General features: G+C 38.9%; 1 protein-coding gene across 13 annotated transcripts; it reads right to left on the reverse strand.

The window, feature by feature from the left end:
* Window positions 1-89,810: 89,810 nt before the first annotated feature.
* QKI (QKI, KH domain containing RNA binding) lies at window positions 89,811-237,791 on the reverse strand. 13 transcript variants are annotated; one of them, XM_066315850.1, is made up of 10 exons: window positions 236,995-237,134; window positions 234,555-235,095; window positions 200,749-200,891; window positions 174,403-174,519; window positions 152,007-152,057; window positions 135,462-135,605; window positions 103,146-103,233; window positions 100,514-100,810; window positions 97,783-97,857; window positions 89,811-92,989 (listed from the first exon to the last, which is right to left on the reverse strand). In XM_066315850.1, the coding sequence occupies exons 2-10, from the start codon at window positions 234,580-234,582 to the stop codon at window positions 92,973-92,975; spliced, it is 960 nt and encodes a 319-aa protein (XP_066171947.1). In that variant the 5' UTR covers window positions 234,583-235,095; window positions 236,995-237,134; the 3' UTR covers window positions 89,811-92,972. The 13 variants fall into 13 exon arrangements, 11 of the variants coding, with proteins under 11 accessions (XP_066171947.1, XP_066171938.1, XP_066171940.1 ...); XR_010743248.1 differs by lacking the exon at window positions 234,555-235,095 and having other exon boundaries at window positions 97,219-97,857; window positions 236,995-237,791; XR_010743249.1 differs by lacking the exon at window positions 234,555-235,095 and having other exon boundaries at window positions 97,783-98,629; window positions 236,995-237,791.
* Window positions 237,792-262,466: the final 24,675 nt, after the last annotated feature.

Consider the following 262,466-nt stretch of genomic DNA (forward strand, 5'->3'; position numbering starts at 1 on the left):
AACTCAACTTGAGAGAAAAAACACCTTCCCAGAAGGTTCCAGCTGAGAAACACACATCCACTCTCCAAGCCATAACAGCTGAGGCTTGCAGTGTACAGGGGATTTTCTGCCTTCCCCCGCTTCCTCCTCTGCCCCATGAGAGGTGGGTCTCCTCAGTTTCAGAGGGTCCTTGCCGGAGGGAAACAGAACTAAAATAAATAGAGAAATTTTCTTACAAAATATCAGATTGTATCCTTTGCACAAGACATTTCCATGGCTGGCTACAGCCTCCTCATTCTCCACAGCATGGCCTTGAGTACAATCCGTAAATATACAACACAGAAAAAATGTCTGGCTCAGCAGTAGCTTGTCCCTGCTCTGTCAGCCTTTTCTGATCCTTTTTGTATGGCTGTGTGTTCCTCAATATTTATCCACTTCCTCTTTTCATCCTTAATAAAATTGTTTTATTTGCACTTATCATCTAGAAGCAGTTTAAGAACCATTCAGTGTTCTCAGCACCCAGAATAACAAAAAAGCCAATATCCTTGACATATAAGAACAGATATATAGTATCTGAAAGAAATAAAGCACAGACCCACATACTGGCCCAGGAAATAAATTTCCTATCAGGAAGAATTTATTCCCACTCTTAGTTGGACTACACTAAATTATACCAGCTCAGTGATAAAGTGATTAGTCCATCCTCTGCTACACCTCCCCATTTAGTCCATGTGGAACATAATCAATGTTTACCCTTTGCTTGCAAAAATTAATAAACACTGGTTAAAAAATATCTACATTATACTGTCCAGCACCGCATCACTTGGGCACCTCCAGGATTCAATATTTTGCTGCAAATCATCACCATTTATTTAGACTCTTTCCATGCATGAGACAATGCTTATACCCAAGTTGCTATGAAATAATTGTTTGGGTTGCAGGTATTTTGGCAAATCCTTTAATAATATTGAGAAATATTTGTATTTCAGTCATGCCATCATTACCATTGGCTACAAATTCAGTAGTGTTAAAAAATACTTAACAATTCAGTACGCCAGAGATTATTTTATATATGCATAAAGGTGTTATTGTTCATCCACTCTCATCCGTTAACATTTGCTTCACTACTTTATTAATAAAAATGGACTTAGCACATGCAGTTCCCATTACAGCTCCCCATGCTCTCCCATTCATACTTTTCATAATTTTCAAAAATTACAAAAATATCACATCTTTTCAGTTTTCGTTTTAGATTCCTACAGTCACAGCAGTCATTTTTATCTATTTGAAAGAAGATTACAAATTCATGGACTAATTTCGGGAACATTGTAGAAAATCTATTAGAGCAACTTACCATATACTGCAGTTTCAAACACTAATGATTCAGCATTGAACTCTTACAGTAAAAGCTTTAATAATCAAATCTTGGAAGTCTTATATAGAATGTATCATCTATTTAGTGTCAATGCGATATCTAATTTGCATTAAAAGCACTATTGGTTACAAAAAATTAATAATGATGAAAATAAATGTGTCTTAAAGTAAAGTGTTAAAACGATAAGCTTAAACTGGTCTTTCAAGTTCAGTCTTCCATTTAATTTTGATTTTTCAGACCTAGAATTGTATTAAAATTTAAAAGTCAAGTACACAGGCAGCTGGTTTGGGTTTGTTAGGAATTAATTTCTTTTGAGAAATATGGTGTTGTACCTACTACCCCCTTGTTGTAAGGGGCAATCAATAGCCTGCACAAGTCTCAGCTGCTGAGGCTTCAGTGCTCACCACTGAAAAATCTAGCTCATTAGCTCCTGGCTATATTTGCAGCTTAGCTATGTAGCCTCTGCAGGGGTAATGAGTAAAAAGCAGTCAAGACTTATTTTAGCCATAAAGTGAAAGATCTGACTGAATGCATGCAAATAGATGTCATACTGAGGAAGAAGAGACCACCATTACCCAGCCACTTTTCTGAGTAGAGCCCCACTATAAAATACATCTATCAGTCTTCAATTTTAAGAGTTTAGTTAAAAGTCTGAGCTTGTTTTTCTTTGCCTTTTGTCAAGGAAACAAAGAGTTCATGTTTAAAGTTTAATGTTTGTAAATAAAAGAGAAGATAATCACAAAAGACACCCTAAAAACTCAAAGACCCTAAAAGACACCAATTCCAGTTTTCCCAAACACAGAACAACAAAATTTCTCACGTAACTCAGCCTAAAAATCAAGCAGCCTGAAGCAAATCAGTTAGAACAAATGTTTTTTACCATGTTAGAAACTGCACTTGCACATACTTGTAGCCATACTCGTAGCACGTACTTGAGGTGGCCATGTAGGGGAACCAGAATAAAAGGCAGCAATGACCCCTTTTTAATTGCAGCGGCACTTGATTTGTCACAGTCATGAAGATTATTTCATGACCCATTGCTAACAGCGAGAAGAGGTCATTGTTTCCCTTGAGGAAGCTAACAGGCACAGAGCAGCTCCCACTCACTGCTCTGCTGTAGTGTCTCTTCCAGTCTTCCCTTCCACAGAGAGAGCACCAAGAAGACAGCAGGACACAGATTTCAATATGAACTGGTTGAAAGCTGCAACAGTTTAGCACAGTAAATATTTTTTCTCCCACTTCCCTTAGTGGCAGAAATCAATACAGTTGACTAATAGAAAGTCTCTCCTTCTCCAAATGTTCTAACATAGGAATTTCAGAGAATTAACCTTCAAAATATTTCTTCTTTGTGCTTTCTTTAACTTTACAAGAAATGAACACAGTTCATGTCACTGTTCTTGTTTCTGTAAGTGATTGACAAGTGCTCCTTTCCTGCCTGCAGGCCAGAATAAAATGCAATCTGAAGCTATTTTAAGACCATTAGTAAATGTTTGCAATTTAGAAGAGCAACTCCCAAAATAAATGCAGATATGCACATTCAAAAATAAGAAGCTTGAAAGGCCAAAAGCTCCCACAAAGCTGATCAAAGTTTCTTAAAGTAGGCAATGCTCAAAACATACATTTTGACTTCTAAATGCTACTCTTCATAAAAGTTGCAGACCAAATACAAAGCCCTGGTTTTTTCTTAGAAAAAGGGTGCATTTTTCCAAACAGGCAGAGGGCTCCACTTTAGTCTCTTACTTTCTGAAATTTCTCTTACTGTAAAAAATTAGGATGCACTATATATATTTATATTTTTTTTTTTCGCTAAAATTAAAAGAAAAACTTCCCTGATTGGTAGCTACAGTTAATGAGAATTGATAAATTACTTTATATCCCAATGGACATGAAATCTCCAAAGTTTTGGACTCAAATTGAACAAGAAATTATTTCTGCAACCCAGTCAGCAGTATCAAATATAACTGTGGGGTTTTTTAATCTTATCAGAATCTGACAAAAATCAGACAATTCATTGCTTTGTGATTGCAAGTTGTGAACAAAGAAGCCGCAAATTTTCTGTTTAGGGAATCACAGTTTATGAATGCTGCTTTTGCTTTTTGCTTTCACAATGCTAACTTAGAATTTAGGAATGCTCGGGATGCTGGCAAACAGCTCCTCAGTGCAGACAGCAGAAACATCTGGAGGGCACAGAAGAACAGATAATGTCAAAAGACCTCCTTCAGCTAGACAAGTCCTATTTTCACACTTCCCCAGGCACACCTTGCTCTCAAAGGTACTCTGAGCTCTCAGGCACAGTTAGTTAATATACCATGCTAAGCACAAACCCACTGGCTAAAGCTAAGACTTTTCTCCTTTTTATGTCTATTGGGCAACTTCATCAACAAACACTTCCAAACAGACATTTAGAGGAACTTGTAGCTGACGTGTTTGCTTTGCCCCAGGAGGTGGGGTGGAGGACCACTGAGCTGGTGTTTGCTCCAGCACTGCTGTGCTCTGGCCCAAGCCCCACTTTTGGCAAACTGATAGAAATGAGCTGTCACTAGGAAACAGCACAGCTTCTGAGTAGCACCTGAAAGAGCTCACAGAGAAACTGCTCTCTGCCCTGGAGGCATTTGCCCTTCAAGCACCTAGGGTTAGCGAGGGGGGCTGTGAGTGCTATCACACTTCATCTCCCCCAGCTATAAATAGCAGCCACAGCCAGATGTGCCCTCAGCCAGCCCAGAGATCGCGCCCGTCCCTCCTGGCTGGGGCCAGCGCTGCCGCGCTCCAGGATTTTTTACACCTCCCAGATGCACAGCACACCACAGGTAGGTGGTGTAGGCGAGGTGACACACAGCAATGCTGACAAAAAAGGTTGAAGTGCACACCTTCGAGCAGTACTCTGCCTCTCACCCTTCCCCACTGCAAGGTCTTGGTGCTTCTCACACATCCCATGTAGCCCCACAAATGGAACTCTACCTGTGGGAGCCTCCCCCAGCACAGCCCACAGCAAGGCCTGGCTGGGTTTCTCCTGGAGTGAGGGAATGATCTAATTTAGGAATGTGCCACAGAGTTCAGATACTCATCCAGAGTTTAAGAAGAAAATGAACTTGCTATTCTGCCAAACTTTGTTAGAACTTGCCGTACTTACACAGGAAACTCACCTCCAACATTTGGCTTTAAGGGGAGTTTTGGCTTAGGAGGCAACAAAAACCAAACACCTTAACCCTAAGATGCAAAAGTTAATTTTTCTTCAAAATTCTCATGAGGTTTCTGGTTGGTGTGGTCCAAAGTACAAAAACAATTTTAATGTGCATTTACCCTTCTGCTTCCTAGAGCCTCAAATGTTGAGCTAAGTGTCACTGAAAAATGCCTGAGGAAAAAGTGAAGAGAGGGAGAAGAAGAAGAAGAAAAAAAAAAAAAAAAAAAAAAAAAAAAGAGAGAGAGAGAGAGAGAGAGAAAGATCTCAAGCACTGGGCAAACATGACAAAACCTTATTTTATTCCTGGATTTTTAAAGAACAAAAAAGCATCCTCTCTCATCCTTCTGTAAGAAATGTGCACTTTAAATGTGTATGTTGTGTTATGTAAACAAGAAAAGCATGTGCAATGCCACATGCACAAAAAGTTCTCTCTTTTGACTATGCTATGAGTCTGTTTAGTTCAAAATACCTACAGCCAGCAAGTGCTGCCAGTGATGTGCATCTACCTATGCACAACAGAGAGGGTGTCGCTACAATATTCTTTGTTACATGTGGAGGCTCTGTAGGAGAAAACCATCCACTTTCTCTCCAGCAGTAACAAGCTCAACAGCCGTCTAATTGTGTATGGTAGGAATGTAAATGCCTACTTTCTACTACAGCCAAGAGATACCATTTTATTTCTGGCTCATCTAGCTCTTCAGATTGTTGTGTCCCTGAGGATAATTAGTCCTGAACTCAGGGAAACTATTTATCTTACACCGGGGATAGTCTATCAAATAGTTCTTCACACAAAAACTCATTTAAAAGGATAAAAAACACTCCCTGAGGAACTGAATATATTTTCAGCCTTCTAGTCATTTCCAGCAGGTGACATATCTGAAATCACAGAGCCTCCCCTTGCTAACTAGGTGAGAGGAAATTAGCATCATTTTGAACTGGGGAATCTGCACCACAGCAGCCTCCAAGGAGTAAGTTCCGTTTGTTGTAAACAAATCTGATTTGCTCAGTTTTGCCTCCCCAAAAATATTACACTGTAATAATAAACAGGGAAAGGTGTTTTACAGGGCAAGCCCTTATCATCGCTGGAAACAGGCACAGTTTTTATCACCCCAGGAGAGGAAAAATAAACATGACAGTTTGCAGCTACCACAGGTAGTGGCTGCAAAGTAAACTCTCTCACCAGAAGTTCCCCCCAAGGCTTCCTTAAATATTCCATAACTAGCTACATCCAAATGCATCTCCCAAAGGATCAAAGTACAATTTTCTTTCACTTCATAGAAGGCACTGAGTGGTTGCTAGCAGTTTGCAGTTATAGTCCTTTTGCTTCCACTACTTGCAGAAAGAAATACTCTCTGAGGTTTTTCCTGATGCAGTGATTGTCAGTGCTCCCAAAGCTTTATTTTGGCCAGAGATGCCCAGTGTTTTTCTGGGAGAACAAACATCTTGTTCAGACCCCATTCAAAGAGGGACCTCAGCTCTTACAGCAGTTTGGCAAGTCTCTGACCATGCAACTAGAGGTGTGTGGGTCCAGCAAAAAGGACTAGGGCTATAAAGAGGATCAATGCATCTAGAGGTAAGTTCTGGGTGTAAACTGCAGACATATCCTGATTTCCATACTTGGAGAAACAAAGTACCTCTAACACATTTTAAAATTAAAGGAATTAAAGGACTGGCACTGCTACATCTGCCTGGGTCTTCTCCTGTGTGCAGCCACAGCCTCTGTGCACTAAATTCTTCTAAATGAGAAATTAGAGCAAAGCCCTTCACAGATATTGGTGGAAGACCGTGTCCTCTGGAGTGTGCAGAAGAAGCACTTGGTCTTTACAAATAATACCAGGTAAATCTGAAAGCCTTTCATGGTTTTCAGCACTTACTAAGGAAAAACTCCTAATTAAGGACTGAATAATGGTACAGAGCTAAGACCTGTTCCTACCAATCCATCAGGTTAACTGGCCATGATGTGCTGTCTGGATAATAAATGTCACTTAGGGCTCATTAACATGTCCTTTATTAAAACCTATGCAGAGAGGGCAAAAATAAAATTATGCAAAACAGTGCATAAAGCTGACACCACCCTGGATCCCATGGTGCAGGTAGGTGACATGTTGGCTCCATGGGAGCTTGCCCTTGCTTTCCTGTGGACACAGGGACATCCACTCTTAAACAGCAAATCAAGTGCAAGACTCCATTTCAGCCTGCTAAGTTGTGACCAACAGGAGAACACAGTGCTTTTAGTATTCACGTTGACCTACTGTAGGCAGATATGCACACACAATACCTCTAGCTTTTCTATCCTAAACGGCCATTAATATCCATGGAAATTATTCCAAAGTATGAATTCTTCATTGGCAAAACTCTTGCCCTGCCTCTGATCTCAGGAACTAATCCCTACTCCTCCCTGTTGGCTATTTGTGAATTCATGGATGAAGGAGGTGATTTAAAAATGCAGATTGGGGGGGGGAAAAAAAGCAAGCACAAAATCCAAACCCAAACTAACCAAACAAACAAAAAGACCAAACCCAAACACAAAACACCCACAGAGAAATTAGAAACGGGCTGACTGCATACTTCACATGACATTTCTTCACCTTAGGCAGGGTGAGAAATTTATCCCTCTGTTATGCATAGCAATGAGCAGATGCTTCTTTTGAAAGGGACTGCCACCCCACCACCATGAGCAAAACCTGAGTCCTAGTTTAGTTTTGTTTCCATCTCCATAATGAAAAACTCTCATTGGCATCCATCCTCATCAAGGGCTGGATAAGGAGATGCGATCAGATCCTTTGCAAAATGTTGCTGATGATCAGCCTTTTAGAAGTCTCCACAAACACAGAATCACTTTGGCTGAGTGGAAAGACAAATTTCAGGTGGAATTGTGAGGAGGAACAGAAAAATCTTCTAAATGGCTTTGCCACTAGAGAGACCCTAACACAAAACCCAGATCCAAGGTACCTGGACACCTCAGAAGATGTAAGTTTATAGCATCTCTGTCCCTCAATTTCACTATTTTACCTGCATTGTAAAAGGCCTTTCCCTCTCAAACCGATAATGACAGGGCTTCATTAACTGAGGTCTGGTGAAGGGATTTAATGAAGACAAATGTTTTAAGTTGGCAATTATTATACTTACAAACATGTTAAGCTACTAACAACAAAGAGAGGAGCTACAAATATCTGGCATAAGCATGTTGAACTTATCATGCTTTCCAGACCAAAGTGAAGTAGACACACTCAACAAGGCATGTCTCCATAGCAGCAAGAAGAGGCTTGCATTAAATGTCATATTTATCTATTCACCAGGAACTTAATCACAGTGAGGGAGAAACAGACCCACAAGAAAACATCAAAGGATTGAACAATTACAATACATTAGACTCCTTAACAAACTGAAATCCCTGATGCTGAAGTTTTTCTACATTTTATTTTCATTCTCTTTAACCTCCTGGGAATCTGAGATCAGGAAAACAAAAGGATGAAGCATCTGCCTTCTGCAGCCTTCTGCAGCAAGCACATGAACACAAGGACAAATATTGTCAGATGCACTTGACAGCTGTAAAAGCAACAGATTCTTTCCAGTCAACTCCTAGATAAGGAAAAGAAGACAGCTGCCGCTGGGTCATAGGCAAGGAAGAAGTGATGCTTTCAGAAATTCCCCTTGGCTGAATTTCTGCAAATATCTTCATGTATGAGGTGAGTTTTTCCATTTTCCAACAGAAACTGAGAGCAAAGCAAATGGATAGGACCTCTTAAAACAAAATGTATAGGCACAGGCATTATCATCCTGCTTTTGAAACTGGACAGACAAGGAAGAGGGCTAGATAAAGTCTGGGATTGGGTTTTGCAGAAATAAGGTGTGTGTTTGGAGGCTGTCAAAGATATGAAACATGGTCTCGGGGGTTAGGAGGGAGTAAAGAGTGGTCAATTTGGCATTTATTGGTTTAAAATACTCTAGAGTGCTTGTCTGAGGCCCTGCATAATCTAAGACCCTCGTACTCCTGGAGACAGGTAGTATATAGTTACATTAAAAAATTACATAGCACACCAAGTACCTGAGAACTTCCTTTTAAACATATACATAATAGTCGTCCCTCTGCTAAAATCTTTATACCAACCTACCCTGACCCATGTACACGCATTTTATGAAACATCTGTCACCTGCTTTAGATCACAGCAATTCTTAAATTGCTTACCACAATTCCTCCATGCTCATGTCATTACCAGCAATAAAGACTTTACAAACATGAACAAAGTGAAAGCTTTGCTGATTGCACACGGAGATAAAGAATTTGCAATATATTTAAAAATTGTTTTAAAAAGCAAACAAATGCATTACGGTATCTTTAAATGCATGTGCCTAAAGAAAAATACATTCCAGGAAAAGCTGTTGAACAAAAAAAGTATGCTTTTCCTATTTTTTTTCTAACTTAATTAAGGCTTACATTTTTGCTTCCATTTTAACAAGAATATATATTTTAATTACTGTATGTGACCTTTTTAAATTTTAGCCTGAGTATAAAATACCTGGATCAATGGAAAGTAATTTAAAGCAACTTGAAGAAATGCATGCTCATCTGAAGGAGAAAGAACATGGATTTTGCAGTCAAACTTCAGCAGTTCTTGAAACTACCATCTAACATGGATGGTCCACAGCACTCAGGAGGCCAGAGAAGAGGGACCTGCACTTGCATGAAGAGCAGAACACTGTCTTCTAATTGGCAGCATGGAGAGTCACACACATACATTTTCCTGAAGTATTTTTTCCTCTTCTGTAGTACCCCTTCCGATAAATTAAGTTAGAGCTTTTTGTAGTTCTGAGGAGCCAAAGTCAGAGCATGTAGAAATGCAAAAATTTGTACACCACAAAACCTTCTCTACTACAGGAATTTCCACTACAGCTTTTCCTCTGAATTTTCCTCCTCTCTGCCTAATCTGTACTCACTGAAAAAATAAATAAATAAGCAAACAAGCAAGACTCAGTCACTTAGTAAGGTTTTGTGTGGATTCTGAGAGCAGGTGCTGAGAGAATATTGCATTTAACAAAAGCAAGGGAACAAAAATTTGAAAGTCTCCAAGTATCTTAGTTCCAGCAAACGCACAATTACCAAATAGATTATCAGAAGTGTACCTCTGTCTGCAGTCACAGCACACCCTTTCTCCTCCTTTCATTCTGCATTGAAGGGTAACCACCTGGTCAGAATGACTGGACTTCAGGTACTGAAAGTTTAAGGTGAAAGCAAAAAGCATGTCTTAGATGATTATTGTAAAAATATATTTTTCTACTGAAGAACAGCACATTTTAATTATAAATAATATTAAAACAGAGCTGGGTGAACCTTATCCACCACGAGCAGAAAACACAAAACTGATGAATGATAACTGCATAAACAATGTATAAGGATCCAGAGTAAATTGCAGTCAAAAAATCTTGTGCTTTAAAGAATAAGTCCTTAAAAAAATCATTTAGCACCTCTTGTTGCATCAGCCCTTTCATTAGAGGCTAGAAATGAGCTAAGCCACATATTGCTTGTTTATCCCAGCATGAAAAGGGTTCTGGCTTATTCCTCTCTAGAGCTCAGCCATCTTGACTCCAACTATTCACTGGCTCTGGCTGCAGCAAGCTCCTACCAGAGGGTTCCCTTGCAGCCCCTGGCTGCTGCTTATTTCCTCCTAAACTCTGACTGCAGGCTTTTACCCAGCCAGACTGTGACTGCAGGTTCCAACAACAGGCTCTAACTGCAGACCCAGACTGACCTCACAGCAGTGTTGCTCTCTCCTCAGGATCCTTCTTCCGCATAAGCCTCTCATTCCCTCTTCCTTAAGGTTCCTCCTCCTTCATGATCCTCTATAATAATACCCCCTTTACCAGCTAATCCCCTCCCTTTTATCACACTTATCTTTATTGGCTATAGTTGTGACTCCTCAGGTGAGAGGCTGTATTGGGTCATTAACACAGCTGTTACTTATAGGGACAAGGTGACCTGTATTGCCTTCTCCTAGAATCTCAAACAAGAATAATGCAGAGTTCATGGCATAATGGAGCAGAGAATGCAAAAGAACATGACCACACTGAACCAGGCAATCTTTATTTTTTAGGCATTGCAGAATTTCTCAGAATTGACTCATTAGACAAATTAACTCTTTGTAATTTATATTGCACTGTGAATTTATGTCTCTTTGCATATTTAAAATTTAGTTAGAATATCATTTGATAAAAGAAAATTGTGTTCTGCCTGCCACGCTCAACTTGTTAGTCTTATCTAGGTCTTTAATTGTAACTTTGTAATCTATAAATTATAAAGGCTGAGCCATGTAATCCATATGGAAGCATAAACATTACTTTAAACACAAAGAAAAAAGAAAAAAGCTATTTCCCAGATCTTGCTAGAGAAATCTCATTAAATAGAAGTTAAAAAATATGTAATCCTAAGTAAGAAACTAATTAGAGACAAACATGTCTACAGTTTTCTGTTGTATTGTGAAGGACTGTTGAAGACATACAGTTTCTTTAAATGTCATCTGTATACACACAAATAACTGTATATACACATATAACATGTGTGTTTATATCAGACAGCATTAAGGAATCCTTTTATAAGTATTTAATTTAAATAATACTGATCCATGCCATGTTAGCTTACACAGCAGAAGTACCACAGAGACCTCTCAGGCTTCACTGCCTGCTCATGACCAGTTCCACCCAAGGTAGCCAGTGCCTGCATCACTTGAATATTGAAACAAAATAAGATGTAACTGCTCTAGTGTATGTCCACAAAGCAACAGAATGGGGAATAACCATTGTTATGACTGTGGAAATCCCTTCCCCTGTGATTGTCTCCCTCTCCCACTTCCTCCTGGTCCTCACTCTCCTAAGGCCCCTGACTCACTGTTGCTTGCCCAGCTGAATTTGTGAGGCCATGTGCCAATGCAACACATATCATCATCACTGTGCTAGGTTAACAACACAACACAAGTAAATTGATTGTAGCCTTAGTAATCCCAAGGATGCACTGGCTGGCACCTACACAAAGGTGTGGAGAAATATATTTAACACAATACTTCCATGAAGATCGATGCATATAAAACAGTGCTGTTACACATACAAGAATGGGTCTTCAAATGCTGTAGTAATGCACAGCTGTACATAGATGTGAGCATATTTTGTGTCAAGGCAACTAGACCTGTGAGGCCACAGTGCTCATTGATAGCTTTTCACCATAATTAATTTTAAAAAGTTCAAAATAAAATCCCTCGCTTGCTATCAGAAATCATCGAACTACTCACAGCACGCAAATACTTTGACTATCTACAGCAAGATCTGCTGGGCTGCCAAGGGTTTAACATATAAAACTCACCTCCCAGAAAAGCTGAACCCCATGGCAAAGAATGTTCCCTAAAATATCCTTAAGCTGCTTGTGGGGAAAGACTTCTACTACATTCTGCACCAAGGACAGAAAGGATCATGACTGACTGAATAATCTTCTTCTTGACTCTGAAGAAAAAGTCCATGTCTGGTAATATACCTCTTCTCTTTGCCATACTTACAAATAAGCTTCAATTCTGCTGAATTAAAAAGTTTTTGACAATTAACACATGGTTTGTACAGGCAAAAATGTGGTAATCGTGGTATACTGGCAGAGGGAGGTATAAATAGAGTGGAATGTCTGAAATGATATGTCAATATTCCCAATTAGACTGGATCTGAAAATCCAATATGATGGGTTTAGAGAAGCTAAGTTTTTTTTTTTACTTTTAGTGAATAAATCTTGTTATTGGGATTCAGGTGAATGATCCTAATCCTATCTCTGACACTGCTTCAAAATGGGAGTTTGGGCAAGTCACTTAACTAATTTTATTTTGCATCAGAAATGACAAGCACTTCTTCTTTCAGCAGAATGCTTAATGATGTCCCCAAGGAAACATACCAATGTTTTTACTTACTTGATTTAATTCTGTGATGTAGATTGTGATACTATGGAAGACCAAAGGGATTTGCCAGAGTTGCCTTTATGGATCAGAGGTAGCTCTATGGGAAGAGGACAAGCAGCTTCAGAAAAGGTCTGTTCTAGGTGGCCTCACAAGGATATTAGTCACACTGATGACTCAGAAAAGGTAACTCTGATTAAAGCTATTGGCAGCCAAACAAAATATGAGTAAGGCCAGTTTCTGAGCACTTTGCCATATAGCATTGCTAATGGTTTCTATTTTATATTAAAAGTTGCTACTCAGCAGGAAGTGATACACTGGAGGCGATGTCAGAGAATTTTTTAGTGGCTGGCAACTCAACAGCAATGTTATGTTACATACAAATCATTTGATGTAGTTTTAACCATCTTTTCTAATGGCTGAGATAGCTCTCTAGCCATCAAGCTAATAAAAATGACATGGTGTAATTTGACAAGCCTGAGCAATTGACAGGCTTGCAGAATACAACTGTTGATGAGATGATTTTAATTCAAGGTAATCCCCCTGCTATCTCAGCCAGTTCAGTCTCAATCTCTCCACAAAATCATGAAATTGATAACCTGTATGCTCCAGGCAGCCCTATCTAAACCCAAATACCTCCTCCATTTTCCCTCCCTGTTACCCATGCCTCAGATCAATGATCCACTTGGCAATAATCAAAATAAACAAACCAAACAAATAATTAATCATAAAGAGAAGCACATAGATGGATCTCATCAATGCTTCTTCCATGATTTACAAGTTTTTCTGCTTAACTGAATAGAGTTTATCAGGTGCCTTTCATAGAGACATTTCAATCTCTTGGCCATATCTTCCTCATCTCTGCCCTGCCCTCTTTGAAGAAGGAGTGGGAGGATGAGGAGAGAGGGCTGTAGGGAGTAACAAGAAGAAAATGCCAAGACAGCACTAGCACATGAATTTTCCAATATTTCCTTTAATCCTTGGCATTAAGTTGCAGGCTCTGTGCTTGTGTAGGAAATAAGATCATGTCAGTTTGATGTCCTGGCAATGGGCAGTAATAACAGGTCCCCACTTAATTCCTTCAGATTTGTCAGAAACTCCAAATATTATTCTACTAGGAGGCTCTGCTGACATCTGGGAGCTGCAGGAGCAGGGAGAAGTACTACCAAAGTGACTCATCAACTGCCCAGGGAGATCTGCATCCTACAGTAGTAGCAAGGAGTGCCAAGTACAGCGTGTGCTCCACAGTGTGAGGCAAGCACGGAGCACTTACTGCTGAAAGCTGGTCAGACAGAGGTGAAAACCACTGACTGCCAAAACCAGCTTACCTCATTTAAAGGAGATGTGAGTAAATCTTTATAGTGCCTTGCTTTCATAAGCTGCAAAGTGTGTCAGACATCAGTGGGCTGGGCAGATTTGACCAGTGCAGGAAAGAAAGAACGATAGATTTATGATATTGCCAGCACCATCAGTAAGATAATAAAAATGCTGTTTTAACAGATTTTTAAGGTCACTGTGCATGAAGCAAAAAAAAAATTACAAACATATTGAATTATTGTGAAGAATGCAATATGCTGGTACTCATCAGTGAAATCCAGCTCCAATGGCATACTGGAAACTTGTCCAGGACATGTAAGAACTGTGATTATAGTGCACTCCAGACAGGCTGGACCACAAAAAACATGCCAGGGTACATCAGAGGATTATACCTAAAAGGTGGTAGCACCAGTTCAAAGACATCAAGTGCAGTGCTCTTAACTACCAGCTGAGTCCCTGTGCAGATGTGGAACAAACTTGGCCAAAATGTGAGCTATAACTTCACGACTGAAGACATGGCCAAAGAGACACCAGTCCCAGGTACAGGTAGTTGTAAGAAAAACAAGTTACTGGACATTATTTGAAATCATGTCTCATGGGAGAGAAGCAATACATTTTATCCTGCAGCGCTGAGCAGGTGCAAGCAATATAAGGTACAGGGAGATGTCAAGGCCTCCAGTATTTTTCAAGTGCTTTTAGTAATAAAGTGATTGTGTCCAGACAGATCCCTGCAACACCTGTCTCCTGCATTGCCTCATGCCCAGGGGTCACCTTGAAGTCCAAAGGTCTCCCAGTCGAGGTGTGTGCCCAGGTGTGGATCTACACAAAGGCATCAGTGGTGGGTGGGGGGTCATTGCAAAACGCTGCCCTTAGGGGGGACAGTGTGGGAGGGACTGCCTGGGAGGGCAGCAGTACTGTACAAAGGGATGGGCAAACAGGAGAAAGGGCCCTGGGGCACGGCTCAGGCACTGGGGCTCTGCAGAGGCCGTGTTAGTAGGATGTGAGAAATGGTCCAGCTCCTCCCTGCAGCACCACCCCACGCTTGATGGCCTCCCCAAAGAAACAAAAAGCTGGGTCCACTTTCATGCCTCAATAAAGACACGGGTCAAAACAAGGGAATTGAAGTGTGGTAAGGTGAACAGTCAGAAGTCCAGAAACAACGGCCTGTGAGAAGAAAGAGGAGGATGGGGGTTGTTTTGCATAGGGAACAGATCACCTAGGAAGGACATGATAATGCTTTCCTAGAGGCTGCTGCTGAGAACCAGCAAGTAAAATGTTTTTTCTCTCTGCGGAGGGTGGGATAAGAAATAATAAGCTTAGGCTGCTGAAAGAGACTTAGTTTAGACATTAGGAAAACTTTCTGGCGATGAGGATAGTTAAGCACTAGGACAGGTGCAAAGCTGCAATCTCTGTGTCCCAGAAGAAAATTTGCGTCTAGCTTGGACAATGGCACAGAAATTCTATCTCAGAAAGGGGAATAAGCCAAATGATATTAACAGTCCCTTTCCAGACCTACTTTTCCCTGATTCTCTTCCCTAAACATGGAATCCAGCTGTGACTCTCTGGAACAGCCTAATTTAAATACAGCATGGTTTAGATGTTTCCTGGATGAGTTTTCTGAAAAGAAAACAACTACAACACTATGAACATCCTAATGCTGCAAGCTCTTGTGGCTTTGTTTTCAGTTTTACTGTACTTGACCGATTTCTTAAAACTTAAAACTTTTAAGATTCATGAAAGGTAGGTTTAAATAAGCAAAAAGCTGTTTAAATTTATGTTGCAGAAAAAAAAAAAAAAAAACGAAAAAAGCCCAAACAAATAAAAAGCATGACAGAGAAGTACTTCCAGCAGCTATAAATCCACAAGAGAAGTGAAATACATTATTTAGCTTAAAAATCAAAAGCCAGTTAATTGAAAAAAAAAATCTTATGATTGGGATTGACTCTATCATTAGTGCTCATTAACACTTAATGTTTTTAATGGCTGTCCTCTAAGTCAAATCTAGGCATGAAGTTAGCACAAAAGGAATTTCTTCTTCTTAAGTCAAGATTTGGAAACCAAATGGCCTTCCCAGAGAGTGACCTAGATCTAGGGATAGGGGAACCCCCTTTTCAGTCCAAAACTGGAAAGTACCCAAAGAAACCTGCTGGTGACCAATAAAAAAAAAAATAAAATTAAAAAAAAAAATCCAACACCACAACAGATATGCACCTAAGAAAGTGGAACGTCTTGCTACAGGATACTGTGTATTCTTCATGCATGTGTGCGTGGTAATGCTGTGAGCATGTTTATCATGTGAGACTCCAGCACAGGAAATCTCTCTGAGCCACAAATTCTTGGTAACTCTGAAAATTTTGGGGAGAAAATGTTACCGTGCCTTTCCCTTTCTTTCATGGTAGTCCCCAGGCAGCTCTTATGAGTTACTGTAGAAGACAAGATACCCAGTTATACTTTTAATCTGACCACAGAAAGATGGTCTCATGTTCTTTTACTTTTTTGTTGTCATCCTGATGAGCTGCAGCACACAGGCAGAGCTGCATAAGGAAATTTTATATGTATTCTCTGAATAGCACACTGCCTTTTCCAAGGCTGTCAATCACACCCTGGCAATAAATTCTCAAAATAAAAACTTTTAATAGAAATAAAATGCACAAATAAAACTGGTAGTGGAGCATTAGTTGAGCTCAGGAATGTAATGATACTTATCATAAAAATTGGTGCAGTGTGAGTTTTCATCTGACCTGCAATCTTTTTCATTATCATAAATCAAAAAGCATTGTTTGGTTTAAATCTCTTGCTGCTTAAAGATGAATCACCTTCAATTTCCTGAGCTTTGCTTATGGCAAAAAGGGGAAAAAAAAAAGCTTTCAAAACTGTACAACAGTAAAAATTTCTGGTCTCACTTTGCATGCACACACACACACACAAAAAACAAACAACAAACAAACAAACAAACAAAAACACCTGATAGAGCTCTTAAACTTAATCTAGCAAGCAACATAAAATGAAACAGAACTGTAGTTTAGGAAAAAAAATTATTTCTCCATCTACAGAGCTAATAATCTACAGTTTGGTCCAGAGAGTTCAAATACAGCAGTCCGTGAAGAGGGACCCCAGGCTCTAATGGCTTGAAGAAGATAGGCCCTCAAACATTTAATCTAGCTACAGGTGCATATCCAAGCTTCTCTGTAACATCTGTCCCTGTGGATAAGAAACCACTGAGCATCCTACACTGGATTGTGCAGACACCAGCCGCGAGCTCAAAGTGTATCCTGAGTACTGATGGCTGACTTGCAAATCACCCAAGCCGCCTCAGTGGGTTTGGCCAGTGACTTCTTCTCCTTCTGAGAAGCAGAGTCCTCCTCTTCCTTCATCCCACTACCTTGGCATTACATCCCATGCCCAGAAGTGCAATTAGATTCCTGCCACTTTTTCCAAAGTCAGGAAAAATAGGGTCATTAAAGAAGTCAGTTGACTAAACTGATGAGCCCAATGGGCTGGAACAGCAAAACTGATCACAGCTTGGTGTAAGTCATCCCCAGGGGGACAACACAGAAGAAATATGCTGCACACAGTCATATCTAGGTTTGTTCTGTGAAGAAAACTCTCACAAGAAAAGAAACAAGCAAAAATAAAACAGGCCTCATTTTTTATGTCTCCCATTAGCTAGAACCCTCATGGCAATTCCCATCAATTTTGGATGTCTGGATACTAGCCAGGGAGCACTCAGCTTCCATATGCTTGGCAAAAACAGCAACAGCAACGATGCAATGCTGTTGCCAGGCAAGGCAGGTAAATCACTGCATAATTCTTCACAAAACCAATCTTCTGAAAATCTCACCCTACTTTAGGAAACTGAAATTTGGCCAAGTTTGGTAATAAGCCCCATAAGTCCCACAAGAAATCCTAAATCTCAAAACCTGCCTGATGGAGCTGGCTGTGTTTGTCCACTCAGCCATAATTCTTGACCCTTCTTTATGCCCATGAAGTGGAAATGGTTTCCTGCACAGAGAGTAGTTATTTGCTGTCCTTGGGATGCGGTATGAGCTTAAAAGGCAGAAGGGTAGAGGCGGAGGAAGAAGGGTAGGGGTTGGACTCAGATACATCTGCGTTTGAACCTCAGTTGTGTTGCTGTCTCTCTCTTGGGGAAGTGAGTTCACCTCAGCCTCACGTTCCTCTCTCTGTGTAAAACAGAGACCTTACACACAACTGTGGGGAAAGTGTGCAATTTGTTATACATATGAAGTAGTAAAAGAGCAATTCATCTTGCTTATTTTATCTGTCCATAAGTCACTATCCGGTCTAAATGGGTTCCCTCCACAGCTCAGGGACAGAGAGAGCATGGATAAATCACCTCTGTTTTCTCCACTGATGGTGGAAGGAGGCCAGACACCTGGCCACATTTAGGCAAAATTAATCCCATTTTCATGTCCAGAGTCATAGTAAAGGCCAGAAAACTTCTGCTGCTGGCACCATCCCAGCCTCCTCTATTAAAAAGCTGAAGGATGTGTTCACAGTGAGCAGGCTTCTGAACTTTTCTTTCCAGAAAATAAATTCACAATTTCAGAAGCTCTCATTTTCTTTACTTAGCACTTGATAATTTATCTGAGACATTAGAATAACATCACTCACTGGCTTTGATCTCTCACTGCTACTACCAAGTTGCCAGTTTCCTGCCTTCTGGCAGCACATCAGACCCCATGTAGTACACAGGTAGGACTTTTGATACGTGAGCATCAATTGCCTCAAATTAATATAAGATTATTGTGGTAACATGCCCTGATGTTTTAATAACACTGATTAGACACGTTGTTGCTGACACTGAATAGACAACCAGCACAGATCTCATTCTTCTCAATCTTTAACCAAAAATTAGATGTGTCTTTTGGAAGAGGAATGAAGGGTAGGGAAAGTGCAACGGAGTGGACAAGCCCAGAATCTCTCCTTGAGGTAACAGACCTCTAAATTCCTATTCATCTACAGAAATACTGCAGAATATCCTCAAATTTAATATAAACTGAACAGACATCAAAGAAGAATGGCTTGTGGTCATTACTGCCTGACATTGAATTCACATGTGAGTCACAAGGAACTTAGACTGAGTTTTGAAGTCTGACCCATGCAGTCACAGGATTCTACTCTTTGCTTCACTTTTGCGTAGTATTTTTTTCTCAAAGCTGAAAGTTTTCTTCATCATACCGCATGATAGCTGGTACTTCAAAAACCTACTGGTGAATCTGTGGAGCCTTTTGCCCTCAAAGTCCCTTGACTGAGCTAAAATTTTCTAATGTATTATATTGCTTCCATTAACAGTAATAAAAAAGTATTTCCATAATCAAACTTTTTCACTCAAGATTTCCTCTGAACTATCAGATGACTTTGTAGAGAGGAAACAAAGGCAAAATGCTCAAAATCACAAAGTGAGTCGGACTCCAAGGCAAAAAAAAAAAAAAAAAAAAAAAAAAAAAAAGGTGTGGAGAGGAAAGAGGGGAAAACAAACCCTTTAGTAGTTGTTTAGTTCTCCTATCTGTGCATCTGCTCCAAGGCAATCCCTGTCTTTCACAGCTAGGGACCAATTCAGATACCATTTACACACAGATAATTCGACTGACACTTTCAGAGTTAGCCTTGATTTATGGTACCATCTGTGAGATCAGCATGCGACACAAGACACTCTTATGACTGGAAAATACTTTACTGACAAGGAGAAAATATATGTGTATTCCTCCCTGCTCTCTGTTGCTAATCTTTGATGACTACCTTTCTTCGAATGCTTTCAGTCAAACCTTGACTGAGCCATGATTTTTTTCACATTTAAATAGCCTTATTAATTGGGTTAGGTATGATACATCTTCCTGGTCATGCAGCTTCTCTGGCATGCACTATGACCTTGTCAAGACTTCTCCTATTGCTTCTCTTTTCCATTTGATTGTTTTCTGCTGCTTGGTAATATAGGCATCATCTCTGTTTTGTCATTTGCATTACATGTCCCATCTTCTCAGCAATAATAACAACCTGCCTGTGAAAAAAAAAAATAAAATAAAATAAAATACCCAACTGAAAATAAAACCTCATATGCTCTACCTACTGATTTGATTACAGGAAAGTCACCAATTATACCTGGAGAATTTTAACAAAGCACTGACATCTCACCAAATCATCAAGCACTGCTTTTCTCTGAAAGGTATGTATGAACATCACTGCCTGGCATTTGTGCTCATGCAGATATAATGCATCAATACTGAAATAAACTGTTTACGAACCTACGAATAAAAAGAAGTGGTTTATACATAGAGTATTTTAAGCACTTCTCCACCTCTATCCTGCCTTTCTTAAGGTATACTTGCAAAATCACTGAAAGAAAGACTAACTTGTTAATAAGTGTGAAATGAAACGTTAAATCACTCCAGAGACCCTGTGAAAGATTTGGTTACACAGGGCAGCCTACTCGCTAAATCACAGTTTAAATGAATTCCCCATATTACCAGTTGCCACAACATCTGAGCTATTGCCATTTCCTCCCCACTTTGGTGCAGGTGCCTGACCAAGGTGTCCTCATCTCTGTCCTTTCCCATGTTGCACATTCTCATGTGAAAAGGGCAAAAAAACCCCACTTGCTTTGTTCTAAGCAACAACAAACTATGTCTTTCTTCCCTCTGCTCTTCAGAGAACAAAGGAAGTAAAATATTAACATCCTCACTCATGCTTTCCCCTCAGCTTCTGAGGTAACTTTGCAATGAAGATAAACCTCTGCATCATGCTCAGGCTGCTACCCAGGGCCCTGCCACAAGAGAACCAGGCTTGTTTGCTCCTCTGAGGACTGTGCAGCGACAGCAGTTGTGCTGGGGCTGCTTGTGCTGCCAACAGAGTCAGCACCGGTGCTGTCACAGCAACCAAAACATCTGGGTCTGAGACCCAAAGCATCTGTGTTGTCTCTCCGGTTACTGACATCAGTATCTGAGTTAAATTAAAAATACATGGCCATGGGTATTTGTAGGTACAACACGTGTAATCTGTCCTCATGAGCATGTAGCATACGAAGCATTTGAAAAAGACTAATTCTCATTTCAGATCTTACAGGGAAAGGACAATGCTCAAAAATAATTAATTTGGATATAATTTGAGGGCAGTTGCTTACATTTCTGTGCTGTTGAATTGGTAGTGAAAACTAAAAAGCATAAGACACCATACTATGCTAAAGCAGTCATTTTTAGAAGAATATTCAGTTGTGTTTTATATTGCACCTCCTCCTATCTTAAATGAGGCTTCTGTGGATTGGAAAACAATATTTTTCTCTCTGTCTGTTCAGGCAATTTATTAGTTCTTGCTAGTACCAGGATTTTTCACTAACTATGGAATTATCATCAGCAATAAAGCTGGTGTATAAGAAAAGATTAAACAGCATAGGACTCCTTAGGTTGAAAAAGGAGATATGTGATTGAGGAAAATCATGCAGAATGTCAAGAATGATTATCAAAAGTGCTTCTAAAAATTCAGCAGGGAATATTACTCACTAATCTTTGCAATGCAAAAGGTGGGAATTGTCAAAGAAATCATCAGGCTGCAAGATAAAAAAGAGCAAAAGTAGTACATTTTCACACAGAACCGAGTTAAACTGTGGAATTCATTGCCAATGGATAGTGCAAAGACCAAAAGCACAAGAAAAGTTCAGGTGCTAATTACAAAAATTCATAGGAAAGAGACAGAAATACAAAGATGTGGACCTAACCTAAAGTTCAGGAAATTCATAAGCTTATCCTTATCCAGGGATATCCTAGAGGAAAGACAGATACAGCCACTGAGCAGACATCCACCTACACCTGCTACCAATGTATGCATCCTTCTCACTGGACACAGATGGTGTGAACTAGCTGGGGTCAGAGAAAGATAGCAAAAGAAAAGCTCTGGATAGGTCCTGATTTCAGCTCTGGTTGTATTATTGCTTTTTCAGGTAAGGTACTGGTAATCTGGGCAGATGATTAATTGGTATAAACACCCAAATATAAACCTATATTCTGCTTTAGCTGTCCTAGCTAATCTCCCTACTAAGAAAACAGGAATTATAAAAACTTTCTTCTCAGACCACACCAAGATCCTGAAGTGTTTCTAATTCTAGCAGCTGGTATCAGCAAGACACTTAACATGTCTGTGCCACCTTCGGCCTATGCCTTTAGAACAACAGCTATTAATAATGACTTCATAGGTGTTACTCTTGGCCATGGGCCCAAAACACACTTCCTCTTTTATCAGGTCATAGATATAAGAGGTGGCAATTTCCATCACTGATGTTCCATTTATCTATGAATGGAGAAAGCTAAATTATGTCATGGAATTGGAGCACAGAGGGAGGTGGGGCACACAGGGCAGAAAGGCAAAAAAGAAAACATGAAGAAAATTTCAACAAATTCTCACCACATATATGACAGGCTGCTGTGGGTAAAAAATATATACAAGCTCCCCAGGTTAATTATAAAGGAAATGGGGAACTCCGGGCAAAGTATTATCTCCAATTACTGCCACTAGTTGAATCAAGCTGTGTCTTCATGGGGGAGAATACAAGTCCCAGTGCTCCTCTTCCATGTCTGTTTCCTCTCTCTGCTGCCCACCACCCTGCCGTGGCCACACACATTGCAGAAAGGAGCTGAAATCATCTGCCAGCACTCACAGCTCTGACAACTCTCCTGCATCTCAGTCTGTGGGCATACTAGCTCTGGCAAATTCTACATTTGCCTGTGTATCCCTCTGAACACACACAGCCCTTAGGTTGGAGCTACTTGGAAGGCTGCGGCGGACCTCCCTGTCACTACTTGGGAAGAAGCCAGAAGCACCAGGGCAGAGCCATTTTTCTCAGGAGCACTAACCCTAAGGTGCCCTTATGCCGCAGATCTGGTGTGAGCACGACCTTCCTGCCACTGGAGCACAGGATGGGAAACACCTCCAGCCTCCTCCAGCCCCATCCCATTCAATTATATAAAGAGTTACTCAGCACCTGCAAACACTCAGCATCTGCTGCCCACCCAGCACGGCAAGCCCTGCCCTGGGGGCAGAAAGGGAAAGCCAAAGAGCTTCAAAATCTCTTGCAAATCCCAGGCACCATGCTGGTGCAGATACAACAAAGAGCTGGGGTGTATCGCTGCCTCCATCCACAGCCAGTGCAACTGTTGCACATCTTTTCCATTGCTGTTTAGCTGCTGTTTTGTTTTTTGAGATTATATTCATTATTACTAGTGGCCTACATACAACGCAATGTAGGACCTGAATATAGGTCCTGAAGGTTCCTCCATAGAAGTGCAGTGGCTGCAAAATGAGGTCCTTTATTTTCTGCCTGACCCACCAAACACAAGATGCAGGTGTCCAAGGCCTTACAGCTAGTAAAATCTAGTTTGGGAGCATTTAATGGAAAATGTCTTCTTTATGCTAAAATTTCACAAAAGGAGGTTAATCTTTCTGAATAAGGATGACCCCATCAGTTAGAACAGGGTGTTTAGGGGGTGTAAGTTTACCCAACTCTATCAGACTTACTGCACTTCAGGACAGTGTAGTTTCTCCGCTTATGAATGAGTTTCTCCCTCTGTGGACACGTAGTTAAAAGGCCAGATTGACCTTAAACAGAGTGGATAAATCAAGAAGTATGTTATGATGTTTTTTCTACCGCTGTCAAAATACTCTTGCATGCCACACATGAGTTGACATTTACTTTTAACTTTCAAGTGGCTACTCCCAAAACATTTTCTAATAGGACCAGTGCCCTTCAGCCTGCTCACCTAGAGATCTAGTCTGTTTGGAAATGAGATCTGAGCACTCCCTTTTTCTCTTTCACTCAGCACAAGACCAAGGTGGAGTGTTCAGGATAGTCTCATTGTCCAAAGCTATAAAGTAAGCAAGTCACCATATACATCTCCCAACTGTATTTTCCAATCTTCATTCTTTCCCCTGTTCAGCCATCCCATTAGGTTTACAGCCAGAGCTGGTATGAAAGCCAAGCTCTCCACTGGCAAACACACTAGTGTGTGTTATTGTGTGTTTCAATGTCTGAAACTGTGTGCCTTTTCCACTCTTCAGTAAGAGGTGTAAGGGATGGAAAATCCAGCAGCAGAACATGCTGCTTAACCCAGAACATCCCCTTAAACCCAGCAATCCCTCAAGTGACATTTGCTGCATAGGAAGGAAGGCACCTTGCCTTTCCAATCCAGTGACTGCAAGTAAAGTTTTGATACTTCCAGGAGTCTCTCAAGCACACCATACAGAGAGTTTTGAGTATCTGGGGGCTCCTGGTGAAGGTAGTTTTATATTATGTTTAGTGCCACAGCCAGCTAGGGATTGTGTTTTGATCCTCTGAGAACAGGGAGCTAGTTTCCATGACTAATTGTGCTATTCCTTGAGGCTCTCAGAGCAACTTCACTGCACAGAATCACTGAGCATTTACAAAGAGGGAAAAAAGAGAACTGCTGGTGCCTAAAAAATGAGTTTCCATAATCTTCTGGATGATCCATCCATGCCTTATGTAAAGTCTCAAACAGCATACATCCAATCTTTTCCATGAGAAATAAAGCTATTTAATTTAAACTGTAACTTGTTGAACTGTTTATTTAACTATAAAACCCTTTTTATTTTGTATAACACTGTGAAAAGAGGCATACAGCAGAAGCCTGCTGTTGGCATGACATACAGTAATGAATCAGTTAGCAAAGAGATTTAGGCAGAAGCATTGATTCATGACATGAAAACAGGAACTGGGCTTTTTACAGCACCCCTCTGATGTAGCAGCACACCTTCTCAGCTCCTTTCAAAGCAGTTCCCACAGCACCACTCTTCCAATTCTTGCTTCTGCAGTTGGTTGAACACTGCATCATTCTGCAGAACTCAGGGGAATGGCACTATACAAGTGGCTTTGGCTGCTGGAAGCCCTCTGAAATTGAAATTGGGCTCAGGAAGAGTTCGTTCCACATTTCTTACTTCCACTGAAGTTTCAACGTGCAAATCCATCACTTCTCCATTTGACTCTGCACTGTTGGAGACACACACTGACACAGAGAGATTTTGGCAATAGAAAAGAAGAGCTTCAAAAACACTGACTCCTTAAATGTGCCAATATATACCAGGCCTTAAGGATGGAAACCTGTGAGAGGAAGGCTGATGTCCTCAGGTGGGAGAGGGAGAGGTGTTCCCCGCATCCTCCCTCCCACCCCACTTTACAAAGCATGTCAAGAGGCCTCAGCAGACGCCAGTCACAGCAGAGCAGCAGGATCCACAGTCCCTTGTCCCTTCCACACCACCTGCATGACCATTTCTCCAGGCCCCCAGTTCCAGTGCAGCAGCAGAGAACCTGATCTGGGGTGTCCTGCCATGGCTGACAGCACTCAGAGCTTTGCTGAGCAGAGCTGTAGGCTTCCAGCAGTATCCATGGCAGAAGACAGTGGATCTTTTCTGTGATAATCCACACTGGTGGCAGGTTTCCTACCACACTCCCTTATCTCTATAACTGGTTTCCATTATTTCTCCATGTGCCGTCCCATGTCTGTCCTCATCCATTAGGCTAGACACACAGGAGGCATTGAAGATTTCCACTGTATGTCTTATTTTGTCTATGTGGTGGTATGCCAGAGCTGGCAGCAGCAGATGTCGTAACTATGCTTCAGTGAGGGTACAAAGCCACCAGGGAGGACTTCTGAGGAGATGGCAGGCAGGACAACTGCAGCCACAGCTCCTCTTTTGGGAAGGGCGGGGGACAAGGGAGCCTCAACCCAACTTGAGGGGTCTGTGAGCAGCACCCAGATGCACAAAGTCAGGCCCATTCTATCAGCCACCCCAGACCCTCAGGTGCCACAGTGCTTAAAGCAGCAGTTTTACTGGCAAAACTTCCAGCACTGCACTGTAAAGAGTGGAATACAAGTGCAATTTAGATTAAGCAGGAAAGTCTTCATGGATTAATTAAATACCAAGCATTAAACCATGCCTCACCAGCTATGTTTTGATATGGGTGGTGTGATCGACACACTGGAGGGAAGGAATGCCATCCAGAGGGACCTTAGTGGGTCTGGGAGATGGGCCTGTGCAAATCTCACGAAGTTCAACAAGGCCGAAGTCCTGCACCTGGGTGAGGGCAATCCCAAGCACAAGCACAGGCTGAGCAGGGAATTGGTTGAGAGCAGCCCTGAGGAGAAGGACTCGAGGCTGTCTGTTGACAAGAAGCTCAGCATGATCTGGCAGAGAGCATTTGCAGTCCAGAAAGCCAATTGTATCTGCATGGCCAGCAGGGCAAAGGAGAGGATACTGACCCTCTGCTCTGCCCTTGTGAGACCCCACCTGAAGTTCTGCATCCAGCTCTGGGACCCCCAACACAGGAAGGATGTGACCTGCTGGAGCAAGCCCAGGGGGGCATAAAGATGATCAAGAGGCTACAGCTCCTCTCCAATGAAGACAGGCTGAGTGAGCTGGGATTATTCAGCCTGGGGATGAGAAGGCTCCAAGGTGACCTCACAGCAGCCTTCCAGTACCTAAGGGGAGGCTACAAGAGAGCTGGAGAGTGACTTTTTACAAGGGTGTGTAGTGACAGGAGAAGGGCTTTAAACTGAAAGAGGGTAGAGTTAGATTAGATATCAGGAAGAAATTTTTCACTGTGAGGGTGGTGAGACACTGGGAGATGTTGTCCAAAGCTGTGGATGCCCCATCACTGGAAATGTTTAAGGCCAGCTTGGATGGGGCTTTGAGCAACCTGGTCTGGTGGAAGGTGTATCTGCCCATGGCACAGGGCTTGGAACTAGATGATCTTAATGTTCCTTTTGACCCAAAGTGTTCTACGATTCTGTAATTCTCTGAGTGTTTAATTCTATGATTGTATGATACGGACTTACTGCATAACTGTTAAACATGGTATTTAGCAGATTACTTCCTTATTAGAAAAATTAAGCATCACCTTGAGAGACTTCATTTTTTAAATGTCACCTTTTCAGTTTACTATGTTCCTTGCTGTGCCTAACACAAACAGTGGGTATTTAAAGCAGTAACAAATAAGCTGGCAGCTGGGAGCACTCAGCAGCAGGCAGGACCTGCCCTGGGACAGCCTTTGCCAGGGCTGCCACGAGGGGGCCAGTCCAGGGACAGGCCACAGGCCCTGGCCTGAGTGCCACTGCTCCCACCTCGCTCTGAATCTGCAGGCTGATGAGGAGAAACATCAACATCTCTTTTGAAAACCAAATTTCCCAGTTCCAGCAGGATCAGCTTAATTTCTCCCCAAAAATCCTTGGCTGCACCTTCTGACTGGCAGTGTTTTGCTGAGGACATGGTGAAATGAGATCCATGTGGGCTACATAGTCACCTCAGCTCTTGGGTGCCACTGGCAAATCCCTCCACGGGATAAATGTACACATGACACTCTGTGCACATAAACAATCTCTGGCTGCTCTTCAGTCTGGAAGACATCTGGAAAACTTGGCTGGAGGGAGGCAGGAATTGGCATTGCCACTGCCCGATTTCTGCTTTCATAATTCGGGTGTTAGCAGGTCAGAAAAAACAAAGCAGCAACTTCTCCAAAGAATGGTTTGGATGGGGGAGAAAACCATGCAAACAAGTCTGCCTGGAGTCAGAGGAGAGGATTTCAGTGGGAGTGTGCAATTGGATATTCACCAGTGTAGATGACAGCAAGCACTGACTGTGCACCTGACCTTCCTCTAACAGAGATGGTGAAACAATGGCACATCAGAGGATGGCTTGATATGAAAGCTGGGTTTGAGACACAAAGCCCTGATCCAGATTTCCTCCTGGTCTTGGCTCTGATGCCAACTTGTCTGGAAATTACCCTCTTTGGAGCTAGACTGTGTCACCTGCTAATCTGGAAGCTGATACCTACAGGAGGAGCAGCCCTGGTACCACAGTGTTACAGCCCTATGGCCAAGCTAAATCTCTCTTCATTGAATTTTTGGTAAAAGTGCCTTTATCCCTTTTAGAAACAGGAATCTCCACTTAATCCAGCAAGATCCAATGAGGAGCCACGGACCCTGTGCTGGCCATCACCTTGGCAAAAATTGATTTGTGCCTTCAGCAAGAACTGGCAGTGAAGAGGTTAAGACTTGATGAGCCTAAAAGGCTGCTTTTTGAGGGGTGGGTTTGGGGCAACCTGAGTTAAGGAAGCAGCCTTAACAATATAAGAAAAGGAAGTGATGGTCGTTGGTTTGTTTGTTTATTGTTTCAGCAGTTTGTACTATGTGTGTCTTATGTGCTATCTTCATTCCTCAGTCTCCCAGCCGGTTAATTATCCAGGGGAAGCAGCACTTCCTGCCAGCGACCTCCTGGGTTCCCTCCCATTGTTCCCTGGGCTGACACACAACGCTGGAGACAGCAGAAAGGGCTGCTCAAGTCTCAGCCAGTGAGAAACACTCCAGAGACTGTGGTTAGTTAATAAAACAGATGGGTTTATTGGCATCGGCAAATTTCAGTGCTAGTGATGCATTTAATAGGGTTAATACAAAGAAAATCCCAATAAAAATACAACAAGGAGTTTGGAGGAAAGGAGATAAATATAGGAGAGACAAGAGGATGATCTGTGTCTCTGGCATCTTCATCAACTGTGCTGTATCTTCACAGCCTTCAGGACTCAGCAACAGAGTTGCTCAACAATTCTTTCTCAGCTAGGACTTGCTAGAACAAGAAGAGATCCTTAGCTCTAAAATCCAGGCTCAGGTGGTCTAAATCGCTTCCAATCCCTGTGCCCAGTGAGTTCTTTAAGTTTGCTTACATAGGACATATAAATGCTCCTCAAAGGTCTCATGCCCTCCCTTCACTCAGTACAGGGGCTTACATGGAAATGAGGATGACTCCTAGCCCCTAATACTCTAAAAACATTTATCCCCTAAGCCTCAGCACCCTGGATGCCCCCAAGATTTCTTTTCTGTACTTCTGCAATGATCAGAAGGCAGCACCTCACAAAAGGAGTGCATTTCTCTCATATGCTGTACAGACACTTCAATATTTATTTTTTATAAAAGAACATTTTGTACAATCCCTAAGTGGGCCCTGAAGTAATGCAAACAATAACAAACAGCAGCAGGCTCGAGCTGTAGAGCAGGGATACAGATGTGAATCTCAATTAGAGGAAAGTTTGAGGGTGCTTAAGCCAAGCATGGGTTCACCTCCCTGAAAATCTATGTTGGATTATTCCAGTTTTTTGAAAGATAGCACCCCACTGTGATTTTCCAAGAATAAAAGTATTCTTGCTCACTGACACCATTAAAGGTAAAGCAATCTCTTCCGAAGGCATGTACTGCCAGTTTTATTATGCATATCTGAGGGGAAAGTGCGCCTTGCCCTACGTCACATAAGTGCGTTCATTTTCTCTGTGTATTTTTATTTTAACAAGAGCACTGTCCTATATAACTCCAGTGTCCAAACGTGTCTTAGAAATTGCACCACCCTGATGTCACTGGTGGATCAAAACCCACTTGCCTAAAGTCTTAAAAGAAAAACAAAACCCGGATCCTGGGAACTCTTCAGAGGGAGACACCATTTCTGTGGGTGAGCTGATTTCTGCCCTTTGGGAGAGGATATGCCAGAGCAGTGCCGTCACTGCTGGAAGTTTTCTTTCATGAGGAAATATTATTTGCACATGCCACATCCAAATGACAACAGCGGCAAAGAGGACTGGCAATTGATCCTGCTTTAAATAGCTGCTTTTCTAATGCAGGGAGGAGCCTTTTCGTGGCTATTTCCGTAACAAGATGTTCTGCTCACTCCTGGCCCAGCGGCACAATATCTTGATCTTGCTTTGCTTTGCCTTGCCTTCCCTGCCCATCTTCTGTCAACAAACAAGTAGGAAAAGAATTTCACCATGACAGGAATTTTAGGCTTTTCAAACAGCTCGCACACTTGACCCTACCCAGGTTCAAGACAGAGCTGAGCTGTTGCCCAGATGTAAGGTCATTTGTTTTTTTACAGATGTTATGAATCAAATCATAGCGCTTAAAAAGAAAAAAAAAAAATCTCCAAACAGTTAGAGCTTAGTTAAATAATTTAGAGAGTGGTTAGACAAATCCTGCGAGAGAGCTCTAAGACTGGATCTTTTGGCTCCCTGGTGGGGATACATTTAAATTAAACAGCTGGTAAATAACAAGCCAAACACCATCATGCCACTGAATAACAAAAGCAGTTATTAACAAAAGCTGGATTGATGAGTGGATATTGAGTGACTGCCGTCATTTCCTCCTGCAGTTTTGGTGATGAGAAAGAAAAGGGAAAAGAGTAAGGAATGAGCAGGGTCCTGTCATTGTTCATCTCCTCTTTCCTGATGAAGGGGAAGAAACAGAAGCAAGGCAGAAATTATTCATTTCCCCCTCCCCAGAAGAAAAGGGAAGTAAAATAGTCACAAAGACAGGATAAAAGTCTCTACCTTGGGGAATGAAAAGCTGGCCCAGCAGAGTAAAACCTGCAACAGCGGAGAGAGAGCAGAGGAATTCCTTCCCTCCTCAATTACTTTCCTTTGTTTCTGTTTGTTTGCATTACTCAATATTTTAAATAATTACAAAAAACTCTGACACTAACTCCCTCAAATGTATTGTGGCCACAGAACAACCTAAAGAGCTATTTCACGTGCAAAGCTCCACTGAGGCAGAAATTAATGTACTGCCACTTTTCAAATATTCCATAGTCCAGACTGGAGGGAGAAGCAGCTATTCATTTTTGGAAGGAAAGGACTGCACTAGTTTATGCAGTGAATTAAAAGCACCCTGGATTTAAGGGATGGCAAAGCTAATCGACAACCACTCTGGATTCAATATTACCTAGCTTGTCAAAATCCCTAATATTGTTTAAATTTAAGGACGGCATATCACGGCCTGTAAACTTCTAATGACACACAGGCAGACAGCTGGCAGAGCAATGCATTCCCCACCCTCCTTCAGAGAGGACAGAAGACAGTCCCCTTCCCAAAGAACACGTCTCAGCTACGCACTGTAAAACAATTCTCCTGCTAAAATCAGCAGGAACTGTGCATGATTGAGAACACTGGATCAGCCTCCACATACGAGAAGTTTCCTGCTGCTGCTGGAAAGGCAAAGAGTAAGTGATGCTCAATAGCCAGGAAAAGCTCTCTCTTCAAAACTGTATAAAAGCTACGGAACGACGGCTGAGTGCAAGGTCTCATGCTTGGGACACCAGCTGCTTCCTGGTGACTGAAGCTAATTTTGGTAGTGGGGCAGAAGTGCGGTGCTGATACAATTTGAAGCAGGATACAGATTATAAACATTGCTTCCCTGAGATCTTGCTGTGCACTGCTCGAATTTGTTTTCAAAGGCAGCTCAAATTAACCCTCCACCTCCCCCGAGGCTAGATCCAGCCATGTTTAAGACAACAAACAGCCTTTGGAGTGGAGACCAGCCTCCTTCTCTCCTCTTTTCCTTAACAATACAACTTCACCGGGGCTTTTCCCAAGCCAAAGTGCAATAACTACGCTTTTATAATGCCCACTGGCAGTGTTCATGTGCCGCCCAGGACAGAGCCCGGTTAATTAAGAAATTCTCTTGTAGTGCCTGTTGCATCAGGTAAGCAGCCAGCAAATAAAGAAAAGCGATGACCATTCAACCCCTGCCAGCTCATGTGCTCCCGACCTTGATGGCTTGTGATTGCTTTGGGGCGAGGAAAGTAACATATCAGATCTCTGCCAATGGCAAATCCCTGTTACTTGCGGACAGAAAGCTGCACTTTTTTCCATCAATAACAATCAGTGACACGGGAAATAATGGAAGCAGCCACACCTTGTTTCCCTCAGCGGCGTCCCCAGCTGAGTGCCTTTGGGGGGTCTCTAGCAAAGGGTGAGCTTGCTGCCCAGCCTCATCCACACTGCCATTAGAAACCAGGTCTGCAGTCACACGATCTTGTGACAAGATCAATCGCAAGACAAGAGGATTCAAGCCACGGACTTGAGCAAGAACCAGAGGGGCCAGAAAACCTCAGCACTATTTAGTGTTTCATTAGCGGCTGTCCTCCTGGTGCCGCTTTAGAAAAGTACACTCAGGCTACAGACAGCAAAACTGAGGCATGCCTTTTTTAAAAGACTCGTCAAACATCAATCACAACTGAAAATAAAACCACAGCGAGCAGGCCGCTGCTCTGGGCGTGAGGCATGATTTACCAGCAGGGTGAAGCTCTCCCTAGGCAGCCATCAGCCCATGGAATGTGACGGCGATGGCACGGGGCACTGGCGAACAGGGACAGTCCGTGGGAAGGCTTCTGCTGGCACAAGCTCCCTCCTCTGCCCACATGAGCCATGTGGCCTGTGTGAGCGCTGAAACAATTGTTTTTACAGTGCCAGAGTTGGTTATGTCTGAAAGGCTGCCCACAAGCACGGTGAGCAGTGTCATTAGGCTGCTGGCTGGGCACTGGAAGATGGATGTGTTGTTCACTTTCATGCAGGCAGTTAACAGCACAGCTATTTGGTTACATGAATTTACAAGCTTAGCTGCTGAATAGAGGAGACCACAGGTTAACAGCAAGGGGTGAAGGTGCTTGTAAAGGTGCAAGCTGAGCCCTGAACCAAGGTGATTACAGCTCACTGGGAGCTCTTGAAACCCATTAGTGCCAGAGCAAGGAGCTGTCAAGATCCACAGATGAGAAGCCAAGTTTGCAAGCTCAGGGGTGACCAGCCACGTACAGGGAAGGGAATTTCCTTTGCTCTCACATAGTATCTCCCCCTTCTCTCTCCCTCACCAAACAGCCACCTGCAAACCAACCCCAAGCCTCCCCTGGCAAGGACAAGGGACTCCCAGACCATCCTGTCCTTGAAAGCCACACTCCTACACCCACCCCTGCACATCCCCAGGTCTCTGGGCAGCATCCCCACACTTGTTAGCTCTTCTCAAGAGCCACCAGAAGGTACTCTTGATCCCTGACTTGGATAAGCCCTTAGGTATGCAGATGTGCTGTACACTTTGGAAAGCAACAGAAAATAGTTTTCCCTAATAGGCATCTTATTTCCCCATGCTGTCCTTTCCCCCAAAATAAATAAAGGTACTTCAAGGTGTCAGACAAGTTGTCACACTTTAATTTCTCCCCTTGGCAAGCCTAGCCAGTAATTCAGTCTTGTTATAGTTTTCCCAGTAGGGACAAAATATATACTGAGCTTTGAAAACCCATTGTGTAGCAGCAATTGTTGCTGTAAGCCAGTGGCTCTTTTGCTTTGTTCAGCACCGTGTGCTTGTGTCTCCTGTGAGATATTGTTTTGTTAAGGCCTGCTATTGATTAAAAGGGAGAGGAATTGAATTCCAAATGGGAACAGCTGAAACGTTCTAAAATGCTGCATTAAAAATGTGGACATTCAAAATAATCTTAAAGAATGGTAGTTCTAAACCAGATTATTTTTCACTCAATCCTTGCTCAGCACAGCATCTCACCTCAGGGCTGACTTGCAGTTCAGACCCAGGGTAAGGGCCACATCATCATCCATATTTGTGGGGCTGATGGATGCTGCACAGCAATCTGGGGGCTGCTCCAGGGGACTCTAGAGGGAGCAGCCCTGGACATTTGTCCTCTGTCCTAATGGAGCACCAGTTCCCAGTGTGGATACAGTAATAAGTAAATAGGCATAAAGGTACCCCAGGCTCCTTCCGCTTCATCTTCTACCCAATACAGAGAGATTGATTATTCCCTCATTGAGCATCAAATAGTCCATTTTTATCTACAACACAGGATTTTTACCTCTGTGACTACACCAGGGTGACAGGATTGGGGATGTTCTCATATTGCAGAGCAGCAAGCACTACTGTCCCAGAGCAGGGACTGAGCTCACCTGGCTACAGCTGCCCTTTAAGCAGTAGACAGGGAGGGCAGAAGCCCTATGGTTCCCCAGGCAGCTGCAGCAGCAACACCATGTCAGACCTGCTTTTCTGCCTCACCATCACACAACATGGACTGCTACCCATGCCTAGGCCCCAGGCAACTGCCCCTACACATCTTGGCCCATCTTTGTGTCTCCAGATGGATTCTGAGCTGTACCACTGCAGGCTCATGGTAGTTTCACAGTCTCATGCTCCATGCAGTTGCCTGTATACCATTTTGGTCCTGTTGTGCTGAAACCTGGAGCAATGAGGAGACTCCATGGCACTGCTTTTCCTCTGTCTGGGCAAAACTGCATTTCATTGACCTTTGAAGTAATTTGGGAGGAGGGAGAAGCTGAAGAGATATGGGCTAGATTTCTAAATGTTCTTCAACCAGTTTCTGCATTTGCACTAGAAAAATAATTGCAGAGTTGTGACATCCTTTGTGTGACCTGCTAGGAGTAGTGGATCTATCACCTGGGAAAACCTGGTACCACTTAACAAGAGGGCAGTACATGGATGCACTGTAGGAACTAGCCAAAGAGGTTTTGATAGGGAATGGTATCCTTTAGGGGCTTCTTGCCATCCCAAAATTAATAGGAAATAATACAGAAGAGCGTAACCCATATCTGCTTTGTTGTAGGTTTTAATAGAAAACAGAGGTTTCTGTAAGATCTGACATGCAACATGCTGTTGGCAGTCTTCAAATACCTAAAGTCTACTTGTGCCACAGTGCTGAAGGCAACCTGTCCAAAGACACAGTGGCAGAGGCAGACAGGAGAAACCAGGTCCCTTTTCCCACTTTCTGACGGTGAATGGCCACAAACAAATGCAACTGAAAAGCACCAGGGACCACAGCTTGCCTCTCCACTGATTCTCATCCACTTTCCCTTAGAGACAATTAGCCTTTTTCTTCAAGAGCTTCGGCTCATTTTGCAGATTACTATGTCAACATTTAAGTATGAATGATAATGGTAGCACATCTGTAAGATTATCTTGGACTCAAGAGTTCTTAATAGCCACTAAGCACAGTACTAAAATCCTTATTAGAGGAATATGGAGCTAACATACTGCCCTGAAGCAGGTGGTCTGGAAAATGTGCTTCCGGAGGTAAGATTCTGGAAGTGCTCTCTTCATGAGCAGCACCTTCCCAGGACAGCCATGCTTGCCTGTGCAGCTCTCCCAGAACAGCCACTTCTAAAAGATATGAACTCTGGGTGCTAGATAGCAGTATTGTACTCACAGTGTTGTACTTCAGTGTCAAATACAAATGTGTTTGACAAAAATAGAGTAATGGTTACAAAACACAGGCACACTTTTCAAAATGTTGCTATCACAGTGATTTCTGGAAAAAAGGAGCTGTGCTTGGCAGGGACAGTCCCATGTCTCAGCTGAAGGAGCAGCAGCAGTGATGCACCCCACTGTGATATGCAACAGTGTTTGTGGAAATAAGGGGACAGGGTGGATCAAGGGCATATGAAGATTACAGCAGCCTCCACCCATGTATACATCCCTGGCCCCAGCCCAGGCTGCCACATAACCCCGTGCTGGACAGTGATCAAAGGGTTCATCGTGAGCTGAGAAAGTCACACAGGGGGAGGGGGAGCAGCGATCCCCAGCCTCCAGCCCACCCTTTGTTCAGCTTGCTCACAAGTTTCCCGGCTATGTTTGAACTCCTGTCTCACGCTCGCCAGCACTCAGCCACTGCTAGTGGTTTCAGGGGGATGAGCAATCAACCTTGACTTCACATTAACTTCATCCAAATTACATTTGAACCCTTTCTGAAAAAATAGTTTTAAAGCTTTTTGTTCAAGAGAGGGTGTAGACAGGAAGGAGGGAAAAAAAAAAAAAAAAAAAAAAAAAAAGGGAAACTGAAAACACAGGGTAAGAATTAGGTGAATTAGGTTTAGAAGAGCCCTTTGGAGTTATTTCAATTAGTCTGGGTGCCAGAGACCTCTGGAGAAAGGCTCCTCTTAGAGCTAGTGAAGTAGAACAGAACATTTCAGGGTCTCACTTTACCATTGAAATAGCAGCAGCACAGCAGAAGCCTCTTCCCCAGGATTCATTTATCCTCTCGAATGCACAGGGCTGCACTCGGCGCTGTGTAGCTCTCAGCAGCAGCTTACCTCTGACAGGTTTTACAGAAGCAGGTGTCCATGCCCTGGCAGGGGGGATGCAAGCAGGCACAGCGGTGTTTTGAACCCTCAGACATGGTGGTTTGAGAAGTGGAAACAAACGTTTAATCCTGGCACTGGTGAAATCCAGGGGCCTGCTGGTCCTTCCTCACCCTGCTGGTTGTTGATGCTAGGGTGGTCAATGCTTTGAGGCATAGAGTACGAAACAGCTTTTGAGCTGGAGGATTGATCCATTTGTACTAGGCAGAGCTTTGGTAAGGTGCTTTCTTGATGAAGCAAACCTTCTTAGAGTTTGCTTTCAGTATTTCTAAATATTAGGCAAAATCTCGCAACCAAAAAACTAAAAGGCTACAACAGGGAAAATCCTTGCCTAAAGGTCTCACACTGGCAGGAGGACCAAGAGAATCTGTTGAAGGCTACCAGTCAACTGCAAATTTCTAGGCTTTCTTCAATCTCCATAATATCATAAATATCCCTCAAAACCATCAGGCAAAGACACAGGGAAGCTCACCAACTGGTTTTCTTGAGAAGGCTCCTGCTATTCCTGCCTCAGGTAGGTCAGCTGCTTTAGTGAGAAGCCAAGTGTCTGAGTATATTGGTCTAAGCATGTGCAGCACTCTTTATTCACAGGAGTAACGTGAAGCACAGCAGTAGGAGGAACAAGGCTGGCTGGGCTGCACAGTCTCACAGGGGAGCTTTGTGCAGATAATGTGCCTGGTCCTATCTATTTTCACTGCAAGCTAACAGGTCAGGTTTCTCAAGCAGAAGCTCCTAATTGACAAAAGTATGTCCTGAAGTTGAAAGAGATTGATGGTTGACAGTGAGTAAAAGTGTATTTAATTTTGGCTTGTGGGGTTTGGCTCTGTTGCCGATACCAAGATGTCTGAGCCCAGTATCAGTGTGTACGTAGCAGAGTGAATATTTGTTGGAAAAACAGCCTGAATTATTCATTAAGGTTTTACAATCTTGAATCCTTTAATTCCTTCATGTCCATTGTACAAAAGAAAACACCTATCCTCCCTACTTACAGATTTTGTAAAGCAAAACTGGCTGGCAAAGCTTGACAGTTGAAAGAAAGCAAAAAAACCTAAAAACTAATTGTTAAGCATCAGGTACTTACCTCCCCTGCTGAAATTAACACAGCTGCTGCTTGAAACAAAAGCTGACAGAGCTCTCTGGGAAGCAGTGGGCAGGTTTGTTTGAAGTTTAGTTGCAATCATCCATTCCAGCAGTATTTGCTCCTTCCTCCAAATACTCAGTGCAGCTACAGACAGGACTCTAGGATAGCTGGGTTACAGGTTGGGTCCAGGTGCCTGGCAGTTCTTATTAATGCATGCTTGTTTTCCAGATATTCCTTTCAGAAGAGGAAATCTGAGATAAATATTTGTTGTCTCTTGAAAAAGGAAAGAAGACCTGAATTCTACAAACTGCTATTCAGACTCCAAGTTCAATACCAAAGCACTTTATAATTACTAGTCAAGTGCAGGTCCTGCAGCCCATGACTTTTCAGCAGGAACTCACAGATATCATAAAATTTTAGAACAAGATTTCTTGTAGACAAGAAAATTAACAGAGGGGTTCCTGGAGTAATCCTTTATCTTCTCAAAGGTTGTTGTGGGAGCTTCCAGCTGGACAATACCTCTGTACACAGAGCAGAGAAATCTCACTTTGGACAGAAGAGCCTTCCACCTGAAAACTTCTGTCTTACCTTACTTCAGAAGGCGGCAGGCCACAGGAGGAAAGTAAGTCCCTTGTCAAGGGCAATGTCCAAATCTTTCAACCAGGGCTGCATTGTACCACCAACCTTCACACATTACTTCTCATTCTTCTGTATGGAAAATCCTCTCTTGTTCTCAAAGGGCAGCTGGCTGCCCTAGTACAGGAAGGCCACCAAAATGCACCGTATGCAAAGCTGCCCAGTACAGGGAAGAAACAAAGGGAAGAAGGAAAAATTTCTCCACTGACAAGCAATCTTACATGTTACTTGTATCAACAGGGAGTAAACACTATTCAGGCAGAAAGATATTTTTTCAAGCTGACAGAATGGTTTCCAAGTCATAGTACCTAGCGGAGCCTGGTCCAAGCACGCAGCGAGCACTCGCAAGGCTCTTTTCACTTACAGTAGAATAGCTGGGGCCAGACAGTCTGGCAGCCTCACAAAGGCACAATGAGCAGGAGCCCTCTTTCCCTGTATGCATATAAACACGAGCACTCTACAATCTTTCACAGCAACATGCCAAAGCAAACACCAAATTGACTGTAGTATTTCAGAGAGATGGCCAAAGCTCACAGATATTTTCCATGTGATCTCCTGGAACAATCCAGCGCTTTCATTAGCACAAATGTGAAAATACATGCAGGGGAGAAAAGAGAGATTAGTTTTAGAAAGTTTTAGAAAGGAACATAAAGAGAAGTGGATCTTAGCTTGGCCAGGAATGATTCTGATCCCTGTGAAAGCAATGTCAAGGTTGAGTGCTGGGGTGCAGGATCAGTCCCACCCCACACAAAATATCACACTTTGTTTCCAGGTGAGGTTAACTGACAGTTGCAATGCCTAAAAATCTTGTCCTTCTTGGCACAAACTGGTTTTCTTGAAAGCAGGTGATGCACTTACATCCTTCTGCCCAGACACAATCTCTGGTCATAAAATAGCAATGAGGCTGAGGCAATCAGACGGAGCATGGCAGCTGGGAGAGCCAGCCTCAGTGCACTTGATACAAACAGCAGCAGGACCTGAAAAGCTCTGAGGCCCCGTCCTAGATGCCTCAGGGGACACTGATCATCCTGAAGGCCTACAATGAATCTCAGCACCCCATAGCAATGTGTGATGGGGCCAATTACCAGATGGTTAAACTGCAACCCAAAAAAATGGCAGAACAGCATAAGTGTAGTATTGTGCAGCAGTGTTTAGTTGTGATTCATCATTTTTTGCAGTCTGTTTTTGCCAGACTTGGCTTGAAATCCAGTTTCACAAATGGTCATCTTCAGCTGGCAATCCATGGAGCCATGGGATTGGGAGATATTTCCAGAAGGCTCTTAAAAACTGACTGTAAAGCCGCAGTCTGAAAAATGCCTCTTTGAAACCCAGTACCAGGTGAAGCACTCCCTGAAGGCTATTCCTACTGCTGCCCTGTGCCTCAGTGGCACAAAGATACATTTTCATGGAGCTATGGGAGGAATCCATTTTAAAACTGGTTAAAACAAATGAACAAAAAATTACTTTTTAACCTGAACTGGTTCCCCTGATGATTTGCCATGCAGCTGTACCACACCTTTGCTGCCACCACCAAATTAACACAGGAGTGCAAAGGAAATGGTCCTCGAATTGCACCGTAAGGAAAGGAAGGCTACTGCCAGTAGACTGCCATGACCCACTTTCTGATGAGAAACCTCTGACAGCTGGGTCTGTAGTTTCAGCTGTCCAACCCACTCAGCACACTGAAACCTGAGCTGAGTCAAGCTGAGCCAAGCTGAGTCAAGGACCTGAGCTGCTCTTAGGCTTACCTTTAGCTGTCTCTTCCCCCTCTGGAAGCCCAGGAGGCCCCCTGGGCTAAACAGACCCAGGTCCCACCACCTCCTCTCTCAGGGCAAACAATCCATCCATGGAGGACCTCAAGATTTCCAAATTTAAATTTTATTTACTAGGCTAAACTCTCACTAAAAACCTACTTTCACAAGACTCACAAGACTCTCACACCACTATAAAGTGAAACTCAGGAGAAGTTTCCCAGAAGACTTGTGACTCTCATGTGAAACCACCATAAAGAAGATTTAACAGTTGTTGCAATAAAAATCTTATTCAACAAAGATAACTGCACCAGGCTCAGCCTCCAGCACACTAGGACCATGCATAAGGTTTCACATGAAGGTCATGAGAGGCTTCAAATGTTTCAAAGTTTCAAAAGACATCATAATAGAGAAACAAAAGAAGGGACATCTTGTGTCTGCCTGCTAACCCAATGGGGTCTGACTTGCTTTTATGGGGTGCATTCAGCAAAAGCAAAAGCTCCCAACAGCATACCTTTGGAGGTCTCTTCAGACAGCATGGACTTTCTGGTTTTGAGAGAAAATTTGAATATTTTCAGTTGAGAAAGACTAAAGAAAGCACTGAGAGAACTGACACAAGACACTCTCCACAAAACTTAGCCTTTTTAAATGTTATCCTATAATTTCTTTGTTGCATTTACAGCAAGGACAAAGTTCAATCAACTTATCTAATAATTTGTCAATTTATTTATTACTCTTTGTTTAATAAACTTATCTATTAATTTATTTTCACATTATAGGTTCTATGGGGAAAAGTCCTACTCTGTTCATATACTATCCATTTTTACATTTTAAATGCAACATAAGATGAATTTTAAACCTAAGATTATTTCATGGAGCACCCTAGTTTTCAGAAATCTTATATCCATGTCTTCAATATTGCATGGCATATGTGTGTTTTATGTAATACATACAGATCACTGAACACCTGAAAAATAGAGAAATAATAAACTTAGAAAAGCACACATTTTAAAGTAATACATTAAATTCTGGTTATACCCTTTCAAAAAGCATGCAGCAAAACGAGAAAGGTGGTAGATGCAGACCTGGAAGGGATGGTCAGAGGAATGGGTCACCTTCCAAAAACAGGGGACTAAATAAGCCTTGGAAAAGGAGGAGACAACAGAGTAGGATGAGGCAGACAGCTCTGTGTTTATAAAAGAGAAAAGGTTAACAGATAACTATTATCCATTGCTTTTCTTAACACAAGTAAGAAGGCACTAAAAGACAACATCAGGCTGAAAGTTGGTAAAAAAGAACAAAAATGTACTATTTTACAAAGCCATGTGAGAGCACTGTGTGATGTACCACCATGGGATGGTGTAAAGCCTCAGGCTGTCCAAAGAAAGGTTCAAGAAGTGATTAAAAAAAGTAATAAAAGAAAGGTGCCTTCAGGACTTTTGGACAGGCACAAACATATCCTGTAGCCCAGAACATCCCAAGCTATGCAGGATGCAAGGATCAGAGCCACACTGTGGCCAGTATTACTGTACACTTGCCTTCTTGTCTTTCTTCCCCAAGCACTTGCTGTCGGCCACAGATAGACACAGGGAAGAGAAGGCTCTGGGGAGCTGAAAGGCCCTGCTCTTCTATTTTCCCTTCAAGATTAGTCTGCTTGAGTGGCATGCTCTGTCACTTAGTCAAGCTTCAGAGGTGACAGCATGAGGGAGGCTGAGAAGAAGCACCACAACACCTCTAAATGCTCCTGAGAAAAATGATCCCTCTTTCTTTATTATGATATAGCTTGTCATATAATGGCAATAATCACAATTGCTTTGTAATATACTTGGAGCAGCTTTGGAGATTGATTAAATGCTTCGGCTTCCCTTCAGCTTTAATCAACCTGAGCAGCTGTTTATCGCTCAGAATACTTTAGATCAATAGAGCTTATACCTTTAAAATAGTATGGTCCACACCAGCTCCCTTAAAGCTGCAAGCAGTAATTACAATAAGATCATGCTCTGTAGAGTTAAAAATAAAACACTATAGAGTTTAAAGTAGGTGCTATAAAATTGATAAAATCACCACATGTCTAGCACAAGACATGTTTGAAAGCCGGCCTTTCCTAATTTCAAATTTGTCCCAATTTCTTTGATAAAGAGGGGCTGGAAAGGTTGTGAGCAAAATTCTGTTCAAGCCCTGCCACCAGGCTGAACAAAAGAGGCAGGGGTAGAGAAGGACACCAGCCCCATCAGCTGCAGACCTGTTCTCCAGGGGTCCAGCAGCAGAAGAGAAACTTCCTGAGCACAAGTGAGAATACCTCAACTTAGCTGGCAGAACAGGAACTAAACCCATCAGTTTTAATGATTCTATGAAACACACCTATGTCCTGTGACTGTGTCAGCAAGCAGTTTCCAAGGCACTACAGCAATAAAGCTTTAAGCATATTTTGGTTACATAAAAATAAGCAAAATCATACCAAAGACTTGTGTGAGAGCTTCTACTGACTTTCATGGGTTCAGGACCTCACTCTCTGTGTTAATCATGGCGCGTTAAGTGAGTGAAAGTTGAACTCCGGGCATAAAATCATCAAATCCAGATGAAACACACTGGAAAAGTTCATTTCATCATGCTGCCAGACAAGACAAGACAAACTCTTGGCTGGTGCCTTGAAAAGACAAATATTTGGATAGGAAAAGAAAAAGCAGTTCAAGTCACTGCTTCTGAAATGATATGTTATGGAAAATCATTGCATCATTTTTGCAAGCAGTTCATGGCTACTCATTAATTTTGCAAAATTGCAGTGGCTGCTGCTTTCTGAGGTCTATTGGGGCAGCAAGGCCTCTTGCCTGCACATAGGGGAACAAAAAACAATGCCCAAGAGAACTGCCACATGAAAAATAGTGTTTACATGGAAGGTGACAAGATTTGGTTCATTCTATACACATCTAGGACCTGTGTTTAACAGAGACAGCACTGGGACTGGTTTTTCCACCTGCACATCCACAGCAGTACGGGTCCTTTTCCACAGCAGGAAAGACACTGTAAAGCAGTATTAATGTCATGTTGTGTCAACAAATACATAGCACACAGCACTTAGGACCCTTTTAGGTAGTCTAGCCCTCTAACCCACATCTGATCCCAGTGCTAGGTAGAGGAATGAGAAAATTGTCAGGCAAAATATGCCACATACTACATTTGCTTTGTTAGACGTTGAGGCATATAAAGTTAATGATCATTAGAATCCAATTAAGAACATGGTGAAAAACACTCTGGGTGTTTAGAAGGCCCCAGCCTTCCAGTCGATCAGGCAAGGGAAGAAGAACGCAGATAAAACAAGATAAACACAGCCTGTCATTACTGTTTTCATTCTGAACAGGAGGAATGCTGGATAATCTAGAGCTTTTCCACTTTATCATATTTTATTCTTTTTCTCAGATGCATCTGGAATTTCAGCTGTTTAAAAAAAAAGAGGGAGATGAGGGAAGATAGGCTCTTCAAGTTATTTTATAAACCCAGCAAACGTTTCACACATTTCAATTTCTGGCACTCTGTGTTCCTCTTCACACTGCTAACCACTTGAAAGCCTCTTGCAGGGGAGAAGCTACCAGAGAAAATAGTTTTGGATGCTCCTTGTTTATTATATGCAGATTAAGCAGTTCTTATTAACTCAGTTTTCATTCTTCCTTCATAGGTATCAGTGCTATGATATTATTTGCAAGCAGCCAAGGTAATTACCATCCAGCAGGGTCCAATTGTTTTCAATTAAAAGCTTGACTGAAGTCTTTAGTTTTTAATACCATTGTGGCCATCTGCTTTCACTAAAGTTCATCAGCAAAGGCACAGACCTCATTCTAATGCTGCTTAATTATATGGAGGAACTTTTTTTTTTTCTGGTCAGAGGTTCATTTTTCCCTGCTAAAGAAATGGGCAGCAATGGGGCTGCCTGGCTTCTCTAATAGCCTACAGCAAGATGGAGTATCCAGGAAGATCATTATCTTCCTGGGAGATCCAGCTGGTATTGCACTGACAAAAAGATCCAGGGGACCAACAGGAGAAAGCAGTTAACCTCAGCTGCCCTCCTCCCCGTTCAGTCACTTGCCTCCTTTTTCTACCAGCAAATCTGAAAAGGCCACAAGGAAGAGAATTTAATCTAAAACAGAGAGTATGATCCTCCCCTGCTGATTAGATTTTCAGGCTTGGTTCCAGGCCAGGAGCTCAGGCAGGCTCTCCTGCCTGGGCACACATCCCCTCCTCCTTGCGCATGCAGTGAATCTTTTGCAGTCCTGTGTCATCTCAGATCTGAGGATCTTCAAATCCCTTACGGGCATTCATTAAGCCCCGTGCAATCCCCAGGAGAGGTAAGTAAATATAATTTTCCAGATGGGGAAATTAGGGCGGCAAGAGGTTAAGTGACTAGCCTGAGGCCGAACAACAAATAAGTGGCAGAATCAGCATGAGGATCTGCCAAGTCCCAGGTTTAATGAAAGTCTCTCGAGTGCTCAGCTCCAGAAAAGGAAAAGCAACACCCCAGTCCTCAAATCCTCAGGACACTTAACTCATTTACTGCAGCTCTGCTTTATGTGTGCCAGTGCTAATAAGCGTGACTCCTAACATTTCCAACTGCACTGTGCACAGAAAGGCATTTTGTAGATTTAATGCGGGAACTGCTGTCTCAAGGCAGGGAAGCACGCTTGATGTTGTTCCATATCATCGGCCCAGGCAGGCACACAGCTTCCTTACGGGTGCCTGCTGCCATTTCTGTTACACACAGCTATTTCCAAGGATTGGCCCCCTGAGAGGCAGGTACTTTGCCAAGCACCAGTTAAAGAGGAAAAATAAGTGGTACAACACTGTCAAAGCTGAGGAGATGCACTGTCTTGCTCTAGTGGCAGTTCAAAACCATAAAATAAGAAGCCAGAGGGTTATCCATCCTCTAGGCTGGCCATGTAAGTAGATCCATCACTCCACTAAATCACAGAACTGTTCAACCAATAAATCTCTGCTCCTCACTAATCTTTGGGGAGACAGGAGGTTAGGTTTCACCCTTGCCCAAGGGGTGCCTCTCTCCTTGGCATGTGTCTCCCTCTAAGCGTAGGGTGTTAGGTCCAAGAAGCATTCCCTCCCAAAGGCCAGCAGTCCTGCTCTGCCGCGGTACATCAGCAGAAGCACTAAATCTACATCAAGGCTGTTAGACGGCTAAGATATACTTTTATGCTATACTGAGACCTCTGCAGCTCCTCTGCAGCAAAGGCATTGAAACAACTGGAATCTGACGCTTGGGAGATAATTACTTCAGAAAATGGTGTAAATTACTTCAGTATTTTGAAAGGCTTGAGGTGTTCCTGCTCAACTACCTTCAGCTATTTGCAAATGTAATGCAATTTGTTTCCATACAGATTTCTCTTAAAACTGTGTGTACTATGTGTCCTAAATACATAATTACACACCAGAGTATAATGGGTTGTTCGGGTTTATTTTTTAACCAATATGCATTTTAAAAGGGAATTCTGAAGGAGTATGCAGCAATGAACATGCAGCACACTTTCTGGTTTCTTACACTTTCACTTCTAACATGCTCCCAAAGACCTATTCCTGCCAGAGACACAGACACGAAAGAGTGAAAAGTAAACCCTTTCTTTAAGAACTACCCTGAAGGAAACATAATGACCCTTTAAAAAAATAGTCCAGTAAAAACATTTTTGGCACGGATGTCCTGTGAATTGAATGGCCTAGGAAATTAGTAATAAGATTTTTGCATTTTTCTTTCTGTGTTTGAAACAAATCTGTACTCATAGCAATTTGGCATGGCTATTCCAAAGAGTTTTTCAGTGACCTATGTAAAATCATTTGGTAGTGCTGAATTGGGCAGCTCTTACAGAGCTACGTATCCACAAATTACAAAGAAATTTCAATTCTTTTCCAATATAATCCTTATAAGCATCCCCCAAATGATGGTTTCTGGTGAAAAGTCCTTCGTGAGCAATAATGCATCAATCAATACATGCAGGTGAAAGGTTCAAATGGTAGTTCGACTGATGGATGTCACTCAGGGTTCATCTTCATGAACACTTCAGAAAACTACTTTCACTTAAGTTATTAGTAGCTGGAATAACGTGCCTTATTCACTAGTTACAGCCAAAAATATTTGGACTTTTTCCCTTCTTTTGTAATTCCCTGAGTTGCCCTAAGACAAGGAACTGCCTTTTGATAGGAGTCCATGACCAGCAATGCTTTTCTTCACATGTCCCCAGCAAGCTCTCAGCAACATGAAGAGCTCCAGGTCCATCCTGCTTAATTTGAAGCATTTAAAATTGAGATGCTGAAATCGGGTACCACCTGCATCAAGGACTAGGTACTTCCAAAGGATAGCTAAGATCTATGTCTCCCATCAAAAGCATCTTTTTTTCTCCATCAACTACAGAAGCAATTTAGCATAAAAAGGCTCCCAATTCTGGCAGCTGAGTTAATTGGTCAAAGCAAAAATTAATTCTGCCTGTTAGAAACTAACTGTTAACTATATTTAAGCAGAGGGGCTACTGGATGTAAGAAGTTCCCTGTATTAAAGATGAAAGGGAGAGAAAGACCTTGCTTTCTGTCTTATGATCATTGTGCATGTAGGCCAGTGAGGCAAAACAAGACATGAGATATCTTGAGTCTGGAGCCCAGTAAGCAGGCAAGGCCTGCACAAAAACATCCATGAAGTATAGCTATAGCCTTCTCAGTTTATTTCTAGAAGAGCAAAAAAAGTCTGACATTGAAAGTGACAACAGTTTTTTGATGAAAAGTAATAATCTCTATATTATCAAGTGAGATAATCCCATTTTCCGCACTAGTTTCAATCTATTTTAAGTAAAAAAATTCAAACATCATTATTCTTTCTCCTTGTTATTTTTATTAATTCAATTAAAATCCCAGAAAATTTAAAAATGAAACTATATGGAAAATTACTCACAGTGCTGGGATTTTCTCAGGTGATCTGCAGCACCTCTCTGCTGGAGCTCCAGAGCATGGAAGACTTCATTCATTTGCCTTCTTTCAAGTCACACATTCACTGGGTCCAGATGGGATCTGAATTTTCAGTGTACACATTTGAGGTCAAAGGGCTGCAATATTAGCGTTCAGATTTTACCACACTTTTTCAGACCTGAGGAAAAATGAGATTTCCAAATGCATCTGTATTATAAAAACTCCATTATATCTCATAGTCCATTCTTTTTAGATCTAAAAAGACATTGCAATTCAAGTCAGAGGCAGCTGAGCCTAATGAGATGAATCAGTGGAAAAGGACCCTTTGCCCTCAAGACATGAGAGGTGTGCCACACTGTCAGTCAGCTGAGGGGAAGGCTGATTGCTCATCTAGGTCTTTATGGGTGATCTCTCTATTTTTGTTTCTTGAATTCTCATAACTCTTCACTCCAAGTCAGCTCCCTACAAACTTTTTTAGAAAGCAAAATGTTTCAGTTTCAGCTGCTGGTAAGGAGAAAGAAAGCCAGTATATCATGCTCTGTATATTGTTTCCTCTGCACAAAAGGAAAAGCTCCCTTGTCTTTTTTTCTCTTGTACTTACCCCTTTGTAAAGCACCTAGACAGCTTAAAGACATAGATGCAGAGTCTGAGTATCCAGAATCTATGTGAAAAACAATATTATCAGAGGATCAATCTGAAAACCTGTATTTCAATGAGCTTCGTGCCATTTCCTGAATAACAACTTCAGATCTCTTGTACTGTCTTATAATTACGAAAAATACAACTTGGTATAGAATGCTCTGTGTCAGCTTCGATTATGCCAGCAGAGAAAGACATGGGATACAGAGAATAAAGGAAGAATGATGGCTGTCTACTGGCTTATCAATTTACATCTCTCTACAGTAAATCTAAGTCCTTTGTGCTGTCAGTCATGCACTCCCACGGCAGTGATTGCTGGAATATGAAAATCACAGCTTTGAGATCCATTTGTACATTCACGTATTTGCACAGCCTTTATGGGTTTATTGCTTCAGTGGCTGCAGCATCCCCCATCAGCATGGGTCCTGTGATTTGAGGCTTGATGTTTGCCCCCACTATGCAGCTTTTGTGCAACAATCTATACCAACACTGTGAATCACCACCTTTACAGTTCAAATTGTGAAGGAAAAACAGGAAAAAACTCTCAGGGAACTGTAAAGGTAATAAATTATCATGTGTTAGATTACCTATTTCAGGCCTACAAATTTCAATAATATGTTGTGGTTATGGCTAAAAATAACATACCTCCTCATCAAATATTTACTGTGACATAAATAACCACCTAGCCAACAATCATGCCTTTGAACACATTAACAGCAGTTGCATATTTTCAGCTGAAATGACACCCTGGAAATTAATGAAGATGAGAAGACACGAACAAAAAAAGCACCTCACTGCTGCCATCACCCCTATAGCAACTGTCAGCAGCAAAGAGCAGCTTCCTGGAAATTTCAGAGGCATGGAGTTCAGAAAACAAAAAATCATGCTTTTCAGGGGCACAACACATGGTTATGTACACACACACTCCACAACTAAATTTTCTATGAGCTGAGCAGTAATTTAGGGCCTCACCCTCCCCAGCTCCCTCGCATCAGGACCCACAGCCAGGAGAAGGTCAGCAGTGTTTCTTGCTGTTGTAAAACACACATGGTCATAGAAAAGTGTTTTTTGCAAACCTTTTATGCGCCCAGTGAGGGCAAACACTCCACCATATAAATTTCCCACAGGGCCACAGGTAACTAGCAAAGAGGAAGAAAAGCATCAGAAACTATCCTTGCTCTAAGAACTGCTCTCAGCTATTCTCCTACCATGGAGTTAGCATTAAAATTTGTAGCAGAATACTAGTCCTCACCCAAATACTTGAATACTATTTGTCTCTAATAGGATAAGAATTGTGGATGCAAGAAAAACAAAAGCCACTGGAAAATATGGAAGGATAACAAATTATTGCTGATTTCCTGAACTTACGTAAGTTGATCAGAATCCCTTAGAAAACTCTCCAAGAAATGTTTCTGTCTTAAAATTCTCTGCATTAAAAAAGAGAAGACTGTCATATTCATGCACTTGGCTTTAGAGCTGCATTCTGTAAGGCAAGAATGATTCTTCCAGATCAGCAAATCTGTACAATATGGCAGTGTTTGGTTCCCACACTGAATAAAACATGGTCTGTCCTATCTGATCATTTATTAGACTTGGCATTATTTTCCCACTATAAACATTCCTAATAGCATTGAGCCATTTTCATCAAGAAGTAGCAAGAAGAACATGAAATCACTCCTTGTCTTTAAAGTAAACACATACATTGTGTTTTGGGGTTTTTCCTTGTGTTGCAGCTGAAGTATCTTAATGTTTAGCAGTCCTTGTGGCTATTACCACAGAAGGTTGTTTCATCTTTGCCATCTCATAAAATCCCAAAATTCCTGTGTCTGGGAAGAATGGGTGTTACGAACAAGTAAATGACAACAGAGAGAGAAGGCTGATGACATTTTCACAGTTTACCCTTAATTTTAGCTGGGAAAGGTATTTGAGTTCTGCAATTCGATTTGAACCAGTAAGGGGAACAGCATTTGTTATTGGAAATAAATAACCCTAAACAGTATTTGCTCTTTTTGCAGCTCTTTGGACATCTACATTACCTCTACTCAAAGCCAGTCTCCCGTAAAGCAAGACAATCACTCCCTGCACCATCACAAAAAACAACAGTGGAATTAACCTAGGGTCCACTGGAGTCAGCTGCCGGGTAATGACGATGGCCAACTGAGGATGTTCAGGAAGCAATAAAAGATAAAAGAAAGGCCACAGTGAGCTACAGTTATGGCCTTGCATTTCTCTTCCATGATTGTGTGTCATTTGAACGACAATGGATTTGTGTTTTAATCTGCTGCCTGCTAAAAGTGCCCTGATGAGTCAAAGGTAGAACCAAGAACATAGTGCAGTGAATTTCTGGTCTTGAGTTTTGACTACTAGGTTTTGAAAATCTTGCCAAAATGCTGAAGATTTACCTCTGCCCATAAGAAAAGCAAGTCCATTAGAATGCTTCTCTTTCTCCTACTCCATATTTTTTTCACCTCTGAGACATGTTTTTGCATAAGTACTTGAATGACAACCCTAGCAGCAGCCTATCACACCACAATAATAAAGGATTAATTACCTCCGTCATCAGCACTCTATTATTATTTGTAGCACCAAGCTCCTGCTCTATTTTTGTGAGCTAGAAATGCCTGGGAACACCGAAAAGAAGACACTGCATTAATTCAACAAGTCTGCTAGCCTGCACCTGTGTTTAATTAGTTACTCTCAAATCAGACCTGTGGAGCCAGGAGCTGCAAGGGAGAGCACTGCTGACTGCTGGCCTGGCTGGGCTGCCAGTGTAATTAATTGCATTCTTACTGTGGCTCTCTCCTCTGTGCAAACAAAAGTTAATCATTTACTGGGAAAGTCTGAGCTGATGCTTCTCCACCGTTTGAGCCAGTGTGTAGAACATTTCAATAAGAGCATCCCATCCTTCATGTTTACTGTTTGCCTCCCAAAATGATAAGCTGACCATGTTTATGCTGCTGAAAACCTACATAACCTACATGGAGGCAGGGGTTAAGAAGGTATAAAGAAAAAAAAAAAAAAAAAAAAAAAAAAAAAAAAAGAAAATCTGAACTAGAGAAGAGCTGACCACAAAAAAAAAAGCACCACACATCATCTTCCCAAACCAAAGGCTTCTTTGAACAGAAATTTGGAAAAATGACAGCTAATAACTTTGCTGTATTGTCATTCCTCTTGCCTTCAGCTTTAATGTTCATGTGAGCTTCAAGCTATTTGTACACAATAATGGTTGTACCCTCAAAGCACACCTTCAGAAAGAGGTAAGCATCATTATTGCTATTAAATGCATGGCAAAGAGAGTAGCAAAGGATCTTCTCCAAAGTTTCCACAGAAACCAGCAGAAAAGCAAGGTATACCTTTGCACGGCTGTTGTTTTCAGCACAAGAACATTCCTCTTTGCCAGGAGCTCAGGTGACCATGGGCACCAGAAGGCTGGCAAGAAGCCTCTGCAGAAACAGAGGCTTAGGCACAGAGATGATCCCTTCAAACTAAGCAGTACCTGTGAGCATGTCTGAACAGAGAGAACGGGGTACAGGTCTGAACTGGAGCCTTGCACTTTCTTCATTGTAAAGGAGCAGGTTGGTTATTGCTCACAGCTTTGTCTTCTGCTCCTTCATCCAAAGACAGGCAGCACCATTTCCAAGGGGCATAATGGGGCTGGAGCAAGGACAAGAGGGAGAGTGATGGCAGAGCCAGGCAAGTCTGGGAACAAGGAGACAGTTCTTTTCTCTGCTTGCTGGAACAACCTACGGGGGTGACGTGAACTCTTTTCCGTACAGTTAGACTGCAAATGGACTGTTTTGCAAAGGGGGGAGAAGGACTCGACCAACAACAACCTTTGCAAGTTTTGAAACACACTATTTAGAAATGATGGGCTTTCTTTTTAAATTTTTTTATTTTGCTTTTTGGGAGCAGCCTGGTACATCTCTTTTTAAAATTAATGGCATATACTTGATCAAAAATGCTAAAATGCTGGTTCCAGCAAATTACACAGATAATTAAGTCTAATTTCAATAATGCTCTGAAACACTACTAATAAATCTTTGGGCTCATACATTCCTTGAATATATACAAGCTACTTAAGGAGCACCAAATTCCACCCTCACAGCTCCTTTTCTGTCAAGCTTTGGCAACCCCCAGCAAAATTCTGCTGTCAGTTATATCCTGTAAGTCTGGAGCAATTGCTTGTCCTCGGTGGCATAACTCAAGATTACAGCTGTGTAAATGAGCACAGAATGTAGCTTGAGCTGTTGTAAATCTGACCTTCAGCTTGCTTCCACGAAAGGGGAAAGCCCAGGAACTTGTTTTCCCATTCACTAAGCTTCTTGAAAAACTACCCTGCATAAATATTATGATTTCAGTCATAGACATAACAGATTTAAAATTCAGTTAAACCTGCCTAGTATCTAGGTCTACTGGGAGGGGGAAAGATGACAAGTACAATATTTATGAGCTACCACAAGCAATGCTTGCTTTTAAACACTGACATGTGCTTTGGCCTCCTACAATGGCACATCAAGACCTTCAGCTTATCCTAGGTCAGTGCTTGACCTCAGGATACTGCAACATTTCTTAACCAGAAGCACTTGAATGTTGGAGGTTACCCAACCTCCATGGATGCTGATTGCAGCCTCCCAACCCATTTAGCTGGGTCTCTTGTTTTGGGGGGGGTCACAGAATTTGTGCCTAACAGACTGCACCTGGAGAGTGTGAGACTTCCCTGGACCATTGCTGAGCTGTTAGCTCCCTGCTCCCCTGAAAAGCTGACCCAATTTGTGGTCATATCTTTACATGGGGATGGATGGGTTCAGTCCTAGGGCCCTCACAGGATTTTGCACTGGCTCAGTGACACTGCTGCCCTGAGCTTTCAAAATATCCACAAGAAGACAGGAACCAGAGAAGTGAAATGTCTCTTTTTGTCCTGACACCTCACAACTAGCAGGCCTAGCAAATAAGATAAACACACCCTTTCCCAGATTCCTTTAGCCACCATTTCTCTGAATGGTATTATAGATGAATTGTCAGGTAAACGGTATGGTAATACATTTACCAAATAGAATTAGAAGAATTAATATAACAAAAAATAAGCCTCTAAACAAGACACCAAAAAGACCAGGAAAATAATAATTGAATTGCCTTTTGTTCATGGAAGCACAATTAATTAATTAATTCATGATTTTGCTAAACAACTGGTTGTGGAGAAAACATCATTTGCAGCATTTGCCGAGGTGCAGCACAATCCTTGTAGGGTTGCCATTTGCAGTTATGAAAGCATATCTCTGTTAATACCAATATACATGTGTGAAGGGTTAGCTAGTTTCAGGCTAGGAAAAACACCACCAAAATACTGCATGTTAAGTACTCTTATACGTGTTGCTTTTGATCATCACATTATCTCTTTGCTCTGATATGTTCACATAACATTCAGAAATCTCTATCAGGCCACTAAGTATAACAAATTACTGGACTATACATTTCAGAATTTTAGCTGTCTAAAGAATAAAATGATGGCTTTGTACTACAGCACACAGCTGGACAAAGCTGGACAAAGATGCATGTATCAGTGGCAGCAAAGATATTTATCTACAGATGAAAAGCTTGCAGAGGATATGTCAGCATTTTATTTGCTTCTAGACTGCATTATCAATCTTTGGCATTACCCAAACTTAAAAGTCATTGCATTATGCAAAATACTTTCAAACAAGCAGCATCTCTTGTCTTCATTTCTAACTTTCTTATAGCATAATTTGATGCATTACCATAAATGAATGAAAGAGCCACAAAATCTCATCAAAATGAAAAGGGAGAGTGGATCTGAGTCTGATGACCTGTAATTTGTCTGCTATTGGGGGGCTGTTTTTAAAAAATGGACCAAACTCACTTTGTGCTGATTGCTAATTTAACCACTTTAAATATTTTAATATATAATTTCCTTTTTCCTTTCTATATTAAGGAGTGAATGCACTTTCCATTTTAATTCCCAAACTGAAAAAGCAATGGAACAGTGTTTGAAAGAGCCATTTCAGAAACATGTCAGTTCAGGCACATACCTGGAGACAGCAGAAGTTGCAATATTCTTGACTAGCACCATCAACAGACTACTAGGGAACTCCAGCATGTCAGCTAAGAACCTGTATTAATGATAAGAAGTAAGAGGGAATTTCTCTTTACTCAACAGTGACCCATATTTTCTGTGATAAAACCTTCCAAGTGCACCTTCTGTGAACGGTGGGATCTGAAATTTCTTTTGCAAAGAGGGATTGTTTCTGTGGGATTGGAACAAAATTGTTCACAGGTATTTAGACTAAAAAAGTCAATAATAAAATAACATGGATTTAATTTATTCTTTCTCCCTCTCCTGATTTCCACTGTCTTATCACTTCGTCAGGGTTTGTCTTGGGCAAAACATCACTGTGAACTGATGTGTTTGGTGTAGAATAATAAATTTCATCCAAGACCTTTTGAGTTACAGGTCATTTAATATAGTAACTGTGGGCAAGGCAAGCCCCTATTTTGCTCCCACTGATGTCAATGAGTATCTGCTGCCCATGAGTTCAGAAATGAGTACCAACTCCGGCTGTGAAAGATCACTCCTAATCTAAATTTGTCACCCACCTCCACTATCTGTAACTAATTTTCTGGGTGCCCATCTTCAGGTTCCCAGAGATTAATTTTCAGGGTAGGCAGGTGCTATTGGAAACAGGGAAGATGATCTCTGTTTCACATGCAGAAACTCTTGCTGTTTGGGTGCAGTTGCTGTCCTAAACTCACAGCCCTTGTGAAGGGTTCTTCACTGCTTCCATCCTAATTAGAGGCAAGGAAATGCAGGTACAAAGGGGAGAGTTTATCTGGCCTTGTGTCTGCATCAGAGTGGCAATACTCCAGGGAAGCAAAGAAAGAAAAAAAAAAAAAAAAGGAAATAACAACTGGGAATTTATGCCCATGGGAAAAAATCCAACCAACCACGAACCGAAAATCCCAACACCAAAACCCAAACAAACAAGCAAACCAGCCCTTTTATAGTTGGTTAGGTTTTTGTTGATGTAAGTGCTGGCAGAAAGCTGGGTGCAGACCCTGTCATTTGGTTCTGACTCTCATCAGGATTTGTATTAAAACAAACAAAAGACAAAAACAAACAAGCCCCAAGAAAACACTTCTATCATTTCAGTAAAAACTAAGCATGACCTCTTGTGTCTGGCTAACTTATCAGGTGGAAAATATTAACATCATGGAGTTCCAAGCAATTTCAACAAAAGCAAGGTCCTTGAGTTCCCTACAGGGACCTGCCCAGTTAGTTGACCCTCTTTTTTGATTTTTCTCTCTACAACTAAGATTTTAGAAAACAAAAAGAATAAGAACACTTCAGTGCACCCAGTCAGCTGTGAATAGACAAAGGATGAAGACGCTCTGCTGAGAATGCCACAGGGAGAAAATGACTGATCCTCTGCAGAGACCAAGGAACCCAAAACCCCTTTCTGAATAGTGAGAGTGAAAAATAAAGAGATAAAATAAACCAAAGCCAACCACAAAGAATGTTTACTTAGTCAGGAAACAGCATCTATCCATAACCCATTGTTTCACTTCGCACTTCCGATGTGTTTCTATACATTTTTGTCTCAGCTACATAATATACCACTCCTTAAATGCATGCATATATATTAGTTCTAAAAGACTGAACAGTTTCCCTTGCTAGCTTTATTGTGTCAGATTTTCCCATGTTTATAAGATCTTTCTCGGTTGCTGTGAGATAGACCTGGGCAAATAAAAATCTATCCCCGCCTGACTGCGCAGAGAAACACTGACCCTGAGTAACCACCACATGCAAACACTGTGCACAGCCCAGATTTCTCTCCTTTAACCAGTTGTGCTCTTGGAATACGAAAAGCAGGCCAGCATTTTTGCAACAAAACTTTGAAGACTTCACTGGAGTAATTTGTAATTGTTGGACACAAGGAGAGCCTCTGGCACATAGATGGCCAGAAAAATGTGGATTCTGCAAACACTTAGGTAAGTGTTTAAGTATAAGGGTATTGGGTAGAACCCTGTCCCCAAGGACATCCATGGCATTTTTAATGTCAAAATTAATTGGGGAAAGGTTTTATTTGATGGGTTTTATTTATAATTATATGTAAAGGGCCAGAGCTCAAATTGTTCTTTACTCATCGGAAATTAATAATACTGAGTTTGAAGTAGCACTAGATAACCAAATTACACATGCAAATAAAAACATTATGATGGACTGCAGCAGTGTAAGTGAAAAATATTATTCACCTTCCAAGAGAAAAAATAGTTTTTAAATGAACCTTTAATTTAATATATCCCTTTAGAATATTAACTTAAGAGAAAATCTTATTACCCCTTGGGAGATATTCCCATAATGGAGACTTCTTGGGTATCTCTCACAAAAATATTCAAAATAGATGTGAATACGCACTCTAGTTTTTCCATAAATGTCAACATTTATTTCTGGTAAAAATTGTCCCTTGCTGTATCTCTGCCAGTTAGTATCACCTCAGACCAATAAATCTATGCAGGACTCCATAACTACTTACTATTCTCATTGGATTAGCAATGATTACAAGTGACTGCTCCATAGATACACAGGAGGAAGTCAAAACTCTTTCCCCCACTGTATGCCTCCCACCACTGCAGAATCCCCCAAGAGACGTTTTCCTGCTCTCAGGCAGTATGGATGTTCCTGGTAAACCAGGAAAGCACAAGGTCTGCCCCTGCTCTCAGGTCCAGGTGACCACCAAGCATTTGTCAACAATGAGTTGTCCCATTTTTAGAAGGGCCATGTTACATCCTACGTTGCCTGTCTACACAAATCTACCTGGATGACAGACAGCAATCACACATACTAATCATACAGACCAGAAGCTAGGATAATTTAAATGTCCCTAGAGGAGACAGAAGGTCTGCCCCGCCTGTTTCCCAAATGGGAAGAAGCCAGCATGTGCCAATATCAAGGAGGTCTTTTCCTCTAAGTGTGATGAATGGCAAAGCCAGCCAAAGCACAGGCAAAGAAGCAGTGTCATATGGAGAAAGTACTTTGCTAAAAAGGAAAGCACTAATTTCACCCTGGGACTGCACTAAGCAGACAGTCCAAGCACAGGGAAGCAGAGGGTCATACAAAGGAATTCACTTCCCAAAGAAGACAGTATTGGCAGTGGTGGGCTCAAGGCCAAAACAGAGATGTGTTGATTTTACATCTGCCCATGGGCTTATTTTGTTGTGGGAGAAGAGAGTCTTAGAAACCTTGAGCTATTTTCCATTGCAGGAAGCCCCTGGTGATGATGAGAATGCACAAACTGCCCATTGTTTCCCTGGGAGTGAATTATCCCTAGGTTGCACCAGGTGTGCATTAGTCTGCTGGCACAAGGATCCTTTGAACCAAGACAGACGATCTGAAAGGAAGGAACAGAAAGATGAAAACAAGAACAATTTCATGTGAATGTGGAGAAGGACAAAAAAAGGAGCAAAACCCACTGGACATGAACTACAACAGTGTCCCTAAGTGAAAGCCTACTCCTACCCCAGGAGTATATAAAGTAGCCGTGACAGCACCCAACAGTCACATCCATGAACAACTCTTCAACTGGACATAAGCAAAGAATGTTAAAGAGAATCCCAGGAAAATGCACCTTGTGCTACTGGTGAAAAATAAATATTATTTCTGTGGCAAAGGACTAACCTCAAAAAAAATTAAAAAAAAAAAAGGAGAGTGGGAAGCCACAGTGATAACTGAGCCCAAATAGGAGTTGCATTGTAATGTCTGGGAATCCTGCCTCTGTGCAAGTAACAATGTGTGATCCTGAAGCTGTTCTTTAAACATGCTCTAGCAGTGCTGCATTTGCACTGTTCAAGTTTGTGCGGAAGACAGTTAATTAATGTAGATGAAAAAAGTCAGATGGATGGATTGACCTTGGAACTTGACCTGGAGGTTATCCTTAGTCTCCACAAGAAAAGCACTGTTCATTTTGTATAGCAAAGCCTGAGAAGCGAGCACAAGAAACCCAGGGATATACTGGTGACTTGCTTGGGAGTTCTGTTCTCTTAAAGCCACCTCAAGATTCAAACTAACTTCTCCCTTTGGTACAGACATTCCCCAAGCTCCACAGGAGCATGAAATTTGACCCAGTACTTTTCCAACATGTTGCTGAACAGACAGAGAAGTCATGAATGTTCAGAGAACAAGCTCTAAGTAAAATCTTCACTGATTCAAGGATGGCTAAGGCCTGGTCTTGTGCCTTCCACTCAAAAGTGGCTCTCCTGCCCTAAGACCTTCAGTGAAGGACAAATGCAGCAAAGAGAACTTGCCCTTGGAGCCAAATAAACCTACTCACTCCTTTCCATAGGATGAAATGTTTCTTAAGATCCTGTGTCCTCAATAAGAGTGACTAGTTTGTTATCTGAAAGGTGGGAAGTAGATATCACCTAGACTGCTGTTACTGGAGTTATCCTGACATGGATATGGGATGTTGCCATGAGTATGAAAGACACCAGTGAGCAATGATCCCTCTCACTTTTCAATCCCTATGCTGGCTTATTCTGTTGAACAAAATGCTTTGGTCTATGGACTCGAGCCTGAGCTGAGTCACTAAGTATCTTCACTACATTTGGGCCCATGTAGATACTGCCTTGAAACCTTTTCCAAGCCCATTTAAAGACCTCAGGCCTGAACTTTGTGGGCACTATGTTTATAACTGGTGCTTTAAATGCTTTACTGGATGGGCAGCCCACCTGCTTTCCAGCAAGGATTCAGGGAAAATCCCTGGTATATCTGCACCTGGATTCCAGAAGGGCAGATGGGCTCCAGAGGGCTGTCAGGGTGGGGATGTAACACAGCACCAGTGGCTGTGATGTAACAGCTCTCACCTGGGCCAGCCTAATCCATCCTTGCTCCCCATGGCCCTGCAACTGACGATGCCTTAAGTTCTAGCTTTCATATTTTTCAGATTCCATGCTGCCTAGGATGTATGTCTATGTAGTTCTGAGCCTCATATTAAGCGCTGGTAAGCTCTCTTCACAGAGTAGGTAGACAAAACAAATCCTTTTCCTGCTGAAGACCAAGGACAACTTTCAGGCCCAAAGGGAGAAAAAATGGTGGACTGAAGCAAGGAACAAGAAGGATGGGACCTTACAACTTGAAGTTGTAATTGGACAATTAAACCTCAATATGCAAATGAACCAAAATTTATAAAAATGTAAGACCTCATGACTGGGCAGCCATTTCTGTGACTATTCTAAGCCTGCCTTGGGTGTAGCCCTGGTCAGGCTTTTGTTCAGCCCAAGGTGTATCCTAAATACCTACTTTTTTCTCTAGCTCTTTTCAGTCTCTGTTTCAAGTCAGCCTTCTCAAGGAATCCCTTTCCAAGAGGGATGCTGGCTGCTGGAGACTGATCTCTGTCCCAAGCTTCTTCTGCATCTGCTCTCCCCCAGGCAGCAGACCCAACCCCTGGGTGACCAACCTGATGGCACACACCTGCACCACAGTGGGTGGTCAGGACAAAAATCCCTACAGTGCCAAGCTCATGTCCATCCCAAGCAAGAGTCCTGTCACCTGCTGACAAGTGACACACTGGAAAATGTAGAAACTTCTGCTGCCTTTCCCCCTCTCAATCCAGCATAAATCATAAAGCAAAAGAGGTAGAAGCCAGTTAGCTTTTCCTCACTCACCTGTCCCTTGTCCTTGTCCCCTTGCCAGAGTGGAAAGCACAGGTTCCAGAGGCCCAGGGAGTTGTCTCTACTGTTGTCCAGCTCAGCTGGAAGCAGAAGGGCCTAATGCAGGTGGCACGAACCCTAGTCTGGTGAGACCTCATCTGGGAACTGCGAAGTTTGAGACATCATTTGAATTTGGCAGCTTCCCTCCAAGCTGCTCACCGTTTCCTTGGAGCAAGAGTGAACTTGGAACCTGCCCCAGCTGAAATCTGGGATGCACTCTCCCCTTTGTGAGGTTCCAAAAAGCAAAGGGACATGTCCTGTAAGCTGTAGAAGGCCTCCTCTTAAAATCACAAAGAGAAAAAAAAGTAAAAATCAATTCATTGAAAATACAAGACCAAACCTGTTTCTTAGCATTCCCATGCACAGTACTGTGCAATATACCCTCTGCAAGTACCTTTTAATCATGCCTCTGTTGATGCTGCCTTGCACCCCCTCTGTCCTGTATTTAACTTTCCTCAACAGATCATACTCAGCTTTGGACGCAATAAAACAAATCAGTTTCTTCCTTTTTATTTGTGCGTGCCATTAACATTAAACACATGGTGCAATGACAGTGGAATTGATGGCTGAATGGGATGTATTTTAATTTAAGTAATATTTCCATTAACCTAAAAGCTCTCCCTTAAAAGTCTGCACAATTTATTTATTGGAAAAATTCCAGAATAATTGTACTAAAAATTCTTCTCTGAATGATAATATGTCAGACTTTTAAAGCTCTCTTCTGGCAGCTTTTCTTTTCGCCTTTGAACATTACTGACATAAGAATACATTTCTCACAAGTATGATGTGTACTGAAGAAAAAGAGAAAAGAAAAAGAAGGAGGGACTGCTGCAGAAATCACAGTAGGTGTAAAATGCCACAGCCCCAGATCTGTCCCCTTGGCTGGAGAAGAGCATCCCACATTTGTTACTCGTTTATGTTAGGTTATGGAAAATGCAGAGGATTAAAAAGGCAGAGGGAGGCAGATGCCAGGCAGGCAGACACAGCTACAAGCCAATCTCCATCCGTGCACAGAGGCACTGCACTCAGCAAAAGAATATGTTTGGAGGCAAAGCTAAGCTGTGGCAGCTGGGGCAGAGAGGTGCAGCTGCACTAGAGGAGCAGAGGAGCAGGCGGCATTCCTGAGCTCAGAAAACAGCAAAATCCACCGTGCAAAACAAATAAAAGCTGGACTATCCTCCCACCCCCTTGTTTGTGCTCACTGGCGTCAGAGTACAGGGGAACACGATGGGGTCAGAGCTGCCTCAAAGCCAGAGCTCAGCCTGTAGAGAGGCTGCTGCAGGTTTGCCCCTTTTCCTGCTGCCCACAAAGGGCACAGCTCCAACTGTGTCTCCTCTAAGGATGTGCAGTCAAGGGCACACAAACACACATCTACGTGTGCTTTTCTGTGGGCCAACAAACGCATGTAACCTTCTGTCCAGATTTCCTTCAGGCAGGAGAGGGAAAATCAGAGGCACGTGACAGCTGTTGTCATGTCACTTTGTGCTACACTGATCGATGTATGCAATCCCTAGCAACATCAATTAAGCAATATTAAGTGCCTAAATAGGACAGCATGGAGCTTCTCCTCAGGGAGCACAGCCCTGGATTTGGGGTGCCACAGGTCAGTTCAGGCACATTTGTCCAGGCTTTGCTTTCCCCAGCCTGGAGGAGAGGTGGTTGGGCAAATACGGGGCAGCTGTGAGTGTGTGAGGGTGACTACCTCTCTCCTAAACAATAGCAGGCTTCTGACAGACATCAGCACAAAGCCCTGTGAGCCAGCACAGGGGAGCGTGACCGGGGGGCAGACCCCCTGGTCTTCTCTCATCCCTGTGGTACCCACCTACCAAAGGCAGCCAGCCGCAATGCACAGCCAAGGCTGTGTTTGTGAAAATCAGGCACAGCAGCCCAGCACCACCCCAGGGGCCAGTCCAATCCTCCATCCTGATGCAGCTCGTTGGGGGAGTTTAGATCCACTCGGAGCACCTTGAGAAGCCACCTTTCCTGCTCTGGCCAGCACGAGTGGATGCCCCACACCACGGCAAGTCCTCTCCTAGGCTATGCAGGAGCTGGATAGAGGGAAGGACTGCGCTGAGACCCTGGAACTGTGGGGCAGTGCTGCTCCCTCTCTCCCTGCTACAAACCCAGGTGAAGCAGCAGCAATGAGGTCTGGATCAGAATGCAGCAGTCTCTCCCTTCCTCCCCTCCATCTACTGCCAAAACACCCTTCCACTGTACCCCACACCCCTGCACTGCAGCCAGCTGACTCTTCATTTTTATTTAGAGTAATTGTCAACAAGAGATCAAAAATTAATTGTACAGAGTAGCAAGACCTCAAGAAAGCAGTAATTCCTTGGGATTTGGATATACTTTCTCCTGTCTCCACCCACAGGCTGTTTCCTCCAAGAATGGCTGGTTTCTCAAGCAGTGAAAGTGGAGCTGTTCCAGTAGCAGGTGTCCAGCAGCTGGAACACTTTCCACCCAACTGTCTAGCTCAGTTGTGAGAACAACACTCCAATCAACTCTGTACAGGGTCAAATAAAACCCATTTCTCTTCCTTGCCAATAGGGGATTTCTTCTGGAAGATGACACTGACTCCACAGTTTCGTGGTACTCACACGCGGATGTGAGCAGAAAGAGCGTGCTCCCTTCCAGCCACAGCCCTGCAAGGTCTGTCTCTCTCCAGGGTTAGCGAGGGCCAGGAAGGGCAGCCAGCCCTTCGTGTGTGGCCTGAGCCTGGTTAGCATCTTTCACTCTTCATCACTCAGCCATGCCTCCCATCTGCACTGGCTCTAGATGTCTGTCCCTCCACCCTCCTCCCCCGGCTTCTCCTTGCATAGACTGATTTTGTGATGCATCCAAAGGAAGACAGTGAAAAATGCATTAATATTAACTCCTCCTGTCTGGATAATAAAAATGCTCCCAATTCTTTGCCACCCATAGAGCTAAGAAAATCCACTTGCTTTCTACTGCATGCGGCATACTGATGCTGACATCTCCTTACAGTCTTGTGGGGGAACACATTGCTGAGACACAGCCATGCTAAATACCTGATACAGAATGCATGGAAAGAAGTTGCTCTTATCACCAACTATTCAGTTCATAAGGCCTCTGCAGACAGATAAGGATTTTGCCTTTATATGTCTCATTTTTCTCATTCATGTATTGCCGTCTCTCCTTTTCCTTGTCTCCCTCTCCACTCCCAGCACCTCCCCATGCCGACTCCAGGTTTCAGGCATGATATAGTGGATTAGGTACAAGGCTGTCTGGCAGCTCTTACAGCTGGGGAGCTAATTCACTCTTTTGTAGTTGACTCAGCCCATATCTCTGAAGCCCTCAGTGGCTCCTTTTTCTCCACCTGGGAAGCAGTTATGATTATTCACTTTGGAAGAAACGTTATTTCCACTTAATGTACCTTAGAATAGTGCGGGGTGTTGTTAAATAGGAAACCTAATGTGTGAGAGCATGTGTATGGACTGCTTTGCTTGGCCACACACAGCTCAAGGAGAACCATAGAAGATCTGCATCCCCTGGGACAGATCTAAAAGAAGCAGCAGCAAGACAGCATCTGGAGGAGTCCATCCATCTCCCTCCCAGTGGGGCGCTCAGCAGCTACACTAACAGCAGCTGACAGTGGGAAAGTTAATGGGTGTGTGCATTAGCCTACATAAGCATGTTTAAGCTAGTAGGGCTCTGCGGAAATCAAAGGGGTTAAGTTTCCAAGCCTCCTGTTCCAGAGATCGTGAAACCACTCCAAGGGCTCAAGCTTTATCTTGGGATGGTCTCAAAGAGACTTCACATCATCACGGTTTTTTACCTCGCTCATCAGTGCAAACTCTAACATGTGTGAGCTTGCATGGGTGTCTCCGTATATGTCGCTCAAAGTAATTTTTTAATTTCTCCCTCCCATCCCCAGAAGCAGAGATCTATTACATGCAAGATAAAGGAGGGGGTTATTTCTTTAAACTCAGAAATTTTCAAGTTTGAACTCACCACTAATCGGTCCACTGGTCCAGGACAGAGTCAGCAAGCACCATGGCGTGCCAGTGGTCCAACACCAGCCACCTGTGCTGTAGTACTGAAAATTATGGTGACATTTTTTTCCTTGGCATAAGCAATAGACACTGCTATTGGGCTTAACAACAGATGCAGAGGCTCGAAGTAAATGTTTCATGATAAACAAGAAACCTGTGTAAACAGTGAGTATAGCTATAGAATTGATGATGGATGCACTTGAGGCCAGAGCAAGATCTAAAGATCTTGGGTTCAGGCACAGTATCCAGAGGACATACTTTTACTCCCAGGTCTGACCTCTGACATATCCTCCAGACCAGGTTCGTTCAGTTCAGCTATATCTAGGAGATTAAACTGCCCTAGAAAGCTTGAACCACGTGGGTTGGGAATAGGGAGAGGGAACGGGAGGGAAGCCAGACTGGGTGAGTGGAAAATCTCTCCTGTAAAAGCTTGCAAGACCTTTACGGATCATCATAATGGCTTTTTGTTGTTGTAGTCGCAGGGATCATTTTTTAAAACAAAGAGATAAAGTTTGGTTCATTTCTTTCATTTTGGAAAAGGGCAGCTCCTAAGCCCTTATCGTTAAGAAATAAGAGCAGTGTTACATGTTCAAACAATTTATGTGAAGATCCTGCCATTTGTTATGGGAACAGCAAGTACAACTGCAAGTCCATTATCATCCCTCCCTGCCTCTGCATGCACAGCATGAGCAAGTGAGGAAGATTAGGGTAAAAGCAATGGAGCCAGCAAAGTCAGTGACAAATATTCAGTACTTAAAACCCTCTTTGATGCTTCCCACTCTGAAGTGAAGCTTTGATTTGGTCAGCGGTCAGACATGGACACACTGATTTTTCTCCAATTTACTCTCAGTCTCAAAAAATAGCAACCTCTTTTTGTGATCTGATGGCTGAGAAGCAAGTGACCCAACACCACTACAGTACTCTCCCAATGGCCCCATGAGCAGTGCTGACAGGAGGTGGGCTGCAGAACTGATACAGATAAGTTAATAATGTTGGAAAGGGTTTCTGGACACTCGCCAATGTTAAAACCTGCCAGTGATATCTGCCTTTTTACTTTAAAAAAAATCACAAGGCAATTGGCATTACATTCTGGTCTTGTTTTCAAACCCACACTTCCTGTGACCTCCACTCCCCATATCTTCACCCTCCCACTCACAGCTAATCTCTCCCTGCCTCTCCCCACTCCTCTGCTGTTTCTGCAGACAGCACATTTATGCTGCTGTGAGTCTGCAGCAGCCGACAGACCATTTCTCATAATAAACCACTGCTGGCTGCAAAGCCAGGCTGGGCCCTGCCACGTGAGCAGTCAGGAATTCATTGGTTTTCAAAAGAAGGTTTGCACTCCAGAAAAACAATCCCTGCATCTCCTGTAAGAGAAGCCCATGCCAGGGCAAGCACAGAGGGCTGGAAGAGGAGGACAGCCGGGACGGGGGGTTCTGATACAGCCCTCCATGATGTCCCACATGGTGAGTGCTCAGCAACGAGCCCATCATGAGCAGAGAAGAAAACCCACTTATTGATGGGCAGCAAGGAAGGGCAAGGCACCTGCTGCAATTACTTAGCAGTGTTTTGCAGCCTTTAAACAAAGAGAAGGTTTCTGGGAAATGACCATGAACCAAAACAGAAATTTAAGGAGCCTCCTGCAAGTGTGCTCTGGCTGTGCCAGCACATGCCTCTGTTCAGCACTTCTGCCCACAGACGTCATTAGGTGCAGGGGCGAGCAGGGGCTTTGCAAGGAAGAGGTTTATCTGCTGTGCCATGGTGCCTTCTTACACAGAGCTGTGATGTTCCCACCACAATGGCCTGTCAGGGTAGCAGCAGGAGCCGGCACAGGTTTCAGAGGCAGCTTCCAGAGGCAGGTATCCTACAGCAGGTGATGGTTTCCTGCACAGAAGCCAGCAGCAGCAGGAGACTCGACCTTGCTGCCCCGCTGCCCCTGCCACCTTGCAGATGTGGTGGTGCTTCCACAGGTAGCACAGGATTGGGGTCCAGAAAATCTCCAGAGGGAGCACTGCCTGTCTCCAGCATGGAGGGCTGTGACTGATGGGTGAGGGGCTTGGCTGGCAGCAATGTCCCCTTCAACCACCACAGCTGAAGCTGATGGTGGAGCAAGTGACACCACAGCATCACTCCTGCCAGAGATGCTTTAGTACAGCAAAGCTGGCAAAGGTGGGGGAGAGGGAATCTTACCTGGGTAGCCAATGAAATAAAGCAATGCAGAAATGAGCCCCTGGACTGGTGAGGTGTCAGGGGACTGACCAAGGGGACCCTCAAGGTGTCGGTCATACCCCATTATGGGCTCAACGCTTTTGGAAAGAGGAGAGTGTGGAAGGAAACCACATTTGGATGCAGAAATCCTATGTGGACAGCAGAGGAGCATCTAGCTGGGGGAGGAAAAGAGGAAGAGAGGGAAGTTGCTGTGCTTGTTCAAGCTAGTTTTAGTTGTGTCTTCCTCAGCCCCTCCCGCAGCATTCCCGTGCCTGTAGTATCTTCCTCCCTCTTCAAAGGGAAAGATTTACAAGCTCAGTTGATATTATTCATTTCACTGGAAATTTAAGAGGGAACCACTTGTAAAGGTGTTAAAAAAAACAAAAGAAAAATGGCAGAGAGACAGGGCTGCTAGATATTGACAGTTGCCCATGTCTTTATCTGCTTGAAACAGAAGAACTGCACAGCATACTCCAGTCACCTGTACCAGCAACAACGAAAGAAAGAAGAGGAAAAAAGGGCATAATTAAAAGAATGAACAAATCTCTTGGCTTGGAGAATTCTGTGTCTCCATACTCCTGAGCTCAACTGCTTGCTGCAGGTCCCTGCAGCCCTTCCTGTGCCAAAAACAGACCTGCCATGAGGGGCCAACACAGCTACAAGGCCAAACGTAAGTACAGCATAGTAAATTTTAAAGAAATTGAGATGTGGTAGAAAGTAGCATAGCCGTGGGAACAGAAGCTTTTTTCTCTTCTGGCTGTTCTGTTGGAGTCTCAGATGCTTTGGACAGTGATCAATGAGAGGAAAACAACAGCATTTTCCATCTGTACTTGCTAAACAGGCACATTGGCACAAGCAGCTGCTGAGCCAGGGCATCCCACTGGCATCTTCTTCCCGTGAGTCCGTGGCTGGAGCAAGATGAGTCCTGCTACAGAGGCTTGGAAAATGCACCACTTTATGAAATAAGAAGTTTTGTACTAACAAGAGCAGAATCAAAGGGGTGCTTTCAGGAAACACCACTTCCAGCATCAAAACTGTGGTGTCAAGGCACCAAGTGGAGGCTGCCAGAGGGCACAGCCAAAAGTGCTAAAGTAGTGAGACACTGAGGAATTGATGGCAGCAGCCTCCAGAACAGCACTGGCACCCCAACATGTGGCAGCACTCAAGGCCAGACACCTGGAGGGTCCAAAAGCCCTGTCTCTGCAGATGAGAGAGACATCTCAAAGTGAGGCTACCAAAGCCTTTTGGAACAAAAAAGCCAGTGCAGAGGAGGGAAAAACATCACCTTAGAGGAGTGAGCAGCAAATGAAGACTCTGGACATATAGCCAAAATAGACACAATCCCTTGAGAACAGAGGCACCATGAGGTAGGACATCACAGTTTTGATGCTCAAAAGAGGACGCATAATTAAACTTCCTTGCCTGAATGGGTCCAGCAGAGGCCCAACTCAGCGATGTGGATTATACTGGCTACCCCACAGCTTAAAAAATGGCCTGATTGCAAATAGTCCTGAGTATGCAGCAGGTTGTCACTGAAAATTTAATCCATATTTCAGACCTAGTAAGTGCCTAATATCCTCTCCTTAAGCTGCTCTCTGGAATCACTTCCTCAGGAGTCAGCTCAAGGTTCGTGTGCACACATGTGCCTGGAGCACATCCTCATGTTCAGCCTCTCCTGTGCCAGGGAAGGACAATCCCTGTACTCAACTGTCCCTGCTACATTCCTCTCAACCTCTCCTGCTTCAGCACCACAGGAAGCATGGGGAAACCACTGCAGATGGTGGGAGGGGGCCATGCTCAGAGCACTCAGAGGGGCTCCTGAGCACCTCTACACTCACTGCTTTAACCCCCTCTCTGCTGCTGCTGGTGCCTCAGTCCCACCAGGGCTACCAGCTGTGTTGGCAGGGACAGGTCCTCAGGATAAGAAGGCAGGAGGAGAGGAGAACTGACCTTGCAGTCACAGAGGCTGGATGAAAGCATGAATAAGACACACACCTCCCCGCACATTGCTGTGAAACATTCCTCTCAAAAACACCAAGCTCGATCACCTGAGTGCTGGGACTGCTGCAAAAGATTTTAATCTGTTATGGTAGTGCTGATGCCCAAAGCCAAGCTAGAGGCAGAGATGTGCCTAAGCCCCTGCTCCATTGCTTAACACCACAGTGTACCTGATGGTGCCTGTGCTAAAATCTGGCCTTTTCACCAGAAAACTCATTCTTTTTCCAAAGTCAAGGAGGTGTGGATCTTTCTCATGAATTACCAGCATTACCAAAACAATCCTGTAAATACTGCCTCAGGCTTTCCATTGGAGTGGTTAGTTCCTAGAGAGTATACTCTTTTCTTCTCAGATGCTAAGAAGAATGGGGAGACCCACCCTTCGTGGCTCATTATCCTGGCTCTCCTCCAACCCAAACTTCCTCTTCCTCTCTACCCCACAGTTCTGGATAGGGGATCTCTGACAACAGGGACTTACATCTATGAAGTGGTTCAGTGTCCTGGCAGCAGTGAGCAGGAAACTCAGAAGCTTTAGCATCATCCCTGTGGACGTGAGTCCAGCTCTGCATCTCCTAACACATTTTGTGGAAATTAATTAATACAGTTCAGCACATGTTGGCAGAGATTTGCAACAGACAGTTCACCACAAAGGTGCCTCTCTTAGACAGTTCACCATAATTCCTCAGTGTCTGTAACTTAGTCCTGTAATTGAATGAATCAGCAGAATTTTCTATCACTTATAGAGAACAAAAGACTTAAAATTTAACCTGAGTGACCTCTGAGGGCTCAGATCCATAGACTCAATAAAATTCATGGCAGAGAAGGACACCAACACATTTATTTGGCTTTTTCATTACCATTTTTTCATCTAGTCTTATAATTTATGAGACAGGGAGATCTGACTCATGCTTTTGGAACATTTGGCAGAAGATGCCCCATATATGTTTGTACCCTGCTGTCTCTGAAAAGGTCAACACCACTCATTAAGTGGGTGTCAGTGTTCTCTCTCAGGGATAAAGCACCCACACAGCTGGCCAAGAGGTGCACAGTGAAGCTGCAGTGTGTATTGTGTCTCATGGACTAGGATGTTATTCCACTGAGGAGGGGCTGACCTGAACATGCACCTTGGTCTCCTTCTGTCTGTAATTTTCTGAGATCCTACGATGTAAGGTTTACACAAAGAAAATGTAATAAAACATGTAATAATAAAATGTAATAATAAAATGTTAGAATATCCAGCATATTCACTGTGCAGTAGAGGTAGGAATAGGAGATTTTTTTTCTGCAAAATTGACTATCATCTCTCTATTCTAGTCAATAGCACCCTTTTACACCACTCAGGCAAATTTCCATACTGAGCTAAAGAATTCACCTAATGAACAGATTGTGTTATGATGTGCTTTTGGATTAAAATCCCTCCTTACTGCTCATCTGTTTCCAAATGGTCGTGGAACCTGTAGATGGGCAAACCTGAAAAAGAAAAAAATACAAAACCCTTCATCCATTTATATGTTAAAACATCAGAACTGTCTATAAAATAAAAGCTTTCTCCTTGCTCTTCTTAGAAAAACAAGAGAACAAACCAACCAACCAAATGTACTTGAAATCATGAGCGTATAGAGAAGGATTCTTTTCTATTATCATAGCAAGCAGGATGCAGTGCATTCCACCAAACGGTTCTCAGCTAAGCAGCTCTAAAGGGGTTTATGTCAGAAACGCTGCAAAAACAAACACGGCATGGAGCTATACAAATCCAGGGTGGTTTGCAGTGGCTCAGTCCTATTATCCAAGTTAATGATGCTGTGGTGTCACAGCTGCACACCCCCACAGGGCGGGTCTCCAGCAGTGTTGTCCTGTATCCATGGAGCTGACTCAGCCTCCAGAGGAGCTGCCCCAGGCTGGGGGACCGCTGTCCTTCCTTGTCCGGGGAGGGATGAGTGGACCAAAAACCAGGGAGCGCAGGGGAAAGGGGAGTCTTGGTCACATCTGTCGAGATGGAACAGAAAGGAAGAAGGTTTAAGTATGAGAAGCACTGAGTAGGGAAACTCCTCCCTCTTGCCCCTTTCCAGCAGGAGCCACTTCCCTGCACCCCGCTGCCTCCCTCCACAGCTCTACCCAGAGGAGTTTCTCATGGCTGGAGGATGGGCAAAGCAAATGCTGAGGACAGCACCTGGTTTTCTGCCAGAGATTTGCATTGCCTGTGTCTGACACCAGGCCTGACAGCTGCACTTTGTGTCTGGTTATAGTTTTGTGATTTTGCTTCAAGCAGATACCCCAGCCTAAGACCTGATGGTGGCTGAAGTTCCCTGCATAGACCAGAGGAAGTTGAGGAAAAAAAAAAAAAAAAAAAAAAGTTAATTTGGTAATAATTACCCTTATTATCCAGAAATTAATAGAAATTTTGCCTATTAACATGCATTTGATGTTTACATTGAATCATACATCCAAAGCCTGTTTAAGCCAGAGACATCTCAGTCATTATTATGCTGGCTTTACCAGGTACAATTTTTGGAATTCCTTCCTCTTCTCTTTTTGGACCCACATCACCCATTTCCCTGCCTCCTCCCTGGCGACCATGCCCCACAGCAGAGAAGGAGAGAGACGAGGAACTGCAGTCAGAGCTCAAGATGCTGCTGCAGCAGACAAGACCTCAGGATTCACCCCACAGCACTGGGCTTCCCATTGCTTTCAATCTGTGCGAGTGCATTGCACCAGCCTACAGATACAAGTTCAACAAAACCAAGGCAGCCTAAGGCTGGTGTCACGCTGCAATGAACCAAACCCCTGACACTCAGGTGAGAGATTTCAGAGGATCAAATTTCTTTTCCTATAAGGCTCTTCTGCATGAGATTTGGAGAGGCTCTCTCCTCTAATTCCCTGAAGAAAATCCGAAAGCAGAAAGCGAGACCAACATTGCGCTGCTATATTGGCTGATGGGTACAAAATCTCCTGACAAGTCGTTTGCTTGGCCCTGATTGGAAAATATCTTTAATTAAAACACCACATCAGAATCCTGAACCAATTTCATCCCAGCTCCGCTAAGTGCTTTGTACAAAACATTAACTCTAAAATCTCATTACACATTAGCAATCCCTGTGACAAACATAAATGATAATTTAGCTCTAATGCATTCTGGAGCAAGAGCATTTTTAAGATAGGCACATGATATCAGCTTGCTAGGAGAAGGGAAAGAGTTGAATTTATCTGTCTCTTTATTTTTTAAACAAATGGCTCTAACTGGCTCAGCAATGGGCTGCACAAATCGTTGTTATGTGTAGATCTGACAGTACATAGCAGCTGTTTAGCTCAAATCTGGCAATTGAGGCTGGGCTGGATTTTGAAATCCCACCAGCAGTGCTGAGCTCCCAGGTCTTAAAGCACTCAGAGGAAGGGGACTGGGATGGGGAAGGTGGGGATGTCTGTTGATTTTACAGGACAGCAGGGAGGGACATACATCCAGAGACTGCAGGTAATGTGGGCTTGCTCAAAACCACAGGGAGGAGCAAGGGGAAGGTGGGACTGGGTGCCTGCAGTCACTCCAGCTGGCTTCCTAGGAAAGAAGCACGAGGGCAAAAAAGGCAACACCTGCAGTAGTGATGTGATCCCTAGAACAAGTGGGAACTTTGCACCACTAAACACTGCACAACCCAGCCAGGACAACAGAGGACACTGCAGTAGATAATATTTATATTAAGTACAAGAGCTGTCTTAACAACGCTTCTAGGCCAGAGGGGCGGTAGTGGAACTAATGTTATTTGCATTTCTTGTCAAAAAGATATTAAATATCCTTTCTTCGATTAGTAGCAACATTTTCAGCCTCTCTCTAGTCTTGAAAATGACCTTTCTAAACTCCTCAGGCTGTATCTTGATCAATTTTTCTGTGTGCAAGTGAGCACATGGGCTGTTAACTTTGTGAAATGGGGAATTTATGGTTATTTACTATGGGATTATGAAGCATGTACATAATAAATATTATACAGGGATTTTAAAAACGGGCAAACCCCAACATTTACTCCAAATACCACCTACCAGATTTGGTCATTTTCTGGAAATCTAAAGCTGGAATCATTTTTATTTACTAGCTGAATCAAAGTTGATGAAGTTTTCAGTGAAGGGAATGCTTTTCCCTCACCTGATCTTTTCTGGCAGTACTAGAAATCAGACAGATTTTTTCTGATTAAATTCTGCTTGGGGTGGGGGGGTGAAAGGGAATAGATCACGTGCATCCCTTGTCAGAGCTGAAAGATATCCATGGGACCTGGTGATCAGATGTTTCCTCTGTTGCATCTTTAGAGAAAAAGGTGCAAATTAAAATAAACTTGACTTGGACAGTACACATCTCTCTTCTGTAAAAAGACTTGAAAGCCTGTGTTTGGTCTACCAAGGGGAAAAAAACCCCGAAACTTATTGCAGAATGGGTGTAGTCTTCAACCAGCTCTTCTTTCAAGCAGCAATTGTGCTTTACTTTGCCCTACAAAAGTGAAGAAATTATTTCTAACAGTTTAATGGGTGCCCAGACATGTTAGCTCCACGTACCTTTGAAATCTCTTTCGTGTGTGGCAGAAGAAGGAAACTAACCCTTAGTTTAAAAGAAAAGGGCTTCAATTTTTCTTGCAACTGAAATGTCATTCTGTGATTTTCCATATTTCCAGTCCTGGAGAAATTGCCTGCCCCTCTGTACTGGGGCTGTTCCTTCCCTTTCCCAGAGCTCTGCAAAGAGATGTCAAGTCCAGCCATCTCCATAGAGAGATTTGCTAAATACTTGGCATTTTATTTACACCTCTGTTCCAAAATATCTGAAAGCTACCAAACAGATCAGACAACCAAGCTCTGCTTGAAAATCAGGAAAATGAGAAACTCCAGAGGAGGTTTTTGTGAAAAGGCAATGATCTTGCATGTAGGGAAGCTGACAACAGTCATGTGGTGGGTGATTGTCTGGGTACTGCAAGGCAAATAATTCCTTGATTTTTACTGATTAAGAAGAGTAGCTTGGGGTTGCAGCTCTACCTGTGTCTTAGTCTGCAGTTAGCCCAGTGTCCCAATATCATTCAGATTCTTCAGAAGACTTTTCTTTGAAATACAGAACATCTTGAGTTGGAAGTTACCCACAAATATCATAAAAGTGCAACTTCTGGCCCTGCACAAACAACCCCAAGAATTCCACCACGTACCTAGTGGCATTGTCCAAACACTTCTTGAACTGTGTCAGGCTGGTGCTGTGACCACTTCCCTGGGGAGCCTGTTCCAGTGCCCAACCACCCTCTGGGTGAAGAACCTTTTCCTAATATCCATCCTAAACCTCCATGACACAACTTCAGGCCATCCCCTCGGATCCTGTCACTGGTCACCAGAGAGAAGAGATCAGCGCCAGACCCTCCTCTTCCCCTCACGAGGAAGTTGTAACTGCACTGAGGTCTTCCTCAGTCTCCTCCAGGCTGAACAGACCAAGTGCCCTCAGGTGTTCATCATACGGCTTCCCCTCAAGGCCCTTCACCATCTTCCTTGTCCTGACACTCTCACAGAGCTTTATGTCCTTACATTGTGTCACCCAAACTTGTCCCCAGCACTGCAGCACTGGAGGTGAGGCTGCCCCAGTGCAGAGCAGAGCAGGACAATCCCCTCCTTTGCCCGGCTGGCCATGCTGTGCCTGATGTCCCCAGGACAGGGTTGTCCCTCCTGGCTGCCAGGGCACTGCTGGCTCTTGTTCAACCTGCAATTGACCAGGACTCCTGAGTCTCTTTTCACAGCACTGCTCTCCAGTCTCTCGTTTCCCATTTGTGCATACATTCAAGTTTGCCCCATCCCAGATGCAAAATCCATCACTTATCTTTGTGAAACTTCATAACATTTGGTGATGACATAGCCGTTTAATTTGTCTTGGACATTTTCTGCCTAGCCCACTGTTTTTCATTTCTTCATTTACAGTAAAGCTTTCCTGAATTGTTCCCCCTCTAGAGGATTTGTCTTCCAAACCACCCTGCCATACTACCAGGTCTCAGCATAGTTTTCCTTCCCCTTGCCATACCTATGCACTTGCCTCAGATACTAAACACTGTTGTTGTAGACTAAAAAATCATATTTAGTAAAACTTTCATTAAGAAGAAGCATGATGTCAAGGCAGCTCTATTGCTGTAGCTGCACATGTGTTAGGTAGCTGTACTCTCTCTTCTCTGGGTTGAGATCAGTACTCTGGGTTTCAAACAGAGTTCAGTCAAAAATGACTGCATGTTGCCACAGAAGAGGTGGGCAGTAATTTGAGGTGATAGTTTCTTTTGTCCTCAGCATGGCCCTTGGCTAATCATTAAATCATGTCTGCAGGCTCTGCAGAAGAGAGTCCATTTTGAAGGGGACCCGCTTGATAAACACTGCATGGTGGGAACAGGAGCTGTGCTTTAATTTGTCTTTGGCAGTGACAGTCAGCAATACCAAGTGATGCTTCATTAGTCATATGAAGAACTGAACAACATTTGCTTCATTTGCAGTCTTCTGCCTCAGTTATATGCAGACCTTGGTCCCTATAACTCCAGTCATAACATTGGCCTTCTGTGGTGTATCTTAATAAAGAGTCATCAAGGCCTTTGACTATTCATGACATGCTTCACAGCTCTGCCTACAGTACCTGTAGTCTGCATGCATACCTAGCTGTGCCCCACACCTGCCCAGGACCTAACCACCCTTGTTCAAAGGCAGCAACTCAGCCAAGGTAGCTTAAAATAAAAAGTTCAGCACGTTCTACTCCTTAGTTCAGCTTATCCTTGTAGAAAGTCACTGCCTATGTACTTTGTGCCAATCACATGTTCAAGAACTACATTTGGTTCACATCAAGGAGGAATTTTCATCTCAACACTGCTCCAGCAGAAAGCATAAGCTTCACTTGCTGTGGAACAATCATTCCAAAAATAGTCCACTACTTCTTCAGCTTAAGAATAACCACGTTACCTGTTTGAGACAAAACCTACGGCTACAGGCAGGGAGCCTGCTGGAGCAAGACAGAGGACTAACGGGAACCTGAAAAGCAACATGGTACATAGCAGCAGCAAAAGGGAGCAGGGAAAGTAAATTGGGATGGGAAGTGTTGGAAATGCCAGGAAACAGATGCAGTGACAGACAAGAGAGAAGCATGGACAGCCCTTTTGTGTAGGCTCTCAAACCCACATGGATCAGATACATCTGGAGGTGAATTTGGCCTGGGCAGGTCAGACACAAATAAGCCCTCGGTTGAGACAGATGAAGTAAATCTCATCTGGCAATGGCTCCACAATGATTAAACAACTGCTGCAGACCTGCACCTCTTCCTGTTGCACACTGTAGTTCACCTGCAGCCTGCTTGTGGTGGCAGGAAGGTTCCTCAGTGCTCTCTCACTGTCTTCTCCCAGCTCAGCTTCCATAGACTTTTTCACTGGCAATGCCCATACCACGTCCCGCAGCTTCTCCACTTAGCTGGCACCTGGGAAAGGGAAGAATGAGGCAGGGTCACATCACAGCCAGCTGGAGCAGGGTCTGCCCCACGGGACCACTGCCACTGCCCAGCAGCCCTGGCAGCCTGTTCCCTCCCACTGAATAAAGAAGTCATGAATGCATCAGTCTTCACAGGGTAACCATTACCCAGGTAGAAAACCAGGTAAGTCCCACCACCCTTGGGACTTCTGCTCTCTGGTCATCTCTCTGCCCCTTTGCTTGACCAGATGCTGTTCCCTGGCAGCCTCGTTTCAGGAAGGAGTCCATGAGAGAACAGCTACTAGTGCTGCTGGACACAGGTGGGAAGTGAGGTGCGGGAAGTGGGAGGCCTGTACCTACTCACAATCTCTGCTCCTCTTCAGGAGTGGCTTGTGGGGATCATATTCCAGCTCTGCAGCTCTTGCAATTTCTGTGGCATCCCCTGCATAGTCTCCCATGGCTGGATGCACTACATGGAAGAAATTCCCCACCCCACCAGCTGTACCCATTCCAGGGACAGGCTGCCCCAGCTCAGGTGGTTGTGCTGTCCTTCTCAGTGACCTGCATTCACAGTGATTTGTGTCTGCCTATAAATCTGCCACCTGTGCCTGGTGCCATCAGAGCTCTTCCAGGAAAGGCCCGTGCCATGGCCTTGCTGCCTGACGCTCACCCTGTAAAGGGAGGCTGGGGCAAACCCAAAGTGAGTCGTGCACTCTGCTGCAGGCAGGGCATCCCAGGGCTCAGAGTGCAGCCATCCCTGTGGATCACTGAGGCTGGCCCACACGGGAGCAGCAGGGGTGGCCACTGGCCATGCAGGCAAATCCTGTAAGGGGTCTTGCTCTGGTGTCATCCAACAGAGCAGAGTAAGGGCACAGCCACGACCACCCAGAAAAAATGCAAATAGACTGCATCAGCTGGGAGAAGACAAACATAAGGAAGAGGAATGGGGTGTGCAGCAGCTCCTGGCGGGATCAGAAGCAGCGCTGCTTTCACACACGTTTTGCTTAGCATAAAGGCTCCTCTGATGTTTCATGACTATCAAAGGCTTTGAAATTCACAGGAATTTCAAGGAAGGCAGAAGTTCATCTGAAATGAGAGAAAGATTATATTTTCCCTCCCACTATATTTCCAGCTTCCCAAGAATTTTCCTTTGAAGACTACACTGCTCCCAGAAATATCTTTATGATGTTTTTTAAGTCACTTCCCATATAGGATCATCACTGCACAGTGCAAGCAAATGCTAAGGCTCAGAAAGCAAAGTATGGGGCTGAGATCTGAGCCTGTGGGTGAGCTCCAGCTTCTCAACAAAAACAAATCATCCTACCACAATGTGGTAGCACTGTTCAGAGGCAAGTGTACCAGATGCCCCTTAGTGGAGGGAGAGCAGGGGCTTCCTGAGCAGGTGTTTGACCAAGCAGTGCCTCACTGCTTCCATCCTGGCTAAACCAAGAATACAGATGTGAGCTATGGGAGAAACTGCACTTTTTCAAACTTTTTCTCTCAAGTATAAGCCATTCCCATCTGGAAAAGAAAGCACCTGCTAAGTGCCTGCAGCAAGGGAGAAGTGTCTCACAGCAAGGCATTTTAATTTCCAGCCCCCGGATGGGGACTCCTCTCACTGGTCCACTCCGATATCTGGCCACCAGGGAATAGATAAGCATGGGGCCAACTGCAGAAACTGAGATGAAACTGCTCCTTTCCCTCTGATAAGAGGGAGCTGATATTGAACCTATTAGCCAGATTATGGTGGATCTGAATTTGTTTCCCCTTGAGCAGCAGCTACAGAGACAGAGCAGCTGGATTAAGTACATAAAATGACTTAACAGAGTAGATAAAACTTAATATTTGTGAAGGCTCACGTGTTTCCCCGAGACCTGATCTCAATAACGTCTTATGAATGCCTTGCTGATTGTTTAGTGAATTATTTTTTCTTCCTCTCAGACTGATAATAATAAATTATAAGTAGAAGAAATGTACAGACTGATTAAAATAATTCCTTGAATATGAGTTCAGCTGCAGAACTCACTCTGTTTTTCCTTCCACTAGCTCTGAGCAAGTGCTTTTTGATGGGGATTTTGGGGCAGAGGAGTTCCCCCTGTTCTTGTGAGATAGGAAGGCCCTAGGTATCTGAAGGGCAATGAGAGAGCTGCATCAGGGAAGCTCAGCCTATCTGTGAAATACATGAGGTTTCAGTGTAAACCTCTGTTACAGAGGCTGTGTGTGCACATTGTTTTACACCTCCCAGATGGACTTTCACTGGGCAAAGCAGAGGCAGGAGGGACAGAGAGGCTTCAGAGGCAGAAGAGGAGGGATAGTCCCATTTCAAGGCTGTGGAAAAGGACTCAGGATCTCACCATCTACCTCACCTGTTGTGGGCTTTAGGAGACATTCAGTGTGAGTCACATTCACCTCATACAGGTTTTGCTGCCTGAAGGCTTCACATCCAACAAAGACACCTACATGGAGAGCCCAGGCAGATAACAGAGGAGGAGAAAAGCTCTTGTTTGTATCAGACTTTTCTTATAATCTAGGCTGAACTGCCCTTATTGCTGCCCACATCCTGCAGCTGACGAGGAACAGGAGCCTAGCTGAGAAGCCCAGATCAGAACTAGAGTCAGGCATCCCACTGCTGGTGCCAACAGCCACCCACCCACATAGGAATGGTATGTGGATGGGTCTCTACTAGAAGCTATTAACTACAAGAGGGGTTTCCATATTAGTCATTATATATATATATATACATACATACATATATATAATAGAGCATAATCCATAGATTATGAAAGTCTGTCCCTTAGCATAGTTCACCCTGGAGGTTTCATGGATCATTTCACACATTTCAGTGTTAAATAACAGCCTGCTCTATATCCATAGGCACATAAATGGATCAAACTCAGCTACCCCAGTTACTCTCAGCAGCACTTTGTTTACAGGGGGAGAAACAGAGCATTAAAAGAGGAGAAAGCACCAGGAGAGTAAATGAAGGACAGCATGAAAGACATAGGGTGCTAGGATGTCAGCTGCATTTATAAACTTCCATTATTAGCCTTCACCTTCATCCTTGCCTCTTCCAAATCAAAATGCTTTCACTTTAAATAGTGCCATGCACCCAGGGGAAGCTCCTGAAAACATCCAGTAGTGCATGTAGCCAAGCCAGCCCATGCCTTGCATTCAAACCAGAGACAAATAGCTTTCACTATCCCCAATGTGCCAGTACCACGCAGGGAGCTTAAAGCCAAGCGAGGACATTGAGGACTTTGCACTCAAAGAATCAGCCTTTTGAAGAGGTAGGATGGGCACCATCCCACCCTGCAGTGTGGGCACAGCGTAGAGCAGGGAGGACAGGAGAGGCTGTTTGTGCCATTTCCAGGAACACAGAGACATGGACTAAACCAGCAATAATCCCACGTGCTCCCCTGCCCAGTTGCTGCACACCAGCAGAGCAAGCTGTAGCTGGCTGGGGCTGGTGTGCACAAGAGAGTGATGTGCAACTGAGATCTTGATGGCAAGGGGTGAGATGATGTTCTTTAAATCAAAAACAATTCTGCAGATTTAGCAGGGAATACCAAATACAGAAAACCCACCGAAGGCTTCCTAATTACTTGCACCAAGTGTTTCGGCACACATACATCCACAACAGCATTTATTCCACTGGTAAGGTTTGCAGTAAAACCAGTGTCCCAGGTTCCCCTCTGCCCAAAAGGCAGCCCTGAGGCACACCAAGACTGCAGATTAGCTTGGAGTGTCAAGTGAAGAAGCACGAGATGGGCAGGTCAGCACTTTTGGTATTGCTCATTAGAATGACTCACAGCTTGGATACAAAGCCAGGGAGATGAGGATTACTCACTGCTCCTTTCGGCTGATCAAAGCTCACCTCCTTCCAAAACCTGAGTTAGCAATTGTCACCTTTGCAGACTACAGGGTAGCCAGACCTGCAGCAGGGCTCATTACCATCAATTAGGATCTATAAATCCTCCTGTGGTGGGGCACCACAGTGCTGCAGATGGGCCAGTAGGGATGCTCTGGCTTCTCTGCTCCATCTCCTTTCTCTATGACTCCCACAGCACCCACCAGCTGGGTCCCTGGATTCCCAAAGCACATCAGCTTTCCACCACCCTGTGCAGGAACTGCAGCTCCCTGCACAGGGAACAGTCACTGTGTGGGTGGTCCCCAGGCTGGAGGCTGCCAGGCTTTAAGCCACTGAATAACTTTGCTTCACAGCAGCCATTTGTGTGAGCCAAGCTGTGGGTCTGCCCTTCTCAGAGGGCCCAGAGGTCACCAAGGTCATTTCAGGGGAAAGCAAGCTCCAAGGGAAGTGTGAAAGAAAACATCTATGTCCTCAGACACACAGGCACCTGCTGCTGAGTGAAATCAAGGGTGAGGTGGGGTTTTTTTGCACCTTTAAGACCCAGGGTGTGGATACCTCCCCGGCTGGCAACTGATCCTCAGATACAGCACACATTGAGGACTGAACAGCAGAGCCCCAGAAAGGTGTGTCATCCCAGGTTTTGCAAAGTGGAACATTACAAACACCTGAGGTATCCCAGCTCCTTTATCTCTGCTCTGATAATGAATGTTTTGACCTTAGCTAGTCTTCCCCACCTCCTAATCTGTATAAACCCACCATTTCAGAAGCAGTGTTTTTGGTGCTGCATTGCTGACTCCTGCAACTCGGGCAAAATTGCTCCAGAAATCAGAAACTTGTAGGTCAACATTTATTAACCTTGTATTAAACTGTGTGGTCATTATTGCCCTTGTGTTACACCATGCTCTTGGCAGTCACTACCAGCCCACTTGAACAACTGCCTACTCATGTCTGTACTTTCATCACACTGGTTTACTGAAATAGCTCCCATATGGGAAATGCATTTTCATGGTTAGCTTTCTCTTTCCCCAGCCATGTTGCTCGTACATCTCCTTCTTCTTTTGTTGTCAGACCTGCACAGCACCAAACCACTGACATCTCCTATCTTTAGCAGCAAGCTAAGGAGCATTTCCATATTTACTCACTGGTAATGTTCTTATTCTTAGTGTTTGGGATGCTAGAAAACAGGCAGAGAAAGGAGATTTCTGCCAAAAAAAAAACACGCCCTTGTTCTTAAAAAAACAACAACAGAAAAGATAATGACGTTTCAGGCATTAATTCAGCCTCCAATTATTAGGGAGATGGCTAAGATAACTAACAGGCACTACAGCTGCACATTGAAGCATTGGGCCTTCCTGTAACAAGACACAATAAAACAGCATATTTCTAAAGAAGCCTTCAGAAAAATCAGTAGAGGGGGAGAGAGAAGGGAAGAAAACATCTGACCAAAAAAAGTAATTAATCTGTGGAGGAACAGGTGACAACTTAGGAGATCCAAGTATGCTGCTTTTACAGACATGAAAAGAGCACTGAGCCCTGCAGGTCTGCATTCAGGCCACCAAAAGAGAATCTTGTGGAGCAAGCAGGTGGGGCTGATTTTAATGCAAAGAGGAAGCGTCTCTGAAGTTATCAATTTTCTTTTCAAAAAGATTCTTGCAGCAGGCAAGGATCAAGTAATTACTTTGCCCCTGTTCACAAGATATCTCAGAATAGTAACAGACCACACACCCAGGAGATGATTAAAGGAAGTCAGGGGTCAGGAACACAGAAAAGCTTGTGATACAGAAGAGAAGATTTGCATGGCCATTAATATTTCATGACTTACAAGCCATGTGGTTCAGAACAAATATCTGCACAATAAAGTAGAACTGTCTGCCATCAGGTTGCATATTTCAAGACATACCTGAGTCATAAAGGTATTATTTACATGCCTTTACCCACGAACAGAATGCAAAACTGTCTTACTGCAGGGGAACATAGAAAGCCTCTCTGAAGGCTCAGCAGGATTTAAGTGGGGCCTCTGCCCTCTGTTAGACTCTGCACAGAGTGAGTTTCAGCCTAAAAGCAAAGCATAAGTAGCATTTTTCATACTGCAGGCCTATTAGATCCACTACAAAGGAAAAGAGCTGCTGCACTGTCAGTATGTCTCTTCAGCCTCCACTCCAACCCATGAAACAAAAGTACTATTTATATGCAAGTGTATAGGTAGCAGTGCAGACAGCAGATATTGTATTCTCTGCCATTATTCTCATTTTAGACACATCAAAGCTGGTAATTGAATTAAAAATACCCCCCAAAAAGCAAAAAAAAAACCCAACAAAAACAAAACACCAAACCATAATGGACTACTTCTCTCCCAGTGAAAAGAACAAGATGTGTCAGGGGTTAAGAAGAAGTATTTCGTCCCAGGATTTTGGCAATTAAGCCTGGTGAGATCTCATTCTGGGAAAAGAGAGTTTATTGTGGTGGCATAAGCAGGTCCTCTCCTCACAATCAAAGCTAGGCATTTTCCCTGCCTGCACTTGCCTGGATGTGGCTGGAATAAGCAAGTGGAGCGAGTGGTTCAGCTGACTCACCGGCACAACCAGACTCTCCTGTTGCTGCCAGCCACCTATGGAACTTTTCCCTGCCTTTGCACCTGGGCTCTCTTCCTTTCCCAAGCTGCTACAAGCAGTGAGGCTCCTGACTTGAAAGAAATGCTGAGAGCCAGAGTGACAATGCTAAATCGCCCAAAGGAATTGCTCAGAACAGGGAGGCATGTTAGCATTGCTTGACAAAGCTGCTGCTTCTCTGAATCTCTTAAAGTTCTCTGGGTGTGTGTGAAGAAAAAGGTGAGAAGAAATGAAAAGTTGTGGGGAGGAAGAAAAAAAAAAACAATAAAAAAAAGCACTGCACCAGAATTGCATCCACTGTTTTACTGACAAGAATAAAAGTCCTTGCTTGGGGAATTTATAGCCAAAATGAGTCTAACACCACAGGGCTTGATTCCCTTGATTGAGTGCTTTGCAAATTACTCACATGAGCAGTCCCACTGACTCCATCTGAAGGATCCTTCCACGTGCACAGTCTGGCTCACAGCGATTAGTGACAGCAAACTGCAAGGGGGAAGGCATGACAAGGGAGAAATTGCTCTCAGGCAACATTATTTACTGCTTCCCTCACTCCTAAAAGGAGTCAGGTGTTTTGACTATTTCATTCATTTGCTTCACCTTTGTTTTAAACCAGGTGCTTGCCAGAGTGGAAATAATTTATTTCAAAGTTCCTTCACATAGAGAAGTCTAAAGACAAATTCAGAGCAGGTGAAAGTCCTACTTCATAAATATAATTTATTATTATCATTGTGAGGTACATGACAACTAGTAGAACACAACTGTTTACTTCACCAAGATAAAATTTTGGAAGAGTCTTGACTGAGGAGGTAAATTCCCGTTTCTCCACTGTACTGCTGTTGGCCAAAAGTATTTGGTTGTGAGCTGTCTTGTGGTTGAGTGTGACCAGGGATAAACTAGTTAATGCTGGATTTTGCTGAGGTTAGTGATGTGACTGAGGAGGTGATTTTGTTTTATATCTACCCACTAACCCTGGTTCTTGCTTGAGAAACCCAAAGTTGTCTCTCACAAATGGCATTTGTCTCTCTCCTTCCACAGCAAATCGAAAGCTCACTGAAAAATTTGCATCCCAAATGTAACCATTCACAACTACAGGCCTGAAGCTGCAAAAACTGTTGTTCTTGCTTCAAAGTTGATTATTTTAAGGCATTTCAGTTTCAAAAGTTGTATGTTATACTGAGAGTTGAACAATGTAAACCTCACATGATCGCAGAGCAGATCTCACTCTTACCAACCAGGTTTTCAGTATAATCCCATTTTTTTTCTTGGTCCTCCCAGGTCTCAAGTGCCGTCAGTGCTCCCCAGTTCTACATTTCACTGGTGAAGAGACAAAGCACCACTGTTTCCTGCATCTCTGTCCCTTTGCCTCTGCTTGGACTTGCCAACTGTGAAAAATAGCAATGAGGCTCTGTCCATCCCCAGTGAGCCTGCGGGACTCAGATTGTTACAAACACAGTCATAGAATACCGGGTTGAAAGGGATTGCAAGGACCATCTATCTAGTCCAACCTTTATTGGTAAAAGCAAGGTCTAGACATGGGCTAGTACGCTGTCCAGCTGAACCTTAAAGGTGTCCAAAACTGGAGAATCCACCATTTCTCTGGGGAGATTATTCCCATGGCTGCTGTCCTCCTTGTAAAAAAATTTCCTCTTGTGCCCAACCAGAATCTTCCCAGGAGTAACTAGTGCCCATCATTTCTTGAGATGGCCATCCCTTGAGACAGCACTACTGGTAGGTACCCACTAAGGTCTGGCCTAAGACTCGGACTCAGCTAGCCTATGAGATTCTGGAAATTGTATCATGGGTGTGACTAAGAAAGAGGTTAAAGGTACTTTGTTTTGCTTTCATGCTTTATTCTTAAGTACATTCAAGATCATGAGACACCTGGGCATTGTGATGATACTGGAGTGCACTCAGCATTGTATTGCTTGAGCACTCTACAGTCTCAAATGTGACCACCCACAGCTTACACCCTTCTGAGGTTCTCCTGTTAACCTCATTTCACTTACAGGAAACTGAGGGACAAAGGTTCAGAACAAGAACATGAAACGTGCTTGAGTAAAAGAGCAGCTTTCATCGTGGGCAGCTGGGGAATGCAAAAGGCAAACTTACAGCCATACATGATGTACATGTGAAAATGGGGAGAAGTGTGCCTGAGAGAGATGGACCCAAGCAGCCAAGCTGGTTCGTATGGGTGTGGTGGAAAATGGGGATTTACTGACCAGTGCTTCCCCTCTGCACTCAGGCAGGTATATTGTCTCTGGATACCAGGGGGTGTCTTTTTGGATGATGTTGTTGCTTGAAACTGACAAAAGAAGATAAGGCAATGGTGCTTTCTTTCCTGGAAAACCATGAAAAATTCTTTTGATGAAAACCTTGGTGACCACTCTCTGTATCTTGACACATCACTTAAGGTGATGGTAGTATTTTTGTGGATTTGGCTGCAGGGGGCTTGCCAAAAGTGCACAGATCATCAGCAATGAAAGCAGCATGTGAAACCCAGGTGCTTCAAACATTAGACTTGTGAACTCAGCATCAAAATAGTTCTCTTCAATCTGCTTGGAGCCACATACATGTAAAACAGGCTTTCTACATAATGTCATAATTGGACATCCTGATCTAGACCTGAAGTCTTGCTTGTTGTCTTTTTTTCTGTACTAAGAATGACCTGTGCCACCTCACCATCCTAATGAAGGGAGAATTTGTCTATGAAGTGCAAGGCAGCACGGAAGGGGGCAGGGCAGAACCTTGGAATAAAAGAACAAGAAATTCAAATTAGGCTGAAGTAGGGAAAAATTTCCAACAGAGAAATTAACATGCTTGCTTAAGATAACAGGGAGATATGGTAAACCAGTTCTTCAAGGACCGAGATAATTTCAATTTTCTTCACTTAAAATTCCAACCTACAGTCTCTGATGAACTTCTTGTCAACACAGTATGGGCTTGACAGTGCTGCTCTTGTTTGTGTTGTCTCCTCTTCCTGGCTCATAGAAAGACCAGAGTAACTTTTAGTCATCTGTTCAGGACAGGGTTCAAAGCTCTGATATTATAGTTATTCTTTATCTTCTTTCAGTTCACATTGGTGTACATTTCCTATTTTCTCTCAGAAACAAAGCTGAAGATCTGCTTCATTCATCGCCTTTCAGGGAAAGAATCAAAATAGTCTCATCACTAAGGTTATATGGGAAAAGTCACACAAGGGCATGCAAGTAAGGGCCTTGTGGCCCCCTCAGCAGTACTGGATTCACTCCTCATGAAAGATCATAAAAATCATCCAGAGATTTACTAGAGCAGTATGCATGTGAAGGTCTCCAGATTGCAGCCATGTTAAAAACAACACATGGAATTTGCCACAGCAATTAACATGCAGTAACATTTCCAAACTGGTAGCGAGGTTTGAACTTTCAGTGGTTAGGAGATATTCTAACAATTAAACTGTGCTCCCTGCATCACAAATTTACAATGTTTTACCCGGTATCTGAGGTCAAGACCTTAAAAAGGCTGTACTCTATGAAAAGGCACATACATAGGAGTGATCTGCATTTATCTCATCATTTCACTACCTCTGAGCTGCACAAGGTAGTCTTAGTCTCATGAAAACCACCTTGTCTGGAAATCATAATTGGAAAGGTGTAGACAACTTACAAGATAAGTATTATACTAATATTTTATGTGAGTTTCTAATACACACAACACAGTGAGACTCTAAAACAGTGATCCTAGTATTTTTATCATATATTAACACATTTGCCATAACACTCTTGCTCACTCAACCTACCTTTTTACTGAAGTAACTTCAATTTAAAAAAAAGTCCCTTTAAAACACTGCTCTAGGAAGTACAGACTGATACATCTGTCATGGGGCTTCATTTTCACACACACGCACAAAAAGGTACGAAACTAAACCAGAATCAACATTGAACACTTGTTTGCTCAATGACTGACCCATGGCAAGAGGACCTGGGAACTTCCTACCTTCAGGCAGTGCAAGTACCATCTGCTTAATAAAGGCCACTCTCAGTGAACTGAAGATCTACAGAATTCATTCTAAAGAGGTTCCACAAACAAAAATAATTTCTCTGCTTAGCCTCCTCTCTGTATAAGGTGCTTACAAATACATGAACTTTAGAGCAAACACCTTCATTTACTGATAAACTGCTGAAATGATGCAGTCTTGAGGTGTGCCACTATTTGATGCTTTTTTTCCTTGAACCGCACCTCTGAGTTTATCCAGTTTACTCTTCAAAGTAGTAATCTTATTTATTGCTGAAGATGAAAACACTTTGAAAATACTGTGACAGAAATTAAAAAGGACAAATGTAAGCTATGCTACTTTGTGGAAAACCAAAACAAAACAACACTACCGGTTTTGGGAGTTACTGATTTATGATTGTTAATTTTTATAGTTCAACTCAATAGGAACAGGCTGTCAGTTGTCTGCTTCTAACTGTTTGAAAACTTCACAGGGTAACCAAGAAAACAGTAGGATAAAGTCTCTTTTTACTTCTGCTGGTAAACCTGAATGCCAACATGAAAGACAGTAATTTCTGACTCTGCACTTTGTAGTCTTTGCTATGAATGTCTCTCATTATTTTGACACTGATAATGGTTAAGTTTGTAGCAAAGGAACCTCAAAGGAACTACAGTAACTGTAGTAATACAAGGAGGAGCCATCTATTAATGTCAGGCCATCCCCCATAAACATACCAAAACACACAGATAGTGCAGGTAGAATGGTGATAGTCTGTTGATTAAAAGAAAAAAAAAAAAAAATTTCTTTAAACTCCACATCTACCTTTAACTTGTGGACCTATAAATGTAGTTCCTGACATGAATGTGACCATAAGCAGGTATTACTGACTTGGTGCAAGAGGTTAAGAAAGGTCAACACAAATTCCGCTCTCTAGGGATCTGGATGGATGAAGGAGGGGGTTTGCACAGTGCAGCCAGAGACAGCACAGAAAATGAGACTGTGCTCACACTCCAGGCCAGGACTGCAGGGTACAGGCAGCTGGCACACAGAGTAACACAGCAAAGATTACAAGGGCTGCTTTACCTGCTCCAGTGGCACATGCCAACAGCATTCCTACATTCTGTGAACTTCTAAGACTACAGCTAGCTCAGATACAACTATATGCCACTACTTTCATGAGACTCATCGTGGAGGGTGTCTTCAAAGACTAATTATGCCAAATTTTTCATCCTTGCTGGGTGTGCACAAGTGTACCTCAACACTGGCATCTTGCCTTCCCTCCCCTACTCTACCAGACTTCTGATAGGATGCCACGCTTAACCTTATCTACTTCTCTTACTTCTGAAGCACTATTTTTTTAAAATTTAACAGTGTGAAGTAGAAGAAATCTTTAGCAAAGAATACTTTGGTAAAGAAATTGTCCTTAACTATAAGCAGGCATCATCACATCAATATTAAGGAGAATGTAGAACACCATAATCCAGTTCTTCTCCAAAGTGCGTTTCTCGCTAGGTTCACACTAGGTGGGGTGGCAGATATCTTCATTTTCTACAGTAATCAGAAACTATGCCCCAAACCAGAGTGTTCAAGTTGCAGTAAAGTAGCCCTCTTCTTTCTTATTTGCTCTGAACGATTTTAAGTGGTGAAAATTTTTTATGCCTATAAAAGTACAATATCATCCAAATCACACAGTTATCTCTGCAAAATTTATAGAACTGGTGCATCCACAAACCCATATGCACAAAAGTGTATTGTGTGTTTATGATATATAATGCATACTTCCTTCATTTACAAACAACAGCATATGCAGTAAGAAACTGTTATGCAAAATATACCCTGATAATAGGACAACCATGAAAGTTTAAGCCTCTTCAACAATTAACATTTCGTAACACTGCTAGAAGCATTAATGAAAATTTAAGTGTGAAAAATGTACATTCTTTATTCTGTGGTTTAGATACAGAATAAAATTTTACTTTTCAGAAAATAAAACTATAGCTACAGCTTTGAGAGCTGTCAGTTTTCTTTTGAGGATAAAGTACATGCACTTTTTCCAGTTACTTTATTGCACATAATGTACAGTCATAAATGGTGATTATTTACACGTGTTTTGGCAACACCCATGTTTGCTTTTCCCCTCAGAATACATTATTTTTGCACAAACAAAACCTTAAATGTTTCACACAAACTGCCATAATACAAGTCAAAGCATATATGTATATATGTCGCTTTATTGTTGCTGTACTTTCAATTAATTCTACCAGGAGATTCAGATTTCAGTTACTCTTTGCCTTGGGAGGTAGACTGCTCCCAGTTAGCCTGTTGTCAAAGACGGACACCCAAGCTGCAGGCACTGAGAAATTAGGAGTGCAGCCTGCCGTGCCTAAGCCCCAGCCCCTATGCACCACCTGCAATTAGTGCGCAGGCACAGAGAAGGAAGAGCACTGTACTTTCGTTAACCAGTTTGATTCAACATTGATTACCACGTGTTAATGTTACGGGCCACGTGTTATTTGGACAGTATTCCACCGACAGCGTTTTAGAAAAATATGTATCAAACGCATTAAAACAAAACGGAAATTCCAGGAACAATTATGCAATTCCAGCCCTAGGAATGTGTTACTCCGATTCCATTCTGTACAATGTACCATTTCTGATAACTGGTATTTTTATCCAGACACAAAGAACTCAGTTTCATATACTTGTAAGTATGTTTCCCCCAAGTTAATTCCTTAATGGATGGTAACACACCTCAATGTTTCCCTGCATTTTCAGGGCAGAAAACCTTTTAGTGGTCCCCCTCATGGAGTACAATCTGGCAATAAATCTTTTGCTACATGTAGATTTCTTGACACACTTTTAAAAGGTGTGTTTAAATAAAAGATCAGTATTGTCAGTACACTGAACATGTACTCATTAAAAATATCTGAAGGATATTCTTGAAGGCACTTTATAATATGCACAAAAATATGCTTGGAGAAACCAAATTTTTTGTACTTTGGTACAACTCTTAAGATGTGAACAGCATCTTACTTTGAAAGGCTAGATGATATTTTTGTTTATATTCTGACCTACCCAAAAAAATTACCCTAAGATAAATCCACTTTATTGGATTAAAAAGCAATCATCTAATTGCCTTGAATATATGATCTTTCAAATGTTAAGACGATTTAACCTCAGAACAGTAAGAAATAAAAAGAAGCTAAGTTCAGTGATCTAGCAGTATTGAAGTCATCCTCAAATTAGGTTCTAAAAATAGTTTGTATCTTTCCTGTAAGCAGGCAAAGTATAAAACAGTTACATTTTCAGACAGGCACCTAGGTAAACTGAGAAATGCCTTTGGTGGACAACAATAATGAATATATCATTTTGATTTTAGTTTTCATATTTTTCTCTGTCCTTCAGCTTTAAAGTACTACAAAATTTACAGCAACTTCGACTACTGCATATACTGAAGAATGAGATGAAAATGCACTGCAGACAAAGTATAACAGTAGTTAATATCTGTTGATAAAAATACAAAATAATAAAATTATTACAGAGAAGCAGTAGTTCTGGAAATAGAAGTGTTCTTCAATATAAAACACTAAGGTGTTGCTCCATCTGAATAGTTTCACCTATACTGGACAGAGTACATCACCAAACTACATGTGCGCCTCTGATAACATTCTTTAAGAATATCAATTATTTGCTCTGTAATGACACTTGTTCCATTATCCAGTCAAAAGGTTCTGATATTATCTGTTGTAAATATCTAATATTCTTAACATCTGCCTGCAGCTAAATTTTAGGATAGTGATATGATCTGTTAAATTAAAAAAAGAAAATTCTGCACAAGTTAAACTATTCAAAACGAATCGGCATTTCATCTCTACCTAAAATGTTTGTAAAATGAAGAACTACATGCTATTAGAAAACTAACAAACATCATCAAAGCTGGACTATTTTTCTCTGTAAAACTGCATAAAACTGTAATTACTAGCAGTACTGTGAGAACTCTACTTATAAAGTTTTACATTGTGTGTATTTCATGATAAATAGTTTGAAATGTCATAAATTAAAGGAGGAATTTGAACAGATTCAGATTCCTCATTTGAATTTTTACTATCTACAGGAAAAAAAAAGTACTTTCAGGAAGAAAACTGTTGACATCTGAAAAATTATTAACATTGAGGATCTCCCTCGACATTAGCAGTAATTACTGCCCGCTCAAGGTTACAAATCTAGAACTAGCGGGGAAGTGGTAAAGGATCCTCAGACAGTGAAGTTCTAAGGAAGGAGAAACTAATCTGTAAAAGTATTTGCATAGATGTACATTCAAAACAGCATTTTCACCATTTCAATTCCCTGCATTCATGTCACTCCAGTCATCCACAGGGATAAAGATCACACAAAGGTAGCTCTGGAATTTGAAATGGATGCTGCTCGGTAATTCAGTAAATGGTGTATTTTTGTACTTTCTACAGTCATTAGGAAAAGATCCGGTTTGACCTTTGGCTTACAGAAGTTGTACTCCCCTGAGCTAGGCAATACTGATAGACTATAGCAGAAGTACCAAAAAACAAGTCACTTGAAATAGCATGGCATAAATAAGGCACTTTTGCCAAAGGAAACCCCCAGGTTTTGTGTTTCAATGTGCAGCGGTTCTATCCAAAAATATTTTGTGCTTAGAAACGTCACATGATGCAACAGTGAATCAGGTGCCAAAACCAACAGATCACAAATTAGTGTGTGATTAACTGCAACCTCTGAATGGTTCAACAAAGAATCAAACTGGTTTCTGTACACCGTCACGATTTACCAATACACTGGCATCTTTTGCTCTTTTGCTGTGAGCTAACAGTAATTATTTTAGAGAAAGAAAAAGAAAGTGTGGAATTAGTAATGCAGATGCTGAAAGGCAAGTGGCAAGACTCTACAAGAAGAATGCCTCAAAAAATGCTACTTTGTTCCCATTTCTACTGGCACCTATTCCCCAAGGTAAAAGGCCAGAATGACCAAAGCCAACTTAATAGTAGTGTGCAGAATGTCAGCTGACAAACAACATAAAAACAAGTCACGTTGTGTTATCTGTGGTCACGTTCTTCAGGGTTAGTCCAGTAACTCAAGACTTTACATTCTTCCGTCTTTATTTGTTTACTTTAATTAAACATGTAATGGTTAATAAACAGACATAGTCCAGAGTTAGTAGGTTGGTATTATAACATTTATTAAAATAATGCTATGGGTTAATAGAAACAGCAAAGAACCAAAGAATTAAAATGCAAGCTATGTAAAAACCCAACTAAAACCCAAATATGTCTAATGTATTCATCCAGTAGCTAACTAAAAGCCCAAGAAAGACAACACTCCCAATATAATAAAGTACTGCAAAACAATTGGCAATTTTTCAGTTATCAAAATTGTGGGTTTTGCATTTTGTATCCTTTTTTTCTCAATCAGGAAAAAAATCCATTTGAATGTTATATAACATACATATAAAACAAGATAGAAAAATACATTATAAACTTGTAACAATGGCTGTAAATACATTATCTTACATGTTTCTCATAGGCAATAGGTTGGTTATGGTACATACATAGCATGAAACTACTAAGATAATAAAGAATAGACAAATACATGTCATCTGTACGGTTACATACAAGCGACACTCCCATCTACCCACTCTAAAAAAATTACATAATACTGTCAGAAAGAAGTCTTAAAACTACTTATTTTAATAAAGAAAAAGTCATTAAAGAATGATAATACTGAGAACCAAGGCATTCAGAGATTTCAAAAGTCATGCTTTTAAGTTGATCCAAAATTTTGTCAACTAAGTTTTTAGAAGTTTGTTCAGAGCAAACATTACTTTCACATGTCACACATCTATTCCATACACTTCCCCTCCCCTCCCCCTCCCCCAGTAAAAGGCCTTTGATAAATGTCTAAAATGTCCAGGTTTTATCATAGTTGAGATGAAACTGGATCAAATACTGGTATTGTTTTAGCAAATCTCTCTTCAAATGTTCGAGTGTCGCAAGTTTATTCAACCAACCAACCAAAATAAAATCAAAATGGCACAGCATATACTGTAAATAAAATCAACACAACTGTATGTGTAACAGGAAGACAAAGCCGGTGGCACAATAAACAAAAATCTAGCTGAGTATGAAAGGATGAATGTCTATTGCATAGTAAATAAACTGATAATTATTTCCAGGTGAGACAAGATGTTAGATGAGGTCACCATGCAGGTGCTTAAAAAATGTAAGCCCTCTTAGCTTACTTTTGACCTTTCATTTGGAAGCTGTGAAGATTTGCAGGAGGAGAATAAGTTGACAAGAGGGGAATAAAATTATCACCTGATATTTGCCAAGTTTAGTACTGAGCCCCACAAAGTAATACTTAATGTTTTCAGAATTAAATACTGTGCGTTCAACAGCTTCAGCTCTTGCAATTGCCCAGCTATTCGAACCTCGTGTGGAAACAAGGGTTAAAAGTAAGGTATAGCTGAACTTCAAATGGCTGAAGTCCCTCTCCTGCTTCTCTTTTGAAGAAAAGCCAATGGGCCACACTTAACAATAGTCAAAGACGAGCTGAAAAGTAACTTCCATGCTGTTTGCCAGCTGCAGGAGCTGTTTGTGGAAAGTGGGGATGGGCTCAGTCACTGACTGAAAACCGGCTAAGCACTTGCAGTTTCATTATCTGCAGAATATCCATTTTCCGGGTGATGCCAAAGCCTACTACGGTTGATGTAGTACTTATTTCAACCAAAATCAAGAAAACTCCTCTCCATCCCTGAACAAAAATGACATAACTTCCAGCTCTACAAACATTTGTCAGCTAATAATCTCCTTTAGCATGAGACAGTCTGTATCACAGAACCCTTTGGTTTACGTTGCACAAGTACGGCGTTTGCTATTATTTAAAAAGTAGAGTGGTTGAAATAATAATGGGCTGGTTAGATGATAACTTAGCAAATACTTCCCTTAATAAGATTTTGGCAAAGTCACATCACACTAGTATGGCAAAAATCAGGTATAATATGGTCAACTCATCATTTGTCTTCCCTCACAGCTTCTTTCACATACTGGGCGACTGAGTGGCATGCAGTAACTGGTCTGAGGGAGAAGCTGATTATACGAGACATTTGACTAAATGACCATGAAGAAAATAAGGCACTTCCTTTTCTTTAGACTTATTCCAATACTTAAAAAATAAAAAAGAAAGACTAAAAGGCTCTTTTGGTCTTTTGTTTCTTGACAACCACCAGAAAAAATCATTTAATGAAATAAAGGGTTTCTTTGTTCTTTTTTTCTTTTTTTATAACACTTGAAAGTATAAAATGCTACATTTCCAAAAATATATTTTTTTTTCTGCACCAGCACCCTTGTATAGTAAAAGTATCTACTTTTTTGTTCATTTTGTTTCAATGCACTACACTTTATCTACAATTTCATTACATGTATACAGCAAATAGGCAAGCATGGCTTTTACATCCTTAATGAAATTTTTTCTATACAGGGAGGTTTAAAAAAAATATTTGAACAGTTTGCCCAGTAATGTGACACATAATGCATGTACCTTGTTCTCATGTAATCTTCCAAGGAGATTAAAATATGGTTAAAACAATTTAAACTTGGATTTCACTTCAATAGTGTTGTTGTTTTGTTCTTTGCATTAATGTAGTTCTGAAAAAGTCATCGTAATCTGCATTTCATGGCACACTTTCCTTTAAAATGTCCAATTTGGCAGGCAATAGAAAAAAGGCTGCAACATCTGCCCTTTGAGGGCACTGGTAGTGACTAAACAGCATATCAAATTTTGAATACTTTTTGGAATCCCTTCCCCAATGACATCCCTGACCAAAGGTTCATGCATGATGCATCATCACACAGTACATTCAGAGAGAGCTTTGACTTTTTTTTTTCTTTTTTTTTTTTTTTTTTTTTTTTTTTCTGAGAAGAAAAATATTCCTAGAAGTCTCTCACAGTAACTGCCTCTGTCATCGGGTAGTTAAGGGACATCTGTCTCCATCTCGTGCGAGGCCTCCTTACCGTTCGCTTGGGGCGGGACACTAGAGGATGATCAGTGCGGAGGGATGAGTTGGACCTTATTGCTTTACTACTATTCAGTGCAGGTTCTAGAACCACTTTCACCCAAACAGGAGAACAACAAAAAGCGGAGTTGGAGGACAACAATTTCTTTTTGTCTGTTTTGTTAGATGGTAAGACGAACGGACAAGTGCCCCAGCTCGCTGCACTGAAGACAGGCAAGCAAAGGCGTTTACCAGTTAACTGATCAGCAGGCAGGCATGGTCAGGTCATCATTGGGTGAAGAGTTCAGAGGTCAGAAGGTCATAGGTTAGTTGCCGGTGGCGGCTGGGTGGTTAGAAACAAAAAAAAAAAAAAAAAAAACCAAAACAACCAAACAAAACAAAAAAAAACAAAACAAAAAAAAAACAAAACAAAAAAAAGAAAGGAAAGATAGAGAAGAGATTAGTTCCAGCTAGTGACGGCTTAATGACAACATGAAAACTAATCACAACTAATAAAAAAAACAAGCATGTTTAATTCTGACATACTGATCGACACCATCTACAGAATGCAATAAAATCATGACAGCCCTCCATCATGATTTGGACACGTGAAGGAGAAGCCCGCTCCCACAAAACCGGTTAACAGGAGAAATAGAGATAAAATATGACTAACGACTAATGGTTAGTAGCAGTCGATGAAGGAAATTGGAAAACAAAAAACGATGAACAGTTTCTGAACTGGGTAGAAGATTTTTGGAATAACAGTCAGTGCACAGCATCAGTATCTGACTGCTATTAAGCATTAGTACCTCCCCAGGTGCAAGCATTAAAGCAACTATTAATGATGGATGTGATTATTAATAACTGGTTGTTAAAAGAATGAAGTCATCTAAGGAATTTTGGACTTAGAAACAATTTGGTTCAACAAACTATGGGCCAAACAAAGGATTTTTGTTCAATAAATTTTTTATTGCCTTTCATTTATTCTATTTACAAACAACATGGAATTTCTTGGCCTCATGATACAAAGCAGTACTAAACTGTAGTCTAGCAACGTAGGCATCATTGTGGAAACCAGGAAAACGCTCAGCCTGCTACTATAGCCAGCATCTTCCCGTTCGAAATACTATTTTACACATATAGGACACTTATAAAATGCACTTGCATGTAAACACTGTAAAAGTCCTGCCATTTTAAAGTCTATACTTAAAAAGCTCTAAGTACATGAAAAAATAGAGAAAATATCTAATTGATACTAATAAGGCATTTTAAAACTACAAACAGCTCTCTTTATTCATTTTCAAAGCTAATACTCTGCAAATACAATAAAATCTGACATTTCATATACATTCCTGCTTTATATTTTTATATTTTAAAAGAAGCCACCTGTAAATACTATTTTCTTTTGCAAAAAAAAAAAAAAAGGAAAAAAGAAAATAACAACAAAACAAAACAAACAAAAAAAAACAAACCCAAAACCACAAACAAATTACAGTAAAACATAAAAAAGTTCTCAAGTGGAAAGTTATCATTCCCAATGTTCTTGAGCTATTCCTTCTTTAATCATTCTCTCGTATTCTCCTTCACCAAACTTGGTCCACTTAACAGTAGTATGATTTTTTTTATTTTTTTTTAAGACTCATTCAACAGCTTAATTAGAGCTAATAAATTCTGAGGTTGATAAAAGTTTCTGTACTGTTGCCATTTTGACTAAGGCAGAGGAGATGAAAGTGAGAAAGGTATTCAGTGCAAAGTCAGATTTGTGCCATTACATAAAATGAAGTCCAGTAGGTGTAATATTCACAGATGCCATCGATTTAACAATCTTTCTTGTGGGTTCATTTACTTTCACATAATAAAAGTGGCCTATCATTTAGGATACAGCTCATAACACTACAAAAAATTACTACTGTAACATAAATGAGACCAAACGCTCCCTGAATTTTTTTTCAGAATCATGCTAAGTGGGATTTGCTTAAATTATAACAGCTGTTTCAAAAAGAAGAAAAAAATAAAAATAAATATTTTACGTGGCACAATCTTACCACTTTACAGGTATACTAGAAACAGACTCTTAAAGCATTTTGATACTCATTACAATTTTGATTAAAAGGTATTAAAATTTATATATAAATTATGTGAAAATTGGTTTGGATAAAACATTTGAGAAAATTCTCAGCATTAATATTTCTTCTGGAGTTTAAATCAAAGCAAGCTACCTTTAAAAAATACCAGTACACCTGTGATACATCCTCTGCCAAGTCTCTGGCCTTCTACAGTACACACAGGTTTGTCAACTGTGCAACACCATTTACAGTTTATTACAAGTAAATCAGTCAGTCTCTCTGTTATATGAATCAAATTCAATTTTGTATTATTTATAAACTGGGGGTTTATTCTGAGTTAAAGTGAGCTATATTTTCCAACCCTTCACCAATTCTACATGCTTAGTTGTAAAACATTTACACACTTGGGGATTCTTGCTTTAAATGCAGTGCTTATCTCTGGAAAAAAAAACCCAAACCCCAACAAAAAACCCAAAACTATGTGAAGAATAAAAAGTACTTAAAAAGTGAATGCAGTAGTACTATAAAGTCATCTGAGAGTCAATTTAGAATTTAAAAAAAAACAAAAAACAAAAAACCACCAACTTTAGACCCAATGAATGCAAAGATAGATTTAGTGACACTGAACTATGTAAAAAGAAATTCCGCATTAAAAAAAAAAAAAGTATTTCGGTTTGCTGACATTGCTTTTTGTGGCTATAGCTGTAGAAGTATCCTGGTGACAGAACAACCAAATAGGTGAGTATGGAAAATACTGACAGTATTTTAATTCTATAATATAATTTTAGTACATTAAAAGAAATTTTATTGACAAGCAAAGTTGTCTCCAAAACCTTTTGTGTGAAACTTTTAGACATGTGCAGTGATAACCTAGGATTTAAAATTCAAAATACAATGAAGTTCAGTTGTAAAATTGAATTTGTGTAAATTTCTTAACATACACTGGGATTATTTAGATAAGAATCTAAAAATAATATTCTCCTGAAGTATCAGCATGGCTTTCCTAAGAGAGTTATGCATTACTTATTCCACAGGAAAAAGATGTGTATTTATTTATCTACTTAAGACAGTGGGTTTCCAATATTGCTAGAGATGAATGCTGTTCTATCAGAAAACGGCTATATTTTAAAAGAAGGTGAAATTATGCCAATAATTAATTTAAATTACTTTTAAGTGACCCAGATGAAACATCTAGGCCCTTCAAAAGAATTTAAAATCTATGTTGAGTAAACATTACAATGATAAACTCCAAAACTGTATTTTCTCCATGAAAACACCCCTATCCCCACTTTATCAGTGTATTTACTAATTGTCTCAGGCAAATGTCTAATTACTCAAAAAAGGCAGCCACATCCGTCACCTGAAGCTATCATTGCTTCATGAAGGAACATTATCAAAAACCTGAATTTTGCAACATCAGGTCAAATTTTCAAGGACAACCAAATCCTTATTACCAATTTCTCTTAAATGAGATAGAAAAAAAAAAAAGGAAAAAAAAAGAAAGAAAGAAAAAATTAAAATCTATTTCCTTCTTTAGTGGTTTTTTTGGTAAATGTGGGTTATGACCTTTAACTGATTATATCCTGTTGCTCCATTAGAATTCTCAGTAAATGAGAACAAGCCAATGGGCTGCCAATAGTGTGCAGTGATATAAGACAGTCTTACAGAAAACCAAAGTAGTGTCCTGTATCAGCTTTATGCTTTCTTTAAAGCCTAAGATAGAGGCTTTAAAGATAAGATAGCAAAGATAAAAATGTTACACAAATATACCAAATATCCAGGAGGGCCCTTTTACTGTATTAGACCAGAATCTGTATTCTCTCTCATAGTTAATTTATGGAAAGTTGTGAGAAGCGTAGTCAATGTTACGAGATGTCAGATCTGTCACTGAAATTTGGCTTTTGAATATTACAATGTGATGGAAACCTGCACAACACTGATTTGGACAAGAGCAGAATAATAATACTTGGCACACAATGCTTTGCATCCCCAAAGCCCTGTACAAAACAAGAACCCCCACAACACCCCTGTGAGGTAGGGAAGTATTATTATCCTTATTTGACCAATGGGAAACCATACACAAAGAGATTAAATGACTTGCTGAAAACCACAGTGAGTCAGCAGCAGGGATGGGATAAGAATTCATCCCTCACACTGCTTCCCAGCCAATGTCAATAAACCGAAAATATCAGTTTTCTCAATAAGCTTAAACACTTCATTCAGGGGTCCAAAGGCATGGCACTTGAGGAAAAGGAGAAAAATGAAGATTTACTTTCCATTCAAGGGTTAAAGAGAGATGCCCAAATATTGGATGTCATCTCACCAACAGGTCTTCAAAAGTTGTTTCTCCTTCAGGTTACACATTTTAGCAGCAAAAGGCAAATACCGAAAAATAGATTTTGGGAAAAAACCCCAAAACCAAACAAAAACCAAAACACCCTCCCCATCCCCTACCTATACTAATTCAAACTCAAACAACTTTTGAAGTTATCTTCACAGCCCTTACCTTTCTGAATTCAGTTAGGTATCTGAGAACATGCATCCTCCTCATAATATACAGTACAGTGGCTCAAAGGTTTATTGGGAAAAAAGGAATCTAAATCTTCAGATTTCTCCAAGCACAGACAGGAGGCATGTATTCCTTTACTTCTTTCTCATTAAGCAACCATCCATTCATTTTATTTTGCAACACCAATCTGATATTTCCACACCAATTAAAAGAACAAACCGGGGAGGAAAGAGGGGAACACGACCAAATTAATTATTGCAGCACTGATTTCATAGCGTTTCCTGATGCAGTAGATGTTTCATTTTTAAAACGGAACCAGTTATAGAATTTCTGTTAAATATATCAAAGTATATATATTTAATTGAGCTGGGAAAGCCAAGTTGAGTAAAAATTTTTAGAACTGCAAGCATTCCCAAAGCTTTAAAATATTAACTGTCCAGGCTTTTGAGAAAAATCATGAATGGGTCAGGACAGGGTATTTGGTTAACCAGCTGTGGTGTTGCAAATCTCATGTACACTCAAAGCACTTCTTACAAACAAGAACTGCAGAACTAAACTAACCTCGGTCTGCGGTCACAATCCTTTGGTAAGGATGGACACGCATATCGTGCCTTCGAACTTTAGTAGCCACCGCACCTAGTTAAATTGCAATTACCAAGACAAAAGTTAGAAAACATTCACAGAAAACATTAACAGCAGGTTTATCAAAATGGATTTAAATGATCATTAACTACAAAAGTTCATTTTAAGAAAAGCAACAAGTTAAGGCACAGTAGTTTCAAATCTTAATCTTAAAAAGAAGTTTATCTGTGCAGATTAATATTGCATTTATTTTAAACATCCTGGCCTTAACCTGTTTAATCCATTCATTTACAATCCCAAAATTACAGTATTTCATGAAATCTATTAGACCCAAGCACATTTAAGCTTTACTAGTCACATATTCACTGAAGTGCCTTTCTTGCAGCAGGACTATTTTAAATAATGCCATCTTTAATACTGACAATTATTTGCTAACCTTAAGATCACTTCCAGTTCTACCACAAAAAAAAAGTTTTAAAGCAATTCTTCAAGCCTACAGATTGCAATTTTAAACTTTAAGTCAATAAGTACGAACTGCAATGAATTAGGTGATTAGTAAAGCAAACACTATATAGAACACTTAGCAGTCAGTATACTACTATACACTCATAAATTACAGCTACTCTGTAATAAAAGAACCTAATCCAAATTAATAGCACTATTTTATTTTAAATCTATGTGCAAAAAAGTGCAAGTAAGTCACTGACTGCTAGGCCAAGCTTTTTTCAAGGCTGCTGAAAACTAAGCATTTGTTAAAATTCAGATCTGATGAAGGATCAGTTAAGACCGTTCTTGAATTCTTAGCCTTTCGTTGGGAAAGCCATACCTGAAGATAAAAGGAAGGGAATTGAAAGTTAGTCACCAACTAAAATTTGATCTCAACACCAACATCCCCAAAAATACTGACAGGGATGTATTTCTCTGCCATTCTTAACAGGATTATTTTAAAACATCTTAAAGGTCCACCACAAAAATGGACAAAATACTATTAATGAGAATGAGCATAAACCAAAATTAAACTCAATGAAAACCAAATTTAATGCAATTAACTCTATACAATTGCTCAGATAATAGAGCAGATGTATTAAAGAGCTATCGATTCTAGGCAGCTAAAGAGAGAGTGTGGTGATTTTTTAGACCACTCCCTTTCAATAACAATTTTTTTTATGAGTTCTGTTTTGGGAAATACACCTCATACAGTTGAGCCTAAGAGTATGCAACTGTTTCAGATGCCATTATAGAAGCAATTTTAACTTTTCTCTCCCATCTCTTTATAGAAAATCCTGTGAGAAATCCAAGTTCCCTGCATTGTAACAAACTTTACTCTGGAATGCTGTATTTCTTTACTTGCTATTAACTGAATTCAGGAGAGGGACTTGCCACTCACCACTAAAAACTACTTTGATGAACTCTGAATGTGACTTTACCCCAAAATGTAGCACGACTGGACTACAGACTGGGAGTAGAGAAGCAAGGGAGAATGTTTAAACATTTGTGGGAAATTAATAAACAATAATGTTATCATATGCTCGCAGAATTTTGGCTACGGGTTAACTGACAACAACCATAAGCTGACAGACGTACTGCATGCCTTTGTCCTACTAGAATTTTTGTTATTGATTCACTAATCCTGCAAGACAGAAGTCTGAAATACATTTTCTTTTTTACTGTACATAATGTGGAAATATGCACACATACAGATAGCTCATTAAGTACTTGTCACGTGAAACACTGATTTTTTGCAATACTTTCAACAAAATATTGACTTTGAACCTCATTGTCCAGTGTTCATTAGAGATGTTTAGAATTTGTGTAAATCAATAACTGCCACTGAACAAACTAAGATCAAAGTCCTATAAAATCAACATTATGCAGCACCAAGGTCATATGCAATTCAGAATAAACTGAAGAGAAAAGATTATTTATACTCTGTAGACGGTAGGGAAGGAAGAAACTATTGGAACTGCTAGTTCCATATTGGCCAGTTAACTGGATTGTCACGGCTGCTTTATCATTCTTGCCTTCACACACCAAGTCACTGGTCTGAAATATTAGGAATGATGGACATTTCAATGCAAGGTATATAAAAGAAGCCATTAGAAAAGTTGCTAATTTTATCATTCTCTGGTCAGAACTTGATTTTGCTTTATGTTCATTCACTGAAAACATTTTCTGCTCGCAATATAATTTAGAGCTTTCTGATACTGAGATTTATCAGTTGCATACTAAATAAACAAAAACTCCAACTGCACAAAGACTTTTCCACTCCCTCCAGTTTTGCTGCTAATACGATATAGCAAAGTAAGAAGTCCTCTCTTCCAAAAACTGCTGGATGTTAATTTATGTTAAACAGAATCCGAACTAATCTGTTATTCGTGGGAGCCCAGATGGCATGTAATAGACGTCAACTTGTACTGAGCTTTCTTTCCCCTTGCCTATGTATCTATGGTCTAATGTCATACAAACATGGAAACTTTATTTTAGGTAAATTTACTAATATAAACTAAGCACAAACATTCAGGAATGCCAAATGCGTTTAAAATGCTTAAGACCTACACCATTTGAGCAGCTCTCCTAGGCAGTTTTGATATACCTGAAATAAGTTCGCTACTTTGGATTTTTTTCTTTGAGCTCCATGAGCCTCTGCCTCGCAAACACAGCAGAAGCATCAGCAACACACTCTCCAGCCACCCACGCACCAAGGTCTTACCTAATACACCACTAGGTTCAATAGGGTACTCAAGGATTGATGTAGCTGGTGCCAGCGTGTAGGGGTACTCATACGGTGTGTAAATTAAACCGGCCTCGGGTCCGGGTGGAACTATTGCAGCGGTGGGATGAGGAGTTCCGTTTGGCATGACGGCGGTTTGTATTTGTCTGATCAAAGGCATTATGGTAGGGCCAGCTGGCGTAGGAGTACGCAGGGCAGCTGGCGGGAGAACAGGCGCAGGCCCAGTAATAATCCTTGGAGCCTGGGCTGTTGCTGCAAGAGAAAAGGCAAGGGCTGCTACAGTAAGCAAAGAAATTCAGAGGAAAGTATGGAGATAGCAGTACAAAACGTGGAAAGAATGGGAAAAAAGGGAAAAAGTAGGAAAGAAGAAAAATAAAAGGAAATCATTAGTACATGCGCTGATCACACAGTGCCAAAGCACACCATTCAAATGCAAACAGCTTTCCATTTTCCAGTGTGATTAAGTATGAACATGCAAAATAAAAAAGCCATTGTAAAACAGTGAGGTAGATTTCTCAAACAGGTTACACAGCACAAAAGCTCCATTTAGACCACATTTCTTCATTTATGCTATCAAGACTGCATGAGACTGAGATGCATGCAGGAAATACAGGGAAAATACTGTCACAATCAAATACAGAGTACAAAATTTAGTGCATCTATAGAGTCCACAGACACTCAGTTATGCAGAGCTGCTGTATGAGTCTAGAGTTTTTATATTTCTTAGAATTGTATTTAAACATATACACAATTCCCATTTCCAGGATCAATGAAGTTGAGGATGACCTAGAAAAAAGAATCGGGCCCGTCCTACCCTAACACGAATAAAATAGGTTCAAATTTTGTTTCCATATAAAATTTCACCTAATAACATACTTCCTTTGTATTTGAAGTTCACCATGGCCTTGCTTAAGTTGAAGAAAATAGGTGTTTTTTCTGTTTTGGTATGGTTTGTTTGTGGTGGTTTTGTTTGTTTTCTGAAGCGGTGCTAGCACATTTCATTAAGTGTTACTTGAAGCCTGTTGGCACACCAGATGAACAACAACTCAAACACTAGCACATCTGCTGGTAACAGTCAATCTTAAAGGCTTATAATTTATGTATTTCTATGCACTACTGTTGATCTACATTGATTTAATTCACTCACAGGTGGCCTGAAAAGAGAAATGTGACAAAGTTTTTTTTATATTTGAGACTGGTGCATTTTTTAAATAATTTTTATTTTTTAAATGAAAATGCTCAGATAATTTAAAAATGGCGCTCAAGTGTTTTTACTTCCTTTCCTAAACAGGAATAAACCAGTACAGCTTCTACATCTTCAACTTTTCAGTAAAATCAAAACACAAAGACAGAAACTATCTCCTCAAATAATGAGTATTAGTGTGGCAATCTCTAGTCAAGAAATGAATAAAAAATTCCATTACACTGATAAAACAGACCAATGGGAACAGACCAGACAAAAAAAATGCTCAAATTAATAAAAATTTTTCTGTGCAAAAGTTTACATCAATTTAAGCTATTCTGAAAGCTATTTTACTCATAAATTTGTAATAATTTAGAGACTACCATATATTTAAAACGGATCTAGCTTTAAATGTCATAGTGTTCACTAGGGCTGAAAGATTTACCATTACCATTGTAGTGGTAAAAGCCCTTGCTTATGTCTCTTCTCAAATCAGAATAATTGCACTGGTGTAAGCACTCTTAAATTGACCTAACTGCATTCCAACCTTTAAACATATTCAACATTGAAATGGGGACTGTGTGGAGAAACAAATTTGCAAGTATCAGGAGGTCTTTAGCAAAAAGAGTCATTTAACTGTGCTTATATTTGACATCTGTATCACAGCTACAGCAAAAATGTACTTTTGAACAGCATCAGGAACTATATTTTCATGAGAAGAAATTAGATTTTCAACTGAAGAAAATTATTCGAATCACACATAATAGGTATATGCTTTCATTAGTAGGTGCATGTAATTAATTTTCAAGTGTAAACTTGTGCATACATGCGTTTGCAAAAGCATTTTCACACAAATGTAATGGAAGTAATCGTAAAAACGGCTCATTACATCACTGATCCGTGTGAACTCAGCTGTGAAATCAGTTGATGAATTGTTGGTAAAACATAACATTGGGGGTACACATGCAAGCAAGATGAAAGGAAGGAATATAATACAGAAAAATGTATTCACAGTATCCTGAACATCTGAAACATTTTAAAATTACACTTCTAAAAATAAAAATGCAGAAGAGTCTACTGTCCTTTATATGCCTTAAGGGAAAAAGGACTGCAAAATAAAAAAATCCGGCTTAAGGGTTGAGGCTTTTCGTACTATATATTTCTAAATATTTCAACCCATACATACTGTTAAAAAAATAATGGGGACAAGAAACAAGCTAAAAAACCCCCACAAACTGACATAACTTATCCCCAACTTATCCCCAAAAAGCTGTTGTTTTGCAACAGCTACCTACAGTTTTGTTGGGTTTTTACTGCCTTCCATTCTCCCACATAAATTGCCACTGAACATTTTCCAAAGGTAGCTTTAAGATTCAAAACCTGAAAACACTTCTATGGCATTGACCCTTGAGCTCATGACATGCTTACGTGATTTGATGTTGGCATCTCTGTAGGTGCCATTCAGAATTGCAAGCTCCATCAGCTGCATCTTTTTAAGGCTGTCTTCTCCTTCTGCCTGCATATGAAAAAATGGGAAGGAAGTCAGGATTATGAACTCACTAGTGCACAAGATCTAAGTGACCTAGAATAAAATTGTTCAAGTTCTAACCAAGCAAAATACCTGCTTACCATTAGTCACAAAAGCAGCAAGCTTTGTCGACTTTTCCATAAAATTAAGTGGAAGTTGCCTGCTTACTATCATTAAGTCTTGTTGACAAATATCTTAAAAGAATTTTAGGAAAGGTTCATAGCATACACTATGAAAATTAAGGATTAAATGTAAGTTGCGTTTGGTAGAAATAATTTAAGGAGTTTTTTTCTCAAATACAATTTCACGTACTCCTAAAGGTATCCTAAAAACCCCCTGCATTACTGGGCCAGAAGAACAGACATCACAAATTTTAAGCACTGCAATTGATCATAATTTGCTCCACTACTGTCAATACTGACTACTGAGGGGGTGGGGCAAACAAAAAAATAAACAATCTTTGAGTAACTTTCCTGACAGGATATTGACAACTGCCTCGAGGTTGAATTCCTAATTCTGGCACACGTAGATGTATTCCCATGAGGATATAACTACTATTTACACACCATAAATTACTCTTGGTTTTGCTTCAATAAATACTACTTCCCTGAACTACATCATTGGTATTGTGCGGGTTGCACAAATATTAAAGTGTTCAACAGTAAAACGCTCACTTTTTCATTTAATAATAAAAAAACTTCTAACAGTATAATTTCATTTTTAAGACCAGAGATTTTCTGACCTGTGTTTCCAAAAGTACTACCATTTGTTTAGTCTACACTCTATCGAGCAGAAAACGTGATTATGATATAGGAAACCCAAGAGAGATGGTCAATGTCTACTTTAAGGTTAGATTACCACCTTGCCTCCTATATGGGAATGCCACTGCTGAAACTCCTAAGTCACATGCATAGAAGGGCAGCTTTCCTGTGAGGTGCAGTGCACTCTTCCTTTGCTAAACTGGATTTCTTACATTTTCTTATCTAATCACACAATACTTTCCAGGTATTTTGAACAGTATTTTCCAAGTTAAAGACCTTGTTATACACACTTTACTCCCAAACTATGGATTAGTAATTTACTAAAGTCCAAGACAAAAATAGTTTTCAAATTTTATCTAAGCAAATACAGTACTTATTGTGAGGTAAGCTCAAGGGCCACGACCCCTTGCAAAGGGAACTTTTAGCAGCAGATTTTGTCAACAACTCAAAATCAACAAGGTAAGATGAGTCAACACTGAATCCCTTTCAAATGTCAGAAATTGAAAGTCCCAACTGTAATACTAAGGACTTGCATAAACACCAAGATTATCACACAGTAAACATTCAGAGTATACTGAAAGTTAGACATTTTCTTTAGATGTTAAATACTCTATGATAGGGCAAGCTAAATACTAAATAAGGAAATACACATTAAATTACCATCCTAACTACAAATTAATTGTACAGTTAAGTACTGTACCATCCAGAAATGTCAGGACCATAGTCCCATAAACCCTTCGGAATACAAAATGTGCCAATTCTAGCAATCTTAACATGACACAGAACAGATTTATAATTTACATGCAAAATAATTTTATCTTCTTTTTTTAATAAGCTATTTTTCCATTGCATCTTTGCTGGTAAATTACCTAGGCAATCATGACACAATAAAACCAATCCCAAATCTATGTCCCTATCCAGAGCTCACAAATTCTCATCATTCTGGATATACCTTATCAAAGTTATTTTACACACTGATTAATCTTTTCTCCTCCCCTATAAGCTGTACTTTGTTATTTGCTTTTTGTTTGCATTCATTTATTTATTTGAAAGTGTGTAACAAGAAAACCTCCTCACAATGTCAGCTGCACCTCCCATATAGTTCCACTAATGTAACTAAAATTGCTCACTTCCTCCAAATAAAACCTTTAGGTGATTGATCTATGCCATTAATGACTTTCAGCAAATGCTGAATATTACACTCCACTTGCTAGGATAATTTTAGTAACCCTAATCCCAGAGTTTGCACCACAGCAAATATTTCCCAACGTAACTACTTATAGGATAAGAATTTTAAGACAGAAAATATTTTTTACCCTTTTGACATGGTAAAAAGAAGGAGCTATAAGTGCAAGTAATCATTCTTACTTTAACATTTTCCTGTAGGTCACTACTGCTTTCTATTAGAAAAGATGCTGCAATTACTAGGCTTTATGAAGTATGTTTATGGAAATAACAGTAGACTTAATCAAAAAAAGCAGACCAAGTCCTTAACTTTTATATTTCAGATTTACTTCTCTAGCCTATGCTCCACAGTTGATAAACTTTCCTTCTTTTAAACGAAACCCAAAATACAGCTTAAAATTTTCCCTTAAAAACTGTATCAGTAAAAATATCATAGATGCAAGATGTGCACTTGCATTACCAGACAACACGGACTTTCGACTTCTGGTGCTTTGATTTTTAAGGCATTTATTAGATACAAAAAAACCCAACCCAACCCAACCCCAACAAAAAGCCCAATCCCACCACTTCACCAGACACGTGTAACGCTGACCACAAGGTCATCGTTCCGGCTCCTCCCAGAAGATGGCACTGTTTGTTGCACAATGCCATCTCTGCAGGACTTGGGTGCTCAGCACTGCTTGCACCACCCACCCAACCAGGGCTGCTCAAAATCCTGCCACCCCCTCGTACCCTGCGCTTGGAACAGTCACTTGCCACCTCTCCTCATGGTGAAGTCACAGAAGTGGCCAGGACCCTGTGGGACACACTGCAGTGTCCTTCTCTCCCTGGTACCAAGCCCTCCACTTGAACATCCTTCACCAACAGCCAACCGCTCAAATTTCCAAGAGCTGCGCCAGAGCAAGGGGCACATGTTTTTCCCTGCCCTATCCTCTCGCTTCTTTGCTGACAGATGATCAAATGAGGCACACGAGATCTATCTTAGCTCCAGGCATTCCTGCAGGCACTCTCTGTTAAAGCAAAGAGAGGTTGCATCAGGGATACAAAGGCAATCTCTAAAGGGACAGTACATTACCTGTACAATAGCTGCAACAAAGCTCAGTCATTTGTACCGAAAGGAAGCTACTTTGAGCAAACATCAATAAGGTCACTTAAAACCAGATTTGCATTACTAAGTTGAAGCTCAAGTGATTGACTCAAACCTCTCATCCTCTTAAACCTCCAGTGCTTTCCTTGTATTTATCATGTACAATATAACATGCAGATTAACACCAAAAAAACCAAAAAGCCTTAAATGATATCTCGAAATGTAATTCTTTAAATGTAAGCAACTACTTGCAAATGCTCACTGAATACAAATACGGAAGAGATGGAAGCAGTAAATCCTAACAAAACCAAGTGTGCACAGGCACAACTGGGTGCTGTCCTGTGAACACAGCCTGAAACTCCTCACAGTAGGTAGCTCAACTCCACCTAGGCTAGCACTAAATAGACCTGAAGGAAACCAAATGCCAGTGTGGACTATAATTTTAAGTAATTTTCTTTCTACTCTTTATCAGTGTATTAATAGTTTATTTAGTTTATATTGTGTATTAACAGCGTATTTAGGAAACACTTCCTAAAAAACCACAATTACAAACTAAATAGACAGTGCTGACCATACAAATGCCCAGTTAAAACCACAACTGTCTCCCCTACTCTGGACAATACTGAGAGTTTAAAAAAAAAAAAAAAAAAAGGCAGTTTATTACATAACTGCTATTAGTGAGAGCTTGTCTCATGTCATGAAACGGGGAGCTCAGATACAACACTCCAATGAATTCTTTTCATTATCAGTGTCCAAGCTATACTTCAAGCTCAGCTATTCCAAAACCTTCAGAAAATCCTTTATTTTTAGGCACTGAAATGCCTCTGATTCTCATGTGCATACAGTGTACCCTGAGGAGTATCATACAATTTACCTTCTTATTCATACACCAAACATACATACACTAGATACATTTGTTATCCAGGTGGAAGGCAAGACAGGCACGCAGACTCCAAAGGTAAATGCCTTCATTGTGCAATGTCAATGAAGGATTTCAGCAGATGACAACAGTTTTCAGAGGTGAAAGGTGGACTGTTAGATTCTGTGTAACAAATCACAGCAGAGAAGGAAAGAAAGATACTATTTAAAAGAACTATCACGTAGCAGTGTCTAGGATAGAGCAGAGATCCATAAGCTAGACCTGTGGAGACGGACAGTGGCCACACTGCCCTGCCATACAGCTGCCAGGCCCAAAAGGAATATCACTGCAACTCAGGTAATTCACAAACCAAACAATCCACTCACTTGTATCACAGCTGGGATACCTTATTCCAACAGAGCTTCTCGAGCCTTACAGTCTCTCACACCTAAGTCTCAAAATGTTCTCTGATTTTCATTTATTACCAGGGCTGGAAGAGAAGGCTTTCAGCCTATCTCTACAAACATAGGTGCTTTCCCCATATAATGCTCAATTTTCTTTTAAAGTAACTGCTTTGGAAAATATAACAGATACACTTTTTTTTTTTCCTACATTCTTAACAAATAGGTCCTCATATTTAGGTGATGCTAGTGACTTTCACTGACAGTCTAGCTTCCAGATGTCACGCATTTTGGATGACGTTTTTGCAATCCTGTCACATCCCTGCACTTCAGCTGAATTCTCATGAACTGAAGTGAGCCCAGTCCTAGGAAAGGCAGCAGACAGTTTTATTATTTTGCACAAAATGCAGCAAAGTCTGGCTTTGGGGACCAGTCCTTTATAAGCTGTTCCAGAGCTGTCCTTTCAGGCTCAGAGCAGGAGCAGCAAGTGGGAAGAGAAAATGGTGGCAAAGCAAAACAGCCCAGAAACCTGTCTCCATCTTCCCCTGACAACTGCAGCAGGCCTGTCCCACCAGGCTCATGGAAAGAATGACCAGGAATGGACGACAGAAAGACTATCAGCAGCAGGACAGCAGCAGGGAGCACTTGCCTCCCAAGCACCTCAGCAAGCTCTCCTGCAGAGCTGTCTCCCTGCCTGCTCCACACCTCTGCTGCCTAAACAGCAGCTCTCAACAGCAGCTTTCCTGCAGCCACCCTTGGAGAGAACTCTTCCAGCTACCTAACATTTTGTCCAAGTCCATGCACCCTTCCACACATTTAATTCAAGTAGAGAATTCTTCTAAGAACACACGACATTTTTCAGAATGCAGATAAGGCAATAAATAATTTTACACGCACTTCAAGCAGAAGGGCAGAGCACTTGGCAGTTATGGAAGAAGACTATACTAATGAACAAGAATAAATACTTAAAACTCTTCCTCAAATAGAAAAGTAATTTAAAATTGCCACATAAAACAAACATGACTTTTCTACCACCTGGAAATATACACATTAAATATGAAGACTTTAATTATTCTTTATAGACTTTATAGTATAAGCCATCTACTATTTACTAATTTAACAGGAATTCTGGTAAAACACAATAGCATCACTGAAATATTTTACTGTTGTTGATCTTATCCTACTTATCCAGGAGGCAGTGCGGCTCCTCAGAGGTCTGTCACCCTGCCTTCTTGCGGTCCCCAGCTGCTCTACAGCCCAACAGCTGCAGCTTGGAGGCTTGCACTGTGACACTGGCTGGACTCTCGGGCTCTAGAATGCTTTTATCTCCCTGACAAAGAGAAATCTTCCACTGCAATTCATTTGCAGATCACTAAGTATTCCTAACATACCATGCGCCAGTCAGTCTTTACACATGAATGTCTCCATTCAGGGACAAAAACCTTCCATTCATAATTTATAAACAAAAAAAACCCTTACAAACATACTACAAATTCCTAGACATACACGTATTAAACAAAAAAACCCCCAGATCTCAGGCAGCAATATATTCTAAAATATACTACAAAGACTAAAACACATTGGAATTTTTGATGCTGAAGTACCTACACTTAAAATCCATGTTTGGAAAGGGTTTTTTGTATCTAAGTTGTTGAAAGTGATGTGTCTATAGCAACGAAATCCTAGACAAGATGACAGGTAGCTAGATGTAAAAGACAAAGAAATGAGGGATTTTTTAAGACTCTGAATGGGAGTACCTCAACTAGTGATCAATTACCTACTGCAAGAGATTAGATTTTACTTTTGTAAAGGCTTTTAGTTCTGGTAAATTACTCTATTACTCAGTATTAAAGAAAACATCTCATCCTCCCTTTCCCTCAAAAAAATCTGGCAGAGACCTTCGAGTTTCCCATGCCCAGAATGTAAATATTGATAGTTAGAAGTTGCTAGTAAACAAATGTAACAGACTTTCTCATCCTTGATTATACACTTCCGAGGGTGATGGAGCAGAAATCCTACACCACAGCTTTGTTTGTTCTGAGGAGAACTGGTCAAAGAGGTCTTTTCTGTCACAGTGTGGCAGCTATTCTTGTATTAGAGGAAACTTTCCCAAATACTTTTATGACAGAGACTTCCAGACCAGCCATATTTCTCAGAGTCTTGCATGTCATCAACAATCCTATGGCACTGAACAGGTGGTAAAACTATAGCTCAGTTATTTCTCTATTTCCTTTTCAACACTGACACACACTGCTACGGCTACGAGGACAGGCAAAGATAAATTAGCATCATTATTTCTTCTGGGCAACACGGTCTGCTTATCTTCTTCAAAGCAAGCTCTCAGTTCAAATGATATGCAAAGAAGACTTGTGCTGTTTCACTTGACAAATTCATTGGTCATAATGTTAAAGATGCACTGGGGGAAAAGGCAGCCTATCTTTCCACACTTCCCATCACCTTATCTGAAGTATTCCTGTTTAATCATGATACCTGCCTTACCAGTAATACTTTTGAGAGTCCTGATGCCCTCCCTCCCCCACTTTCCATTTCTGCACAAAGAAAATACAGATAAGGTTCAGAAAATTGGAACATAGCATGGTTTTACAAGCTACACTGAAATACAGCATCAGTGGAACTTACAAGTTGGCATGACCACATATGCTACTTGGCAACACGCTGGGGTGGGGGGAATTTTGCTTGACCTTAACAGGTCAACAGTGCTTTGGGACAGATGTGGTGGGCCCATATTTAAATCACAGGGTTTTGAGCTTTAAAGGAAAAAAAAAAAAAAACGGTCACCTGGATAGGTTAAATCAGACCCTCAACAGTACTAAATTTCAGAACTTGCTTTTTACTTTGTCTTTTTCTGGTTTTAAATTATCATTCCTATTTTCCTTGCATGTCTGTTTTAATGTTTTTAATAAAATCCACTATAAGAATCTCTATATACCACACTGGAGAGCTTCAGCAATTCATAAAGCTCCATAACAGGAAGGTATCTTTCATGACACACATATACACACTAAACCCCAAAAAATTCTAAAGGAAAAAAAAATTACAGTACATTCTAAAATGTTTTTCAAAGGCAGAATAATACTGAGGTGATTGCCGATTTATTTGCTAGAATAGACATCTGCTGTTATTTGTATTAATATTCAAATTAAATACCCATCAATCTAAAGCCATCTATGCAATCTAAAGCATTAGACCTATTTTTAGCAATGTGCAAGCCCAGCTTGAAAACTTTCCGAGCTGAACACTTTACTTTTGGTATTTCTAGGTTTGGAATGCCAGACATTCAAAATTCCTCCTCACTGGTTAGTTCAACTGTGAAAACAGCAGTTAAACTACAAGCACACTGAATGAGATAGTAGCAGGCAAGCCTCTTGTACAGATTTCCCACATATGGCTCTACCAGCAACATCCTGAGTTTCACGAGCATCCTAGGAATCTGAAGAGAGCAGAGCACAAACACGACCTATATTATGCAGGTCTTTATTCCAGCTGTAGCCTTTGGAACAGATGGAACAGTGCCAGAACACTCAGACAGTGTTGACACATTCCACTTTTATCAGGAGAAATTCATTAACCCATCCTGAGTTTTAAGTAAATTATAAAAACAATTTAACAAATATATGCTACAAAATGACCTATGATCAAGGTGGTTGTTCTAACAGGTACAAATAAGCATGAGTTGTTAGAAATATAACAATTGAAAGATTAATTAAAATATTTACAGCTAAGTGTGGCCTGACCTGTAACATTTATTTTCCCTCTGTCATCCTAGAAGGTCTCTATTCAAAGTTTGAGTTTACACACTCCAAATAGCTGTAAATTCCCCTGAACTATGAAGACACCTAACTCAAATATTGGAGTGAGTGGGGACATGGGAGGCAAGATGCAACTAGAGATATGGAAAACACTATTTAAGGGTTTCAAAACTAGCATTTTTTTGCCAACTCAAGAGATCCCAATGCTACACAGCTTTCTTTCCAGATATGCTAATAGTTTAATACATAAACAAGGCCTTTCATTTTTGAAATGGCACCGAGATACGATTGCGTGTTTTCATATGGAAAACACGTTAAGCATGTTTTGAATCTGTTCCCACCCAGAAACAATAATAAAAAAAAGCAAACAAGAAAAATGACATTTCATATCAAATTTAGTAACCAAGAAAGAATATGAAGAGTCTCTCTTTAGAGCAGCAGAAGAAAACTAACTGCTGATGACAGGGAGCACAAAGACTGCTGTTGTGAATTAGTGCATGTCTTTCAAGTGTATCTTCTCTCACGTGTTTCACTAAACACAGGATTCAGGGCTGCACACCACCACATGGGAATTCAAGCTGCAGTAGTATCTTCTAAGACGTTTTTATCTTCAGCACGACATGTCCCGAAAATGTAATACTGACTAATTAAAATAAACTACTTTATTGGACTATGGACTAAACCCACGAATTAGGCTTTTCCAGTTTTAAAATGTTAGTATTCAGGGAGCTTCAGTGGTCTTCCAATAGCTTCTTCAACTGTCACATTTACTCATATTTTCAACAGAAATCATGACAGCTAAATGAGATATAAAAAATTGTTTCTGCATTTCACCTACACTCCCTTTTGTAAAACACTCGCATTAAAGGTTTTGTTCTCAAAACGACTGTTTTCGCACATACACAACTCTAAGGTCGAGGCATGTAACAACTGTTTCATTCAGAACTTTATATAAAACTACCATCTAGAGAAACAGTATTGTTTTAAACCTAAGATGCCCCAAAATCCAACCAATTTAAGTTTTACATGTCTAATCCAACTAACAAAACAGAACTTTGAAAGTTTAAAAGGAGATATGCACTCAGTATATACTTGCAGTAATTTTTAACAGCTGCTTAAAAATGAATGAGTACTAAAAGATCACAATTACTTCCAACTGCTTACATGTCTACAAGCAGCCCATAGCCATGTTGAATGTAACACCACGTGTGTCTCATATGCACTTTACTGGTACTCTTAATACCAGTGTTTAAATACTGTTTAAAAATCAAAATTAGCTCTTCCATAAACATCACAGATGCCTCTCCAGTTCTTGAACTCTAAGGGCTGATGAAGTCCAGAGGAACGGAATGATGGTATTCCAGCTCGCCAGTCTCCTCTTGTGTGGCTCCTAAAACCCACTTTCACACAGCTTAAAAACACAGAGAAGTGAAAAAACCGATTGTGTGCGTTCTGTTCCGGGGACAAATATGTCAATCATATGACCTTTTGTTGGAAGGCTCGGGCTGCTGGAGGCAGCGTGTTGCTAGGGAAAGGGCTTCCTCTGCTATTTACTGAGCCTTCTTTTCAGCTTTTAGACAGTGGCCAACCCTTGTTTTCCACAGACAGGAGCGAGAAGCGGCGCTGCCTGGCAGGGACCGGCACAAAGGGCCTTTGAGGAGCACCTCCGAGAGCCGCACTGGGCACACCTGAGCACTCACCGCCCTCCCCGCTGCTCCCGACACAGCCCCAGCCTGTGGCTGCCGCGCTGGGTGGACGGCCTCCAGGAGGAATGGCAGAGCCATGCTGGCCGCTGCAGGCTGCCACAGGAGCCCGAGCCGCACACAGCGGCCACAGCTGTGTGTGTGTGTGTGTGCTGTGAGGTGTCCATCGCTTAGGGCACCAGGCACCAAAGCACAGGTTTGATAAACTGACAAAGGGCAGCTTTCTCTTCACCCCTGATAACCTTGAAAATTTATTTGTGCTGTCACTTACGGGCTGAGTGAAGGCATGGAAGTTCCGCCTACCAGTGTGTGTCATTATTTTGTTTCTATGTAACATAAATTCAGCATTAAAAACATTTTTAAAAGCTTTTTAAAATACTTTCAATTTGCCAAAATACTTCTGACATCTGCAGATATTATGTAAAATTACACCTGCAACAGATTTTAATTTTTTCATCAATTCCGTCAACCTTAGCAACTTCCGTTACAAAAGATTAGTGGATTCTTAGTAAATGAAAATCATGCAACATGCTTCAGTTTCTTCAGCTACTCCAGAATAACAGAAGTGACGATAATTTGACTTATTTTTTTTAAATGTAGTCACATAATTTTCCAGTGTAATCACACAGAATAATTCAAACATACACAAGTCTTGTTTTAATTATTCATCATAGTTCTTAGGGGGAAAAAAAAAAAAAAAGAGGAACCTGAAGCTGGAGTAAGTGTCAAAGAAAATTAAACCAACTTCATGTTTGAAGATATTTACCTTTTGGGCTTTGGGAATTAATCATGTACCTTAAGATTAGTATTTCTCATCCAGATTTTGACAAATAAGAACCACCTATTTTTCATAATGTATTAATACGAAGTCAGTTTCTTATGATATTCTACTTAGTATAGGAGATTTTATTGTGCTAGGTTTTAACACTAGATTACAAATACTTATTACTAACAAGAATGGACATCAGCAGTAAAAAAAAATTAGTTTTGAAAGTATTCCTAATGCTTTTAAAAAATACCCCTCATATTCTGAAAAAAACCCCAACAAACTAAATTGCAATAAAAATACCTTTCTGTTATCCATTTATTTGCAAAATAAATTTTTATTTCAACAATCTACGTTTATAACAGAGTTAGAGAACTTTCCTAAAGCTTGTTAATTTAAAAGAACCCAACCAAACAATAAACCTCAAAGAACAACAAAAAACCCCACCCCAAATCAACACCCCCTCCGCCCCCTGCTTCCCTTCCAGCCCCCACTAGATAAAACAACAGTATTTACACAAAGTGTTTTCTGAAATCTGCAGTAAAACCTCCACATCTCCCCCTCTGCCCAAGACTATTCAGATGCCATGCATAAGTAATAAACTCTACCAGTTTTGTACGTGGGCCATGTTTCAGAAGTTCCTCTCACAACCAAATACAGGTTATGACAGCTCACATAGAGAAATGAGACTGTGGTATAGCAAACACCATCTTCTGTTCAGAAGGTACTGGGATCATGAGGTACCCGACTACAGACTTGCCAAAATAAAGGACTGATTAACCTATTTGGAAAATCCCTGAAGAAATTACTGACAGGAATTTTTTTCATCTCTTTTTTTCCTAAAATCCTCCCTTACCAGAATCAACTAATTATAATTTGGTTTCTATATAATAATTGAGTCTATATGATAAGACAATTAAATTCTTTAAGTGTAATCTTCTGTCCTAGAATGAGAGAGGTATGTATCAGGCCAATCTTAAATAATTAATTTGACCATACTTCCCTGCTGTTCTACACACTTATTTAAAAATCTGCCTACTCAGCAGACACAGACACTAAAGTAACCATTTAGCAGGCCTCACAGTATAAATCTGACCAAATTTCACTGCAAGTTAAAGGCTATACTGGGACAGAAATATTCAAGACCTCTGTGATTCTCTTTGTCACTGATCACTGCATGTTTTATAGTGCTGCATCTGAACAGCTTGCTACAGACTCCAGATCAGATATTACACCAAAACTTCATTTAATGGTTTTCCTTTATCATTTTCTAAGCAGCTGGGTACCTGAACTGTGGCTGAAACAGACTGCAGCCACTGAGCCATCCTAGATGAGGGCTGTCATGTCATGCTGGGGAAACCATTCTTGACAGGATACTCCTGCAGTATTTCTATATAGCATCTCCCCTGTAGCTTCTAACTAACCTTAAACCCCAGACGTGTATTTTAAGACCTTTGAAGAGAACAAGCAATGTTGGTATTAAAAACATTAATCCACCCTAAAAACACCAAACTGTTCCAGTGGTAACTTAATTTCTTCCTACATGTTCCCTACCAGTGCCTTGCCCTTTGCTTTCACTCTGTATTGCATTGATATGAGATTTCCACCTGCTTTCTGAATGATCCTGGAGTCTTGTTAAACAAAAAACACTGTCCCATTTCTAGATTTCTGACTCAAGTCTTCACATCTTTCTGTCTGAATCTGAGTATTGTTCAGACACACTGGTTCTCTAAACATTTATTGTTCTTGTCCAATTTTTAGGAGAAACAAATTTAGACTTAGCTGTTAGAAATATGTAGAATGAAATAGTCTTTTAGAGACTGTAGAGTTATACTTTTGTATTGTAGTAGACAAGGTGCACAGCCATAAGCAAAAGCAGCTTAAAATATATTTTCTACTACAAGACAAATCACCTTAGTGCCTCTTAATCTCCTGAGCCTCAGAATCTCATGAATATTTCAAAATAATACCTATATTCACACAGTCTCTAATTTTATGGACTATATTCCTATACATAGCACTTGGCAGTAAAAACCTCCCTTAATGTGTGTAAAAACTAACACATAGGAAAAAAAATCCAAAACCAGAAAAAGTGGATTTTAAGTTTTCAGTTACGTGATGTGGCTGAAAAATAAAGAAGTGAACTTCAAAAGTGATGCAGATTTTTGGACACTCAGAGTAACTGAAAGTATTTATTTACTCAGCATTAATATGAAGAGACAAACGAAGTTCCTTTCCTCAAGCCAAGGGAAATATGGACAACAAAGGTACAAAAGGTGTGAAAAGCAAGCCATATAATTCTCAAGCAATTCAAATGAATGGATAAATTAATGGAATTTTGTTTCCAGAATGTGTAAAAGTTGCTGTGCATCTGTGCATGACTGAGTTCAGAAAGCTAAGACTTTGAAAAACAGAGGATGGAATGGGAATCAATCAGACAGAAAACTTAGGGAGAGTAATTTCACAGGAAACAAGTTCAGACAAGTTTACCTAGCAAATACAACAGTCAATTCCAGAATGTACAAAATTAAAATGCCATCCCTAAGACTTTTTCCCAGGCTACAAATTAGTTCAGGATGATTAGGCTGAGGTTTTACATTGCTGTCAAAGGAGTCAAAAATTATTTTTCAAGATGTAAAAAGCCTCTCCACTGGTACTCCTGTGGTATTTTAAGTCAATTTAGTTAGTGGTGGTCACAGTCTTTCCTCACCATTGCTCTCCTGTATCTATCACTGTCTCCAGGACTGAACCATGCCAACCTGCTCATCTGGCAACACTTTTTTTTTTTTTTTTTTAACCTGTATATTTTCCTACAAGGTTACAAAAGTGAAAGAGCTCACTGCAGACTCACCAGTAAGGGAGGAGAGACTGATGGGAGCTGACACCGCAGTGTGCCAACTGACTCAGTTCCATGTGGAATCAGGACTCTTAGTCTTGCTAATACTGAAGCCCAGCAGTTTAATCTTCTTTTCTAACTGGAGATCACCACCTGACAACTAAATGAATTTTGGTTGCATACTAAAATATTTCAGTTTTCTTATTCCTCATTCTCCAACGATTTTTTTTAATAGTGTTTGCCCATTTCTTTACTCACAATTCTCCTTTCTGTCTTTCTTCTCTCTTGATGCCAACCTTCAGTGAAGAAATACTACTACAGCTTCTCATTGGCCAAGTGTCCTGCCCACACTCTTCTAGGTTACCTTAAACCATGAGAAGTGCATTCTTCCATTTGTGGATTTGCTCATCAGGAGCAATGGCTACAGTCTCAACCATTTACCTACTGCTCTAACTACACTCATTCTTATTTTGCAGAAATCTTTGAACTTTGGTATTTTCACTCCATGAAAAAAATATTTTCAAACCTCTAAAACCACCATCATCCTATACTGACAATTCTTACACCTTATACCAGCAACTTTAAATCTGTAGCACTTAAACAGTGCACCCGTAGTTACAAAGCTCCATGGTAAGAAACTGAAAATAATGCTTGGTTTGATAGTGTGAGATAGTGTGAGGACTCTACAAAAATCAATTTCCTTATTGATATTTTTTCCTTTTCCTGTATTACATTCTTCTATAGAACTACCCCAAGTGAGAGCTGCTGATTTTATTCAGCCAAGAACTGTACGACTTCGATTATGCATTTTGTTTTCATGTCTCTGCATGCAATGTTATTTTTAGCATAACAGTATACAAACACTTCTGACCTGGAGCTCAGATACCTACAATACACGTGCAAAGAACCTGCTCTAAAAAGTCTGCAAGCTAGTCAGTGAAAAAACTGCAGAAGGAAACAAACTGTTGGAATCTAAAGATCAAAGGCAAAAGTAACAACGCCACAGCAGAAGCAGAATTAAATGGAGACTGGATAAAAACACTTGCAAGAGAAGTTATTAGAAAAAAGGGAGTGCCCAGAGAAGAAACAGCTGCTATTCCTACTGGTCTAGCAGCATGCACATTTCTTTGATTCTCTGGATTCCTGGACCAGCAGGAGCCAAGAACCCTCAAAATAAAACAAATTAAACACTGAGAACAAGTACTTTGCATAGCTTCCCACTTCTTCCCCATTACAGTATTCCTACCTTTTCTGTGTGCATATCCTTGACACTTCCTTTGTGTTCTCCAGTGAAACACTCAACAAGGTGATTTACCTCTCCAAAAACCCCAGAAAATTTGTGACTTACTTTTCTAGCACTTAGAAAATAAAATCAGCTCAGAGAAAAATCTGGTAACTGTTTTTTTATTACACCCATTCACAAATTAATTAGCCTGCAGCTTCATTCAGTAGTGAAGCAGAAAGGGGACTTTTGCTTTCAATATGAAACAACAGGCTCATCAGAACTCATGAGAGTGTACTTTAACTGGATTCAGATCTAAGCAGGCCCATCTCAGCTCAGTTTTACCTAAAACCATACTTTCTTTCTGTAAGCCGTACTTGTAGGTGGTGAAACGATAAGGTTTCTCCTACACTGCTCATGAAGTAAAGGAGAGAATATCCTTCAAATTAAATATCCATCGTCTATCAGGTAACTTGCCTGATGTATGTTTTCATGTACTCTGGAGAAGGATGTTTCTGATGTGACTGATCAGTAAGTTTTAGGTTATTAAAATCCTTAATTAAAAATAATTAAGTGAAATACTAGGCAGCAATTCCCACCTTCCTCTTTCACCAGTATTGCAAACTAAATTCATACTGTGTAGCCCAGATTAAGTTTTCAGTAATTTTTAAATGTCTCTATCTCAACATCTGACATAGCCAAAAACTCCCACCAGTTCAAGCTTCTCCTGCACTCTCAGTGCCACTTATTTTCACTTCAGTTTTTCAAGTCAAGCAAAGAGAAGAGGAAGAATGCACCAGATGTGATATAACACAGGTCCCAATCAAGCCGCACAACCTATGGAACTAAAATTCTAAAATGCAGAAAAAATCCCAGAGTATGAAATCTGAAAACTGTAATACCAATATATACTTTTTTTTTTTTTTTAACTGCCCGATTTCTGCAAATAGCATTGATTTGCACAGGTGGTGTAAGGTATTGGAACTAAGGACTTAAGTGATGCACTCAGTTCAACCCAGTATCCAAAAGAGTTCTGTACCACTGCCTCCTCTATATGTTTTTTTTTTTAATGCTGATAATATCCTCTAATCATTTAGCAACCCTCTTTTAGTACAGAGTGTAGAAGTTTTCATAGTTTCAGTTTCTCAAGCCACTTCACAAACATGTAGTACTTTTATTTTATTGTAAATATTTATTTATAAATATTTTACTATAAAATTTTGCCTTCCAGTAACTCATCTAGGAACTAAGAAGAGAAATAAGAAAACAAAGAATGGAGGTGGGGATTAAGTCAAATGGAATCAATTCCCTGACAATATTTTTCTAACTAACTTTAAATGAACAGCTAAAATTTTGAGAATTAGTAAGAGTAAATGCTTCTCTTGTTGTCTTCTAATTTCTTTGGAGATATTTCTAGTTTCACAGGAACAGCACCCTGAGGCTACCAAACAGCTTCAGCTGCATCATTAGTAACTGTTCAGGAATTTGTTAGAACTTAGCAGCTGTTCAACCACTGAATCACCAGCACAAATTTACTATTTTCCTTTGTTAATTTACAGGATTCCTGCTAGTGATGTAAGATTATATTAAGGAGTTCTAACCTTATTTTTATGGTTTTAAACTGAAGTTAAAATTACTGCCATTATGGCAGTACTGCTCCCTTTTTAATTAGTTCCACCTCCATATCCTAATACTTACGAGTAAAGATTTGAGATATGTACTAGAAAGGAGATCACAAGGCAACATTTAAGCCTTAAGCTATACAACCGATAAAAAGTATTTTTGGGGAAATATTGCATACTGTTTTAAGTATGACAAGTCCTAGAATATACACTTTTAAAGCTAGTATCACAAGTATTCAAGCACGTATGATCTTTGCTATTTAAGTTGTCCGATGGAAGTGGCTGGGAGAACCGAACACATGCTTCCAAACAAGCGGAGCACAACAGCGGCCGTCAGTTCTCCCGGAGCCTACTACAGCTGACTTCTCGAGCACAACTGAAGGTTAAACAAGCATAAGTGATGTTCATCACTTGAGGCACTTGTGAAAGCACCGAGTCCATCTTCTCACATTTCAATAGCATCGGTGCTGACAAAGAAGTCAGCAGGTCAAAGCCCAACTCCCTTTAGAGAGAAGGCGGGCAGGCCTGAGCTGGGAAAACATTTACATGTGACCCGAGAAAAAAAAAACAGTTTGAAGGGCCATAGGACCTTATTTGTTTTCGAAAGAAACCTCAATGCCCTCCCTCCCCTCTCAGAAGCAGATCTGACAAGTGTTGTGATAAATATTACATGCACAGAGGAAAGTTGAAATCAATAGCAGGTTAATGTTTATTGAAACAATACAGAGAACCATTTTTAATAGCATTACTTGAAAATAGATCTAATCTAGCAAAGGAAATTCAATTTATGTTTAGAGCAATCAGATGTTGCTTTTTACTCCGGGGATTTGTTGCAAACTATGTCTCTCAAAATGTGCTTACTGTACTGTATTTAGCAGAAACAGTTTAGCCTTAATAAGCTGATAGTCTGCAAGGGAGCACGGATCAACTTATTCTCATTAAGAATGTAAGCAGCTTTCTAACAGTCTTCTTGGCTGTTCAGCCCCTGCCAGAGAAAGCAGGGATCTCTCCTCTAAACCCCGTAATTTATGAGTTTATTCAAACTCGCCAAATTGCTTTAAGTAAACGCCTCTTATATTTGAAAATTCCCATGGCAACTCATTTAGTTTGGCAGGAAGGCAGACCCAAATCCAATCCTTTTATCCTCCTGCTAAACCATTACAATGGTAACTCTGCTCTGACACTCTGAAGAGACTGCTAATTACTGTACTCGGGTCCCCAGACAGATTCCCCATTCAGATTAAAATGGTGTGCACGGCAGAGAACAGCAGCAACACCTTTGTGCACAGGAAGGGATGTACTCTCACATTACGGCTTTTTGCAAGAGAGGCTCCAAGACCGCAAAGACACAGCATCTCCTATGCACTAAGTCATGCAGAACAACCACTGAGGAAGGCAAAAAGCCAGCGGAGTGACAGCGAAGGAGACACCCGAACCGCTACCTTCAGCGTGCCGACTACTGGAGATACTTAGTCACCTCTCAAATGAAATTAATCTTGTTACTGCTGTTATACACCGCATGTAATACTCTAAACTACACATCAAGGAACTACACAAAATGCTACTGAGTATGGTGTCATTATACTCCATGTGCAAGAACCCACTGCCCGCCTCGTCATGAGAATGCTTCAGTTTTAAAAAGCCACACAGGCCCTTTTACAGAGTTAATTATTTTGAGAAGAGGACATGTGGATTCTGTAGCAAAGCTTCCCCCCCACCCCTGCATTTTTAATCGAGAAAATGTGAAGGAAACTAATGACTGCACCCTTGCTCTTTTGCCCTAGCTGTTCCCTCTGTCACTGAAATGTAAACAGCAGCTAAACGCTGAAGAGAATAAACATTTGCTGTCTCTGGACTAACACTTGTGTATAGGAAAAGCCTAAACCCTGGCTTAACTCATTCTTCTACAGCAAATGAAGATGGTGGTCTGCCCTCCCAAAAAATTAATTTTAGTCTGTTTCGGTCATAACACCATTTCTTTTGGAACATCCATAGTAAACATTACAACAACTTTTCTTCCTTTCTCCACGTGAAACTTACCAAAACTAGTAAAAAACTAAATGTGCAAAAGTAAGACACGTTCTTAGAAAGTTACTCAAAAGGGAGGTCATCTTTTAAAATGTTAGAGATCAAGTAATGAATTTAATTTCAAAACATACAGTCTCATTTCTCTTTTAATCTAAAGTGAATAGCTAACATCTCACACTTGTTTTTTCAAAGTATGACTTTAAATTGGGCATTAGTTTGATTCATAATATTTGAGGAAGTTAATCTTTCACTTAAAAATTACTGAGATATTCTAAGCCAACTGCATATTTGTTTTAAGAACAGATTTAGTTCTAAAATCCTATATGCAATGGCAAACAAGAAACCCAAAGACAATTTTATCACGAAACATTTCTAATGAAATGCAGCCGTACTGTTAAAGACAACATTAAAGTGTAGGCTGACTCATCTAACAAAGCAGTTAGATCCATCTGGCCCAATTAGTGAAGCAGTCTACAACTTCCACCAACAGAAAAGTTTTAAAAAATAAACCCAACCTAAAAACCCAAATGAAAAAAAAACAAAAACAAAAAAAAGACACCAACCAACAAAAAACAAAACCAACCAAAAAAAAAACCCCACACAAAAACCCCCACGAACAACCAAACCACCACCACCAAAAAACCCTCAAAACAAAAACAAAACCACCAAACCAAAAAAATAAAAAAAAGACATCATCATAAAACACACCATCCCAAACGAAACAATCCGAAAAAACCCTCATATATTGCTTCATCTCACCTCTACATGCAATTCATTCAGAGGTTTATAAGGACACTAGTGAAGTCAAGACTAGAACCAGACAACAGGTACAAACAATCTAACAATGTAGTTTAATCTGAGATGTAAGGAGCATTTCAGATAAAACCATACTGATGCATTAATTATGCCTGCCCATATACTATGCTTGCCAACTCTACTAATTTTTTAATTAAGTGCCTATTGGTGTTCTAGGTAAGGTCTTCATCGGCTGTAGAACATTCAATGCATCTTACACTGCACATACAGTGTTACATGTGAGACACCACCTATGCATATTAAATGCAGTATGGTCCCAAATACTCCATACAAATTCTACAGAATAAGGAGTGTAACTTCGATCCTACCCCAGGAACAGTTCAACATCACATTTCAACTACAGAAATATTGCTCATCTTCACTTAAATAAGAATTAGTACCTGGTGTTATTACTAATACTTTAATAAAGATAAAATAATCATTTTTGTTTTGGGGTTTCTGGTAATTTTTTTCAAGTTTAAGACTGTACTATCCACTTTTATTTAGCAGTTTACAAATAGAAAAAAAATCTCCTTTGCCTTACTGCAATGGTAAAAACACAGACTACCACCCACACTTTGTTTTCTTGCTTTGCCATTTGAAAACAGTTCATCAGCCCAGCTGGACAGCATCTGAAATCTCTACATGGCTTCCTATTTTGGATTGCAGTAAGTTTGTTCTGTAGCTTTTTTGGCTATCCCATGAGCCACCAGGAAAGAAAAAAAATTCGGTTTTGCTTTGGTTTTGATTACGAAATTATTCAGTAAAAAGGTCTAAGTCAGCCTTATCACCTATACTCCCAGTTTTAAGCCTGATGGAAGCTCTTATTTCAACTAAGACACAACATAGTGTCACTGTTACTGGGAAGAGGAAGGAGTGTCTCAAGAAAAAGAAAACTCAACAGTTTTATCTAAAGATAACCATCAAATAACACAGCAGAAGCTTTTGTGCAAATCAGCACCTAAAACTGTTGAGTGAGGTCTGGACGTTACCTACAGAGGCCTTAAGTGACAGACTGGTTCGTGTACGATTTTATGAGTTATTTTAACAAAACATGTTTCAGAGAAGGCTGCAGGACTCAGCAAGGATTCAGAAATACCAGTTGCTACACTTAGCTGAAAGCAATGTATTTTAAACCAGGCAACACAGAACAAATATTCTGGAAGGTGGTGGAGGGCTTACAGAAGCAGTTTTGGCAGCAGTTTCCTACACTTCTGAAAGCAAGTGTGCATAGATTAATGAACCAAAGAACTGTTCTGGAGTAAGGTCATCACTATTGAGATGAGAAGCAATTTCACTTGCATCAGTGAAATTCAGGATTTCAAGAGTCTCTCCAAGCAGGATGATACTCTTCGTTTGATGTATTTTTCTCCCTTATGCAGAACTCACATCTACAAGAAAAGGACAGGACAACCATGCTCTGACTAGCACCCCTACGATGCTGCACTTCGGGTATTAAGAGCAAAGAGCTCTGCACTGCACTCAGCACTTCCCATAGGAAGAAGAACTGAGACTTAAATCGTCATCAGATCTATTTATACTTCTGAACCAATGAACACTGACACAAGTGAAGGCACAGACACTTGTATCAACCTCCCTCTTCCAAGAAACTACACGGAAAAACTCTTTAACGCGGCTTTCTAGATGGGGCCTTTTTTTTTGTGTGTCTCTGAAATCTGGGTTATGTGGCATACTGTTCTCTGCCATAAATGCAACACATCCACATGCTTTTGAGAAAAAAATTTTAATCACCAGAAACACAACATAATCCTGATAAAGTTAAGGAAGTATAGCCATAAGCCTAAGGTCAAAGCCAGAAAAAGAACTGGTCTAATTAGTAAGACATCTAAAGGATGCCACAACAGTAACGTGAGAAGGTAACTCTGTGGAGAAGCACTGAAAATATAATTGGGAAAAAAAATTCTTTTCCCCTAGAATCCACAATAAAGCCTTATCTCTATGCTTTTAACTGTAATATTTACTTGTTTGGATTGGTAACTGTGGTATTTATTTGTCTGGATTGGTAATATATGCTATGAATACTAATCTTTTAGAGCAACATGGATATGTTTAATTTCTATAAATACAACTACCAAACTAACTTTTATTTTCTGAAATTGTATTTTTTTTATCACAACTAACAGGCTGATATTCTAAATAAAAAATTGTTCTACTCTTTACATAAGCTTGCCTAGAAATACAAGCTGTTTGGAGAAGCCAAAATGTTACAAGTTTACTGTTCTTACGCCAGTTAAGCTTCCCTTAATAATTTTTTTTAAATTCAACAGGATTATACTTGGACATTTCTGTGAATGAAATTATAAGTAAAAAGCAAAGCTTGTTAAAAAAAAAAAAAAAAAAAAAAGTGGTTGATATGAAAACATCAAAAGGAGTAACTGTTTTCTTTTTCCCTTCATGATTCCACTACACACACTTCCATCAGAAAGAGTTTGCTGAATCTAGAAAGAGAAGCCATGCCTTAAAATTACAGGTGCTTTACATTAAATGACACGGAATCACACATCTAGTTCCCTAAGTTCCCCTGAATCTTCATATTCAGCTGAATGCCTATGTGTGCTTCACATATGAAGAAAATTGACTAAACTGAAATAAATAAAACCAGCGCCTAAAGGATGTTGGGGATTATGTGTTACCTACATCATCACAGAAGTTGTCTTAGTAAAGATTTCTAAAGTTTCTAAGCCAATTTGAGACTTTTACTAAAATTCATTTCCCGGATTTCAAACATAAAGCATTGATGCACACAGTTGAGCATCTTTTCAATTCTTAGATGTAACCTAGAGTAAGATTTTTAGGAAAGTCTGTACACTTCAGATGTACAAATTACATCTTAATGGGATCTTGCTACTGAAGCCACATAGGATCTTTTTTAAGAAAATCCTAGACAGTAGTGAAATGAAGGATTTTAAAAACTATTAACATTTATTAACTGCTATAAATGGATCACTTTTAAACGCTGCAAAATATACTGAATATAAAGCATGACATAATAAGAATAAATTGTGCTATTTGTCAGTTTTAGTGTCTTACATGCTTCAGTTTATTTTCCAAGCACTGCAGAATGATTTACATGGAAACAAGGGATAACATTTTCTCCTATGATACTGGTAGAGCTCCTTTAAGGCTGTCCAGTTGAGCAGGACTCCTATTTGATTCTGCACAACTGTAATCTTCCCATTTATTTTGTAAGGAAGACCAAAGATATAATTTAATGCCTAGTTTACCTGTAGCCCAAAGGTAACATATCTGAAGAAACATATATATATAATGTTAAAAAGTTCCTCCATAAAAACATTTTGGCAATACACAGAATTTAGGTTTATGCAAAACACACAAAAAATTATTTTGAATTCATTCTAAACTGAAATCAGTGAAACCACTTATTATTACAACTTCTTATGGCCACCAAGAACCTTCAGAGTCTCTCCCCTGCAATCTCCAATCCTACAGGATAATAAAAACTGCTCATTCTTCTGTCTCCAAGAATCACCTGTAAAACTACAGATTGCTACAAAAGAAAGGGCATTCCAGTAATGACCTCACACATATTAATTGTTAAGCCAACATTTACCCCTCAGAGTATTTAAAAAAAACCAGTAAGGCGCTTTCACCACATTTTACAGATGAAAAAGTTAAGGTTTATTTAAAGTACCCTGGCTGTAATAGGAGAAAACAAGTGTTCCTATGATCTGATGTAATTTAAAAGCCTGATTTTTTTGTTTTGTTTTGTTTATCTATCTTGAATCTGACTGACCTTTGGATCATTAGAAGTAGGAGATTTCCCTGAAGCTGTCCTTCGCTGCTGTGTAATAAGCTATCTCTTTGAAGAGTTCTCCACCATCCACTAGGAGAGGAGTCGATATTGCAAGGATCACTAAGGGAGTCCCCCTCCACAGCCCCATCACCTCCTTTGGAATTTAACCGGTAATTTCAGAAATGACTAGTGAAAGGCAAATAGAGGCTTTGCTCTTGCAGGCACTAAGAAAAAACGGTGTTCTTCCCAACACTGTATCAATAGTCTATCTGTTGCAAATGCCAGGATACCATTAACTGATTAAACTAAAATCAGATTAGCACAGTATTACCATATATACTACAGCTGTTTAAACCAGGAGAAATCCAGACACACCTCTTAGCTCCCTTGGTCTTTCAGAACCTATCCTCCAAGATAAAACAAGTGATTATACTCCTGCAAACAGCTTTGCTGCACAGTACATGCAGATTTTATTATTCAAAACATCTGATGTCTGTTAGTAATGATTTCGACTGTTAATTCTAACAAACTAAGTAAGCAAGTTTAAAATAAAACTTCGAAACTTTTCTTTAAGACCTCTGAAGCTACAGGTCTGCTCATTAAAAACTGAGACCTCAGACTAGCAGACAGAAAAATAAGGCCACCCGCTGCCTAACAGAGCCAAAAGGTTGAGCAAGGAACTGGAATGGCCCACTTCCATCACAACAGCATTTAAGTACCCGTGTGTACGTTTGACAAATCCCCACTCCACCTTCTAGTTCCATTTCACCTGATGTATAATTTGCTTTGCTTTAGTACAACAGTATCAAGAAAAATCAAGGAGCCGAAGTTAAAATTCTGTTTTCAAACTAGGACACAAGCTAGAGAATGAAGCAATCATAAAGATTCTAAGATGAGGGCATAGCAATACATGCAATTACATGACTGAAAATTAGTCTTCATGAAAACTGCTTCAAAGGATCACAAGACAGCCAACTCTAAATGGTGGTTTGTGGGCTTTGATTTTTCCAGCCTCATGAAAAAGGATTTGTAATGTAATGTACAATTTTGGAGGCTGCAGTAAAGTATCTATCAAAGGCTGGAATTATTTATTTATAAATAAAGCAGCTGAAATTCTTTGCATCTTCAGCTGTGTTTGGTCAAATAGAAAATCTCACATCTTCCAGTCCATTTATAGAAAGCTGCAATATCAAAGGACTGGATATAATGCTAGAGACCTCTGACTTCTTTAGATTTGCTGGTGTTGAAATTTCCTTCTATTCAGTATTTCCAAGTGATTTGGAATATAAAACACAATTTCACTTTACAATGAAAGTTGAAACTGATGAACATAATTTACTACATACACAGATGTTGTGAAAACATTCAAAATTAGCTAATAATTGTAATAATGAAATTGTAGAAGGCAGTGCTGTTTTCATTAAGCTATCCCTATTAATAAAATAAGGCAGAGCTTTTAAAATACTTACTGAAATACAGAAGATAGAAGATAAAAAATAATAAAACCCATACCATTTCCAACAACACACAAGAAATATAATATACCACTTGATGGAATCTTAAATGCTTTTCCTTATTAACTGTTTTCCAAGCAATGCAACCTTCCAGTAAGATCCCATCTAATCAATTTCCAGGATGTTTTAGTACTCTCCAATTTAATATAAAATGTGTTACAAATGGCCTGGTCCAAAATAATATATTCCATCTAACATAATCAGCTCCAATCTCTTATATCATGCCCACCTATGTTTATCCTGCTAACAATATCCATAACATTCCTATATTAAAATCTTAGCCTATAAACAATTTACAGAAGAAAAAAACCCATATTAGTTCTCCACTGAAAGCTCAGGTATTTCTGTACTGTTTAAAAATAGAAACACTTAAGTTTTCTATTGAATACTAGGTGAAAAACCCTTGGCATTTTCCCACAAGTTAGAATTTTCTGTCTGACGTCAAAATAGCACAGTGTAGAGCAACTAGATGACTGTAAATCATCAGTCAGCATTGAAGCACAGATGTCTGAATGACAAACTTCACTTTTGTCTAATGAGAAATCTAGATTTCAAAGCTAACACTGGCAATAAAGAATGCTTTAAATGGCTAGAAAAGGGAAATGTTTACTGGTTACTTTACTATTGTTTCACACAAAAATCTTTGCAATTGCTAAGATCCTTCCAGAAACCACTCCAAAGTGACTCATACATGAAGTGATCTGACCTCCTTAATATAGCCTGGCATTAAAATGTGTTAGAAGTGGAGGGTAACACAGTCCTAATGCTTATACTACATCTCCCCAGGAATCACAATTCTACAATTAGTTTCTTTCACTTAGGTATAAAGTTGAGATTTCAAAAAAGAAAAATCAACCAACCAAAACCCAGCTGTAACTAGAAATGAAGGCTTTGCCATCATCTTAATTAACATGGCCAGACAAAGAGAACTGTAGCTTAATAATCTACTTTTTGAATAAGTGGAGAAATACTTTAAGATTTTATATAAAAATACCTAATCATATGTTCTGTTCCAGGACCATCAAAAGAAAATGAATAGAAGTATGGAAGAAGAAATACAAAGAAGAAAAAAAACTACTAGAGGAAGCACCGGGAAAATAACCAGGACTAAAGAAAATTTAGAATTATAAATTATAAAAATGGGATGAAAAATGAGAAAGAAGTTACAGGTACCACAAAACAAATACCAAAGGTCAATACCATTTTTTCTTCCACAACTATGTCTACCAAAAAACCAAATAGATTCAGCACATTTCTGGAACTCAGACAAGACCATGCAGAACCTAATTAGAGCTCCTAATCAATGCATAATCCTGCTTTGGAAGGGCATGTCCCGACTGAGTTTCAGGCAACAGAGCGTCTTTGTTCCTCTTTGAGAAGAGACTATTTTCTAAGTTTCCCAAGGTCTTTTCCAAAAAACAGATCTACCATTTCATGAGTTATATATTTGTACCAGCCTAAATAAACCAATACAGAGGATCGTGGAGAAGAAGAAAAAGGGGGAAAGAGAAGGTATTCAACAAAAACTGCATGTAGGCACAACTAACTCATTTCCTTGGGTTCTAGAAGGCATCATAAATGTCCAGAAGAAGATTCAGAGTAAACACTTGGATTAAGGTGTTTAGAAATAACTGCTGAAGAAGCTTCTTTCTCCCATTAGTGTAAGAAAAACTTAGATGGAACAAGAATCCTTACAAACTGCTACCTAAGTTATCAGCTAATAAAACTAGACATATTTACATAGTTATATTTTATCATGACTGTATGTCCAAATTTGTAAAACAATCAACTGAAATATGTGAGGGCACAGATCATGATAAATTTGTACCCACTCTTTAATTATTTGTCAACTTCCTGAAAATGGAAAGTTGAAACAAATTTATAGTCATTATATAAACAGCACATTTTATATCTCCTTTCAAAATTGTTCTCATCACACAATCACAGAATGATTTGGCTTAGAAGGGACCTCAAGAGACAATCTAATGCTCACCCAGAGGATGTTCCAGATGAGTTTTAGATACCTCCAGAGAAGCAGACTCCAAAACCTCTCTGGCAGTCTGTTCCAGAGCTCTGTCACTCTGAAAAATATTCTGATGAATGATTTGTCCTTCATACTAAGATGATCATTTCAGGAGAGTTGACAAATACAACAAAATTTAAACTAAATTTACCTCAGTTCAGCTGAAAATCATCAAGACATGTTGTTTTAAACATAGTCTCAACATTTCCATTCAACAGATCTTACTTTGGTGGTAATGAATCACTGGTCTATGGATTTTCCACCACAGTACAAAATGATGGAGAGAGCTACTTCTCACTTGCAGATGGCCCAAAATAATTCTGTTAATACTAATTTAAACACAAAAATTTAACATTGACTGCAGTAACATATCGAGTACAATACGTAAACACTTCCTTTGTGAACTGGTGTAAGAAATTCTTGTTCTCATTTTTAAAACCCAGACTTGCATGATAATAAATATTTTCAGGGAAACCAGACTGTTAAAATGAATAGCAGAATTTACTTAAGGACTGATCAACGTAAGTCTCATAATTCTTTATTCCATTTGTGAATAAGCTACAGAAATTACCATTACTAGATATACTGGACAGTGGAATACACAAAGAGGAACATTTGCAATCCCCCTTTGTTTTTCACTGCCACAATCAGAAATTCACTCTAGCAGGGTATTTCACTCTCATGCTATTTGCTCGTGAACATATTCACTCGCAGCTCTACAGAAATGTATGTTTATTTAAGGGTGGTCTGCTGCAGTACCATTTTCCCCGTCTGCCTGCTGTCATGCCATCAGTTCTGTCAGTGCTAAACCTGCCCATGCCTTGCTCCGCACCAAGGCATTCACTGAGGTTCAGCCCCCCACCAAATGGACTCGCCACACGGTCAGATGAAGGCCAGGGCTTTCTGATGCCAAACAGGAAGCAGGAACAGCAAATCATGAAGGAATGGCAGGACTGCAGCACCCCTCGGTTCATACAGTCATGGGAACATTAATCCCGATTCACGCTACTAAAAATAACTCACTATCACCTCTCCCCCACATCAAAAAGTTTACCACGTTATCTAATAGTCACTGCCAAGGCATTTGGCTGCTTCGCTGCCCTTCGTACAGAGCTTCCTGTCTGATCACTCACCCTGGGAGCCTTGAATCGGAACTGACAAAACAGACATTACCTAGGAATTTCCTAAAATGCTCTTTAGGACGGCAGAATCCTCCTTCTGCTACTGTATCACTTATTACTTTCATTACTTGGACTGAATAGGCAGCAAACAATGGCTTGCACAGCATGACCAACATTTCAACAGGGAAACTATACAAGGCAGCACTATATTCTCACTCGGGAAAGCAAAAATGTAAAACCAACACACCATGCAGGAATGAATTAGGAAGAGCTATTCAAGGAAGTCAAACCTGAATGCAGAATTTATTATGGCTTTTTAGATGGCTAATAAAAAAATGAAATCTTCTCCTAATATCTTTCAAATGTCAAGCTTTTGCTAGGCTTAATTACAGAGCGACAAATTATGTACAGCATTACTATAATAACAACGCTCTTTCTTTTAACTAAAGCAAGAGCACGGTTAAACATTTTTAAATTAATTTTTTTCTCTGTATTTTGCAACGGAATTCATAGCACACGAAGTTCCCAGGATAAAAATTAAGACATCCTTCAGTTTACCCTAAGTAGCCGAAAATAAGCCATAAGGAAAATTTACAACCACACTTAGAAAGAAAGTATTAGAAATTCACTTTAATAAATAAACAAGTCCCACCTTACCACACTTGCTGAAAGAAGTCTTTTAGAAAGAAATGCTTTTAGCCTATTCAACTGAAAAATAAACCACTCTACCAATACTATTACCCCTTCATAATATTCTCTCCTGTTATATGAAGAAAATGTGTTGTATATAGGTGTGACTGAAAACAGAAATACCATCAAAATAACATCTCAAGTAACAGGGACTAAACAGAAGGAGGACAGTTAGTGAATGACTACATACCAAGCACCACTATAAAAACATGGTCCAGTTTGTAAAAGTCATGTCATATACAGAACATTTACTTTCCCATACAGCTAAATTTAAAGATATTCAAGACTGAAAATCCAAAATCACTACTACAGGCAAGATCCAAATGTAGGAGCAAAATGAAACAAACTTCTACTGAAACATTATCTCCTATCATCACAACTGTAAAATTCTACATAGTGGCAATGATATAGGAAGTTTGACAGGGAGCATCACTGAATAATTTTCTGTTGTAGCTGTCTTCCAAGAAAATGAAAACAGCAACCAAGTAAAACTGTAGCTGCTCCAACATAAGAAAAGTAATAAAAAAATCTGAACAACACTGATTCCAGATCAACAGAATAGCTAAGTAGAAACCAGAAATACAGTCTTTTCCTCGGAAAGGAAACATATGGAATCAAAAGGAAAAAGGGGTAAAAAGTATCTGTCTATAACTTGACTTCTGTCATGGGTGCCTCATGCTTTGCAAAGGCGGCTAGTAAAGGTGAATTAGTAATTAAATGAGAGCTGGTCATTGTGAACTGCAAGGAATTTATCTACATAAACTCATTCAGCTAGAAACATGTGTTCAACACTTCTTAGAACACGCAGAGGGCCTAACATTTCTGGCAGAGGAGTTCCACCCTACAGTCCAGGAGCTCCCAGAACAACTTCAAACCCTTAATGATGCTCTGGTTTGGTATGCTATACTTCATTATTATGTGTGCCCCCTAACCAGGTTCTGATTTTTTTCTTCTGTTCTGCAGTGAACCATCAATCCAGAGTACCTTTTGCCTTTCCTTCACAGGAGAACCACCCATCACTCATGCAAACAACCAACAACTCTCAAAGCTCTCACAATAAAGAGAGATCAATGATCTGGAGGATTCACTTCAGAGGGAGGCATAAGGACAGTACAACTTGATGTGATCCCAAAAATCTGCAGACAGCTTTATTAACTGTGCTTTTTTGGAAGAAAAACATGAAAGAAGTAATACTGTATGATCTTGCAGGTGTAGATAAAGACCAGTATCTCACTGAATTATGGGAAAAGGAAAAGAATTAATCCTAAAGAACTTCGAGTACAGCCAACATTTTTTTAAAAATTGCTTCATACTAAAGAAATGTAAATTAAATACAAATGAGTAATAATGAAAAAACAAAGTTGGCCTCTCTCCTTGAGGAGAAAAAAAATGGCTTATTCAGCCAGCCTTCCTTAAGTTGTGCTTTTCATTTCTAAAGATAAACTACTTGGCAATATCACTATCTTGGTAAAATGCAAGAGCAAGTGAAAAGGGAAAATATTAATTCATATCCACAAGGAAAAAAAAATCACTAATGATCCAGATTCATAAATGCAAGAAACACACTTTAGTACTTAAATAGTCTCTGCTCACCCAAGTACATTCAAATATAAATCCACTTTAAAAAATGTGCCTATTTCTGCACTGTTACTAGAAAATGTAATTAGACTTTTTAACATCTTGAGTACAAAAATAACTGATCATTCAAAAAAAAAACAGCAGCTAATTTCCATCTCTGAACACTAGAACACTAACATGTTTCTGAAATTTATCTCATAAACCCAAAGCATTGTCACATTGTATGGCAAGAATGAAAATGAGTCTTCCCTCCTACATAGTCTCAAATTTTAATCAAGTTGGACAGTGACAGAATAGAAATACTTGATTTTTTTTTTTCATTTTAATCCTTTGACATTAATCAAAAAACCATTAATAGTTGCAGGTATTCTACCATGAAAGGGAACTTTACTTTTTCCAATCTTACATTTTAGACTATCTTTGGAATCTTGCAACATCCACAGTTTCACTCATATCATTATAATTCACAAGGATTTCCCTTTTTTCCTTATGCTTATCCTGATTATTTGAAGGTTTATGACTTCTCTCATAAAAGTTTGTAGTTCCTATATTTTAACACTAAACTGCATTTTCAGCTCTCAAACTGCCTGAAGCCAAAATTCCATCTTTTAAAATAATTGAACAGATGCAATAGGCAGTACAAACCCAAGTTCACCTACATATTAATTCATTATTATGTATTCATTAATATGTATGTAATACACGTATCTGTTTCAGCAAGGCATAGTTTTGAGAAATTAGAGCCAAAGCTAGAGCAGACCTTTAACTCTTGTGCAAGTAATATGTATCACCCAAATCTCTTATGTCTATGCACAATATATAGAAATCATAATGAAGTGAACTGACAAAGCATATTTCAAGAGATGTTCTATTCAGACAATAGTCAGCCCTATGTTGTTATTTTTCATTAAAGGGGAAAAATAATTGTTTCTGTAATCAGGATTACAGTGCTTCCCCAATTGATTAAGCTACTACACAAGGCAGAGTGCTTTCAAGACAAAGAGCTGGCTGTCGCTTTCACAATGAAAGAACTACTGATGCAGTACATTCTTTCTGAGGCTCAGAACACACCCATCCAACAGCTCCACAAAACAAGCACAACACAAACATACACAGGGCATACACACCAGTACTTCAGACATACTGGGGTTTGTAACCTATTATCCTGAAGTTGAGCCTTCAGTCGTATTATTCACTAGCAAGGGGAGGTAGAAGAATGAACAGACACCTGACAAAGTTAATTCACACAAAAGTCTGTTTTTTTAGCAGTTTGTTCTGTAGTAGCTAAAGAATGAACATAAGGGTTTCAAAGTTTTGCCCATATAAAAATGCTGGCTATAAACCAAATCCTAATGTGCCCACGGCCTCTGTAATAAGTGAGTAAATTCTGAAGATCTACTTTCTCTAGTTGCCTTCTGCTTTCAGAAATTGACAATGTGCAATGTCAAGAGGTCTAAATCACAATTTTCATACCTCCTACTTAATATTCTACCTTTTTTTGGTAATTCAGAAATTAAGTCCCTTTCCCTATCTTTAGCAATTTCTAAAAATGTCTTCTGAATAAATCTGCTTATAGAGACAGCATGTGTCATCACAAGTTTCCTCACAGCCAGCATCTATTAGCATTGAGTAAGTACTCAAAATCAGTAGGTCATTTTAATACCACCTACGCCTTTCTTTCACAAGATAGTCTCAATTTTCCTTGTAATATGAAAAATTTTTCCACCACTGAAAAAGACCTAATTTATTCTTATCATTTTACAGGTACACAAAAGTGGTGGTAAAGATGAGCACAAGGCAAAAGTTAATGGCATGGGATGAACTATACAGTCACAGTGAGCCACCTTGCTTTGAGTGAGAATACAGAAAATATCTAAGAGAAGGGCTCTTACAGGATAATTCTGGTCTCTGAAATAGGATTTAAGTCATCTAGCTGTGCAGAAGGCAGTTCGTATTATCAGGAAATGAGAAAGACAACCATTTTCCAGTTTCACTACTTTTATTTTTCCCCAGTATACTGACAGCAAAGGTTTTTGGCACTAAAGGGTTTTGTTCTTTTTGCAAAATGTTTAATGTGATGATCTAAAAAAAACATGCCTTCATTTCTTTAAGTATCAAAGTGAAACATAAAAGCATGTCATACTTCCCCAGCCTTAAAGTGAAGAATACTAATACTGAAGGAAAGAAAGAAAACTAGTGTTTTTAACAGCTCAGCATTGCCTTTTAAAGATGATAACTATTTCCTGTAACTGTATCTCAGACAAAAAAAAAAAAGTCTCTTTAAAATACTGTTCTCTTCTAAGGAATAATTCCATATGGGATGAGGCAGTCTAAAGATCACTAGAGTATTACAAAATCATATCTCAACTTCCTTTTAGGATGTCACTCTGCAGGCCTAATCTTACACCTGTAGTAAATTAGATGTATTTCAGAAGTACCTTCTGAAAATGGTAATCAAAGGCTTGCATACAAATACTTACTGCAGGTATCAGTAACTTTTTTACTTCTTCAACAGCCCTCTTCAGCTTTATTTCTGCTCTGTTTTGAGCATCCTCCACAGTGATAAGTACATGTAAATCTTCATTCAGGTGTTCCCAGTTGGGCTTGCCTCGATTCTGTTCTTCCTAAAAAAAATTAAAACATGGAAGCTATGAAGCACTTATGTTCTGTATAAAACAATCACAAACAGTAAACAAATTCAATTCTGTAAACAGTATGAACTTTCTTTTCAGCAATGTCGCTTCATACTTTGGATACAGTCATATCATATGAACTTAGCCTTCAAAATACCATTTCTGGGGTTTTGTTTGTGTTTTGGAACCTCCTACTCTATATTAGACTTTTTAAAGACTACAATATATATGCTGTCTAAGGGTACCTTCCCCAGCTGAATAAAGGAACAGGAATAAGAATACAAACACAGTAATACTTTCAGTATTATTTAGAGTCCTTTAAGAGTTAAACAGCTAAGACATACTAGCGGTTAAGCAACCTATCTTTTGAAGAGAAGTGAAACAGACACCAGACACAGGAACTCCAACTGAATCACTACAAAGAACAGGAAAGCAATTCTCCAGTGTTAAGAATCACTTTCAAATACTCATGAAGACAAGATTCAAAGAATCAAACAGTACAAAAGGAACAGAAGTTGCCATTTTCAAAGGAGAGTTGCATGTAATGGATGAAGAAAAGAGAGGAGATGACAAGGCTTTAATACTGAAGTTACAGAAGGGCAAGTGACAAGATGGGTACCATTACACAGGTACTCATCACATCCGTGGCATTAGTAATTCCAAAAATAAATATTAGAAATGTTTTCAGAAAGGGAAAGTATACTAAACAAAACATTTCAATTTTAAACAAGAGAAACCAATAAGTTCAATCAACACATTCAAGTATCCAGTCTTCCAAAAAATAAGATAACGAAACACAACACGGAAGAAACTTCCCAACTCCTTTTTTATTAAACAATGAATAAAGCTAGCTAAATTTTCATGAAATCTCATTAAAATTTGACAATACTTAAAATATTACAAGTTAAAAAACCATGGGCCTCAAAAAAGGTTGATTACAACCTTGAATCTATTAGAAGGCCTACATAAACAAACCCATCTTATTTAAAAGTTAAAAAGCTGGGTATAATAGAAGAGGCCTCCTCCTATTTGTAAGATAAACCCTTGTGGCCCAACCACAATTCACAGTAACTTTTTTTTTAAATTGCAAATGCGTCTTTTTTCCCAAATTTCACGAAAAATTCCTCCAGGAAATCAGATACTTTGAGGAAATGTTCAAAGATTTAATACCAACAAACGTTCGCGGTGCCTCATATTCATATATACCTGAGGGAGCACTGCTCCTTAGAGTGTTTCATTTTTAATTCGGCTAAGTCTGAAATGTTTCATGGAATAGACAAGGATAAAAAATGGGGGGAAAAACCTGAACCCTGAGAGATGTATGAAAACAGATGCACAAGAATCAGTACTTTGAAACAAACTTTCACTACGTATGTAATGTGCACATATCCATTACGCCATACTATCAGATCCAGTGCTGTGTTTTGTTGTTTTTGAAGTTATCTTCACCAGCTTTTTTAACAAAGATGGCTGTGAAAACAGGTCTACCAATTTCAGAAGGTGGAAACAGAGTGAAAAATAACTCTCACTCATGATATACTACAGAATGTGATGCAAAGCGCAGCTGACTTATAACATGCTCTCTGTTGAAATGCAATCTTTGAAAGAACTGTCTATGACAAGGTATTTCCAACTTATTTATTCAATCATGACCAAAACTCCACTATCACTTTTTAAACAATTCCATTATTTTCTTAATCCAAAGCAGGAGTGAGCTGTTTTCTTTTAAGACGGTGACAAGCTACATCAATATGAGGTTACAGGTTAAAATAACATGTTACAGGTATGAAGAATGAGAGAAGGTTCCTAAACCAGCAGAGGGCAGAGGAAGAAATATGCAACTACCTCTTCTTGCCCTGATACAGCCTTGGAATGGGAAAGGTCCTAGTAACTATCACCAGATGCAGGAAACCTGCACTATAGTATCACAGGAGGCAAAACAAATAAAGCAAATTTTAAAAGACCAAGAGCAGCGAATGAGAGAAAAAGGTGCCCCCAAGTAAAGCAGCAAGTTCTGTTCCTGAGAGACAAGGAATGCCTAAACGCAGTTTTAGCTATCACACCATTAAATATCATGCACCATGTTCATACATAGTGTGGGCAAACAAAAAGGGGCTTGATTCTGTGGTATCCTTTTCTCTCATAATGAAAATAATATGGTGCAAAATCTCCAAAACTTGTTGTAGATTGATGCTACACCAAGTATTGGCACTGCACTCCAAATTACTCTGTAGCATCATGAGAATTTTTTGTTCAGTTTAAAAAGAGAACAAAAAAGCTGCATGCAGGACAAACAAAATATACTGAAGATTTTTTATTCCTCCAATTTAGTTTTAGGTGGAACATGTTGTGTGTAAGGTAATCACAGGTATTATTAGGGTGAGACATCACAGTACAAGCAATCATACTTATCAGTAAGATAACTGAAGTAGTGTATGACTATGATAAGCTCTTCTACGGCATTGAAGTACAGCAATAAAAGTGCAGTTGTTGAGAGTGCTACCTATTAAGTCAAATGGTAAGACTGAAAGAAAGGCTAAGAAGAATAAAATTTCACACTACATTTAAAAAATAAAAGAGAAAGCCCAGAAAAATTGGAATGGGCTTCCGATTTATGTTCTACCTCAATACGCTGGGGTTATGATTTCACCCAGTGCTCCCATTCTGTCTCACAAGACTGTTTTGTTATTGGGTTAACAGTTTTCTAAGAAATGTCTTTTGTTCGATTAAAATGCTAATTGAATGTTATATCAGTACGTATATTAGATTGTTTACATGTTTGGTTTTACCCAAATCGGGAAATTCAGGTCTTTACTACATCATTCATGCCAACAGAAAGTCAGGTGCAAAACACAGAGTTACAGTCATGAAAGAAAGACAATCTGCAAACCACTTGCATTTAAGAGCTACCATTTTTATATGCTAACCTCACTCTCCTTTTAAATCCTAAAAGGATGTTTGGAAAAACGTAATTTCCCCCAAGTAAAATATTTATTTACATTAAACTAATCCTCTGTGCAACAAGTCTTGAACACATCTTTTCTCAACCACTTATTGTTATAGTAAAGCCTCAACAGGAAAGTTGAATATATGTGGAATTCAAGTAGGAAGGTAGCCTTCTGAAGATTCATTAAATATGGCCCAAGATTTTAAAGGTAGATTAGGGTTTTCTTTTGAATTTTTTGGAGGAGAAAAATGGTGAAAATTTGGGCACGAAGAATTACTACAACTTGCCTCATTGCTTAACTTGGTACAAAGGAACTACAAGATGTGGCAGTCTTGAAGCGAACAGCAGGCAAGACAAATCGGTTCACGTCATAGATTCAGAAAATGTCTGGAGTGGGAAGGGACCCTGAACATCACCCAGTCCAAACCCCCTGCTCAGGGCAGGGTCAACTCAAGCATTGCACTGAGGCAGGCTTTACACATCTCCAAGGACAGAGACTCCACTCCCTCCCCCAAGAGACCTGTTCAGTCTTCAATCCATGTTCAGTCACAACAAAAAAACACTTTTTCTTAGGTTTAAACATAATTTATTTTCTTTCAGTGTGCCCATTGCCCCTTGTCCTTCAATAGCAACTGTTGAACCATTCAGCCTAGTTACCTGGTCTACCTATTGAAAAAGCAGTCAGGAGTAATAGAAATTGCCATGAGAATTATTTTGGGAAAGAAACATTTGCTACCGCAGCAGGAAGGGTGTGTACACTGAAGGAAGAAACAGCACCAGGAAAATCAGAAATCCTGACTAAGACTTGGGGAAAAACAAATTCAATTGCATATATTCAAAATTATATTACATACACAAGAAGCAATTGGCAGCATGAAGTCTTCCTTCATCCCAGAGATTGTTTATGGAAGAATTATACAAGAAAAATGGAGACTGAAGATGGAGGAAACTACAAAGTAAAGTGATTTATGCCACAACCTTGGGGAACAACAATATTAGAAAAGCTTAATTATAACCAAACTATCTTGTCTGCTAAATTAAAGAACATTAAGGACAACATAAATGGCAGATGAAATTTCACTGTGTTCCTTGTTTGGCAGAAATTTCAGTATCCTTAAATATAGCCTAATTCTGTAGACAGATTTGCTTTCATTCTCTTGCCTGTGCATATACACTCATTAATCCTCAGAGTACCTATGCACAATAATGAACTACTCAATATTTATCTTGCTATTAGGGTCAATGTATTAGGCAGTTAAAAAAACATATTGCTAGAAGTCCTCAAAATTTAGCTGCACGAAAAAAAAAGAAAAAAGCAGTGTAGCTAGAGGAATTTTCTTGGGGAGGGATTTAGGGGGAAGCAAAAAAGCAGGTAAAGGATGCAACTGATCTGAATCTATAAAATCAAACTTAAATATTAGAAAGGTTGTTCCATGAGGGAAACCACTGAAGTCTAGCTCTCTAAAAAATCATATCCCCATATTTTCCACGCACCTCACCAAATCACAGTAACTTCAAGCTGTGGTCTTGCCCCTCCTGCATCTTGGCCATTCCTATTTACATCGTCATCTCCCATCCCAAAGCTTTCTACTTAATTCCTCAGTCTCTGACTGAGCAAGAATAAGACAGCAGCTTACTAGATTTCTGTAAGCTGCACAAAGCAGATGACTGAGAACTCCTCTAGAACAGGGTATGAAGTTAAGTCTCTTTTCTGTCTAGACAATACATTTGAAAGACCTTTAAACACAAATGAAAGAAGTGTCAAGGCTGACTGAAATTGTTAACATTATTCAAACGCTGGAAAACAAAATACCAACACGAAGAAAGGCATCAAAAATATTTAATCACCAACTTCAAAAAAAAATCTCAATCCTTATTTCTCACCCCAAAGACCTTCACAGTATGGCCAACCGACGAAAAATAAGTTGACAAGTTAAAAGCTGATGAAGTAGGATCCAGTCACTTCCAATTGTCAGAATACAGCTAAAGAAAAATGAAATAAACACTGAAAACCTACTACGCTAGTATCTGTTCATATGCAGCCAGAGAAATATCAGTTAGACAGTAAAAATGGAACAAAAGAATGAATGCAATGTGGTAAGAGTGGAAGCAACCTTCCCACATGGCACTTTTTTCAGAAAGCTGTGGGCTATTCTATAGTAATAAAAAAAAGTGCAGCTTCCATTCTATGCACATTTTTCCACTCCATCTCATACAATTTCCTGTAATGTGGGCCACTAAAAAGATACGGAACCAGCTCACTACCAACAGCAGGGATCTTTTAAAGAAGTAAAGTCACCAGCTCAAGCAAGTGTAGAGAATTACCCTTAGTATTCTCACTCATCTTGAAGTGATAGGCTATTAAATTCTGTTTTCACCAACCTATTAAACAAACTGGTCTCCCTACTGAATGACAAAAACCACAGAAAAGATAGAGTAAAAGGGAAGAATGTTTTCATATAATGTCAAATTGAACACTAAAATTAAAAGGCATCAGAATAGCTTTAGTCCTTCATACCATACAAAGGTTTAATTCAAGTACACTCTAAGAACTTTAATTAAAATTATCCTAAGATATAAAAACCAGTATAATCACTCACCGCCACTTCTCACAGTCAAATGGAGGAGGTAAGATGTGGAGAGAAGAAATTCAGCTATTTAGTAAAAATCTCACAATATATTTTGTCTAATAAATTGTGCTGTAGGTACATTAAATTGACAGTAGCTCTAGGTGAGAATTCTTTTTCATAATGAAAACATTCGCACATATATATCAAAGTTTCAAAAATAATTCAAGTAGTAGTTTAACAGAAGCTGTGTGATTAAAAAAAAAAGCTAACATGTTGATTTTAAAGAATTTTGAAATGCAAGTTAAATTTAACTAAAAAGTCACAAATAAAGTAATTGTAAAAAATTCTAGTCCTGATCTAATTTTAGTAATTTTAAGTAAGACATGATATATATTATGATATGCAACAATACCTAAATTAGCAAGTCCAAGAGAAACATTATTCAACCCTTCAATACATCTGTATTGAATCTTACTTTACAACCTTTTGTAAATACAGTTGAACTGGTAAAACCAAGTCAGAGGAATCTTAGAAGAATGAATGCACTTTGCCCTGAAGTCATATACTGCCAACCTTTCAAGAGCTGTCTTTCTTGTGTTGTTTAATGAAACTTCCATTCTTGCAACTGTTCTGCCCACCTAAGCCACAGAATTGGATTTCTTAATTTTTGGCTTCTCTGCTGCAGAGATACTTCAAAACAAACATGCAGAAGACAGAAGACTTCTGTAACACTGTGCAAGGAATAAACCAGTCTACAAATAATTCCGCATCACCTGATCCGTATTCATGAGAGGCCCAGACATAATGAAGCAAAAATCACTTGGATAATCTCTTACTGTTGTACAACTGCATCCTTTCCCGAGCAGTGTAACAACTTGCTAAGGTTCCCTGCCCTTGCCATGCAGACCTTACTGCTGCCACCAGGGCTGGCCCCAGCACCACACCAGCCTTTCAGACCGCAAGCTGATGCAGGAGATGCCTCCCCCCTTCTCCTCCTCATTTTCTGCTGGACAAGGGAGCTGGCAACCATAAAGGGCTACAGAATGCCAACACGAGGTCAGCGCTGTGGCTGGGAAAAGGTGAAGGTGAGCCACCATATTTTAACACATAACTGCCCCTTAGAAGCCAGTCTCACCATGTCTCATTAAACTATCCTAAGTGAAATCCAATTATGCATGTGCCAGGGACAGAACACAGTCATCTTTGTTATTTGGTGTGAAGCAACCTCTGCTCATCCGTGTATCAAATGCTAGTATTACAGTAACAACTGTAAACTGGTGCTTCTTCCTTCCATTTTTACGAATGAATCTTAGGTCTTGACGGGACTGACTGGTAAAAAACAAAGAAAAAATCCAGAAGAACAACCCATCCATCCCCAAACCTGTATTTGAATGCTACAGTCCTGATATTAACATTTGAATAGAAGTTGTTAATTTAGAGGAGGCCTGCAACAAAATAAGTGCTTAGGTAAGTACCAAAAATAGAGGTTTTTATCAGATCAAACTCCAAGCCAGCCCTGCAGAAAACCAGTTTAAAATGATGCACTAATTACAGTATCTGTTTGAACAACACAAGTAATTTTATAACATGAAGCATCAGAACACACTGATTGTCCTAACCCCTGCTGATAAACTGCTTTAATTGTGCAGTTACAGTCAGGCAAATTAACACAGACTTTTGCTCCTACTGAGTTTCTAATGTCAGCAGTTCACAAGCAGAAAGCTGGTAAAAAAAGTAAGGTTACAAAGGTATATTGAGGGACCAGCACCTGGTCAGGGAGAACATGGCAGCTTACTCCACATTTAGAATTTCTGATCGAAGTTTCCACCTATAGAAACAACTGATCAATTGCTTCAATCAACAGTCACATACTTGCTGTTTTCACTTGCAATTTAGAATATGGAGGTACTTCCCTTCAAAAAGCCATCTAAAGCTAACTCTGAACCAAGAAGATTGCATTCAGGATTTATTGGTATTTCATTTTCTTTCAAGGGAATTTCATGTTTGTTTTGTGAGTTTAGTGCTATTTAATGAGTCTTCAATTATAAATTATCATTGCACACCAAGCCCCCACACCAAGATAACTTTGGACTGAACGAGTCGGTGCCTTCCAGCACACACTAAACCAGCCAGTAGCTGTCAAACATTGTCAAAGGGCATTATCTAAAGCATCTTTTGAGAACTGTCCTAAGGAAAAATCTGGCGGCAGCAAACAACCTAATGCCGAAAGGACACAAGAGGGTTCTGTTCTGTGTCTCCACGGCCCAAGACAGGCTCTGTGCTCAGGAGCCTTCCAAGGCGGCGCGGCCCCAGGCTCCGCCGTGCCCCGCAGCCAAAGCGGCTCCTGGATGCCGGGAACAGCCCCGGACGTGTCCGCGGGGCCCGGCTGTGCCGCAGGACAAAGCTCTGCCGCCGCCCCGGACACCGGGCAGAGAAACCCGGCCGACCCCGGGAACCTCCCGTGAAACTGCCAGCAGGACTGCCCATGGCCCCAGCCAGGTCTTCTGCAGTGTTTCTCTCCAGCTGTGCCCGTGTGACAAACAGGGTCTGTGGAACAAGCCCTACTGTCGAGTGCTAGCAAAGCAAACTCACTGTTGTGGGAGAAAAGTAAAGAAGTTTTGCATGCACCAGGTAGCCACAGGGCGATAAATGAGAATTCAGCACATGAAATGCACAGCGTAAACTCAGTCTCTGGATATATTGGTTAGAGATGAATGCAATTTTTAACATCGACACTTAAAATGACTATGAAGTAACAAACTTTACCCAGGCAGAGGAGAGAGACTTCATTTCTCTGACTTAGGAACACAGGTAAGAGTTTTAACACTTTATCAGTATTCCTGGCATAGTAAACTTTATATGGATACAGTTACACTGATATCCAAGTGTGGTTTTGTTCCCCTACAGAAAAGGGAATAAGAAGTATGAAACATTTCACAATATTGTGATTCTTTTGACACACTGACCACTCACAAAACAAACATGAAATTCCCTTGAAAGAAAATGAAATACCAATAAATCCTGAATGCAATCTTCTTGGTTCAGAGTTAGCTTTAGATAGCTTTTTGAAGGGTAGTACCTCCATATTCTAAATTGCAAGGTACAAAAGACATTTTTTAGTGCAGGCTTCAACCAACAAACCTAATCTGTGGGAATGGACACATTCCTCAGAGCATTTTCTAATCAGAAAACACAGGCAGTAAGTGTATTTTAACTGAAGATTATTCATCATTAGTCACTAATGAAGTTAACTTCAAAATAACCTGCAACTGTTCTAAAATCACTCCTGCATAAACCTATTTGCCTCTGAGACTATGAGCATTATTAATCAGTAAAGAGCTGATTCCACTATTCAGCTTTAGATGGAGAAAGGATGACAAAATCTAAGTGTTCTTTTATATACCTTATTATCAAGCAGCACCTATGTACCATGCACACATAGTAAATTACTCACTTTACTTCAAGCACTTTACAATTTTTATTTTAAAAATAATTAACAGGATATTAAAATTACATATAAGTAATAGAAAACAAATCTAGAATAGATCAGTTTTTATGAACATGAAAAGGTATCTCTCAAAGCAGAACCTTTTTTACTATAAATTTTATATAGTAAAAATATTATTTTAATACAAAATACAACTGAATATACTCTTTTAAATACATTAAGATTCTTTTGTATATCTCGGTTTTTATTTAAGCAGTATTCCAGCTGCATTACATTCCAATTTATCATTTTATTTCCTTCTGCCCAGGAAGAGGACTAGGACACCAAGGTACTAGCCTTGTTAACACATGCCTCTATTCCACCCAAAAACGTACCAAGATAACTAAAACTCTGCTGAAGTTCATACTGACAGGCAAAACAGTCTTAATAAAACTGAAACCTGATGACCATTTTCCATCTGGGATTCTCATGCTAGGAGATCTGGAAGTGCTGACATCCAAAAGAACCTAATCTAATGTACTCTACAAAACTAACTCAAGGCATGGTAACTTCAAAATATTTTCTTGAAGAAAGAAGTTGCAACTCTAAGAAAATGCAATGTAACTATCCAGGGGTTTGTACATGGTCCAGGAACTGAGCATCAAGATCCTGGTACTACCTCAGGTCAAAAGTCACCAACATCACCAGGTGCTGTTCCAGGAGTGCAGTAATAAAATACTGGGCCACAGAAACACAGAAGGAGGTGATTCCCACTTTGCCCTCCTGCAAATCACTGCCCAGAAGGTGAGGGAGAGGAAAAAATCATCCTAGTTTTTAGTTTTTCGATTAATATGAAACTTTTACTTTGTTCTGTGCAATGAACATAAACGGTAGAAAGCATCATAGGCATCTCTGATTTAATGATTTGGGAACTTAGGGAAATACTTGAGCATTATTGTTTATAGTCAAGTGCTATCACTATTCCTCAAGTGTATTTACAGGGGAAAAACCGTCTGCTCATTGGTTTCTCAGTCTTTTAGTCTATACAGTATACTAATCCCAAATATTTCTCTGAGAATCTTTTTTTTAATGGTTAAGAGAAAACCAAGAAAACAAAAAACAACAAACTAAAACCCCAACCCTGAAACACTGTTCTTGACTCCAATTTGGAATGCCATTTACAGCATGCTGTATTTGGAAAACTGCACTCTATGTTGAATTAGCCACTAGCACTTGGCCAAATAAAAAAACATAAAACGAATTATATTTTTATATTCAATGGATGACATGATCTGCTCCTTGGCTACTACTGTAACTATACATACACTAGAACATTTTCTTTCCTCTCTTGAAGTACTATCATGTAACTTTCCTCAACAGTAACTGCACTGTGGTATCTTATATTTACTGAATTTCAGCCATTTTTACTTCTCCATTCCATGTTTTATATCCTCTGTCTTGTTTTGACTTGATTGCTGTATTGCACAGGAAACGTGACCAATGTATTAACATTCCCGTCACCAATAATTTGAATTCAGTGTTAAATTGATCTATTTCACAAATAGACTCATCCTCAAACCCCTGGGCTTCTGCTCTTTTATGACAGCTCTACATATAAGTGATGTTGAACAAACTGAAACGGTCAAGAAGTATCAAAATAAACCCACACTTCTCTTCAGGTGCTATTCCTGCTTAATTTAAACATGAATTCCAGAAACTTTCACTCATTTATGCTAAAAAGCCTACAAAGTGGACAAAACTACAGTAGTTCATACATACATTTGTGACATTTCAATGTTTGGGTTTTGGGGTTTTTTTATTAGGAATAAGTGACTGGGGTTTTTTTCCAAACTCAATTTACAGACGTCTTAAAGAAAAGGAGGGAAAAGAAATATCTAGAGGAGAAAAAAATGTAACAGTTAAATGACCTTTTGGAAGGATCAGAATAAACAGCTGCTGATATCTTGCATTTTAATGTCAACACATCGACACTTTGACTTCCTTCTTTCTCAATTTGCCTATCGTTTCCAGAGTCCCTTGGCTCAGCCTTTGCTTGAAAATCCAACCGTTCTGCTGTTAGCATTTCCTCAAGGAGAACTTGCACATGCCTCTCATATAGATAAAAATTACAAGATATATCAAAAAGGGTTCCTCTGCATAAATCTTAGTGAAGGTCTTAAGGGAGTATACTGAAGACAACTTTGCAAAATTGCAATATATTCCCACCAACCCTTTGCGCTTTTTGTTACAAAATAACTGTAAACTTTTTTTAAGAGAGAATTTTTCTTCCCCATTTTCCCATGCTGCTAACCTTACAATACACCATTACTAACATTAACATCTTTTCTGACACTGCTTAGGACTTAGTAAGAAAAGTGAAATTTCACTAACTCCACAGCTTTGCACAAAAGTATACGAAGATGTTGCTACAGAATATTTTTAACAGAAACTTACATTGAACACATTAACATAACCTCAGTGTGCCAAGAAAATTAAAATGCACCACATCTCTTAGCCCACAATATAATAGACAAGTTTCAGATATAGCATAAAACTATGCACAGAAGCCAAATTAAAGAAAGTAAAACTGAAAATTCTTCCCTATTTCCTCCCCTCCTCCAAAACATGAAGTAAAAAAGTAACAAGTTTATACTTTTTACTTTTTGTATGTACAAAAATGTGACCTTGGTTTAAGAACATTAAGTTACTACTGTTTCTATGAACTGAAATGAGACTTTGTAATGTAAAATGAAATTATTGTTATAGTAATGTGCTGTTTTATTTTAGGACATTGTGATCTTTTGGTTTTTACTGTTTGCCAAAGCAATTTAAAAAGAGACTCATGACTCAAACCAAACATACCAAGGTAGCAGTTAAGTAATGTCAAGTAACTTCCCAAGACATAAAGAAACTATTTTGCTCAGAAAAATGAGGGGGGGGGGGGTGGGGAAAGAAAGAAAAAAATTTAAGAGCTGAAAAACATTTAACATCGCTGATTTTTTCAGAATGGTTCAGGGACAGGTTGGGGAAGGGAAAGGATGGAGTACCTAACTTTAATACTTTAACCTGTGACACTGCCAATAGAACTTTACTTGTGGGCTACAAGAATGCAGCCAAACACAGGGAAAAGGACATCTGCAGGAAAGTAAAGCTGTTTTTATTGCTAGGACCAGGCTGACATGGTTGCAATGCCAGAGTTTTAGCACAAAATCTGTATCTTGCAATTCTTGAGAATGGTTCTTTGTGATTTGCATGTGTAACTAAACAAAAACCAAGTTTTGACTAGAGCAGGCAGAGTCAGACTGGAAAAAATAGGATGAGGGGGAGGGATGTAATCACTGCTACAACAGCTCTCATACATAAACTGAAGTGCTTTGTGCAATCCTGACCTTAGTGAAAAATAGTGGATCAAGTATTTATATGATAATACCTAGTATTTTTCTTAGTTCCTCTTTCTTGTTTCAATTCTGGGGATGAATCTTCATTGGAGACTTCTTCAAAGACGTACTCTTGTTTCCTCTAGGTAGACTAAGAAGACTCAAGTGCCTAGGCAGCTAAATGCTACCCTGCACATTTCGATTAAAAGTGCCTCTTATGCCAACAAGAAAGCAGAATGCTAAACATAAACCAACCTTTTCCACAAGTGGTTGCTAAAATGAACATTGACAACTTTAGACACAATGTCTGTGCTTATAATTAGAACACTAATCTTGCATAGTCACTTCAGAGAAGGAAACTGTCCAAATCCCGAGACGGAACTATTCTGAGTTTTCCTGTAGAGAAGGGTTTCCTCCACAGACTTGAGTTTGGCACAGCTGCAGGGGTAACTGCTCACACCCACAAGAGAAGTGGATGCATTCCCTTCTCCTCCCCTCTTCTTTGGAACAGCAGAGCCAGTTAGCACAGCAGCGGACTCCTGCTGCCAGATGAGGTTTTGCCTGTTCAGCAAGCAGAACTGGCTGGGTGACACATTCCGCAAGCAGCAGGCTGAGCGCAAGGAGGGCACAGAGGCAGCTCTCCCTGGGCAGGGAGCTGCCAGCTGCCAGTCACACCTCTGGCAGGACACACAGCAGCCCAGCCGCTCCCAAAAAGGCACTGAGGGGGGGAGCCCCTCGCTCTGTCTGCCCAGGGGACACGGGGGCGTTTTTAAGGGCCACCTACAGCAAATGCAATCTCACCGCAATACATAAATTACAATGACAAGTTAAGTATTCTGAAAACTCAGTTCCCACTCTGAGCTAGGCCTGCAGAGCAGTCAGCTTCCCTCCACTTCAAACTCCACATCTCAGTCGCTTACCTGAGAAACTAGCACACGATGTCCCATGTATTTATTTAAACAAGGGTGTGTCAGAAGAAAACCTTGTCATTCACAGCATAGCGATTAACTCTAAAATGGAGTTCACTTACACATAAAGGTATGGAATCTTTTTTCAAATGTGCATTTTCACAGGAGATATTAATGCAATAAACTAACTCATATTTTTTTAAAAAAATGAAATTTTGTTACAAAGAATACAGAAAAATCAAATTTGCCACTGAATACAGAACTGACAATAAACACAGGCTACCAAACTAGAGTCCTTGAAAGAATTCAGAACAACTGCCTCAAATAATCTCAGCACACAAGTTTTCCCTGTATTTAAGACTGAAACCTTGCACACAGTCTGTAATTACAGATTTATTGCAGCAGTTGCCTCAAATCCTTGCTACAATTACATGGGATTTGACACAACCAAGCTACCACCTAGATAAAACTCAAAGTATGAGCACTGTTCCAAACCTCCTTTACGACCAATTTCATGCAACTACTGCATTGATTATAATGACTACAGAATGAGGAATATTCCAGCACGTGCCACATGTTCTCAAAGCTGGATTAAAATGTGGTAATAGTCATGCCAGTTAAAGACTGTATAGCTGAGTGCCAGCTTGGCACTGATATTAAATGGCTTTTGAGAATACTGCTGATAATATATTAGGTTAAACGTTTCCTGCAGCACAGAAATGATTGATGTTCAGGATCCACCTTTGCTGCTCAGATACCATCAATCCAGTGATTTAAGAAAAGCAACCAAACGAAAAAGCAGGACACAACCACAAAAATATCCCTAAAACTCCAAAGCAAACAAAAATTAAACTAACCCCTCCAATAAACAAACACTATCATAAAAGGTAGTGTATAGCAATATGACTTTAACTATGACTTTAACACTGCACAGAGTTTTGGTCCTTTGGTCCTTCAGTGAATTTGTCCTTAAGGTCCGGGTTTGGAAGTCTTTACTCACTTTCTAGACTTAATGAGCTGCAAACCACACATTTTTAATTTTTATTTCACTTAAAATACTGTACACTAGCTCTTTATACAGCAGCTGTGTAATACATTTAAAATAAAACCTTCGTGAAATTAATGAAATAAATAATTTCTGTAAAGGAGTAATTATAAAAATTATGTCCACTTTTTAAATTGGAAAATAACATTTAATAAACCTCCTGCTCATTACATAAGCACAAAAGAAAGTGAAAGCTAGTCATAATTTTGATTCAAAGTCAAATATCACAATATTTACATGTATACTGGTTTCAGGAGACAATGTCTAGAGGTGCATCCTTCAAGATCCTATTCAATTAGCAGTCCTACAACTGCTGTTTAGCAGACCTCACCATCCTTCCAAAAAGGCACCAAATTTCACTAAAACTTTTTGAATCACAAAAATTCTGGTGAAATGTACAAAAGCATTCACCAAAGGAATGCAATTTTCTAAAAAACTTGTTAAATAATGAATTTGCGGACATCTTCACTCACATCATTTGGAGTAAAATTGAGTGTGCAAACGAAGATCTATAACTAACCAAATTATCACAGCTCCATTGCAAGTAACCGTAATATGCAAAATTAAGGCTTATTAATGAAAAATTTAAGGTTGTGGTTTTTTGTAACACATTCCCTTAGCTGCCAAAGATATTAATGCAGAGAGAAATATCAATAAATACAGGACAGATTAAAAGAGGCAAACAGAATGTCATTTCAGTATGAAGCTACAGAAGCAAAGTAAATCCTTGATGTGCTACCTAAGTCACTATTTTAATCTGAGCAGCTTTTAAACAAATTCCAGTACACCAGCAGAAACACACAAAAAGTTTTTTTAAAAAATTAAGTGCTTCTGCTCTTCAGAAGACAAGTTCCAAGCTCCTTTCATTAAAACAGCCTTATATATGTTTTCAGATTGCACGCTCACGTGCCTCCACAAAAAGTCAAATGAAACTTGTACAGTCTAACTTAATATACTTCTGAATCACAGGAGCTGAAGAAAGCAATACTGGGTAAAAAAGGTCATTATATGGAAGCTTTTCTTACATTTTACAATGGTTTCACCCACTTTAGAAAATAAGAGCATTGTACATGAACTGAGGACAAAAATAATTACACACTTTGCTCACATCCTCAAGAGACAGGTAGAAGAAAGGTCAATTTCTTCATTCTAAACGTTTCTTCTTCTTCAGAAAAGCATTACAGCTTTTTTTCAAAATGCATTTCCAAGAGATGACAAGGATTTACTGCCAACTGACAGGTCCTGACCTCCTTTTTCTCCAGCTCTCCCTTCTCAAACTGGCACAGGTATTAATTTGTATCAATACAGCTTATTAACTAGCATTTTTTTTTTATGCCCGTTGAACTATTATCTCCCATTAGCTGACCAAAATCTAGTTTCTTTGCTGTTCCCACTGTAATCTTCTAACATGGACTAGAACATTTGTTCCCACCTCCCAAAACAGAAGTTAAGCAAAACTTTCCCAAACGTGTAATCCCATTTTCTTATGCAACGATGCCAACTGTCTGGTTTTATTCACAATAAGGGAATAGGAAGGCCCAAAAAAACATCAGCAAAACAGATAGACAGTTCTTTCCTGTACCTCCAATACAGCCTTCAAGATGATGTGATGCCATGAGAAGAAACTCAAGGTGAGTTTTCAGAAACATCCCTAGCACAAAAATAGTTACAGGTTTCGTACCAGTGCATAAGAGGTTGCTCAACTGTCCATAGTGAGAACGCCAAAGAGCTGATTTGAACACCAACAGCTCGAGGTCAGAAACAATTGGAGACTCTTTTTAATTTTTCGATGAAGAAAAACAGTTACGACCCACCCAACAAATTTTCATTTTGTAGATCAGTTCCAAAGAAAACACTTCAACAACTGTTATCACAAAAACCTTTCTAATACTAGAGCTACATATTTTTACACCAACTGGGCCTTGCAAGTGTGTAACTGATGTGAAACCTGTCAATATTCAATAAAAACTTAAATATATTCTTCCTCACATAGAATCACACAAAGCAAATTCAGGAAAGGGGGAGAGGCTGAGGTTCTTTTTCAACCAGTCTCCTCAAATAATGGGTGATTCGCAAAAATTTACTGGAATGTTTACAAGAAGTAAAACATTTACTTGCCTCTACCTCCAAAATTGCTGCATCATGGTTGTCTCTGCTCTTAAAGGAGACCTGAAAAGCAAAAAAAAATTGGGCTTGTGCCCTATTTTGCTTCTTTAAGATGTTTGAGAGGCATGAAGAGCTGGAATTAGGGCTTTTTTTTTTACCCTGCAATGGACGTAAGTTATTCCTTCTTGTTCACACTTGAGACTGAAATATCAAGAAGCCATAATATAAGACAAGCTAGTAAAGGAAAAACAGTGCAAGAATCAACAGAAGCTAAGTCACAGAAAAAGAACAAACTTTTTTTCCCCCCTCACCCCTACTTCATCAAGTCCTCCTTCATTTGAGTGATGAATAAAACCCTTTTCCAGAGTTAAGCAATCTTGCACAACCACTATTTGTGACTTGCACACAAATTTATGTTTCAACATTGTACAATGCTAAAGAAAAAAAAAAAAATGGGGAAAACCCCCCAGCAATTGGACGGAAGCTGTATTTTAAAATTTTAAGATAAAAAACAACTAGGGAAAAAACAAGTCCTTTTCAGGGATTCTTTATGGTTCAAAATTAGTCCACAGGAAAAAAAAATTTAGAAGTTCTCTGCAAATGGAAAAGAGTGAAAAATCCATAAACTGGCCAGCTATAAAAGAGACAAACATGACTTTCCCTTCCGCTACTAATATAACCTGTAAGAAATTTCCTGTGTATGCTGAAGTGATGCAGTTATCAGAACAGAAAAGCTGCTGCAATGTATTTTCTAAAAATAAGCCTATTTTATCTAATAGCACTAGTAAAATAAAATTAAACTTTATACTAGATGCAAATGAGCAAAGAGTATATATTTTAACTAATGCCCATTACTGCTGGGTCAACTATAATAGCTCATTAGTATCTTAAGTGAGATGGGATGGCACCATGTATTTCCATTTAAAAAAGTTGTTCAAAGCCCCTTTCTATTCCTTGCACCCACAGTTCAACTATGTAATTACCATATATGAAAAAGGAAAAATCTAAAGTTTATTTTTTTGCAAAAAGGGAAATTTAAAATGCATGCATTTTAAATTTAAAAACCATGCAATCATCAAGAAAAATAAAAGCATAATGCCTAAAAATAAGGAAAATATATCCAAAGTACAATACATCCAAATAGAAAACTATTTAAGACAACAAATTCTCATTAATTATATATATCATTGAAAAACTACACTCAACCAGTACAGAGTTGTAGTCAATATTTTAAGCCAAATCAGTGTACTGGCTGAAGGTCCGCATAATTTACACACAAGGAATGTGATTTCCTGAAATGCTAAACCAACATTAGACAGGCCAAAGACCTGAGCATCTTTACCACAGGTCTGCTGCTCAACTCAGCTCTCTATTATCAACAATTATAGAGTTACTCTTCCAGCTGCAACATGCAAAAGACATCAATTCAAGCAATACTGGCACATAACTAAATGCTCTAGTGGCATAATTCAAAAGGGGTTATTTTGAATTATTATTTTGGTTTGTGCTTTTTGGTACAGTTGGTTTCTGTTTGGGGCTCTTCTGGTATATTTTGTTTCTGTAGTTGTTTGGTTGGTGGAGAGTGCATGTTTGGTAGGGGTTTCTTTTCTCCCCACGTTTGAATTATAAACTGAGAATGGAATTAAATAAAATCAGGAAAAAATTTCATGTTTCTTTAAACTATTGGAAAAAAGTCTTGAAAAATTAACCACAATTAAGAAAATTATGTTTCATTTAGAAGTAATTTAGAGGTCTATAAACAATCACCTTTCAAGGCCACACAAAAAACTGCTTCAAAGCTATGAAGAAAAAAACCCACAAAATCATAGTCTTTTTCTTCTTTCTGTCACCCCAGAATTATTTTTATCAAAAACTTGTTACTTTTCTGGGTGAAATATATGGTGACATAGCAAGCTGGAAGTTAAAATGAAAATATTTTAATGCAGGCACTCATATATCTCACATCATGGAACGTGAAGGTGAAGTTTAGCTTTGCAGGTTGAGTCTATTTAACAACTAGCTGTCACTGAAAATAGCAGCCCTGACTCTGCTACTTCCACTGACTGAGCTGCCCCTGCTGCTCAGACAATTGTGCAGGGGCCAATTTAGGAAACTCACCAACTCAATTGACTCCTGAGGATGCGCGTGAAGCAGCGGGAACAGAAGTCCTAAGGCCTTGAATGGGAACTGACCATCAGATCAGTCCAAACATAGTGCCATACCACTCACAGAAAACCTAAAATAATTTGCAATAGAGAGAAGATTTTGTCCTCTGAGGACTACTAATATGATTAGGCTCAGGCATTACTCTGCTTAAGAGTGTGTGAGCCTCTTCAATCCTGCATAATTTGACGCAAATTTAAGTAAAGACACTTTGAATTAAATTCTAATTTAAGGATATCTGTGGTTACTTCAATATCCATTATATCACCTTCTTAAGGAAAAGTGTATTTATATACTGCAGAATTCACTTAAGATTAGAAAACATATGAATGATACAAACATATTACTTTTTAAAAAAATTTTTAATACCCTTTTTACTATGCAACACATAGTACATATGCAACTATTTATCTTGGTATCTCTTCTGCCTATGCAAACACTTCATACACAGTATTAAATATCATTTAAATGTTACGGAACAGAAGTGCCTGACTGACTTTGGGGGAAAAAAATCTAAGTAATCAAGTAAAATCAAGCAAAAATCAAAGTACCTCAACTATCAGTTTCAGTGCTATTGTACACAGGAACTTGAAAAAAACTAATCTTCTGCTGTAATTTACAAACAATGCTCAAACCCTACACTCAAACTTCTTGCTGCAAAACCATATGGTCTCACAGGGAAAGACACCTTCACAAAAAAGTGCTTGCCTAAGTCAGACAAAACATCAGTGAAAGTTGATGGGATTTTTTCCCTCTGTTAGTGAAGCAAGTTTTAATTACTCAATAAACTAATACTCAACAAAAGTAGAACTGAAGTTTGCAGTGCGAGTCATGCTCAGCTAAGCAGACACAGGGTAACCTCCATATCCTCCCTGTTCTGCCCCCAACCCTTACCCTGCAAGCAGAGTTAATATGATTTATCCCACTTTGGTAGGATGTCACATTATTGTGATGGGGACAAAAAGGTGGAAACCACCTGCACTGAAACTTTATTCACTGACTTAGTACATAACACACAACTAACACTCAAGCTTCACAAGGCAAGGCATACGCTGCAGTTGCAGTGTATGTAAAGTGAAAAGCAGGCACAGCTTATCATCTGTGAAAAAGTTAAAGGAGGCCAACAGCATGAAATACACAGAAAAATCAATGGATGAAGAAAGAACTTCAAGAAAACATGAGGTGTCTCCAAGTAAGACAGGATGTTTTTATTTGGGCACTTCAATACATGTAAGCTGTTTTAACAGCCTGCTCTAACATGACACAACATGCAGGACAGCATACCTATCGGAGTTTTAAAACACTGCCCCATTTTAGGCAGGAGATGTTACTTCATTGCTCTGAAGATACCAACAAATAACCTCTTAAATCTGATGATGAAACAGTACACAAAAATGCCACAAATATTCAAAAACACAGGTATGCAACAGTTTTTCTAATACACTTGTATAAGAAAAGGCACTAAGAAAATAATAAAATAATAAAAGGCACTAACAAAAGAGAAAGTTTGCAGGTTTGCACTGTATATGTTAATCACGAGTCCAAAGAGCAGCTAAATTACCCCTGAGTAAGCACATAACACCTCTAACTCCAAGTATATAAACTATTAGTACAAAGCTCTATGCTGAGCTTTTCATTTTGTACACTTCAAATGTTCCCCTTACATATGGGAATAAGCTTAGGTTTGGGGTTTTTTTGCGGTATTTCAACAACCACACACAGCCCCACCACACGGAAATTCCATGCATTCTGCAAGTTCTGTATGTCGCAATGTTCACCCCATCCTCCAAGTAATTACAGGGCTCTTAACACTATTAACCACTGTAAAAGCTGATATGAAGAGCTGAGTGAACAGACTAGAATTCAAATATCTACCTTGATACATATGAAAAATCTAAGCTGCACAAAGCAAGAAACTGTTTCTCATCATAGAAAATGTACTTGCAAAAAATCACAGACAGATAAAAAAAATCTATGACTGTGACTGGGAAAAAAACCACGTTTTGCTACTATTGTCACAATTTTGTGGAGACCCAACACCTTGTTCTCAGTTTCCTCCTGATCCCTCAGGCCTAGTTTTGGTCATCTCAGACTTGCTGTGTTTCCTGTTGCCTGTGTTGCCTCACTTCCTTTTCCATAACCCCCTTGCAGAGTCTCAATTGGTTGCACAGGTGAGCACACTTAACTTCTTTGCCTGAAACAAGTACAAAATCTCCAAAAATCCAGCTAGTTTAAACTAAGTTTAGTTTTTCTGGTTTAAGGCCAGTAACAAGACACAAAACAAAAGACCAGTACTCTAATCATAAAAACTTGTTGCTGAATACTACTCAGGATTAATGACGATTACAGAAGTGTCACACAGTATGACCAAAGCAAGACCACTTAAGGTAAAAAAACAACAACAAATCACAAAAAAACCCCAAACCGCCCCCCCCCCCGCCAAAAAAAAAAAAACGCACAAAAAAATAAAATAAATTTTTTAAGAAAAGCGTCAGAAAACACAACAACAAACAAACAAAACAACTTGTATGATTAAGACACAAGTTCTCTGAGATTAGATGCACACAAACCATACTGGAGTACCAAAATTTTAGCTGGACCCTTATCAGTAAGCTGTTTTCATTTCAGCATACAGAACTGTCATCTACTTCAGCAGCACTGACACACACACACACACAAACACACACATTGTACATACATAGGTACAGGTAAAACAAGAACTTTTGTGATCTGTGTAAGGTTTTTATAAATTGGATGGTACATTATACTACACTGAAATTTTATTCTACACATCTTAATCATTATGCCTCTTTCTATACTTAAGCTTAACTCTTCAGTAATTTTTTCCTTATTTTAGAGATTTTGACCAGAAGGAATAGTCAGGATGATTTAATCCAGCCTTCAATATATCATAGGCCATTATTTTTCAATAGAAAAAGAACTGTTCTGACAGTAATCATTAAAAACTGGTTTAGAGTGTATCCAAGGTCATAATAACTTGGCTCCACTAATACATGGATTTAAAGTTTGTTTCTAGATGGATTCTTCACATTTTCTCTAAGAGAAATCTTTATCACTCAAAATCTGATTTAAAGAAAATTCTTAGCTTTGAGGCACAGATATACCAAGGACTAACTGGTAAATTCTCCATACTTTCTTTCACAGTAAATTTCAAAATTTTACACCTTAGCTTCATTCTCAACTTCCCAAATGGCTAAAAAAATGGACAGAAGGGATAAAGAACATCAATATCATTGCTATCTACTTACAAAAAATCTTAGGTAGTTGTGCTCAGCGTGACCTCACTAGAGAGAATGCTTCAAATACCAGACACAGCAAGTACATTGTTATGCAGCCAAAAACTGGAAGTACAAATATGAGAAATACCCTATAGGTCCCAACTGTAAATAAAATGTAGTTCACATTTTCAGTTTTTCAGCTGTTGATCCTACATAGGCAGGATCTGAGCCTGCAGGAAATCATGATTCATTGTGTACCTCTGCAATAAAACCAAGTTTTACGACGTGCTTTCAGCAGGACTGTTTTCATCAGAAAGAAAAAAGCATGTTTAGCAGGTGAATATATATTTCAAATGACAAGTACCATCAACTCAGATTATAGGGGGAGACAGAGGGTCTGAATTTTCCTCAGTGGTACATAAACCCTGTCAACAGGATGCTTAAGAGTGTTCTTCTGGAGAACTATTTGGAGAGCTGCAAGATCTCAGCTTCTAGATTTTTCATGTCCTAAAGCTTAGTGGTAGAAGAAAGTTAAACTTTTCTTTTTGAGAGTTACCAAGATAGTGAGCTTTTCCTATTTGACCAAGTATATACCATAACACAATTATTTTTGTCCAACTTTTTAATGGAATTTGTGAAAAATAGTCCATGAGGTGAGTGCAGAAAACTATGACATCTGTGCACTGTAGCTGGCATTTCTCAAATGGGAAAAATCCCCCCAAAACCTTAGACTGGGGAAGAGAATTCCCATTCAGTCTTAGACTTCGGAACCTCACTCTGAAGCACAATCAGACACACAGCAATTTCTCCAAAGGAGGACTACAAGTCCTACAAGAATAGTAAAGGATATAAAGGGAAAGCATGCTCATGCAAAAAGGATCCAGGAAAGTGAATTGTCAAGTTCCATTTTTTTCCACATCTTGACACAGCATATAACTTTAACACAAATTTTCCTCTCTTCAAGGAGATGGGCACGTAGAGATTATGTGCAAATATAGCAAATTAATATCTATTCAAAATTGGATATTATGACGTTATTTTAAAATTTTGTACGCAGAAATAAATTTCTCCGAAAGCAAATACAAGAAAGAGTTCTCCTAACTTGTAACTGAACTACATAACAAAGAAAATACTCAAAAAATGCTACCATTTTTTTTGAAGTAGCAAACTCAATGAAACGTAATCTGAAAAATATAAGCAGAAAAAAAATGTGACAGCCTTGCTGCATTTTCTTTACAGGGAACAAAAAGTACAGTATGTCCATTTAACACTATTTATTCTGGAAGAACACACTCCTCGACTTTATTTGAGGCTGGGAATTTATAATGAATGCATGATAGTCTGAGGAAACCTTAACAGAGTGGCTTTGGGATTACAAAAACTGTCTGTGGGTTGACAGCATGGGCTGCAGTCCTCACCTGCAAGGTGAAATGACTATTCAATGTTTGAGCAGAGAAAGCCATCGAATCACTGCAGAACCTCAGCATAAATGGATGAGCTAACACAGTTACAGTAACCCTCTGCTGCAGCACTGCTGTGCCATGAAATAAGTCTACTAATCTAAATGCATGCCAAACTCACATTCCATGAGGTATTTTACAGGGGAAAAAAAAAAAAAAAAAAAAAAAAAAAAAAAAAAGAAAACTGGAAAGAACTGTTAAAGATACAGAGATAACTGCACTTCAAAATACCAGATCATAAAACACCTTATCAAGTTCTTATTTAGTGCTTATCACTGTTTACTTGGCATGAAAAGGTAATTGTGTGGTGAGCAGGTCTACATTTATTGACTTTATGAATTACCTCCAGAAAATGTAACCAATAATCATGTAGCAACCCATTATTAAATACAATGATCCAATTTATCAGTTCTTCTGAGTATATTAAATTTATCAGTTAATATACTCAGAAGAACACTGACGTTAGAAGACGACGACTTAAAAATATGCCAGTTACGATCTAATATGAGCTTTCTAGTGTTCTTTCTGTAAACTGTGACAATTCACACAATTACAACTTTTTTTTTTCTAAGCCTGATTTTTCACAGCACTTTGCTTGCATCTTGTGATATTACAATGTTCCACAACAAAACAAAATCCAGCTTTCTGCTCTTCAACAATGGCACTTGCTTAGGTTTTCAACAAAACAAGAAAATCTTTCAAGTTTCCACACCTTACAAATTCTTTTAAAAAACTGTTTTATCTGTAATGACTTTTTTTGTTTGTGTATGGTTGCCTCTAAGACCAGTCATTACTGCTAACCATTCAGTATGCACAATATGCCTCTGAGCAAACTTTATTAATTGTGCCTAATTACTGCAGGCAACCACTCTTACTTTGCATGTGACCTCTATTCACCTAAGAGCTGAAGCTCTGAAGTTCTACTTGAATTACCATGCACTGCCATATCCACTGAGCTCCTCAAAAGAATTTCGTGTGCACCCTTTAAAGTTGCTACAGTAATTATTCCTTTTCACTTACTGTTTCACATTTTTGGCCAAATTAGTCTAGCATGAAACATTCAGCTTTCCCTCCAGAATAAAGCTGTTCAAGCTTGCTTAACACAGACCCTCCAAATTTCATACGGAAAGCAACCAACCTATTCCTTAATTTCTTTGGATGAATGAAATAAAAAACAATGAAGTGTTGCTATAACAATCTTATATGCTTTCTTACTGCCTACTGATATAGTTTGTGGATTTTCACTGTTAGAATATTCTTCAGCATTGGTATCTGAAATAAACAAAGACTACCAAATCTTCTGTTATTTTCTTTGATTTACTCCTCCTTGTTATTCCAGTTCAGATATGCAAAAATAGCTGCTAATTAGAGAAGTCCATCTCAGACTGCATTAGGAAACACGCTTCACATATTTGGAATAGAAAAACTCCGTCAAAACCTTTAATTTCAAGAAAGCAAAAATGTAAGATATGGAAGATGCCATGTCATGATACAATAGATTTTCAAGATCACTGGAATCACAACCAATGGCAACAGATGCTTCACACAGAGGAATAAGAAATACTAAGAGCAAGCATCTTCCAAATTTGCAACTCCAACACTGCAGCTGAGGTTCCCTTTTTTCCACTTCTACTATAGCCACTATTATTAAACAGCAGGATTCAAGAGCCACAAAGACTGAAAAATTAAATAAAATAACCAAAGCTCACCAGACACTACTATACCAAAAAAGACAAAAACTCATCACTAGGTTCATGAAAAAACCAAAGCTGTCTCCCAACAGATGAAAATAGCCTGTTAATTTTCTTCACCTCACATCTTCTCCACCAGATAAACGAGGGCATTATCACTGTTTAATACAAGTTTTAATTGAGTACTGTCACTGGTGGGAAGAAAAGTGTGGAACCACTACTTTCCATATCAAACAAAGCAGGTAATTAACAGCTACTCTGGCACAATCCCTTATCACCAAAATACACAACACTGTTAAGTTCTCTCAATGCGAATGCTTTGCTTCAACAAAGGAAAGCTGATGTTTCAGGGTCACATTCACTCCTTTAATACACAGGCATAAATTTACTGCTCAGTCAGACACCTATAATTAAACACAAGAAGAATATAATTCTAATATTCAGACAAGCTTGCATATGAGTGGGGTATCTCCTCCTTTAAAGATGATTGCCTTTCATTTTTTAGTTTCAAGCAGCTACAGTTCACTTAGTTTTGATTACATAGCAATTAGATATGCAAATACAAGACATCTAAAAAATGCTTTTCCAAATGTCAGATTGTAAGCAATCAAGCTTATTCTTTTCCCCTGTACACACAAGCTATTCATTAAATAGCTATTGTCTTAAAAACATTCCAACAGATTGCATTTATCAGTGTTTTAGAAGCAATGGGAGTGCACGTTACTCAGAACACCACTCATCAGGGAGCGAAATCGAACTTACAATTACTTTAATATATTCATGATAATGGTTAACTAAGGTGAAACGAATATCGTTTTCTTTGGGCATTTTTCCCAACACTGTTGTTATCAATACTGAAACTCACTGCATCATCAAATTAACCAAAACTCGTTTGTTTATACATTTAGTGACAAACGTGTTAGTAATAAATGTCACGGCTAAAAATCACTAAACTGTGAATATCAATATGTTTTCATCCTATATAGAAAACCGATTTTGAATTATTACCCATTATTTTTCCATGTATCTTACAAATGCACTCATACAAAGGAAGTCACTTTGACAGGATGTGGTTAGCAAAGTTTTGGCAGGAAAAGCCATTCTGACACCTGTCCTTTTTCTCCCCTGAAGGCCCACAGATACTTTCTATTACAAAGACAGACTTAGAATCTCCCACTCAGCTAGACCACAAAACTAGACCAAATCTTTGTTCTTTGTGACACGTGTCACTGGGAAGCAGTCCACAGCGTGACGTCCGCTGAATACTGGTTAAAATGGTGGGAAAGGATGTTTGGCAGCAGCTCCCAAGAGATCACGATACAGCAACTACTCTTGGTTGGTCCAACTACTCTTGGTTGGTCCAACTACTCTTGGTTGGTCGGCTGTTTCTCTAAAAGACCACAAAATCACCTCCAAGCTAACAGGAGGGGGAAAAGATCTCTAAAAGCAAGCCCATGTGCTCAGTGACTCAGCTGTGCAGAAATGTACACTAACAGAGGAAGCTGAAACTGTTCTTTCCTCAGGCTGAGCTTTCAAGCCAGGTAACTGAAGTAAATAGAATGTTTTCCTAGCTGTTTCCATGATCACCAACCACCCTTCAAGATGTCTCTCACAGGAGCACAGATCCTTTTCCAAGGTCAGGAGAGCAGCAAAAATTTCAAGGTCAGGAGAGCAGCAAAAACAAGAGATGCCTGATTCAGAGGTCTGCTTAAAAACCTGAAAAAAATCAGTTTAGTTCTGCAGCCCAGCTGTAGGCCCCGAAAAGTTCTGCAAAGTCAGACTGAAGAAAAAGCTGGAAAGGTTCTTTACAAGAACCAACATTTATGAGCTATTAGATGAATACGTATGTGACAAATTGACATTTTTGAGGGTCTTCAATTTTCCTTTTCTTATTTTTCTTCCCTCCCTTTAAATACTCCATGTGATTTTCTCTTTCTATTCCCTTGCAATACAGGAGCCTTATTTAACCAGCCAGTAAGGTAAAACTCATTGCCTGTCAGCTTGCTGTTGATGCCCAGGCAATGTTTGTATTCCTTCTGTTGCTTCTTCCCTAAGGGTCACTACAAACAACTGTCTGAGCAGCAAACATAACCTGTGTATTTGAACTCCTACCCACTACAGCCTAACACAAAAAAATGATACAGGGAAACCTGAATAATTTCTCACCAAGTGGTGCCCCGCCAAACATTCCCTTAGCTATTACACTGTTCTCCAAGAAGACACTGGGAAAATCCTGTATCTACTACTGTGAAGTACCAGGATTCAAAAAGCATACTCAAAATGCCACATTCCTGCCAATTTCTGCACCTGGCAAGACTGGTGATACAGCACTGTCCAATCAAATTTACAATACTTAATACTCTGAGACTTGCAGAAATAGACAGTTGCAAGTGAGTTTAACAGGAACCCAAGAAATATACTAAGTATGACTTACTTAAAATAATCACACCTTATTCCACCTGGTAGGTTCTTTTACTCTAAGCCATGAATCATTTATTTGACTGCAAGTAAGAGGTCTGAAGCCTGCAATAACCAAATCAGACTTCCTTAAGAGAGCCAAAACACATAATCAATAGTAAATGTGTTTTCCTCTTCAAAATGTTTTGGCAGGAGTACATAGACAACAAGGCAAAATCTTCTATATAGCTGATTTTTCTTAAAAATGGAGATTGTGGTTTGGGTTTTTTGTTTGCTTGTTTTAATGAGGGTTATTTAATGAACTATTTCAAAAAGGTAAATTTCAAGCTAAATTGAACTTAGCATTTAAAAGGCTGGATACTGAAAGAATTCCACTAGTCAGGCTGCAAAACCAATTTTGGTATTTGCAATACCCTTGTGCCCTCACTGCATACTAATTTCCAGAGGAGCTACAGAATTTCCATGTAACCATGTAACCATGTAACCATGTAACTTTAAAATTTATCACTTATTTTGGTTTGTAATACAGCTCATTTTAAGACCTTTTCTGATTCATACTATTGTGAGTCAATGAGAGCTAATAGATATACATTCTAGGTTTTTTTGTCAGTCAAAATTTACGTGAATATTCAATTCCAATGTTGTCAGCTTGAAACACAGGAGTATCTCACAGCCACCTCAAGGACTGCTTGGTCATTTATGGATCACTTACTACATGGAAAATGACTACAACATACTGTATCAACACAGAGAAACCTCCGTTTCTCTCTATAAAACTTAATTTTAAATCTAAAATTTGTCAACTACTAGCTTTTAATTCTTGAAATTATGTATCAGTTATAGTACATTTTGCAAGTTCAGCAAGTCAGTTAAAACATCTGCCAAGACCTCCAAGAGCTTACAAATTAAATTCCCTTGAATACATATGGTTGTAAATACAGGAACATTTGAAATAAATAGCTCAGAATCTTAAGTGGCTCCGAAATAATTCCATGAAGTGGATCAATTTAAAAAGTCAGGTACTTCAGGTGGATTCAGTCAACTAAACATGGTTTTCAATTCTTTATCACTCTGATTGCCACAAAAGCATTAATTGTTTCTGTGTGGCTGCAGGACTGAACAGTCTAGATAAACATTAATAAAAATACTCCAAAGAGCCCACAAGCAGTGGCAGAGCTGTTATTAATTATATTATGGGTGCGATCTTTGAGAAAACTATTTCTTTCTTATTCAAGAGAAATATCCAATTGCTAATGTTGACAGCAACACCACAGAATGGACCCAGTGCTGCCACCACTTCACTATCACAGTGTTAAAAAAATCCAACAAAGAAATCATCACAATACCAATATCGAAGAAAATAACTTCAAAAAAAACCCCTCCAGATAGTTAAAAACCACCTCATACCAGAACACCCAATTCCATGAAACACTGACCTCACTGGAAACAATCCTATCAACCTTGTGCCTCAGCACCTGATCACAGAGCACTACAGAAAGATTAGGAAGTAAGTAACTAAGTAACACCTACGCCAGATTTACCAGACAGGGAGAAAAAAAAAAAAAAAAAAATTTACATAAGTATTTACATCCAAACACTTAAATTATATGCACTCACTGCCCACATGCCAGATAAAGGCATTCAATTAACAGACTGCTCTTTGCTCTTTAAGAAAAATCCCTTCCATTTGTGCATGCAAAAATACCACATGCACACTTATAAAATGACGCATTAAAAAAATGACAGCTTGGTTCATAATTAATTGCCTATTTTTAGTGGTGTCAGGAATCAAAAAGGTTTCAGGAATTCTAGTTGAGATACTAATTAATCTTAACCTTTTATTTCTACTCATTCCACATGTCACACCTACAACTTACCTACAGGAACCTCTAGCCAAGTGTGAGAGCAACTTTGCTATTTACTCTCCACACCTCTTCAAAAGCTACTGCATTCAGAGCTCAAATTCCAGTAACTTCAAGTCAAACAAACTGGTGAATCTGCATTATCACCCTGACTCTCAGGAAATAATTTTCTTTATATATTTTTGCTGTTTGATTTTTTTTTCTTTCCATTCATATAAGCTTATGCATTTTAAACAATTTCAACTGTTAGTAGCATGAGAAGTGTGTCATTATTGTCATTTGCCTTGTGTAATCCTCCTTGCCTGCATTACTCAGATTCCCCAGTTACAACTGTTTTTAAACATCAGTGTTTGTATCATTTGCTACCATGATGTAAATATATAGTGTTGCTAGAAACCAATACTCAGTTCAGTGCACTTTCATGTCATCTAAATGTATTTTCAGAGAATAAATGAAGCACCATAGAAATTAACCTTCCTTTTATTACAATAATTTACAAAATAAAGCACATGATCAATGAGAAGAAGGTACTCAAGGACCAAGATGGAAGAAGACAGCCAGAGAAAATTTCTAGAGAGAACTAAGAGGAATCTTATGTCAAATCAAGGAAAATTAATATAGTTTACAAAACAAGAGAGAAATTCATGAAAGAGGGAGGGAAAAAAACCCAGAAAAGTTGACCTAGGTTCAAAGCAGCAGAAACATTAGGAAGAGGAAGAAGGGAAGACGAGAAGAAAGGAGGGAGACACTCAGGCTCCCCAGGGAAGTGGTCAAGCCTGACAGAGGTCGACAAGTGTTTGGACACTACTCCTGGGCACATGGTGTAATTCTAGAGGTGTCCTGTGCAAGGCCAGGGGTTGGATTCAATGATCCTGAAATGTTCTTTCCAAATGAGTATACTTTATAATTATATGTAACACTCAGTAAGGGAAAAAAAAAAAAAAAAACAAAAAACAAAAAAAACTTGTGGCTTTTGCTGCAAAAATGTAATTGGCTCCATAATTTTTTTTGGTTACTTTCCATAGTACTACCCACATGCTCACTCCCCACAAACTTTAGGTTTTCACACATCAAAACATCCAGGTCTTTTCCAGCATCTGTGTCAAATTCTTGCCATTTTTATACTGACTAGGTATCTCCTCTCTGTACTGATTCCATCCATTTTTATCAAATTTTGTACATAGTTCTGAAACACCTTCTTATAAAAACTAACCAATAATTTGATATCCCATATTTTTCCTACAGCCAGAGTTTGCCAATTATACCATCCTGCCAGGCCTATGAAAGCCACTGCCTGAATGCAGTCACTGTTTTGCAGATCTTTCAACATCCAAAACCAGCCGAATGTTTTCTTCATTTCAAGCTATTAAAGTTAGGAAAAGATTTTGTTTGTCATGTAGGAATATAGTGCTGAACTGACTTCGGAGTCAAATTACATTCAAGATTCACTAACATCAACAAATGCATCAAGAAAGTATAAATACTGTGTGCTGTGTTTGTTCCATGGCACAAGATTGTGGCACTTAAATCAGATAATTTAGACAGAATATCAGATTCTACTAATTTAAACAGTCTCCAAGCATTGCTTGGAGTGTTCTACTACTGTAATAGTAACAAGTTCTCTCTAACAGAAAAACAGATTTGTGTACTTGGTTTTAACAAACATTTAAATAAGCTTTCAGTCTTTCATGCATATACTTAACACACACTTTAAATAGAACTGTTCTGAGTTGTAAGTAAATTTTTTAAGATATATTCAGTGTGGATGCACTTCAGTGAGTCCTGTATTTATCAAAACATTCCCCATTTACTGCCCAAAAAGAGGTGAAAAAATGTAAAAATTAGAAGACAGAAGCTGCTAATTACTCTCATGAAAGGTTAACAAAAAAATGTCCCACCATCTGTCAATAAAAGCTTCCCTTTATTCAAGTGTAAAAACTAACAATAAAATATTGCAGCCATAGCTGGACAAACTCTGAAGTGTCACATCCTTACTAACACATACACAGGCACCTGAATTTCATTCATATGCTTAATGTATGGTACTGTAGGCCATACATAGCAGAAGGGCAGCCTGTGATTAACAATACCCATCTCAATCCAAGTCTAGGCATGATAAAGGCTAATTCTAAGCCAGAAAACCTAAAGAAAGTTATCGTCTATAAACAAGTTTAAATGGCAAACTGATCACTCATTTTAGGAATTACACTTTGTGACTGTTACCATACAGTTGGCAAGGAATCCAGTACTGGGCTGCAATGAAACAGATTACTTGTCTCTATTTCAAAAACAAAACAGCACAAAGTCACATATCTCTATCTTCTAAATATTCAATTAGTAATTTAAGTATTTGGTTTCAGCAATTGTGGTATCTTATTTGTGCTTACTCTTTTATTCCATGCTAAAGAGCTTTCCTACCAGCCTCAATAAAATTTCTAAATAAGACCCTGAGGAGCCATATCCACTGTGGTAAACAACCACCTGCCTGTATTCTGCCTGCCAGAAGCCACCTAAAAAAGCAGGAGCACCAGGAACTCCCAGCTACTCAGGAATCACACAGGCATGCTGCTGTCCCCCCTGAAAAAACAGGCTCTAACTCCATTTCCACATTTGGGTAGACTCAATCTTCATGCAGGCACAGGAAAATTCCTACAAGCCTCCAACTAAGTATGGCCTTTCCTGCACAGAACTGCAAGCACAGTTGTGTAATACCGAACAACCACACTGAAAATGCCACCTGAACACAGATTATTTCTGCTAAGCAAGATTATCGCGGCATTAGTTCTTAAGGAAGTTCGAAATGCTAGCATGACAGAAGTTTCAGGTTACAGTAGATTTTCATTATTTAAGCCTTGCTTCACTACTTTGCTAGACAAAGTAAAATGCAGAAATAGATGTTTGCAGACAATTTCGTCAGCATTTCAAAGCAATTCTGTATGCAGAGTCTCCCAAGCCTTTCCAAACTTCTGTTCAAACGCCAGATACAAACTGCTGTGAGCTGAAACCTGGTCAACCTTTTAGAACACAATTAACACTCTCTGTGCTTCCCACCTCACGGAAGCTTAGGAGTCCTCTGCTGTGCCACAGGATGAGTCAATTCCTGTTCAATAGACAGAGCATTTTCATTTATAAACCAGACTTGTCTATACACAGATGTTCAGGCAATGATTCAGGATTCCCTTGATATACTTTTTTCCACTACACTCTATGCTACTTTTCTCCAATTTCACAATAATCTAGATTCTCGCACTCCTTGCTCCTAAGGGTTTTTCTTCACAGGAAAGTGACAGAAGAACAAATATAAGGAAAGCAAAACACAAGCTGATTTCAACTAGCAGGGCTTTGATTACACTTCTACGGTCTACAGCTGCCAGTGTACTTAATGGCATTAAAAAGAAGTATTTTGTTAAAGTCAGTTATTTCCATATTTAATCAGCTCAATAACCAATTTAACTGCTCTCAGAACAAAATGACATATAATGAATTTTTGATAGCAAAGTTAATCATAGCCAAAGGCTTCAGCTATTTTTCACATTACATAGGAAAACCCATGTCTTACCAGCGTCAAAATCTGCTCGAAGCTGCAACTTTGTATTGAGCTCATGTAGAAATATATCTAATATACACTGAACATATTCGGTATGTAGCCAATAAAGAGCAAAAGTACATATGAAATACACCATCTAAAAGATGCATTACATCAGATATGTATTAGTAATTTTTTCTGAAAGACTAATACAGCTTTGTAATAATTTCTAAGGTCCCTCAGGCATCTAATTTTTTTCCCTTCAAAATAAAACCATTCTGCTCTTGAAAGTAAGAGCGTTCCCCTGGCTGCTATGAAAATACTCTTGAAATAAATTACTTCAAATAAGAAGCGTTTGTCAAATCTTATGTAAAACTTCAGGAAAATCTTCTCTTCTTGTAAAATTTGCATTTCCATACATAACTATGCTAATTGTGCCTGAGTTCTTCACTAATGTCATTGTGAACTGAACATTTTTTATTTAAAGAAAAGATGCATGAGGATAAGATACCAAAGATAATACTCTAGAAGCTCAGGAATACAAAACCCTCGTGAACAGACTTAAAAGAAAAGGAGTCTGCTGTTAGTGAGAAATAATATCTATTACCTTCACCAATGTCCTGTAAAAACTCTATTTAAAAGAATTAAACATTCACTAATCTTTAGCATTTAATTATAAAATTTAATCAGTAACTTGGTGAGAGGACTTTTTTCTGTTTGGTTTATTTTTTTTTGTCTATGCTATTATCTCATAGTGTAAACTCTTGAAAGGGTCATTGGCTCAAATATTACCAGGGACATAACTCGAGAGACCTCTGTTTTGGCTGTGAAAAGGAAAAAGGTCATGCTTTAACAATTCTTTAATAAAAATAATAAAAAAAAATCCAGCTTTACAATTCCCCCTGTATTCAAAATAGCTAGTTACAAATGAAATTAAGGGCTTGAAATTGGAACAGAAAAGTCCATTTTCTGAAGCAGTTACTACTGAAAAGAATATAAATATTAGCTTAGAAGCAACCAAAACTATTTTCAGCACACCTTATGTTTTACAATGAACCTCTAGGAAGGCAAAGCAGTATCAACCACCAAGTATATTCTTAGACATCTGTATTAAAACAGCAGTTGTGGTACAGTGAATATATATGTGTTTACATGACTAATTTCTTGTTTAGAGTTAGTTTAAAAGTGAAAAGGCCAATTATTGTAGTAGCCAAAAATTAAGCATGAAAAAAGTCTCCCAAGCCTAATCAGTTTGAGAAATCAAACTTAAGACATACATGCTTATGAAAAAAAGCACGTTCAGAGGAAATGTCACTGTAGAAGACACTGAAGTTTATTGTTCCCAGGGTAGTAATATCTTAAACACTTAATTCTGAATGCCTTAAGTAATTTGCTATTCCAAGTTTATAACCTGAATGCAGTAGATTCAGGACACCCACTGTATACACCATGTCTCAGCCTTAGCTAAGGATCCTGCTCATACAATGGATTCTAATGGACAGTCATGAAGTTGAAGGCAATTCAAATGAATCTAACAGTCAAACACTTGCAGCTTTGATTTGCAACAGGAATTAACAAAGCAGAACCCAGCACCTCAAACATGCTGAGCTGCTGCTCTATACTGTCTCAGTCAGTTTCCCGTAACTGGAGGTCGATTTCAATAAACAGCATCCTTAGGGATGGACCTTGACAAGGGATTCTGCTGGCTATAGTTTGAAATGGAAAAGTAAACATTGTCAAAAAGAGATTTTTTTAAAAATAAAAGCACAGTCATTCTAGGCATGTGTTATGAATATGAAATTGCTTTCACTTTCACATGTCTCTGTCCCCAGTTATTTGAAGTATTTTTTTCCCCTAGTATTACTAAAGGCACTGACAAAGAGTCAAACCTCCACCTCTGCAACTAGTTACAAATTTTTTTAAAACTACCATTCCAAACCACAATTTGCCAACACAGACACATGCAACCATCAAACACCCCTGGCATGCTTTTGTGTAGAGGGACGTGTTAGAGGCAACTGGCCTCAGCCAAGAAATTTACTCCTGGCATACAAGAACAATGATGAAGGGCTGGTCAGCCTTCCATTTCAAAACACAGAACAACTTCATTTCCTCACATATGCTAAATATATTCCATTTCAACATGGATGTCAGCACCAGAACTTTATGATTTGTTGGACATAATATAAAAGCTAAGCATCATATAATTAAGGTGGCAATAACAGGGCTTGCTCAACACAGTACAACATACAAATCCGATGTCACTAACATCACTGTTAGCTAAACAAAATGTTTAAGCCTTTCCATTGGAAAACAAAGTTTATCAGATGATATTTCAAAGCCTAAAAGGTAAAAAAATATTGCAAATATGTCATACTATACAGCATGTAAATTTAATAAAATACCCTGATCACAAGACGGATAAATTTTTCCCCTCTGATATTTTCCTCAAACTTTGTGCAGGTACCAAGGACAGGGTTTTTCTAATTCTTTCTTAGCCATACTATAAGAACAGAAAAATTGAGATTTTGAAGAAGTGGACTTATCTATTTACTGTAACAAGTCTGCACAAGTCACAGGTCAAGATTGGCATTAACTGAGAGCATGTCTTTCAGGAAACCTTATGTTTCTGCTTGCAAGGTCAACAGGACTGTAGGAACAAGTAAGCTGGAACAAGTAGGTCAGAAATCATAAATCAGTTCAAATCATCTAATACAGAGTGAAGTGCAACAGACTTAAAGCTGCTACACAGGATGAAGGCACAGAGTTCTTCAAATTTAGAACTGCATAGGTGCCTGGCCTATTTGAAACTACGAATTGTAAGAAAAAAATCCAGTGTAATATAATGAGATGGCTTCCTTGTGAAGTAAAAATGAATGATGCTGTCTTATCACACAGTGTTCCAGGGGAGATTCTTGTCTAGAAGTAGAGAAACAGAAAAAAACCAACAGAGTTGACCAAGGCTGCCACAAGTCAGCAGCCTGATGCTGTTGGGCTTCATTCCCCTCTCTAAAGTGAGTAATGGCAGCGTGTTAAAGAGCATAGGGCTGACTCCCTATGGGTGCATCAATGCCTATTTTACAGAATTCATTTAAGACGAGGGAGATGTAAAAAAATGTTTTGTTTATCCATCATTGGAGTCATCACTATAAGCTTTCCTTAACTGGTGTGTAAGTTACCAGTTTTCTTCTCTACCTAATGAAAGGTGCATTCAGACTAAGCAAAAAAAAAGCCTTGGTCTTAATAAAGTTACACATTCATTAGCTTTTGATGAACGCCTGCAACCCTTTTCCCCTCCCCAATAATCTCCTTCAAGTACCCCTAGGCTCCAATCACAGTATTCTCAGTAATTAAGGTTTTGATTTTAAATTTGCTGAAAGCTGCCTAGAGAGATGTTCTGATTACCAGCTGAGCCTCAAACACAAACGAATTGAGGATTTCTCCTGCTTTCTGGAGGGAATCTGTCAGCAAGTTTCAAGATGTGATGCCAATTCAAGTGTTTTGGCCACATAACAAGGATTCCTAACTCATTACTTCTTTCATAGGATCACGTAGCAAAGTAAAATTCTCTGCAGAGCGTATCTGGTTGGTTTATTTTCCAGCATGTCAGTCTTTGTATTTTCTCTTGGATTCTGCAACCACTAGCAAGGCAGGAAAAGTACACGGACAGTTTACTCAAGTATTTAGGATCATGTAGCTGTCATGTAAGACTGACACTGCTTTAGTAATTATTCCTTCCCACAACCGGTAAGCTTTCTTTTACAATTAGCACTAGGAAATCAGGTTTGCAGGTATAAATTATACTCACAAAATACACATTAAAAATTAACCTGCATCTCTTATCTCTTCCAAATTTCAAAACTATTCAGTGAAAAAAATCTCAAATACTGACTTTTGTAAAAAAACACTGACTCTAGAGAAAGGAAAGGGTTTCAAAAAAGGAGTGTATCTCAATGTGTCATGAAAAAAATAGTATTACTTCTGTGTTTTATAATTTGATGTTCATTAGCATTTTGAAGTACAACCTGCAAAGAGAGAAGCCATTTAAGAAAATGAAAAAAGGTAGTTATAACTAAAGGCACTGCAAGACTAGGGAGTTCATCTCTAAGTATAATTAATTAGGAATTAGAGGCAACAGTCAACAGCAAAAAGTGCACTTGTGCCCCAGACTGACAGATGTCACTCATTCTTTCTTTTCTCTGTGATCACCAAGTCTTAAATCAGCTTCCAAATTATTATTTTTACAAGAAACATCTTATTAGTGTGCATCATAATCAAGGATTATGAAATTCTTCCTACTTCATCAACAGTTGTATAGGACCAAAAAGTCTGCTCTGAAGAATACAAACTAATGACCAATACAAATCACTTCAAGATAACAAATGAGCTGAAAGTATTAAGAATGCTTGGCATGAAAATCAGTTTTCTAAAGAAAATTATTTGGCACTCAACTCTGGTTTACAATCTGTATCACACTGTTTGGTATACAAATACATTATAATATGGTATCATTCAAATACATTCCATAATAACTGCAGTATTATATCAATAAATTATCAATGGTCAAGTACTTTATGCTTAAAAATTATGAGAGAACCAACTTCAAAGTTGTAATGGGCATTCAAGTGCTGACTGGATCGAATTCTAGTTCTTAATGTGTACAAGGTTTTATCTGACCTGCCATACTTGTCCTTGTTGAAAATAGGTTTTTTTTTCACTAAACTTAAAAAACTGGTGACTCACTCAGGTGGTGTCAGTTCTTCTAATCTTTTTCTTAAATACAAAACTCCCACTGCCTATTCTTCTGTGAATTGTCAAAAAATACAGTTTTTTAAAAAAACAGAGAATAGGGGAAATCACTCCAAAAATACTTCCTCAGAGTGTAAACTTGCCCAAGCTGTCTAGCAAGATGACTCCCCCCAGGACAGGACAGGTTTTGAAGCGTGGTGGTAGGAGGACACTGCACCTAGCAAGCACCTGGACAGGGTCCTAGGAAACCTGGACATGGTGACTCTGCCTGAGGAGTGAACCTCCACCACTGTGATTCTCTAACAGACATTTCACTAACTCCAAAATCTGCAACAATGGTAGAAAAAGACAAAGGACAGTGACAGTATTACAGCAGATTATGAAAACAAGAGACATTAAATACAATTCGAAGGTAACAAATTTATAAGCTCTGGGAAGGAAAAGACATTTAACTTGGTAGACATTAACTTTCTATTTTAATTGTTATGTAGTACATACATATCAGAATGTATTATGTGGCTGATCATGTAAGGAAAAAGGGACAGGGCGTGTTTCCTCCTACAAAAGAACCAAAAGAAACTGTATTTTTGGGAACAAAGAGAAAACATTTAAAATTACAGTGGAGATGGTTGGTGTAACTTCAGCACCAGGAGCCAGAGGTAGAGGGAAATAGCTAGATAGTATACCTAGAAAAACAGAGTTACCACGAGAGCAACCTGACACTCAGGAAGGCTCTATCATGCAGTTTCCCTGTTCATCTGGGCAGAGCATGCACATTACAGGACAAGGCAAGAACAGCCCTAATTACTTGGCAGCTCCACCTGAACACAAAACAAAACCAGAAACAGTGTTTTTTGGTTCACTCAGACAGAAGTGACTGGCAGAAACACATTTAACTCTTTTCTTTTTTTCCAACCCACAGTCCATGCACAAATGATTACTTTGGTAATTCAATACAAGAAAGTTATTAGTAAGACCTTCGAGGTTAACAGCTCTTTCCTAGAAACATACATTTAACTTCGATTTTTACCTTTACCTTGTGAAATGTGACATAATTGTAAGTTACTTATTAATTAATTTTACTTTGTAATTGCTAGTTAGACTCTCAATTGCAGAATTATGGAGCATGTACATTTTACTTCTTCAGGACAGCCTATGTTATTTACTAAGTCTGTATAAGACACTAGATAAAAAAGTGTAATAGTAAGAACACAACAAGTAAGAATGAGAGACATGAGCTTATCCTCCATTAGAAAACAAAATTATGCATCTGAAACTACACTGCTCTTCAAGACCTTACCTTCTTTTTGTCCCTCATTGAGCCCTTCCCTCGGACCATTATCTTGCATCCTGTTTCTGCCTCAAGCTGTTTAGCTGTTAGTCCTCTGGGCCCAAGGATTCTTCCAACAAAGTTAAACTGAAAAAAAAAAAAAGAACTTCTATAAAATCAAGTAAAGAAAATTTTAATTAAAACTTTAACAAGATGCATTTCTATGTCTAAAAATATCAAGTGTTTAATAGCTTTAGGACACCACACTAAATGCCCGAGGTTGAAAAATGAGTTAGGTTCTGTTTTCATACCTTAAGTACCCACTTGACCCCAACTTTGGGGTGAAACTAGGTCTTTTAGATGTACCACCAGGTAGTCTACATCAGTGGCAATCCTAATTTCCTCCTCATTAAGTTCTGTAAAGCTCTTACAGAAGTTCTGAGCTCGTCTTGCTCACCACAAACGTGCCTAGCCATGCTCATCCCTAGGCCAACCAGGTGCACCATGGCAAGGAAACACTCATGGGCTGGAGCAGGACCAGCCACGCACACAGACTGCACGTGGTGGGAATGCTCAGGTGAGCTCCAGTCCCACCATGGCACAGCACCTTTGGGAAAGGCCCCTGGGCTCACTGCTAAGGAGCCTGCAGACAGCATTCTCCTTCCCCGCTCCACGTGGTTCTGCTGCACTCAGTCTGGGCAGGACATTGAAAATAACTCTTCTTGATCTACCCATGCCATGCCATTTCCTTCAGAAAAAAACAAATGAGGCCTCTTACATGCTTGTTTTAGGCTTCATGGGCAACATTTATTAAAACATAATGTACTGTCATACATACATACACACACACACATATAAAATATTTATAAAAACTATGTGTATATACAGACACAACAAAAGCACATCACTTTTTGTGAGCTGTATCATTTATTCTGTTGCACATATAAATAAAGCAAGCATTTCATGTTTAATTGGCTGACTTCAGCAGACAGCCCCTGCCTACTCAACACAGTGATACCCCATTTAGCCATACATAACATTATTTCCTAGTTATTTTCAAGAGCTTTTCCCCTTTCATTATTTTCAACCACACATTCTGAAAATTATGACAAAAATAAAAAAACACTAAGTGATGGTAGCACTAAGAACACAGAGCAGTACTCTGTGACAACTGCAGTGCAAAGATGAAGCACCAACTCAAACAGTAGACACACAAAGAAATTTCAGACTGAGCATTACATGCAAAGAAGAAATTAAAATAATAGAAATTCTGCTGTAACACTCTGCTCTGGATATTTCAGATCCCTGTAAACAAAGTTATCCAATGGAATTGTGAAGAAATTGTTGGCTTTCATTTCCTCACCTAATTAAAATTGTGCTTGAGTACAAAAACTCAACGTATTTGAAATCCTTATGAAACTGCAAAGACCAGAAATGATTTAAGAGTAAGCAGAAATTATGAATGCAGGCAAATTAAAGTTCTTTAAGAAAATTAACAGTGTTTCACAGCAGCTAAACTACTCTGGGAATATATACTCCCAAAGTTATTTAGTATTGCAAGCTCAGAAAACAAAGACATATTATGAAGTCTGAATCAACTATAGGGAGGTGAGGGGCTGTGGAGTAAAGACTAAATGAACTTGTGAACATACACACAGAAACTGGGAATCATAAGAAATTAAAGAAGCGTACACTAAGCCTTGATAAAGCAATGAACTAGTTACAAGTAATAAAGTTCAGCTATGAAATATTATTAAAATCTTACATGTCACACATTTTATTTCTAATACCAAAACTGTACCATTGTCTTACATGAACAATATCTTACTTGTTTTTCTCTACAACCACACTTCTGCACACTAAAACTCTGGATATCTATGCCATTCCACCAATAATGCTAAAACAGTACTGCAAAGCTGACTATAAATCAATATTTAAACCAACACAGAAGCTGACTATTGTAATGTTCTCAATCTCCCAAGAAAAACAGCAGACTCAAATGTTTCATTAGTTTGGACCATAAGTAAAAGAAAAATAATAATATACTTTGGATGAAAATAAATTTAATAGAAGTATACAGGATATAAAGAAAAAGAGGGAGGAAAAGGGAAGTTGCAAACCCTCAAGTCTGTAACTTTATCCATGTGGTATGAACATTATTTAGAAATTCTAGTTGAGGACTTAAAAACAGACTTAAAACTGCAACACAATCTGTTAAATGTTAAACCAGTTCCTTCACCACTTACTCTCAGGATATGCTCCTTATAAAGAGCCTTCACAAATTGTTCCAAGGCAGCTCAACCCCACCTTTGCCTTCCAAACCATATGTATAAACACTTGGAGTCTCTTTGTATAATTATTCCTTCCAAACCCCTGCCTGTTCCCATTGGTTCTCTTGAGCCCTAGAATTTGATCACATCTAAAAGCGGGATGCCTAGACAAGGCAGTACTTCTACTGAAATCTCAGCAATGTTATGTTACTCAGAACAATTCTATCTTATAAACCACATTCTTATTAGCACATCCCAAGTTGTTTCTTTCCCTCCCTCAAAAATTCAGTTCTTATGTTTGTTTCTACATTCACTGTCCTCAAATACTCTTCTACATTACCTCAGCCTTGATCCTTTCTTCTGGTTTTATATTCATATGAAACTTTTATGTCCCTTTAAAACAGCATATTGCTCTACACTTGTGTAATGACTTCCACACTGCTGACATCAGGCTCAGTGATTCCAGGACAGAATTAAAATTCAAAACTGTCTTTAAAAGCATTTGGTAATGACTTAATTTCTTTCTAAGCATACTTTCTATGCTACCAACCAAGTTTTGTCAATGTGTTAGAGATACAAGATGAAGGAGAACACTGCAGGACCCCACCTGAGGTGCAATCTTAATTGACTCATTAGTAATGAATTATCATCGATTAAATCAAGTATTGCTTTAACAAATGATCCCCTATCTTTTGTACTAATGTATCACAGTCAGTATTCAGCTCCTCAGACAACCATCTTACAAGTCCAAGCTCAGAACTCATAGAAAAACAAAATCCAGACTCTTTTGTCAAAGAGACAGAGCAGTGACCAGCAAGACCACAATTCAGGAACACAGAGGAAGCCTTCAGGTTAGACAGTTTTGTCAGAACCCAGTTGTATCTGCACCTATTGCTTCTCTTACCTGTCAGGCGAGCTAGACTATCAAACAGAATTATCAGAACAAGACATCTGACAAAATCAGAAGACCATTCTTAACATGTAACTCTACTACTTCTCCTGCTCTTTGTCTCATAATGTCACCCAGTGACACTTATCACTGCATTGTGTTTATAAATAACACACCTGTGCTCAGGAATACTGTTTGTTCTAACATTTGTACAGAGACAACGCTATGAATATTTCCCTTTAATTTCTGGGAGTGTTTCTTACTCTGCATTAGAGTACTGTAGGATTCACCTCACCTGTACTAGCAATTCACAGGGAATTGCTAGTACAGAAACAGCAGAGCCTCAGAAATTAATTTGACCAATTTAAGGCTGCACTGCTTGGAATGTATCTAACCTCACACATGCTGATAAGTGAGATTATGTCAAAAATTAAGCAGAAGCGGCTCAAGCTAAGATTTACTGCTTCTACATCAACAACACAGAAAAAGCAATCAAATGAAGTCAGTCTCTCTTCCCACAACAATTAATATCTCTCTACACTCAATATATTTTCTTATATATTTCTTATTCTTACGTATCTCTTCTTTTTCGTATGCAAAATTTTCTCTGGTGGTATTTCGCAATTGTTTTCCGGAGTTTTATTTTCACGTGCTCAGATCTTCCTTAACTCAAAATTAGAACCTTCAGAAGAAGGTGACACACAAACATAAGAGCATCCTAAAAGCTAAGAATTACAAGTGCTTAGTGGAGCTCAAGGGCTGAAGTTTGAACCAGTTACACCCTTGTTGCTCTCCTTCTGCCTGTTTCTCTGCAGCACCACCCTCACATTCCCATAGTTTGCTAACTTGTAATGTTTGAAGTTTTCAGAATGTAAAAAACACTACTGAATCTTGCTGGTGTGTATACCGTTGTTGCCTTTTTTTTGAGAATATGTCCAAAACACACACCCTTAAAAGAAAGAGCAATCTCTTGATTGCACATGAGGATCTTTGCAACTTAAAGTGTTTAAGCAGAAACAAATGTATTGGGGAAAAGAAGCTGCTCCAAATCCTAATGTTTTTACCTACTCTGGGATATTTATGATTATTCTGAAGCAACTGATGTTCCCAAGAGTCAACAAAATTTTCATGCGGTGACCTACCTAACAAGTCCACTGCATAAGAAACCCCCTGAAAAAACATCTTGTATTCCCTACACATAGAGCAACTATTTTCTAGGCAAACCAGGTGCTTTTATAGTTCTCAGGTTTCCCACACCCAGAACAAAAGTAAAGTAAGAATGAACCATGCCAAAAACCCAGAGCTGCTGATTAATAAGAGACCACAACGTGTGTCTGTTTTTTACAGTATGGGAAATGAAGTGTTTAAGGATCTTCCCATGCATGTTAAAATCTGAAGAACTTCAGGCAGACAAACAGTACTAAATTTCATAATACTATTGTGACTTCTATATTTTGTGTTTTCCTTTGAAATATGAAAATATGATGTGGCAAGAACTAATTTAACTTAAGAAAATTTCTTTACTTCATTAAAGGAAAAGAATTTGAAAAAAATCCAATCTGATTGAAACATCCAAATCTAGCAAGAAGGAACATAAACACATGCACTTGATCAAACAATTATTTAACTCAATTAAAAACTCATTTATTCTACAATCTTACTAGCAAATGTTCCAGTGACTTACTAAACACTGATTTTTGCAAAGTCAGTTACTAATCACTGGGAAAAAGCCAAAACAAGCTATTCTTCAAGTCTATTTCAACTTAAGGAAATCAAGGAAATTTTTAAAAAGCTTTTATTTTCCCTAGGTACAATGTGGATTTGAGTACTTTTCCTATGCAGCCTAAACAGGATTTTAAGGAAAGTCTCAAGAAATGCTCAGCAGTTTGTCATTATAACAAAACCAAAAGATACTCTATCCTTCATGCTGACTTTAAGAATTTTAAATAAAAGAAGCAGCTAAATTCAGTAAAATATTATAAACATGCTAAGAAAGACCCCTTTACTAGTGATTCATACAAATGCTTTGCAATGCATCTATGTTTCTGGTAATCCCTTCTGATTCCTAGCTTACAAAAATCATATAAATACTACTATTTCCTTTAAAAAAAAAACCCCACTATAATTACTACAACAAAGTACTTGTAACTATAAATGTCCATTCTTGATAATGTTATTTATTAACCTTCTGTAGAAAGCCGCTTCAGTATAGCTATGTCATATATGAAAACAAGTTCTCCATTTTGAGACTACCTTTACATATAATTTCCTTTTTTTATCACAAAAGGACAAAACTTCAGACTTCTCAATCAGTTTGTGAGCGGCCTTGCCATCCCTTATCCATATTTTTCCTGGTTTTATTTTATAGCCTAGTTATACACTAGACAAAATTGACAGCTCAAAGTGGATTTTCATCAAGAGAGAAAACTGTACCTTATATTCAGCCTTCTTCATGGTCAAAGCAGTTCTCAGATTACATACTGATACTTTAAATAAACTAAAGAATCCCAAAAACTTGGTATAAATTGTCCTGGTAGTCAGTTTGCTTTTTGAAGACATGGAAGACATTTCACTTTCATATGGTTTTCCACACTAAATAAAAAGCATCTGAAAACTAGAACACTATATGGTTCAGTGGGTAAAATATGTCATGGTTAAGAAGCAACTAAAAACTGGATGTTATAATGAACATTTGGTGATTTTATCTTAAGCAGCAATGCTGGCAGTGAGTTGAGCCACTTCAGAAAAACCTTCTATGCCTTCAGATTGAAGTTGTCATATTCAAAGATCATTTAAGAGGTAACTCAATCTGACAGAGACACAGGCTAAAATGCCAGCCATGGAAATGGAGTAATGAAGAGACACAAAGGAACTGCAAGACAACAAAGGCACTCAAAACAAAGCATGATGAATGTGTACGACACTCGTAATGGTGTTTGTTAAATGTGAGTACTCTTTGTGAGCAAGATTAACACCACTCCAAGGATTAATAAATTTCTTAAAGATACAATTAAATTCAAGTATATATTTTCATGCATATTTTTTACAAAGAAAATCAGCTAATGCATTTGATTGTAACATTTATACGCAAACAAACTAGAAAGACTAATGCAGAAGATAAAAAATAGCACTATGCTGACAACACAAATACAAGAATGGACTCTGAATCCAATAAAGCTTTCACTGACCCACCAAATATAGCAAATTCAGGCTTGATTTTTTTCATTGTGTTCCTTTAAAAGGAATATTGTTTTATGATAGTAGTAATACAGTTATTTTTCTGCATTCCCTAGAAGAGCTTGCATTGCTCTCAGCTGAGTTTTAGATAATCACAAAAAAAAAGAAATCAGATACACATGGCTGATTTGATTTTTTGAAAGCCTCTAACTTGAAACAAGTATAAAACCACTTGAGGTATTAGAAAACAAAATACACTACATTAAACTGTAAGGTTGTATACTTTCAGTTAGGTAGTTTAGTGTCTAATAAGACACTAAACTAATAAGAAAATTCTAATTCTAACAAGAAAACAAAGATTGTAGCACAAAATTATAGATAGGTACCTTTGAGAATGAATTTCTGAGAAGGTAATCTGAAACATTTTATAGGAAAAAAGAAATGATAAATGGGTAATTTATCCTACCTTATACTGCATAAGCTTTCTAGCAATAATGTTTTCCAGCATTTATTTCATTAGTATATCATTTCCACAACAACACCTTTGTCAAAAAATTGCCTTTTGGTTATTGCTTTGGGTTTTTTTGTTGTTCCCTTTTTTTTTAGGGGGTGGATGTTTGGTTAGTTGTGCTTTTTTTCACAAGCACAGCTGTAGTGATGCGTATTTCTGTACACGTCAGTGTAAAAGCACATCGAGATACTGTTAAGAGGACTAGCATTTACACCTGTACACGTCATTTGCCAGTCAAATAGCAATCATGGAATTAATACATAACCTTTCAGTTAACGTTTACATCCCCCACCTCCTTCTTTCAGTCAAAATATTTTCTTCAAATACTTGAAATTGTTGTCACTATCTCCCCCCATACAGAAGATGATACCTCTACATTTTTTGGTAGGTTGGGATTAACAGACAGAAAGGTTCTTCTTCCATGAAGACAAAACCTCAGATAAATATAACGTCTTTTAAAGTGTTTTCAGCGATCCCACACCACACTTATCTCAGCAGAAGACAGCCACACAGCTGTTGTTGAAGCAGAAAGAACCACTATTAGATAAAAGCAAGGGCATCCCATAGACAACTCACCCAGTGACCACATTATAGATTAACTAAAAACAAGGAAGGCCAAGTTCACATAAACAGCCACTTGTATACATTTCAGAAACCAAGAGGGAAAAAGTATGTGTTTCAAGAATAATGCTGAAATTGTGAAGTTTTTCATTAACCGCATTAATATGTAGTCTGAGGATTAAACGTGCTCTGGCAGAATTCGGCAAGTTTGTAATATGGTTAAAAAAAACAGATTATCTGATGATATTTTAAAGAGAGAAGAGGCTGACAAAGCAGATGGTATTATCATTGTCAATACAGTGAACAGAGACAAAAGGAACAACATTTTGAAGTTAATTTTTACACACAAATTAACTTTAGGTAGTTGTTAAAGACTGCTAGTGACAACATGTGAAGTTGTTTCCCCCAAGTCTCTACCAAACCCACCTACTACTGGTAATGGAAGAGTTGGCTGCAGACAGCAATGCATTAGAAACATTCTCTCCATCCCTAAATACGGCATGTTTTCTAAGCACAATCATCAAGTAAAGGCCAAAGTACACATGCAGTGAATACCAGCATGACACGTATAATCTGCTTAGGTCAAATATATCCACTTACATTTGCTGTGTGCATCTGATATATACCATTCTAATACTACAATCAAAGCTAAATTAGAACTATTGAAGCATTTAAGTGATGAAGTTAAGTGGTAAATTAGAAAGGCTGTGCTGTAAGCAACTTATACATACAAATTATCATTAAATAATCTTTTCATCACATAAACACAAAAAATATAACCATCAAGATATTGGAGAATAAAATACGGAATATCATCCATCAGAAAATTAAGACCTGTCATGTTTTCAATTAGGTACTTTTGTGCTAGATAAAGAAAATCAAAACTTCTAGCACATCTGTTGAATTACCTCTGAGATTACTTCAAGTGTGAGGAATTTAATCCCCAACATTTATTAAAAGGGTCACTATAGCTAAAATATTTAAAGTAGTTCTAATTCTCTAAAATTTGAGTGGTCAGAAAGAGAACAACATCTTAGAAAGGAGATAAAGATTTTTTTTTTTTCTTTTCCTTAGTGTATTAAATGGCTAAGCGTAATTTTCAGTACATATGTACTGCACTCAGACTGGTTCCATCTTTATTTAGTACACTGCATACATTTTAAACAAAGATTATAGGGTTGGGGGCATTTTGGGTTTGGGTTTTTTTTTAGTTCTAGCTCAGTTACCCTAATCACTTTTCAACATCAAAGCGGGATAATTACTTGTCTCATTATGGGAAAGAACTGATAATTATTGTAGGAGTAAGACCAGCTTGGTCTAGTTCAAAAACATCCGTAAAATATGAATTAATGCAAAAACAAAGGATATGAACATAACTGTAAGACATTACTAAAACATAGTATTTGTGCAGCAGGAGAACAAAGTTGACATTTAGTGTTTTGAAGTCTGACATACTACACAAAAAATATCAGCATCTGGAGGAAAATGAACATATTTGTGCAAAGGTTTTGCCTATTACTCACCGCAGAGGTTCCAATGAAAAATTCAGCTAGTAACAGAGAAAATGAGTTCTCTGCATACAAATACCTGTACCGAATACTCTTACCCAGAACTACATTAAAGTATTACATAATGCAGTTATGTAGAAGTAATTTTGGTAACACGTTAAATATAATATAATTTAAAGGAATTTGACTAGGCTTTTAAGCACAGCTTCGCAAGTCAATTAGAACAATATGGATTTTATGGGATGTCCAGAAAGGAGAAAGATCTCCAGAAATTTTATCAAATTTATTAGTAACCACCATGTGGAGCAGGAGAGAACCACTTAAACCTCTCTTCTAAGCACTGAGGTATTTATGTTTCATGGCATGCATGAGTCAGTCTGCTTCAATGCTGTTTAACCTCTAACTCACCTCATCTAGAAAGCTGGTGCCATCAGCACAATTCAAACACTGAATTGTTCACATTATGTTCACAACCGAATAAAATCTCTTGAATGAACACACACATGCTGCTAGTCAGTTGGCTCACAGAAACTGAGCATAGTATATAGCACTCGTTGGACAGTCAGTAAACAAGACTATGCCTACACAGATTCTGCACACGACCTTTAATAAGAAATGCTGATACAAATATATCTATAACTGTAAAGTTTTCCAGTAAAACTTTATTAAGAAGACAGTAAACAATCAGTGATGAACAGCAGCACCTTGTTCTCACTACAGGATTAAGAACTGCTGCCTTCTCTTCTGGGACATCAGCAACATGTGTCTAATGGTTTACAGAATGGATTATCATAACACAGTTTGGTCTATCTTAAAAATTACTCATCTATCATTTCTTACTGCAATATTCTCTAAGTAGCATTAAAACAGGTGGTACAATAAATTAGAACTTAGGATTTTTTTAATATGACAAATCAGGATTTTTTTCAATGTAAGATTTACCAGCATCACAAGTATTAAATTTTCAAAGGGTAACCCTGAGTGTTATCTAACTATTAAGTTCTCTTTGCTAGTACCTGTATTCTGGCACTGTAACACTATTTAACAAATGAAATACTACTTTCAGTTGTGTTCCAGAATGTGCCAAAATAAACAGCATTCATATAATTTCAGATAGAAAATGGAGCTTATATTAACTGGGTGATTAATTTTAATAGATATATTCCTTGCTACAATCAAAACTAAATTGTTTTTATGAAGCACCACCATACAATTAAAGCCCCAACACCACAGCAACATAACCATCTTAATATAAAATATCAACTTACTGCATTTCATAAAATCACAGAACAGTTAAGGTTAGGAGGGAACTTGAAGATCATATAATTCCAAACCCCTGCCAGGGGCAGAGACACCTTCCACCAGACCAGGTTGCTCAGAGCTCCATCCAACCTCGCCTTGAACACATCCAGGGATGGAGCATCCACAGCTTCTCTTGGGCAACCTGTTCCAGTCTCACCACCCTAAGGGTTAGGAGTTTCTTCCTAACATCTAATTTAATTCTATCTTTTTTCAGTTTAAATCCATTCCCCCTTGACCTAGCCTAAAAAACCTTCTCCAGCTCTCTTGTAGAGTCCCTTCAGGGTGTGCCACAATTTACAGACCGTAATTCTGCAATGTTAGCTTTGTTGGTAGAGTTGGCTTGCCCAATACAGATTATTACAGATCATTTGCATTTGTTCCTGACTGAGCAGAATATCAGCCACTGATATAGTGATCACTCAAAAAGCTCAGAATCTTTCTGATCACTGCAGCTGTAAGCTAGACAAACCAGATTATCAATGCGATGTCAATAAAACATAATTTTTACCCAGCAGATCACATCCTAATGCTTAAAATACTCCTTAAAAAAAAAGAAAAAAAAAAAAAAAAGAGAAAAAAATGCATTAAATGCATTTAAAAGTATTGCTGGGATTTAGAATGAATTACTAAATCCTTTAAATCCACATCTCCACATCATTCACCTCTAATAACCTCTGCTGAAGGCTTTGAGAGCATGTTTAACTGACAAACAGCTTTACAAACCTCATGTAAATACATTAGGCCAGAATTATAAAAAATGAAATAAATAAAATAAAAATCAGGCTAGCTTTCCAGGTCATTTTAATAATGGTAATACAGCTTTCTTGATTACAGAACAAAGAAATCTCAAAGCGCAGATTAGAAGATAAAAACAAACCAAAAGTAATACACTGAAGGATACAACTTTTTTTTTCGCCAAATTCTAAATTTGTAGTTTAAAGGAGGACCTGAGTAAATTAAAAATAAATACTCGGTGTTGTTTCTGTTAGGTACTGAAAAATTTTAATGAAATATAATGATAGCTAGATATTTACCTAAAGAAGCCTAATTTTAGCACTGGAATTCTAATTAATGTGACAAAACCATCTGAGTAGCTACACCTAGTTGGCTGAATGCATTACAACTTATCAACATCCATGAGAACCCAACATACAGTATTCTTTTGTCATCTGTTTGAAATAGATATCTGTCAGAACTCATCATGAAAACAGTCATAAGAGTCCATGATGTAGTAATTTCTGTATGTACAAAACTCAGTATCTTCAAAATGCTATCTAGGATGCCAGCTCAAGTTTCGTCCATTGAAACAACATTGAACCACTAACACAGTCTTCCCAGAATATGTATTTTCAGCTCCTCTGGGAAGAAGATTCCACTTTATGTTTTAAACACCATGCATACACGTGTTATCACATGTGGAAAAAGAAGAAAAAAAATTTCCATGTTAACACAGCAGTAGTATCTTTAACCTCAAAGGCATTTAGTTTTCCCAGATTAGCTGCTAAAGAGCTAGAATAACTTCTTCAGTACTTCTTTGACCGATCTGAAAATCAGTCTAACATCATACCAAAAAATAGGTATCCTAATCTTCTAGATTTGGCAAATTACCACATCTAATCAATATTCTTTTCAATTTCATTTTCTAAAAACTAACGCAAGATGTAAACATTTATGCCAGAAGATTTACCATTTAGTTCAAAATACAACGAATACTAAGAAGCTTCACTGTCCTAATATTGAGTAACCAATTTTTTTTTTTTTTTTTTCATTTTCCTGTAGAAAAATTACACCTCCACTATAGAGTTTTGGCATTAAGATAATAGAACCGCCAGATGGAAGGTAGAAAGCAATTCAAATCTAAAGGGAGATCTCATTTTTTGTGAAAATGAATGCTACCAGAACACCTTACATTATATCATCAAAGAATCAAGAAATTTCAAAACATATAAGATGTTGCACTCTGTTAAGTTCCTTTCAAGAGAAACAGAAGAAGTCAGATAACAGACTACAAAAGTAGAGAGAATTTAAGAATAACTCTTAAATTACAGACCTCTAACATAGTGATATAAAAGCTGTGTAATTTTGTTTTTTACTTGCAGAACGAAACCATCACTTGGAAAAAATCTAATACTATAAATAAACTGCATTAGGTATACAGAAGGAATAACGGCAAGTTTAAGTTCTGCTGATATATATTCTGACATTTTTTGTATAAGGTAACACATAGGTAATTACTGGCATTGGTTGAAACAAGTTACAGAATTCAAAATTAAGATTCACAAAGAGCTGCTGTGCTAATTAAAAAAGGGAACCAGCATTTCAGAAATGGCATCATGTACTAAACACAAAAGAAGATTTTCAAATTACTATACAGCTCCACAGCTATAAATCTCTCTATACAGAGCTACATAAAAAAAAGTCAATCTGCCTGAACACAATACATCAAGCTCCCTGAGCAAAGCAGCTCAAATCTCTCTAATCTCTTTTATTCAAGGCCTGAAAAACCTTATCTGGTGCATCATCCTGCTACGAACAATCCACCTAAACTTTCGCGTACCGCAGAGAAGAAAAACTTATACAAACACGTAAATTAATGCAAGAATGTCTCAAAATGATAGAAAACCACACTGACAGTACTACTGTCACAAGCAGAAGCTGCTCCCATAATAGGAAGAAAACCAGCTCTTAAGATTAAGACAAATGAGACCAAACCATCACTGCTGCAGCCTTCTAAAAGCTGACACTAAACTGCTCGGTTACACCTCGCTCCCACAAACACTCCAACACTAAGGAATGGGACCACCCAATTCCAGCTAAGAGCAGATCTGGAATTTCCTGATCTCTTCCCATTCTGTCAGAGCGTGCCACAGCACAAGGAACACTAAAAACAAAAAGGGAAAGTTGTCTCCACTAAAGGCTTTAAGCTCTATTACAGTTTCAGGTCTTCAGCCCACAGCTTCTTTCCAGGAGTTGTTCAAGCCAGTGCCAGAGTGCCACCAACACAGACACTCCCTGTGAGTGCACAAGAGGACAGAAAGGCTTCTTCACTGCTGCTTTACTTGCTGAGGAGCCACAGATGAGGTTTTCTCTTGGAGTCAGCTCTAAAACAGTGGTAACAATCAAGTCTGGATTCAAGACTTAAACAGGTTCTTGAGAAGAAGCAGTGAACAGTATCAAGCAGGACTACTCTGTGCTGTACTTATTTCAAGCTTACATTTGAACAGCCTTCACTGCAAGAACTAGATACAGTGGTAAGTTACACATCAAACATGAAGCTTTTAAGCAATTAGACACAGATTTTTCCAAACATTAACTTTCATTTTGAAAGTTCAAACATAAAATCATATTTAAATCACATCGCACTTTTCTATCTCTCCAATAAAGATGAGGATTAAGATATATAAAGTTTTTACCATTTGAGGCCATTCATGCATTCATCTATTAGAAAAATAAGCCTTTTTTTCTCTGAATTAAGCATTTAACTCCAAGATACTTAATCAAGTATCAAACTGTTTCCAAGAGTCCCATTATGGAGCAAGAAAACATCAAAAGTAAGTTACAGTAAAAATCGCCTAACAAACTGCTTGAATCTAAAGTAAATAAGCAAAATTTTAAAGTAATTTTATTTGGACAACCAATGAAGCATTCATGTCTTTTTTTATGCTGAACATGTCAAGCTTTAGAGTAGTTTTATAAAACCACTCATATATTAAAAATTTCATGTTACTAATAAAAGCACCCATACAAGATTTGTCCTTCCAAACTCTTTAACCTTCTCTGTCATTAGGGCTGACTGATAAGCCACCAGCTGTTTTTTTTTCTTCTCGGTGCTACAATGCATTCTCTTCCTTTTTAAGGCTAGTACACCCAAGCAACAAACAGGAGGACTTTAGCCAGCTGCTAGAATGTCACAAACCTATATATTTAGCTCCCATCTCATTTACTGCCATCCCTCAGTGTCAACCCTTTACTGTCCCTTTTGCTCCAGCCTCCTGACATTCCTCACTGCGCTGACAACACCGCGGGCTGGATCAGCAGACAGAAGATACAAGAACACACACCAACAGAGCAGAGACCTTATCACTTACCAGAGACAGAAGCCATGCCTTGTCAAACACACGCAACCAAAAAGCGTTTTGGTTTTGTTTTCCCCCGCAACCACTTCTGGACTAATTTTTACTGTTTATAAATTGCATAGTTGTTTGCGTAAATATTACCTTTAGATCTTTAGTGAAATAGTAATTTGTTGTTTTAGCATGTTTAATTAGCAACATTGTTTGTTCTAATAGGTCAAAACCCTCTCTTGTTTGTACACTATTTCCTTCACTTCTGCTTTCCTCAACACTTTTTGTACATTATAATATAAACAAAATTCACATTTTCTTTCCATTTAATATTGTTTTTAACATTAACCCTTTTCCTCATCGCACAAGTTTAAAGACAATCTTAATTGGGTAGTTTCAATTCCACTTCAAATAACTAAAATAATATCCCTCAAAAAAATTTTTTTTATGCTACATGTTCTGTTCATGTAAAAACACTAATCTAATTACTGTCTTATTTTGGAAATAATTGGATTTTAAATTGCTTAGAATTATCAACGTAAGTGAGAAAGCTGTAAAGATAGACAAATTAACAATTTCATGGTTTTAAAATGGGAACCTCTGTTATCATTAGATTCCCATTTGCAATTATTTAAAGGCCCACAGAACCATTTGGTAGTTCCCTCCTTTAAGTGGTCATAAAAACCTTTAAACAGTAATTGAAAGATTGTTAACAGAAACTCTCTCAGGAAATCAGATCCTGTGAACAATCTAATAGTAGGCATGCTTAAGCGAGATAGTGAATAATCTGTTTCATCCTATTCACTAGGATGAGGTTTTCAGAACAGTGACAAGACATCAGTTTCAGTAACACCAGGAGATGAGTACAAATTGTTCAATTCCATGCTCTACTTGGAAATCGTGACACATTTATCTAGAGAATTAACAAGTTGTGCTGTTCGTAAATCGGTCTCCAAAACCTAACTGTAGGATCCAGCAGTGCCCTCTAAGCCTCACGGTTTACATCATTAAACTCATATTCCAATAACAAAGGATCCTCAGGATATACAGTCCAACAACTAATTTCCATAATAATACCTTTTAATTAGATGTGACTACATAGGACGTTACCCAAGGCACTTAAAGTTGGCAATTTAGCTGTAGACTACCTCCATTTCTCAGTAATTAGTAGTGAGAAAGACACTTTTAAGTTGGAGCACCGTGGCAGATAGTGTTACTATAGTTAAACATACTAAGCAGAGATGGAATTCTTGTACTTCAGGGACATTATTTTCTTTTTTTAATTTACCAGATAAATGCAGTCACTTTTCGTCTTCTCAAAAGGAAAAACCAAATCTGCAGAAACAGGCTTTGAGGTTACACTCAAATTTATGCAAAGAAGAGGTGCTCAGTAACAACTTTGTTTTATTTTATTAGTTACTGAAACTTTAGACAAAGTTCTTCATCCCTTTAAGGCAACAGATTTTATGCTGAATTACTCAGTCTTCTAGAATTCTAAGCTGCACAAATATATTTATTTGCCACCTTGAAAGACGGGAAGGGAGGAAACACAGAAATTGCACGCTTCCAAATCAGAAGATCTCAACACACTACTATATAAATAGCAATTACTATTTTTTCCTCCATAATAGCACGCTTTCATAAGCAAAGTTAAAAATAAAGCAGTAAAGTATCTCACCAAGCAACAAAACCCTATGATAAAGATGCATAGTATTGTTCTGTGGATAAAGATAGGCCTTACCAATTACAGCTGTGATCAAAGTTTCCATATTCAAGCAAGGTATTTTGGGAAAAAATGCATTTTATCAAGCTTCTGAAGTGAGTGAGAAAGTAAGGTGTTTAACATTCCTAAACATAAACATGCTTGTCATTCATGTGACTGATTTTATTTGCTTAATTTAGATGACAAAATGTATAATTTATAATCAGAACCAGTATTAGATAATTTTTTGCTTTGCTCCTTGAACTTTTACACACATTTGAGATTTGGTAACGCAACTGCAATCTCATTCACAGACTAGGAACTGTACAGTTTAACAAATTGAATTTTATGAATTCTTAGAAGGTGAATTAGAATTCTTACCTCATTTAAGACAAATCAAATTTGGAAATACCTATTTCTCTCCTTAAATAATATTGAAAATACTTCCAGTATTTCAGAAGCACAACTATAAACCTCAACTTTCTAAATAAGCATCATGCTTAGTCATAGCTTTGTACACAGTTTATACCACTTCACATTCATTAGGGGTTTATTTACCAAACTAGGTCTAGAATTTCATGCTTTGAAAATACTGAAACACATCAGAGAAAGTAATTTAAAATTGCTTAATTAAAAAAAAAAAAAAAGCAATCCCCCTTCCAAAATTTAGAACAAAATTCAATGGGATTATCTAACTGGTAGCATTTCTCATTCTACTTCAGACTTTAAGTGATATACTTCAATCACGTGTAAAAGAAAGATTAGAATCTCTCAATGCCAATTCGCTGTTGTACAAGTATTTCTTCTAAAAAAGAAACAACAGATGTTAAACTACTAATTCCATTCATCTTCTGGAAACACTGTCACAAAAAGTCTTCTCTGTATATTTACAGCTGCAGAATCAGTAAACTTGCAAATTCAAACCTAAATCGGCAAAACAAGTCAGAAACACAGAAAACAGCTCAAAGTATAGCCCTCAATACTTCCTTTAGAGTTTTAAGATCTAATCCGCTTTGTTTGCTCTAAATGGCCTCTGCTAAAAGCTCTTAGCAAACCTTAACCCTATGTTCTATCTGCAAGAAGGCAACACATAAAAAGACAAATGAGTGAAAACTGAAAAGCACCTGAAACACCTTAAAAAGTCCACCTTGTTGGGAGCATTTAAGGGTGCAAGCCTCACAATATAAGCACTACAGTTATGTGCTTCAACCAGCATCAAGCACTAAGAGCAGCAGTACTACAGCCCAATAATACAGTAATAGTAGCACCTTTAGATATCTAATCATATTGAATCTATTATCCTAAATATCTACAAGTACAACACTACTAAAAGAGCAGCTTAGCAACAATTGCTACACTCAGGATTCATTTCTAACTAACTTTTGCCTCTTACTCTGGGATTTTGAAGTAAGAAATAGTAAGTACTACCACTTCTTACAGTTCTGTGATGATCAACATCACTGCAGCGTCTGCAATAGAAAAGGAACTACCTATATTTATCACAGGAGAAACAGCAAAGGGAAGAGTTCTATCACAAGGCTTTGAGATGTACTTCAGGTTTACACGTCAGCCAACCTGTCTGTAGTGACTTGGGATTTAGAGAGATGCGTGTTCCAGTCCTGTCTATATTACAAAGCCAGAGTTTCAGGTCTCTCTCGTTTTAGTTTGCCCATCAGCTGACTCACAGAAAAAAGCAAAGTCCTTCACAAAAACTCCAAGGTCATTCTTTACAATTTTTCCAGTCTTAAGGGCAACATTTGCACGTGCAGAAGAAAAAATACATGCAAAATACTATTGTGGCTAGAATGATTTGAAAAAATCTAATGAGATTGAAGCCCAAGATGCACTATTTGAGTGTTTGCATTGAATGACATAAAATTTGCTTTACTTTTAATTCAAGTGACACTCATTTTTTAAGAAATGGTGATCGAATTGTCAAGTAAGTGCAAATTATAAAATTCAAGCAATTAGGTTAAATATTATGACCCAGACAATTAAGATGTTGGTTTGAACAATATATTAATTATCATCAGTACTTAAATATGTTCGCAACGTAACAAGAGGTCATTTCCAGATGGAACAGCAATACAGAGATATCTATTTAATGCACTATTCATATTTTTAGATCAGCTGCACTTCACATGGAAAAAACAATCTGGTAAACTGCTGTATATTTAAGGTAAATTTAAATCGTAATTTATTGAATGATCTTCCCAACACAAGCAGTCCCTGTATCACTGACCACAGGGCAGAGCCCTCCGTGTCCTCTGACACCACAGGTGACAATGTCTGCAACTACAACAAACTCAAATTTTTGTGTCAGTATGTTCTAAGTGTTTACAAACCACACAGCTGAGAGGTATTGATCAAGCTTACATCAGTACTCTAAAGAGATAGAAACCTTCTGAAAAAGTATTAATCAATCTCAGCAACTCTAGTGTTGGGTGGATGAATGTACATGGTTAGGACAGGTGCATGAGCTTTCCTGAAGAAAGGAAGAGCTGTACTATATAATAAAAGACACCTGAGTGCAAATAAGGTGTAAAAAGTAACTGGCCGCTCATCAAGAAAAATTATTCTTCTTAAAGTACTGAGTATACTGGAAAGAAAAAGAATTCGCTCACTTTCATAGGAGTGCAGCAACTTACAAAAGGAATCAGTGCCCTCACAAAATTCACTACTATACACTGCTCTCAAAGAGAAAAGAAACATATAAAAGCTTAGAACTGTGAATTAATATTATGCCAAAATGACTGAAATTAAACAACAGTATGCAACTTGCATTCTTACTAGTATTAAAAAAGAGCAGAGATTAATTTCCTAAATTGAATAGATCCATACTACAACTGATGAATATCTATTAGCTATAGAAACCCAGAATCTCCTATGCAGAGATACCTATTGACATAGCACTTGTGTTTTATTATTTTAAATCCAGTACTCCAGTCCAACAGAGGTAAACAACAATTCTCAAGCAATGAAATAAAACATGGAAAAAGTAAGGAAATGCCTAAAAGGAAAGTTTATTCCTGAGGTTGGATTTGTGTACAATCTTCCTCTGAAGAAGACTCATAAGTAAGACAACTAAGTGACCAACATCAGTGAGACATATATCAAGAGCAAAACAACTGTTCTTTTGAAATATGAAAGAAATTCAGATCCAAAATGAATGTTATAAATGTAGCATTCCACTGAAAAGTTTTCCTTGACAAGTGATGTACACTTTTAAATGTAGTAGTAACTTCAGAAATAGCATAACCTAAAAACAGCATGCCTGTTTAAAAAAACAGCCATGTAGCTCAAAAGGGAATTTTTTTTTCTTTTTGCTTTTCTTTTTTTCTTTTCAATTAATATGCATCTCCGTGGTTTGTGGGCAGACTTACTTTAATAACAAACAACAGACCTTTTACCACTGAGGACATGTAAATTGATTTTTACCTAAGCGTATGATTTAGGAGAGGTACAAAGAAAAGCTGGTATTCTGACTGGAACTCAAAACTACATTAAATAGCAATTCTAGATGGCTCTTGGTGCCATCTTATCCTGGCAAAACACAGAGCAAACACAACTAGCTAAGACTTGCATTTCACTGACCTACCCATATGAAGTTACCAAACTCCTCCTGTCCTCTGACTGCAAAGCATCAAATTACTTTTGCAAGGGCAGCTCCATAAAAATCTGACCACACAAACAGCAATGTCTAAACCACAGAGGTACTAAACACTAAAATATCTAATTGTATGTGTCAAAACTGACTGACCACTGCAGGGGGAGGGGGTGAAGACAGAATGCTATTATAAATGTCAGGTTAAGTTTCTGGGGAAAGTACTACAGCTTAGTGCTGTAGTTCTCCTTTTGCCAACTAATCAGAGGGGAAAAAACCTCAAAAAAGAGATTTTCTCTCTGTGTTTCCTCCTTCCTTAAAACACTGTGCTTCTCAAATCCCTATCCTTCAGGAGTCTGTTTCCACTCTAAAGCAGAAGGAAGACCTATTCCTGACTTTGAGTTACAACGTACAACTATTAAGCATTCCGACATCTAAATGGTAATTTGTAAATTCACCTATGTGTTTTAAACACAAGCTCTACCTTACTCTGTTAAGTATTATTTCAGCACTTACTCAATGTATTTCCATGTTTACTGCAATCCCCAATCCTAGTGAAGTACATAGGACATAAATTCACAAAAATCTACCAGTTCGGCAGGTGTACCCAAGCATACCTGACCTTACAATTCTGAGTAAAAGTATCATGCTGAAGCACTTCCTAATCTCTTTATAAAACCCTTCTTTCCTAAAATAAACATTTCAAAGAACAGACAGAAAAAACCCTCAATGTAAGACAAAATTAGTATGCCACAAGTATCTGCCTCACAGCTGACATTTCATGACTTCTATTTGCACTCAGCTCTCCTAGACTTAAGCCTTGCAAGAGCTACTACACAAAGTAAAAGTTCTGAGAAAAAATCATTCAGCAAAAGCAAGCACAAGCTGACACCAGAGAGTTGTAGTACATAATCAACTGAAAACATGCACCCAAATATTTCTGTAATCCATGAAAGAAACATATGTACATAAAGTGCAGAATTCAAAATTGAAGAGTGTAGTAAGACAGCTCTGATCAAACAAATTGCCCACTGAAAGCCTGACTCTGCACAGAAATAATGAAGGGAACTACAGGAGCAAAATCAATCATGATGGATGGTGACTACTAGATCTATTTCAAAAAGTTCCACTGAACACTTCCTTTGCAATTTCAAATTACTTTTGTAATTCTCACAGTTAAAAGGCTTTAATAAAATTAATTTATTAGAATAATTTTAGTTATTTCATCCACAGAAGACTAACAAGTATTTTCAAATTAACTATTTAGACTAATTTTCTAGACTACCATTCTCCTTTAGCACTTGGCTTCCCCATATACACACAGTCCTCTTCATCCATGGTGAAGAGAGGCAACCAAATGTCTAGTACTGACTGTTAATGTCAGATTAGGTGACTCCCACCCTTACAAGCCGGACCTGTATACTGATTAAAAAAGAAAAAAATTCCACTACCTGCTGCAGGGAGTGTCATATACATGCTGGACATGGCATATATATCAACATACAGGTAAAATTAGGAGTTTAACATTACGATGCTAATTCGAAGAAGCTACTAACATGAGCATCAACATTACAACATGGTGCCCTAACAAGTATGTTCAACTTTCCTAGCAGTACGAGATGCAACTCATTTCTTCCTCCAAATTTACTTTGAAAAATATTAAGGGGAACATTGCCAAGGCAAATGCTACTTACTAAGCTCTTACTTTGTCTTACTTCCACCCCAGCTTCCTTTTCTTTTTATTTACACACACAGAAAGACCACAGCACCTGCCAACAGCAGAATTAGTAAGAATAAAATGGGAAGAACAACATTAACTGGTAAATGACAAGGTAATCACCCAGCTTAATTGCACTAAATTCTTGAAGAGTTTAAGAGGGAAAAATAATGCAGATATGGACCAAGATAACTGGTATTGCTGAGCTGATGCTCAGCCTGTAATATTACTGTAAGGGACTAAAGGACAGGATTTTTAATTCCAATATATTCCAGGCTGTCTTCCATCCTTTTGCCTCCAAGTACAACTATGTTCTGGAGATTTGACTGGCTTATTTATGAATAAAATTATAACAACGTCAGTCATCCTGCACCAAAACCCCCAAAATCAAAACACCCACCCAAAAAAACCCACCAAAAATCCCAAACCCCAAATCAGACAAACCGGACTGTTTAGCATGGGTCAAAAAATAAAAAAACAACTGTCAAAAGTTGACTCAGATGGTCAGTAATGGAAGGATATCTAATAAAACATTAGATACAAAGGGTTAAAAAAAAATAATAATAAAAAAAAAAATCTTCGAATAGATGTTAAGGGATGTCTCCATTTTAACAGCATCTAAACAAAGGGGCCTTTTCTCAATCCATTCCGTTACCATGTGCAACCAGAGCACACAAGGCTTCTCATGAATATATAAAGTTTGAAATCAAAATTAAATTTTTTGTTCCCACTACTTCTATTAGAATGTTTTTTCCAATGACCCTATTAGGATTGAAAAATAGTAATCAAGCTACTTCAGTTATTTCATATACGTTTGTACTTTCATCAGTAACTGACCAATCTTCCTTCAGCCTTGCAGCTATGCTGTATCCCAAATTTATGTATGGAGACCAGTTATATTCTCTCTTTCCTTCAAATTGCAAGGGTAAACAAGGCCAAGTCTTTTAGCCTCCTTCCCTGTTCACCACTAGAGAATGAAAAGCTTAAGCTAAAGAGTCGGAACAATAAATAAAGATGATGTTATCGTTTTCCTAATCCATATTAGGGATGCTATTAAATGCTGATATTACAAATTGAAAAAGGATTTAAACACTTTGTCAGTAAGTTCCCCATAGTAAAATGAGTCCCCGTGTTCATTGTTGTGTTGTACTAATTAAACAGTTTTAACTAAAATGGTCAGAAAGTACGCACAAGCTGTTTATCACGGCTGGCCTTTGAGCTTCAGTATACCCAAAGGACATGCTACTTTAGATGCGATAATTACTGAGTTCTTACAGTTGTACTGAGGAGGCACAGAAGAGTTCCAACAGAGAATTTCACATTAATCAGAGATAACAGGGTACTTATTAATAATAAAGCCATGATTATAATAGAAAAAACATTTATTCAGTTCAACATTTGTAGGTACTAATTCCAAAAACTGTTTAAATTGATATCAGACAAAGTTTAGTCTCAGGTCTTTAGGGAAATTCAAGAAAATTAATCATTTATCTGAAGCGTAAGAAATGCTAAAGACTATTAACTATTCACCCACAAACAATAGCTTATCCTCCATTCTTCTGCTTCTTAAGAGCTCAACATATTTTCTGTCATCTTTTCTTTTTACTTTTTAAAATTCTGATGGAAGTTATTTCTCCATGAATTGGAAACGCCTTCAAAATGTAACACCAAAGTCTTTCATGTGAGTACAACTATTACACTGTAGAGAACTCACTTCTAACTTAATGGCAAAATATGGACAGTTAATGGAATGCCATTTCTTGGGTGCCTTCTGCACAAGTTCTCTCTCGAGTTTCAGGAGCATATATACATGGTTCAGAAAAGCTAAGTATCTCAAATCTCAGTTTTCCTACCAAAGTTTCTATAAAGATTAAACACCTTTCAAGGGTGCTAGAAGAAAATAATACAAAAAGACCACATTGCATAGCAGTAACTTCCTACGAAAAAGAAGTGCCACAAAGGAGACCCTCCCAAGAGTTACACAATTTATCAGACTGTGACTACATAATGGAAAAATTCTCCTTGTTAATACAACACACCAAAGAAAAATAATTCCTCCTTAGCAAGATTTTTGCATAGCTCCCACTTACTGAAGTAGAAACTCAGAGTCTTCAGAGTCAGCATTTAAAAACTACAGGGTGTTTCAGTTAATTTTCTGGCAAGTTGAACCTTCCATCAACTATGGTTTTCAAATAAATATCAGACTAAAAATAGTGACTATGCACTAGTATAAAAAATTAAATTAGGAACCTTCAGGGAATTATATATATTTATTTCAGCTTTTAAGTTTAATTTTATATATTCTTTACTGTGTGTGGATAACCAAAAGATAGCAAAACAGTAATATCAGTGATGCAGGCAGTGAAAATTAACTGTTTCATCTTTTGTGTATGCTTATATATACAAATATATAAAGTATGTTTGTTTAAACCCATGGTAGATCCCTATTTTTATGCCTCACCAGAACTGAGAATTCTGTGCACAAAATGGCACTATAGTACTATTCACGACAGTCAACTAACCAATATGTTCAAAATTCTAAATCAAAAGTATTTACCATAACAAAAGTCTATTACACCATGCTAACATTTTCCTGATTATTTTATTTTTTAAATTTCTGTTACTACAAAAATTATTAAATATACATCAGAAACCAGTTTCTGGTCACTCTTCTCTGAGCAACCTTACGTTTATCCAACTTGGTGTGTTTGTAATGTATACAAGACTGCCATTTGGAAGAAAATTATGGCAATAGAAAGCATCAACTAGATTCACTGGAGAAACTCACTCTCATAGTCTATACATGTCTTCTCTGTATCTGGAAACAACTAAATTAGTTGCTGAATATGAGTAAGAAGTTTAACATACCATTATGAAAATTCTCACAGATTACAATTTCTGTCTTTACACACAAATTTACCTTTACGGGTGAAAGTAACACTTACAAGGGAATTTTCGGGGGTTTTTTTTAACAAGTTGCAACCACTGTATTCCAGACTTTCTGAATGCTGTGCTAGCCTGAATTCAAAGCAGATTACTTAATTTATAACTTGCAGAAAGATTTTAGAAATGGCCTTCATACCAAATCACAGCTTTTTGTTTGTATGTAGTGATATATTCTACTTGATTAACTAATTATTGAGGCTGTGCAAATCCCATTCCAAGTAGCAATGAACAAATACAGGAGCACACAGGGAACACCGGGCTTGGCTCTCCAGTGAAGCTTGAACTGCAAGGTCCCACCACAGCAACAGAAGCTTCACTTTTTCTAGCACACACTTCACATCATCTCACAAGAACCAACACCCTTTTTATTCCTCACATGTCTACAAATCACAAGCTCCCCCAACTTCTGAATGCCTAAGAGTTTATTACAATAAATTAGTGACCGCTTCAAGGCCGTTCTTCTCAAAGCACACAAAGAGCTAGCAGTAGCTAGTGAAATAATTACTTTGTCAGTAACTAGACACAAACTCTTTCCTGCTTATTTACGCTATATTTGATAATTAACTGGCAGTGAAGAGCTAAGCTACTAAACCCTTGATTTCTAGAACAGCAGCTTCATAGTTAAGGGAAATCCAACACCTTTTTTCTTACTAGTAATCCTCATACAGCAGGCATTGAGTTCTGTGAAAACTACAACAAAATAACTAAGGCAATTCTTCACAAAGAATACATTGTCGAGTTACAAAACCAAGATTTTAATAACTAAGAAATGTTTTTAAAAGCCAGTAAGCAATATAATTCCAAGATATATGGAGGTCTTAAGCCCAGAGCTACTTACATGGCTTTGTGGAACAATGGCATAGAACAATTCCTCTCAAATATCTGTAATTCTGAGGAGTTTCAAAAGAATTACTGTTTTTGGTGTGGGGACATGTATGCATGTACACATATGTATACAGGCACACACATAGGTTTAATTTTGAAGAAAAATGCAGTACAAGGGGAGAGATATGTCCTTAATGCCAGTGCACTTGAACACCTTTCCCAGTACAGGTATTTTAACCCCAAAACAAAACAACTATGTGAAAACTTGAAAAGGGAGAGAAAACATTTTTCTAAGTATTCTGTTCTGAATAAGGACTTGCACTTCATTTTCTTTAAGGAGCATGGCACAGTGAAGTTTATTTAGAGGCCTGTTTGCTCTAAGCAGCACTGAAATAGTAAAACTTCATTTAGAAAGCTTAATCTAATTAAGCATACAAAGAAAAGCCACAGAAATACACAAGTGTTACCTCCCTTCTTGCTGTTCTGTACTTTCTTCCACCTTATATCACTTTAATGTGCAAATCCCTTATTTGGACCCTGCACTCCTCTACTGTAACAGAATCTGTAAATTCTATCAGGGACGAATAACAGAGTTTCTTATTTTGTCACTGATGAAATGGTTTGGGCTGGTGGGTAGATTTCGAAAGGACTGTTTTTCCCAAGCAGTTTTTAGAAACACTTCAGACCAGATGATTTCAAAACAGTTCTAGTTAAATGAAACCATTCTCCTTCAGAAGGTAAGTGTACAATGGAATTGAACACCCCATGGAGAGCACAATATTGACAGGCAAGCAAAGAGTTCTGCTTAAGCAGGGTGGGTGAAGGGGAGAGGACAGGACAACCAACCCGGAGATAAAGACTCTTCAATAAGCAACAGAACTGGTTACACAGGTAAGGAACAAACAGTAATTGAGACTAAGTACAGTCTCCAGAATGTCTCCAAAGGGCTCCTAAGCATTCTGTAGATGACTTTTAGAGACACACTAAGAGGAAAAAACCACCATCCCAAGAACTACTTTCCTCCTAAAATTCACTTCACAAGTGTCTCAGGACGGACAATACTAAATGAACAAGATAATTAGGACCTTAATCTATGGTTTAGCAATCCATACTAGTTTGGTATTTGACACAAACTTCTTCCATTCACACTCACTGCAAATCAAGCAAAGCAGAACATACACTGATTCCCTAGTACCCAACGCAACTCAGCGTGATCCAAGGGTAGCATCACATGAAATTTACACTTAAAGACAACCGCAAGGATCAAAAAATAATTTAGGGACTAAAAAGATATACTTACATCTGGATATTCTTTTACAGGCACATATAGTTTCTCTTGTAACTGTACAATAGGTCCCACAGCATCTGGTAATTCTGCACTTCTCTTCTCCGTACTACCATTTAATGTGTCGTTATACATGTCTTTCCGTACTCTGCTAATTTCTGTGGGGGGAAAAACGTATATTAGGCATTAAATACAGTAACAGATTATAATCTAACATGACAATCTTCTCATTCTATTATTTCCCAAATCTTAATGCCATTTTCTTCTTCTTCTCATGAACATCATAGTACCTGAAAAATCTGCTCTGGTTTTGGTTTTTTCTTCTGTTTTGTTTGGGGGTTTTCAATTGGTTTTGGTTTTGAGGTTTTTTGCAGTTTTTGTTTGGTTTTTTGTTGTTTTGGTCTTTTTTTTAATTGCAGCACCCATCCTTAAATGTCTTTCATGTCTGTAAATTTGCTGCCTACTCATCCTGTTTATGGAATTCAGCTATTGAAGTAAAAATTATGTGCACCTCCTCAGAACACTAACACGATTGCTCACATCATTTATAAGGTGTATAAGAACAGTTCTTTTATGTTTTTCTTAATACTAAAGCAGTTAGAAAGCAAAACGAAAATTAGGAATATGTACCTAACATGAAAAATAGAAAAATGCAGTACTTTTGCTAGTTATGGGATTAACTACAGCACTTGGAAATTAAATGGAGGATCTTTCAGCATTGGGAACTAGGACAACTTTATGATGCAATTCACGAGCACATACGATGACAACAAACTAGTAGATATTGCTCTACGGACTACCCCCAAAGAGATAACAAAAAAACCAAAGTCAAGTGTGGTATCGGACATGAGCAAGCCCTCTGTGCACCCAGAAGCACTACTACTTCATTTCAAAGTAATGAAAAACTCGTCAACACCAGCAAGGAATGAACTTCTAAGCAGTGTTTCTGCCATTTGCACCCATTACTCACACCTTGCTGTATTTACTTGGAAGATATAGTTTAGTAGTTTAAAGAAGGTAGTTAAAAATGGGTAATTTGATTCAAATCTACATTAGCATCACTAAGCTGTAATTGTCTGAGAATGAACAAAGCTTCTGTTTAACCAAAATAGATATTAAACAAGAAGTTACATCTTACCTCTAAATCTGTTAAATGTACTTAAATTGCTGCTATAGGAATCAGAAATTCCACATTTCATAACTTTTGAGTCCCAAACAGCGTAAAAATGTTCTCGAGTTTATTTCAGTAACACTGAAGGACTACTTAAAATAAATTAATTAACCAAGTTTCAAACCAAAAACTAACATTTCAACAGGATTGTTCCCAAAGCATTAAGACTTACAATAGCATGGACTGTAAACAAAGCCAGGTATCAGTAATTCCAGTCTTTTACTTAGAATTGCAACAACTGCTTTCAAATCCTCAGAATTAAATATGACACTGAAAACAGAAATCTTATGTTTTCATCTAAATACAGGAAGCCATACAAAGAAGTCACTTGAAACTCTAGCAGCAGACAAGAGAGTAATATAACCTCTGTTTCATAATCAGTTTCTTCTCTGGCAAATGAATAGCTGAGATTTCACCGCTTGAAAAGCTGTGGGAAAGGGGAGAGCAGCAGAAAGGAGACATCTCTGAAACACATATTCAGGAAGAAGTTGTTTCTCTGCTGGAAACTGACAGTCATGTGTACTGTATCATAATTTGGTACTGAACACCTGTTTACAATGGGGAACACAAATTTTTTCACCATATAATCATAGCTGAAGGAAAAAATCCTCATCTCCTACACAGATGATTTTGGCAACAATCACAAATTCCTCAGAACTACACGCAGTATTTATACTGGCTTCAGTATATAAAGACATTCTTTAGCACATCTCTTTGAACAAATACTGTCTTTTGGCATACTTCATTCCTTTTTCATTCTCTTCAGATTTTCCATTATTTACACTGTGCTGATACAAGCTAGGCAGTCTGCAGAAGTACTGAAGATTAAGGAGCAACATAGTCATTTTTACTTATAGTCGGCAGCTACCGAGTAGCCACACCAAAATTTTCCTTTTAAAGTGTGTAATTCATGCAAAATATAATCCCCAACATTGAGTATCATAGCCTTCACAGGAGAAAACAAACATTCATTTTAATCTTTCCTTTGCAAATAATTCTATGCCTCATTCATAACACTTGAAAGCCAAACAGTCAGAACATAACAGATAGTATGAAAACTGGCTTGAGGACTATCCCTCAATTTCAGCTTGTATGAAACCTAAACTATCCATCATGCCTCAAACTTTATAGAGAATGATGACAGCTACCAACTCAGTGGAGCAGAAAACTCCACTACAGACACCTGGACTTTAGTTTTCTTTGTATGCGTAAGTTCGTATTTTCTCTTTCTTATGTTCAAGCCAGCAGTAATGGTAAAAACATCAGTAGAGGGACAGCCAGCAGTACAGCAGTCAGCAGTATCAGTTGCTCCTCAAGTGCTACCAGTTCTTCTGCTTCTTGGCATTTTACCTTCTCTCTTGTCTAGGATACTTTCTCCAAGACCTCAGAAGAAACATTCAGAATAAAGAGATGAAATAACAGGGAAGCATTCCCAATTTTCTTTAACTGCTGATCTAGTCTCCAAACTCCACTTCCGTGCAACTTTCCACTTTTCCCTAATGTGACACAACTGAAAGACTACTGCTTAAATGACAAAACAATTAGGTCAAATCTCTAGTTCACCCACTGTCTCTCACTCCTAACTATAGATGGATATCTAGCTTCCTTCCTCAGATGTTAGTGCAGCCGACAACAAGCATTCTCTCAAATGCTAAACTCATGAAGTTATCAGCTTGGTGTGCCTCCCGGGTTTTTTCAGATTCTGCTGAATCCTTCTACACATCTGCAAGACTACTTTTTTTTTTTTTTTTTTTTTTTTTTAGACTAACAGCAGTTTTCTCACATACCTGTCTCTTGTTTAACCACACCTCTGGTGCTTAAACAAGACTCTATACAAAGTATTGAATTCTGATGACACAACCTTTCCTTTTATAGTCTCCATTACACCCAATTCAAGATTCTGGTCTCTTGAGTATCTTGCAACTTTGCCACTCGCTTTAGGCAGTTATGTGTATTGACAGAATTCTGTGGTACTGTATTTTCAGCACCTCCCTCAAGTTTACCAGGAGTTAATAAGGTTTCAGAAAGGATCACCACCAGCAGCATGTCAGAGGAGATAAAAGCTCTGCTCTCTCAAGCTCTACCAAGTACCATTTTATTCTGTTATACATTAAGATACCTAAAAATCTGAGGAACACTGCTAAAGTAGGAAGGCAAAATCCTCCAAGCATATCTTTTTATTTTTTAGCATTGAATTCATATATCTTAAAAAAAAGTCATGTAAACAGTCTTTTATTTAGATTTATTTCACATTTCCTACACACTACCAAGTAAGTCTTCCTTTACCCAAAAGCTTCTTTTGTACCTCTCTCATGAAATCACACTTTTCAAGTTCATTTGTAAAGCTTTAGCTCCTTCACATTTACATTCTTTGCATATTCCCTCTCACAGAAAGCCAACAGATTCAAAAATAAGGAAAGCTTTACTTTCAAAGTGAACATCTAAGTACAATTCCAGGTACTTTACCTCTACCTTAATGCTGCAGTGGTAATTACGTTGTATAATACCCTAGGGATTTAAAAAAGTGTTAGTAAGGAGAGATAATTATAACAGTAGATATGACTGAATAAAAAAAAAAAAAAAAAAAGGGCATACAGCAGTTTCTCCATATCTCTAAAACCTGTGAGTTCTGCCAATGCATTAATAGGTTTCTGAAAGGATATAAGTGCCCATCTCTACTGCAGGTAAAAGCAGAAACTCAAAGGATTTCAAAACCTACAATATTCACCTTTAACAATACTGAGGTCTATACATTCTAAGTAATAAGTTTAGCAGCAAATGACAAATCTGTCTTGCTCACAGCAGGGTAGTGGAGAAATAAATTTAAAAGAAAAGACAAACTGGTTTCAGTATCCTAATCTTGCTCCCCCTTAAAGTGGCATGACCTAGTTAGCCATGGTAGCAATGACATGCATTCTGGTCCAGAGAGCATTTTTCTTCCTCTGTCCCCGAAACTATACAAGTAACGTAATCTTTTTTCCTTTATCTACAGAACATATTTTTCAATCTCTCTAATACCTTCCTAAAATATGTTTTGAAGCAGGATATACTGTTTATACTGCTTGCATCTGTCTACAGATATGTACTGTTTTTGATTTCTTCATTAAACTTAAAGTATTCTTCCCCCTTGAAGGCACAAAGACCAGCGTTCATGTGGGTGTCATGACACTGAACACCACCAAGAAGTTACTCTTCTTCAGCTGTCAATTATTCCTTCAGAGGAAGTAAGACTCCACAAATGTGTTTAAGACTCCTGGGTTGCAACATAAAATGGGTTTACATAAACCATTCTGCAAGAATATTCAAAGTAGGAAATCATTGAAAATATTCAAATTCCTCCTGTCCCAACACTTTGCAAACCACTTTCATCACCAGTGGCCATAGTTTTACTATTTCTCACCACAAAAGCTTCTTCTAAATCATGAAGTTTTATCTTTTGGAAGAGCAGGAGACTTACTGTTTTTAAACTGATGCACTCCTCACTGTAGTTTAAGCTAGAAGTATAAATTTGTAGAACTGAAACGAATCCAATATTCCAAGTTAGCTACATCTGTTTAAACAGAGTTAAACTGATGCCACTCTCAGCTTACTTTTTTTCCTAAGACTATGTTATCAGTGCATACAGAATTTAATTTCTGAAACTAACAGAAGAGCATCATAACTATCATTCATTGTTTTTACAATACACAGCAAGTGGGGGTGGAACAATCCAATAGTCAAAACCAGCAAGAGGTACAGAATTAATCAGAACGCTAATCATCTTCTAGCACCAGCAGGCATGTTTCCTTAACCAAATGAAGCACCAGGCTTTCAAAGACTCTCAAACATAAGCTAGTTTCCACAGGAAAAGATAAAAAAGTTGGGAGCAAATCTTTAGTTAAAAGTTTAAGAGTTAAGGTAAGAAAAACAGTTAGGTTTATATAGCTAAAAATCTACATGGTACTTGCATCTTATTGATGCGTAGAACATCAGTTTCGGTTTTCTGTTTTCTCAGATCAATGACACCAAAATTCTACATGCAGTGCAATTTTATGTATTTTGATAGGCAAAAATACTTCTTATAATTTTTTTCCTACAGACTATGACACTAAACCGAAGCACAAACAATGCCTTCATTATTTCCAAAATAGCTTTTTGCAAAAAGTGAAAAAATTGATCTATCTATAAAAAAAACCAACTATCTATCAGAGACCACTTTAGTGAGTCCACTCAAATGGATGTAATTAGCATGCATTGCACTGAGGGGGGGCAAGTGAGGAACTAACTGAATCAAGTACCTTCTCATCCTCTACTATTATGCAGTGTAATTTGTTTTAATGCAACAAGTTAGTTTTTTTATGAAGTGATTTTATTGTAGACTACTGCTGCTCAATCATCATGTTAGGCATTTTAGAGTTAACTTTATGCAACAAAATATTTTTTTTCCAATTTTTTTTTGCAATCAGGTAAGTCCCTAAACTAGAAAACTAAGGTTACAGATAAGAATTTAACAGACATAAAATTGCCACTTCATAAGATCCAAATCCACTGAATACAGATTCACAATTTATAGAGACATACAACCAATTCTGTGTTCCATTAAAGCATTACCCATTAGTAAGACATCAGCAACTAGATACCAGTTAGTTAGTTTTATATAATAGACAGTGTGTCAAACAGCATCCAAAAATATTGTGAAACATATGGAACACATTGCTAATAATGGAGAGGAAAAAGCATAAAAACTAGGAAACTATCATATTCTACTCTTACTTAAAAATCTCTGAAGACTAGTGAATCTTAATCTCTCTTGAATGTGTTTTAAAGACTAACCTAGAGCATGTACTCTAACTACAAAATGAGTAGTACGCTGAGTTCCTCCCCTGCACAGAAAGAACCTTGTTGACACAGCATGTACCAAATTTAAATACAACTTTTACTGAAAAAAAATTAAAAGAAAAACCAAAGTGACATCACATCATTAATGCACTAGGTCAACAGACACTCAGTTTCTCAGAAGAAATTAAAAAGTACATCAAAGTACTGGACACCACCTCCACTGAGAACATGGCACACAAGTCATTCAAGAGTATCACAGAAAGAAAAGTGTTTGCATTTCAAATTTCAGTTCATCTTTTAATGCTTTGGAAAAACTATAGGTTCTTCTCTTTTGCTCCTCCGAGCCCAATATAGCACTACACTTTTGATGATTAAACTGTCAGTCCAGTGATAAGTGGGCAGCACTTCTAGCAATTTGTCAGAACTCTTGGTGTCAAAATTCATTCATTTCTTTTTGCAAGAAGAGTCTGCAAAACTCCTTTTGTGGGCAGTTGTAAGGCTTGTATCAAACTGACTTCAAAACCAAATAGAGCATACTCATCTGTTCTCTTTGTATAAATGTCAACAGAAAGCTTTAAAGTGCTTTATTATTGGTGGAACATTGCAACTCATGTGTTTTCTAATCTAGCAGCTTTAGTATGCTTACTTGGCAAAGAAATAGCTGGTTTTATTCATCACAATTTTAACAGTCTTCACTGTTAACACCAGTGATGTTTGCTACTACTGCTGAAGCAGCAGAAATAGCAATGCTAGCAAAAAAAAATACAAGTCATTTTTAATATTGTGCCACATGGACTTGTACCCCGCACGCATCATTAGTACACGACCTAAAATGCTAACAAGCATTTACACTCCCCACCCCTGATATTAAAGCAGTGAAATGCCTGAGCATCAGGCAGACAAGATTCATAGCATCTGTCCTTCAGAAACCAACAGATAGTTAAAAAGAAAAAAACAGACTGAGGATCAGGCAAAGCCAATGAAACAGTCTACTTCTGACAAATTTTCATGTATCAGCAATTTTGGTCTCAAGCATGACACTGAACTCGGACATAATAAACTGGTAAATTTGAAACAGTCAGGCATTTGTTTCCACTTACTAAAACTTGCATTTATGCTATTAAACATTATGATATGTCAGAAAGGCCAGAGCAGGTCTGAGAAAGTCCATCAATCCTGCATTACAGCTCCCAGTGGCAATCTGCATTTGCTTTAAAAAATAATATAAAGAAGATTAAATACTGTCTTGGTAAGCTCCAAAAGCTGTACATGAGCTGAAGTTCTTGTATTTGTCTCATCATATCCCAGCACTATGCTCCAAAAACCTAAATATCTTTAGCATAGAAATCAGTTTATAAGTTCCCAAGAGGATACTTTAAAGAACTTTTCAGCAGTCTACTTGGCATATTCAGCTAACACAATACAGCAACTGTCATATACTATCCATCCACATCCAAATGAGCAGCACTGGAAAATGGAAAGTTTTCTTGAGGTGAGTAATTAACTGACAGAGAGTAAACCATAAAATTAAAGTCAATCGGCACAGCACAATGGCTGAAGCAGATTTGGTGGCTCATATTTGCATCAGGCTTAATTACCACCCTCTCAAAAATCTATTCTAGCTCCCTTTAGGAGCAAGTTGCCCTCATATACTTACAGAATAGAATCAATTAGGCTGGAAAAGCTCTATGAGATCCAGTCTAATCTGTGACCAAACACACCAACATATCAACTAGACAGCATTAAATGCCATGACCAGTCCTTCCATACACTATGTCCTCTTGTCCTGTCCCTGGTTGCCTGGGAGAAGAGCCAAGCCCCACCTGGCTACACCCTGGTTTCAGGGAGCTGTAGAGAGTGACAAGGTCTCCCTGACGCTCCTTTTCTCCAGGTTAAACACCCTCAGCTGATTCTCTTCTGAAGGACTTCTCCTCCAGACCCTTCACCAGCTCTGCTGCCTTCCGGACATGCTCCAGCTCCTCAAGCTCTTCCTTGGTTACAAACAGCACAGCTAAATGTACACCAAGCTTCTACAGCTATTTAAGGCTCTTGCCTGTTTTTCTTTCCATAACCAGCAGCACAAACCAAATGTTTGTCAGGTAATGATAATTATAAACAACTTGAACATCTTAGATGTGGGAGAATCTGCAGTAATACTACTCTGTGTGAACTACTAATCATCAGAAAGATTTGAGAAAGGAGCAGTCCATTCTATGAGATTTAAACAACAGTGTTACTTGGCACACCTTAAAAACATCGGCTTGACAGTATCAGCTCAGTCAGAACTTGTATGGTTTTAGTTCCTCAGGTGGGTATTTTCTGACAAAAAATACAATAAATCAGTTTACTGGTTTTGTTTGTTTGTTTGTTTTTAATGGATCTTTGTGAGCAATGTAGATTGGCGGGTCTGCAACAGACCTTCTCTACCCACACACAATCCCATGCTCCCTTCACACCAGAATCAACTGCTGTCCACTTTCCACAGGTATCTTCTGCATATGAGATAAAGTTTACATTCAACAACTATGAAGTTATGTAATGGGAAGCTCTCCAGTAAAGCCAGAAGAATATTCCATCAAAATGAACACTGAGCATTTCAAAACAGCCTAATTAATATCAGAATCATGTGGACATCAGCACTGAAATCCCACACTATGCTATTCTGCAATAAGTGCAAGAAGAGTATAAAAGTAAAGGGCAAGCCACTATTTTACAACCTTTAAAACAAACCAAACTAATTTAAACGAATTTGTGGCATAGACCCTTCTAAATAATGAGTTTTGAAGTTTACTGTAAAATTAAAATCTCAACTGAGTTACCTAAACTTTAGAATTGTTTATTCTTGGAACTGAAAAGTAAAAACTACTAAAGAAACCCCACTTGAAAAACTAAACAGCAGCATCATTTTCTTTCCTGTATTTAAGAGTGCACCTCAAGACTCACCAATTTCAAAAAGCAACCTAGAGCACATGCAGAGTTATTTTCTCAATCTTTGGGAACCATCCACAATGATCCTCCAGAGTCAGCAATTACAGAAAAAAAAAAGGCATTCCATTGGCTAATGTATGCTTTGTCTTTTGTATGAAAGGAGTGAGGGATTTTTTTTTTTTTTTTTACTAGCATGACCACCCAAAAATAATTACCTATTCACTAACACAGTCATGTTATGTGAGCCTTGTGTCTCTTTTACTAATTGTTTTAAGGCCAAAGTAAATTTCATATATTTAAAGATACAAATGCAATCTGAAGAAACACAAAATTTGGTTGCTTATATAAAGTATTTCAGGAAATGTCAGGAAGTGAAGATGCATATCTCACTGTTTTCTGTCCATTTTCTACAGTTTTGTGTGCATTTCTGCATTACAAAACTGAATCTTCTACAGTTTATGCACACAGCGATCATTTGATACATTGAAAACCACTAGATGTCTGGACCATATCCTACATGGTTCATGAGATAAAGGGGAGAAAAAAAATTAATCATCATTACCTGATTAGTTGTGAAATACTAACATTATGAGTTCTTTATTAAAAGAACATATAAAAACTGTACTGCTACTGAGATGCTGATGAAAACACTTTTATAATCACAAAAGCTTGTATTTAGGCACTACAGCTTTTATATATGTGACATCTAAACACACTGATTGTTGGTTATCAACTGAAGAATTTACCTAATACTGTAAGAAACACCAAACTGTGAGAAAGCAAGCATACCCAGAGATAATTGACTTCGTTAATAAAGCGAACATTTCCAATTCTAACCCATTAGCATGTCAAAACAAAGCTATAACAGTACTTGTAAGAAATGTCTCTCTATGTATTTCTGAAGTGCAATTTCGTAAGAGGCCGACCTGATGGCTTTCATCACTTCAACTGGAACCTAATCCATCTCAATAGGACTGACTAGTGCCTCTCACTCCCAATTTACTTTTTCTAAACTGATCACGTACAACAGTAACACAATCCCACTTTTATACACACTGCTCCCCATCACACAGCATTGTTGTAAATGCTGCCCTACCTAACTCTGCTAGCATTTTATTCACAAGACTAAGAAAGTAACCATTTTTGGTTGACAAGTACCAGCACCGACAAGTTAGTAATGCACAACATTAAATACATTAACTATTACTGCACTGCTCTGATACTAATTACATTACGAAGATGCATTGTGCAACTTCAAATTAACTTTTAAGTATTGGAAGACTTCCAAGAGCTAGTCAGTACATAAACAAGATCTCTACTTAATCCTAATCTCTATTTAACTAAATACATAACCAACGCTGTAGCTTAAGCAATTTGACAACACACCTGACCAAACTACAACCCTAAATTAAGCATTACCCACCTGTGTTAAGAGATTACACACATCCAATACACCTGAAAACTCTTGAGCTGGATATAGAATAACCAAACATGTACTCACGCAGGCAAACACTCAAAAATTTAGTTCTACAGTAAATATTCCATCCAGACACATTAGTCCCATTTTTATTACTATGTCATGTTTCAAACACACCGAAGAACTTTTTAAAAGCAGCATGAAAGTCTGTAAGACATATGGCAAGTTTACCACAGACAGACAGCACTAGACAAATACAATAATTATAAGAGTGCTGAAGAAACAGAGCAACACTAAGTTGGGTTTCCCATGGAATACTCTGCATAAAATTTACCTAAAGAAATTTGGTTAAAACATGGCATGAAGTTGGAACTAAATGATCTTTAAGGTCCCTCCAACTAAAACCTTTCTATAACTCTATGAAATGGGTACTCCTAGAAAAGCTTTTCAAGGTATGAGCTAAAACAAAGTGGCAATAGCTGTCGCAAAAGTAGAATTGATTAAAAGCAGGTTGTCAAAACATGATTAAAAAACTATTAAGAACAATACATATGATAAAAGGAACAGTTTTTACCCTACTGCAAATTGTAATTTATTATATAAACACAACCAGTGATAAAAATTTATATATGAGAAATTTAACTAGTAAAAATTTAGTAATGTCATTAAATACTTTAACCAAGTTATTGAAATGAGATTAAAAATGCTTGTATTTATGCTTGGTAATACATAAAGAAAAAAACTACTTAAATATTGTCACCGAGTTCCGCTATTACAACTGTTAACCTCAGAATCACACTGAAGTGATTAAGATAACCAGTCAGCTTTGAAAAGCTGATTATTTTTCATCAATGTAGAGAAAAACAAAACAGTGTGCTTGAATTCACTGCAAATACATACACCTCAATAATCTTCTGAAAGATAAATATACCTATGTAAACATGGTTCTCCAGGGAAGTGAAACCTGGCAACAAACTGAATCTCACATGAATGAGACCTAAATTCAAGGTTAAAAAAGTGGGCTGTTGGCAATTGTAATTTTTACCAAAGCTGAGTATTTTTTCCGACTTGAACATAAGTTAAAATGAAGTGACATATTAGTATACTAATCTAACTGTTATCCATCCTTTTGTACCACACATTAGTTCAGCCATCTGACTCGACACATTACCAACCAGCAGGAAATCAGCAAGGCAACTAACTCTTTCTAAACATGCAGAGCCAGCAAAACCTTAGAGAATCAACCACCATCATCACCCTCTGACAAAGTGAGAAATAAGAACATTGCTACTTGCATTTCTTTTACTGCAGTGAAAGGTATTAACTGTTATTTGTCTTGCTTTATTTTTTTTATTCCACACAGTGAATGGAATGTTCAACTTAAATTGCATTCAGGTATGTTAAAACCGGCTTAGATCATCTTACAAAGTTTTGTTTCTGTCAAGAAAAAACAAAACTCTTAAAAAATATTCATTAAGAGTATTTTTAGACTATAACAAAATCCCACTGACTCTCAGAGGTCTAAATAGAGTCACATTTGTTTTGCTCCTTTACATGACGAACACCTTTTCAAAAAATACAGTGCTACCTGCTCTATTAGGTACATTCTCATTTCAACCAACACAGAATTAGTTCACCCCCTTCAACCATAACAGAGCTTTCACTCACAATAATGAAAATATAGTTAGCCTGCCTAATACGTAAACAGAAGTATTTGGTTAGTGGTACTACTCTAGAAGTACTACTTCTAAAAGTAATTAGAATAAAACAGACTAGGTTGAGCCTTCTAATCATCCTTCTTTTTCATTTTACACACTGTATTTGATCTGCATATAACATCAGCCCCCCATTAGGCAGATCTGCCCTGACAGGTGAGGCAGCCAGAGCCAAAATGGCCCTCGGAGTATTTGGGTCAGTCCAAGTCCCATCTGCCCTGGATATCCTTGTAAAGGTGCACAGGGAAAGCAGGCTGTTTGACAGGAGATTCCAAATGGCATGGTTACATGCTCTGCCACAACAGCAATCCACTAAAACCTAATAAAATAAAACCACAGCCTTTCCTCAAAAAACAATAATTGCACACTCTTCAGGCATGTGAAGAGGTGACTATTCCTTGATAAACTACTACTAATATTTTTAGAATTGCACAATGTAACTATCCTGGGAACTCTGAAAATATTATGATATATTCCTGGTTCCAAAACAGCAAAAAATGCCATTATTAACTGAAATAATTCTTCAGACTTCAATTCTCAATTACTATTACTAATCAGTAACAATTACTGCTATTACTGCATATTTAGGCCCTGCCTTGTGACACCACATCAATAAAATGTCACCCTCAACAATAAGCCCCATGCTTTTTTCCATGTAAATACACACTGTCTTGGTCTATATCTTATTGTCTAAGTTAACATTCGATTGTTCAACACCAAGAGGAGGCATTTTCTAAAAAGTCTGAATTGCACTCTCCTGAGAAGTGGACCTTTATGAACAATCTCAAGTAACACTATAAAGAAATGAAAGATGTGATCTTTTCCCTATAATATTCAAGGCCTGACCAAACAAAAAAAACCCTAGTAATGCTTCAGAGAACTGCTGCCTGAGTCTCCCCAGTATCAGAAACATCACTCTCCCAAAACAAGCATGCCTGAAAGTTCTCATCTGTGTGCATCTTATGGATCACTTTTACTGCCACAAAACCACTGCGCTCCTATCTGGTAACTTGCTAAATTCAACCAGTCAGCTAGGCTGGCATTTTTCCATCCAAAGACCTCTGCCACATGAAATAAGGTATTAACTGACAGCAGAAGAAGATGCTGTCCTGCAGCATAGGAGGAATGAGACAATTTGCCTGTGGGTTTCACAGATATTTCCTGACAGCAAAGACATGGCAAGACTCCAAAACTCTGGGTTTACTACAGGCTCTGGAAAGCAGTTTCCTCTAGCAGACACATACATTTTCTTTTCCTCATCCAAAACCGTCTCCTATTCCTAAACTGTCTTTTCCTCTACACTCAAGTCCCATTTTCCGCCTATGGAAGATACAATTCTTCATTTCTTCAGTTTGTCTTAGTTTTTCACCAAACCTCACTCTCACTTTATTCTTCCAAAGAGTCCATAAACCACGAAGGATGGCTACACCACCAGACTACTGTGCTCCAACACAGTATCTTCCTGTCTAAAGAACAATTCCTTTGTAGAAGTTGAGATTTCAGACGAAAACCATGTTTTTGCTAACAACACAGGAAACTCAGCCCATTCTCCCATGTCTGTTCCCCAAATGACAGAAACTTGCAACAGCAATTACATGGTTTTCTTAGGTTGGAGTCAAGCATCCCTGTCCTATAAGACAGCTCAGTAAGGGAGATTGCATGGAGGTACAGCACATACTTTTTTGTGCTCAAACTTAAGTACTCAAATCCAAACATGATCTATCCCATTTAAATCAAGGCAGATTTCAAAAAAAATTGATAAAAGTACTCACTTTAACAACCTCTCGCAGAAAAAAATTTAAGTGCATTTTGTTTCAAAACACTAGGACTTTTTTGCCCACGCTCATTCTTGAAAAGTTTTTCACTGCTTTAACTGAAGTCTAAACCACACACTTAGCATGAGAAGCTTCAGGTAGTTCTGCAAAGTTAGAACAGCAGAAGAGGCCATTTAGTGGAATCTATAATGCAAACTTCATCACAAGTTGTATCAGAGCTATTTAAAATATAAATGATAGTACCGCACATTCCAGAGATCGTATCTGCAGCTTTGCATTACATAATTCATCTGTTTCTTCAGAAACACACCCATACTCTGAATGACTGAAAAAGAATTTCAATTTATGCACTAGAAATATAAGGATTACTGGTACCATGTTAATAGTGTATTTCTTTTCAGTGTCGTAGAGTTTGGTACTAGATACTACAGTGAAAGATAACATCACCTCTGCCAGCCTGCCTATAAAGTCACTGTTTCATGGTTTATCTTACACATCTTAAAGGGGAACCACCTCCTAGTTAAAAACACAAATCCTCCCTGCCCTTCTCCCTCTCTCTCCACCCCTGCTAACTACCCCCATGCCTCCACTATGCTAAGATGTATTTCAACTTCAAATACAGGGTATCAAAATGGAACTGAGACGAGGCCTCAACCACACACCAGCTTACACTACTGCTTCCAACATTAATTGCTAGAACTATATTCCACCCAAGCAGATGAGCCACCACTCATTAAACCCCAGCCATGCACAACTGGTAATGGTATATAGCCGAGGCTACATGACCAGAAGGGAAATAAAATTTTAACATATACTGCGTTGAGCAGGAGCAGAAAAGTTTTATTTTTCCTCCATTTAACATTCCACACTTGTTTTTATAAGCATGGAGTACAAAAGCAGCCAAAACCTGAAAGAGCCTTTAAGGCTTCTATTTTCTTCTACTTTCTGTCTCTTTTTCTCCAACTCTTCTCTTTCACCTGTTCTCACACGCTGGCTGCAGGGGAAAACTTTTTTTTTTATTATTTTTTTAAATCATCTTTGAAGGATAAACAAAAAAGCAAAAGGCAAACAGGCAATCTCCTCCTGCCACTACATCTGCAGAACATCTGGTAAGGAGCTTGACTGCTTTCAATTACACTGCACTGTGGAAAAAAACCAAAACCAAAAACAAACAAAACCCAAATGAACACACAAAAAACCCCACAGAAGAACATAAAAGAGCTTTTTGGGGTCTTCTGACACTTTCAGAACTCATTTCAATGTGATTATCCTACAGAGCATGGAACCACACTATCACACCATAAACTGTTCTTGGAAGTACCAAAAAGCGCTCCAGGTGAAAGTCTAAAACCCACCATAAAGTGTAGTGAAGAACTAGAAATAGAACCAGTAACACTAGTTATAATTGCTATTCAAAACAGCCTGGATGCACGGTGGATACATTTCAGCTTGACAGAGGAAGTATATACGAGTAATATTCTATTAGTTTCCCTCATTACTGTAGCCAGTATCAAATGAAAACATCTTAGCTGGTATACTTTCTCAGCTCTGAGAAGCAGCAGCTTTGGTATCAACTCTCATGATTCCTCTAAAAACTTGGAAAAAAAACCAGTTTAACACGGAACTGCAAATTGCAGCTGTGCATTTTAAAAGGAGACTGAACACTGGGAGCTTTGTACTCCATTTAGGTGTCTCCCAAAATCCCCCAATTCCGCCTCAAGGAGCAAATTACAATAAACAAACAAACGAATAAACCCAGCACAACATTTTTCGGGATAATCTCTGTCACCCACAACATCTTTCCCATAGGTCAGTACTGAAATTAAAGTGAAACATGAAGATACTGTTGACTGCATGATGAAGCATCTCATCACCTTCTTACAACTTCTATACTGGGAAGAGATCCTAAATTCAAGTTTTTAGTTGATATCAATACAGAAGAACATTCTGCAATGGAATTAAGAGACTAGTGTATTTAAGCTACCTGCTTAAATACTTTAGTATGACTTCCCAAAATTATTTCAGAATTGTGAGCCAGTTTGCATTGGAGAAATCTACTAAAAATTACTTTGTTTCTGCCAAAAGTCAGTGAACTGACTTTTGTTCTCTCAGAGAAGTAGCAGTAATTAGTAAAACTAGGAAACAAATTCAGTTTCCTATATCCTTCTATTCAATTTCCATTCTTGCAAAAAAAAAGTAATTAAAAGACAACTCTAATTTTACAGATACCGTGACCTTAACAAACAAACATCTCTAAGTAAACAATCTTTGCTTTGGGTAAACAATCTGCTTCTAACACTATTCTACATCTAGTTAAGATCATGAAAGATAAAAAGTTGCAAGGACAAAGATGGTTTTGGTTCTTTTGTTTTTAAAAACATCTTGATGAAATACCAAGAACCAGAAAAACAAAACTGGACTTTAAGATGTTCATTAAGTTTTCTCAAAAGACATCACCGGTCATTTTAACTGATTTTAGCCCACAATCAAATGCACAGGTCAATTCCTTAATTTGGGAATGACTGGACGCCCTACCTAAAAGTCTTTGCTAAAGACGAATGTTAAGGTATGTTATTTACTAGAGACAAACTGAAAATGGCTTTACAAATTCAGTCAACAAAGCAAAATAGAAACTAAATTATTAACAGTAAGGCTGCGATAAACAATATTTATGAAAACTATGAAATGTTAGTATAGACTGGGACTCTACAGGATGACTGGCACAAAAAACATCGCAGACTAAATCCAATGCTACATAAAAGTAAATTGAGTGGGGAAAAAAATGTGCTCTCTTCTACATAATGCTAAGGTTCAACAACAACAATTCAAAAGAAACTGTACATCATTCTGAGTAGGATAATGAAGACATGTAAAATACAATTAATATTAGGATCCCTAAAGAAATAAAACAATGGTTCTCATTATTGAGTAAGCGAGCTGCACGGAACACACAAGTTTAAATAAATAAGAAAGCCAAAAGACAGACTGTCTTCATCGCAGTTTATGATAATATCAAGACTTTTCTGTACTGTGCACTGTAGAAAATATCTTGCTTCATCTCAGTAAAAGCTTTCTGAAAGCTTAAAATGTAGGTAGCAGTAAGGGGAAGTAGAAAAATGAGGTGGAAGTAGACACTATAATGTATCTGGTTACAAGCACAGACCTAAAAAAACCAGTTCAGTGAAAAGATAAAGAAGACAAGAGCAGATAAATGGCATAAAGAAAGCCACTCAAGCCAATTTCCCTTGTTAAAACTCAAGGTGAAAACCACAGTGGATCAAACGAAGGCTGCAAAAGGAAACTCATTCTGATAAACTACAGACAATACTGCCAAACTGTGAGCACGACTTTATGCAACTACAGAGGGTAAACACCAGTGTAATCACTGTTATTGGAAATAGGCCAATAGGTGCAAAAGTGCACCACACACACACAGAAACAGCGAAAAAAAGTTAGAACAGGCATCTTCTCTGTGTTCATACATGTATAATGCAAAACAAAACCAAACCAGTAGGAAAAAATAACCTGAAAATCAATCTACACTAGTGTTTGAAGACAACAGAGTATTAATTATACACTGCACTGAAAGTAAAAGGCTACTAGTGGTAGTTTTGTTACACCTTACCGTTAGTTGTAACACACGTTAGAACTCATTTTAAAGATGATATTGAATTATTCTGGTTTTTAGATTTTATGTTTGTTTGATTTTAAACTGAAACTTAGAAAAGGTGAATGGCAATACAGAAGCCTAAGTTTACACAGACATTTAACCAACAGGAAGAAAGAACAGTAGAAAAAAAGGTTGATGATAACCAAATGGAAGATGCAAAGAACAGCAACAGTGAGCTGTATGAAATTATTCCTGTTCTTTTTAAAGAAGAAAAAAAAAATTGCACAGTTAAGAAGGTAACACACCACTCATCCCAGAAAAGAACTGCGTATCATGAGAAAGTTGTAAAAATAGATTAAAAAATGACAATACAATAAAGTGCACAACTCTGGAAGAAGGTAACTATATATCCCAAACTATCCACAGAAGTCCAGAAGAATTTAGATATTTGGGCCATTAATCCAAAAGTCAGGTTTGCTACACCGATTCTCCTTCCTTTGAAGGATAAGAAGAGTTACTAATCCTAACAGCACACTGCTGAAAAATGAAGTTTCTTAACACCATTCACACCAGTATGTGTCTTAGTAGGCTAATTCAACTCACTAATAGAGCAAGAGACTATTCTTAGTCATTTTCTGGTTTGCTTGATTAGCTTTCTTCCAGGTTACTGACCTGAAACAGACCACTGAAGAATTCACTGAGTATCAGAATTAGCAAAAGAAACAGGGACACCTCCAACAAGAATCCACTTTTTGCATCATCAAGCTGCTAAATTACTTCAAAACTATCTTCCAAAACTTTTCTCCAAGGTGATTCCAGTAATTAAAACAAAAAGAGGTCCTGAAGCTATTGTTGCAGTAAACAAGTTGGACAGTCTCTTTTTCTATTAATTCAGTTAACACATTCCAGTTTAATCTATATTCTACACCTGTACTTAGTCTTTCCTATTTCAATAGGTGCCTCTGAATGCTTCCAGACAGCAGGCAATAAAAAGGAACAGGGGTAAAAGTTACACCAGCTAACTCTGGATGCCTGTATCTGAACTTGTTCATGTATTCATTTGAACCTACTGCAGTCTTAGAACATTAGCATAACAAGATTATAAATGCTACTGCACATTTCTCAAGCAAGTTAGGTCACAACTTTCCATGATCAGAAAACACAAACATTTATATTGAAGATATATTCTATACTTTCTACAGAAAAAAAAAAAAAAAGATCCAATATGGTAACTGACTGCCAAGAACTTTCTAACCATTCATTTTATTTTGCTACAAATCTACACTTTCAGCAAAGGAATATGGATGAGTTACTCAACAACTACAGACAGGTGTGGGACAGACTTCTAACAACTACCAAAATCAGGCTCAACTCTTTTCATCACACAGTGACTCAATATCCCTGAGTGTCTTCTGTTAATAACAGTATTACCTCTCAGGAAGCTTTGCCAAAAAAAAAAAAAAAAAAAAAAAAAAGGTAGTAATAATTTAAAAAATAAAGAAATAAAATCTATCAGAAACTAGTAACAGGTTTAATTTTCTAAAGGGCATAACAAAATTAAATCACAAACAAGAAATAAACAGCTCCTATTTCATATACATGCTATAAAAATTCTTCATATTGGCCAAGAAATTAGGCTGTATTTTACCTTAGGGATCATATAACCAAGAGAATCATTCTAACACAGCCCTTACTTCTGATGTCACTTAAGAGGAGGAACTGGACCAATGAAACATTTGAAGGAATAACCTTAACAGATGCCACACTTGTGGTCTTAAAGTTTTCCTATTCTTTTCATCTTTAAGTCTGTGTCAAAATCCAATGCTACTCATTCTCACTGCCACCTGAATGATGGTCTCTCAAAAGCACTTAAAAGGGCAGTCCAAAAGTATTGTAGTCATTCCGTTCATTCAGGACACTGAGTTCAGGGTCAAAGTCAAGTATCTATTTCTGAATTAATTATCTGCAATTCTTTCTATGAACAGATCATAGGCATACCATCATTTACCACGCTTCTTAAACAATATTCTCTCTCTTTTTTTTAATATAGTTCTCACCATACATGGGAATCATATTTGTACATTCAGCTCATAGCTATCCTATAGGAACAGCACCAGCATTTGGCACTACTAAATATAAGGGGTTAAGATTTGTTGAAATGTATCAGCACCAACAAGTTTGAAAAATGCTGTGCTGCTATCAGAAATTATGTTAACATAATTTCTGCTATTTAACATAATACTGCAAGAGACTTCCAGCAGGACTTCAAGACCAGTTCAATTTTTATGGAACTGCTTCAATGCAAATAGTCTTCAAATACAGGCTATGTTCTCCTATCACATCAGGGTTAAATCTGGCATAAGGGGAAATCTGTGAGGCAGTCGCTAAGTTTCAAGTGATTAAGAATATGGGTCCTGCTTTTTAATAGCAGCAAGTATCAAGGCATATTTGCCATCAAAGCAAACAAAGTAACAGATTTTTTCCAAATTACTTGCTGTGTAAAGTTTAAGCAGAAAGGTCAAACTTATTTTGTTTAAAAAAAAAAACAAAACCATGCAACACTGTAGCTAGTTCTTAAATAAAGGAAGCCTAAAGTATCATCCATCTGAACTAAACAGCCCAAGCAAAATACCCTGCAATTCCTGTGTTCTCCTCAATGTCGAAATGGGTGGATAAATTTAAAGCCTGCTCTCTCAGGAGTTGCTTTATAGGCAATTTTCTCCCAGTATCAAGGTCTGCAATTTCCATTTGGCTGCCAGTTTGCGATTAAATTCATCACCTTTATTATAAAAATGTGCTGCACTCCATGGCCTGCTGCACAAGAATCGTAAGGAAGACATTTTTCACAGCTAACAGCAGCATCATTCCAAGGCAGCCATCACATCCATTCAGACATTAGCATCTCCAATGTAATGCAAGGACCTATCGCTCACCTGAAAAAGCCCTAACAGCAGGTATACCTCACAGGAACTTCTTCACAGATGGTACCTTTAGTTCAACTTTTCCAGCAAAAGCCACCATTGCAACTCCTGGGTTTAAGTGCTTCTAAAAGTCAGCAGTCTAAAAACAAGTGTTGACATATTAAACTTGCCTACTCGCATTAATCAAAACATTTCTAAGAATAATATCTGTCCTCATACCGACTGCACCTTCACATACACCTTGCACTCCTTACTAAAATGTATTTTTGAGCAAGCAGACTCGATATGAATTTTTGTTACATACATTTTCTTGTCACAGTAAGTGTCCCTTTCTTTCCTGCAAACTTCTTTCAGAAACTTCCACTGCTTTTTCCCACCTCCATATGATATATCTTCTGTTAAATATTTTTGGACAAGCCTGAAAAATACTCAGGAAAAGAAAATATTTTATACTTGCTATGCTACATGTTTTAAGGTCCTCCTCAGATAATAAAAAGGAAAAGCCCAATCTTCAATTTGCTTGCTTTTTATAAATGCTACCTGAGCTAAGCAGGATGTAATGCAAAATTTGTACCTCAATAAAAAAAAAAAAATATACTACTTGGAAGGACAGAGCAGCAAAGTGAAAGCTACAAACAGGAGTAAGAGCTAAGTAAAAGCCACATGCCAAAACTCTACGAAGAACAGGAGTTAAATTCATTTTGGTCTGGACTTTATTGAATAAGAGACTTTAAATTGCAGTAAAACAATAAAAGATAATATGTAGAAAGCAATTAAAAATATTACCCTTTAGTATTCACCGAAAAAGGAAGCACAAAAATGTCATTCCAGCCTGTGAAACAGCTGTATTGGTCACACTGAAAGGTGATCAAATTCTATTAGAGGTAACCAATCTACATGCACAGCATGACAATTTCACACGTTAGCTTATTTAAGTTTTACTCTGTTATCTTAACTAATGGTGTACTTCAAATGGTGCATTTTTACCACGTGCACAGGTATTCAAAAATATTTTCTAATCAGGTAAGCAAACAGTATCTCATACAAAGCTGATGTATCCCAACAGTCAACCTAACTTCTCAAGTCATTTCAATTTATGTGGCCACGTTACGTGAAGATAACATTTCAAAGAATGTTCTTCTGGTCAACTCTTACACGCCCTCGGAAAACGCAAGAAAAATATGCCAAAGCATAAATCTGATACCTAGCTGTCAGAAGTTTAAAACTTAAGTAAATTATGGGGACATACAAAAAATTACTAAACTTGGCATAACTGAGTTTTGCACTGTACCAGATGGGTCTCATGAAATGAAATGAAAGTGCCATCCAGACGTCAGGGACTAATAAAAATTACACACTGCATGGCATTAGCATCACTGTAAATTAGAGAAATCACCTGGGAAGCCATTTGGTGAACATTAACGCTAAAATTCAAAATTAAACAACCACGAGCTCTTTAGTCCTATTTGCCTACAAAATTAACTTAAATTGCAGCAAAAACTGAAAAACATTTGTTCACGTTTCAGAATAATACCAAGAACTCCCTTCTGGCAATAAAAAATGGTATCTTGTCACACTGTAACTAATTGGTTTCCACTGCAATGTAGCATAGAAAGCAGATTTCAACTCTACTGAAAACAATAGCTTGGTATTTGCAAGCTGAAGTTCCGATTATTTCACAGCCCAGTGCATTCAACAGTTGGCACAACAAGTTCCGGGACAATTAGATGAAATTATCAACTAGATAAGATAACGCAGCAGCAGTGTTTACCTCCTGCCATTACAGCAAAAATTGAGATTGGAGCTTTTCTAACTGAAACTACGATGAAAGAAGGATTACTGTTTTGTCACAATCTGTAGAATTTACTACAACATGTTTTATTACAAAGGAAGGTGCCTCTGCAAGATGCCAGTAGATATCAGACAACAGGCAACAACTAGCACAAAAAAATATCCCCGTGCAAGTTTGCATTATTACGTGCACCATGTTCTGGAAGTAAATTTCAATGCTGCATTTTAAGAAATGCAAATATGAATTCTGCTTCCTGTTGAAAATAGAAATCTGCTTACATTATTTATTAAAACCAGACAGTTTTATTTTAAAAAAACCCACTTTAAAGATGTATAATGCTGGAGTTTCTAATGTACGTGGTCTCCATCCACAAAGAGAATATTTTAGTTCATTGAAGTACAGTAGATTTCCCCCCTCCACTGCTCTGGCTTCACACTTCAGCAACCTGGTGTATAACTCTTAATTCCATTAGAAAAAATAAGCAATTCTAACAATATTAAATCTTGCCCATAGAGGTAACGTTTATAACCCACTAAGTGCTTCCTACTACAGTGAGGGAAAGGTATTGACAGGTGCCAATAGCACAAAAGGTACAGGGGAAGGAGAGAGCACAGGAGATAGAGTGTACTCGTGCCTATATACACACATGGTAGAAACAGACAGAGAATATTAAAACAAAACTAATATTTATTTTAACAGTCTGGTAGCCAAGACCTCTGCTACTTGCATAATTAGAATGCTGAAGATAATGTAAGTTTTTGTGGAGTAGCTACAGAATCATCAATTTTCTCTTCAGCTGACAAACAAACTCACTGAAGAACAGTCTCTTTTAGGAACAAAGTAAAAAAAAAAGTTCAAAAGAAATGCAATCCACTATAGAAACTAAACACCCAATATTTGAACTGAACACTAAGTTTAATTCAAGTAATTTTTTAGCAGAATTTGACAGGCTTTTAACACAGCATAGATTTTCTTTACACTAGTTCCATCTATCTCTTAAATCCACCAGAAAAGATCTTAGAAATTAGAAGTTTATATTCAGGATTGATTTAAAAAAACAGACTTACTACGCTAGCAGGGTCTGTACTTTGACTACTATGTATTAAACATGTTGTAAGTTCTTTTGTAAGTTCTTTTTTTCTCAAGCTCATTTATCACTAACACTGAACAACAGGTTCTATTGGGGGGGGGGGCAGGGAAAGGGGCAGAAAACTTGAAACATTTCTTGAAATATTTACAGCTAAAGCTACTTGAGCATCTGGAACTGGCCTTAATACCTTTGGCTAACAAATAACAACAGTGTGGCTATTTTAATGGAATTTAAATTGAAAGGTTCAGATGACTTAAAGACAGTTTACTACTGAAATTATTCTATAATAATAGCATACCAATTTGAGTTTAGTAGGTTACATCTCTTATACATATTCTTGGTAATTAACATTTTGGAGCTCCAGTGCTGCAAATTAGAGTCTAAAGATTAATACAATTAGATTCTCTACATTTCAACTTGGGAAAACATCATCATACTCACTAGCTCAGTAAATATGTAACATCAGGAAGTCCTAAAAGAAAAATAAATGCAGATCGGTCAAAGTTTCAGTTCACATAATGGTGAGCACGATTTTATTTTTTGACCTCCTTGAAGTTTCTTGTTTCAAATTTTTACTTTAGCCCATGGCCAAGACAATTACTATAATGCAAATGTCCTTAAATCAGTGGTCTTCAACCTTTCTCATTTACATAACAACAAGAGGTTCCCTGTAAAAAGTGAAGGCTCAGTGTAGCCTATTTAAATCTCCCAATAAGAGATTTCCTTTTTCTTTGTTATCTGCAGCAACTCTTCATGAAAACAGTAGATGGAAGAACACCATTCTGGTAACTCATATTGCTTTTCACTTAGCTCCATTAACTTTGCTAACAGAAAAGATGCTGTCTACTTCAGAGAAAAAGCAGTCTCAAAGGTCTCATGTCAAAGACTGTTTTGTTTTCATGCAATTTCCAAATACAACCTCTTCAGTTTAGGAAAAAAAAATCTCTTTGATGTTACTTTTTGTCCCAGTGACTGCACAGTCTCACTGATGGTGCTGCAAAATGAAATATGCCTGCTTTGTAATTCTTTGCTATGTCAGAAAAGGTATGGGCAAGGAATGGCTAGAGTGGCTCAGTCTGACAAGCAAAAGGAAAAATAGCATAGGCTGCATTGGAAAAAGACACTACATGCAAAGGAAATCTTGAGTAGGTTGTGCAAAGATTAACTTCAATACAAATATCTCCGTCTCTCTTAGGTGTAATGTGTAAACTATAACATTTGAAGGCTAAGTTAATCGTTGTGTAATTTTTAAATTAGTAATAGTTTCTGAGCAAAAAGACACTACAGAGCTCAAGAAAATATATTATGATTTTTCTGTTTCCTTCATATAATGGTTTCAAAACCAACATATAATAAAATGTTTGCAGTTATTAATACAGCAATGTGTTTTTAAAATGTTCTGTGTCCTTTCTATTGATTTTTTCATTATATCAACATTGATAGGTGCATACTATTGCACCCATATTTGTGGCATTAAGTTTCATTAATTAGCTCAACAGCCTGGAAATAATCCAGATTTCATTCCTAGCAGTATTTATTCCTTCACTTTCCATGCAGGGAAAAAGCAGCCCCAACTTTCCATGGGGGGAGGGTGTGGGAAAAGATAAAAGTTTACAGCAGCCTAAGTTTTTTTCAACTATATTACATCCTATGAAAAACTACTCACCCATGACTAGACTAAGAAAAAAGCTCCTTAAATGTTAGTGCTTTATTAGTATCCTGTCTTTTATCTGAAATTTAAGACTAAGAGCATACAATAAAAGTTGGAAGGAGACATCACAATATACTTCGGCTTATTTACTAACACATTGTAGCTATTAACGACTGCTGAAAACTTTCAGCAGCCCAGATGCTCAATCCAGAAAAAAGTACTAGAAATGTAGTTTAATCTGTGCAGCAATTTATGCTGTAATATACCATTACGCTATACTAGTTATGACTGCTGTACAACATACTGAAATGTTTGATACAGATTTCAGTACTGAATCGTGCTCCGGGCTCAGAAAGCCTGTACATACAGGTTTAGTAACCTAAAGTCAGTCAGCAGGCGGAAAAAAATTCATACAAAGAGCCCAAATAAAGTAAAGAACTTGAACATTACTATTTTAAGCTGTTCTCCATGTATCAAGTGTTCAACAATTTCACATAACAAAAAAGCAGTCAAAAACAATTCTAGTACAAACCATACTAAATGGGATTAGAAAGACCTGTGCACATGACAAAAACCACTTAGTTATGCTATTAGGCTGATAGAAGAAAATCCCCCCTCAAATTCCCAACTATTTTCTTTATCCTGGAGGGGAAAAAATTAAAACTGAAAGTAATCAGTAATTGAAGGAACAAAGCAACTGGAAGCTGTGAGATCTAAGAAAGGCTAACACAGAACTTGAAGGAAAATTAAGTTCAGAATAAACCAGATCTGCCTCAAAGTTAATTTATCCAGATTTTTGAAGCCAAACAAGGTTGCTGAGACTGCCAAGATCAAAAGAAGTCGACAAGTCTGTCTTCAACACATAATTCACGTTTATCAATACTAAAGACTGACGTCAATCTTTTTCAATGAACGAAAAACCAGTTGTCCATCTGTCATTTCAAGCTGCTGAATTTAGTAATCGTTTTGGATTGTAGAAGGGACGCGTTTCCTTTCCATTCAGCCAAGCACAAGCGTGTGGTCCCTCCTCACTGAATTACTCTGTGCACACCTGAACACCGACTGCCAACCCTCAACAGCCCAGCGCTGCCTGGACCAGCCAGCTACTGCAGCATCCATCTCTCTCCAATTCATCATTGTCAGCTTTCTTGCTGACACTCTTCAGAGCTGCCCAGCTGATGAATTGCTCTGTTATTCATCCCATGTTAATCCGAGGCTGATGCAAGAATACCTTGCTGAAGACGCTTAACAGTATTAAAACTCAGCACTACCAAGTGCCCCCGGTGTGCATTAAACCTCCCATTTGGAACCAACATGATTCCTCATGAATAGTTATGAATAACATAGAGTTACTAAATCAATAGGCACTACGTTTATGTACCCCATCACCTATAGACAGAGCTTCCACATAATCCCTTGTTTCCCTGGAAGCTACACCCCAATTATCAGAAGTTGGAAATACTTTAATCCATATACAGTTTAACCTCAATTAACCCTATAATTAAGATGATATAGATAAGTTTTCCCCCTCCTCCCCCTCAAAATGTCAGTATATATCTTAAATTCCACAGGTCTCTAAAAAAATTCTGAAGTTCATAACTTTAATAAGCTTTTTCTCAAAAAGCAAATTATACTTTTTCTCCCTTCTAAGATGGATTTGATCTTTAGGTGATCTTTTTTCTGGCGGTTTGTTGGGGGGTTTTTTTTTTGTTTGGTTGGTTGGTTTTTGGGGTTTTTTTATTCATAAAGGATTATGCTAATCTTGTCAGAAAAAAAAAAACAAAATTTATCCAGAGAACGAACACAAAACCATGGGAAGAAAATTCAAAATATGACTCAAATCTCTGTAAACATGTTATTAGAACAGCCAAATATAATTCCCTTCTAAACACAATTACAGTCACTGATCTTATACCTGAGATACCAAAGTATCCTCTCTGAAGATGTTTTAATACACATACAATCCCCATCTTCCTGACACAATCTTCGCTAGAATTCATTTCTGATCCCTACCACATCACCTGAGCTCAGATTCTGTTCAACTCTATTTGAGCAGAAAGTTGACATAACTACACGAAAAGTGGGAACAAAAGAATGTGCACAACAACTCTTGCTTCAGGTTGATTCAGAGGCAGTATCAGATTTCCATAAAAGCCTCAAGTGATTTAAAGCAGCAGTAATTCCCTCGTAAACTGACTGTATATGAGCCTCTCTGACTATACTTATCTTTATAGATGATAAGATACTTAAGCAATTAAAGAACTATCAACAGCTTGTCTCTACCAATGTCTGACACACACCACGTTCTCACTGCACAGCCAATCTTCACAGCGAAAACATCACACTTTAAACAAGACAGCTGGGCCTATTACAGCATTTTAACCTTCAACTTTAACACACAAACCAACTGTTACGGGAACACGCCTGACAACAGATTGTACATGTAGTATTTAGGCAAAGTTATTTTGTAAGTTTGGGCGGGGGCTGACGACTGCAGCAACTTTCTGAGAAGCTGTCCAAGTTGTTTTATGCCGGAGGGGTGCAGCTCATGCTCCTTCAAATTGAGACAAACTGAAACTAACTAAAAGCAGTAGGATCAGCAATGCTGTTCAAAAGCAAACAGCATCGGGTCAGAGAATGTTTTTCTTGTGTTCTCCTCCTCCTCCCCGTTCCTGCAAAGAAACCCAAGATATCCACAGCAAAGAGAAGTGGATTTGGCCTGCTCTGCATCTAAAAACTGAAAATGGTGCATCAGCTTTTAATATAATTATTTGCAGGCTATTAAATTAAGCTGCATTGAGAAGAATATTAACTGATTTGCTACTGCTTCGAAGTCTGATAAATAAATGCAAATATTATGCAACACGAGCTGAATATTTTAGTTCAGCTGCCATTTAAACTTATGAAGCACAACATTAGGATCGTATTAATACTTGTGCTAGCAAATCCGTTGCTTATTTCTTAAAATTTCAGGCACTTACACATTAATGAAAAAAATATACCGTAGCTAGGAAAGGACATTTTGACAAACTAATGGCTACAGAGATTTCTAAATCAATTCTTTAATCAGAATTAGAAAAAAATCCCATGTAGGTTCATTATTTCAACAACCAAAGGGTTTGAAGAATTCAGCAAAGTCTGACTTCCATCTAGTGTCAGCTAGTCTGCAAATAAGCACATCCTTTAAATTCTGAATGGACCAGATGCACAATCAGTTGACATCAATTAGGAGCTTCGGGCTTTTAAGTAAATGTTTAAGCAAATGCATTTCTCTCCCCAAGGCACTGCTCTACATCTTTAGTATCGAGCCACCTCAGCCACCGTGCCAACACAGCTGCTCTGAGATCACACACGGGGAGTGAGATCACAGCTCTGATCCATCTGAAAAGAAAGCCAGCACCACACAAAAACAAACTCAAAAAAACCCTGACTGGTACAGAATATCAGCTGACCTTTTAAGCCAGAAACTGATCCACCAGACAAGAGTACAAAATACTGTATTATCTTTCCCTGCCTCTGCTCTGACATCAGCAACCACTCTGATGCATTACTCCCGAGATTACCTAAAAGTAACTTCCCTGGCAAAGTAACGAGATTTTAATTGTTCATCATGTGATGATTTCATTTCTTAAAGAAACGTCAACATCTGTAAGGCTACACACCATGGAAGTGTTAACAGTCCCAACCATTCACACCCTCAGATTTCAGTGAGTTATCACCCAAACTGCTTTATGGTTTATCCCTTCTAATAAAGGGTATCCGGAGGACCTCCCCGCACGGGCACTTCCCGGAGCACCTTGATTATAGGACAAAGTATCGAAACCTTGCTCTGGAAATACAGAAAAACCCTCCAACTACAGAGAGGAGTGAAGTAAAAGTATTCAAGTGCAGCTGCAAAACAGTCAAAAATATTTTTAAAAGCAATTAAAAAAATTGACTTCCAGGGTGCTACTCAACTATGCACCACCAAAAACATTAAAACATCAATAGCTACCTACTGCCATTTCCCTTCAAGAGAACGATTTTTCGCATTGAACTGAGAAACAAAATCTACTATTTGACACCAAGTATTTAAAAAAAAAATCAATTCTCAAATGAAAAGTAACTGAAAATGTATTTTCAATTTCTACTCACTATTTCAAACCACAAGAAAAAAATAAATAAAAAAGCCTGCTAGCATTACCACACTAATTCCAACCACTAACATCACTAAAATAACTGCAGAGATCAAAAAAGCTGCAACTTCTAGTGCCGAACTCAGACAGCAAAGGTTTCAGCAACACAACTCCACTTCAACCTGCGTTGTCTTGTTCACAGACACCCAGCTAGTCTGCAAAAGACACTTTCAAATGCAAGCAAGAATAACACAGTGGAGAACAGTTCTGCTAATGAAGCCAGATATTATTTCTCTGTAATGTTGTCACAGCTGTTCTGTTCATTCATGCATAAATTGTCTCAAAAAATTAAACCTCTGCTATTAAAAAGCTAACTCCACTTTTATTAAACGTTTCCAACAAAAACAACCAAAAGAAACACAAACCTGGACATTACTTTAACTGCATTGTACAGGGTTATACAGGATATTGTCTGAAGTCAAAACTAAAAATGTAATGTTGCCAGCTTTCAGCAGCCCCACTCTTTGTCTTAGCAGAGCAAAGGTATATAATGCAGAGTACAAACATTACACCTATTATTACCTGTTCCAGCATTCAAACAGTAATTTCAATGTCCCACATGGACCTTCTTGCTAGCAAGCCACAGACTTGGCTTGTGCGGTACTTCTACCGACCTAACCAACTGCATAGTGAGATTAAAAACATTAGCAGCTTTACTGTTCCTACTTGTTTTCTTAGCACTGGATTATTAAATTTCAATGACATGTCAAAATCAACAGAAGATTTTCATAGTCCCCATTCTGACTAAAATAAATACAGAAAAATTCACACAGCCAGGATGAGAAGTTGTGAGTTATGTTTCAATAAAGACAAGGGTCAGCAAATGAGGGCATTTCATTAGTTCACAGCTCTCCTGGCAAGGCATTTCCCCCACCTCCCCCTCTCCAGCCCCCCAACATTCCATATAAGCAGTCAAATATAAACCATCAGTTCCCATGGCAGACTCCTGCTGTACTTCAATCAGCCTGAGCTGTCAGGATGGTCTGGTAATTAATGTTAGCACAGGTCTATCCTGTCAGCCACAGAAATACACCGTATCAGCATCTAATAATACATCTAATTAATAGGATACCTGCATCAGTGTGCATTCCCAAAAATGGAGAACATTTTACGGTTACAGACAGTAACTAAAGACAATTCAAACATACTTTTGCTCATCTAACAAAGTCTACCCAATTCAAATCATTGTAAGCAACCCATTCCTGACCTGGCATTATACGGTGTACCAAGAGGAAAGAAAGTTTTAATCTAAGAATGACTGAAACTGGTCAAAAACATTACTAACCCACGAAAGTGACCACCATGTCTAGCCTGCTCTTCACACCCACAGCACTAATCCAACATCAGCAACTTCCTTCTGTCTGTTGATGGATGTAAACTCCAATTTCATAATTGGGACATTCTAAGCGTTCTCTTAAAATCCACAGAGTTTCTCTCAGTTGGTGGTGGTTGGTTTAGGGGGTTTTTTTCCCATTTTACTATAATATTAACCAACACATCTCCAGTTCTTCCCCTTGTGTGTCACGAAAGTGCTGCGCGCCACTCCCCAACCTAATCTGCACTCGGTCGATTGTTTCTAACCATGGCAAGGGATTTTTTATACAACACCAGACATTTTAGAAATGACCGCGTTCAATTTCAGAGAAGGAAAATCCAACTCAATTCCACCCTTCGTGAACAAGTTACACTAAACAAGAACGATACATTCAAACAGGCTTCTCCCAGCTTAACAAATCAGCCGCTCCTGGACAGAACTAAGTCTACTGTGGTTACTCTTATTTAAAAAAAAATAAAATCCAATGACAGGTATTTTACCAATCAATTATTGGTATGCAACAGTGAACAATCTACTTTCAAAGCATGAGCCTAAAATAACTATTTTACTAACTTAAAACTCGTATCAGTTAAAAAATACCTTTTTTTTTTGTTACATGCCAGGTGACTGCAATCCTATAAATGCTGCAGGTACGGCTCCAAAAAAAACGTATTTTAAAAAGAACTGAACTGTTGCCGTCTTAAATAATTTTCCACAAGCCCAAAAAAAGGCCACACTGTTTCTTAAGTGCAATGGAGCTTTTGGTTTGGTATTTTAAGAGGCTGTGCCAAGGTATTAAAGCCGCTCCCTCCCCCCCGCCAAAAAATAACCAAACACCTACACCTCAAAATAGCTCTTACAAGGTTTCTGAATACAAGGTCTAGAAGCATTGCAACCTTGTTATTACAACATGTTCGTAAATCAGAAAAACACCTCAGACCATTAAGTTTTAAGAGATAATTAAATAACCAAATTCAAAAGAGTACTAATGATAAACAGCAGACAAACAATACTCAATGCTTTTGTGGCATGCTGCTTTGACAAATTTAGCATTAATACACCAAGTTTAAAAATTAGTCTGAGACAATTCTGGGCAAACATCTTTCCTAAGGCCTTTATCCCAAAGAATATTCATCCCTGCATTAAGAAGCACGTTTTTAATGAATTAATGGGAGTCTATTGCAAGATCCGATACAACTGAAAAAACTGACATGCTAATGCGGCCAGTGCCCCTCCATCAAATCTGACAAGTCAGCAAAAGCCTAGCTAAGCACAGGCTACATTTACATAATCACAAACAATAAGGTCATGTACAAAAGTAACTAGATAACTTCCCAGGGAGAACTCACTTACAACACCAGAACACGGTTCTTCAGCCCTACTTCACGCAGACATTTTGGTTAATACAACCAGACTGATGCAAAAAACTGCACTCTTGGACACTAAGCTCTCCAAGTTCACAGGCACTTTTCTCAGTGAGAAAACTAAACAGAGAGAGAAATATTCACGAAAAATTTATCCTCATATTGCCTACTTGGATGTTTTTACACTAGCTTTGTTATACCTGGCAGACAGAAAGAGGCAGTCTATTCGACAGAAAATTAGATTTATTTCCAATAGCTAGATGTATGGTTACTTTACATTTAAAGTTAAACACGGTTTTAAGTCACCTTCAACACAGTTTTGAAGGGGAGACATAAGGTTCTGAGGTACCGGTTACCGAGGAAAAATTAATTCTTGATAAAGTCCACATCAATCTCTCTATGAAAACAGTTCAGACCACAGTCTCATCTGTGTACATTCCAACCAGGTGCAACAGTTTAAGCACTTACAGGTTTTAGAAAACAAAATGTAAATTTAAAAATGAGATTACTCAGATCTCAGTTAATAGTTCAGGCACTTTAGTTCATAGTCTGCTGAAAGAATACAACTGAAGTACCTCATTAATTTCTATCTGTCAACATGCTAATGAGGGGTTTGAAATGTCCAATTCAGTTTTTAAAACCAGTGCATGAAAACAGGTACAACTCCATTCACTGTCCACAAAGGGGAGCATTAAAATATACAAGTTGTCAAAAAAAAAAAAAAAAATCTAACTTAACATCATAAAAGTTAGTATCTCAAAAGCTTATGCAAAAAAAAAAAAAAAAAAAAAAAATCGGGTCACATTTGATGGTGCAAACAATTACAGGAAATACAGCCTATTCCACATTCAGGAAAAGCCCTCTCTTCCCACAGGTTTGCACCAGTCTGATAAAAACAATTCAGCTTCCTAGTTATTATGATGTGCTCTTTAAACATCCTTGTTAATCCACAGAAGCCTTATTTACACACAAGTTAAAAGCACACATATGGAAAAATAACTGTAACCTAAACAAAACTAACTTTCACATTTTATGAAAGCAGTTCTTTAAAAAAAAAAAAAAAAAAAAAAAAGGGTTTCCTCAATACACTTCTTGCATTTAAGCTAATCTTCAAAAAGAAAATGTTGCAAGACAGAGACTTAGCCACTAACTTAAATACTAAAATTTTAAGCACTAAAACAAAGATCAAAAAGTAGGATTGAGTTCAGAAATAAAAACATGCTTTGGATAATACACACAGCACAGAAATGGCCCCCCAAAAAGCAGATGTACATTCTGTAACCTAACTAGAGTAGATGTACTGTTCACCTAAACCCACAGGTCTCTATCTCGTGCTGCATACAATTACAAGAAGGAATCACAGCAGAAGCCCATTTGAGTTCTGCTTTTAAATACTGGCATTTAACAATAAATAAATAATAATAAAAATAACTACCCTAGCATTCCAGTAAGGAAAGCAATCCCATCTTTTATTTGTTTGAATTCTTAGGGTTGTGACTTTATTTCTTCATTTTAATCAGCACACAAAATGAAAGACAATGGCTGATCATAATATTATTCTTCTCAAGCATAAACAAAACCTTCAGGAAAATAGTTGTATTATAACTCAAAAATAAAACTCCACCTACCTAAAGCACACAACAACAAACTAGAAGAAGCAAATCGAATTACAGGGCAGAGGGGGAAAAAAGGGAATGTGAACCCTGTAACTTTATTTTTAGATTACATATACCTATATATATATACACGCACTTGCCCCAAATACTTGGTATTCTCAAGGGTGCCAGGAAACAACTGACAAAACCACGAAATAATACACGTTTCAGTAAGCACATTAAATCCTGCAGACTTCTCCAGCAAACCTGTAGGTCACTATTACAAAACCGTTCTGCTGGAGGATGTCAGTGGAGCATACAGTTCAAGATATTTAACATAGCCCCTCAATGGTAACCAGGATAGGTGTTTTACACAGAAGCAGTTGTTCCAACTTCTCAACTGTTCACTGCTACTGCCTATTCCACCTGTGTAATACAGCCTTGTAAGTATACAACACGTGGAGGTCCATGCAAATACAGATACCTGCACAAATCCACAAGTATTTTGTCATTCTTCAGCGTCTTCTACCAGTAAATTTGATAAATTTACTGCCCGAGTCAATAGTGGTGCTTGCGGACTCACGCCTCAGAAAAAAAAATAACTGGCGCCCCTTAGTGTTCAAATTCTGAAGTCTTGAAGCAATTTACTAGATTTGCATGAAACTTTTTTTTCAACATTCCAAAAAGTTTTCTGCCTCCACAATACTTCCACCCAATTGCCAACGTAAACAGGAAAAGCAGAAAAGCTTAAAGGGATAGCAGGCTTCTTCCAGAGACCATTTAGGAACACAGATTGTATTTTATTTGCTTTTCTTTTGAAGAAGAGAGTGAAGAACAGTTCCGACACAGTCCTTAAACTTCGTTAGCAAGAGACACGAGAGCCCTTGTTTCGGAACTCCAACACTTTGCAAACAGACTTCCAGAGTTTTCACTATTTCAAAATATATAACAAGATAGAAGTATTTCAGGAATTCCTTTTTCAGTGTCCTTTTCACATCGGGAAATGTTTTTCTTCCTTTTGTTCTCTGAAAATAAAAAAACAGCTTCAGGCCTCCTCTGGCCAAATACATAAAGTTGAAGAGATTCAAGAATTTAAAAATCCGTTATCAAGCTTCTGGAAGGCTCATTTGTGCTATAAAGGGGTCTTCTCGGTCAAGTTTCTTCTCGATGTTTACTGTAAATTTAACAATTCTGAAGAGGTTGCTCACTGTGGTGCCCAAGAATGTAAGTTCTAAACAGTTTTGCTTTTCACTCCACATTTGCTCCAATATAAATTCAAACTCCGCCAAGTGTCTTGAAAATAAAAATAGACTCTCCCATTATAATGCTTCCCACAATCCATATTTCAGTATGTTTAGGTTTTTTTAAACTCCTCTATCATTTATTTCAGAAGGCAGCATTTTCTCGACATGCTATTTTTGCGTCATACTACAATCGCTATCTCATTTTTACAGTCTTGGCAGAGGGCGGGGAGTTGTTCTACCAAATATAACCAGTTCTTTCATCTTCCGAGGTCAACAACTTCCCAAACTTCTTTTAGCCAGGAGGAATACATCCGCAAACAAGAACCCTAACTCAAAATCTCGAAAATCAGTACTTCATAGTAAGAATGCCAACAAGTTGAAACTGTATAAATAATGTATGGATATATCGTATTCTACAACGCTACCAAGTAAGATTAAATAAACAGGTCTAACTCTCCAGAAAGCCTAGATTTAAAGTCATAGGAAAGGAAATGCCTATTACAAGAAAAACAAATCCATGAACTCGACTACAAGGCGAATTTAAAATGCTAAGAACAAGTGTTTCACCTGATTTTTCATACACAGTGGGTCTGTTACTGTAGTGGGAAAACGTATGGGACACAGGAAGTTCCCAGGTCGCACTTTCCTTTTTGATTTCTAAAGCATGATTACTTATTTGTGAAAACTCAATCCGAAACAAAGTTATGAGGGGAAAAACTGGGGGTATGGAGGGGGCCCCGCGCCGTGCCAGCAGCGGGTGCGGGGCCGGGATGGACGTTTGGCAGGAGCGGACCAGGCAATTTCGTAATCCTTTTTGTTTCTCCCCCTTCACTAAACTCACACGTAGGAGTCTTTCAAGTTAAGTTTCTTTAAAAGGTAAGGACAGCCGAGAGAAGAATTTGCTCGCTTCCCTCGCGATATAGGAAAATCGCGATTAGTTTGTGGCCGGTTCGGGGTGGGGTAGATCTGGAGCTGAAGAAAGAGCTCAGCCCCCCTCCGCCTTAGTCATTCAAGCCCAAGCAGCTTCCAGAAGAGCCGAATCCCGAAACCAAACACCCCGCGCCCCCCCGGCGGGGGCCCAGGGCCGGGCGGCGGAGCGCTCCGCGGGCGCCGGCAGGACCCCAGTGTCCCCCGCCGCGGGAGGGAGGGATGGAGGGAGGGCAGCGCCCGCCGCCAGCCAGCCTTTCCCCTCCTCCCTGCCTTCCCCCAGAGCGCATTCCTCAGCTCCTCTCCTCGCTCCCTCCCCTCCGTGCTGGAGTTACCCTTCCCCCGGTTTAAGGAGATAGTGCGGAAAAGGGGAAAAAGAAAAAGGGGAAAAAAAAAAAAAAAGGAAAATTAAAAAAAAAAAAAAAAAAAAGAAAGGAAAAATTGGGGGGGAAAACCCTCCGGGGGATCGGGGACCCGCGCGGCCGGGGCTGCCTCTCCCCTCCCACTCGCTCCCCGAGTCCTCCGGCACCGCGCGACGGCGGCCAGGGCGGGGAGAGCCCGCACTTCCCCTTTGTTTTCGGCTCCCAGCCGGGGCCGGGAGCGTGCGGGGAGCAGCGGGGAGAGCGGAACAGGCCCCGGGCCGCCCCGCCGCGCCGCCGGGCCGGGGCGGGGGGCCGAGCGGGATCCCCGGGCCGGGGGAGGCAGGGCAGGGCGGCGGGGCGGGGGAGGGGGCGGCCGGGCCAGCGCCTTTACCTTCGTCCAGCAGCCTCTCGAGGTGGTTGAAGATCCCGCAGAAGTTGGGGAGGCTGCTCATCAGCTTCTTGTCGTTCATCAGCTGCATCAGGTAATCGGGGCTCGGCTTCGGCTTCTCCTTGGTTTCCATTTCCCCAACCATATTCCAAGCCCGCGCAGAGACGGCGAGCGCCCGCAGCAGCTCTGCCGAGCAAGGCGACCGCGGCACGGGGCGCCCGGCTGGATCCGGGCGGGCAGGGAGGCGGTGGGGGAGGGGAGGGGGCGGGGAGGGGAGCTTCCCCGAGGAAGGAGGAGAAGGAGGAGGATTCAAATCCGGAGACAAACGCAGACCCGCCGCTGAGTCCCAGGGACCGAAAAAAAAAAAAGGAAAAAAAAAAGAGGAAACTCGGTAGAAACCCCCGTGCGGGCTGCGCCCTCCTCTCCGGGCACAAGGACCCGCCGCCGCCTCTCGGTGCCGCCGCCGCTTCCCTGCTCCGCGCGCCCTCGGCCGGCGCAGTCCTCGGTGTGTCCCCCCTCCTCCTCCTCCTCCTCCCGCGCACACACAGGCTGAGCCCGGTTCTCCTCTCGGCGCTGCCCCCTGTCTCCGCGGCGGGGGAGGGAGGGAGGGAGGGGACGCGCGGGGCGGGCGGGCGCTGCTGGCGCGGCTGCCGCTTCCGAGGAGCCGCCGCCGGTGTCTCCCCGCTGTTGCCGCCGCCGCTGCTGTTGTTGCCGCCGCGCTGCGCCTGGCGTGTGTCCTCCTCCTCCTCCTCCTCTCCGCCTCCCGCCCGCCCGCCCTCCCGCCGCCGCTGCTGCTGCCGCTGCCGCCGCCGCCGCCTGTAGCTGCTGAGTCTCAGCCTCGCCGCCGCCTCCTCACTTCTCCTCAGTTCGCTCCGGAGTTCGCTTCAGTTCAGGCTGCGCTGGCAGCAGCGGCGGCGGCGGCAGGAGGGGAGGGGGCAGGGCCCGCGGGGGTGGGACACGCCGGGGGCGGGGCCGAGGGCGGGGCGGACGCTGCCCGGCGGCGGCGGCAGCGCCGCTTGGCGGAGCCGTGGCTGTCCCTCCCTCCTTCCCCTCCGTCCCTCCCCGGGGCCCCGGGGCGGCGGCGGGAGGATAGCCGGCTTCCCGTGCGGCTCCCGCCCGGCCCCGCCGCGCGGAAACACGCGCGCGCGCACGGAACTCTCCCAAACAAAGTCGCGGCGCGGCGCCTCCGGGGCGGGGACGCGTCACGTGCGCTCTCCTCCCGGGGGCGGGGAGAGCCCCGCCGGGGCGCGCGCGCTCCCGCCGCTCCGCGCGGCCCCGGTGTCGCGTGGCGGGCGGGGGGAGGGGGCAGGTGCGCGCGGGGGCCGCGGCCGCGCGTGCGCGCGAGGGCGGTGGGCGGCGCGGACGGCGCGAGGAGCGATTCCCGGTCGGTCCCGGGGCCGCGCGGGGAAGGCGGAACCGCGGGGAAGCCGCTTGCGTGCCCCGGCAGCCGGCCGCTGAGCGGCTCCGCGGCGGGACGGGGAGGGAGACGCGGGGCCGCCGGGAGCCGCTCTCCCCGGCTGCGGGGCCCCGGGAGCCCCCGCGGGGCGCGGAGAGGGCCGGGGTAGGTCCGCGCTGGCGCTGCCCCGGCCGGCAGCCCGGGCCGGATGGCGGCCTGCCCAGCTCCGAGCCGCCCCGGCAGGGCTGCGCGTCGCCCTTGCTGCTTGTAGGGCAGCGCCGCGTTTTGGCATCGGCCGTGGCTCGTTTGACGGGTTTGGATGGCAGACGTGACGGGAGCAGCGGTGTCCGGCGGCCGGAGCCAAAATTAACCTGCTCCATCCACTGTAGCCGCAGAGGCAAAGCAGCGCGACGCGGTGCCTTGTACGTATTCCTCCTTCCCCACGCAGCTGCTCGGCGCTCTTACTCGGCGTTCAGCTCTTAGGAGGCTGTCAGGAAGCTTTGAGGCTGTTTGTGGTAGCTTGGTAGAGCTTTTGTTACAAAGGTGGATATAAATCGCTGCATTCTTCACGTAGCTCGTTGGAAACAGTCCTGTTTCATGGGACTAGGTATAAAGTCTAGCTATTGCTTGAAGTTCTGTAAAAAAATCAAATGCATTTCACTACATACTGCACCGTATTTGAAGAAACTTTCATTGTTAGGTTAATGGCAATGAACAATGCATCCTAAACTAAAAAGAAATGGAGCCACGTAATCTTGACAGGTGTACAGTGTCGCTGGGTATTGTCAAGCAGTATTAACTCTGCTTTTCCTGAAAGATGTGCATTGACAAAAATGTAGAGAACGTGTAGTTCTCATAACAGTAAAAATGCCTTGGATTATTGCATTATATGTCAGTGTTTAATGTGTATTCTCCCTTTAAAAAGGTAGATATGACTAATTATTTGGACATTTGAGTTTGTATTTCTTTCAGGGTTTTGTTTACATTAGTAGAAATTAATGGCTTATGTAAGGTAAGTCAGTCTTACTGCTTCCATCCTTAAAAGAATTGTATATTCAGTAAAAAAAATATTGTCTTCGTTATCAAAGAATAGCAGTGCTACAAACCATTATTTTAAATATAGATTCTTCATTCGTCAGTAGCATGCCTACAGCACACCGCAGTATGGTTCTGGATGACAAAACAATGCTGTTTCCATTTAGTAACGTGATTGTGTTTGCTGTCTTCCAACCTTAAGATTGTGACAAGCTAAAATACAGCTTTACGTGCTTAACAAAATTGCTATATTTTTGCTTCTTGTAGACCAGTCTGAACAATGATGCATTTTTGTAGCCCTTTGCTTGCTAATTTTTAACTGGTGACTGAAGGCTCTTTTTAACCCTGAGAAACCATGCTGTCAAATCCTTCCATTTGATTAAGGGCATCTGCTGAACAGCAAGGATCCCTCTTAAAATTAGATGAACATAGATGATGTTAGAATAATTGGTCTGGACTGATGATTCTCACAGTAAAAATAGCATATGGAGACTTTCTTTCAGCAGATTTGGTGCAGCTGTTTCCATACCACTTCATTATTGCTTCCTGCACATAAGGAGTTTCCAGTGCTCAAATATAAGCAGACAATACAAGGTAAGAAATACCAGCACAAGTTGTTGTGCAGTAATACCAGTAACATACTAAAAGGAACAATACAGTTTGTCCTAAGGTATTTTGTGCTTATTTAGTGGAGATGAGATGGTGCACACCAACACTTGTGGAATCACTCATGCCAGTGCAATGCAAAAATTCAAGCTCTAGTTTGCTCGGTTGTTCATCTGAATTATTTCCTCAGTCAGAACAGCACAGAAACTGAGGCAAAGCTATGTGATGAAGCTGCCCATTTAATTAGGCATACATGACAGGAAAACTTCTCATCCTTGATTTTTTCCATAAATACTTCAAAACGCTGAATTTAAGTCTTTAGAAAAAAGCCCTTGGAAAAGTGGACTGTTTTAATAAAATGCAAAAAGCTCATCATTGGTTTCAAATAGGCAGATCAGCATGATACCTTTCTTTAGCAAGTATACAGTAAAACCCGAAAAAAGCAACCAGAAAGCCCTTCTCAGCATACCTTATGTTCTGCTCACTCCCTTTACCTTCCCACACTCCCACATTGTAAAAAAGGTGTTTTAAGAGTTCCTGGGAGAATAAGGTTGAATTAGTTCAGATTAAAGAGCTGTGAGAAGGCATAGCTCCCATCAAGACTGGCATGACTACAGCCTGATCTATTAAGACAGTAGAAATACTTTTGCACTCTCTTAATTTTACAGCTTTCCCAGGGGGGGAAGAAGGCTGGGGGGAGGACATGGTACAGGGCTGGGTAAATAGATTGTGTGGGTATGGGGGAGAGGTTGTATGGTGTTGATATCAGGGAAGGGGAGGGGGCAGGGAGATAGAGGCTGCTTAGTCTGTTTCAAGATAACCAAGTCCTGTGCTCTTGTAAGGTTCTTTAGGTAACTACCTAATGCCTTCTCTGTAGATACAAGCAGAACTCCCTGTCTTCAGCTGTGTTTTCATCCAGGTAGCCCATCTTGTATCATGTAACCTGTAGTACTCTCCAACAGTTTCTCTTTTAAGGTGAAGTTTTATTGCATTAATCTAATCTCAAAGTTAGAAGAATGATGATAATGCCAACAGCAGCCTCTGTGTATTACAGTAAAGGCCTGCAATGATCATAAAAAGCAAATTCAATTACTGATATAATGTTCATAGCTGATAACACCTTTGGAAATAGAGGCTAATGACTACTGGGAAGCATGCTCTTTCAAAAGCGTTGGCTATTACTTCCAGTGTCTCTGTTGACCAAATCATAGGCTAAGGCTCTTGGATGTCATCAGCCTTCTATGGTCCCAATATGCTTTACTACGCTTCTTTAGGGAAAAAGTAAGTCTTCACTCACCCATTGCAGTCACTTGAAAAGAATACGTTGTCTGTGTGATTCAGTATAGAATCATTCATGGTTTACAAGAGTATAGGTACTGTAATCAAACATACCCAAAATCAGATGAACGTCTGAAATACATTTATCTCTGTAAAGGGATTAATGCCTTAAAATAAGGTCTAGAGCCCAACTAAAAATCTCAAGGACCAATTACATGAATATTGTGTGCTGTGTTCGACAACAAAAACTTATTCCCCTTGACATTAAGGCAAACTGACAGGTAACTTTTCAAGCAGAAGCTTCAGTATTGTGTCATTCAAAGTAATAAGCAGATGATGTAGTGTTCAAGAGGGACACGTCCGAGTATTCTGTGTGTAATCCTGGAAGAGATAATGCCTGTATTTGTCCAGTAGGGATGTTATGTGACTGCTAAGAACTGAAAGATGAAGGTTTTAACCACACCTTAGCCTGGAAGGATTCAGATTTGTATCTCTTACTTCAAGCTGTCCAACACTTTGAAGAAGGGTGTAGTAACCCACAGTAGCACTCCTGGTAGAACTGGCTCTTCCTCAGTCTGGAATAAAGGAGCTAGAAGAAGAGATACTTTTGTGATTCATCCACTTACAAAAGGGTAGGAAGAGTTACATTCTCATTGTTCCTGTGGTTGTGTATTAATTATGCAATCATTAACCTGGGGAGAAAAGACAATGCTAAGTAAAACAAAAAAGTATTTTTCCACTTTTGTGGAAAATCTTGTACCTGTCAGCTTTCTTGATAAGCTGTATATTTCATATACCTTAAGTCACTGTTACAGGACCCTGTTACGTGGAGAGGATGGAGAGGACGAAATTCTGCTTGATAAAATACTAAGCATTTTGTGTAACTCTCAGTAGTTAGGGAAGGAAGAGGTATCTCTGTATTGGGCTTCACCTTATCTACCTGCCAGAGAGTTAAGCATGGAAAAGATGTAAATCAATACACAGTAGAATGTATTTACAGGTGTCTTCAAGATTATCATAGTATGATTGCCTATTAGATTGCACTTTTGAGTAGATAATTTCCATGGGTTTGCAATGGCTGTACATGCAGTTTCTTTAAGTGCTAGGCAGACTTTTTTCTGTAAAAGATAACCTTCTAGCAACAAGAAAAGGTGTGTCTGTCTAGAGAGGGTGGTGCTTCTGCTGTGCTGTTGAGGAATCTCTATGCATTATAAACAAAGTTTACATCAGTTTCATTTCTCACTGTCCAGTAGGAGATGAAAATGAAGTCTCAGGTGTGTCAGTTTTATTACAGCATTGCTGAGAAAGGCAGAAAATGGTTAGAAGGAGGACAAGAAAAGCAATCTGACAAGGCATAGAAAAGAAAAAAAATGCTAGCAGTTACAGAGAGAAAACTATATTGAGGTAATGCATTGTAAACATAAAATTTATCCACTTTATCATCGTCATAACAGCACTTAAATTTAAAAGTGGGGTGGGCAGCACTATTTACAGAAAATATTTGACTCGTGTACTTTGAAGGTATGTTTTGCCTCTAAGCTCATAACATTCCTACACCTTATAATTTATAAACACTTGCATTGTTTTACTGCATTTTACAGGTGGATTATCAGTAATTGATGCTCTTCCTAGGTCAATAGAAGAAGCCAACTAATTTCTTGAAACACAACATGGACAGTGTTTTCCCAGTGTTCCTAGCCCCATGGTTTCAGTTAGTGTGCTAGGATATGACACTTTTCCATTCCTGCAGTCACAAAATTGCTACCTTAGCTGTGTAGCTCTGTGCTCATGTAGGGAGGGATTTCAAATGGCCTCTGGCCTGTCTCTTTTGGTAGCCAGCCTGTGACCCACATTGCAAATTGGGAGTAGCAGTGAATGTGTGTTACTGTAAATGCTGCCCAGATCTGTGGGGCACTGAACTGACCATTGCTAAATATAATACCTGTCAGTGAAGTCCAGCTAATGCACGTTCAAGTTTAAAAGATTACAATATTGTCATATCCGGAAATTAAGAATATTGAGAGATCTTGGCCAGTATTTCAGACATATTTGGGTTTTTAAACCTTCTGTCTGTTTTGAACTAGATGCTTAAGTTTAAATCTGTCCAGGATAACATTCTGCATTTTAATTAATGCAGTCATCTCAACTACACTACTGCCTTCAGCAGCTTTTTAAAATTTGCTACATATAGCTAAAAATACAATGTTGAAAGATGTGTATAAGATACAGAACCAGTATTTTTACTTTTCACCACAGTGAGAAGTGTTTTCACCTAGAGTATTAAAAAAATAAAAATAAATAGTTAACATCTGGGAAATTTGCAGATTTGTTTTGGCCACCACAGTGGCAAAGAGTTGGCACCTAAAAAAACAGGTAAGTTTTGTTTTTCAGGTGCACCATGCTTTGGTAAAATACCAGAGTGTATTGGTTACTGTGAAATATGAATGTTTTCAGTCTTACCTTTGTAAATAGATTTAAATTAGCCATTCTTCTCAATTATGACTAAAACAAAATACAATTTAAAATGCAGCTGAAGCATTAATTTAACTTTTCCTTTTAACATGTGAAAGCATATGTATATTGACTTACACTGTGGGATTGCTAGTGATGTGCTGCATATGGTTCTTAATGTTCAGTACTTAAAGAGCAGCACTTCTTACAAAAGGAGCATATATTTAACTGGACAGAAAACATCTAAACAAATTATAAGAAAACTTCAGCCTTTTTTAAAACTGCAGTGATGAGCAAGAAACATTTGTATTGCTCGGACTTCTAAGAAAATGTAATTAATCAGTCTGAAAAGGCCAGAGTTTTATTTTCTTTTACTAGAAGTCTTCTTTTTCTGTGCACAAAATACTTTATATTTTCCAAGTCTTTATTAAATGTGAATCCTTGCTTTAATGGTGAAGAGAAATATGTGGAGCTACAAAGCTCTGAGAAAAGAAAGGGACTAAGCAGTACAAATGTTGAAAGCTTCTGGAGATGAGACAGAGTTGCTCAACAGTGTTCATCCAAAGCACAGGACAGAACAGTGCTACAGTGGTTGTTGATTACCCACACAAAGACCATTGTGCTTCTGTGCTATAGTGTTCTCAGAGGCTCTTTTTTTATCTGTCCATTGTTATTTGTGCCTTTTTTCTAAAAGGAAACAACAGTGTTCAATTTCTTAATATTTTCTAATGGTCCTTTTTCACTTTAGGAAGCCTAAACTTTGTTTTGATTGTGGATGACTCATTGTCTCCTATTTGTTCCACCTACCCACGGTCTTTCTGTTGAGTGTGGGAGATTTTTCCTGGAATACAGTAGCCACATATATTTGAATTATCATATGCCCTGGAACCCATTTCACTGTTTTCTACTCTTCAGAAGCTATGAAACTCTTTGTAGTCAAATACTTCAAGTTGCTTGGGTGAAAGACATTAAAAAAGTGCAGAAAATTATTGCTTAAGCACTCAGAGAAATTCAGAATTTCCTCACAGAAACAGGAAGCATCCCAAATCTCATGCTTTGTTGGAATTTGTAGGCTGGTGCATCGTAAAGTCCCTATTTGACTGTCACCAGAGCTCAAAGGCCAAACCGTAACAATCAGTAAAACATGACTCTTGGGCTCAGAGCCAAAAGGTGGATATTCTGGGTTGTTTGCTTATCTAAGAGATCTGCCTTGTTTTGAGCTGCAGTCACTTTATAGAAGATGGTATCATCGTATATAACTAATGCTGGATTTGATTATTGTTTAAAACAAATTCATTGCTTGATCCTAGTAAGTCACTGTTACAAGTTTATAAGCACAATAGAAGGTAAGATTCACTTGCCTTGTGGTATTCCACTTGAATCTCCAGAAGTTTGCCCGCTCTGTGCAGATGTGTTCTACACCTTTTGGATATCTGGAGTCGCCATGGCAAACTGTTGAGCCATCAGCTGCATCTCGCTGTAAACATACAGAAACATTTTCTATTAACCACTTCTGCTCCTGGCATAGTCCGAACAACAACTTGGATTTAGGATTTTGACAAGAATTAATGACTCTGTTGAAAGTAATGCGGTCATTCCTAGCTTTGACTTTCAGAAATGTGTTAATGTTTTACATTCATCTAGCCACTGTGTTGGCCGGACCACAGAGTAGAGGGCAGGGGAATAAGCTGAAAAGTTCTCTGGGGTGTAGAGGCAAAATACATGCAAAAATTACTGTAGCTAAATTTGCAGTTTCAGGAAATTATACTTTACACTGCTGGCCATTCTCAAATTCTTACAATTTTTTATTACTATTTTTAGTGTCAAATGTTTTGTGCCTGTCTCAGATTATGACTGAAATATAGGGAAGAGAAATATAATGTTTTTCTTGTTGATTCAAATTACATCTATACAGATCCATTTGTATGAGTCTAGATATTCCTGTTTGTTTAGAACATGAGAAGTTTCTGATATTTTAGAACTTCTCTTATAATTTGTAGAAGCTTTTAAGGACCCTTCTTTAATAGGTAGCTTTTTATTATGGAAGTTACTGTGATCACTCAAATGTTAACATTATATCATATGGTATTGCATTTGTTTAAAAATGAGTATATGAAAGTTTCATGGGGAGTTCTTCACCATTTGGGTATTTAAGTAACTTGTCAAAGTGTTGACGAAAGGTGACTGCACTTCTTTGATTGCACGTTTTTGTTTTGACAGAACAGGTATGACAACTGTCTGTGGTTTTAGCATGTGCATACCCTACACATCTCAAATCCTGATAGGGCTGAAAAACTGTTACCCTGTCAGCAGAGAGGAGAAATGCAAAAATCAGTTTCCCAAAGAGTGTACTCTGCTGTTCCATTTTCATAACAATATTGTTTGTATATCTATTAACAAATAAATGCTTGGTCTGATAGCATGCTTAAAAGACTACAGGTTGTGGCAGGAACTATACTAGAAAAAAAGGTACTGTTCATTTTTGCTGTAATGTTTTGATTAAAGAAGGTCAACATGAAAACAGGTATTAGGTAATCCAGATTAGACAGCCTTCCTTCTTCCCACTGTAGAAAGGTCTGTGAAGTTCCCGTTCTTTGGGAGGCTGGCAAACCATTTCTCTGCCAGAGGTGGAAAGAAGTCACTGCTTGACCTAAAGCATTTCCCCATCTCTAGAATTTTGCTACTTGGTTTTAAGAAGTTGTGACCTAGCCAATTAGATGGCCAATTTTCAGGCCAGAAAGTGGTCTTCCCCTTAGCAAGTCAATTAAAATATACATCCTACCTTGGTTTTCCTTCCAGGTAGTCTATTTATAGCTATCCATCTGACTTGAATTACTAGAGGCATAATTGATCTTTTGTCCCATACTGAAGCTTGTATGCACCTGTCTTACAGGTTCATAGCAAAATCAATTATCCCTGTGGCTACAGATACATCCTAGTGCTTCATTGGGAGTTTGTCTGTGTAGGCGGAGTCCTGCGTGTCAGAGTGGCTCCAGGTGATGAGGAGGAGGAGTCAGAGCAGCTTGCATGCTCCTGCTTGTACCTGATGTCACATTGGGGTGGTCTCTGACAGGGCTTTCAGGAGGTCTGGCAACAAAAACCAACCAACCAAAAAAACCCACTTCGGCTGAGTTCATTTGAGGAGGACACTGAAACAGAGATTAATTTCAAAACAGTGTGCTTGGACTTTTCTGTTAATTTATCTCAGATCATAAAAAATAATGTATTAGACATTCTCTCATTTTTTAAATTTAAAAAATACAAAAACAATATACAGAATCCTAAACTGTTGTTTGACTGTTCAATTTTGAGAGTACACTAAGTCCTGAATTCTATTGGTGGTGTGGTTTTTCATCTGTAATTTTTGACAGCGTTCTTTGTTAGAAATAGTGACGTTTTGTATGTAAATATATACAACCCGTGGTCCAAGCTGTACGGGTTTCTAGCGTGCTTTAAGCTACATCATGATGTCATTGCTTTTCATTAATTGTCAAATTACCTAAAATTGCTTTTCATATAACCTACTTCTCCTTTTACGTAAATGATATAAGTTTGTACGTCAACGTGTGGACCACAAGCAGTTAGAGAAATTTCAGCAGCTTCCTAAAGGCGAAGTATTTTTCTCCTCTGGCAGAATTACCCGATGGAAGCAAAGGAGGCTAAAGCTGGCACATCCTTTGCAAAGCCAGGCTGGGTCATGCGCAGAGCACAGCCAAGCAGGGAGACTGAGATTGTATTGGCAAGAACAAGATGAATGGCCCCCTGGAGACTATGGGGTTTGTATGCTCGTTTCCACCACCTTTTCATCCTTTTGTACCCCCTTTCAGTTCATATGCAGATTAACTCAAACCAAGTCCACACTAAATACTCTTTTTCACTTCAGTTTTGGAAGGTAGGTGGAGGATCTAAATATTTATGAGGCTTTTTTCCTCTGGTTTATGATGCACTCTTGTTGAATGTTGAGGAATTACGTTAATGAATGCATGCCTGCACACACAGACACAGAAACCAGGCAAAAGGAAAAAAACCACACAAAGCATTGTCAGCTCTAATGTCAGTGCTTACTAAAACAGTTCCCATTAAAAAAAAAAAAAAAGGAAAGAGATTTAAAATCCATTGCCAGGAGAAAAATAAATTGTATGGCTGAGCACAAAAGAAAGAACAAAGTTTCATCTTTGCTTTCCTCAGCTGTAAATGAAACTCTTGTTTCAGCTCTGAATAAAATTGAAATAAAACATGTTAATGAGAGCTTGTCCGAAGTCTTAACTGGATTTGTGTTTTCAGTAATAAAAGACCAAGCTTTAGTCCTGTACAAGTTTCCTTTAACACCAGTAGTAATAAACATGATATTTTTTAGTGTGATACAAGGTGCAGTTAAGTATACTTTAATTAGACTTCCAAGTCAGATAATTAAATGACACTGGTTTTGCCATGATTTTGCTGAGTGCAGTACACTTATTCAGGAGTCTTAGTTTTTAGGAGACAGGATTTTTATGAAACAGATTTTTTTTTTATTAAATAGAATATACTGAGATTATAGCCAGATATACTAGAATTATTAATTTATTTTCAGAATGGTTAACTCAAAACTGTAACTTAAAGAAAATTTTTCTATAGATGGAAGAGTAAATGGCATTAAAATACTAGTACTGAAATATGGGCATATTAATTCTTCTAATACTGCATTGTCAAAAAGAGTTGCCTCTTGAATTTATAACTCTCAATACCTTCCTTCCACCCATTTTTATTCTCCAGTATACACATAGCTGAGTCAGACAGGACTGCAGCTCACAGAAGTGGGACAGTAAATTCTTCTGCATTCAGGAAGCAGAACAAGAGATTTTAAAATATGCTTTTGTGCTATCATTTAAAAACCTGCTGAAGCAATTGCAAAGTAGTAGCTCTTCAATAGTATTTCCCCATCTAGTTTTTCATATTAACAATATGCATATCCGAAGTTCATAAAATACTGTCCTAATAAGTATGTTTATTTTTTTATGGTACTTTGTGTTCTAGCTATTCAGTTTCGTGTGTAATTAAATCCAGTAAAGCCATCTATATTTCATTTGTTCTAAACTTACTGTTGTTGATCTTGAAACATTGATTTTGCTGTTTTCAGTGACATTGCCTGTGTTACTCAAGGGTTAAACTTTGTTTAGCAGATCCCAAAACAGTAAAGCTGTATATGACCTAATAAAAATTAGTATTTAACAATTGAAATTGCATCACTTTTGTTTAATCTGTTATCCTTTAGCCTAAATCTTCTCCCTCTTGTCTTTTTTTCTTTAAGTCTCCATAGCCAATTGTGGCTACAAATACAATATTAGATATTGCTGAAGTACTTACCTTGAGCGTGAATTCCAAAAAAGAAAGAATCTCAGTTTTGTCTGTCAGCTGGTGAGAGTTCAAATTTACCTGGATTTCTCCATCCTGGGCAAATTGAAGCACTTGTGTTACCTTAGCCAAACATACTTGCACACCTGTATGATGATGTCCCTCTTTTTCTCTGGGGGTGGATTTGCAGGAAGGGAAAGCAGGACTTCCTGCTATGTATACATGTACATAGCACACAGAGGACTAATAGGCAAGTGGAAAAAAAAATGCATCAAGCTGGTAAATGTTGGAAGAAACAAGCATCAGGGAGATTACATACTTGAATAAACTTGGAAGAAGAAGGGGCAGAGGGAGGCATAGCAAAATGTTTTTATACAGAGGACTCTAAGAAAAAAAAAACAAGTTTAGAGAGTCCTTGGCTCAAGCAGGACTTTGGGGTTCCTTTTAAGCTATTAACATTCCCAAAGAGAGGAGATAGAAAACAGCACACCAGCTAAGGTCCTTTTTGGGCATAAGAAAGGTGGATGAGCTATAGGCCTAAGTCAGGGAGCAGGCACATCAGAGTCCTGTGAAAGGCTTTCATTTGTCATACCAAGTAAGTACCCACACGTCCACAAAAAAACCCAATAAAACAACAACCACAACGAAAAGATTGTAGTGCCCAGGAGTGCCATGGGGAAAACAATTTTCTCCATTTTCCCCAAAAGGAAATGGCACAGGAAAATTTAAGAATGGACAAAGATCATAAGCCTGAGCTAGCCATCACCCATGTGTGCTTGTCAGCTGCACCTCCAGCCAGCACACTGATGGTCAGGACAAACCACCTTCTCCAGGCCCAGAGGTTCATGTGGAAAGGGGCCCATGTGAGGGGCCAAAAAGTCTAGACCAAGGGGCTGTGGCCTGTGCACTAGCTAGCTCACATTCCTTAAATAAAATATGGGCCATAAACTAGTTACCTGTGCTGAGCATTTCGCCTCCTCTGCTGAAACCAGTCTGCATCCACAGATTTCTAAACTATTAAACCAATCTCTGCTTCCAGAAGATAAAAACACACAAATTCAACTGTGAAAATACAACGCTGATGATTTCAGTGCATTCTTAAAGGCAAGACCATGGGCCTACCTAGTGATCTTCTGCCTTTGGAGGTTTTGCTTCAGCCATTCCTCACTTTCTTGGTCAGAGTCCCACAACAGATCCAGACTTAGGATCCCAGTGCAAAATCCCAAGTCCTGGAGAGAAAAAAAAAATAGGAAAACAAAATAGGTAATGGAAGTGATTACAAGGACCCGAGTTATAGCACTGTCAGGCTTACCAAATAGGGTAAGATTTCCAACAATAGAAGCTCTCCTTAATTTGTTTGTACTCTACATTTTTACTTTTTGTCCTCTGAATTTGTTTAAATTCAGAAATCACAAGATATGTAAGGATTAAAGAAAGTAAATTAAAAAACCTACAACACACACCACTGGAAATTGCTGGTAAGTTCTTTCAATACTCAACTTTTGTGGTGAACACCAAAAATGAGCAATATTCCTTTTTCCTGAGGCTGAGTCTGAAGCATTGTCGCATTCTATCTGAAGGTAGTGGAGTGCAGCCATGTGTTTTCAAGAAAGTGCTTTCATGAGTCCACCTAATCTTGAGGCTGAGATCTTTCCAAACGGCATCTTGCATAAATTTCCTTTTTTCTTTTTTCTTCCCCCCCAAAAAAAATTCCTACAGCTAAATCACGGCATTCTAAATGGAGTCTGGCACCCGCCTAAGCTATGAGAAGTCTAACTGTCTCCATACTAGTGTGACAGAGTCATCTCACAGATGGGAGGTGTATCCCCACGGGTGGCACTGAACTGAAAGGAAATCTGAAAAACATTTTTTTTTTTTCCGGTGACTGTTGTACAGGATTACAGTACTTGTCTTTGGTGCCTAAACAACTGAATTTAGGGTCAAACACAAAAATTCTCTCTCTGTACTCACAGATGCCTCACATTTTGCTGTGAGACAGACCCAGAGCTTGTAGCAGATAGAAAGGTACAAGTGCTGAAGCCACAATTACCAAAGTGCTTAGAGGTCTAACATATGTCCTTAGACAAGTTTCTCAAATGACAGGTTACCAAAAACCCCAACAAAACAGGTCTGCAAATTTTCTCAAGTTATGGGTGATGCATGCTTTTTCTTCTCATATACAGAAGCAATGTTCAAATTCATAGTTCAGAGTCATAAGCACTGTTCTGTTAGGACTCCCCAGCTAATCTATTTTCCAAAAATATCCTTCAGACACTTAACCTTCATTCATTAATTGATGAGGGAACCTGAGCCTACCAGTAGACACAGCTTTACCACCTTGGGCACAGAACTCCTGTAGGCCTTAAGTGTCATAGCAGAAAGGCTGTGAGATGCTGGTAGAGTAAAACAGAACATCATTCCTTCCTCTTACACAAATCAACTCTGAATTTCTTCACAAATCATCAAGAGGCTCGTGGCTGTTCTTCAGGCAAACAGCTTCCAATATCAACAACTGCTGGCCTAGGAAGGAGGAAAGTGGATGTGAGAGAGCTTTATTCTCCAGGCACAGTCTTGTTCTTACCCTGCTTTCTCCTGTTTGAATTTCTTCGTGCAAAGGGGGAAGGGCAGAAGAAAAGGGTTCTGTTTGATAGCTGCTTTCTTACCTGTTACTTTTGCCAGCAGAATCTTCACACTTTATAAATACAGAGGGATTATTTGAAAGACAAAAGATGATACAGGCAAAAGTTGCAGATTTATTTGAAAAAGAAGAGTAAACTGAGGAGCCTATACCTCTTATTTGAAGAATAAATATTCCATTTCAAAACATAATAATTTGTCTCCATTCTATTTCTGACATTTTTTAAGCAAGAACCATTGTAAATTTGTTTGTCAAGGATTTCTTTGTCAAAGTGTGAGAATTTTTCTTTTAAAATCTATTGAATATCAGAAATTAAATAAATGAAGTTTACAGAAACCTCAAGCATGATTTCTTCCTGAAGATCATTTAGTGTTCCTTAACTGTGTAGACTGAATTTGTTATCAAGTTTGCAAATATAAATGCTCGTAAGTTGAGTATTAATTACATTATCTAATTAGGAAGCATTCTAGAAGTTTATTATTGAATCAGCTATCTTTAGCTTTTTTCATTTCTCAAAAAAACCCCAAAAAAACCACCATGTCAAAGCTGGAAACTAATCAATTAACATTTTGTGATATTTGTCTGAGGAAGATAAAAGGGCTTGTTTTGTTCTTTAAATACTGCCTTAGTCACTTTACTAGAGTGATTTTTAAGAATAATGTCATCTGAATCAGGGTAATGATCTAGAAAGACACTGAAATGAGACAAAAGAAATTTGAATTTAATGTCAGCTTATGATACAGATTTTTTTCTGCCTCTCATCTAAAAAGTTTAACAAATAAAACCAGAATCAAGCTGCGACTATGGTGCTGCTCACCCTGGGCTGGCCGTGTTTATACTGTTGATATTTCATCCAACACAGCATGGCAGCTTATCAAACAGTGCCTGGCAAGTCTTTGGGAAGGTGTTAGTTAGCCTTGGGGAAAAAATGTCCCAAGGCTCTTCTTCACTGCCACTGGGATGCACTCCCTGGCACTGCTGAATTTCTCAGTGCACATTTAATTCCCCAGAGTTTGATCAGTTCTATCACTAAGTGCCCCTTTAGTGAAGAATAACTCTTTTTCCTTTCTTCCTCTCCTTATCTGCTACATCTATTTGGGCCATGATATCACTGGAAAAAGTAATCTGTCCCTATTATGTGTAAACCGTCTATTACAGACAGATCACAATTTTAATTTGAGCTTATTACATAGTATATTAATTAGAGTAGCAACAAAGAGATTGCTGAAGTTTAGAAAAGGCTGATAAAAGAAAATCTGTGTCTCCCCACAGAAATATATATCTGTTTCTGTAAGTGTGAACTGGTCAGTATACTTACTAGTATACAGTAGATATGTATATATATATATTTTTTTTTTTAATACACTATGTAAAAGAGTTCTGCATTACTGCATTCCCTTTGTCAGCAGAAATAAGAAAACAATCTCTTACACAGCTTTTTGACAGATATGTTATAGCTGGTTAGATGCTCTCATTCTTGCATTATGAATAGCTCCTCCAAAAACCTGGACATAAGCATATTATATGACCTTTCACTCAAAATTGACAGTATTTCACAGAGAAAACAAAGATAGCTATTCTCTGATAACATTTTTAATTATCTTTTAAGATCTTACATACCTTATCATTTAAGTGATAGCACCAAAAAACCCTACTTAATGAAGGATGAAGTTAAAAATAGAGATGAGGGGTAGCACAAGAAAAATAGAACCCATGCCTGGGACAGGTGTTTTAATGGCCACACCTTGGCAGTGAATTTCCCTGTAACACTGCACATGAAACAAGAAAGGTGGTTAAGGAAACAAGAGAGGATAACAGCAGGTGCACAAAGAGGGACCTTGCACAACAGTGCAAGATAGAGAGAAGCAACCTTGTAAATTGGTAACCATGAATTCAGAAACATAAAAATATCTTTTCATTTCTTCTAAAAATCATTGTTCCAAGTAAAACTTGATGAAATAGCCACAAAATATGCAAAGCAGCTGTCTAATCACACATCAACATGACAATCTACAAATATTTGAGACTTCTTTTAGATTTACCAGTTCCATCAAGAATACAAGACCCAGTACCAGCTGCCAACATTTCCAGGGGCAAATGTATTAAATAGATATTACAGTGTGCGGGAGAATTTCCTCACCTGATGGTAAATTATGTGACTTTGCAAACTGATGCAGAACCTCCTGCCTTGGTCCAGGGAAAGGAGCAAAATTTAAGTGATTGAACCAAACACTTATTAAGGCCCTTCAGACCTGATTAAAGTCAGATAGCAGGAAACATTTAATATAAAATATGCACAGCAACAAAACCTTAATTAGACACTCATGTCTCTCAAGATATCAATAAATGTTTCCTTTTTGATAAGCCTGATTTAATAGACTGCAATAACAGGAACATTTCTGAAACATCATTCAAGGAAGTAAGAGAAATAAACAAGCTCAAACATTTAAAACACAACACCAATTAGCAGACCATTCTTTTCAAAAGAAAATCTGAATTTCAAGTTTATTTAGCTTTAGTCAAATACCATAAAGGCTTTGGTATTAGAATAATTGGTTTTGAGACATGAGGAGCAGCTTCTGGTTGTTGGTATCTTCATTCACAGAGGGCTACATTAGCAGCAAAACGTATTGCATGCTTTAAGTTTTAGCGGTGAATTAGAAAATAAATTTAAAGACAGATCTCCCTATCTAAAGAGGTTTTGTGTCTGTTCTTAGCTTTGACTGGAAACAGAAACTGAGAGGTCAAAAATGGGATCTTGCCTTGTGCAGCTGCCTGGTGACAGCATCATGTTCAGCTTGACCATGTGAGTTCTCACCTCGGTTTGGCACCTTAGGGAGCCTCGAAGCAAGAAACGCACAGCACATACATTTAGCATTTTCAAGCAAAGCAAATTCACAGAAGCACTTGCACTCATTTTTGGCCATCTACACCATAGAAAACTGATGCAGATTGTTTAAAATTCCAAGAACAGTACTCCAATATCCCTCCTCATAAAGGTTTCTTCTCCAGTTCAGACACGGAGTGTTTGATTTGTGTTGAATGGTGCTTGCTGGTTGTATTTCAGAGGTGACAGAAAAAAGAACGGTGACAAAGACCTACAGGAAGAAATGAGGACCCACTGTGTCTCCAAGCACAGAACAGGGCTGAGGGAAGGTTTGTGTCTGGAGCCAGTAAAGGGTGTGAAATCAAGTAGTGACCTTAAATTTCACATCACACCATGCCTGTTCTGCGAAGAAGCCCAAAGCTGCCAGACAAGGAGATCTCTTTACTCTAAAATTATTTTCTTGCCAGCAAGGAAGAGGGGAATGAGCATTCCTACATGAGTGAAACCTGTGAGAATGCTCACCTGCATCTGTACTAATATTACTTGATTTTCTCAGAATGGTGTCCTGAATATCAATGGGCTCAGCTTTCCTGTGTGAAAATAAATGGCCTCAGTTATTCTGCCGCTATGGGATGTGAAGCAAATAATTACCTTTTTTCAGGTTCCTGTAATTCAGAAGTAAGGATACTTGAGCATAAATGCAGTAGTGGATTTTTAATGCAGTGAATTCACGAAACCAGGTAACATTGTTCTTTAAACTAGAGAGAAGATTCAAGGCCACTTGACATCAATGAATAACTTGATTCAGTGATGCCAGGATTTCATGCCTTATTTTCCAAAACAATGATTAAAATTACAGTATTCTCTTGAAAAGGGCTTTTCTTTAGAAAAAATTAAAAAAACAGTATTTTGAATTCACAAGATTCAAAGATTCCAAAGATTGTATCTGGAAGGTTTTAAAATTGTGTCTCATAAACTGTGTCTGATGTGTACCATCAAAAGGAAAGATCTCATCTGTACTGCTGTTTCTGTTACATCAGCTATTTAAACATGCTGAAATAAAAGACCCCAGAATAAGCAGCTGCAGAGATCATAGATGTTAAAACACTAGAAAACTGCTCAATATCATTAACTGCAAATAAACTGAGTCTCAAAGTCAATATTTTCATATTTTTTCATGCCATGACTACCTTTTTTAAAAGAGATAAAAACTGTAAAACACTTTAAAAAAAGCTAACGAACATGCAGATATGAACTGGGACATTCAAATGTATTATTTGAATACAAAAGAAGAGAATTGAATTTTTATATGTACTGCTATATTACTGATTATACCACATCAAAAACCCCCTGCATTTTAGCCATGGTTTTGCTGCATTAAGTCAGTGGAAGTTCCCACCAGGCTGTCACAGTGTGCTCAGTGAAAGAGGCTGAGTACTACATGATGCCCTTAGCAGGGAGCCTCCTTTAAATAATTTGTACATGGTGCTGGACTATGTGCATAATTCCCTCCACTCCACTGGAATGCTGAAGTGGCCAATGCATGAGAGGGCCTTTGATGATGAACAAGGATAGTGGAAGAAAGATGCTCTAACTCAGGTACTTCTCACTCCTGATCCCTATCCCTCATAAATCTTGGAGGGAAAGGGCTCTGTTGACAGAAGGCTTGATTTCTCAAAGGTAAATGGAAAAAAAGAACATGCAGAGAAGACATTCCCCAGAATCAGAATGTAAAATCTTTCTTCTGCATCTTCACTTGCTACTACCCCAAACAGGTCAAGTTTTCCAAAATTTAAAAACCACTGAGATAACTTTACCACTTCTCAGAGAAAACCACAGTCTCAGCAGATGGGAGTTACCTATTTTTTTATTTGCTGCCAGAAAAACCGAAGTATTCATTGGTGTTTGTGATTCACTTAAGGAAATAGAGAGTGAACTGCAACAGAAAGAAAAGAGCAAACTAATGCTGTGGGTGCCAGATCACCTGCAGAAGAAAGCCTTTCCCAAACCAAGGAGGGAAACATTCAGCAGTGCCTGTGGGAATCAGGAGCTATAGAGAGAAGGAAATGACTTAGTAGATAGCTTTAGTGCCTCTCAATATCATCAGCAGCAAAAATGTAACATGAAAGTAGAAAAATGCAAAGAACTGAAGCAAAGAACAAAATGAACCCAAGAGGAATTCAGAGAGTGGTGGCGAAGGGCACTTGTCCTGGATGGGACAGAGCAGCCACAGTAAGGAGGTGATAAACAGAGTGCCAGAGGCATGACGGCATGTGCTGTGGAAAATAAAGTTTGTAACTGCAGACATTTTAAGAATGCATTCATTCACTGAATACAGTGCAAAGCACACAAGCACACAATGTCTGGAGGCCAGAGAACTGTTCCTCCCTGAAACGTTAACCCACTTTCTTTTTTAAAGTTACTTTATTTTTTTTTTGTGTTAGACCATACTCAGATACAGACCACTGAAACTTTCACCCTGTTTCTCTTCTGTTCGGCTGACTAGAAAAATTCTGTAACTTTCCATATGATTTTTTTACCTGTGCTTCCATTACTAGTAAATCTGTAAATAAAGTTCTTGAGACTGGATACTGCATATAGATTCAGATAGGTCACTAAAAGAAATGGTAACCCTCTATCCCCTGCTACTGCTTTGCTTATTATATTGCAGATAGTTTACTAGTGTTCTCCACCTACAAAGGGCCTATTTCCCCCCCTTTTCCAATGCTTCTGTTCCTCCTTCTGTCCCTGTAAATACTTCTCATCCGCAAGTTCCTTTTTTCCACTTACCTCAATCTTCCACTGCCATGCTTACCTCCAAAATAGATAATCCTTAGCTTTTCTTAACTTGAATTTACTACTACTTCACAGTTCACCTTCTCACCTTGCTTCTGCCTTTAATTTCCGGGTGATACCTTTAAAGCCTCTCAGGTGGCTACACCTTCTTTATTCCTATCACCTGCTACTCCAACTTCAAACACATAATGCAGACAATTAAATCTACTCTGTTTGCTGTTCTTTCCATATGTCTCACAAGTCCTGACTTTCTAAGCTTTCTGCATCATTTCTTTCCTGCCCAATTATCCAGGCTTGTCCTGTGGAGCTGCTCTCCCTGTGCCATTGGTTTGGTTCGGCTTCCATGTGCCACATGTCCCCCTCATCCTGCTTTAAAATCCACCTTTTTCTCATGGCTGGTTGCACCAAAGTGTATAATTTGACACAAACAATGTTATGGCATTTCTACTTTCTATTTTATTGTGTTGTGCAGACACACAAAGGTTTCAATTAGCCTGTGAGCTTGTCGGGACAAAGATCTTTCTTGCCTAAACTAGAGAGGACCTTTTAAGCACAAATGCAGAGATTTTGGCACCATCTTATTTCCAGAGGCCCTGTTTTGTGGAAAGTCGAGCTCAGTGCTTCCTCTCTCCTCCCCCATCTCCTCTCTGCTGTCTCTCCGATCCATTTGGATCTCCAGGCATAAACACAATTTCACCAGAGTTGTTTTGCAGCTCTGTAAAATTGCATCAGACCCAAAGAAATGTAGAGGTTTCTGAGGTGACTGTTTCTGCCTGTTACAATAATACATCCTGCTGGCTGGTGTGTTGTAGCACACCAAAAATTTAAGTCCATATCTTACCCCAGCTGCCCCTACTGCAGAGTACAGTTAGTGGAAAAGTAAGGAGTACAAATTAGGAGAAATATATGCCTCGTGTTATCCTACCAAAACCACTTTTTTATCTTTCCTACTATTAAAATTACATCTTACCGTCTTGACACATATGTTGGGTGTTTCTCAACCAAATCTTGTTACAAAATTCTGTGTCTTTGTATCACAGACCAGAAGAACAATTAAACTGAGTTGTCAGTCACGTTGTGAAATGGCACCTTCACTCTCAGCCTTTCATTCCACTATTCAGTAAAGTCTGTATCTTTCTCTACTGAATAATGAGAGAAGCAATTCAATGCAGCATCTACATAAGCAAGGATTGGAGCTGTAGTTTGTAAAAATGTCTTACATACCACTGCAAAGGGAAGGCATAATTTAAATAACTTAAAACATTTCTTTCAAGGCATACATTACACTTAAACAATCAATTTTTTTTCTGCCACTATTTTTTGCAAAAAGTTGAATTGCTTATTATTGCAGCATCAAATATGCATCAAATGGAATCCTGATCCCATATTCAGTTTCTCTGGTTTTCCAACAGCATTGCTCCTATATCCTTCCCAACCATGTATACATTACCCCGTAAGAACAGATGGAGTTTATGCACAACTGGCTTTTTTTTTTCCTATAACAAATTGAAACGAGCAGCCAGACAAGACAGAAATTTGCTGAAATTCTGAATTCCTTCTGCAAGTTTAAAGATTTTATAAGTTATCATTCACTGATTATACAACATCCATGCTCATAAGCATCTGTTGGTTGCAAATGGGAGTTTAGACTAACTCCTTTTCTTATACTACTGTGGAAAAAAGACACAACTTGATCAAAAGAGAAGTGCTGCAGCAGCTGTTTGCAGGATGAGCTCTCTGCCCCCCTCTGAAATGGGGCAGAAGCAACCAGTAAGAGAGGATCTACCATATCACACACACCAAGAACTCAGGGACAGATATGACAAAGCCAAATTTTCCCATCTGGGCAGAAACAAGGGGAATTATGGCTGAGATTCAGCTCCACCAACTTACAGGAAGATTATGAACAGTTTATAATGAGCAGTTTTTCTGGCAACTGTTTTGTATGTTTATGAAGATAATCTATCCATTTGGAAAAATTGCAGACCAGGTATATTTAAGGCTCCTGAAACTCATGGATTTATTCATAATCATTGGAAGACATGCTTATACATCGGAGATCTTCATTAGAAGAATGGTAGCTTTCAGATTTCTGCCTCCAGCCTCAGCTACTTGTTTCAGTCCATTCAGCTCTGTGAACACTGGAAAAGATTAATAAATCCTGGCTTATATTCTTTCCTTTTCCTGACTATCAAAAGTTCAAACTCAACCATTAAACATGCAACGTTTACTTAATGGCATGCTTTGTTAAAGAGTACTGTTCAGTCCTTTAGAATATGCCAAAAACACAGGAAAACAGCTTAAAAAAATTTAGGAAAATTACTCTGACTCATTCAGTTTGTTTCCTTTTTTTCTACCATGATGAGACACTGAGCTGTAGGAATGGAGGCTTCCAGGAAGCACTAGGGAATTCTTGTCACCATTAAATATATCACTACGTTGGGCTATTTTTTCCCCCCAGGGTCAAAATTACCAGTCTTTTAGGTTGCTCTCCCTAAAGGTGGAACATGCTAAAGAAATAATAGCAAAGTCAAGGAAATATCTATCACTGAAAAAAAAAAAATTAAATCCCAGCACTCCAAACAGCAGAAAGACCGACAGCCATTAATTTAAATCAGAAAAAGAGCTGGGTTCACTTGTCTTCACTCTTTCTGGTTTTCTGTCCTGAGTTGAGAGCACATTCCTCCAGTTCAAAACTTGGCACATTTTCCCCTTTCTCATCTGTGCTGCCCACTTCAGATATCTTCTCATTTCTACCCTTGTCTGAGCCTAGTCCTGGCTTCAAGCTTTCTAAGTATCCCATATTCATTTTTAGAAAGCTTTTCTTATATGAATTTCAAGCCATCTAATCAATTAACACCATGAAGTTAAACTCACATAGGCTGGTTTTCAACCAGCACTTAAAGTTTGCTATTTCTGTTTCAGACCTGAAATTCAAAAACATTTTCCCAAAAATATCATTTGGTCTAGTAAAAGAGATTTATTTCCTCTCTCTTGAAAGGAGCTATTTTTTTGTGAACACTACCACCAGTGTGCTCTTGGACCCAGATTTTCTATGTTGCTATACTGTGCTATATATTGTATTTCTCTACTTTACATTGTATATTACTCAATACTAACACCTTGACTATTATAAGAATTTTATCAAGGATGCTCCACAAATAAAAGTACTGCAGAAGACCAGTTTTCCCAATGCTTTGCTAAAATTTGTTACAGCATTTTGCTTATCAATTGTATAATAATGGTTTCCTTAGGACCAGCCTGATCCAAAAAAGCATATTCCAAGTTTGTATCTAGAGGTTAGAAAACCCTAAAGTTCAAGGCAAACTCCAAAGTCAGGGTGTACATCTGTATTTTTACACTCCCCCCAGCACACTGTAGCTCCTACAATGCAGTACGACAGGATTAATGGCTTAATTTCTAGCCAATTTATTTTCTAATTCCATCTGGCTTCATTTTATACTTTCACAATCCAGTGACTTTGTTGACACTGCAAGACAGAAGTAAGTCACATACACAATGTTGTGTTTGGATGCTGCAATATATTACAGAATTCAGACAGAAATAGAAAATGGCAAAGCATGTGTAAAAGTCACCTCATAACTTTGCCAAGGCACTCTGGGTTTCTCCTAGGCTGGATAGTATTTTACTCAAACTGTTGCAGAATATGCATCAGTATTTTTTTTTTTTGTTGTTGCAAATAGTGAACTTGGTCTGCTTAAAAGAATGTGCCTATTTTAACATAAACAAAGCACAGCCTCTATACCTTTTACGTTTAATCCATTGTAACATGTAAGAGGGATGGAGAGAGACTGGAGAAAATTATGCTCAGCTTCTGTTTCTTGACTTCCAAGATCTTCCAAGGTCTTTTACAAATGAATGAGGAAAAAAAAAAAAAAAGTCTTTGTATGTAGAATCTGCTGGGTGCTAATTTGACATGGCAATGAGATGAAAGTTGGATTCATGCTAGTTTCAACATCAGAGGATTGGAATGCAGCCTACTTAGCATAGAAGTCAAACAATTCACTGGCAATAGATTGCTTTCCACTTCTAGATCTGCTAAATAAATAGAAAACTAATTAACACTGTAGTATGGCAGATGTAGCAGGCTGGAATTTCATTAGAGCACTGGCTGAGAACTGAAAGAATCACGAAGTTGTTATATGTCCTAGAGTGTAATGAATCTTTCTTACTGTCTTTTCCATGGGACAGACAAGATACTATTTGTGTGCCCCCTGCATAAGAATTTCCTGATAAATTTTAAGTTAAATAAGAATCAAAGCACAAGGCCTTGAAATTACACAAGTATTCCTTTCATTTCCCATAGAATAGCTTTGGTCCCGAAACAGCAGCATCACATTTCTTTGCCTTGTGCATTTTGGTTCATCTACTTAAAGCTTATTAAATATGTTTTTCACAGGGCTGTTTCATTATCTATGCTTCTTTTTCCCTGATGAAATGTGATAATAGGTTGTATTTCCCGTAGTGTTAAGAACAGAGATCACACAAAGGAATATCTATGCTCACAATCTGAAAGGAAAAAAAGTTAAAGCGTTTATTTTTAGACTTTTCCCCATAAACACACATTAAACTGAACTTCCTATATCCAGAATTGCATAACCAGATTTGGCAGCATTAATTAACAATAAAAGTAGTGTTTTGCCCCATAAGAATCAATAAGATAATTATGTTACTTAGGAGATGGTAGTCATATGATTTTGCTTTCAGTGCATAATGAGTAACGTTAAGTTCTGTGCAACAAAAAGGTTTTACAGACCCTAGGACCTGTCTGAAATTCTTCCAGAAAAGCCTGACTGAAGTCCTGTAGCAACTACCTTCTTTTACTAACTCTTAGGGGTATGTATATATGCTAGGAAACACACACTCATTTCATCAAGTACACGAATTCTTACGCTGTATACTCCCAGGACCTAGTTTTGGGGCTGGCACGCAGGAAATACCAGGACCATTTCTGTATTTTAATATTTGGACCTTGGAACACTTTTGCCACACTCCACAGAGCTTCAATCCTAGGCAAAAAAATGAATTAAATGTCTTTCAAGTGTCCATTATAAAGCTAAGTGCTGCACATAAATATGCATGAGAGGCCATTA

The sequence above is a fragment of the Sylvia atricapilla genome, chromosome 3 (genome assembly GCF_009819655.1).
Source record: "Sylvia atricapilla isolate bSylAtr1 chromosome 3, bSylAtr1.pri, whole genome shotgun sequence".
Classification (NCBI taxonomy): domain Eukaryota; kingdom Metazoa; phylum Chordata; class Aves; order Passeriformes; family Sylviidae; genus Sylvia; species Sylvia atricapilla.

What these genes read in the sequence shown, in the direction of transcription:
- QKI (XM_066315840.1), bottom strand. Translation starts at nt 237,136, where the DNA reads ATGGTTGGGGAAATGGAAACCAAGGAGAAGCCGAAGCCGAGCCCCGAT. An exon ending in CGAGAGGCTGCTGGACGAAG is followed by an intron (nt 200,892 to 236,994) that starts GTAAAGGCGCTG and finishes TTCCCCCCACAG; the next exon opens with AAATTAGCAGAGTACGGAAA. An exon ending in CAATGAGGGACAAAAAGAAG is followed by an intron (nt 152,058 to 174,402) that starts GTAAGGTCTTGA and finishes TTTGCTTTTCAG; the next exon opens with GTCTCCTTTAAGAGCAGAGA.